Source organism: Mercenaria mercenaria, chromosome 9 (assembly GCF_021730395.1).
Source record: "Mercenaria mercenaria strain notata chromosome 9, MADL_Memer_1, whole genome shotgun sequence".
NCBI lineage: Eukaryota > Metazoa > Mollusca > Bivalvia > Venerida > Veneridae > Mercenaria > Mercenaria mercenaria.
In genome coordinates, this window is record NC_069369.1 from 67,795,390 (window position 1) to 68,019,925 (window position 224,536).

A 224,536-nucleotide genomic window follows, 5' to 3' on the forward strand; every position below is an offset into this window, starting at 1 on the left:
GGTGACCTTCATACCAACTTTCTCTTCGTCGGTGATATTTTAAGAGTGGGGTGTATATCTATTCACCGCCGTCAAGAATGAATAAAATTTTTTTAATTAACCCTTACCCTGCTAGATTTATATAATGAACTTGTCCATCTTTCAGTATGGACAGTACCATTAACTGTTAAAAGGGGTGCTTATCAAAAAGTTACTGACTGAATGGTGAACAGTGCAGACCAAGATCAGACTGCACGGATGTGCAGACTCATCTGCACTGGTCACAAAGGCAGAATCACTTTATGTAATTGCCACCAGTAGGCTAAAGGTTAACTAGTTTGTAAACTGAATAAAATTGAGAAGTGTGCAAATGTGAAACTAGTGCACCATGTCTCGTCTGCTTTTGAAATAGTTTCTCGTCTCTTGATACCATAAAGACAATCATTCAGGTTTATATTTATCGCAAAACCAATAATTATTTAGATAAAATTGCAAAAAAAAAACTGACGTGTACGTTTAAAAAAGGTTTATGACTTAACAATGATCGATCACCGTTATAAATAACTTTATGAACAGCTCTTATTTTCTTTTTCAGGTTTATTACTGTCTGATATAATAATACTAAGAATTTCTCATTCTAATTTCTATTTCTGTATCATCATCAGAAAGTGATTCCCAATATATTGTGCCAATATATCAACAGACCGACCAAGTTTTTTTTCCGACATGTTTAGTGATTTAAAAGCAGACGAAAATATTACAGAATGTATTGATACCTGTAATAATGTTTTTTTTTTCTCGATAACATACATTGTCAAAATGTCAACTCAGTTCAAAAAGAGCGAAGACCTGAATAAACTCGTCATTGTGTTATTTCTGTTTAAAAATATTTTACAAACAAAAATAAGCTATACGTAACCGTCAGTTGCTTAAATAATATGGAAGGAAACAAATAAACGGCTATATACTGGACCATGCCGGTTCCATTGTCTTAAAAAGAATGTGCCAAAAATTAGATTTTCCTATCTTTATCATTAGTGAAAATGCACAGTTCTTCAACAATGTGCGTTGCTAACAGAACACATCTTTGTTTACAACAAACGATTTCTTTGTAACTCTATTAGTGCTTTAATAAATGCATGTTTGGTGCTATGGTGTACCATTTGGGTCAAAATAAACAGATACAACATGTAACGGTAAAATGTGTACCTTTTCATACTTGCAGAAACATTTCTGAATAACTTTGGGATATAGTTTGTTCCGGTATGACTTTTGAAAGGTATTATCTTAATTTTCTTATGCAGGCACTATGCAGATATATTTTTGTACATTAATTTTTGTATGTATATAAATGCAATTACTACAAGATATATATTGTTACCTTTGACCCGAATGGTACACCATAGTGCGCCAAACTTCTTTATATCAGTTCCCTCGGGAAGGATAGGAACTACATACAAATCGTGCTCTGGGTCACGTACTTAACTCGTGTCGTCTGCTCCAGACTGCCGCCATTACTACCGAGACTCTCCATGATTTCTGAAAATCTCTTCCGTTAGTTTTATGAACAGTACATATCAGGATCGAAATCAAAACAGAATTAAAAAAGTTATGATTATAAATCGCAGTTAATTAGACCTGGTGTTTCAAAATTCATTAATTGGAAATGAATAAATCCTTCGCATGTAATATTCTGATAGCCTCATATTCCAAATATATCAATTTTAAAGATCGGGTCGACAAAAATAGCATGGCTGATGGAGAGTCGCATGTCACGCGCGAACCCCATACTCCTATCTCAAAAGTCAAGCTCCAGCCTAAGGGACAATGGTGGTGTCTGATCCTGTCTGGACTGACAGGGCCCTCACTCTACTTTGGGGGAAGGGGTCCGCAGTCCTCAGGCGGGGGAATTTTCGCGTCGTTTTAGCCAAAAGGGGGAATTTTCATTGCCTTCAAAGAATAACATACTATGTAAGAACTATAACATAACTCTCATTACACTAAAGCTGTTTCTTTTTCTCAACATACTACCGGTAACTGCAATTATATCATGTCAAGATCAGCTGTTCAGGGGTCAAGCTATACTGTTATTAATGCAACTTCCACAAACTTTTCTCTAAAACAAGTACATTTATCATTACAGATTTTTTCAATCAATTTATATTTATATTATAAGTGGGTATATATTTATAAGTGGTTGGGGTTTGGTGCCTTTGCATTTTATTATCGAAAAATGCTTCAAAATAAGAGCTGCTTTTGCAACAGTGATCATATTTTTCTTAAATGCAGACTTTTAATTTTTTTATTTAGATTGTACTAGAAAATCTTGTAAGAAATGATGAAAATGTCCGAAAATCACGGTCGCGAAAATGGGTGACAAATATGGAAAACGAAAGTAAACATTTGAAATTCTTGACGAAAAATCTGTTTTAAATTTCTTTTTTTCACCATACCTATTCAACACTTATAATTTATGCTTATTAAAGCATTTAATTTATTTTCGACCAAACAAAGCCTCGGCAATGGTAATAAATTTTCTATAGACCGTAACGGTTGACCAGCTCACATAATCGTATCAAGCAAACAAAATAATGATTTCAATTATCCAATTTGTTGTTCTATTTAGTAATAAGATAAGATCATTTTTATTGTTAAGAAGGCAAAACACAACTTGCATACCGCTAATTAACAAGTGGTGCAAAAACGATAATCTAAAGCTGCATTGTTTATCAATAAACTTTGACACATTGATCAGTAAGCACCTTTGATAATGACAGGGATTACTGTACTGATTATAAACCGCGAGATGACCACGTGTCAATCGGCGCGTGGCGTGATTGACATCTGTTAGGAGCTAATTAACATATGACGCTCCGCCTACAGCCATACTTCCGCGTATGACAGTGAAGAATATTGAAATTGACCGGGAGTTTGACTGACAAGGGGCAAAACTTTTGAACTCGAGACGCATCAAAGAAAATTACTGCGAGTCAACCCGACGCACGGAGCATATTTTTTTTGGATCAAGTATGAGTTTTTCTCGATTTTCGCGGGTAAAAAACACGGGACCTCGGGTCAACCGAATGCCCAGTAATGGGGAACTTTTTTCTCTGGATGGGGAAAAAAGGATACTATTTTGGCGGGGGAAGCAGCCGATATTCGGTGGTAAAAACGGCCGATCGAGGGCCCTGACTGAAGACATGATTGACAAGCATCAAGCAATCTATTCATAATTTGTCTCAATGTATCACAAGCCAGACGCAGGTCACTGTTTTCGAAGGTCAAGGTCTGTAAACTTTAATATCTTTATCAAAAGTGGTTGCCTCAATCACGCAAGACCTTAGCACCTCTCTCAAAGATAAAGGTCGCATTTGGGGGTGAAAGATTATGTAAGATCTTTTTCGAATCATCAACTTTGACATTAATGGAGTAATTAAGCCAGTCGACATTGTTCCTGTTTTGGCATAAAAATCTATTTGGTAGCAGGGTACACTTTCGAATTTTGGCCCCCGTCAGTCTTCACATAATTATTCCCCTTTGTTATTTTCTTTGATCGGGGTATACCTTGAAATGTTTTGAAGTGAATATATTGAAAATGCATCTGATAGAAGGGAGCCATTGATAGCACTGACATAGGACTGATCAGCGCTTTTAATATGTGTATGCCTCTGTGTATGCGGCCATCTTTTACACAAACAATTGCTCCGGCTGAGAGACCGGGGAAAATGCAATATGACCGCCCAACATGTCCCTCATTGACACTCTCACTCACAGAACAACATTAGATGTGTTTTAATAATATTTTGTATTAAACATTATACCGTACATACAAATTTTGAAATAAATGAATTATGACACACTACAAATAGTCTATTTTTAGTAACAACATTCCATTCGTCCAAAAGTATAGTGTTAAGCTTGATTTCAATACACTAAATTTCCATGCAGCTCAGTTATTCAAACTGTTTTATTCTATTTTAAGTAACAGTGACCTTGATACTGACCCTAGCACTCATAAATGTAATCCCAGCTTTTCTCTCCGCGTAAGTTCCTTATCTGTTAAGATCGCAACATCAGATTCCTTACTGAGCTGTACACTTTTCTATTTGTAGTAATAGCGACATTGTCCTTGACCTAAGCAGGCAAGCTTACTAAAGCTTTTTTACTTGACCTCGTTTAGACCTTGCTTTTCTATTTATAGTAATTGTGACCTTGTCCTTAGCCCAAGAGATCCCAAACTGAATATCATGCTTGACCTCCGTGAAAGTTTGCTACATGCCAAGTTTTTAGACAATATGCTAATCACCTCTAATTCTATTGACTGGAAACCTGTTTGACGCCACACAGCCGCCCGTTCCCTATCCAACAAATCCTAATCTAATAACAAGGATTTTCAAAAGGATTCCAGGGTATCTATGAACCTTAAGTTGTAAGTTGTTCACTAAACTTGTCGGCAACATAAATCTTGCAGAATGTTTCAGTTCTATATGTACATGAACAATATGTCGCATCAGTCAAGTTTATGAACGTTTTTCATGTGTCTAGTATGGGAGTATTTCCTCTCGAATATGTTCCCACACAGTGCACACTCGTGAACAACACTGGAATGTTTAGCCCGCATGTGGTTTTGCAGTGAACCTTTGGAGCTGAACATTTTCTCACATATGGTACAAGGATGCTGTTCCCGCGCCGCTATTCCGCATATTGCAACATGTCTGTAGAAGTTTTTCTTGTAGCCAAATTCAAACCCGCAAATATCACACCGATACTTCTGTCCATCGTGGTGCTGCCGGAAGTGTCCATCAAGATCCATGTTGGATGAAAATTGCCGATCACACAGGGTGCAAGAGTATCTTCGTTCTCCCATGTGTATTGTTAACTGATGCATGTTCAAACTGTAAGCAGTGCTAAATCTTTTGTCACAGACTTTACAAACGGTGTTTTGAACAGATTGATCATGTTCATTTTTTGTGTGAAACCTACATCTTGCTGCGGTATTGTATGATTTCCTACATACCCCGCACTCAAACCGTTTCTTCTTCTTTTTCTCCATTTCATCTACGCCCTGAAGATATAAAAAAGAATCTTTAAAAACAAGTTTGCCGTAGTTTATTATTTTCTTATCTAACTATAATATCAGAAATGCTGTTGAAATACATTGCAAAACTAATTCATTCGAAAGCACATACCATGGTAGTCACGTTAAAACTTCGAAGATTGTAACTATCAAATGGAGCGGCTTTAAAGAACATTTATGGTAACTACTGACCCTAATTACAAGTTTTTTGGACAAATTACTAGTACATATCACATGACTTTCCTATACGGCTATATAGACATGGAGGAGAAAATACTGAGGTCCCACAGGAACTCGTAGTCCCGACCTCGTGAACCCTTGGCGGACATTCTACGTCGTTAAAATTAAGGTGACCTTAAACCTACTATCAATACGCTGGGTAACACTCCCGGATTGATACAAAGTAACTCTCCTGGAGTTTAATAAAACATACCTGGCTCTATCCCCACCGTGAAGTAACCCTCCTGAGGAACTCTCGGTGTTATAACTCAAGAGTGTTACTCAGAGATTATAAGTGAAAGAGTTGCTCAAAGAGAAAAAAGTCAAGAGAGCTATTCAGTGAATATTAGTTTAGAAGAGATACTCAGTTAGTACAGATCCAGAAAAGTTACCAGTGCATTTTCAAGTGGGTATAAATCTAACCGAGGAACTTCCCTTGGTTTGAGTAAAAAATGAGATGTGCGTAAACAATGAGATAATCGGCCTCAACACGTCTGACCCCGGGAAACTCCCATTGGTATGAAATGTGTTGTGCATAAACAGTGAGATATCGGCCGCTATACATTTGTCTCTGGGAAACTCTTATTTGATATAAGTAAAGAAATGAGTTGTGTATAAACAGTGGGATAATAGGCCTCTATACGTTTGTCTCTGGGAAACTGTCATTGGATAGAAGGTGAGAAATGAAATTTGTATAAAAAGTGAGATAATCGGCCTCTATATATTTGTCACTGAGAAACTTCCATTGGTTTAGGTAAGAAATGAAATTTGCATAAACAGTGAGGTAATCGGACTCTATATATTTGTCTCTGGGAAACTCTAATTGGATATATTTGTGATGTGGCCGATCCGTTGTTTAAGCATACTTATAGCAATAAACGCAAGTTAAATACAGATAATAAGTGGTTCAATGCTGCGTGTATAAATGCGAAAAATGCGTATAAACAAGCATTACATAGTTTTAATTGTGATAAATCATTCGAAAATAGAATTATTTTATGTGACCTTAAAAATGTGTATAAAAATATTGTGCGCAAAACAAAGCGCTCTTACATACGGAAACAGTCTCAGGAGCTGATAAATCTACGTAAATCAAAACCTAGGGATTTCTGGAAACATTTCAAAAGGAACAGGTCAACAACTGGGTGTGATATCCCATTAGATGATTTCAAAAAGTACTTCTCAGATATGTTTAATGACATACGAACCACAGTTATTTATGATGTAGAATCTTTTAATGAGGAGAGTAATTTAAATATTGATAACCCAACATTTGAAGAATTAAATGTACCAATAACACCAATAGAAGTAAGGAAAGCAATTAAAAGTTTAAACAGAAACAAAGCTTCGTGTCCTAGTGATAACCTATTAAATGAATATTTTATTGAATCTTTGGATATCCTTGTTGGTCATATTACCAATATGTTTAATAAAGTATTTGATGCTGGTTATTTTCCAGACTTATGGTCTCAAGGTTTTATAGTGCCTTTACATAAGAAAGGTGATCGTAACGATCCAAATAATTATAGGGGAATAACTTTACTGAGCAATTTAGGTAAAATTTATACAAGTATTTTGACATCTAGAGTAGATAAATGGATTGAAGAAAACAATTTTTTGTCAGACGCACAGTTTGGTTTTCGTAAAGGCTGTAGTACGATAGATGCCATTTTCGTCTTACATAATCTAGTTAATAATATATTGTCTAGAAACTTAAGATTATATTGTGCCTTTGTGGACCTGAAAAAGGCCTTTGATTCAGTCTATAGAAATGCATTATGGTTTAAGTTATTCAATATGGGTCTAGATGGTAAAATACTTAGATCTTTTAAAGCTATGTATTCTGTGGTTAAATCATGTGTCAAACATTGTAATGCACTTTCTGATTTTTTTGATATATCGATAGGTTTAAGACAAGGGCAAAATAATTCCCCGGCATTTTTTGCTTTATTTGTAGAAGATCTTGAATTATTTTTACAAGGTAAGCAAGACAGCGGACTTTCATTGTATGATTTGAGTATAATTCTTCTATTATTTGCTGATGACATGGTCATAGTTGGTAAAACTCAACAAGACTTACAAAACAGTCTAAATAATTTACATGAATATTGCTGTTACTGGGGACTTGAAGTTAATACTTCTAAAACAAAAGTTGTTGTATTTCGAAAGAGGGGACCCATCAAACTATATGAGAAGTGGTATTATGATAATGAACCATTAGAAGTTGTAAATGATTTTAATTATTTAGGGGTTGTTTTTAACTATACTGGTTCATTTGTTCTTAATAATCAGTGTATCGTTGGCAAATCCTTAAAGGCAATGAATGTTTTAATGAATAATATTAACAAATATGATATAAGTCCATTTATATCGCTTCAACTGTTTGACTCGTTTGTGGGTTCTATTTTAAATTATGCATGTCCGGTATGGGGTTTCTCAAAGTCTAAAGATCTTGAAAGAGTTCACCTTAAATTTTGTAAAAACATACTTGGCGTGAAACAAAGTGCATGTAACGCTGCAACCTATGGTGAACTTGGGCGTTATCCCTGTATATAAATAGATATGTTCATATTATTAAGTATTGGTTTAAGTTATTAAATACAGATAATATTATTTTAAAAGGTATTTACCAAAATGCTTTAGACCAGTGTAATCATAATGGTGTAAAAAATTGGGCATACCATGTGAAATGCCTTCTTAACGAGCATGGTTTCTCTGATGTTTGGAATCTACCAAGTCAGTTTGAAGCCAAAACATTTGTACCCATTTTTAAACAAAGAATTATAGATTGTTTTAAGCAAAAATGGTGTGCCGACATTGCTGCAAATAATGTTTTAAATACTTTATATTCACATGTTAAAACAAATTTTGGTATTGAAAATTATTTGAATATATTATTATGTAAAACATCACGAAGTTGTTTAACGAAACTCCGTATATCTGCACATAAGTTACGTATAGAGTCTGCCAGGTACGGCAGAGACAGGCTAGAAAGACACGAACGAATTTGTCAGTTATGTGATCTTAATGAGATTGAAGATGAATTTCATTTTGTTCTTAAATGCAGAGTTTATAAAGAATTACGTGCAAAGTTCATTAAACGTTATTTCTATACTCATACAAGTATGTATAAATTCTTAGAATTGCTACAATCAAGTAATAAATCTATTCTAGTTAATTTGTGTAAATATATAACATTAGCTAATAACAAGAGAAAGGAATTATTGCAAGGAATTTAAACTCGTGTCTTGGAAATGCTTGTAAGTTTGTTTGTGTTGACATTAATTATAATATAACATATACATATACTGCCATTCAGTTTATATTACACTACCTATACTTCTTGAATTCGTAAATGCAGATTATTTATTAGCATTAATTTTTGTATACTAGTATAACAAGATTGATATTGTTTCTATTGTGATATCGTCGTAATATTCTTGTAATATACTGATGGTTAAAATCAGATCTGTTCATTCTCTACATATACCGAAAAGTCATTTTGCCTATCACGTATATTGTATTATATGTATAATTTCATGTTGTATTAACAAGATACATGTATTGTATACGTTAATAAAATATCTGTTCTGTTCTGTTCTGTTCTGATATAAGGCAAGATCTGAGTTGTGTAAAAACAGTGAGATAATTGGCCTTTATACATGTGTCTCTGGGAAACTCTCAGTGAGATAATCGGCCTTAATATATTTGTCTCTGAGAAACTTTCATTGGTGAAGGTTAGAAATGAGATTTGCAATAACAGTGAGATAACCGGCCTCTATACATTTGTCTCTGAGAAACTCCCATTGGATATGAGGTAAAAAATGAGTTGTTTATAAACAGTGAGATAACCGGCCTCTTTATATTATTTGTCTCTGAGAAACTCCCATTGGTTAAGGTAAGAAGTGAGTTGTGTATAAACAGTCCGATAATCGGCCTTTATACATGTGTCTCTGGGAAACTCTCATTGGATATAAGGTAAGAAATGAGTTGTGTATAAATAGTGATATAACCAGCCTCTATACATTTGTCTCTGAGAAACTCCCACTGGTTAAGGTAATAAATGAGTTGTGTATAAACAGTGAGATAAACGGCCTCTATATTTTTGTCTCTGAGAAACTCCCACAGATTAAGGTAAGAAATCATTGTGTATAAACAGTGAGATAAACGGCCTCTATTTATTTGTCTCTGGGAAACACTAAATGGAGAAAAGGTGAGAAATGAGATATGCATAAACTGTGAGATAATCGGCCTCTATACATTTGTCTCTGAGAAACTTTCATTGTATTGGTTAAGGTAAGAATTGAGTTGTGTATAAACAGTGAGATAAACGGTCTCTATATATTTTTCTCTGGGAAACACTCAGTTGATAAAACGTGAGAAATGACATGTGCATAAACTGTGAGATAATCGGCCTCTATACATTTGTCTCTGAGAAACTTTCATTGATAAAGTTAGGAAATGAGGTGTGTATAAACAGTGAGATAATCGGCCTCTATATATTTGTCTCTGAGAACTTTCATTGGTTAAGGTAAGAAATGAGATTTGCAAAAACAGTGAGATAATCGACCTCTTTACATTTGTCTCTGAGAACTTTCATTGGTTAAGGTAATAATTGAGTTGTGTATAAACAGTGAGTTAATAGGCTTCTATAGAACTGTCTCTGAGAAACTCCAAGAAATGAGATGTGCATAAATGGTGAGATAATCAGCCTCTAAACATTTGTCTCTGGGAAACTTTCATTGCATATAAGGGAGGAAATGAGTTGTGTATAAACAGTGTGATAATCGGCCTCTATATATTTGTCTCTGAGAAACTGTCATTGGTTTTAAAAGGTGTAAGGACATGAGATGTGCATAAAAAGTGAGATAATCAGCCTCTATACAATTCGCTCTGGGAAACTCTCATTACATATTGGCAGTATAAGGTAAGAAATGAGTTGTGTATAAACAGTGAGATGAAAGGCCTCTATACATTTGTCTCTGAGAAACTTTCATTGTATTGGTTAAGGTAAGAATTGAGTTGTGTATAAACAGTGAGATAAACGGTCTCTATTTATTTTTCTCTGGGAAACACTCAGTTGATAAAACGTGAGAAATGACATGTGCATAAACTGTGAGATAATGGGCCTCTATACATTTGTCTCTGAGAAACTTTCATTGATTAAGTTAGGAAATGAGGTGTGTATAAACAGTGAGATAATCGGCCTCTATATATTTGTCTCTGAGAACTTTCATTGGTTAAGGTAAGAAATGAGATTTGCAAAAACAGTGAGATAATGACCTCTTTACATTTGTTTCTGAGAACTTTCATTGGTTAAGGTAATAATTGAGTTGTGTATAAACAGTGAGTTAATAGGCTTCTATAGAACTGTCTCTGAGAGACTCCAAGAAATGAGATGTGCATAAATGGTGAGATAATCAGCCTCTAAACATTTGTCTCTGGGAAACTTTCATTGCATATAAGGGAGGAAATGAGTTGTGTATAAACAGTGTGATAATCGGCCTCTATATATTTGTCTCTGAGAAACTGTCATTGGTTTTAAAAGGTGTAAGGACATGAGATGTACATAAAAAGTGAGATAATCAGCCTCTATACAATTCGCTCTGGGAAACTCTCATTACATATTGGCAGTATAAGGTAAGAAATGAGTTGTGTATAAACAGTGAGATGAAAGGCCTCTATACATTTGTCTCTGGGAAACTCGCTTATTAGAAGGGAATGTTTTCATAATAAAGTTTAGATGGCCTAAACAAGATCTAAGGTCTTATCAAGACAATCAGTTCTACCTTTTACCCTAAGTTAAGGTTGACCATGTAGAGTGCATACCAGAGTATCTCCATGATATTTCTGTTTGACTCAGTGACAAACTTTTTTACCCTGGATGACCTATTTTCTAAATTACTCTTAATTTTATACAACCAATTGTTCTGAACTAGTTTCATGTACCTTGTTTAGAAACGTAGCCTCTAGAGTGCTAGATGTCTAGCAAGCAACTTTGTTTTTGACCAAAGATATCCCAGTGATCACGATTTTATGAAGACAATCATCCTGACTAGGTTTCCTGAAGAGCAGAAAGAAGTAATCTATCGAAAGTAAACCAATTAGAGCTGCTATTTTGATAAAAGCGCAGGTCTCCCACAACTGCCATATCATCTGAATAGTAGTATACAAGTCAACCATGCACCATGACCTCAACTGCCTTACCTGACTTTTAGTGCTCTGGTTATCAAACACAAGTTTCAAGGGCCATAATCCTACAGTGCCTTGGCCGATTTGGCTTGTTATCCAACTTTGCTGAGGAGTTACTGACAGACACATTTTGTTCAAGTTTGGTGAAAATCTGATAAGAAATGTTCGACTTAAGAGTGTGGACAAAGTTTGTGACAGACAGACAGACACACACACAGATATGAGTAAATCAATATGTCTTCCACACCACTGTGTTGTGGGAGACATAATTTTCTTTCATTTGAACCCAGTTAGATTAACATCTCAAGTTCACTCAAATGTTCTAAATTTAATACTTAACAAAATCAACTTGTAATCATAGAAGAATAACAAAACCAAGTTCTTTTATCTATGAAATCCTTTAACTAATTTCTTCCCACCTGTCTAGTTGGAATTTAGGTGTTTTTAAGACCACAGAAGAAAGATTAAAACAAATTCAAAGGAAAGTCTGTTTTTGAAAGGATGAACATCAAATCATCTAACGATTACAATGATGTCATAGAGACTGCTGTTGATATTCTTTTCTCAGGAAATTGGAAAGCATATATGGTCACTTCTTAGATGACAGGATATCAGAGTAAAATATTCAAGTTTGTGTTTCATCAATCATATTTAAAATGTACTTAAAGCTATTTCAAATCCAGAAAAGTAGTATCTCCCATAACAGTAATAGGGACTACAAAGATATCTTTGTTGGTATCAAAATTAATGACAGAAACATAAACTTATTTTTTATCTGTAAAATTGTGCTAATGTAAACTCTTTTTTACCTTATTTCAATTACATTGATCACAATACACACAAACAAGTGGGCCATGATGGCCCTATATCGCTCCCCTGTTATCATTGCACTTGAGGACAAGAAGGTCCTCAGAAAAAACATCTAAGTCCACAAGGACAGGAACAACAAAGAGAAAAAATTTAACCAAAAAGAAAAGAAATTCTTACAAGGTACAGATATGTCAAAATACACCTAAAAATTGGAGGTACCATCCATGTTGTACCACAGAAAAGTGGTCTCGGTTTTTCCCTACGGCCAATAATTAAAAAGTTACTAAAATAACGTAAAAGGGAAGTAATTAAAAAATAAAATTATTGAAAGTGAACAAAAGAAGGATCTGCCAAATAAATCTGTTGACATAAATGAAATTTCAGATCAGTATCTTCATTAGTTATGGAGATATACCCATTTTAATTTGAAATAAAGGGAGGTAATTTGACATAAAATCAGTCCATAGTTATCTACCCTGATTGGCTCAGTCCAACTAATGACAATAATGAAATTTCAAATAAGTCCTATAAGTACTTACTGATATTAATCCATTTTGATTACAATCAGGGGAGGTAATTAGATATAAAATAACTCTGGAACATACGATTGGATCTGATTTGTCATGGAATCCAAGATTTATTGTTGTTGAAGATATTTTGGAAGTTTGTATCAAATAAAACCATAAATGAAGTATCTATATGGCTGCAAAAGCCAAAATAGCCAATTTTGGACCTTTAAGGGGCCATAACTCTGGAACCCATGATGGAATCTGGCCAGTTCAAGAAAGGAACCAAGATCTTGTGGAAATACAAGTCGTGTGCAAGTTTGGTTAAAATCAAATCATAAATGAAGCTGCTATTGTGCAGACAAGGTCAAAATAGCTAATTTTGGCCCTTTCAGGGACCATAACTCTGGAACCCATTAAGGGATCTGGCCGGTTTAAAAAAGGAATCGAGATCTTATGGTGACACAAGTTTTGTGCAAGTTTGATTAAATTCAAATCATAAATGAAGCTGCTATTGTGCAGACAAGGTCAAAATAGCTAATTCTGGCCCTTTCAGGGGCCATAACTCTGGAACCCATAATGGAATTTCGCCAGTTCAAGAAAGGAACCAATATCTTATAGTGATACAAGTTGTGTGCAAGTTTGGTTAAAATAAAATCATAAATGAAGCTGCTATTGTGCAGACAAGGTTAAAATAGCTAATTCTGGCCCTTTCAGGGGCCATAACTCTGGAACCCATATCGGAATCTGGCCAGTTCAAGAAAGGAACCAAGATCTTATGGTGATACAAGTTGTGTGCCAGTTTGGTAAAAATCAAATTATAAATAAAGCTGCTATTGTGCAGACAAGGTCAAAATAGCTAATTTTGGCCCTTTCAGGGGCCATAACTCTGGAACCCATAATGGGATCTGGCCAGTTCAAGAAAGGAACCGAGATCTTATGGTGATACAAGTTGTGTGCAAGTTTGGTTAAAATAAAATCATAAATGAAACCACTATCTTCAGACAAGAAATTGTTGACGCACACACGCACGGACGCACGGACTGACGACAGACGAAGGGTGATCACAAAAGCTCACCTTGTCACTATATAATATTCCCGAAATTGTAAAAAATGGTATCCTGCTTGAATTACACAAAGCTGAATATCTACACAAAGATTAATTTAGGACCTCATGAATATAGTTAAATATAAACCCTCGCGAAAATTTCTGCTTTTGCAGTATAGATCTTGAGGATCACAATATTTGCGAACAGATAAAATTCTTTACCCCAGCATATGCAAGGTGCAGTACTAATGAACAAGAGCTGTCCGTACGACAGTGCGCTCAACTTTTCTCAGAGTTTGACTCTGAATTAAAGCTTTACCAGTAATATCTTTATAAAATTTTAACCAAAAAAAAGGTTTAAAAGGTGCATAACTCTGTCAAATTTCAAATCAGAGTTATGGGTATTGTTTAACCTGGTGTAGACTTTGAAAGTACATAACTGTTTTATGTTTCAAATCAAAAGCTTTGATAGTGATAGAGATATTTGATATTATCAAAAACTTTAACCCAAAATTTCTAAGTTAATGGATTTTGGTCTAGATCCATGCTGGTTGCAAATGCACTATGTTATTTTTCTCATGGTGCGGCTCATTATAGTGTAACAACTCTACAGTAAACACCACTTAGAGGAAAGAAGGCTTATGCTGAGGTTGTTGTCCTGGAGAGGTTAATTAACAATGAATCACTTCTAATGGAAAAGACAATACATTTGAACTTCGTTCACTTGAATCCAACAGGACCAACAAAACTTGTGAGCTATAAGTAGTTCGAGCCATCAAAAAAAAAAAGCACTATATAGGGATTTTGCTGAGAACTAATAATGAGTTTGAGGGAAGGATGCTGTTTGAATTATCCGAGATCAAGTGAACAAAGTTTGATCATAACTGTCTTTATAGGGTGGTAATCTCTCCTTGGAAGGACTATAAACAGAGTTTCTACCATGCAAGTATTTACAATTAGCACATAATTAACTTTTTATGCAAATCAATTGGATTTTCTGCCTTTTGTTTCATTGAAACTGACTGAGTAAAATAGTTTATCTGTTTCTGGAAATATTACACTAAAATAGGAAACTAAAACAGCTGAAAAAAAAATGTGTACAAACACACATTTTGAAAACATCTATTTATAGTAATAATAAGCATGACTCCAATGATAATGAATTACTGTACGTAGATGCAAACAAAAATAAATCGGTAAGAAAATTTAGTATTTCGAGCTCTTTAACCTCAGACTCAGTTAAACAAAGAGATCTTAGAACTTTAATAATTATGCAATAGGTAAATAACCATAATGAAAGTTAACTACACATTTACTATATGAGCCACAATGGCATGAGAAAACCAACATAGTGCATTTGCGACCAGCATGGATCCAAACCAGCCTGCACATCTGTGCAGTCTAGTCAGGATCCATGCTGTTCTCTAACAGTTTCTCTAATTGTATTAGGCTTTGAAAGCGGACAGCATGGATCAGCACAGACTAGTCTGAATCCATGCTTGTCGCAAATGCACTATGTTGGTTTTCTCATGGCGTGGCTGATATAATTTTGTGACATTTTACCAGTATCATATCATAGAGCCATAGAACTTCACAATTATTTGAACCTACTGTTGTACATAAGAAACAAAATAAAATAACTTCTAGTATGGAATATAATTCAAGTGCTAACAAATCTATGAAATGTTCAAAATTGGACTGACCACCTTCATTGTAAAAACTAGCATTAAATATGAGTGACGCATCACTACATTTTCCAGGCTGGGACTGAAAAAAAAATATTTAGACACACACCCATGCACAAACACGCATCATACCATTACTGTATTTCACTTCCTTCTTCTTTATTTGACATATTTGAGCATTTAAGGAAATGTCTGTTCATTGACGACCAATATTTATATTTTTGGCCACATTTATCGCACTCAAACTTCAAAACTTGGGTGTGAACGCGATCAACATGATCCTTAAAGCTCCGTTTCTGTACAAGTTTTCCACAAATTCCACACGATTTAAATTGTTTCGGTTTTCCACATCTTCTCATATGTATCTGCATATGAACAACTGGTCGATTACATTTAACACATATCTCTTTTTCCTTGTGTATTTCCATATGCCGTTTCAACTCCTGACTGAAATGGTATGCCTTTGAACAAACGATGCAGCGGTATCTTTTATCCTCTTCGTCCATGTGGTACCGTTCATGATGATTCAAATTTCTCTGTGTGTTAAAACACATTCCACAGTGCTTGCAAACATGCATCTTCAGGTGCGAAAAATGTTTATATGACCTATGTTGCGTGAGTTCATGTTTATAATAAAAGGCGTCTCCGCACAAGTCGCATATGAATTTCTTATCTTCGTGTGAATGTTTAACAACCGTGTGTTTACGGAGACCACCAGCAGATATGTACACTTTATCACAAAACTGGCATTTCTTGGAGACTGTGTGTTTACCCTGAAATTAGCAGTAACAATTTCAATATACCATACATCATTTTTCTATTTCGAAACAAAATAACAAAGGGCTAAAACTCTTGTAAAATTGGCAAGTAAAATATGAGAACTTGAATTTATGGGTTTCAAATTTTAAAGATACGAAAACTGAGATTTTTGTTTGTTCATTAAAGTTTATGTTTTGTTGTTTTACGTGACCATGAAATCAAGAAAAATTAGTCCTCACTAATTTCAAAGATTTCATAGTATAATTTTTCATGATGTACAACAAAAATCCTAGTATGCTGAATCTCTCACAACAGAACATTTTGTCACTTAAGACTGAAGTTACAAGCAAACACAGTCTCTTTTTTTCAAAATTTCATCTTGGTCCAAAATTGTTAACTGAGTCATAAGCCTAACTATTTTGACAAAGTTTGAACGAGGCATTTTTTGCTCAAGCTTGTGATGCTGAACAAGCAAAAGTTTTATCTATGATTCCATCCAAAACTTTAACTCTGACAAAGTTCAAAGTACTGGGCACCATGTACCAAGTGTTTGAGAACCTTTGCTCATTTGAGCACTTCAGGCATTCCCCAGTAGATTTTCTTAATATTTTCTCTATTTTGATCACTCAGAACCCTGAATAACTTGAAAACTTGGATAACTTGAAATCCTGGAAAACTTAAAACCCTGGATAACAAGAAACCTTGGATAACTCAAAATCCTAGATACTTGGAAATCTTGGATGGATAACTTAAAACCCTGGAAAACTCAAAACCCTGGATAACTTGAAACCCTGGGTAACTCAAAATCCTGGAAAACTCAAAACCTGTGATAACTCAAAACCCTTGAAAACTCCAAAACCTGGAAAACTTAAAACCCGTGAAAAACCCAAAACCTGGAAACTCACAACCCATGAAAATTCAAAAACCTTTGATAACTCAAAACCCTTGATAACTTCAGCATTTTGCATATCCCCATGTGACCTTGAGCTAACAGTGTTTCACCGTAAATACATATTTTACACAGACCAAACAACAGTAAAAAAACAGTACAAAATGTGTATTATCTAAATTATGCCTGTATCTAATAAATAATATTTTATTTTCACAAAACACATACTCAATACTTAAAACAGCGATCCTGAACTACAGACTGAAAGGGTCATGGCTCCTGATTTACACCATTTCTTTTAAAATCTATAAATTAGTTTCACTTTTCAGCAAATGTAAGTACAAATTAAAGCAAAGTGATCCAGAGTGCTCTATGCGGTGTCACGAATATGTATGAATAACAGCACTTGTGCGATAAAAAGAAAGACTATTACCAGATCTGCATGTCATACAGTAAAATGGAAAGAACTTCCATACTAATATCAGGGAAAATAATACCGATATAATGTATTTCATACTAGTACTAGGCTTTACTATCTGTCCATATTTTGAATTGTTCTGCATTATTCAAGAAGTGAATGATATTCATAAAACTTGAATGCATACCAGTATTCACATTTTTTGGACATAAGTATATTTTTTAGCGTTATATTTTTGCCACTTCGTATGGGTGGCAAAATAGGCGAAAAATTAACCATGAGGAAAATATCCCAAAGTATGGTACTCCATTATTTGGAAATATTGACAAAGAAGATCTACCAATGTCACTGTTACATAATGGAACAAGGCAGTCTGAAAGACAGCTAAATCCCCCGCCACTGCTATGGATAGTGAAAGGGTAAACCTTTGATTTTAGCTGTGACCTTGACCTTGAACTGACATGGCTGACTCATGAATTCTGCACAACGTCTTGATGAGGTGATCATTTGACCAAAGTTTCATGAAAATCCTTCAAGGGGTTTAGGAGATACAGAGCTGAAACCTTTGACTTTCAGTTGTGATCTTGACCTTGAGTTGACATGGCTGACTCATGAGTTCTTGATGAGGTGATCATTTGACCCAAGTTTGATGAAAATCCTTCAAGGGGTTTAGGAGATACAGAGTGGACACCAAATGGAAGGCTCAAACCTTCGACCCTTAGTTGTGACCTTGACCTTGAGCTGGCATGGTTGACTCATAATTTCTGTACATCGTTCTGATGAGGTAATCATTTGACCCAAGTTTTATAAATTCCTTCAAGGGGTTTAGGAGATATAGAGCGGACACGAAATGGAAGGCTCAAACCTTTGACCTTCAGTTGTGACCTTGACCTTGAGCAGACATGGCTGACTCATAAGTTCTGCACATCGCCTTGATGAGGTGATCATTTGACCCAAGTTTCATGAAAATCCTTCAAGGGGTTTAGGAGATAAAGAGCGGACACAAAATGAAAGGCTCAAACCTTTGAGCCTAAGTTGTGACCTTGACATTGAGCCGGCATGACTGACTCATGGGTTCTGCACATCGTCTTGATGAGGTGATCATTTGACCCAAGTTTTATAAAATTCCTTCAAGGGGTTTAAGAGATATAGAGCGGACACAAAATGGAAGGCTCAAACCTTTGACCTTGAGTTGTGACCTTGACCTTGAGCCGGCATGGCTGACTCATGGGTTCTGCACATCATCTAGATGAGGTGATCATTTGACCCAAGTTTTATAAAATTCCTTCAAGGGGTTTAGGAGATATAGAGCGGACACAAAATGGCAGGCTCAAACCTTTGACCTTGAGTTGTGACCTTGACCTTGAACCGACAAGGCTCATAAGTTCTGCACATCGCCTTGATGAGGTGATCGTTTGACCCAAGTTTCATGAAAATCCTTCAAGGGGTTTAGGAGATATAGAGCAGACACAAAATGGAAGGCTCAAACCTTTGACCCTAAGTTGTGACCTTGACCTCGAGCCGGCATGACTGACTCATGGGTTCTGCACATCGTCTTGATGAGGTGATCATTTGACCCAAGTTCTATAAAATTCCTTCAAGGGGTTTAAGAGATATAGAGCGGACACAAAATGGAAGGCTCAAACCTTTGACCTTGAGTTGTGACCTTGATTTTGAGCCGGCATGGCTGACTCATGGGTTCTGCACATCGTCTTGATGAGGTGATCATTTGTCCCAAGTTTTATAAAATTCCTTCAAGGGGTTTAGGAGATATAGAGCGGACACAAAATGGCAGGCTCAAACCTTTGACCTTGAGTTGTGACCTTGACCTTGAACCGACAAGGCTGACTCATGGGTTCTGCACATCGTCTTGATGAGGTGATCATTTGACCCAAGTTTCATGAAAATCTTTCAAGGGGTTTAGGAGATATGGACCGGACACGATTTTGTTATGGACGGAAGGACGGACGCAGACCATTTCTATAATCCCTCCGCCACGGCGGGGGATTATTAAGAGTACCGTGTATGGGTGCCGTCGCTCATCTGCAAGTGCTAGTTAGTATGTAAGAAAAGAGTTATAGTTCAGAACTTCTAAGTACGTAATTCTGACAAAATGTGTCATGGCTCTTGGCCTACATAGTCACCTTATAATGATAAATAAGTCTGCAAAGTTTCAAAGTTGTGACTCATATAGTTTTTGAGAAAAGGTGGACCTAAACAAAAATTTTAACCAAGAAATTAAAATTTTCTAAATATAAAAAGGTCCATAATTTTTACAAAATGCATATGAGAGTTATGGTTCTTCTTCTTGGTCTACTAAGTCACCTAATGATGACAAACAAGTGTGCAAAATTTGAAAGCTGTAGCTCTTATGGTTTTTGAGAAAAGTGGACCTAAACAAAAATTTTAACCAACGCCAAATGCCGACAATCAAGTGACAACAATACCTTGTTGATTTTTTTTCAAAAATCAGACGAGCTAAAAGGTCATATCACTGAAAGTGATCTTGCCTTCATATTTAAATAAAATTCTTACAAATAAAATGGTATTCTATCATAAACATTTTGCTTTAAAAGTTCTTTATATTTTTCATGATCTTATATTTTTGCTGAAAATTCAACTAGTGAAACAGTATTCGGATACGGGTATTTATGTAATGAGCAAATATTCATTGCCATCCCTTAATATGAAATAACAGGATAACATAAATTACTGCATTCCATCTATATTTAAACTTAAAGTTTTTTGCAGTGTAACTGCAGCAAATTGCCTATTCTGCAACTTTCAAGTCAGAATGTTGATGAATACTGCATTGGTTCAATTTAAAAAAAAGTTTGGAAACAAGTCCAAAACTTCTTGCATCTGACTGGCTGTTTCTGGGTTCATTATTTAAACTGACCAGTGGCAATGTTATCCTTATTAACCCTTATCATGCTGGATATGACTGATTCTGCTTTTGCGACCAGGGTAGATCATGATCTGCACTGTTCGCCATTCAGTCAGTCACCCCTTTTAATAGTCAATAGTTTTGTCAAAATTGAAAGATGGACAAGTTCATTATAGAAATGTAGTGTGATATGGGTTAATGTGACATTCCTACAAAAACCTCCAAAGGCAATGTTATGAAGCAATATCACAACAATTGATCCAATGAGTACAAAGTACTGAGTGAAAATCCCCTTAATGCATTAGAAATCAGTGCCATATAAGTGAGTGTAAGTTGTCTGATTGCTCTTAACTTGCAAAGAATGTATATCATCAATTTGTCTGTTTTGTTTTTTTCTTAGATTTAGGATACCTGTAACACCAAGACATTCTAGTGTCAAATGGTGACTTTTTTCAAGCCTTTGGTGGTGCGAAGATTAAAGCTCAGGTGGCCCTTTAGGAACTATTTCAGACATGTGTAGACCCCTGGGTAGAACCCTAGACAGGCGCATAGTTGCCTTTACGCAGATACGCAGCTGCGTAATGAAAATCTGGCAAACATACCCAATTCAAATTGCTAATCTATGTCGTTTCAATTCGAAGTCTATATAATCCAACAGATATTGCTGCATATACAATCATTGCTTACTTCATATTCTGTTTTTAAAAAGTAGAATAGCGAACTCAATGGGACATGCAAAATGTGATCGTTAAACATATATTACATGTTCCTTACCAGTAAGAATTATTTGTATAGCAAACTGATTTATAATAAGTTGATTTAACATGCATTTAGATTCACCAATTGTCTTTGCAGTTTTGCAACAATTTTTGTATAGGTTTGAAAGTTATTTCATTATCCTTCTATTTGATTACTTATTTTGTAATAATCCTGAACATGTGAAATATTACAATCATATGCCGTCTATGTTAATGGTTTAATTAAAGAGGCGAACTTCTATAATAAAATTTTAACACAATGTCAAAAAAAAAAAAAAAAAAAAATTAAACAAATTTTGGCCTTCAAGTCTAAAAGGAATTTCGAATATGATATTTTTTTTTGTAACAGTACAGAAATAATTTTCACACATAATAATTATTAAGTTATTTTCAGATGTCACAGAATATCTGCTATGTCTAATAATTGTACTTAAATGTATACAATTATCAATTAGTCCATGGTCACATTGTTGTAGGAAATAAAATCCTATAGAAATCAAATAATTACGCCCGATTAAATCTTACGCTACTGCCCCACAAGTCGTAGGATACTACTGTGACATCCAGTTCACAGTGACATAAATATCTTCTTTCTTTTATAATTGGTGATTATATATTTTTAATGGCCTATTACTAACTGAATTATATATATTATATTTCAGAAGACCTTAAACTCATTCAGATCAAGATTTCAGTGTAATACGGTACTTGGTTTTAGATGTTGTTCAGATATATCAACCGTATCACGCTATGATTTCAATTTTTGTTTTACGGATCAATATGTTATTACAATGTCTACCCAATTCTAATGTTAAAGCCTCATATAAAACTTCTGAAAAAGACTTTATCTTAATATGTGTTATTTCAATGTATATATATTTCAACATTGGGGCATGGAAATATATTCCTTACAAACCATGTTTGTTTACATAGATCAAATAAGAGCTAAAATAGGAACATTTTCAATTACATTTTACAGAAAATTCATTATAACAGTGTTCTTTATATTTAAAATTAACTTTTACACTATTATTTCGCCAGCGTGAAATCACAATGGCGAAGCACGAAATCACAATGTCGAAGCACGAATTTTTCGGAATTTCGCGCTTCACAATTGCAATTCTGCGCTTCGCAATCGTAATATTGCGTTTTATGCTTCTCCATCCATGACGGCAAAGCGCGAGAGCATAAGCGCAAAATAGCAAAATTTTCTCAAATTCGCACTTCGCCATTGTGATCTAACATATGACGGCGAATCACGGAATTTAGCGATCTTGCAATTCGCCGTCGTGACCTCGAACGAGATCACGATAGCTAAGCGTGAAATCAAGAGTTTTTTGCAGTTTGCCACCGTATCGCACTTTGCAATCATGATCTAGCTCTTCACCATCGTCATTTCACTGGCACTGGGCAGGCGATACATGAAGCGCGGGATCACGAAGGCAAAGCTAGAGTTACGGTAAAATTCATTTTACTATCGTATATTTACTTACAGACATAACCCTTGAATGATATATCCAATAATAATGATATTTCGAAAGTTTGTTACCACGAAACATCTGTTTTGAATAAAAAAATTTGCTTCAAAAAATATCAGGAGGATACCCCGACCCTCACATTACCTCTGCGTACTTTGAAAAATGACCCAGCTACGCGTCTGCTAGACTTCCTGTAAGCCAGCTGGATGACTTTTTCACATGAAAGGGTTTTTTACCTAAAAAGTAAGGTGTTAAACCAATAGCAGTGCGGGGCAATGGATTCAAGGTCAGTGCCTTTAACCACAAGTCCACTGAGCCCTACACAGTATGTAAAATATATCGCTAATCACCCTTACCACAAAAATATTCTATTACACCTCATGCAAGAACAATAATCTATCAATTATCCAAATCAACTGCTTTTGCTGTTAAACAGGACAGGAGCTTGTATGTCCCATTGCGGCTTTCCTATCTGAGAAGGTCACTCCACAAGCTGTACACTGGTATAGAAGTCCATGTTTTCTCTTCATATGTTTAGCCAAATACTGACTTTCTAAAAATACACTTCCACATTCAGCACACGTGTGTTTCTCTGTTTCTTGCATGCCTGAACATACTTTCTTATGGTCAGCAATATTCTTGAAGAATCGGTTACAAAAATCGCATTGCACTAATTTAAACCCTTCAATATGCCTATTTTCATGCTCCAATTTCTTCCTTTTACTTGAGAGTATTTTCCCACACATGTTACATTTCATGTCATTGTTGGGCTTAGAAAAGTGTTTGTACGCACGATGGCTATTAAGTGCCGATCTTGTTTTGAACATTTTCCCACAAACATCACAAATATGTGCAAGCGGAGCCTCGTCCTCATGAACGTAAAGCACGTGTTGCCTCATTTCATCCGTACGGTAAAAGGTTTTACTGCAAATGTGGCAAGTGATTTGTTTTTCTCCGTGCCGCTTCATGTGCTTGCTCAGGTTACCTTTACTTACGAACACTTTAAAGCATGTCTTGCATTTAAAAAGAACCTTCTTCTTTTGATTAGGATTCTGTAAAGAAAAGGAGAAATATTTTAACTATTTTATTTCATGTGAATTATTTACATTAACAGCTGCAGCTATTAGGTTTGAAACTGTTGAGAAAAATTTTCTTAAGGTAGTTTGCTAATAAATCTTATTATATTATACAAGAGGGACATAGTGGCCCTAAGTCGCTCACCTGACCAAAACTATTTGGCCTTAAATATTATGTATGACACATGGAATAATGTATGGTAATAACTGTGTTTAGCATATAAAAAACCCTCATGAAAACAGGTCAAGTGACCCTATCTACCTGTAAAAAGGGCCAACTTTGCTGTAAGAAAAGGCCCCTATAATGATTACACAGACTAAGTTTTGATTCAAAGATACATCAAGTGGTTTATGATAACAAGAGGGCCATGAAGGCCCTGTATCGCTCACCTGACCTATTGACCTAAAGATCATAAAGATTAAAATTCTGACCAAGTTTCATTAAGATATGGTCATAAATGTGGCCTCTAAAGTTGTTGTTGTAGGTACGTTTATTTATACTCGCCGCCGGGAGTCCCATATGGGCGAGAATATTGGCGCCTTTATCTCCGATTGTTGAGCCGAGACGGGCATCTTGTCATGCCACTGTCTTAGTCCAGTTGGAGTACCAAATTCTGCGTTCGATGAAAATGACAATAGTAAGCTGAGGTGGTAAACGTCCCTCTTTACGGCAACAGCTCCCACCCTTCGTTGCAACTCCACCCGCTGACATCAATATAGTTATGGTGACTTCTGGTGGAGCCACATGCCTTCTCCGCGATGTGCTCACGGCGGGAGCTCAGGAGAAGGTCACCTCTAAAGTGTTAACTAGCTTTTCCTTTGATTTGACCCGGTGACCTAGTTTTTGACCCCACATGACCCACATTCGAACTGGACCTTAAGATCATCAAGATTAACATTCTGACTAAGTTTCATGAAGATACAGTCATAAATGTGGCCTCTAGAGTGTTAACAAGCTTTTCCTTTGTTTGACCTAGTGACCTAGTTTTTCACCCCACCTGTCCCAGATTTGAATTTGACCTAAAGATCATCAAGATTAACATTCTGACCAAGTTCCATTAAGATATGGTCATAAATGTGGCCTCTGGAGTGTTAACTAGCTTTTCCTTTGATTTGACCTGGTGACCTAGTTTTTGACCCCACATGACCCAGACTTAAATTTGACCTAAAAATCATCAGGATTAACATTCTGACTAAGTTTCATAAAGATACAGTCATAAATGTGGCCTATAGAGTGTTAACAAGCTTTTCCTTTGATTTGACCTAATGACCTAGTTTTTCACCCCATCTGACCCAGATTTGATTCTGACCTATAGATCATCACGATTAACATTCTGACCAAGTTTCATTAAGATGTGGTCATAAATGTGGCCTCTGGAGTGTTAACTAGCTTTTCCTTTGATTTGACCTGGTGACCTAGTTTTTGATCCTACATGACCCAGATTCCAACTGGACCTTTAGATCATCAAGATTAACATTCTGATGAAGTTTCATGAAGATATGGTCATAAATGTGGCCTCTGGAGTGTTAATTAGCTTTTCCTTTGATTTGACCTGGTGACCTAGTTTTTGACCCTACTTGACCCAGATTCAAAAATGGACCTTAAGATCATCACGATTAACATTCTGACCAAGTTTCATGAAGATACAGTCATAAATGTGGCCTCTACAATGTTATCAAGCTTTTCCTTTCATTTGACCCGGTGACCTAGTTTTTGACCCCAGATGACCCAATATCAAACTCGTCCAAGATTTTATTAGGGTAACATTCTGGCAAAGTTTCATGAAGATTGGGTCCAAACTGTGACCTCTGGAGTGTTAACAAGCTTTTCTTTTGATTTGAACTGGTGACCTATTTTTTGATCCCAGATGACCCAATATCAAACTCGACCAAGATTTTGTTTAGAGTAACATTCTGACCAAGTTTCATTAAGATTGGGCCAAAATTGTGACCTCTAGAGTGTTAACAGTCAAATTGTTGACGACTACACTTCGTGTCCAGGTGAGCTAAAAAGTTGTTAAAAGGCTTTTTTCTATTTTTAGCTCTAGTGCCTCCTAAAATGGGTAAAATGTACCAATATGAACAAAATGAAAAGAGGACTTTATTAGGATGCTATAGACCAACTTTGATGAAGATCCATCGCGTGGTTCTGAGAAGAAGTTGTTTAAAGTATTTCTATTTTTAGCTGTAGTTGCCCTTGAACTACCAAATTCCCCATTTTGAACAATTATGGGACAGTTCCATATAACGATGCTACAGACCAAGTTCAATGAGTATATCTATCAACTTATTCATAAGAAGTTTTTTTAAGGTATTTCAGCTCTAGCAGCCTCCAAAAAGTGTCCAAGTGCCCCTGTTTGAATGCAGTTGAGAAAGGATCTCCTAATACAGCAGACTAAGTTTAGACTAAGTTTGATGAAAATCCATCTAGCACTCCAAAAGAAAATGTTGTTTAAAGGTATTTCTATTTTTTAGCTCAAAATCATATTGCTGTGCAACCAACTGTCTCCATTTCAACAAATTCAAAGGAAGATCCAAAAATGTTGCTAATATACAGACCAAGTTTGATCCATGAAGTGGTACATGATAAGCAGATGTAAAAAATTTTTTGTCTATTTTAGAGCGGCATGCCTCAAGATCGTTCGACAACAAAAAATCAAATTTTTTTAGATATCTTGAAATAAATGCTATATTTCTTAAGAAGGCTTTAAAACTTAATTACTGACAAACTTTATGTTATGGAAACACATGAAATTTTGCTGTTTTTACTACTTTTTACATTGAAAATCAAAAAGCGTTTGTCACGCTTTAACTCCAAGTAAACTGTCTCGATTATAAATATCTATATTTTGAAGTAATTAATCACTACTTCAGCTATAGCGCTATTGGTTATGACGCTGGGAAAATGTCTTTATTGCCGCAGTGGTCCGGGGTTTGATTCCAAATGCGGTCAACATTTTTTCTTGATTTGGAACTTTTAAAATATTTTAGAAACAAAAATTCATATTCTAATATTCATAATATGACCAAACTTCAATTTGAAAGAAAGATTATCTTTTAGCCAAATCTGGAGGCATGCTGCTTTAAGCTCTAATGGGCCTTTAAACATTTGAGCAAAGCTGGGACTGAGGACTTTATAATGATGATACAGATAAAGCTGATAAAGATCCATTAAACATTTCATGAGAGAAGTAGTTTAAAGATATTTCTATTTTTAACTTTTGTGGCCCCTAACAAGGGGCCAAGTCCCCACATTTTAACAAATTTGGGAGAGTTTGATAAGACCCATCAAGTGATTTGTAAGTTGTTTAAAGGTATTTATCTGTTTGGCCCTATCAGGACTTAAAAGGGGCCATTAGCACCCCCATTTGAATAATTATTTGAGAAGACATACCTTATACAATAATGCTCCAGACTGAATTTGATGAAAATCAAAGAAGAGTTTCATGTAAAGAAAATGTTGAAATTATTCAAATGTGGTTACTTTGCCCCATTTAGAGGTGCTTACAGTCAATAAAATCAGAGGCGTTTTAAAAGCTCTATCAATAAATGTATGCCCCATTATCATATCCCACCCATTTAATTAATATACCATGAAGAGAGAGAGATCCAACCAGCTTATACATTTTTATTGACTGAGCTTCAAACACCTGTGCTACAATTAGCTATAAGAGCCCCTAAATGGGGCAATGTAACCACATTCGAATAAAATTGGGAGACATTGTTACCTTGCCGAGATCAAGTCTGGTGTAATTTTGACCAGTAGATTGACAGCAGAAGATGACGAAGTTAAAATGTTGACCACCACCCATGGACGATAGACACTAGACCATCTGTCTATACTAACAGCTCACCCTAACCTGTGGTATTGGTGAACTAAAAAGTTGTACATCCAATTTTTTTTTCAGACAGAAATGGAGAATTTGTTTTTTAATGTTTGTTTTTGCTTTTGAAGTAAACAGGAGTGATTGAAGAGAAATGCATTTTGATTTTTTTCCCTTATTTTGGTTCTCCTATCACGACTTCAGAGTTTAACCCTTAGCCAGCTTAATTTCTAAAATACCGTATAGCGGGTTAATTCTGCTAATAGTTTAAATGTGCGAAATTTATTTCTACGTGATAGCCTTGACCCGCAGAATAAGACAGTAGAAATGAAAACACGTAGTATTAACTGATACAGACTGGGCCCTTATTCAATTTGGGCAATACCATTTATTATTTGAAGGGGTGTTCACTGAAAATTTACTGACTGAATAGCAAACAGTGCAGACAAGGCTGATCTTGGTCTGCACTGGTCGCATAGGCAGAATCACTTGCCGCCAGCAGGCTAAAGGTTAATCTGATTTTTGTCAAGTAATGTTTGTTTGAAACTTTAACGTCTGATAATGTTCATCAAGCCCTTACTTAAATTTATTTCAACTCTTAGAAGTGATAAAAGCTCCAAGCTAATATTAGAACCATTTTGAACCATTCTTCTAGAAGAAATCTATTCCCTTGTCATATGAGGTGCGGCTGTAATGCAAGTAACAGCTTTAACGCATGACCGTTGGGCGTTGGGTTGAGTGGCCAACATCTAAAACTCTAGACCTCTGCTCCCTGAGCACTTGATATATGTTAAGTTTTCACTGGAGGTATTCTTTAAACAATAGATATTCTTCTATAAATAATTCTGGTTGCTCAACCAAGAGGTTTTTAAGTGTAAATATAAATTATTTAACTTGTTAGCACCCTTTTAAATAGATTTCATTAAAATGATTTTTATCTTGCTGACAATGTTTCACTCATTCATGCATGTTTTGTAACGTAATTTCATCTAATCTTTTCAGACTGACCTGGGGAGGAGTGGGAAAAAATATTTTACCATTTAATTTTAAATTTTCTTTTCTCTTTTCAGACATGTATTGCAATCCTTTGAAATAAAAAAAAATATTATTAAACAATACATATCAAACATTAAACATCAGTCTTAAAACAAGAGCTAGCCGTTAGACAGTATTGACTTTTCTCAGTGCTTGACTCTGAATTAGAGCTTTGCCAGTAAAAAAAATCCAAGTTAAAAAGGGGCATAACTCTGTCAAAATTCAAATCAGAGTTATAGGAATTGTGTCTCCTGGTGTAGACTTTGATGGTAAATAACTATTTTGAGTTTCAAGTCAAAAGCTTTAACAGTAACAGAGATATTTGACTTTATCAAAAATTTTAACAAAAAATTCGAAGTTAAAAAGGGTCATAATGCTGTCAAAATTCAAACCAGAGTTATGGAGATTGTTTCTCCTGGTGTAGACTTTGATGGCAAATAAGTATTTCAAGTTTCAAGTCAAAAGCTTTGATAGTAACAGAGATATTTGACTTTATCAAAAACTTTAACCAAAAATTCTAAGTTAAAAAGGGGCATAATTCTGTCAAAATTCAAATCAGAGTTATGGGAATTTGTCTCCTGGTGTAGATTTTGATAGTAAATAACTATTTTGAGTTTCAAACCAAAAGCTTTCATAGTAACAGAGATATTTGACTTTATCAAATTAAAAAAAAATAAAAAAATTCTAAGTTAAAAATGAACATAATTCTGTCAAAATTCAAATCAGAGTTATGGGGATTATTTCTCCTGGTGTAGACTTTGATGGTAAATAAGTGTCTAAGTTTCAAGTCAATAGCAAGAGATATTTGACTTTAAATTTATCAAAAACTTTAATCAAAAATTCTAAGTTAAAAAGGGGCATAATTCTGTCAAAATCCAAACCAGAATTATGGGGATTGTTTCTCCTGGTGTAGACTTTGATAGTAAACAACTATTTTAAGTTTCAAGTCAATAGCTTTGATAGTAACAGAGATATTTGACTTTTATCAAAAACTTGAACCAACGGCGATGCCTATGCTGATACCGGGGCGAGTGCAATAGCTCTACTTTTTCTTTGAAAAGTCAAGCTAAAAATGCTTGTAATCCAGTAAGAATTAATCCGAATAAAAATACTTCGAGCATTATATATATCCAAAAGTTGCCCAGACTTGAGCAAGAGTGTCATGACCATATATCTCTCATCTGTTAAACTTGGCCACAGAAACATTAAGATAACAAGAGCTCATCGAACACGAAAGGCCCACCTTGATGCATTCAGCAATTGCACAAGGAACAGAAATTATTTGCTCACAGTAAACAAAATTTCAACTGTTCTGGTTCCATGTGACACTGACCTTTGACCTATTGACCTCAAAATCAACAGGGGTCATCTGCTGGTCATGATCAACCTCCCTATTAAGTTTAGTGATCCTAGGCCCAAGCATTCTCAAGGTATCGGCCGGAAAGGGTTTAACTGTTCCGGGTCAATGTGACCTTGACCTTAAGCTTACTGACCTCAAAATCTATAGGGGTCATCTACAGGTCATGACCAACCTCCCTATCAAGTTTCATGATCCTAAGCCCAAGTGTTCTCAAGTTTAATTGTCTGGAAACGGTTTAAATGTTCAGTCACTGTAACCTTGACCTTTGACTTACTGACCTCAAAATCAATAGGGGTCATCTGCTGGTCATGATGAACCTCTCTATCATCTTTCATGACCCTTGGCCCAAGCATTCTTAAATTATCGTCCAGAAACTGTCTAACTGTTCCTTGTGACCTCACAACTGTTCCTGATGACCTCAAAATCAATAGGGGTCATCTGCTTGTCATGATCAATCTCCCTATCAATTTTCCTGATCCTAGGCCCAAGCATTCTTGAGTTATCGCCAGAAACCGCTTTACTGTTCCTGGTCATTGTGACCTTGACCTTTGACCTACTGACCTCAAAATCAATAGGGGTCATCTGCTGGTCATGACCAACCCCCCTATCAACTTTCACGATCATAGGCCCAAACAATCTGGAGTTATCATCCGGAAACCGTTTAACTGTTCAGGGTCACTGTGACCTTGATCTTTGACATACTGACCTCAAAATCAAGTTTAATTGTCTGGAAACGGTTTAAATGTTCAGTCACTGTAACCTTGACCTTTGACTTACTGACCTCAAAATCAATAGGGGTCATCTGCTAGTCATGACCAACCTCCCTATCAACTTTCATGATCCTAGGCTCAAGCATTTTTGAGTTATCATCCAGAAACCGTTTAACTGTTCACGGTCACTGTGTCCTTGACCTTTGACATACAGATCTCAAAATCAATAGGGGTCACCTGCAGGTGATGACCAACCTTCCTATCAACTTTCATGATCCTATCTGTTTATTTGGGTTTTACTGCGCACCAACACAGTATAGGTTATATTGCGCCAAACAGGACTACAAATTTTGGTTTCACATCTCATTTACATCGAAATAAAAACATGAGGTATGGAATCAAAATTTGCATACATGCTGGAATCACAGAGTTACAGCAAAACCAAGTGTTAAGACCCTATTAGTCGCCTCTTACGATCATGCAAGGGTAAGGCAGTGGTTCAAATAGTTTTCATACACAGATCGTCCCACAACCACATGGGGCTTCATGATCCTAGGCCCGTTTTTGAGTTATCATCCGGAAAAGGATTGGTCTACATACAGACCGACCGACATCTTCAAAACAATATACCCCTCCTTCTTCGAAGAGGGGCATAAACATTCTGACCAAGTTTCATGAAGACAGGGTCATAAATGTAGCCTCTAGGGTGTTAACAAGCTGTTCCTTTGATTTAGCCAGGTGACCTAGTTTTTTATTATCCCATATGACCCAGTTCGAAATTTGGCATACGAATGATCAATATAAACATTTTGACCAAGTTTCATGAAAATAGAGTCATAATTGTGGCCTCAAGGGTGCTTACAAGTTTTTCCTTTGATTTGACCTGGTGCCAGTTTTTGATCCTGCATGACCCAGTTTCAACCTTGGCAGACAAACATTCTGTGCAAGTTTGTATCAAATTAAAATATAAATGAACACTCTATATGGCTGAAAGGGCCCAAATAGAAAGTGTTGCCCCTTAATGGACAGTAACTCATGAGAGTGTATTTCAACTTGATTTGTGTGTTAATAATGGCATATATGGAAATGTTGGAACTTGATTAACTGACTTCGTTTGTCTTTGTAAACCTAACTGATAAATAAGAAATTAAAATACAGTTTTAAAGATAAAATGAAAAAAGCAAAAAAAAAAAAAAACCCTACAAAACATATGGTCTGGGAATTGAACTCCCGACAAAAATGTACGAAACGGAGTGTGTAACCATTCAGCCAATGAGGAATTACTAAATTGCATTGGAAATGTTGTTTACGGACATATTCTTAGTTTATTTTTTGTTTGTTTCTAATTCAAAATGCCATAATAATGTGCAATACCAAAGAGCTATAAAAATTGTATTTATACTCCTATAGTGTATCTATGTAATTTTCGCAAGTCTTTTATTTTGTTAGTTGATTTACAACACACATTCTTATCCTTGTTAGTTTAAAATGTGCATTTGTTTCTACTGTTGCAGATGATGCTTCTAAATATACATAACTGTCAATTTTGGTCTTAATCTTAACTAAACAAAGGGACCTAACTGTTGACTCTTAACCAACCCAAGGCCGGCAACTGTTGACAATTTGGTCTGAAACTTAAAAAGGGTCACAGCTGTTGAAATTTTTGTCTAAATTTTGATTAAACCAAGGGCTTTAACTGTTGACATTTTACTTCATATTTTCAACCAATGGTCTATATATATTTAAAGCAAAATTGCACTTATACCTAGTGTCTTAAATTTTGACGTTTTTCATCCAAATTTTCATTTACCTCAGGGCCTAATTAAATCATGGTAGGGCCTTAATTGGTGGCATCATGGTACAAATTTTAACAAAACCCAAGAGCCATAACTGTTGACATTTTGATCCAAATTAACAAAACAGAGGGGCATATCCTGAAATATTTGGTCCTAACTCACAAATCATTGTTGTTGACCTTGATTTGATGTTCTTACACAAACCATATAAAGATCCAAGTAAAAGTATTCTGGTTATTTAGCCAAAATTATTTTTCAATAACTCTTCTCATGAGAAAAATAAAAATATACACTTAGTTTTATCATTTTAAAATATCAGATGCTGAGGAAGTAAAATTGTAATCAATGATTCTAAAACTTCTTTAACCTTGTCAGGTGTTCAAAGGAACCAAGAACAACAAAAAGCTAAAAAGAAATTTTGTTTATTTACAATAAAAATATGTACAGTGCATATTAAACAATGAAAAATAAAAGTCTAATTAATAATGTCTAAATAATGCCAGTCCTTGAATAAGAGCATTGTTATTTTATAAGATGCTATCATTATATCTAATATTTCACACGACAAGTACTCCACAAACTAAGGCTTAAGGAGTTTTGCTTCCAGATCATACTTTTTTCTAAGTAATAGGAAATAAAATTAACAAGAGTCCCAAAGTCACTCACCTGAGGAGGACCTTGACCTTGCTTCTTGGCATGTCCAGTCATCCAACTAAGTTTCAACATTCTTGGCCTAGTGGTTCTCAAGTTACTGTTCAGGCTCCTGTGACCTTGACCTTTGATCAAGTGACCTCAAAATAAATAGGGTTCATCTTCTCTGCATGTCCAATCATCCTATTAAGTTTCAACATCCTAAGTCAAGTGGTTCTCAAGTAACTTTCCGGAAATGATTTTACATGACCAGGCACCTGTGACCTTGGCCTTTAATAGAATGACCAAAAAATCCAAAGGGGCATCTACTCTGCATGTTCAATCATCCTATGAAGTTTCAACATTCTGGGTCAAGTGGTTCTCAAGTTATTGATCAGAAATGGTTACCATGGTATTACCCTATGAAGTTTTAACATTCTGGGTCAAGTGATTCTAAAGTTATTGATCTGAAACGGTTTTCAATGTTCAGGCCCTTGTGGCCTTGACCTTTACCAGAGTAAACACAAAATGAAGAGGGATCTTCTACCCTATATGACCAATCATCCTATGAAGTTTCAACATTCTGGGTCAAGTGGTTCTCAAGTTACTGACTGGAAACGGTTTTCAATGTTCAGGCCCCTGTGACCTTGACCTTTAACAGAGTGATCCCAAAATCAATAGGGATCATCTACTTTGCATCTTCTATCATCCTATGAAGATTCAACATTCTGGGTCAGTGGTACTCCAGTTATTGATTGGAAATAGTTTTCAATGTTCTGGCCCCTGTGACCTTGACCTTTAACAGAGTGACCCCAAAAACAATAGTGATCATCTATTCTACATGACCAATCATCCTATGATGATATAACATTCTGGGTCAACTGGTTCTCAAGTTATTGATCGGAAATGGTTTTCAATGTTCAGGCCCCTGTGACCTTGACCTTTGATGGAGTGACCCCAAAAACAATAGGGGTCATCTACTCCAGCAGCCCTACCAACCTCTGAAGTTTGAAGGTTCTAGGTCAAATGGTTCTCCAGTTATTGTTCGGAAATGAAGTGTGACATACGGACAGGGCAAAAACAGTATGTCTCCCCCAGAAGGGGAGACATAAAAATCCTGTCAAAATACATTTAAAAATTGAAGCTATTTATAGTAATATAAAAGGGAAGTAATTAAAAAAAATTATTGTAAGTCAACAAAAGAAGGATCTGCCAATAAAAACAAGAGCACTGCAATGCAACGCAAATGCAGAGCAATATACACACAAAACAAAGTCATATGACCTTTGACCCCTAAGTGTGACCTTGACCTTGAAGTGAGCCATCTGAAACATGAGTTGTATTCAGCATTTAAAGGGTTAATATTCTTTTTCAGTTTTAGCTCTGATGGTCCCTGAAGGGATTACATCAAACATTGGACAAATCTGAGAGGCTCATACCAGGATGGTACATATTAGCAAGTTTGGTGTAATTATGACCAGTACTTTCTGAAGAAATGTTGAAGTTAAAATGTCGACACAGGCAGTCAAATGTCAAGACTCTCCAACTCCATTAACAGTTCAGCATAAACCTTTGTTTCCGGACAGCAAAAATGTAAATCAAATCAAAGTGATCCAGGGCATTTTAGACAGAATCATAAATGACTATAAAAACCCATGTAAAAGATTAAAATCATTCTTATATATGCTCTATATTGTTTACATAACTCAGTCAACGTCTCAAAATAGTTCAAATATCATTACATCATGAATGCAAAAATTCGAACATTCTAACATTAATCTTTAACCTGCTGGCGGCGATTGGTTTTGCCTTTGCGACCAGTGCAGACCAAGATCAGCCTGCACATCTGTGCAGGCTGATCATGGTCTGCACTGTTCGCTATTCAGTTAGTAAATTTTCAGTGAACACCTCTTCGAATAATAAATGGTATTGCCCAAACTGAATGACGGAACAGTCCATTTTAGAAATTTAGTAGGCTAAGGGTTAATCCAAATAATCTGCTTCTGCTGCTTCACAAGAGCTTGCATGTCCTAATGCGGTTTTCCTATCTGAGAAGGCCTCCCCACATCCTGTACATTGGTACAGAAGTCCATGGTGTTTCTTCATATGATTAGCCAAATATTTGCTTTCTAAAAATACACTTCCACATTCAGCACACTCGTGTTTCTCGGTTTCTTGCATGCCTGAACATACTTTCTTATGGTCTGCACTATTCTTAAAGAATCGGTTACACAAAGTACATTTTGAGATTTTAAATCCTTCAGTATGCCTTTTTTCATGCTCCAACCTCTTCTTTTTACACGACAGTATTTTCGCACATATTTTACATTTTGTGTCATCTCTCGGCTTCGAACAGTGTTTGTACGTATGACTTTGAAGTGATGATCTGCTTTTGTACATTTTCCCACAAACCTCACATATATGTTCATATTGTGCTCTGTTTTCATGAATATGAATAAGGTGTTGTCTCATTTCATCTACACGGTAAAAGCCTTTACTACATACAGGGCAAGTGATACGTTTTTCTCCATGCCGTTTCATGTGTTTTCTCAAGTTTCCTTTACATGCAAACACTTTGGAGCAAATCTGGCACCTTATTGTTAAATTCTTCTTTTGATCAGGTTTCTGAAAAAAATAAAAACATTTTAGCTTTTTGTTTTCAAGCAAGCTGCATTTTTCAAGTAATAATACAACTAATAATTTGGTGCTCAAAACAGCTTTGATGCAAATTTGACTGAAAGCTGTAGATAAATACATTACATGTACCCTGAAAGCGCCAGTGTGAGCTCTAGCAACCTTCTCTGGACAAAGTAGAAAATGTTTAACTATATATTGAATCATCTACAAACATCTTGTGTAACACTCTGAACCATTATGCAGAATTACACATTGGGCTGTATTAAACGTGGCAGCCAAAATGGCGCCCGAAACAATAAGCTTGATGATGAAGTTCATTTGTATCCATGTAGTTAATAATTAAGATATAATTTACAGCAACCCGTGTTTAAATGCTATTTATACACGATGGACAGTTATACGTTATTTTGAATGACGAATATAACCCGGCTGAGGGTATAAATAGTGTTTAGTCACAGTTTTGCTATAAATTAGTTCGATTCAAATATGTCAACTTTTTAAATCAATAAAACTATTTCTAGATTATTTAAGATATCTTCAAAGTCAACAAGTCCCATGTCCTAACCCTGAAGGACAACAGAATAAAATAGTATCTTCACCTGGAGATACAAGATCTGATATCACAGATACTCATGTATATTGTGCGCTGTGAATAACACACAACCCTGACTTAAGCCAAAAATCCTAAGAAAAAGATTTCTGGTCAATTCTGAGGTAGATTGAAAACAAAAGTAGAGTTTCATTTACACCAGTAAAATAATTTTCTTATTTTTTTATAAAATACAATATTTAAATAATCCAAAACAAAACTAACACTAATATTTCTATTTATATCTATTTGATACACAGGAAACAAAATACAATTAAGAAATAATAAGTTCCCAAACGTGGTTTATCGTAGAATAACCCAAGTTTTGAGTTCTTATGTGTAAGAATATATCATGAAGGCCGTAGGCCTGAGTGATATATTATTTCGCATAAGAACGAAAATCTCGGGTTAATCCACGATAAATCACACTTGGGAACTTGTTATTTCGATTCTAACACGACATACAAGTACAACAGTGTTAGAAAAAATAGTAACTACTTTTTACGACCCTGCTACGCACCTGTATCGTATGATATCATTGCACACGAGTGGTTTATTGCAGAATAACCAGAGATAGATTTTGCTCTACATGTATGTAGAGTAGATTATTTGCTGGTTGTGTTACAATAGAAATTCTTGGAAAGCTAAAACAAACAAAAAAAACAAATGAACCACACCATGAGAAAACCAACATAGTGCGTTTGCAACCCGCATGGATCCATACAGCATCCATATCAGTCTGGTCAGGATCCATGCTGATCGCTTTCAAAGCCTATGCTGATCGCTTTCAAAGCCTATTGCAATTAGAGAAACAGTTAGCGAACAGTTGCGCAGGCTGGTCTGGATCCATGCTGGGTGCAAAGTCACGATGTTGATTTTCTCATGTCGCAGCTCAAATTTCTTTTTAATTCATGACGCTATATTTCAAATGAAGCATGGTGCAATGTGAAAGTTACCTTTGTCTTTTTTCCACTTTCAAGAAAAATGATTGAGGAAAATGCCTTGGTGTGCTGAGCTGAAGGCTGTTTAAAATGATTTCTACTTTACGCCCTGCCAGCTCTTATTAGACCTTTCTAACGTAAACGTAATTACGAAACGGAATACTGAATCCGTAAAATTTTAGGCTAATTTATGGTCTAGGGGAGACAATTTCATCCAATAGTAACGTAATAGTATCTCCCTTAGACCATTATTTGCAAATAACATTTACGGATTCAGTAATCCGTTTCCGATTTACATTTACGTTAGAAAGGTCTAGTTATAACATGAAGGGAAATCATTTGAACAAACTTGAGAAAGGTCTATATGAGTCGCGCCATAAGAAAACCAACATAGTGGCTTTGCGACCAGCATGGATCCAGACCAGTCTGCACGGTCAGGATCCATGCTGTTTGCTTTCAAAGCCTATTGCAATTATAGAAACTGTTTGCAGACAGATGGATTCTGACCAGACTGTGCAGATGCACAGGCTGGTCTGGATCCATGCTGGTCGCAAAGCCACTATGTTGGTTTTCTCATGGCGTGGCTCATATGAGGATGTGCCTTATTAACTTGGTAAACAGCCATAAAGCAGTTGTTTTAATAAAGGGCTGATAATGGTTTCCAGCACAATCCTAATAGCTCATGTGTGAACCTTCAACACAGAACAGTTAAGAACCTTAAGATTGTATATCCTCAAATAAATCAGATCATCCCTTGTGAAATTTTGTTATTTCTGTAAGTTCTTAGTATATATAATAACAAACTTCAATCAAAGAGAAGGCCTAACTCCATTCGAAAGACTCAGCAATAATAACTCTCCAGTGCCTTTATTCTTATGTTTTGCAAGACCTGACATGGATATGTCTGTATATTTTCCCACATTTCTGACAAGCATAATTTAATTATTATTATATATAACTTTGCTAACTACGATTTCTGAATGACTTGATACATTTGGATCACTCGTACAGCTCGTCTATAGTATGATTATCATAATGATCTCCAAAGTAGCCGAGTATTAAAAAATTGCTTCCTGCAGCCCAGTAGACTTGTCTTTGCTAGGGCTTTCTTTGTGCACTTTGCAATGTTTCTGCAGTTTGAAAGGCTATACCACAAACAGAACACATATCTTTATATATATATGGTAGCATGTAAGCTGAAGATCAAGTTTAATGAACTTCTATAACGTGATTATTTAAAAAAAATTGTTTAAACAGTCTTACATCCTTTAATTTGTAGCCACTTTTGCAATGGGGAGAAATCTGACACACTAGGACTAAGCAAGAATGCTGCAGATAAAGTTTAGTGAAAATCCATTCGATAGTTCCCGATAGGAATTTCTTTAAAGACTTATCCTCTGTTTTTTAGAAAGACATATTGTATAAGTGTTTATAAAATCATTGTTACAGTCACTCTACATTCACTTAAAAAGACTTCAACACATGTTTTTATTACATGAAATCAGAAATCAATTTTCATAGTTTTATTTTTCAAATTTTGACTTATTAGTCAAGTTAACATGATACTCTTTAATATAGGACAAAACATGGTCCGTTAATTTATACAAAGTGTCATATAGTGATAATACAGTAACAGGTTATTACACATTAAAACAATTTTTTCTTAAACACAAATGGGTATCAAATTATTTCTTAACCATCTAATAGTATCTGATCTGTACAAAATGAATATTAAACAAGAGCTGTAACAGGAGACAGTGTGCTCTATTATTTCAATGCTGGATGGTGAAAATGGGCACATCTGAGCCAGTGTTAAATGTATTTAGTATTAACAGAGATAGAGATAGTGTATAAAAACATTAAATTAGAATAAAACGGACATAATTTGTGGAAGAACATCTACAAAAGTAATGCAGCATGTGTCATAAGTGAGATAGAGCAAAAGTGCCTTACAACTTGAACCTTAAATTCTAGTAAAAAGGGGGTATAACTCATAGCATTTTGGTGCCAGCATTATGAACCTTGTGTTGTATGATGCGGGTGATGATGCGTAACAACCCCTTGAAGTCTGAACCAAATCCTTTGAGAAACAACAGAGATATGGTGAAAATAGCATCAAAATTAAACTGAATATCTATGTAAAAAGAGGACTTAATTCACAACATTTGTGCCAGAGTTATGGACCTTGAGTCAATGTTGTGGACGAATATTTCAAGTTTGAACCAAATTCATTAAGTAATAACAAAGATATAGTGAAAAAGCAGTAACATTAACCTGAAATTCTAAGTCAAAAGGTGGTATAATTCATGAATTATTGGTGCAAGAGTTATCGCCCTAATGCCATATAATGTGAATGTTGATATCGTACAATTATTTTAAGTTTCATTCAAATTTGTTTGGTAATATCAGTTACAGAGAGAAAGTGCCTCATAACTAGACCTATCACTGAAGGTGATGTATGTACCACACGCACTGACACAGTAAATTGCAATTTGACACACACAAGATTGCATAAGTATGTGGATTCCATTTATATAGACTCTATGTATACAGTATTATAGTAACAAAAATCAAAGTCCCATAACTATGCAGAATACTTTTTCTGAAAGAACTTAACAAGCACCACGCACAAGTTAGGTTGGTACAGTACCACTGATCACTTGCGTTAAGTTTCATTGAATTGTGTGCAATGGTTCGGGAGATTAGGCACGCATACTATATATATAAAATAGTATAGTAACAAAACAAAGTCCCATAACTCTGCAGAATATTTATCTACAAAAATGTAACATGCACCATGCACAACTGGGGTTGGCACTGATCACTTGAGTAAATTTTTTTCTGAAAGCTGCTCTAACATGCGCCATGCACAACTAGGGTTACTTGTGTGTTCACTTGTGTGCAATTTCATTAAATTGTGTGCATGGGTTCAGGAGATTAAGTGTGCACATATGCAGACTCTATGTATATAGTATAAATAACAAAAACAAAGTCCCGTTACTCTGCATTTTTTCTGGAAGAACCTAACATATCCCATACAAAACTACTGTAGTTACTGATCTTTGTGTGAAATTTCATTAAATTGTGTCAAAGGGATGAGGAGAGCGGGCGCGCACAAGATTGTGTCTACAGCCGGAGAGACGGACAACCAGTATAACCCCCCTTACAACTTTGTTGTTCGGAGTGTACACTGGGATAGAATGATAGTGCACAAAAACTTAAACCTGAAATTCTAAGTAACAAGAGGGCCAAGATGGCCCTAGGTTGCTCACCTGAGAAAAACACCATAACAGTGTAAACATGTTTGACCTAGTATTTTAATGGAAACAAATATTCTGACCAATTTTCATTAAGATTGGTCCAAAAATGTGGTCTCTTAAGTGCAAACAAGTATTTTCTTCAATTTGACCTAGTGACCTAGTTTTTGAGCCAAGATGACCTACATTCAAACTTGACCTAGATTTGATCAAACAATCATTCTGACCAAATTTCATCAACCTCAATTGAAAAATACAGCCTCTATCGTATAAAAAACGTTTTTCTTTGATTTGACCTAGCGACCTAGTTTTTGACCTCAGATGATCCATATTCAAACTTGACCTTAATTTCATCAAGGCTATCATTCTGACCAAATTTCAAGAAGATCAATTGAAAAATACAGTCTCTATTGCATACACAAGATTTTTCTTTGATTTGACCTCGTGACCTACTTTTTGATCACAGATGACCTACATTCTTCCTTGACCTAGATTTCATCAAGGCAATCAATCTGACTAAATTTTATGAATATCCAGTGTAAAATGCAGCCCCTATTGCGTACACAAGGTTTTTCTTTAATTTGACCAGGTGACCTAGTTTTTGATCCTAGATGACCCATATTCAAACTCCATCTAGATTTCATCAAATTTCATGAAGATCCAGTGTAAAATGCAGCCCCTATTGCATACACAAGGTTTTTATTTGATTTGACCTAGTGACCTAGTTTCTGATCCAAGATGACCTATATTCAAACTTATCCTAGATTTCATCAAGGCAATCATTCTGACCGAAATTCATGAAGATCAATTGAAAAATACAGCCTCTATCGCAAACACAAGGTTTTTCTTGGATTTGACCTAGTGACCTAGTTTTTACCCCAGATGACCCATTTTCAATCTTGGCCTAGATTTCATCAAGGTAATCATTCTTACAAAATTTCATGAAGATCAGTTGAACAAGAGCTCGTAGAACACGAAATGCCCCCTTGATGCATTCAGTAATTGCACAAGAAACAGAAATTATTTGCTCACTGTTAACAAAAGTTCTACTGTTCTGGTTCAATGTGACCTTGACCTTTGACCTATTGACCTCAAAATCTATAGGGGTCATCTGCTGGTCATGATCAACCTCCCTATAAGTTTCGTGATCCTAGGCCTAAGCGTTCTCAAGTTATCGTCCGGAAAGGGTTTAACTGTTCCAGGTCAAAGTGGCCTTGACCTTTGGCCTACTGATGTCAAAATCTATAGGGGTCATCTACTGGTCATGACCAATCTCCCTATCAAATTTTGTCATCCTAAGCCAAGCGTTCTCAAGTAATGTCTGGAAACAGTTTAACTGTTCCAGGTCACTATAACCTTTGACCTACTGACCTCACAATCAATACGGATCATCTGCTAGTCATGATTAACCTCTCTATAAACTTTCATGATCCTTGGCCCAAGCGTTCTTGAGTTTTTGTCCGGAAACTGTTCAACTGTTCCTGGCCAATGTGACCTTGAACTTTGACCTTATGACCTCAAAATCAATAGGGCTCATTTGCTGGTCATGACCAACCTCCCTATCAATTCTCCTGATCCTAGGCTCAAGCGTTCTTGAAATATCATCCAGAAACCATTTTACTGTTCTTGGTCACTCTGACCTAAATCTCAAAATCAATAGGGGTCATCTGCTGGTGATGACCAACCTCCCTATCAAATTTCACAATCCTAGGCCCAAGCGTTCTTGAGTTATCATCCGGAAACTGTTTTACTGTTCTGGGTCACTGTGACCTTCATCTTTGGCCTACTGACCTCAAAATTAATAGGGGTCATCTGCTGGTGATGACCAACCTCCCTATCAACTTTCATGATCCTAGGCCCAAGCGTTTTGAGTTATCATCCGGAAACCATTTTACTGATCCGGGTCACTGTGACCTTGACCTTTGACATACTGATCTCAAAATCAATAGGGGTCATCTGTTGGTGATGACCAACCTCCCTATCAACTTTCATGATCCTAGGCCCAGGTGTTCTTGAGTCTACATACCGACCGACCAACTGACCAATCAACTGACTGACTGACATCTGCAAAACAATATACCCCTCCTTCTTCGAAGAGGGGCAAAAAAATACAGCCTCTATCACATACAAAGGTTTTTTTTTTATTTGACCTAGTGACCTAGCTTTTGAACCCAGATGACCCACTTTCGAACTTGGCCTAGATTTTATCAAGGTAATCATTCTGACCAAAACTCATGAAGATCAATGGAAAATTACAGCCTCTATCGCATACACAAGGTTTTTCTTTGACTTGACCTAGTGACCTAGTTTTTGATCCAAGATGACCCATATTCAAACTCCATCTAGATTTCATCCAGACAAACATTCTGATCAATAATAACTCACCTGAGGTGAGCCAAAAAAGGGAAAAATTTATGAAATATTAGTGCAAGACTAGTGTAATGGTCCTTGTGAAAAATAATGCCGGTAATGATGAGGAATAACAAGCAAGTCAATCCAGTAATTGCAGAGATAAAGAGAAACAAAAGAAAGTGCATAAAAACTTTAACCAAGGTGTAGAAGCGGAAGGACGCCAACGCTAGGATTAGAAGGATAGCTCTCTATGTACTACATATAGTTGAGCTAGTAAACTAAAAACTAACGGGTAAAACAACTTCATTAACTAACAATTGAACAACAAGTTCTTTAAAATCAGTCATTTCAGCCAAAATTATTTCTGTACCACATATTTTAGTCCCATATGAAATAAAGTTGTTCCAAGCATGACACTACAACCTGTGGTTATTTACATAGGGTTCGCGTGCATATACAGTTTGTTACACACAGAATTCACGCCTATTTATGTTTGACATTAAGAAACAACCATATGACAAGTCTGTTGCCAAAATTACCATGTCTTTTTTATTATGGTATGAGAGAACAAAAACTAATTGCTTTCTCTTTGATTTATCTCTAAAGAACATCATGAATGATATTCCCATCTTGCACCGGATAGATTCCATTGCTTTTGAAATAAGACTGCAAAAGAGCTGCGCTTACTTCGCTGTCATAAACCTTTTTGGCTAATTTCGTTACTGCATCAGCACTATTTCTAACTTCTTGATTACATTCAGCAAGTTTGGAACATTCTTCATCATATTTTGACTTCACTTGCTCAAGAACTCCCTTGTTTTTTGTTTCAACTATGCACGATTCATGTGGTGGAATGACATGCAGCAGAATATGATTGTCCTTTGCCCAGTCGATGAGCTCTACAGACAAATGACTTCTATGACCATCATACAACAGAAGAATATAACCGTTTTCATCTTTGCGTTTAGCGTATTTCATGAAATGGACGCAGAGATAATTCTTGAAACCTTGCGTATTCAATAGGGATTTTCTTATAAAGATATCTCCATCAGGGTGGCCAGTGACCATGAAAAAGTATGGTGGAATTACCTGTCCGGAGGCACTTCCCACCCCAATAACAGTCACTGTTTTGCAGTCATTAACAGTTTCATTAAATTCAGTATCTCTTTCATCCATTAGATAAATGTTTTCAGGTTGGCTTTCTAGACTATAGTCAGGAACAATACTATTCAGTTTCTCATAATACTTAACAATGCATCCTTTGCTTGTACAGATGGCTTTCTGTTGTGAAACTGACACAGGTTTCAAACGATCACAATCTGGATAACGACCTTTGTAACCCCTGTACCATTTATGAGAAAGTGGGCCACTTTTTGCAGCCCTTTTACCTAACACTGTTGCGTAATCAGAAGCCTGACAAATAAATTCAGCTAGCGTGTAACCATATCCCATATAAGCTAATGTAATAAGATGAGCAGTTAATTTGGCTTCAAACTCCGCACTTAAAACTGCACTTTTGCCGCATCCAACAACATCAATTGAAACCTTGTTTAGAACCCTATCTCTAAGAGTAATTTTTGGTACACCAAATATCTTGGCAGCCCTCAGTACTGGCATGCCATATTAGAAATAAATGTGCACTTTCAGAAACAACCCTGAGAAAATTCAAGGACATTACAATGGAATATTCAAAGGCACTTCCCTCCTGTTCCAAATTATCAATCAACATTGTAAACTCTTCTAAATCATCTTCATCTTGCTTTTTGTTGAAATCAACAAGTTTGACATGCACTTAAACATAGTTCTAGTTAAGAAGTCTGATGTTCCGGTACAGAGGGCTGCTAATAACTATTCTTAAGAGATAGGCTTTGCATTAGATTTCGTTCAATTGATCGTCTTGCATGTGGGAAAACTCCAATTTTAAAATAACAAATAGTATGTCAACTATGTCTGAAAACAATGCAAAGTCCTTCCCCAATTGCAAGACAATATAAGAGCACCACCAAGCGGGGCAGTATATGCCCAAAGGGTTATATCAGAGGAGGATGGGAGTACTTGACTGTTGACAGGAACAATAAAGGGAAGAAATTAAAAAAATATCTAAGCCACAGAAAAAATCTAAGTCCACAAAAAATCCTAGAGGTAGAGATATGTCAAAACTAGAGCTGCTTTTGAGATAAGTGCAAGTCTCCCCTCAACTGCCTTATCAGACTTTCAGTGCTTTGATTATCAAAAAACAAGTTTCAAGGGCCAGTTTGGCTAGTTTATCGGACTTGGTAAAGGACTTATTGGCAAACACATTTTGTTCAAGTTTGGTGAAAACTGGGTGAGACCTGTTCGACTTAGGAGTGCGGACAATATTTGTGACAGACAGACACACAAACAGGAGTAAATCAATATGTCTCCCACACCACTGTGTAGTGGGAGACATAATAAACCTAAAAATTGGAGGTACCATCCATGTTGTACCACAGAAAAGTGGTCAATAATAAAAAGGTTACAAAATAAGCTATTTATAATAACATAAAAGGGAAGTAATTCAATAAAACAAGAGGGCCATGATGGCCCTATATCGCTCACCTGAGTTTAATTGCTTTCTTGAAAAAAATTCTTTGCTAAAGCTAAACAAATAACCCCATGGGGTGGGGTCAATTTGACCCGGAGGTAATGATTTGAACAAATTTTGTAGAAGTCTACTAGGCAATGCTACATGTCAAATATCTAAGATCTAAGCCTTCTGGTTTATTTTTAGAAATTTTTTGAAGATTTTCCTATGTAAAATCAAGTGACCCCTGGGGTGGGGTCAATTTTAACCCCGGGGGTCATGATTTGAACAAATTTTGTAGAGGTCCACTAGGCAATGCTACATATGAAATATCTAAGCTCTAGGCCTTCTGGTTTATTTTGAAGATTTTTCTATGTACAATCAAGTAATCCCATGGGGCGGGGTCAATTTGACCCCCGGGATCATGATTTGAATAAATTTTGTAGAAGTCTACTAGGCAATGCTACATGTCAAATATCTAAGACCTAGGCCTTCTGGTTTATTTTTAGAAAATTTTTGAAGATTTTCCTATGTAAAATCAAGTGACCCCTGGGGTGGGGTCAATTTTGACCCGGGGGTCATGATTTGAACAAATTTTGTAGAGGTCCACTAGGCAATGCTACATGTCAAATATCTAAGCTCTAAGCCTTCTGGTTTATTTTTAGAAATTTTTTGAAGATTTTCCTATGTAAAATCAAGTGACCCCTGGGGCGAGGTCAATTTTGACCCCGGGGTCATGATTTGAACAATTTTAGCAGAGGTCCACTAGGCAATGCTACAAGTCAAATATCTAAGCTCTAGGGCTTCTGGTTTTTGAGAAGAAGATTTTTTAAGATTTTCCTATGTAAAATCAAATGACCCCCGGGGCGGGGTCAATTTTGACCCTGGGGTCATGATTTGAACAAACTTGGTAGAGGTCCACTAGGCAATGCTTCACACCAAATATCTATGCTCTAGGGCTTCTGGTTTTTGAGAAGAAGATTTTTAAAGTTTTTACTTTTGGTTGCCATGGCAACCAGAATTCTGTATGGAATTCAATTCTTTGAACAATTTTTAAAGAAGACCATCCAAGGAACAACCCTGTGAAGTTTCATCAAAATTGGCCTGTTGGTTTAGGAGAAGATGTTGTTTAAAGGAAAGTGTGGACGGACGGACGGACGACGGACGGACGGACGCCGGACGGTGAGTGATCACAATACCTCACCCTGAGCACTTTGTGCTCAGGTGAGCTAAAAATATTCTAAGTGAACAAAAAAAGGATCTACCAAATAACAAGAGGGCCAAGATGGCCCTAGTTCGCTCACCTGAGTAACATACAATAACAGTGTAAACATATTTTACCTAGTGATTTCATGGAGACGAATATTCTGCCCAATTTTCATTAAGATTTGACCGAAAACGTGGCCTCTTGAGTGTAAACAAGCTTTTCCTTTGATTTAACTGGGTAACCTAATTTTTAACCCCACATGACACAGATTAGAATTTGAACTAGTGACCATCAAGACAAGGTCATCAAGACAAACATTCTGACCAATTCTCATGAGTTTCAAACTTAAATTGTGGTCTTTAGAGTGTTAACAAGATTTTTCTTCAATCTGGCCTAGTGACCTAGTTTTTAAACCAGTTTTTAACTTGACCTAGAGATCAAAAAGGCAAACATTCTGACCAAGTTTCATAAAGATTTAGTCACAACTATGGCCTCCAGAGTGTTCACAAGCTTTTCATTTGATTTGACCAGATGACCTAGTTTTGACCCCACATGACCCAGATTTGAACTTGACCTAGAGATCATCAAGACAAACATTCTGATTAAGCTTCATAAAGATTGAGTCACAACTGTGGCCTCTAGAGTGTTCAAAAGCTTTTCCTATTATCTGGCCTACTGACCTAGTTTTTGACCCCACATGACCCAGTTTTGAATCTGACCTAGAGAACATCAAGACAAACATTGTGACCAAATTTCATAAAGATTGGGGCACAACTGTGGCCTCTAGTGTTCAAAATGCAAATAATGACGGACGACGCACGACGCTACCGGACAATGACTGGTCCGAACACCTCACCTTGTGCACTTCCTGCTCAGGACAGCTTAAAACAAGAGCACCGCAATGCGGAGCAATATACACAAAAAACAAAGTCATATGACCTTTGACCCCTAAGTATGACCTTGGTCTTGAAGCAAGTCATCCAAAACTAGCGCTCTGCACATCGTCACGATGTGGTGAACATTTGTGCCAAGTTTCTTTTAATTCCTTCAAGCAGTTCAAGAGCGTACACGAAACAAACTCATATGACCTTTGACCTCCAAGTGTGACCTTGACCTTGAAGCGAGCAATCCAGAACATGTGCCCTGCAAGTCGTCACGATGTGGTGAATAATTGTGTCAAGTCTCATCGAAATCCTTCAAGGCTTTGAAGACTTACAAAGCGGACACGAAATTGCTAATGGACGGACAGACGGACACCAGGGGTATAACATAATACGTCCCTTCAGGCGTATAAATTCCGTATTGTTTAGATTTTATAAATTTCGTTTAATCCTCCATAACATGAATAGATGAACAAGATACATAATATGTACAAATAACAGACAACACAATGAAACATCTTAATATTTAACTTACAAAGGGTATGAACACTGAAATGTTTGCGTCATAAAACAACGAAGCTTTTAAGTTTCATCACAAATAAAATAAGATTTTAACGAACAACTTCGTGGCTCGGTATTCAAGCACTGCACGGGCTAAGGTTAGTATAGCTATGCATACCTACACTTCGGTCAGTATCTATTACATAACATAGAGCCATTTCCTGCCTAGTTGAGGCCATTTACATGCCTGATGACATGCTTTATTGATGCTTGATTGTAATGAGGAATGTCTGCAGATGATTTTTAATTTACGTCATATGCTTCCAAAGTTAAGTCCAAGTTCTGGGTAAAATGACAGTAGGTATTTCCTAGTGCCTTACCTATGCAATATTAGCATTTTCATCACATGTCTTGGTGGCCATGGTTTCATTGCATTATGGTCAACACCATATGTTTTGAGTATTTTGACTGCCTAAAGACAGACTTTCAAAACAATGATAAAGTTGCAAGAAGTGAAAGGATGGAAATCATGATAAAACACAATACATTCTTATTTTTACATAGAAAATAGTGTTTGGAAAATATTTCAACAGATCTGAAGGAGGTTAATGGAAGTATGAAAGGTAAAGATCTAGTTTAGTAGGTCTTATTAAAAACTGTTCAGAAGGATCCATAAATCTAGAAAACGTATCCAATAGTACACACTTACTAAAAGGCAAAACCCGCCCGCTTAGCTCAGTAGGTAGAGCGTCGGTCTACGGATCGCGGAGTCGCGAGTTCCATCCTCGGGCGGGGCGTGTGTTCTCCATGACTATTTGATAAACAACATTGTGTCTGAAATCATTAGTCCTCCACCTCTGATTCATGTGGGGAAGTTGGCAGTTACTTGCGGAGAACAGGTTTGTACTGGTACAGAATCCAGGAACACTGGTTAGGTTTAATGCCCGCCGTTACATAACTGAAATACTGTTGAAAAAAAAAAACGGCATTAACCTCCCCCCCCCCCCCCGCACAAAAAAATAATAAAAAATAAAATAAAAGGCAAACCATTCAATACATGACATCAAAAATTGATTTTCAGTTTTATTTTTACATTTTTAACATATAAGCCCAGTAAAAATGACATTCTGTTGAATATAGACTAGTCATACTGTACAAACAAATGGATTAGCAATTTATATAAGGTGTCAGGTACCAATTTGTAATGATATACAGTAACAGGTACTGACAGACAAAACAGATGCCCCAAAACACATATTTTCTTAATCAAAAAGGGGTAACAAATCATTTCTTAAACAAACACCAATAAATTAACTGTAAATAAACTAAAAACTAACAGGTAAAACAATTTCATGAACTAACAATTCAAAGCCGAAGTTGTTTGAACTCGGTCATTTCAGACACTACTGATTCTGCACCATTTTTGTTTCATATGACATAATATTATTCCAAGCATGACACTACAACCTGTGGTTAGTTTATGTCTGGTTCAAGCACACATAAAATTTATGTTACACACAGAATTCAAGCCTATTCATGTCCGACATATAGAAACAACCACTACAACTACAGAAGCAAGTCTGCTGCCAAAATGACCCCGTCTCTTTTTATCATTGTATGCGAGAACAAAAACTAATTGCTTTCTCTTTGATTTATTTCAAGGACATCACAAATGGCATTCCCATCTTGCACTGGATAGATTCCGCTACTTCTGAAATATGACTGCAGAACAGCTGCACTTACTTCGCTGTCATAAACATTTTTGGCTAATTTGGTTACTGCATCAGCACTGTTTCGAGCTTCTTGATCACATTTAGCGAGTTTGGAACATTCTTCTTCATATTTTGACTTCACATGCTCAAGAACTCCTTTGATTTTTGTTTCAACTATGCACGATTCATGTGGCGGAATGACATGCAGCAGAATATGATTGTCCTTTGCCCAGTCGATGAACTCAACAGACAAATGACTTCTATGACCATCATACAACAGAAGAATATAACCCTTTTCATCTTTGCGTTTAGCGTATTTCATGAAATGGACGCTGAGATAGTTCTTGAAACCTTGCGTATTCAATAGGGATTTTCTTATAAAGATATCTCCATCAGGGAGGCCAGTGACCATGAAAAAGTATGGCGGAATTACCTGTCCAGAGGCACTTCCCGCCCCAATAACAGTCACTTTTTTGCAGTCATTAACAGTTTCATTAAATTCAATCTCTATTTCATTCATTAGATAAATGTTTTCAGGTTGGCTTTCTAGATTATAGTCACGAACAATACTATTCAGTTTCTCATAATACTTAACAATGCATCCTTTGCTTGTACAAATGGCTTTCTGTTGTGAAACTGACACAGGTTTCAAACGATCACAATCTGGATAACGACCTTTGTAACCCCAGTACCATTTTCTAGATAACGGGCCACTTTTTGCAGCCCTTTTACCTAACATTATTGCATAATCTGAAGCCTGACAAATAAATTCAGCTAGTGTGTAAGCATATCCCATATCAGCTAATGTTACAAGATGAGCAGTTAATTTGGCTTCACACTCCTTACTTAAAATTGGAGTCTTGTAGGTTCCAACAACATCAATTGAAATCCTGTTTTTAACCCTATCTCTAAGAGTACTTTCTGGTACACCAAACATCTTGGCAGCCCTCAGTAGTGGCATGCCAGATTCCTTCACCATCTTGTAGGCATCAAGTAAGTTAGATACAAGATATGGACCAGTTCGGCTCCTTTTATTCCCTGCTTTTCTTTGCTGAAATTAAAAATAATGTGATGTTTTAATCAAGGCCTTGCATTTGGAAAAATTAATACTGCACATATCATAAATAAATGCATAATTTCAAAAACAACCCAGAGAAAAACACTACTAAAATCATCTTCAGGAAAATGCTCCTTTTGAAATCAAGAAGTTTGACACATACTTAAACATAGTTCTGGTGAAGGAGTCCATTGTTCTGGTACAGATGGCTGCCAAGATGTTTGGTGTACCAATTACTATTATTAGTACCAATTACTATTATTAGAGATAGATTTTGGGTTAGATTTCATTCAGTTGATCTCCTTGGATATGGGAAAAGTCAAATTTTAAAATATCAAAATAGTATGTCTGAAAACAATGCAAAGTCATTCCCACATTGAACAACACAGCAAGACAATAAAATCCCTATGATTTAAATAAAGTCCAGGATTCAATCCTTGTATTGGTTGTATATGTATTCAACTTAGTCATAAGAAACTTTAAGTCTTGGGATGAGAAAGTTCAGACTTAGTCATAAGAAACTTCTTCATGTAAAGCAGTCAACAATCTGATAGTATTTATGAATTTAACTCAGATTAACTGAATTATCAGACAAGCTAGTAAAAAAATTCCAAAGAGTTAACACTTCTCGATTATGAAACCTGCAAGCAGTATTTAACCTCTCCACAACAAAACTTCCAAGAGCAAACATCTCTCTATGACACTTCCAAGGAATAATCATCTCTCTCAATGATACCTTCAAAGTGACAACACCTCTATCATGATACTTAGAAGGAGCAAACACCTGTTTATGAATACACCTCCAGAAGCAAAAATCTCTCTTCTCTTCTTAATCATACCTTTCCACAAGGATAATTTATGACACAATCCTAAAAATGGTTGTGCTGTAGATTGGTTATTACATACATTTGCAGGGCTTTTGTCCGTGACAAAATTGTTGCCATTTTGTAAAGTTTGCATCTATTTCACTTTCATTTTGTCAAGTTTGCATCTATTTCACTTTCATTTTGTCAAGTTTGCATCTTAATTAGATCTATTTTGCTTTCATTTTGTCAAGATTGCATCTATTCCACTTTTATGTCTATTTTCCTTTCTTGAAGTTAGTTTGCCTTTGCTATACATCCTGCCCCTTGTTTACAAAGCCTTACAAATAGCTTTTTAAAAAATCTCTTGCCTACAATTGCAGTTTTTTAACACCAGCTCAGCTTTAATTACACAACATGGACAAAATCAGTATGTTACAGTTTTGACTAGACTTTGATTGCCAAATGGATATAATACATGAAAATAAACAAGAGGGTCATGATGACCCTGGATCGCTCACCTGATTAATATAAGCTACATGTTTCAAATGCCAAACTGATGCTAAACTATTAAGTCAGTATAGGTCATATTCATGGTCAATGAAAGTCAGTTTTATGATCCCTGTGCAAAACTGTGTATGTCATCCAAATTTCAAGGCTATATCTTAAGAAACAAGAAAGTAGGTCAGCAGGTCAAGGTCACAGTCAAGTGACATCATATTACTTGGGGTCATCAGGTAATTATAATTAAACAGTCTTAGAAATAGGATCAAATAATTTTTTTGTTTTTTTTTTCATAATAACTAAGTGACCCCAGGGCAGGGCCTCTTTTAACCCCAGGGGCATACTTTGAACAATTTTGGTGGAGGACTACTATGCAATGCATCATACCAAATATCAAAAGCCTAGGTCTTGTGGTTTCAGACAAGAAGATTTTTAAAGTTTTTTTTTTCCCTATATAAGTCTATGTAAAACCTGGGACCCCCAGGGCAGGGCCTCTTTTCACCCAAGGGGTACAATTTGAACAATTTGGCAGAGGACCATAAGACAATGCTACAAACAAAATATCAAAGGCCTATGTCTTGTGGTTTCAGACAAGAAGATTTTTAAACTTTTTTTCCTATATAAGTCTATGTAAAATTTGGAACCCCCGGGACAGGGCCATATTTGACCGTAGGGGAATAAATTGAACAATCTTGGTAGAGAACCACTAGATGATGCTACATACCAAATATCAAAGCCCTAGGCCATATGGTTTTGTACAAGAAGATTTTTAAAGTTTTCCCTATATAAGTCTATCTAAACCATGTGACCCCCGGTGTGGGGTCACATTTGACCCTAGGGGGATAATTTGAACAATTTTGGTAGAAGACCACTAGATGATGCTACAAACCAGATATCAAAGCCCTAGGCCCTGTGGTTTTGAATAAAAAGATTTTTAAAGTTTTTTTCCTTTCGGTTGCCATGGCAATCAGAGTTCTGCATGGAATTCAATTCTTTGAATAATTTTGAAAGGGGACCACCCAAGGATCATTCCTGTGAAGTTTGGTATTATTCTGCCCAGTGGTTTTCAAGAAGAAGATTTTTTTAGAAAATGTTGACAGACACATGACACACGAGCGGCCACAAAAGCTCACCATGAGCCTTTGGCTCAGGTGAGCTAAAAAAAAAAATGAAAGGACAACTAACATAAAAATTGTACAAAAATTTATTCAAAATGCCAAACTTACACCCAGTTTTCAAAAACAAGATAAAATAACAAGAACTCTGATAAATTCGTAAGAGTTAGATATCAAAGAAAAGAACTTTATTGACATGAGATTTGTTTGCTATAAATTTATAGCAGGTTCTATATTAACAGCTTCTTCTTTACACCATAAAATGTTCTAGTATACTAATCGTCTAGGATAACGTGTTACTTAAGCAAAATCGATATAAACACATTTAGTATTTGAAAATCATCGAGTGATCTAGTTTAACAAGAGCTGTCGGAGGACAGCAACGCTCGACTATTCAACAGCCTTGTCAATTGAATGAATACAAGTTGAAAAAGGGGCATAATTTTGTAAAATGCAAAGTAGAGGTATTGAACCTCTGTACTGCATGTCATATCATGACAGTGAACAAGTGTGTGAAGTTTCAATCCTTTCCAATTTGTGGATACTGAGATACCAGCTTACATACAAAAACTTAACAAAAAAGTGCTAAGTCAAAGGGGCATAATTTTGTAAAAATGCCAAGTAGAGTTATGGGACCTTCACAGTGCATGTTAGATCATGACAGTGAACAAGTGTGTGAAGTTTCAATCCATTCCAATTAGTGGATACTGAGATATCAGATTACATACAAAAATTTAACCAAAAACTGCTAAGTCGAAAAAGGGGCATAATTTTGAAAAAAAAGAGAGTAGAGTTATGGGACTTGCTTAGTGCATGTCAAATCATGATAGTGAACAAGTATGTGAAGTTTCAATCCATTCCCATTAGTAACTACTGAGATACCAGCTTACATACAAAACCTTAACCAAAAATTTCTAAGTCGAAAAAGGGGCATAATTTTGTAAAAAAGCAAAATAGAGTTATGGAACCTGTGCAATGTAGATCAGTTCATCACAGTGAATAAGTGTGTGAAGTTTCAATCCATTCCCACAAGTGGTTACTGAGTTACCAGCTTACATACAAAACCTTAACCAAAAATTTCTAAGTCGAAAAAGGGGCATAATTTTGTAAAAAAGCAAAATAGAGTTATGGAACCTGTGCAATGTAAGTCAGTTTGTCACAGTCAATAAGTGTGTGAAGTTTCAATCCATTCCCACAAGTGGTTACTGAGATACCAGCTTACATACAAAACCTTAACCAAAATCGGGACGCGGACGCGGACGCAGACGCCGACGCCGACGCATGGGCGAGTGCAATAGCTCACTATTCTATGAATAGTCGAGCTAAAAACTAATCAAGGAAACATTTATATTTTATTTACTGCAAGTTCATACTATTACCAAATAATAAAATTTTAAATTATAAACTTGTCTATATATTGAACAGCTCAGCTTGCACTTTGTCCTAAATGATCAGTACCTGATACACTCAGTTTAGTTTGTTTTGAGCTTTTAGTAAATCACACATGCTTTTCCCATCCTGTAATGGATATATCCCAGAAACTCTAAATGACGATTTCATTGTTTCTGGATTTACTACAGTTTCATACACCTTTTTCGCTACAGAAACCACGTCAGAACTTGTTCGAATTTGCTGATTATCTTTAGCAAGTTTATTACACTCCTTGTTGTATTTTGACTTCAGCAGTTCCAAAACACCCCCATTTCTTGTTTTGACAATACAACTTTCATGAGGCGGCATTACAAACAACACAATATGATTGTCATTTGCCCATTCAATAAGATCTATCGACAAATGGCTTCTATGACCATCGTACAGTAGAAGAATATATTCAGTTTCTTTCTCTGTTTTAGCATATTTCAAAAAATGTTTGCTTAGATAATTTTTAAAACCTTTCGTGATTAACTGAGATTTTCTCATAAAGATATTATCGTCATCTTGAAGACCTGTTACCATAATGAAATACGGAGGAATTATCTGTCCCGCTGCACTTCCTGCACCAATAACAGTCAAAATGCTGCACTGTTCCGTAGTGCTTGCATCTAAATCAATATCTACTTCATCCATCTGGTAAATGTTTTCAGCTTTCCCCTCAAGTTCATATTCATGAACAATACTGTTCAGTTTCTCATAATAATTTTCGATGCATTTTTTGCTTGTGCAAACAATTTTCTGATTTGGCTGTAGTACTGGTTTAACACGCTTACTTTCAGGGCAACGGGCGGAATAGCTTGTGTACCACTGGCTGCTAAACCGACTATCTGCTGACCTTTTACCCAACATAATTGCATAATCTGAAGCTTGGCGTGTGATTTCAGCTTGGGAATACCCATATCCTACATTGGCCAATTCATTCCAATGTGTTGTTAATTTGTCTTCCTCTTCAGCACTCAAAATTGGGCCTGGTCCACTTCTGGTGACATCCAGAGCGACCCTTTTGTGAACTCTATCTTTCAGTGTAGTGATTGGCACGTTAAAGATTTTTGCAGCCCTTTGTACTGGTACACCAAGTTCTTTCACCATGTTGTAGGCATCTGTGAGGTTAGATGTTGTATAAGCCTTGTATTGTCTCTTTCCTCTTCCTTTGTGCTGAAATCATGATATGCCACCAAATTATAATGTCTTCACAATTAGAAATTCAATAGCTTAATTCTAAGAAACTATTTTGTGACAAAACAATGGCTTTCACTAGCATTCAATTTAACTGAAACAAGACTAGCTATAGCCTCTTCTCTGTCTAAACAGCTGATCACATGTATTGACATGCTGCCATTTGACAGAATAATCAACAAACAACATGTTTTCAAATGAATTTTCTTCAAGGTCAATGTTTCTAGGGGGCCAGGACTCACCATAAAGATGTAAAATAAGTTTCTCAACCATCCTACAAGGTTTCAATGCAATATAAGTAACGGTTTTTGAGAAATTGTAATTTTTGTGTATTTTCAAAAGCATCAAAAAACCTGTAAAATGCTAATTTCTTCAGTCAAGGTCACTAGGGGCCCAAGGACTCGCAATGGGGGTATGAATTTGTTTTGAACCATCCTACAAGCTTTAAAAGAAATATATGTAACGGTTTTTCAGTTATTCCCAATTGTTGACGCCCGCCGGAATTTGGATAGCTTAATCTCACTTCCACTTAAAGTTGGCGAGACGAAAATCCAAGATAGGGGATGGACCTGTATATTACAAGTCAGACCAGGACACTCACTCATGTAAACAAGTGTGTGAATTTTCAATCTGTTTCCACTAGTGGATACTGAGACACTAGACATGCCACTAGACTGATAATAAATATATTTCTACATTTTCCCCCTTTTTTGTCGAATTCAATTTTATAGAGACAAAAGCCAGTCTATTTTAGAGATTTTCACAGAGGAATGATGTTAAAATTGTGATACTGGACATAGGATATAGACTGGCTCAGTTCACAATATTCAATCATAAAAATGTAAAAAAGATACATCATAGTCTAGGAGCTAGTCTACTGAAACCTCAGCTTACATATAACAGATGCCTATGCATGGATGAGTGTAATAACAATACCTATAAACTAAGAAAAGTGCTTTTTTTGTTAATGCCAGTTCTATTTATTTTTTTTACTGACAAATGGACAGACTGATAGGTGGACAAATGGACAAACAAAGGGATAAATAAGTTGATGTACATATTCCTAGATAACGCAACCTATATATGTCCCAGGTTTCATGAAAAACAAAAAATCTCTTGTACATTTAAAGTATTTAATACCTGTACAATTTTAGATTTCAACCTACATATTGGTAACAACAAAAAAACAAGCAACCTGCCCTAACTACTCAGTTCTGGGGTGTTACTCTAACCAATTTGTTTAGATCTACATTTTGGGGACTTAAAGCACATAAGGCAGAAAACTCTTAACAAATGTTTATTTGTACATAATATTAAAAGTGAATATAGTTAAGAATTTAAAAAAAAATATTTTGAATATATATGACCAGCTGATAACTGATTCCACTCCCTTTTTTTTTTTTCATTTCGAAATGTTAAAAAGCTGTATTCTAATTTTATATTCAAAAATAAAAAAATTATTAACATTTCTTTATAACTCTCTGCAACATCATATGAATTGTGCATAATTCTGATTGATTCTTATTGATTTTATTACCGCCCCTAACCCCTTTGGCATAGTATTAAAGAAGCTGCAAGAGAAGTTCTGTTTATTTCAACAGAACTAAATTTTGCATTACACAGATATCTTGATATTTCAACAATCTGAACTTAAACCCTTATCATGCTGGACACTACTGATTCTCCCTTTGCGACCAGTATAGATCATGATCCATGCAGTCTGATCAAGATCTGCACTGTTTGCCATTCAGTCAGTATCTTTTTGGTGTATATATATATATACTCCCGTTTTAATGGCATTATAGTAATTTAGCAGGGTAAGAGTTGAAACCATTTCATTTATCTATTTTAGTTGCAAGAGGTAAAAATAATTTATCAAACTTCTAATGATTTTCAGCTAGAAATAAAAACCGTTAACATACAACATGTTCTATCTTTAAATCATTCTGTAAAAAAAGTATCAAATTTATTCCTAATGTGTTAAAATAACTTATCCTGGTTACTGGCAACCAGGATTAAAAAATCAAAGTTTTAAAAGTACCTCCAGTGAAATTCTTGCTTGTATTAAGAGCTCAATGTAAACAAATAAATGTATATGATCAAAATGTTGAAATTTCAAACAAATCATATTCTTGACCAAAATCTTATCAACTACATTCAAAGATTGGAGAACAAGTTTCCTATGTGATATTTCAGCAGCTGTCAGTCTGAAAATCCTAAGAAGCACCACACACAACACTTTTTATCAACATTTAAATACAGTGAAACACTTAAGGCCTCATATATGGGGCTATTTGTTTGCTTGTTTTAACAGCATCTTTCAACAGTATTTCAGTTATGTAAAGGGGGACAGTTAACCTAACCAGTGTTCCTTGATTCTGTACCAGTACAAACCTGTTCTCCACAAGTTACTACCAACTTCCCGACATGAATCAGAGGTGGAGGATGAATGTTTCAGACACAATGTCTTTTATCAAGATGTCATAGAGAACATAAACCTCACCCCTTAAGGTGATGAGCAAAATGCAGTGTTCATTCCAGGATTTTTTTAAGTGGGGTCAAAGGGCCCCATGATGGCAAAAAATTAGGGACATTTGAAGAAAATAGGGGCCATGAAAGAAAAACTGATTTATCATAGTTTGATACGTTTTCGATACAGGCTGTATTTTTAACACTTTTCTTACATGGAGTTCAAGGTATTATTTTCGCGGTTCCTAAAACATAATTACAAAGAGAAAAGTGGACACTTCACAGGTCGCTCAACACGACAAAAACGAAACAAGTCATAATATTTTGACCGTTACCGAAACTTAACCACGGAAAGTCCGACAGCCATGAATGCGGATTTACTACGGAATTAATGTTTGTCGCCTGATTTTGGCTAAGCGGTTAGGCTATTGAGTGGTCTAGCGGTCTCGAACATGTCATCTTTCTTTGGAAATTTGTTCTCCATCGTCTGCTTTTTTTTAACGGTTAGAGAAAAACGTAAAATTGGATTTCTTTTTTCTCCGAATCGCGACTGTTTTTTTTTTTGTCCGCCATTGTATAGCAACATTGAAAGCTGTATGTTGTTAGGCGACCGGAGACTGGCTACTATTTTAACATCGACCAATGAAAATGCGCGTTATGTCATCGGAAGAGTCGCGGAAGGTCTTTTCACCCCAAGACACCCCAAAACACCCAAATACACCTAGAATATTAATTTATTTGTATCATTTATTAAAAATATATATCTTAAAGACATGCTAATATAGACTGTAACAGTTAAGATAACCTTAGAGTAGATTTTTTCAAGGAAATACATCTAAGAACATCAGCTGAAATGAACTTGTTATTAATGTGAAAGGGAGGTAAAGCCAACATTACTATGTTAATTACATATTTATTTATTTCCCTTGGATATAGTCATTCTGCAGATCCCGGACACCCTTACAGTAAAACATTTTTATTTTTTACTCAAATTTACAAGCATATTTTAAAAACACAAATAACTTCTGGATGGAAGGGAAATAACTGGATCTCCTTTAGACTTTATCATAGTTAAGCTTTTTTGGATTATTCCCCTTGAATTATTTTTTTCTGAAGTTACCTTTTTTTATGATCCAGAAAAAAAGAAAACTATCACCTAAAACATTAAAATATGTTATTATTTTAACATTTTGATACCAAGCAATAGGATAATTAATATTTTTCAGGTGTCTTGGGGTGTCTTTGAGTGTTTTGGGGTGTCTTGGGGTGAAAAGACCCTCCCCGAAGAGTCGTATTCGATTCACAACTTCTGGAAGTCGGCTCATTGTAAACGGACTGTTTTCTGAAAAAGTGTGCGCCCGATGGGCGCTATAGGGCAAACTTTTATGCGCCAATACAGTAAAATACGCGCCTATGGCCCCATGGCGCGGCCTGGAATGAACACTGAAAATGTTTAAATTATCCAAGGTTTTGAGTGATCCCAACATAATAAGATGAAAAACAGCTGCGGAATATGTTGATAGCTCAAGTAAGACTGGTACTCAAGTCAGCAAGCTTTTACTGTATCGCATTTCCAGGAAATTTTACTGTACTTCATGTACTTGCATATTTTTTTTCAAGCCTGTCCTGTCTTTACATCTTTTCTGAACTGGATTCAAAACCTGACTGTTCATTAAATGACAACAGTTATGAAAATGATCACTTCATTAGCTTAGCTTGTTTTGACTTGTCAGTAAACTGCACATACTTTTCTCATCTTGTAAGGGATAAACTCCAGAAGTTTTAAACCATGACTGAAGTGCTGTTGAATTGACTACATCATCATACAAATGTTTGACTACAGATACAACATCGGCACTTGTTTCCATTCCTTCGGTAATACATTCCTTGTACTTTGACTTCAGAGGCTCGAAAACGCCTCCATTTCTTGTTTTGACAATACATGACTCGTGTGGTGGAATAACAAACAAGATAATATGAATGCTTTTCGCCCATTCCACAAGATCTACTGACAAATGACTTCTATGACCATCATATAACAAAATAATGGCTTCATCATCATTTCTTTTCTTGACATACTTGATAAAATGACTGCTAAGATAGTTCTTGAAACCTTTTGTGATTAACTGAGATTTTCTCATAAAGGTGTTGTCTTCATCCTTCAGACCTTTAACCATAACAAAGTATGGTGAAATTTTCTCTCCCGCTGCACTTCCAGCTCCTATAACAGTCAAAGTACTACACTGCTCTTCAGCATTTTTATCCAAATCAATATCAACTTCATCCATGAGATAAATATTTTCAGGTTTGTTATGTAGATTATACTCATGAGCAATACCATTCAGTTTCTCATAATACTTAATGACACATTCTTTGCTTGTACAAATGGCTTTCCGATTTTGCATTTGCACAGGTTTCACTCGAACATCTTCAGGATAACGTGTTAGGTAACCTTTGTACCACTTATGAGAAAATGGATTATCGGCATTCCTTTTACCTAATACTACTGCATAATCTGATGCCTGACGAATTATTTCAGCTTTTGTATATCCATATCCTACATTCGCTAACTGATTCAAATGAGAAGTTAATTTGCTTTCCTCTTCAACATTCATAACTGGGCTCGGTCCGCTTTTAGTAACATCAAGGGCAATCCTGTTGTGAACTCTATCGGTTAGTGTAGTAGTTGGTACATTAAAAATCTTGGCAGCCCTCTTTACTGGTATGCCAAGTTCTTTAACCATGTTGTAAGCATCCACTAAGTTAGATGTAGCATAAGTCTTGTACTGTTTTAAATGGTGCCTTCTAACTGTTGTTCTTCTGTGCTGAAAATGAAATGACATCATAATGGCATTGCATTTAGATCATAATGGCATCACATTAAAACACTAGTTACACCACCATTTAGGTCATAATGGCATCACATTTAAATACTAGTTACACCACCAATTCAATCATTATGGCATCACATTTAAATAATAGTCATATCACTATTTAAATCATAATAGCATTACATATTTATAGATTTTTTCCACCAAGAATAAGTGAGATATTATCAGGTACTACACTTCTACTTAAGAAATATACTAGTTTTCTGGGTAATATAACTAGCTATCATCTTAATCATGGCTAAGTCTCAAAACTTTGAAAAAGCACCAAATAATAAGAACATTCAACATTTGTTCAAAGTCAGAGTTTATTTATAAAAGTTGTTACAATTCACACCATTATAATATACTTTGTGTTACAAGTGTAATGATAAGCCTCAATGACTGGTATTTACAGAGAAATTTTAAAAGCTTACTGTATGACATGAAACACAACTAAATCTGTATGTCATCTATGATACATTCTATTACTGCAAAGCTTTTCCCCTATGTTCTTGCTGGGTTTAACACTGACACACTTGTTTGTCATTTTGGCAACTTTTCGGCCCCTGATGGTGAAAGAAGACCATAGGAAGCCTGACAATTTCTATTTCAGGCACGGGTGACCACCTGAGTAGAACAACCAACCTTACATAAGCCAGCTGAATAGCTTTCTGATATGAAAGAATTTTTCGCCTAAAATGAAATTTCAAATCCATAGTTGTAAGTAACATGTGATTCAGAGTCAACAACCTTAAAACTTACTAAACCTCTTTGTTTTTACTTTCCCAGGAACTTTAGGAAGGTGCTTATTATTCGTTATTATTTCATACAGGGAGCATTCCCTTTTGATATCACTGAAAAAAATTGGTAAAGATTTAAAATGAGTAGCATTAATAATCTAAGATTCCATTATTCTGAAATTTATGTCCAACAAATCAAAATTAATCACTAAATATAACATTCCACCAGTTTTAAACTCTAAGAACAACAATAATCAGGCACATTTTGGAATTACAATGAAAAGGCATATTAAATTTAGCATAATCACAAAATTAGAACATTCTACCATTATGAGTAAACAAGCACAATCATGAAATAGACTATTCCACCATTTTGCAATTCTAACAACAACAGAACCTTCTACCTCTCTGAAATTGTAATGCCAAGCGTAAGAATGTAGTACAAAACAAAGAGAAATGAAAATCCATTCACTGTGATTCACATCCTTGTTTTTTTTTATGATTAAGTTTTCAAGAGACATAAAACTCCCTTTACCTCATACTTAATACTACGCGAATGAGAAAAAGAAAATACCCAATACTATTCTGAAATTGAATTTGACTGATAAAATGCTAGGTAAATTATGTTTGTTTCTTTATTTGTTTGTTTTTCTGCTAGTTTAATATGAAGACATGACAAATTTAATTACATTTTGGGTCAAATGATCATTTTACCTCATCTGCAAAATGTTATATTTTCTGTCAGCTTCAAGTCCTGTAAAATAAAGATTCATCAAAATATAATAGTATCATATAATTATAATATATTTCATTTTTTACTCAGTCCTTCAGCCAGTCAGAATTTTCTTTAAATACAATTCATTTTGAATCACTTTTTATAGCTCCACTTACAATACATGAAAGCCAACAGATTCAAACGTTTGGGGGAGTATACATTATATTACAGGAACATTAATAGGATCATATAACTATTGTAGTTTGTTTTGTCTTGCCAATAAATCGCACATGCTTTGCCCATCTTGTAACGGATATATTCCTGCAGATTTGAACCATATCTGTAGTGCTGATGGCTTGACAACATCATCATACACACTTTTGGCAAGAGAAACACCATCAGCATTTGTTTCAATTTGTTGATTATCTTTGGTGAGTTTATTGCACTCTGTGTTATACTTCGACTTCATAGGCTCAAAAACACCTCCATTTCTTGTTTTCACAATACAACATTCATGAGGTGGAATAACAAATAACACAATATGATGCTCCTTTGACCATTCAATGAGTTCTACTGACAAATGACTTCTATGACCATCATATAACACAATAAGGTGTTCATTTTCATTGTCTGTCCTATTGGCATTCTTCATGAAATGACTGGTAAGATAGTTCTTGAAAGTGTTAGTGATTAACTGAGATTTTCTTGCAACTTTATTATTTTCACGTTTAAGTACTGTAACCATGACAAAATATGGCGGAATTATTTGTCCCGCTGCATTTCCGGCTCCTATAGCGGTCAAAATGCTCAACCGTTCAGCGGCATTTGTATCTAATTCAATATCTATTTCATCCATCACAAACATGTTTTCAGGTTTGATATCTGGATTGTATTCATGAACAATACTAGTCAGTTTCTCATAATACTTAGCAATGCATTCTCTGTTTGTACAAACAGTCTTTTGATTTGGCTGAAGAACAGGTTTAACCTGATCACTTTCTAGATGTCGAGTGCTGTAATTCTTATACCATCGAGAACTAAATGGATTATCTTCAGCCCTTTTACCCAACATTATCGCATAGTCAGATGCTTGACGAGAAATTTCAACTTGGGTATAACCATATCCTACATTAGCTAATTCAATCAAATGAGCAGAAAGTTTGGACTCTTCCTCAACACTTAGAACTGGATCTGGTCCATATCTGCAAACATCTAGAGAAACTTTGTGGCTAACTCTATCCATTAGTGTACTCTTTGGTACGTTAAACATCTTGGCAGCCTTGTGTATTGATAAACCACAATTTTTCACCATGTTGTATGCATCAACTAGGTCAGATGTTTTATAAACCCTCTTGAGTGCTTTTGATCCATGTTGTCTGTGCTGAAGACAAAAGTAATGCAATGAAATCATAATATCTACAACAGGACAATGAGGAGACTAGTTTGCTCACCTGAGTTTCAGACTTGGTCTGAACAATTTTGGTAGAGGATCACACAAGAAAAAAACATCTGTGAGATTAGTTTGAAACTGAGCCATCAGTTTTTCACAGGAATACTTTTAACCCTTACCATGCTAAATTTCTATAACAAACTTGTCCATCTTTCAGTTAGGACAGTACTATTAATGTTAAATGGGGTGCTTACTGCTTACCAAAAAGATACCGACTGAATAGCGAACAGTGCAGATCATGATCTACACTGGTCACAAAGGCACAATCAATCAGGTCTATCATGATAAGGGTTAAGGCTTCTGCTATATACAAATATAGGAAGCACAATATACATAATTATAGGAACAGTTTTGACAAACTGGAATATTTGAACAAATTTAGTATATTAGGGTCAATGAAGGAAAACTCTGAAATTATTTCAACATCAGACTTTAAGTTTAAGAAACAATAACGTTTGAAGATTTCTCTACTTTTAGGTCAGGTGTTTTCTGAAAAATGAAACAAAGTTAAATAATCCTGGAGGTGGGTCCCTCTGCAAATATTTTTTCCTGCTGACAATGCCACCTAAAGATCTTTCAATAATTATTTAACACTCATGGCCTTGTTTTCTTACAATTACCTTGGTAGGTGATCCTCTAACAACATTTCTACGAAATTATTTCAGCATCAGACTAGGTGTTAAAGGACAATGTTGTTTGACGAATTTTCAATTTTCAGCTTTACTAGTAATGATTTTCATGTGCACTTATATTATATACAAGAGCTGTCACTAATGGTGACAAATACCCCCGCAGCGCCTTGAACTTTGACCTGGTGACCCCAAAGTCAATAGGGGTCCTGTACTCAAAAAGTACTATAAGCATGTGAAGTTTTAAGGTCCTGGGTGCAGTGGTTCGTGAGTAAAGTGCCTTCATGCAAAAAGTTAATGTTGCAAAGTCAACGTTGTGACGAAATAACGGACGGACAGTTGAAAACTAATATGCCTCCCTTTGGAAGCACAATAATTTTTAAAGACTTATTTCACTTTACTGTTACTATAAATAAGTTATATGGTAACTATTTAATAATTAGCAAAAAATTTCCATATGAAAACAAGTGTAGGTTTTTATATATGCAAATTTTAATCCAAGTGTTTTGTTATAACACATTGTATATTTAGTACAATATTGTTTATTATATTATTGACAGGTATCAGCTCTTTATGTTATACTGCAGTAGAGAAAATTGTGTGTATTGCAGTAGGTGACTTTGTATTGCATGGCAATACTTCATTCACTTGTTTGTTATCGGTTACGAGGCAAGGTGAACTTAGGGTGACTTGCCTAAGAGCAACACCACTGTTACCTTGACAGGACTCGAACTCGGGACCCTCCGATCATACAGAGAGCACACTACCACTGCACCACCGCGGTTGATACTGTGAAATCATTAATATTCGTGGGCGACTAATTTTCGTGGATTTTGTGGTTGAGTCAATCCACGAAATTTAATCCAAATGAACAGGCAAAATTCCCATTCACTTTATGTTTAGAAGTTGTTTGTTTGTTTTTGGGTTTAACGCCGTTTTTCAACAGTATTTCAGTCATTTAACGGCGGGCAGTTAACCTAACCAGTATTCCTGGATTCTATACCAGTACAAACCTGTTCTCCGCAAGTAGCTGCCAACTTCCCCATATGAATCAGAGGTGGAGGACTAATGATTTCAGACACAATGTCGTTTATCAAATAGTCACGGAGAACAGACGCCCCGCCCGAGGATCGAACTCGCGACCCTGAGATCCGTAGACCAACGCTCTTACCTACTGAGCTAAGCGGGCGGGCTACGTTTAGAAGTTGTAATCCACAAATTTATATCCCCATGAAACTGCTGTTTTGACCAAAACCACGAAATTTCATGCCGATGAAATTAATTGATTTCACAGTATAGGATGTTTAGCTAGTTTTTTTTAGCCGGTGCAGAAGCATTAGTATATACACTGAAGACTTCATAAAATGACTGTGTAAAAATGTTTCCAACAATATTTGCCTCCTTTTGTTGTATTGTTTGATACTTGCATAGAAAGGTAACTATGAATTTTTGTACTTTTCCAGGAATCATCATTTCGACCCTTCGCTCCAAGCCAGACGCAAACATGGAAACAGGAAAAGCAGGGAGATTACTAAGCTGGCCATGGCAAATAGAGGTGTGTGACCAGTATGCCAATTTCACACGTGTAACAAATTTAAAATCTTGCAACAAGTAAGACTAGGGGTTTCATTACCAGAATGAGCATTTCATGAATAGTACTGCATTTTGTTAGACGTATATTGAATGACTTTTCCAAGAACATTTTTGTCATCACTATTAAAGAGGTGGCATCTTTTTTTGTTCAAATGATTGGAATTCATGCAGAATTTGAATGCCAGGACAACCAATAGGAATTGTAAAAATATTAATATTACAAATCTTGTATCATATTAGTCAGGGTTGATTTTTGGATGAAGAATCATGTATCCTCTCTCTACCAAGTTTGTTCAAGTATATGTTTTACAGACCATCACTTAAAGTGGCTATGTCCACATGTTCCTGCTTCAATATCATGCCAGGTTAAAGATTAGAGCAAGCCTGAACAGTTAATTATTTAAAGACCTTTAGTGTCAGAAGCATTTATATCGAAATGTACATTATTAAAGTTTTACACAAACATACAGGTTCATTTAAATACAAAGCATTTACAGCTAGGTAGCTGAAACGTATCTCGCACCTGTAGGTGCATGTGCAAAAACTTAACATGGTACTTTTCCAATACAAGTTTTTCAAGACATCTTAACTGTTCTGGCTTGTTTTAATCTTTTATCCATATATATAAGAGAAAGATATTGACATGGTAACTTTGTTACAAAGAAACATATATTCAATACAGACAAAAACATTAATCAAACAATAATTATATTTTAATTGTTGTTTATTGATCAATGATTACTAGATGAAAAACAAACAAATTTCAGATAATCAACATAAATCATAGATGTCAGAAAATGCTGCATATTCTTTATACTTAAAAATGTACTAACAAGAAATGATAAATAGAGGCATAAAAAGGCATATCATTTATGCTTTAAAACAGAGAAAATAAATAAAATCTCAGACACAGAATGACAAGAAAAGACGAGACTGCCCGCAAAGGAATATCATGAAATTATACTGTTCTAATAATGCAAGTGAAAGATTAACAAGTTTTGATTTATTTAACACTATTTCATTTCAAATACAGACAACAAAATTTTTAATGCAGTATGGGACTTTAATGGAATAATAACAATTTCAACAATTCACAAGAACTGTTACAGGCGTAAGCGCTAAACTATTTCGATAGTGGATAGTGAAACTGGGTAATAAAAATAAAGTAAAAATCCACAGGGACATCACAGACTAATGATTGGGAAGGGGTGACCGCCGATAGGGGTGACCGTTAGGAGACATTAGACTGTAGTTATAACTAAGATGGAGAGAAAGTGCACATATTTTAAACCTTAAATTCTAAGCGAGTTCCATGTCATAAATGTGCTATATGTAAGTGAGGGAAGCGAGTTCCATGTCATAAATGTGCCAGATGTAAGTGAGGGAAGCGAGTTCCATGTCATAAATGAGCTATATGTGAGTGAGGGAAGCGAGTTCCATGTCATAAATGTGCTATATGTGAGTGAGGGAAGCGAGTTCCATGTCATAAATGTGCCATATGTGAGTGAGGGAAGCGAGTTCCATGTCATAAATGTGCCATATGTGAGTGAGGGAAGCGAGTTCCATGTCATAAATGTGCCATATGTGAGTGAGGGAAGCGAGTTCCATGTCATAAATGTGCCATATGTGAGTGAGGGAAGCGAGTTCCATGTCATAAATGTGCCGTATGTGAGTGAGGGAAGCGAGTTCCATGTCATAAATGTGCCGTATGTGAGTGACGGAAGCGAGTTCCATGTCATAAATGTGCCGTATGTAAGTGACGGAAGCGAGTTCCATGTCATAAATGTGCTATATGTAAGTGACAGAAGCGAGTTCCATGTCATAAATGTGCTACATGTAAGTGAGGGAAGCGAGTTCCATGTCATAAATGTGCTACATGTAAGTGAGGGAAGCGAGTTCCATGTCATAAAAGTGCCATATGTGAGTGAGGGAAGCGAGTTCCATGTCATAAATGTGCCATATGTGAGTGAGGGAAGCGAGTGAGTTATGTGAGTGAGGGAAGTGAGTTCCATGTCATAAATATGCAATATGAAAGTGGAAGTTGTGATCACTTGTGTAAATGTTCATCGTGGTATTTTAGACTTGATCTCCACTTAAACCTTTTACCACATTTCAGGCAGGGCAAATATGAACTCGAATGGACTGCCCTATTATGATCATTCAAACTCTGTCTACAAGAAAACACACTGGTACAATTTGGATCCTTGCATTTCAGTTTTGTCTTAAGGCCGTGCACAGACTTAACATGTTCTTTCAAACTGTTTTTGTATTGGAATGTTAAAGTACAATGAGGGCACTTTTCTTTTAGAATATCCATATGAGAAGCCATATGTCCCTTGTACGCTGCCATTTGATTGTACCCTTTTGTACATACTTCACATTTATATTTGAATGTCTTAAGGTGAATAGATTTACAATGCATCTTAAGGCCAAACCTGGAAGTGAAAATATGGCCACATGTATCACACACAAATGTATTTTTGGCAGGTTTCTCTGGATCGTGTAGTTTTAAATGCCTTTGGAAGTTGGAGTTGTTTGAAATCTCACAATCACAAATGTCACAGGTGTATTTTGTGGAATCTTTTACAGTAGAATTTTCTCCATCTGTTGCTGAGCTATGTATCTTTAAATGTCTTGTAAGGTTACTTTTCCAACTTGTTTTGTAATCACAAATTGCACATGTCAATAATGCTTTGTCCTCTAAAGTAGTGGCTTTCTTCTCCACGGAACTTTCATCTAGTACGTGCAAAATAAATGGATCATCCATTGCCTGCAAAACAGAAAAGGAATTTAAGTTTTAATTTAGCTAGACATAAGGTTGGAGTAAGCAATTTCTACACTCCTTCCAACCTTAAGAAATGCTTCTCTGAATGAAAGGATCTTTATATGGATCCCTAATAACTTTTTCTGAATGGCTGACCAGCAAAAGAAAAACAAGGAGCTGCGTTCAATAAACGCTTGATGCCCCTGGTGGCATCCTTGTCGATACAAAGCAACCTAAGTCCAAAACTAGGTCAAGTTCAAGTTCAAGGTCAAACTGAGATCAGGTGATGTCTGAAGATGAGGAATGGTAAGGGGTATTGATGCTAGACGAAACGGTCCCATTTGGTTAACCTCGTACAGACAGACGAACAGGACGAACGAACAGGACAATCACTATATGCCTCCCACATCAGTAGATGCCGGAGGCATAAAAAGTGAATGAAGTATTGCCATGCAATACAAAGTCCCCTACTGGCACCTATTTTCTATACTGCAGTATAACATGATGAACTCATAACGGTCAATGATGTATAAACAATATTGTACTAATTATACAATATGTTATAACAAAACACCTAAATTTAAATTTGCATATGAGCCTCACTATGAGAAAACCAACAGAGTGGCTTTGCAACCAGCATGGATCCAGACCAGCCTGCACATTTGCAGTCTGGTGAGGATCCATGCTTTCTGCTTTCAAATCCTATTGCAATTAGAGAAACCGTTAATGAACAGCATGGATCCTGCGCATCTGCGCAGTCTGATGAGGATCCATGCTGTCTGCTTTCAAATCCTATTGGAACTAGAGAAGCCTAAGCGAACAGCATGGATACTGACTAGACTGCGCGGATGCTCAGGCTGGTCAGGATCCATGCTGGTCGCAAAGCTACTATGTTGGTTTTCTCATGGTGCGGCTCAAACAGTCTAGCTAAAAGAACAAAGATTTTAGCTGAACAATTTAATAATTCAGTCAATCAACACAACGGAAATAAACACAACATTTAATGTTTTGAATCATATTATATACATTTAAAAATATATTATCTATTTCCTTTTCACATTAACGGCCAACACTGAAATGATAGCATTTGGTCATTTGTTCACTTTATTAGTTAGTCAATGAATCCCAAATGAATTTCCCATCCTGTAATGGATATTTCTCAGACAATTTAAACCATGATTGCAGTGCTATTGAATTAACTACATCATCATATACATTCTTGGCCAGCACTTGTTTTATCTGGTTCATTTTGCTTCAAGAGTTGCTTACAAAGAGCAGCCAAGACGAAAATAATACACCAGTCATTTTTGCTACTAACTCAGTTCATTTTCAATTTGTTTTGACTTGCCAATAAATCACACATGCTTCTGCCATCTTGTAATGGATATACTCCTGTTGTTTCAAACCAAGACTGAAGTGTTTTTGCACTGACTGCATCATCGTATGCATGTTTAGCTACAGAAATAACATCAGCACTTGTTTCAACTTGTTCATTCTGCTTTAACAGTTTATTACATTCTTTGTTATACTTTGACTTCACAGGTGCGAAAACATTTTTTCTTGTTTTCACAATAGAACATTCATGAGGTGGAATAACAAATAACACAATATGATGCTCCTTTGCCCATTCAATGAGTTCTACTGACAAATGACTTCTATGACCATCATATAACACAATAAGGGGTTCATTATCATCTGACCTTTTGGCATACTTCATAAAATGACTGCTAAAACAGTTCTTGAAACCTTTTGTGATTAACTGAGATTTTCTCATAAAAATATTATCTTCATCTGGGAGACCTGTAACCATAATGAAATATGGTGGAATTATTTGTCCAGCAGCACTTCCGGCTCCAATAACAGTCACAGTTTTACACTCTTCAACAGCTTCATCTAATTCAATATCTATTTCATCCATTATATAAATGTTATCAGGGTGGTCATCTAGATTATATTCATGATGAATCTTGTTAAGTTTCTCATAATACTTAACAATGCATTCTTTGCTTACACAAATGACCTTCTGATTTGATGGTGAGACAGGTTTAACACGATCACATTCTTGGTGACGAGAGATATATCCAACAAACCACCTTCTGCTAAATGGATTATCCGAAGCTCGTTTACCTAATGCTATTGCATAATCTGAAGCTTGGCGAATAATTTCAATTATGGTATAACCATATCCTACATGATCTAATTCAATTAAATGAGAAGTTAGTTTCCTTTCCTCTTCAACAGTTAGAATTGGACCTGGTCCGCTTCTTGTAACATCCAGGGCAACCCTGTTTTTCACTCTAGCAGTTAGTGTACCTTCTGGTACATTAAAAACCTTGGCAGCCCTCCTTACTGGAACACCGAGTTCTTTCACCATGTTGTAGGCATCCACTAAGTTAGATGTTTCATAAGCCCTCAATTTTTTCAGCTTGGTTTTACTTTTTCCTTGTCTTGCATGCTGAAATCAAAATTATAATACCTTTGTAGATAAACAATCTATTCATTTTCTTTTCATATTCATTCAGTCATGTCCTTGTGTTTAAAACTTTGCTGACTGATATAACATTAGGACTACATGTCACAGGAAAATGATTAAAATTTTGTAGTTGTATCACACATGGAGAGAGTATCATATCAATCTCCAAATTTTCTTTAATCTTCAACAAAAGCAAAACAAAATAAATGTAAAATATGTTCGGGTTTCGCTATTTCTCTCATCTTCAAGCCCAATAAGCATGATATAAAACATCTCATCCACTCATTATACAGTAACACGGTACCATTTCCCAATATCATAGTTAGATAATACTAAGACAGTCTATTTGACTCCTTGTACTGATATTTCAGTGTGTTGTTTGTTCAGGTTTAGGATCTTTTTCAACTTATCTTTAGTAATATTAATAATGGTGCCCACTTATAGCAGTAAGCAAAATGCCTCACTTTAAAGTGCTGCCTCACTGGAATATCAAACCACAATAAGTGACATGATACCCCACCCTGTCAAATTATACCAACACTGGACTGTCTAGTCCTACAACTATTAATCCTCTTAATGCTGAGTGCAAAGCAAGGGAGTTAATTGTACCACTATTTTTGTCTTTCATCTGACACGTCCAGGGAGCCAACACATGATCTTCTGCACTCAAAGCAGGTGGTCTACCATAACATTACAGAGGTGGTATCTGTTATTCAACAATATTCCTTTCAAACATACTAGGAACAAATGACATGCTAATGGATGTAGAGAACAATAACCAGGCAAGATAATTATGAACAACAAAGTTAAACTGATTTTATATTTTCAACTTTCATGTGTAAGAAATTAAAACAAATTCAAAACAAGTTGATCCAAAACAAACACAAGACCTGTATTGGTTTTGTGAGCATTTTCAGTTTCCCAAACAACCTTATTTCTACAAACATCCAGACATCGCGAAAGTTGCCAACATGGCCAGACATTCGGTCCGGCAGTGCCTGAAAGTATGCTGGACCAAACAAAATTTTGCCGGACCGAACACTAAATATGAAACGAAAAGGAATCTTGCTTCCTTTTGTCAGTATGCAGCTCTTGATATATTTTTCTTGTATCCTATCTGTTCTACAAAGCTTTGGATTCAAAAATCCCGAAAATAATTATTTTGAAAACTGTCCCAAAAATATGGACACAATAATCATCATCACCCCACCCGTGTTTAAAGTGAGAAAAAAAAAAACAAAAACAAGGAGCTGCGTTCAATAAACGCTTGATGCCCCCGGTGGCATCCTTGTCGATACAAAGCAACCTAAGTCCAATATGAGGTTAAGGTCAAACTGAGATCAGGTGATGTTTGAAGATGAGGAATGGTCACAGGTTTCATCTGTACTAGTATCAATTGATTCTTGAAAGCGGTATTAATGCTAGATGAAACGGTCCCATTTGGTTAACCAAGAGGTGGCCCATATAATGCAACCTAAGTCCAAAACGAGGTCAAGGTCAAGGTCAAACTGAAGTCAGGTGATGTCTGAAGATGAGGAATGTTCACAGGTTACATCTGCATTAGTATCAAGTCATTCTAGTAAGGGGTATTGATGCTAGACGAAACGGTCCCATTTGGTTAACCTCGTACGGACGGACGGACAGGACGGTCACTATATGCCTCCCGCATCAGTAGATGCCGGGGGCATAAAAACATTAACAATTATCGGTAATTATTCAGTTGATAAACTAAGTAATTGGCCATGTTTTCATCATCAATTAACACCCCCTCAAGGAGCTAAAAGAAGTGTGTCAGTATATCATGGCATCTGAAGTGGAGATCTGAAAAGCGGTATAGTTGCCCGAGATTGTCATGGCATTACATCATGTTTTCGCGCCATGTGACACATCACTGTCTGATCGTACCGCCTCAGTTCTTTAAAAAAAAGTTTCTTCTTCAATTTCTTACAAGCGAATGTGCAATATCCCGTATAAACTGACTGGTAAATGTGTCAAGTGATAGTGGATTCGTACCTCTGTGACCTATTTGCCCTCCAGGAATTTACATTATTGTTTGAGAAGAATATATGAATATATTACATAGTGTAGTGTCAAAAAAAACATGTACAAAGATTCATTTAAAACTTATTAAAAACCACAACAACATCATATTGCTTTATTTTAAAACCACATTTCTACTTACGTTCATGAGGTCACTTAACCTATTCTGCCGCACTAACAGAAATCTGTTTGCCAAAAATCGTTTTACTCCATGTATTTAAATTTCTGTCGCTCTTTTATTATTTAAGATTTTTCAATTCTGTTATTTGCACTTTCTGGTCAAAAGTCTGAAATTTATGACCATAGGGGATGTATCCTTTATTTACTTTTAGAAATAAATAAATAATTAAGATCGCGCTGTTTGAAATTTTACAAATAATTATATGAAAATTCAATCGTTTTTATAGAATTTTGCCTAAATTTCTGTCGATATCTTATTAAAATCGTTACAGAATTCAAACTGTACTACTTCTCAAGCGGTGTGATGTTAATTTATTAAAAATGAATGCACTACACGCATTTTTTGTGTACGTGTCGATAAACAAAAGTAACGGTGATGTAATTTAGACATTATGATAGGTCGAATGTGCTCATGGAATGGAAAATTACCAGCATGACGTTTTGATATCTTTACGATTCTCGGGTAAATTTCAGTCAATCCAGGTAATTTTTTGGGATGTAATTTCTGAATTTGGTAAAGTTACGACGTAAAAACCACTCGCTCGATCAGTTGAGTATACAGCGAGGTCCACTCTTCTTATCCAGACTTTAACTCGCCAATGCAAGAGGGCAAATGGAATTTTACACCCCTGTGGTAGTCCAAGTATTTGTACTCCAGAGCTGAAGATCATTATATTTTTTTGACTTGTCGATATCTGCCTCTAGGTAGACAAGATAAAATATCAAAATGTAAATCGGTCTACCCAAGGTCTCATTATTTAGACTAACCCATGTGGCTAAATGCCGAACTGTCGGACTGGCCTTGACTCGGAAAACAGCGCTCCGCGTCAAAATCTTCCGGTCTTGTCCGTCGGACAGACGAATTTCACGATGTCTGAACATCTTATGTGTAACATACACTAAAGGTTTCCTTTGCAACAAATACCAAACACCTTCTGGATGGGAACAAATTATAAAACAACTTGTTCCTCCAAAGATTTTTATCTTTTCTTCAAGACTTCTAACAGCCATGATGTAAAGATCACAAGGAAATTAAGGCCTATGCTATTTTGACGAAACAAAATTCCTATGTAAAACTGAGATTGTTGTAACAACGCGAGAAATGCACTGGGATCAAAAAGAAACTAATAATAATACAAAAATGTAGCTCCGAATAAATTACAAAGTATCAATGACACTCAAAAACATGTCCCAACAGTGCACTAGAAGAAAATGCATAGAAATTTTCGGGGTAAATATTTAGTACCATAAGTCTCTCGTCTATATACAATATATATATTCTTCAATCAAGGATATCTCAGTGTAAATGAGCTGAGCGTTAGTTTTCTAAGAAAATGTTGTTAAACTGTGTTACACGAATCACACGTGCACCGCTTTTTTACAAAAATATGTTTTCTTCAGTGAACGAAATAAAAGGAGTATTTTACCTTAGATTTCTATACTGTAGAGTACGATTGACTTTCTAATCTAAATAAAGCATCACTTTTTCATAACATCCCACTGTCCGATCTTTCTGACCACTTTCAACAATCACCCACAATTACAAAATAAAACCAACGTGTCATCAAAATTATCACTTTACACGGCTTCATGGACATCACGGCCCACTAACATTGAATTTGTAATCATGCGCCAACCAAACAAATGATGAAAGATCGCGATTTTTTCAAAGATATGTTTTATTTCCTGTAATTTTCTGATATCCTAACCTTTAAACAACCGGATTGTTTGCACAGAAATAACGAAAGATTTATACAATATAGCTTTTAGTTTAAATTTTGGACCTATCTTTTTCAAGCCCAACAACAGACATGTATATGTCACAAACATGGCCTGTCCTCGAAATCAGTGTCAAAGGTTACTAGAACATAAATACAATAATTAAACAACCGCTTACTATGTTCCTGTAAGTCCTGTAAGATGAAACGGCTCGTGTTTATACATTCATATGTATTCTGTATCGGGAACATTGACAATCACAAGTCGATCCTTACCACGAACATGAAAACATTTACTTTTATGCCTTTGTTTACATTTCAAACATGACGATTAACATATACTTTCAAGAACGTAAATTTCAAGCTTTCCGACCCACATGGTGTGTAAACTTTTGTAATCAAAAGTATGGTGTATTCGGCAAACAATTTGTCATTTCCGACATGGTAAATGTCATTGAGAGTATCAGTTATGTTCACGAAATTTAATTGAATATTTATGTTTTATACTTGCAAAAGAAAAACTTGATGGTCATGGTTGCTGGCTTCGAATTCCTCGCCCATCACCGAAGTGGGATCAAAAACTCACTTCAGGTGTAAAACAAACATATTCCTAATGTATAAAAGGTAAAGGTAAATATATATGTATATGTGTGTGTACTCGTGGAATTAAATGTTAAGTGTAAAAAGTATATATTCACAGTGCAAATCATCCATGCTAAATAATACATACGATGCGTTTGCTTTCTCACTGTCTAACATGTCCAAAATGATCTATTCGATTTTTATCATAGTGTTCTAGTTTATTTTTTCACCTTAAATTAAACCAATCGTGTTCAATATAATTTAAATTTTAAACTTAAACTTTGAAGTTTAGTAGGTTGTAGCATTCTCTAGGTCAAGGGTATTTTTATTACCTTCTATAGTCAGTCATTATCTATTGTAAAAAAAAAATCTTTTTTTTAACCAAAGTGGAAAATTTCAGGTACTTGAAAATGCAGCTTTCTAAAAAGTCAGTTAGAATTCTCGGTCATTTGTCAGACATACCTTGTAAATAAATAATATTATTACAAAATTAATACTGCTATTTCTTTTGTTGCACTTTGCGGACTTATGATAAAGTTATATATATATTTATCTGAGCAGTAGACTCCCTGTAAATGAGCACTACGTAAGCGCTCAGGTCCTTCTCACACACCATACCTATAGTTCGGACTTCTTTCATGTTTAAAAGTATGTGCACAAAAATGACAAATTTTGCCAACACCTGGTAAATTGTAATGTGTTTTTTAGAAAAGTAATAAACAGAAACAGAAAAATAGCTCTCAGCTCATTTACACGGGTAGTTTAGCTTTATTATGTATGTTATAGTTTTTCGCAGTTATGCAGAATGACAGGGCTCCGGAAATTTTGATAACTCAATCAGTCCGAAACGAAAATCCTGACATCGGCGCTACCCCACCCACCGCATTCCCAATATTACATATTTTGTAAAACGTGATAGAGTAAAGAAATAAGCATGTCATGCATTAAAACTGAGTTACCGGTCACCGCGTGTTTCCATATAATGAAGACAGTTATTCAGTGTTATGTGTGATCGTTACTTATTTAAATTTCGTTTTTTTTCCGAGAAAATACTTGTAAGGATAAAATTACCGAGGCATTGACACCGTGTGCGTAACTAGTCTTAAAGCCAACGCACTTGACCGGTAACGTATACACGGCAGATACTTTGTGATGTTTCCTCATTCTTTGACGGAATTCTATAAAATACAATGCATCAAAGTGAATTACACGACACATATTCTCTGCTAAAACAGCCTCAGTATTTTAAGAATACTCTGCCGCGGACCGAATGTGTACGTTAAATGAACGCTGAGATCGAATGTCCTGCATATATAGTACCAAAAGGTCACGCGTGTTGGCCACGGATATTTCATTTCACTTATGTTGTACTTCAATAAGCAACTACATTTTATAAAGTTATATGTTCTCTTCTGATGTAAACAAAATTTCATTTTGAAACGTTTTTTAAAAGACCGATTTGATAAACAGCGCCACTCCGGTTTGCTTTATCATTCGTGTTTGCCAGTCCATTTTTTTTTCTTTTTCTTTTTGCACAGTCAGGTTGCAAAGACGATTTTCTGCACTTGGGTCAACTTGAGCCCCAACAAATGAATCTTGAAATTTTTTCAAATCAAGTAACTACAAAAAATATATTTTGATCGGTTTTCCGTGTGATGTATCATTAAATCAAAGACCTATAATGTACAATTAACCTTTTGAAATAAACCATCCGTTGGATTCTAAATAAAAGAAGTGGATCCCCGTCGAAATGATTTGGATCCAGTCAGACATATTTGGAAACCAGTCAAAAATGTTTAATACATTGCAGTCGGCTGTCTGCAAACATTAAAGGATGTGCTGCGCGAGCACTGATTGTGTCACGTGCTAATTACGGACCGATTATCAAAGTGACAATCAGACCGTTTGACACGTTTATTGATTATCTGAGGGTGCAACCAACAATTTCCTGCTTGGCAGTAGATGGTGTATTGAGATATCAGACGAAAATTTATACTTTTCTCCATTTTTACGGGACTGATTTTTTTTCGTTTTTTTCACTTCATGAATCGGTTTGAAAAGTTGAAAAGTAAAAAATCGGTCCAAAACCGACAAATTTCCGAAGCCCTGACCATGACATAGAATACGTACCCCGAAAATTGTGACACGAGCATACTGATAACTTTTCCCACTTTACTTTTTTAATTAAAGTAAGAGTTCAGCACTTCATGGTTTTGATGTATTGTCACATTGGAATAACGTTTGTTTTACAGTAACTTCGAAATTCCTCAGAAATTATATCATGTACCCCACCCACCTAATTCATAATTTCAAAATAGCATAGGCCTAAACTTCAGAAACTCACCTCAAGATATGTCAACGTATTTGCAACTAAGAAACACATTTTGTATGACGAGTAATCAAAAATGAGAAGTAAAACCTATAATAGGAGTGATTAAAGGCAGTATTCAGAGAAAATGTAAAACGTATATAACAGCTAAATCCTATTATTCACCAGATGAAATAGAGATGAAAGACAAGGTTTCAGCTGCACTTGAATTATTTAATTCAGGAATTCAGGACTTTTATACTCTACAAACTGTTCAATGTTTTCAAAATGTTGAAAAATAAACTTCTGTCATTAATCTGGCAGGGGCTCTTTAATGGATACTCCTTTTAGCCATAAAACTGGAAGTCAGTCTCTTTAATGGTCACTCTTTTCAAGTTGTGTTTTGCACACATCATTTTCAGTATTAAACTGCTCCTTTCTCATTAACAGCCAACTGAAGGTCATTTTAACTACTACTTTAAGCTTAATTTGTCTTGACTTGTCAATAAACCACACATGCTTTCTCCATCTTGTAATGGATATATCCCAGTTGTTTCAAACCATGACTGCAGAGCTGTTGCATTGACTACATCATCATATACATGTTTAGCTACAGAAATAACATCAACACTTGCTTCAACTTGTTTGTTTCGCTTTAACAGTTTATTATACTCCTTGTTGTACTGCGACTTTAGTGGTTCAAAAACACCTTCATTTCTTGTTTTCACAATACAACATTCATGAGGTGGGACAACCAATAACACAATATGATTGTCTTTTGCCCATTCTATGAGGTCTAATGACAAATGGCTTTTATGGCCATCATATAACAAAACGATTGGTTCAGTTTCATCCCCCCTTTTAACATTCTTCATGAAATGGCTGCTAAGGTAGTTCTTAAAACCTTTTGTGATCAGCTGAGATTTTCTCATAAAGATACTATCTTCATCTTGTAGACCTGTAACGATGATGAAATATGGTGGAATTACCTGTCCAGTAGCACTTCCCGCCCCAATAACAGTCACTGTTTTGCACTCCTCAACAGTTTCATCCATTTCAATATCAATTTCATCCAGCAGATAAATATTATCAGGTTTGTTTTCTAGATTATACTCATGAATAACCTTGTCGAGTCTCTCATAATATTTGACAATGCATTCTTCTTCCACACAAGTGAGCTTCTGATTTGACCGGCTAGTTATAAAGCGATCACATTCATGTTGTCGCTTACGGTATAGCTTATACCATTTTGTACTAAATGGATTATCTGCCTCACGTTTACCTAACACAACAGCATAATCAGAAGCCTGTCTACTGATCTCAACCTGTGTATATACATAACCGATCTCAGCTAATTGCATCAAGTGAACAGTGAACTTCGCTTCTTCATCTGCGCTGAGGAGTGGACTTGTTCCATTTTTAGTGACATCGATAGAAACTCTGTTCTCAACCCTGTCTCTAAGTGTAGAACGTGGTACATCAAAAATCTTGGCAGCCTTGTTTACAGAAACTCCAAGCTCTTTCACCATATTATAGGCTTCTCGTAGGTTTGTCATCTTATACTGTCTCCGTTTTTTGCCCTGAAATCAAACGTATGCAACATTAACATTGTGACCAGACCATTCTAAAAACAAGAGGACCATGATGGTCCTGAATCGCTCACCTATCTCCACATGACCCAGTGTTCAACTGAGTATGACATCGTTATTTCTATTATTTGACATAGTGACCTAGTTTTTGAGCACATGTGACTTTGATATCATCAAGATAAAAAATTCTGACCAATTTTCATGAAGATCCATTGAAAAATATGGCCTCTAGAGAGGTCACGAGGTTTTTCTATTATTTGACCTAATGACCTAGTTTTTGAAGGCACGTGACCCACTTTTAAACTTGACCTAGATATCATCAAAGTGAACATTCTCACCAATTTTCATGAAGATCTCGTGAAAAATATGGCCTCTAGAGAGGTCACAAGGTTTTCTACTTTTCGACCTACTGACCTAGTTTTTGACCGCACATGACCCAGTTACGAACCTGACCTAGATATTCATCAGCGAACATTCTCACCAATTTTCTGAAGATCCATTGAGAAATATGGCCTCTAGAGAGGGCACAAGTTTTTTTCTATTTTAGACCTACTGACCCAGTTTTTGACCCCACGTGACCCAGTTTGAATCTGACTTAGATATCATCAAGATGAACATCTGACCAATATTCATGAAGATCTCATGAAAAATATGGCCTCTAGAGAGGTCACAAGGTTTTTCTTATTTTTAGATCTACTGACCTAGTTTTAACCCCACGTGACCTAGTTTTCGAACTTGACCTAGATATCTTCAAGGTAAACATTCTGACCAATTTTCATGAAGATCCATTGAAAAATATCGCCTCTAGAGAGGTCACAAGGTTTTCCTATTTTTAGACCTACTGACCTAGTTTTTGACCGCACATGACCCAGTTTCGAACTCGACCTAGATATCATCAAGGTGAACATTCTGACCAATTTTCATGAAGATCCATTGAGAAATATGGCCACTAGAGAGGTCACAAGGTTTTTCTATTTTTAGAGCTACTGACCTAGTTTTTGACCCCACATGACCCAGTTTCGAACTTGACCTAGATATCATCAAGGTGAACATTCTGACCAATATTCATGAAGATCTCATGAAAAATATGGCCTCTAGAGAAGTCAAAAGGTTTTTCTATTTTTAGATCTACTGACCTATTTTTTAACCCCACGTGACCCACTTTCGAACTTGACCTAGATATCATCAAGATGAACATTCTGACCAATTTTCATGAAGATGCATTGAGAAATATGGCCTTTAGAGAGGTCACAAGGTTTTTCTATTTTTAGACCTAATGACCTAGTTTTTGATGGTACGTGACCCAGTTTCGAACTTGACCTAGATATCATCAAGATAAACATTCTGACCAATATTCATGAAGATCTCATGAAAAATACGGCCTCTAGAGAGGTCACAAGGTTTTTCTATTTTTAGACCTACTGACCTAGTTTTTGACCCCACGTGACCCAGTTTCGAACTTGACCTAGATATCATCAAGGTGAACATTCTGACCAATTTTCATGAAGATCTTGTGAAATATATGGCCTCTAGAGAGGTCACAAGGTTTTTCTATTTTTAGATCTACTGACCTAGTTTTTGATGGCACGTGACCCAGTTTCGAACTTGACCTAGATATCATCAAGATGAACATTCTGACCAATTTTCATAAAGATCCCATGAAAAATGTGACCTCTAGAGTGGTCACAAGCAAAAGTTTACGGACGCACGGACGCACGGACGCACTGACGGACGACGGACGACGGACACCGCGCGATCACAAAAGCTCACCTTGTCACTTTGTGACAGGTGAGCTAAAAACTCTAGCAACAGTGTTTTCTTTCTAGCATACAACTTGTGTTCTAGTAATGGAGCTATGTCCCAGGACTCTTGACATGCCAACATTTTGTACTACTTCTGCTTGGTTGGTTAAGTTTCAGTCCATGCAGACACTGAAGGTAATACTTTTTATATAACTTCACTAAATCCTTTTGTATCATTGTTTGATATCTATAGAGTAACACATTTCATAAATCTGTGACTTATCTGTCCCCTTTATGTATGCAGAGTATTTCATGCAGGTCTCGTGACCAGTAGCAATTACAATACAAACAAATACAAAATTGAACACTTGAACAAACAGATTTACAAGTAAAGCATCATATTTTACCATCATTCATTCATAACAACTGATCAATACAAAATCAAGTACATGTTCAAGGGCTTTTCAAGAGTAGTTTATCTTTAAAAGGACTTTTTTTTAAAATCACATCATTCAAAAGGGTACCAGGTACACAACAAGAGCTGTCACTAATGGTGACAAATGCCCCCGCAGCACCTTGACCTTTGACCTGGTGACCCCAAAGTCAATAGGGGTCCTGTACTCAATAAGTACTATCAGCATGTGAAGTTTGAAGTCCTGGGTGCAGTGGTTCGCGAGTAAAGTGCCTTCATGCAAAAAGTTAATGTTGAGACGAACGAACGAACAAACGAACAACGGATGGACAGTTGAAAACTAATATGCCTCCCTTTGGGGGCATAATAAAGACATGAACAGATCAGTTTTCTTTTATTTTTTTATTGCTAGGTTAAATGTCACAAAGAACATAGTTATTAGTTATATGGCAACTTCGTTACTTTTTAGGACAAAGGAAGGCCTCAGGTGCCTTTTCCTGCATTATTTCAGGCTCAGGTGTGCACTTGTGTAAAACCACCAGCTCTTCCTCACATAAAAGCATTCTATACCTACATCAGGGTTTCGAACCCACAGCAGTGATACAAATAAATGACTGTACATAATATACTCTTATTTTGACAGATACTGGAAATTTTTTCCATGTGGAACCATTCATCAAAAAAAAAAAGCAGACAAGCTAATAAAATGAACTTTCATTTTTCTTCTCTTACATGTATATTACAGTATAAATTTTTAAATCCTAATTTGATATACACTGGAAGCTTGATTCACATGTGACAATTTGTGTCAAATACTTTTCCCCTTACAAGAAAATAACTATACCACTCTTATTATTATTATACCAGATTTATATAGCGCCCTTTTCATGATAAACACGTTCAAAGGCACTTTACATATAGCAAACGCAGCCAAACAGGGCGCGAAATTCATCTTCTACTAGTACAGACACAGAGCAATCTGACCAGAGGGACAGAGTGAGATAAAGCCCCCAGAAGTTGAGAACAGACAGAGAGAACAGAGAGAGATACAGGCCTTTCCAGCTAACTTAGCCTAGCTCTTTGCTAATAGACAGTCTGGTTCTTTAACGTGTATAGCATCGATACACGCAAAGCCGTCTTTCCTGGGAAGAACCAGTACAGGCCTCTTAAGTCAGGAAACACTCAAGAGCATCTCAGAAATTTCCAGTTCCTGGACCGGGATTCGAACCCCGGACCTCTGGATTGGCAGTGAAGCGTGTTACCACTAGACCACCGGCCCACTCTTATCTATCTTGCGTTTTCCATGTGGAACTTTTTGTGTCAGAAATTTTTTTCTCTTACAGGGGAATGACTTTAGAAATATTCCAACTGATATCTTGATGCATATTGGAAGCTTTTTCCATGTGGAATAATATAAATTAAATAGTAAATGTTTGTAACACTCTTAACAGGGGAAGTTTTTCCCATGTAGAACCTTTATCTAGTAAAACCACAACCACTTGTGTCAAACACTCCTATTTTGATACATATGAGAAGCTTTTTTCTTCCATGTGGACCTATTTGTGTCAAACATTTTTCCTCTTACAGGTAAATGACTGTATTCCAACTGGTAACTTGATACCCACTGGAAGCTTTTTCTGTGTGGAATCATTAGAAAATGTCTGTACAAGCACACCTAATTTGATAAACAGTGGAAGCTTTTACCAGGTGGAACAATTGTCAAAAACTGTTTATCTTACAAGTAAATAATTGTACATAATCATTATGATACATACTGAAAATGTTTTTGTTCTGGAACCATTTTACTCCACAACAATTAATAAATGACTGTAGAAACACTCCTAGATGCTGTTAAAAACATGGAAGCTCTTTCCATATGGAATCAATCTTGTGTCCAACATTTTGTTCTCTTACAAGTAAATGACTGAACAAAAACTCTTTCAGTACATTCTGGAAGCTTTTTAACATGTAGAATCATTAGTAAATGACTGCACAAATACTCCTACACAGTACTCCTAGTTTTATACATATTGGAAACTTGTTCCATGTGGAACCATTAATAAAAGACTGTACAAATATTCCTAAATTGATACACACTGGAAGCTTGTTCCATGTGGAACCATTTGTAAATGACTGTACAAATACTCCTCGTTTGATACACACTGGAAGCATTGTTCCATGTGGAACCATTTGTAAATGACTGTACAAATACTCCTGGTTTGATACACACTGGAAGCATATTCCATGTGGAACCATTTGTAAATGACTGTACAAATACTCCTCGTTTGATACACACTGGAAGCTTGTTCCATGTGGAACCATGAGTAAATGACTGTACAAATACTCCTCGTTTGATACACACTGGAAGCTTGTTCCATGTGGAACCATTTGTATATGACTGTACAAATACTCCTCGTTTGATACACACTGGAAGCATGTTCCATGTGGAACCGTTTGTAAATGACTGTACAAATACTCCTCGTTTGATACACACTGGAAGCTTGTTCCATGTGGAACCAATTGTATATGACTGTACAAATACTCCTCGTTTGATACACACTGGAAGCTTGTTCCATGTGGAACCATGAGTAAATGACTGTACGAATACTTCTCGTTTGATACACACTGGAAGCATGTTCCATGTGGAACCATTTGTATATGACTGTACAAATACTCCTCGTTAGATGCACACTGGAAGCTTGTTCCATGTGGAACCATGAGTAAATGACTGTATGAATACTCCTTATTTGATACAAACTGGAAGCTTGTTCCATGTGGAACCATTAGTAAACGACTGTACAAATACTCCTTGTTTGATACACACTGGAAGCATGTTCCATGTGGAACAAAATACCTCAATACTTTTTTCTAAAAGAAGTAAATGACTGTATAAGTACTACCGGTAATTCTGATACAGGCTAGACTCTGTTCTATGCTATGAAACTTTTTTGTCTTTATTTTTTTCTGCAAACTAGGACATTTTTGTAAAAAAACTATTTTGATACACATTTGGAGTGAAAACATACAAGGTTATTTCCAGCAACATTTTAAGTGGAATTCCAAGCAGTGTTTCCATTTGAAACATTTCCCACATAAATTGCATGCAAATCTAGGCTCAGAATGTATTATTTTATGTTGCCGAAGCAGCCTGGCTAATCTAAATTCTTTGCCGCAAGTAGAACATTTAAATGTCTTCACAACTGATGTATGAGTCTGGCTACACCTCTTCCTGTGCCGTTCCAGGCTGGACTTGTAGAAGAATGCCCTGTTACACATATAACACTTGAAAGGTTTCTCTTGTTTCGACAGTTTATGATGATTGGCCAAATGAGCCTGCAGAACAACCTTGCTAGAGCATGGCTTCTCACAAACATTGCATTTAAACTGGGGGATTACAGTATGCTTTGCCTCTTCGTGTCTTTTTAAAATCTGAGAACTTGCATAGGTCTTCCCACAATACTGACACACGTTTTCAGAGCTATGGTTTTTGACATGTCGCTGTAGATAGTACTTATCCCCAAATGACTTTCCGCATATTTCGCAAGTGTAGACATCGGGACTGTGTTTCAATAGGTGTCTCTTCAGGGAACGGTCACTTTTGAACCTCGATCCACAGATTCCACATTCAAACAACTTATCTTGGCTGGAGGAATCTAATCCTTCCATTTTCAACTGAAAAAAGGGAAAGAAATATATCATTTCAGTTGCTGGTTAGTTTATACTAACTTCTTGTAGGCCGATTGTGAAACGAGCTTTATAGCTTTTATCAATCTCTCTCGTCATCTATTGCCTTTATAGTCATTAGATGTATGAGAAAGAAGCCAGATTCTGTTTTAGTGCTAAGCTCCAAGCAAGGAAGCTACCGGTATTATTTTTCATGTCTTTTGCAAGACATAGACATTGAATCCATCTCTCACGATCGCAAGACATTTGTTCCACTAACATCCTAGTGGGGATTGTTACTGTTAATCATCTCAATTCCTATATATGAGCCGTGCCATGGGAAAACCAACATAGTGGGTTTGCGACCAGCATGGATCCAGACCAGCCTGCGCATCCGCGCAGTCTGGTCAGGCTCCATGCTGTTCGCTTTTAAAGCCTATTGGAATTGGAGAAACTGTTAGCGAACAGCATGGATCCTGACCAGACTGCGCGGATGCGCAGGCTGGTCTGGATCCATGCTGGTCGCACACCCACTATGTTGGTTTTCCCATGGCACGGCTCATATATGTTTTAATTGATAATAGATTTATTACAGTTAGAGCAAAAACTTTTTTACACATGCCCCTTTTTAATGACCATTCATGTTGGTTGTGGAACCAGTACAACAAATGCAAAAGAATTGGGTACATTTTCATCAAGCATTTGCTTCTGCTAAAACCTACATAGGACCTCCTGCTAAATATCAGTCTCTGATCAAACCAAGAAATAAAGAAAACAATTTTAACTCTCTCAGTGTAGGTGTCTCAAGCCTTAGGATAAATTGCATTCTTATTCCAAGCAAGCGCATCTTGTCTATTTACAGCAGGGTACCAAACTCTCCTGTCCCATTATTAGCAATGTGTTGAAACAAACCAGAGCAAAAAAACATACTGTCCACATAAACTATATGTGCATTTCTAAAACCACTTTTTCTCTTTCCTGCAGAACAACCCAGTTGTATGGTCATATACCCATTGCAAGCATCAACCAAACTTCTAAGCTTTCAGATGCCATTTAGTGTGCCTTAAGCAGGTGTATACTGCATTATTAAGGTTCTTTCCTTCAGAAAATCCTGATTCCATGCACTGAAACTTCCTGAACAGGATTACAATACCACAATAATACCAAAGCATCTATCAGCAATCAACCAATAAAACCTTTATCATACTGAGGATGATCCCTAAAAAGTAACAGCATATTTGAAACAATTGTCCCTTAGGACATCATATCTCTTTGCCCCTTTTGTAGTCCTGTTTGGTGCCATATAACCTATACTGTGTTTGTGCGCCGTAAAACCCAAATAAAGAAATAAATAAATAAATTCATAAATAAATTCATATAAAGGCGGTGGTCCAAAGACAAGATTCATAAACGACTATCTCACATATTTTAGGTGAAAAATAATTTCTCTCAGTCAAAAATCTATAAATTTATGTCAGTACTCCAACAGTGACTAGTGGTACAAACTTACTGACATAAGATTTTGCGCATCATATTCTTATACATATTACCAAAAACATTGTACAGGAGGTAATAAACCCTTGCAATCCAGAAAATTTACATTCTTCTTGCATTTTTACCAATATTTAACTTTTATTTTCACCCTTCATTCAGCTGTTTTCGTTCACACATCGGATCAATTATCGTACATATATTCAAGACAAAACACATATATTTTATTGCGTTTGCATTTTGTCTGCGCTATGTTTACATACTGTTAGCAGGGTGCAAAACTGAAGTACAAAAAAGCTATTTCCTTTACATATAGTCACGAATGCATTTGTTACAACACAGACTAATACCTTTTCAATACGAAGCAATTTGGTACTAAACTAGTAGAATAATGGCATAGTGCAGACTACATATCAGTGTTAACTGAAATCATTTATTTGTTAAAACAAGAAATATTTCCAACAACTTAAATATACAATTCAGGAACATCTTGTGAATTTCGGTCACTTCTTTGCTTTGCCTGACTGAGCGCAAAATGTTTGCAACATTTCAAAGAGATCTTCCCTTAAACACGAGTTCAAACTTAAAACATAATGTTAATCCTTATCATGCTGGACATGATAGGTTCTGCCTTTGCAACCAGTGTAGATCATGATTTGCCTGCACATCCATGCAGTCTGATCATGATCTGCACTGTTCCCTATTCAGCCAGTATCGTTTTGGTAAGCACCCCTTTTTACAGTTAATGGTACTGTTCAATTTGGAAGATGGACAAGGTCATTACAGAAATTTAGCAGGGTAAGGGTTAATCAATGAAAAAGCTTACTTACATCTTTTCAATTCTAGCCTCCATTAGATTATCTTTTCACAGTTTTCACAAGGAATTCGTACCTGCTGCAATGTCATCTGCTACTTCTGCAGCAGTGCCCAAGAAAGCCACAATTTTACATAACTTATATCCAGAGATATAATCATGCAAACTGTAGAAGTGTTCAGGGTTCGAAATTAACCGGATCCCGGGGGATCCTTGTTTCTCTCCGACAGCTAGTGATTCCATAGAGACCCCTCATCTCAGAGAAACTCTTCCACTGAAAATGCTTCTTCCTTGTTCATTCATGTAAAAGAAGCAGTCATTCCTCTCTAATGTGCATAACTTTGTAAAACTTTCAACTTGTCCTTAACCGATTTGACCCATTGGTTGCATACCTACGCTATAAGCGGCCAGTGACGTAGATGTGTAATCAGTTTTCCCGGCCGAGAATGTGGAAATTTCTCATGTGTCTCTGCCAAGGTAGCCAAGAAAAGGAAGAAACAAATGCAACAAATCATGATTAGGAGGGATCTCTCAGAGCAAGGTGCACAAGAAGACATACAAAATCTCTATGCTGTGACTGTGACATTGCCAGACACTTATGCCGATAATGAAAAAAATTATTTTTCAAACAAGAGACCTTTTGCAATGCAAAACTAAGCTTACAAGCATATATTGAGCTTATCGTAACCACTTTTTACTTACGTAATAAAATTACACGAAATGGTCAGGAACTTGTCCTTTATTTGGCCCTGATTGTAACTTCTTTTGTTTTTTAATCAGTAAAAATATACCTTTTAACAAAGGCAGGACAACAAATTATGCTCTTTCCAGAAAGTTCAGATCCTTTGTAATTTATCTCCCAAGCAACAACATTCTATACAACAAATTCTGTCCAAGTCTTCAAGGTGTTCTTTTTTCTACAGTAGCTGAATTAACGGATTTAGATCTAGGATTTTATACACAATAAACTCTGAGTGTGACTAGTGTAAGTAAGTGTATATGAGAAAACAAAACACTAACAAAACCAAATTTAATATAATTTTTTATTTATTGTTTTATACAATAACTGGTCACAAAAAGATTTTCCCTCAACCTTATGGTACCTCAGGCTTTGAAGCTTACTCTACCCCAGCAAAAAAACATGAACAAACAGTTTTTAACAAATAATGTTCACAGGCTAAACTGTTTAAACTCTTTCTACACAAAACGTCTTGCAAAATTTATTTCATGCTTATTTGCTGTGATAAGTAAAGTATGGTGGAACTGGATTTGGGTATTAATTGACTCATCTGACCAGTAAAATCCAAGTCCCAACAGCCAGACACAGCGAATGTTTCAAGACTTGTATGACATTCAGTCAGACAACCCAGGATAACCTGTCTGAATGAATGGAAACTTGTCTGATTGAAAACATGTCGCAAAAATTAAACAAAAACAATTGGATATTAAAAACAAGGTAGTCTGAAAGACAGTTAAATCCCCTGCCACTGTTCTGGATAGTGAAAGGGTAAACCTTTGACATTGAGCTATGAACCTGACCTTGAACTGACATGACTGACTCATGAATTCTGCACATCATCTTGATAAGGTAGGTGATCATTTGACCCAAGTTTCATGAAAATCCTCAAGGGGTTTAAGAGATACAAAGCTCAAACCTCTGACCTTGAGTTATGACCTTGACCTTGAGCTGACATAGCTGAATCATGAGTTCTTGATGAGGTGATCATTTGACCCAAGTTTAATGGAAATCCTTCAAGGGGTTTAGGAGATACAGAGTGCACACAAAATGGAAGGCTCAAACCTTTGTGACCTTGACCTTGAGCCAACATGGCTGACTCATGAGTTCTGAACATTGTCCTGATGAGGTGATCATTTGACCCAAGTTTCATGATTATCCTCCAAGGGGATAGGAGATACAGAGTGGACATAAAATGAAAGGCTCAAACCTTTGACCCTGAGTTGTGACCTTGACCTTGAGCCAACATGGCATTGGCTGACTCGTAAGTTCTGTACATCATCTTGATGAAGTGATCATTTGACCCATGTTTCATGAAAACCCTTCAAGGGGTTTAGGAGATACAGAGCGGAAACAAAATGGAAGGCTCAAACCTTTAACCCTAAGTTGTGACCTTGACCTTGAGCCGGCATGGGTGACTCATGAGTTCTGCATAACGTCTTGATGAGGTGATCATTTGACCAAAGTTTTATAAAATTCTTTCAAGGGGTTTAGAAGATACAGAGCGGACACGAAACCGTTGATCTCGAGTGTCACCTTGAGCCAACATGGCTGATTCATGAGTTCTGCACATTGTTTTGATGAGGTGATCATTTGTTCCATGAAAATCCTTTAAGGGGTTTAGGAGATACAGAGCGGACATGAAAGTGTTAGGGACGGACGAAGGATGGACGGAAGGAGACCATTCCTATAACCCACCACCACTCGTGGCGAAATATGAACAGGTGCAGAAGAAAACTGCAGGGTAAAAAACATTTTGCAGTACTTAGTAAAAACCGACTCGCTCCGTACCTTATCGGACATACAGTCAAACACCCCGTCCCTCCACATCGAACCTAGCCTTTTTTTTTTGCCGGACAGGTACAACTGTCGAACGGGATTTCGCCATAACTGAACTGCACCCAATATCTGCTAACAATGTTTATCTGTCTAATTTTCTTCCTCTTGAAACTAATATTTTAATTCACATAACATAAACATTACAACATAGTTATTCATATGATACCATTCAAGTCACTGCTAACCAACAAGTTGATTAAACAACTTTTACATAATGTATTTTTAACATGTATAACAATTCTGATAAAACGAAAAAGACAAGCATGCCAATTTAAACCTAGATCACCCATCTGAGTTTAAATCTAAAGCTAGTTACAATTTTGATTAAATGATTCTGTGAAACATTTTTGCAACCGGACCTTCAAAGAGGATTTTAGAGTAAAAAATAACTTTTCCACATTAGAAAAATGTATGCAAGTACAAGAAATTTCAGCTATCAAAATGTCAACTTTACTCATAATTTTGTTCAAATGGATTGAAATTTCATATCCAAGTATAAAAGCATGTTGCTGTGTTTTTTTCACCAGAAGTTTGCAAAATCATGAAAAATTGGAATTTGTATCAAAAATATTAAAATCTGCATGTAATTCAGTATATGCGCACTGTGTTAAATTGTCATCGATCAATGCGTACTGTGTAAAACACAATCAATGAAAGTGTACTTGCATCAGATTAAAATTGGAAGTTGAGAAATGAAAACCATCATCATTTCCATTTGAATTTCAGTCTTTACATTCACAAATGTTTGGAGCTTGGGTAACGTCCTTGCTTTTTTTTTCAAAATGTATGCAACCTTTAATTCAAACCCTGTTTTCCATGTACAGCTTTATAAAGAAAACTATTCCAACTTTGCCCCCTTTGAAGCCATGTCTTATTTAAGATCAAGATCCCTTGAAGTTAGGAAAAGGGGCACCCAAATAATTTCGAAAATTTTCCATGTAATTAAATACTTATATGGAAATGTGACAATGCTCACTAACGGCAATGTTTATAGACAAATCTAAATCGGACATTTGATAAAATCATAGAAGACACATTTCTTGGATCTTTTTTTTTTTCAAATCAGACCAAACGTTTAGGAGTAGTTCGGGGTATTAACCTTTCATAACCGACATACAGAGTGACTCTAACAAGTGAATGAAGTACCATCAATCTATAGTCCCACGGGCACGTAATATTCGATACACGTCGCTAAAAATAGATGGGCAATGATTAGAGACAAATCCCAGCAAAATTACAAAACTTGATTAAAATTTATTATCGAAAAACTACAGTTGTTATAAGAACTTATATTTGGATAGTCGTACAAAAAGTTAACGGCCGTACTAGGAATCCAGACTTTAACCGGCCAAGTAAAGTCAGAAAATACCTAATTAGATTTAATTATTTGTCATGAATATGTATCAAGTATTTTTCTGACGTATAATGTCTTTCATTTATAAGCAAATTTAAACAACACCACATTGTTTGTAGTAATCAAAGCGCCTATGAATCTAAAATGATAATTTCCCTTGCGAGACCAACGTCTCGAAATGTCAGACTTAGTGACATGACCTTATTACAGGAACAGTCGCGCGCACTTTGCATATGCACATGATACCTGGTCAAATCACATTACAATCTTAGTTTTGATAAGACTGGCAGGAAGTTTTGGTTTATTCCAGTTGAAGCCTGCCATGAAAGGTTATGTCAAAAAATTCATCAGATCCTTTGCAAACTTATATCCTGCATGCATATTTGACCGACAACGAAAACAGATGATTCAGTGTGCCGTGCAGGAGTGGGCATTGGACATACACGTGTTCATATTGAACATTTGAATTTAAAGACCAAGTAATATAAATATCGTTCTATATCATTCTGGACGGGAAAATAAAAAAAACTTCGCTGTTTACCACTAAAGGGTAGGTTATTACAAAGATTCATAAGGGATGGCCGCTATATTAGATAACATCCTTTTGATTGCACTATTATCGAAAAAAAAAGCCCGTTTTTTGTACAAAAGTCGAACCTGGGCCTTTAGAGCATGGGCGATATACAAGAATTATCTAATGGTAATTGCCATGAATTACAAATCCCTAACTGAAGGCACCAAAATCCTCTATGCAGTATAACATAATGAATGTATCCTCTGACTGTTGACTAGGATACAATGTTGTAACAACACACTTGGATTATAAATTTAATATATTAAAACCCTCAGTTGTTTTCAATAGTGTAACTTTGTTTGCCCTGACTTATCAAAAAAGGGTTCGGTATTTGCATAAATCCAAAGGGAACAATTCCAAGAAACTTTAACCTGTATGAGCATAGTAAAATGCTCCCTAAATTAGATGTAACATGATGTTGTAAACACGAAAATGTCTCCATTTTTCCCTACGACTAATAAATAAGTTACAATATAATCTATTTATAGTAAAAACAAAGGATGTAATTCTAAAAACAAGGGTGCCTCACGGTGGTGAATATTTGTGCCAAGTTACATCAAAATCCCTCCATGCATGAAGAAGAAATGCTCCGAACAAAGTCATTCTTGTATGTGACTTTGGCCTCTACATGTGACCTTGACCTTAAACCTAGGGACCAGGTTCTTGCGCATGACACTTTGTCTTATGCTGATGAACATTTGTGCAAAGTAATATTAAAATCCCTTTAAGGATTGTTGAGTTACAGACTGGACAGGAAAAAAGCCCTTTTGGCCTTTGACTTCCAAGTGTGACCTTGACCATGCAGCTAAGGGCTCGGGTTGGCGCACAACACATGGTCTCATCCAGGGGAATATTTGTGCAAACTGATATTTAATTCCTGTTTTGCATGACAAAGTTATTGACCGGACAAGAAAAAGTCCCATTGACCTTTGATCTCAAAAGTGTGACCTTGACCTTTAAGCTAGGGTTCTGGGTGTTGCGCATGACACGTCGTTTCATCATGTGGAACATTTAAATTTAAGCCAAGTAATATTAAAATCCCTTAATGGATGGCAGAGTTCTGGACCGGACAGGAAAAAAACCCTATAACCTTTGACCTCCATTTGTGACCTTGACCTTTGAGCAAGGGGTCCGGGTTTTGCACAAGACACGTTATCTCATCATAGGGAACATTTATGCCAAGTAATATTAAAATCCCTTTACAGATGGCACAATTATGGACCGGACAGGAAAAAAAGCCCTGTTGACCTTTGACCTCCAAATGTGACCTTGACCTTTAAGCCAGGGGTCCGGGATTTACGCAAGACATGTCATCTCAGCATGGGGAACATTTGTGCCAAGTGATATTAAAATCCCTTGATGAATGACGGAGTTATGGAACGGACACGAAACAGACCCTGTTCATGCTATGTAAACATTTGACTGCCAAGTGTGACCTTGACCTTTGAGCTAGGGGACTGAAAGTTGTGCATGACACACTGTCTTATTATGCGGTACATTTGTGCCAAGTAATATTAAAATCCCTTCATGGATGGCATAGTTATGGACCAGACAGGAAAAAAGCCCTGTTGACATTTGACCTCCAACTGTGACCTTGACCTTTAAGCTAGGGGTTCGGGATTTGCACATGACATGTTCTCTCATTATGGGGAACATTTGTGCCAAGAAATATTAAAATCCCTTCATGGATGACAGAGTTATGGACCAGACACGAAATTGTGGACGGATGGATAGTCGGAAAAGCGCATTCCTATAGTCCCCGAAACCGGTTTTCAACCAGTAGGGGACTAATAAACACAGTCAATCCCAACCTAAAAAGGTATGCTTTTTTCCAAACTGATGACCAAAATTGTAATACTACATATAGAAACAGAGTAAACATTTTGTTTTTACAAACAGTTCATTTGATATCTAAAGTTTTTCGCCAAATCCTTAGTATACGACGTATATGTTGCATTTTTACGCACTTTAACAGAACTAGTACCATTGCCAAAATCTGACCATTTTTCAGTTTTTAGCTTTGGCAGCTCTTTATGTGCAGCTGAGTAAGTCTGTTCCAACAATTATTTGAAGAGAAAAATCCAAGATACTTTCACACTAAGTTTCAATAAAATAACTTCTACATACATAATGGTATCAGAGAATATGAAGAAAATCTGAATGGGCAAAGAGTGGATGTGGGACATCAAGTGTTCACAACAGCCCACCTTGGAACAGGTTGTACTCTGGCCAGGAAAAAAGCAATTACTAAACATACAAAGTTATTAATTTACAAAATCAGTAGTAAAGAAAATCGCATTAGTACCATCTTTTTTCTAGGATTTCTTTTGAGGAATTTGCAAAACAGTCATGAATATTTGCTAAAATACTGTGAAGGATGATGAAATTGCCCAATCTGCCATCAAAGAGAATAAAAACTTGGACAGTTTTTTGCAGTTTTGAGAGCAGGTTCATGAGAAGAAGAAAATCGCATTATGATGATAATTCCAGGAAAATAACATAATTAATGTGGCACTTTTTGAAACATTGCACAGCTATGCTGTGCTGTTCTGTGCACCCAAACAAATTTTTACACTTCTATTTAATAGTCTGACCTGACAATAAAAGGCAGAATGAACAGCAAAGCCGATTAGACTATTTCATCAGCCTTTTTGATAAGTACATCAAACAAATTTCTATACAATGATAATGTTTTAAAGCAGAAAGCCTCCATGAAAATACAATATGTATTAATAAATACCCTATGAAATTTCCCCTGCATTTAGGTAGTTCCACTGGCACCAGAACAGAAACAAAATGCAACTGTACATGTTATACCCTACCCCTAGGTATGCTATAAGAACCATGGTCATGAATGGGAAAATATACTAACCCGTTTCAATCGCGCATTTCTCACCTTAAATGTGCAGTTCAGTAAATATGTACTATGGATATGAACAAGTGGTAATTAATCTTCCATTGTGTATCGGTCACATTTCTTCAGTATTTCTTATCTAAGACAGAGCTTTTTCTAGGGTTTTTGGAAAAATACCCTTAAGAAAAAGGAAGGCATTAAAACTGCAGTTTTTCAGCATTATTTTTTAGGGCATTCAAAAGGCAGTTTTTAGCAGTTATTTGTATTCAAATGCCTGTATTTACATATTTAATGGAAAAGCAGTGAAAATGCAGTTAAATTGGCCAAAATATATAAATGAGCTAACAGTATAATGATGTCACAAAAAAAATGCAAAAAAAACCCCTTTAGAATCAGTTTTTATAAAATCATAAAATACTGGGAAAAAAGCCTGCATAAAACTACACTACTCCTTAAAACCATTTAAATGACATCATTAAATACTGCAGAAGAACTGCTATCTATAGTTTTACGGAGTACAAAATACTGCAAAAACAAGAAGGCCATAATGGCCCTATATATCGCTCACCAGAGTTGATCTGGCCTACTGACCTAGTTTTTTTACCCCACATGAGCCAGTTTCAAATTCAAATTAGAGATCATCATTCAAGACAAATATTCTGACTAAGTTCCATAAAGATTGAGTCACAACTGTAGCCTTTAGAGTGTTCACAATTTTTTCCTTTGATTTGACCCTTGTTTCTGACCCTAAATGACCCAGGTTAGAACTTGACCTAGAGATCATGGAGACAAACATTCTAGCTTTTTCTTTGATCTGACCTACTGACCTAATTTCTGAAGCCAATTGACCCAGTTTTGAACTTGACCTCAAAATCATTAAGGCAAACATTCTGGCCAAGTTTCATAAAGATTGGATCACAAATGGGTGGTTTTCAAAATAATGAAGCAAAAGTGTGACATAGGGGTTGAAAATTCAAACTTATTTTTCAGGGTGGTCACCTATTTTTTATGATAGCAAATACTTCAAATTTGAAGGAAATAACTCTCGGAAAGTGTTGAGAAATGCCAATAAGAAAATATTTCAGCCTCTAATTTGAAAGTTCAGTGAATTTTTCCATAAAGCAAGAGGTAGTCAACTGTTGCCAATGTAATATACTATAGAACAGGTAAACATTTGTTTTTAAAATCATGTATCTAAGTTTTTCAAACTTAGTATACAGTAATGTGTGCATTTTACGCACTTTAAAACTGTCACTGCAAAATCTGACTCATATCAGTTTTTAGCTTTGGCTCTTTATGTGCATGATAATTGTTCACACAATTTGAAGAAAAATCAATACTTTCACACAAAGTTGTTCAATAAAATAATCTATACATATAATTATCAAAACTATTGTTCTGATCAACTTTGATGGTTTAAACACAGTGTCACAAAACTTGGAAAGGTATGTCCAGTAATTCAATTCTAAATTCAACTCAAAAGTTATTAAATCACAAAATCTAAGTAGGTAATAATTAATCCATTATACTTTTTTTCTAAGGACTATTGGGATCAACTTAGAAAATTATTAAAATACTGTAATTTATTGCCCAACATAAAAATAAAAATTGAATATTTTGCAGTTAAAAAAAAAGAAAATTCAATGATGTAATCCATGTAAATAACAAATAAGGGGCCCTTTTTAAACAATTCACACTAATCATGTGCTGTTTTGACATCAAAATGTTTAATTCTAGTTAATAAATGACAAAAAAGCAGCATGATACAAAAGGATATAAAATTCATACAACTTTTATGTTCTAAAGTACATCAACAAATTTACAAGATAATTTTTAAAGAATGTCATGAATACAATATTTTACTACACATATCCCTATGAAATTCCCTATTAGGTAAACTTCATGGCAAGAAGCAAAAAAATTGATGTTCCACTTTTAACTAACTTTGGCAAATATCAGCATGAATGGAAAATAAATATTAACACGTTTCACGGGTTTCTATTAATGTCAAATTTCAGTAATGCTAAATTTGGTTATGACGTGTAAGTAATTCAGTATCGGCCCCCCATTTCTTACAGTATTGCTTATGAAACAGAGTTTTTTAGTTTTATTAAAAAAGGGGCACAGGAAACTCAGTTTTGCAGCAATGTTTATAGGCATCAATATGTGAGTTTATTGCGTTTTGTATCTGTTGTAACTCCTTTAAGGAAAAAAGTAAAATGCAGTTTAATTTAAAGAATATAAAAATTTGATACAACTGAAAAGTGCACAGACAAGGTATGCATCATAAAGCTTTTGAGAAAGTGTTTTTATAAAAATCATAATACTGGATCAAAGCTGATAAGATACAATCTTAAAAACCATTAAAACTTTAGAATATGAGGTTATGATAGTTTTTAGAGTCAAATAAAATTAGAGGCATATATGGTCCTATTTTTCGTGCAAGGTGATCTCCACTACAATAGTATTTGTTAACAATAGCCAGTGGTAATATAAATAGAGATTATTCAAGACAAATTTACAGTTACCAAAAGCCAAAGGGGTCAACAAGCATGTATTTAAAAGTAGCACAGTTGTTTCCTTCATGTTTGTACCACTTGTTTCTGACAAAAACTAATAATGTTAATATAGACTTGAACCTGTGATCATTAAGCAAATTCAAGCATTTTTTGATGACTATGACTAATTTTGGCCAAATGCCAGTTTAAACTAACTAATATTAAGGTGAAAAAAGAAAGTTCATAATTTGGATCACAAATGTGGCCTCTGGAGTGTTCACAAACTTTTCCTTTGATCTGGCCTACTGACCTAGTTTTTGACCCCACATCAACCAGTTTCAAACTTGACCTAGAGATCATCAAGACAAACATTCTGACCAAATTTCATAAAGATTGAGTCAAAACATTGGCCTCTAGAGTGTTCACAAGGTTTTCCTTTGATCTGGCCTACTGACCTAGTTTTTGACCCAACATGACCCAATTTCGAACTTGACCTAGAGATCATCAAGACAAACATTCTGACCAAGTTTCATAAAGACTGGGTCAAAAATGTGCCCTCTAGATCTAGGTGTTCACAAGCTTTTCCTTTGATCTGGCCTACTGACCTAGTTTTTGATCCCACATGCCCCAGTTTTGAACTTGGCACAGAGATCATCAAGACAAACATTCTGACCAAGTTTCATAAAGATTAGGTCACAAATATGGCCTCTAAAGGGTTCACAAGCTTTTCCTTTGAGCTGGCCTACTGACCTAGTTATTGATCCCACATGACTCGGTTTTGAACTTAACCTAGAAATCATCAAGACAAAAATATTGATCAAGTTTCATAAAGGTTGGGTCACAAATGTGGCCTCTAGAGTGTTCACAAGCTTTTCCTTTGATCTGGCCTACTGACCTAGTTTTTGACCCAACATGACCCAGTTTCAAACTTGACCTAGAGATCATCAAGACAAACATTCTGACCAACAGGGCTTCGGAAATTTGCCGGTTTGTCAGTTTTGGACCGATTTTTGACTTTTCAGACCGATTCGTGAAGTGAAAGAACGAAAAAAATCGGTCCCGTAAAAATGGAGAAAAGTATAAATTTCGGTCTGATATCTCAGTACACGATCACCTGCCAAGCAGGAAACTGTTGGTCGCACCTTCAGATAATCAATAAACGTGTCAATCGGTCTGATTGTCACTTTGATCATCGGTCCGTAATTAGCGCGTGACGCAATCAGTGCTCGCGCGGCACATCCTTTAATGTTTGCAGACAGCCGACTGCAGTGTATTAAACATTTTTGACTGGTTTCCAAACCTTTCTGACTGGATCCAAATCATTTCGACGGGGATCCACTTCTTTTATTTAGAATCCAACGGATGGTTTATTTCAAAAGGCTATGTTTGATCACGGTAACAAACAAATGGTCACTGCATTTAATCAAAGAGCTGTAATTGTACATTATAGGTCTTTGATTTAATGAGACATCACACGGAAAACCGATAAGAATAATTTTTATAATTACTTGATTTGAAAAAATTACATGATTCATTTGTTGGGGCTCCAGTTGAAACAAATGCAGAAAATCGTCTTTGCAACCCGACTATACAAAAAAGAAAAAAATGGACGGGCAACCACGAATGATAAAGAAAACCGGAGTGGCACTGTTTATCTAATCGGTCTTTTAAAAAACGTTTCAAAATGAAATTTTGTTTACATCAGAAGAGAACATATAACTTTATAAAATGAAGTTGCTTATTGAAGTACAACTAAGTGAAATGAAATATCCGTGGCCAACCCGCGTGACGTTTTGGTAGTATGCATGGGGGAAATTCGATCTCAGCGTTAAAATAACGTACACATTCGGTCTGCGGCAGAGTATTCTTTAAATACTGAGGTGGTTTAGCAGAGAATATGTATCGTGTAACTCACTTTGACGCATTGTATTTTATAGAATTCCTTCAAAGAATGAGGAAACATAAAAAAGTATCTGCCATGTATACGGTACCGAAGTCACGTGCGTTGGCTTTTAGACTAATTACGCACACGGTGTCAATGCCTCGGCAATTTTATCCTTGCAAGTATTATCTCGGAAAAACATCGAAATTTAAACAAAGTAACGATCACACGTAACACTGTCTTCATTGTATGGTAACGCGCGATGACTAGTAACTCAGTTTTAATGCACAACATGCTTATTTCTTTACCCTATCACGTTCTACAAAATATGTAATATTGGGAATGTGGTGGGTGGGGTAGCGCCGATGTCAGGATTTTCTTTTCGGACAGATTGAGTTATCAAAATTTCCGGAGCCCTGCTGACCAAGTTTCATTTAGATTGGGTCACAAATGTGGCCTCTAGGTGTTCACAAGCTTTTCCTTTGATCTGTCCTACTGATCTAGTTGTTGATCCAACATGACCCAGTTTCAAACTTGACCTAGAGATCATCAGGAATAACATTCTGACCAAGTTTCATAAAGATTGGGCTATAAATGTGGCCTCTAGAGTGTTCAAAAGGCAAATGTTGACGGACGACGGTATCAAGGTATCATCCGGAAAGGGTTTAACTCTTCCGGGTCAATGTGACCTTGACCTTTGGCCTACTGACCTTAAAAAACTATAGGGGTTATCTACTGGTCGTGACCAACCTATCAAGTTCCATGATCCTAGGCTCAAGCGTTCTCAAGTAATTCTGGAAATGGTTTAAATGTTTCGGGTCAATGTAACCTTGACCTTTGACCTACTGACCTCAAAATCAATACGGGTCATCTGCTGGTCATGATGAACCTCTCTAGCATCTTTCATGACCCTTGGCTGAAGAGTTTTCAAGTTATCGTCCAGAAACGGTTTAACTGTTCCTGGCCAATGTGACCTTGAATTTTGACCTAATGACCTCAAAATCAATAGGGGTCATCTTCTGGGCATGACCAATCTTCCTATCAATTTTCCTGATCCTAGGCCCAAGCGATCTTGAGTTATCGCCCGGAAACTGTTTTACTGTTCCTGGTCACTGTGACCTTGACCTTTGACATACAGATCTCAAAATCAATAGGGGTCATCTGCTGGCTAAGACCAACCTCCCTATCAACTTTCATGATCTTAGGCCCAAGCGTTCTCGAGTTATCATCCGGAAACGGATTGGCCTACATACCAACTGACAGACAGACCGACATGAAAAGATTGAAATGGCAGACTTAATACTGACTAGCCTTTAATACATAAACAATTTCATTATTTGACAAGAGATCATAAAAATGTATAAAACATAACATAACTAGATATAATTATAACAAGAACAATGTCGGTCAGGGCCAATTATTTATCCATCAATGAAGTCTCTTTTTATTATTAACAAGTAAAGTTAATAGTACTTATTATCATATGTTACGTATCAATAAAATTGCAGGACTGAAATCCCTTCATTTTGAGAAAATCATAATCAAACAGAGATCATCAAGACAAATATTGGATTTTTTTTTGTGCCACAGCTCATCCTTGGGTTAATATTTTAACTCCTGGCACAAACTCCACCAAAATTTTGCACATTTTCCAATTTCGTAAATGTCTTTTTCTTGTATTTCCTTGCATTTGTTATTTTGTTTTGCAGAGTTCTCCGATAATCAGTGTGGTTTACTGGTGGTATACACAAGCTTTTCTCTTTTGCATGAAGGTATTCTGAAAAAAGGTAGAGCAAATGTAGAATAGGTCAAACAAAGGAGCAATGCTTTTATTCCCTAAAATGTCAGCAGAAAAAAGAATTCCCCAATTAAAACAAGAGGGCCATGATAGCCCTAAACTGCTCACCCGAGTACCTTTGCCATACATTCCAAAGATGATGAATTCAAAATGCAAAATGTGGCCTCTAGTGTTCACAAGCTTTTCCTTCAATCTGATTGGGTGGCCTAGTTTTTGAAACACACAACCCAGTTATAAACATGACATCAGGTAGGTCACACGGTCAAATATATGTAAGTATAAAAATCTGTTCCCAGTTGTAACATGTTTCATATGTCGAAGCCGATGCTTAAATATTAAGAAAGTAGGTCAGAAAGTGACATTCAAGGTCACTGAAAGTCAGTTTTAAGATCTGTGTGCAAAACTGTTTAAATTATGTGGTCCAAGTTTAATGAAGGTACCTTAAAAAACAACAGAAAGTAAGGAAGTAGGTCAGTGGGTCAAGGTCACAGACAAGTGAAGTAACCCCTAATTATTGATATTTTTTAAAGTATTTACCTGATGAAAATCACCCACATAATTTTTATTACATCAAGGCAATATAACTGCCATTAATACTCCCTCTAGAGCCTTGAATGACCAGATTATAATTACTGAGATTCCGGAAAATCAATGCTAAGCTGATGGTTCAGAAATATGGCGACTAAATTTATAGCCTGGCTGTTCTTTTCAGAAGGGTGATATTGTGAACAAAAGTCAAATATCTATTGCTGATTCTGGAAATTCATCAAATAAAAGTTTTATATTTTAACTTTGAAATTCATTTTTTTTGGCATCTGATAGAGGAAATTATATGGTGAATTTATATGAAATAAAGAAATGTCCAAAAAATGTCAATTGACCCCTAAGTGTTGTCCTTAATATATAATATATGTAACATTGTTAACCCACATAAATTCATTCTGACCTTAATACACATGGATGTACATGTATGCTAGTTCTATTTATTTTTATAACTGAATCAAATATATATCAATTCAACAAATCAAGAGGGCCAAGATGGCCCTAGGTCGCTCACTAAGAAACACTCATAACAGTGTAAAACATGTTATGACCTAGGTGCTTTCAAAGGAAACAAATGTTCTGACCAAGTTTGCATTATGATTGGACCAAAAAATATGGTCTCTTGCGATAAAACAAGCATTTTCTTAGATAGACCTAGTTTTTGACCCTAGATGACCATGTTCAAAAACTCAACCTAGATTTTATCAAGGCAATCATTCTGACCAAATTTTCATGAGATCAACTGAAAATCAGCTCTATCACTACAGAAGTGTTTTTCTTTGATTTGACCAAGTGACCTTGTATTTTGACCTCAGATGACCAAATTCAAATTCGACCTAGATTTCATTAAGGCAATCAACCTGACCAAATTTCATAAAAACTATTGAAAAAAAACAGTCTCTATCGCATACACAAGATTTTTCTTTAATTGACCTAGTGACCTAGTTTTTTGACTCAGATAACCCATATTCAAAATCGACCTAGATTTCATCAAGACAATTCATTCGACCAATATTTCATACAGATCAATTGAAAAATACATCCTTATTGCTTTACACAATGTTTTTCTTCGATTTACTAGTGACTAGTTTTTGACCGAGATGACCCTTATTTTCAAACACGGCCTAGATTTATTATAAGGTAATCATCTTGGCTAAATTTCATTGAAGATCAGTTGAAAAATACAGCCTTACTGCATACCAGGTTTTTCTTTGATTTGACCTAGATGACCTAGTTTTTGACCCAGATGCCTATTTTCGAAATTTGGGTTAAATTTCATCAAGGTATCATTTTGACCAAAATTCATGAAGATCAATTGAAAAATACAGCTCTATGCATACACAAGGTTTTAGTGATATGACCTAGTGACTAGTTTATTGACCCCAGATTGACCCATTTCCGAACTCGGCCTAGATTTCATCAAGGTAATCATTCAGACAAAATTCATGAGATCAACTGAAAATACCGCCTCTATGCATACACAAGGTTTTTCTTTTATTGACTAGTGACCTAGTTTTTGACCCGAGATGACCCATTTTCGAACTCGGCCTAGATTTCATCAGGCAATCATTCTGAGCAAAATTCATGAAGATCAATTGAAAAATACAGCCCTATCGCATACACAAGTTTTTCTTTGATTTGACCTAGTGACCTAGTTTTGATTCGAGATGACCATTTCGAACTCGGCCTAGATTTCATCAAGGTTATCATTCTGACCAATATTCATGAAGAAGAATTGTAAAATACAGCCTCTATCGCATACACAAGGTTTTTCTTTGATTTGGACCTAGTGACCTAGTTTTTGACCGAGATGACCCATTTCGAACTCGCTAGATTTCATCAAGTTATCATTCTGACCAATATTCATGAAGATAATTGAAAAATACGCCTCTATCGCATACACAAGTTTTTCTTTGATTTGACCTAGTGACCAGTTTTTGACCGAGATGACCATTTTTGAACTCGGCTAGATTTCATCAAAGTTATCATTCTGACCAATATCATGAATATTAAATGAAAAATACAGCCTCTATCGCATACACCAAGGTTTTCTTTGATTTGACATAGTGACCTATTTTTGACCGAGATGACCCATTTTCGAACTCGGCCTAGATTTCATCAAGGTTAATCATTCTGACCAATATTCATGAAGATTAATTGAAAAATACAGCATCTCATGATACACAAGCTAAATGTTGACAGACAAACGACAGACACAGACCGGACGACGGACGACGACGCCGGACACATATGCGATCAGAAAAACTCACCTGAGCATTGCTCAGGTGAGCTAACAAGAGGGCCAAGATGGCCCTAGGTCGCTCACCTAAGAAACACACCATAACAGTGCAAAACATGTTTGACCTAGTGATTTCATGGAAACAAATATTCTGACCAATTTTCATTAAGATTGGACCAAAAAATTGGTCTCTTGCGATAAAACAAGCATTTTCTTAGATATGACCTAGTTTTTGACCCTAGATGACCCATGTTCAAATTCGACCTAGATTTTATCAAGGCAATCATTCAGACCAAAATTCATGAAGATCAATTGAAAAATACAGCCTCTATCACATACACAAGTTTTTTCTTTGATTTGACCAAGTGACCTAGTTTTTGACCTCAGATGACCCATATTCAAATAAGACCTAGATTTCATTAAGGCCATCATCCTGACCAAATTTCATAAAAATCAATTGAAAAAAACAGTCTCTATCGCATACACAAGATTTTTCTTTAATTTGACCTAGTGACCTAGTTTTTGACCTCAGATAACCCTTATTTAAGCTCGACCTAGATTTCATCAAGGCAATCACTCTGACAAAATTTCATGAAGATCAATTGAAAAATACAGCCTCTATTGCATACACAATGTTTTTCTTCGATTTGACCTAGTGACCTAGTTTTTGATCCCAGATGACCCATTTTCGAACTCGGCCTAGATTTTATCAAGGTAATCATTCTGGCTAAATTTCATGAAGATCAGTTGAAAAATACAGCCTCTATTGCATACACAAGGTTTTTCTTTGATTTGACCTAGTGACCTAGTTTTTGACCCCAGATGACCCATTTTCGAACTTGGTCTAAATTTCATCAAGGTAATCATTCTGACCATAATTCATGAAGATCAATTGAAAAATACAGCCTCTATCGCATACACAAGGTTTTTCCTTGATTTGACCTAGTGACCTAGTTTTTGACCCCAGATGACCCATTTTCAAACTCGGCCTAGATTTCATCAAGGTAATCATTCTGACCAACATTCATGAAGATCAATTGAAAAATACCGCCTCTATCGCATACACAAGGTTTTTCTTTGATTTGACCTAGTGACCTAGTTTTTGACCCGAGATGTCCCATTTTCGAACTCGGCCTAGATTTCATCAAGGTTATCATTCTGACCAATATTCATGAAGAATAATTGAAAAATACAGCTTCTATCGCATACACAAGGTTTTTCTTTGATTTGACCTAGTGACCTAGTTTTTGACCTGAGATGACCCATTTTCGAACTTGGCCTAGATTTCATCAAGGTTATCATTCTGCCCAACATTCATGAAGATTAATTGAAAAATACAGCCTCTATGGCATACACAAGCTAAATGTTGACAGACGACGGACGCCGGACATTGAGTGATCAGAAAAACTCACCTGAGCATTGCTCAGGTGAGCTAAAAATGAAGTAATGTTAAAAGCATCTCAAATCTTTTTGATTTGTCAAAAGACATGGCCGTCAGAGAGTGTGGTCACCTTTCCCTATATATAGTGGAAATAAAGAAAAAATCTTCTTTCATAAAACTGTAAACCCAATTTTAAAATAATTTCACACAAATGGTCCTTGTGTGACTTTCTGTAAATACTGTTCAAATTTCTTTTTTGATTCGTTAGAAAACATGGCCGCCAGAGGGCGTGGTCACTTTTTATCAACAATTTCTTTAAACAACATCTCCAAAACCACTTAATGGATTTTGATGAAACTTTACACAAATGATCTGTGAATAGCCATCTTTCAAAGTTGTTCAAATGGTTCCAGTTCATTGAACATACAGAATTTTTTTTTTTTTTGGTAAGAAATAGGTCCCAGCCATCAGACTTTTAAACATCTTTTTCTCTAGAGCTTTGATATTTGGGTGTGACTCTCTACCGTAAGTATCCAAATTATAATTATAAATTTGAAAATCTTCTCTGAATCAATTAAAGCTAGAGCCTTGATATTTGGCATGTGATATCAGAGTTGTATTGTCTGCCATAATTGTTCAAATTATAGCCCTAAGTTCAAAAATGTGTGTGACATGTATATAATATCTAGGCTAACATAGAAGAAACCTAACTTTGTACTATTGTAGCATTACTTTACACAAACACACTTGAAGCCCTGACACAGGTGAACGCTTTAGGGTCAATGACTCTCTTACTCTTTGATTTGACCGGGTGACCTAGTTTTTGAGCCCAGATGGCCTATATTCTAACTTGTCCTGGATTTCATCAAAGTAATCATTCTGATTGAATTTCAAGAAAATCATGCGAAAAAATTCAGACCTTATTGCACACACAATCTAACTGTGGACAGACGACAGACATCGAGCGAACACAATAACTTGCCTGAGCTAAAAATTAAAAATATTATCAAGTAAGGAGGCACGAAAAATAGTCACAATGAACAGGTTAGAGTACTTACCAAGCAATGCTTCTTGTTTCAGTGAGTTTAGACCTGACACACCTTTTGCATTCTGAAATTCTTCGGTAGTAAACAGCAGTGATGCTACCTTGTTAACAAGATATAGCCCAGGAGTTTTGCTTATTAGAGCGCTTTGCTCTGCCTTCCTTAAAGAAACAGGATTCACTAGTATATCTTGAAATCGCTTGTCATCCTCTCTGTCGACAATGAGGGGCACTTTTTTCTGGAAACAAAAAAGTACAAGTCTTGGAGATATGCTCAGAACAAAGTGGCCACTACATAAACCCTGCTTTGAACAGTGTTATAAATATCACATTTATATAAAACACTCAAATAAACATGAACCTGTATGCATTCAAATTAAGTTTGAACCTTGAGGTATATATTTAACAAACATTGAATCAATCTCTCAAGTACCAAGAAGCTCCTAAATTCTTTTAATTGCTCGACTCTGCATGCATTTAGTTATCTTAGTACAAGATTATCCTGGAAAAATAAAAGAAAACTTTCTTGTATTTTCTTACCTCATATTCGGGCAAAACATTTAGGTTTGTCTTACAGGTGGAAGCCATAGGAGAAGCAAATGAGGACTGTTGTGACGAGGTGGAAGCCGAAGGAGAAGCAAATGTTGACCGCTGTATTGAACAAGCTTGTAATGCATTACCAAGTACACACAAGAAGCCCGTCACAGTCCTTTTTTGATCTTCACTAAGCTCTTGAAAATATTCTGTTAAATATAAACAAATTATACATCAAAAGAGTACTTTAGTTCATGAGTGAATACATTTTTTTTTATACATTCACCTCCTAACCTTAGTCTCAGACCCATTGGCTGCCTCTGATTGCTAATAATACACAGGTTAACATATATTATGGTTGAGCAGGCTGACATGTCATCTTTTTTGCCCACCTGAGTTGCACTATAGTCATATACACATAAAACACTTACTAGCTGTCATTTTCATGAAACAAGAAGCATATATTGCTTGTTAAAGACAGTCACACTATACAATATGAATACAATTGTTATCAATAGCGGAAGCCTGTAATATATGAATACATACCAATCAAACATGTAAACTCTGTTGAAGTATCTGCTGGGGAAGTGAAATTGAGCTGTTCATGCCCATGGTAGTTATAACCATACTCCCATCCATTTTCTTTGTTTTCTGTTTCTTCACTGGCATGCTGTAATATAAAATGAAATTGCTTTTCTTGGACAATATCCTCCAGATAAAAATTAATATATTTAACAAAAAGTAAGTTAAATGCAAGATATATATATTTCTATATCAATTGTCCATAGTTACAGTGCATCAAAGCTGTAACTTCTACTTTAATAAAATAAAGGGGAGACACAATCATCTTGACAAGAGCTGTCCGTAAGACAGCGCGCTCCACTATTCAGCAATTTGAAAATGAATTTATATGTCAATAAGAGATCTTTACTTTAAAAGGAAGATACACCAAAATATAAAATGACCCTACTACTCAGAGGGGTTAACTGTCAAGTATGGAAGGGGTAATGATGATGATGGTAAAGATATATTTTGAGTTTCAAGTCATTATATTATATAGTACCAAAGTTATGTCCAGAAAACTAAGTTTTTCAAAAAAATTAAGTATGAAAGAGGCATATTTTGGTCAAAAATACACATTAGAGTTATTGGAAAATTTTGTTACCACACATGCAAATGATGATGATAAAAATACATTTTAAGTTTCAAGTCATTATCTTATATTGTACTCAAGTTATATCCAGAAAGCAAAGATTGCCAAAAAACTAAGTATGAAGGGGCATAATTCTGTCAAAAATACCATTAGAGTTATGGGAATTATAACCACACATGCAGATGATGATAATAAAGATATATTTTTAATTTCAAGTCATTGTCTTTTAAAGTACCAAAGATATGTCTATAAACAAAGCTTATGAAAAATTAACATGAAAATAATTCCAAGTATAACACCTTAGTGACCTTAACCTTTGGTATAATAGGCCTTGTCCCTGCACATACTTTCTTTGTATGCTGGACAATGTTTATGTGAAGTTACAGTAAGATATAAGCAATAGTAACAAAGAAATGAAAGAAAAACAAAGGTTGCCAAAAAACTTTAACCTTAAAAGTAACCTAAGGATAACACCTTGGTGACCCTGACCTTGGGTATAATGGGACCAGCCACTAAACTTACTTTGTATGCTGGAAAATGTTGATATAAAATTACTTGAAGATATAAGTAATAGTAACATAGATATGACAGAAAAACAAAGGTTGCCGAAAAACTTTAACCTAAAAAATAACATAAGTATTGCACCTTGGTGACCTTGACCTTGGGTATAATGGGCCCAGCCCCTGCACATACTTTATTTGTATACTAGACAATGTTTACGTAAAGTAACAGTAAGATATAAGCAGTAGTAATAAAGAAAACAAAGGTTGCCGAATAACTTTAACCAAGAGATCTCACGCCGACGCCAGGGCGAGTAGAATAGCCCCCTATTCTCCGAATAGTGGAGCTGAAAATTGGTTTTCTGTAGATCTGGCCTAGTGACCAAGTTTTTGACCCCACAAGACCCAGTTTTAAACCTGACCACCCTCATGACTATTGGATTGAAAATGTGGTTTTGATAAAAAAAGATATTTTATATAGTTTCAAGTTTTTCCTGTCAGTAAAACAAGGGACCTACTAGAAATGGTCAAGTTTGACCCCAAAGCAATGATTAGAGGACCACTAGACAATGCCATGTACAAAATATCTTAAAGCTCTTGGCCTTAAAGTACTGGAGAAGATTTTTTTTATAGTCCTGTTGGTTGTCATGGCAACCAGTTCTGAATGAAATTTCATTTTTTGAATAACCTTGAAAGGGATCATTTTAATTAAGTGTGAACTGTAATGCAGCTGAACAATGGTATAGGAGATGTAAGTTGAAGAAACTTTTGACTTAGAGGCATGATACACATGGGACTCCAACATTCACCAATATTAAACAACAGCTCACCATGACCACTTCTTGCTCAGGTGTCAGAGGTAAAAATACATTAACTTATTGTGAAAACTTATACAAATGTACTATCAAATTACCTTTAAATCCGATATTTCATCATAACGGATAAGTCACTTTGAAGCAGTGACAGCATACCCGACAACAACTTTTGGCACCTCTAGTGTAATTGTTTCATTCACTATCTCTTCCAGGACCTTTTTTTTTTTCATTCTTGGCACGTGACATTCCCTCTGGGTGTTTCATCCACAAATCCAGCAAAAGCATTAATTTCTTTCAACTTCAGCTCATTCAAAACATTTTCCTTTCTTGCTGTTTTTCTCTTTTCTTGACCACCATCATATGTACTTGCATCTTCTTCCCTAACACTTTCACCAGCTTCTTGTTTCTCATTTTATTACTGCTGTTGATATTCCCACCATGTGTGTGCTCTTCAGCAAGTATTTCCTTAAGCTTCCTACTTGCTCCCCTTTTGCCCCCCTGCCTTTCTTCAGTTTTCAGCAAGTGATCGAAGATTTTTTTTATTAATTCTTGCAATCTGAATTGTCATCTCTTTGTCATTTGCGATTAGTTTGTGGTATTCCCTGCAAGATGCTGAGCCTATGTTGCAAAAAAACCCATAAAAATTAGTACTGCTTTCACTTAGTTTCAGCATATTAATTATTTATAAACAATGTAGTGAAGGACAGTGCCAGTATACATGCATCATGTTTTTTGTTTTTCAATAAAAGTAGATTTAAGTTAACAGGATGCAGCAGTTTGATCCTGTTCAGGACCCTGGAACTTTCAGAAACGCTTTTTAGCTTGTGTTTAATCCCACCCAACTAGAGGAGAACTTCATGTATAGCTGGTAAGGCATAAAAGAAAATGGTTTGTTTCCAGTATCCCAAACTACCCTAAATTTTTGGCCCGACCCTAAATGTTTTTATGGCCATGGAGAATATTTTTTTCAACAAAAAGTTGCAAAACTGCACTTTTTATGCTTTAAACATGGTCAAAGATGTTAGAAATCAACTTACTGATGCTCTAAAGGCATAACCTCTTACAGGGTTTACCTCTGTGAAATTCAAGGACTTTTCCAGGACTTGTTGCAATTTTCAAGGACCTTTGTACGAGATATAGGGTTGTACGTTCCCTTCAATATTTCTAGATTCAGTGTAAAAATATAACAACAAGAGGGCCATGATGGCCCGATTAACACTTAAAAGTTTCTACCAAATAAATACAGGCAGGTAATGTGTGTGATTGTCTTTTTTGCAGACTTAAACAGACTAGAGTGTTCAACTCTGGAAAAGGACCATAATATCTTCCTGGTGTGGAAATTTCCAGAGACAGAAGAAGCTGATTACATAAGTAAGTTGGACAAATGAAACAGTTCAAACACTATGGGTGTTGATACAAAACGTCATATGTTCATAATAACTAGATGCCCATGGGCAACATGTCGAGCCCGCCAGCTGTCAAAAGGACTAGGAGTTGCGCATGACACCCTGTCTCATTGAGGCAAACATTTATGCGAAATAAAAAATGATCGCAAAAAGTTACAATATAAGTTATTTATAGTAACAACAAAGGGAAGTAAATCTTTTAAAAAATCTAAGTCCACACAAAAATCCTTACCAGTAGAGATAGGTCAAAATACAGCTCAAAATTGGATGAAACATGCATATTGTACTACAGAAAAGTGGTCTTGATTTTTCCCTACGACCAGTAATAAACAAGAGGACCATGATGTTCCTGAATCGCTCACCTGTCCCCACATGACCCAGTTTTGAACTGAGTATGGCGTCGTTTTTTCTATTATTTGACACAGTGACCTAGTTTTTGAGCTCATGTGACCCAATTTTGAACTTGACCTAGATATCATCAAGATAAAAATTCTGACCAATTTTCATGAAGAGCCATTGAAAAATATGGCCTCTAGAGAGGTCACAAGGTTTTTCTATTATTTGACCTAATGACCTAGTTTTTGAAGGCACGTGACCCAGTTCTGAACCTGACATAGATATCATCAAGGTGAACATTCTCACCAATTTTCACGAGGATCTCATGAAAAATATGGCCTCTAGAGAGGTCACAAGGTTTTTCTATTTTTATACCTACTGGCCTAGTTTTTGACCGCAAGTGACTCAGTTTCAAACTTTACATAGATATCATCAAGGTGAACATTCAGACCAATTTTCATGAAGATCCATTGAAAAATATGGCCTCAAGAGAGGTCAAAAGGTTTTTCTGTTTTTAGACCTACTGACCTAGTTTTCGACAGCAGTTGACCCAGTTCAAACTTGACCTAGATATCATCAAGATGAACATTCAGACCAACTTTCATACAGATCCTGTGAAAAATATGGCCTCCAGAGAGGTCACAATTTTTTTTTTTTTATTATTTGACCTACTGACCTAGTAATTGACGGCACGTGACCCAGTTTCTAACTTGACCTAGATATCATCAAGGTGAACATTCTGACCAATTTTCATGAAGATCCATTCAAAAGTATGGCCTCTAGAGAGGTCACAAAATTTTTCTATTTTTAGACCTACTGACATACTTTTTGATTGCAGTTGACCCAGTTTTGAACTTGACCTAGATATCATCAAGATGAACATTCTGACTAACTTTCTGTAGTTTCATGAAGATCCATTGAAAAGTATGGCCTCAAGGTTTTTCTATTTTTAGACCTACTGACCTAGTTTTGGACTGCACGTAACCCAGTTTCCAACTTGACCTAGATATCACCAAGATGAACATTCTGACCAACTTTCATAAAGATCCCATAAAAAATGTGACCTCTAGAGTGGTCACAAGCAAAAGTTTACGGACGCACGGACGGATGGATGACGGACGCCGCACGATCACAAAAGCTCATCTTGTCACTTTGTGACATGTGAGCTAAAAATTTACAATATAAGCTATTTATAGTAACAACAAAGGGAAGTAATTCTAGGTTCTTGCACATGACATTCCGTCTCATGATGGTGAACAATTGTGCCAAGTTACATCAAAATCCCTCCATGCATGAAAAAGAAATGCTCCGGACAGTCATTCTTGTATCTGACCTTTGACCTCTAAGCGTGACCTTGACCTTAGACCAAGGGTCCTGGTTCTTGGGCATGACACTCCGTCACATGGTTGTGAACATTTGTGCCAAGTTAATCAAAATCCCTCCATGCATGAAGAAGAAATGCTCCGGACAATGTCATTATTGAATTTAACCTTTGACCTCCAAGTGTGACCTTGACCTTTGAGATAGGAACCTGCGGTTTGCGCATGACACTCCGTCTCACTGAGGTTAACATTCATGCCAAATATAAACGGGATTGCTCCATGCATGTCAAAGTTATGGTCCGGACAAACAAATCCAGACGGACGGACGCACATACACCGAACAGCCATTTGGACAACTATGTCTTCGCTTCCGCAAGCGGGCTTGACAAAAACTAATATAACTAATGAAAGATAACTAACATAACTAATGAAAGATCTTGTTTCTTCTCTGCATTTCCCATATCTTTATCTGCCATCCGCCCGCTTGCTCAGTAGGTAGAGTGTTGGTGTACGGATCGCGAGTTTGATCCTCGGGCGGGGCGTATGTTCTCCGTGACTATTTGATAAACGACATTGTGTCTGAAATCATTAGTCCTCCACCTCTGATTCATGTGGGGAAGTTTGCAGTTACTTGCGGAGAACAGGTTTGTACTGGTACAGAATCCAGGAACACTGGTTAGGTTAACTGCCCGCCGTTATATGACTGAAATACTGTTGAAAAACGGCGTTAAACCCAAATAAAACAAAATATCTTTATCTGCTGCTACATTCAGAGATTTAATGTCCTTTTCTAGCTGAACTTCTTTTTTCAATACCTCAACTTCATCTCTGCAAATTTTCTCTTTTTTTCAGATTTTGTTTTCTTACTGTCCTGACGCTTTTGTTTCTCAATGGAACTATGATATATCTGTGTAGCATGTTGTGAAGACTGAATCAACTCTTTCATAATAACAACACCTCTGATGCCACCTACATGATTTATATAATCATTGGTAACTCTTCTAGCAATTAATTTATTTTCAGTCAAGTGAACATTTGATCACTGAATTTAAGCATGTCACTAATCACAATTTTCACAATTATTCTCAAAAAACAACCAGAATTTCTCAGGGCTTCTTAAAAATCGACATAAAAATGACCGAAAGCCTAAAATTACTGAATAAATATTTAAGCATACCTACCTATAAAGGTTGATCAACCACAAAAATATCGGCATTTTCGAACAAGGAAATTGAAATGACATCCATGTCCGCCATTTTGAATCATGAATTACTTCCCCTAGCAAAATGGGGTAATTCCTGGTATTTTCCTGTACCTTTACCGTACTCTCGCAAATTCCCGGCATTTCCATGGCCTGGTGTCAAATTTTTGAAATTCACGGACTTTTCCTGTTTTCCCAGATAGCGTGGGAACCCTGATGACATACCGGTATTATTTTCTTCAATTCAAAGAATAAGTAGAGCTATTTTACACATCCAGATGTTTGCAATGCTGGTTAAAGTTTTATGACAAGCTTCTTTTTCTTGTTACATCTTTGCAACTACACAACTACAGTCACAGACTTTATTCACTGAGAAACAAATGGGCACAAATTCTTTCTACAGAATTTGTATTGGTATACTGTTATAAATACATATTTTGTATCAGTAGGCAGTATTTAGCAGTTTTTCAAATACTGCTGAGAAAACTGTTCATAAAAGATGGTTGAAAATACTGCTCTTAGAAAATAACTGCATTTAACTTCCTGTAAAACTGCTTTTTGTAAAAACATTTCTAAAAACTTCGAAATAACTGCAGAAGACTAGCCACCACCAGTTTTTCCATCCTCCAGTTTTTTGCAGTTTCTAAAAAAAACCCTGCTTTTTACTGGTCATTTCATGCTGGTTATAGTTTTAAAAACTGGCTAAGAAGGCAGTTTTTCAGAAAAACTGCTACTTCACTGTAAAAAAAAACAAACTGCAAAACTGAGCAGTTTTTTTCCCCTAAAGGAAGGCCGCTGGTGAAATTGGAAATTTTTAACGCAATAAATTGTCGAAATTGGGAAAATGTATCAACAAATCACAAGTTTTTAACATTTAATTACAGTAGTTTAAAAATTCTGTTTTAAGTTTTACTTGTAGACATTCAGATGAATTACAAATTTAAAGTATCCCCTTGTGAAATTTTGAGAATCTATTTTTTCAGGATTGTTTTCCAAGTTGCTGATAATATACAATGTATTGCAAAATTAAAATACAGAAACACTTCATTTTGTCATGTTTAAACTTTTTGTTTACAGTTTGTTTTCACCATAATTATAACTGAATTTTCCAAAAATTAGAGCGGCAAAGTGCGTGTATGTTCCAGTGAAAAAAATGGGTCTCGAAAATATGCGACAATTGATTTTAAATATTTAATGAACTATTTGTCAACATGTTTTGGGTACTTACAGGTAATTCAATAAATATCGATGAGTTTATGCATTTTGAGAGGTTTTTGCATACAAATCATACAATTTTTTAGCAAAATCTTGCATTTAATTTTTGTCAAGGTTGCAGACGATCATGTTACTAAAAGTAGAAACGAGTTGGTTTTTTCTAACATTTTGTTTGATTTCCTTGGCAAACAAAACTTACTATGTAAGAATTATCTTTGAATAACAAAAAATAACTGATTTCAGTTGGGATTTTTTTCTTTGGATTGGGAATATTTTGCTCCATATTGGGAAAAATGGAGCATATTTGGCATTGGGAATGGGGCCGAATATCGGCCCCGTAAGACAGATGGAAAAAGCCCTGTTAGAGAAACAATGCGTAGTTTATAGTTTCACCAACGTTACAGAAAAAACTTTGATGAACATCCCTAGTGAAGTTCCGGTCTAGATTACAAAACTATTCTGATTGGTTGATGTGAAAATGTAGGTCAGTCATCATTTAATTACACATGTTCACTTAAATTTGTATACAGGGCTTTTTCCCCCTATAAAGCTACCACCCATAAAAGGAGGCAATCCCAATGCAAAAAAGTATGATTTTTCCCAAATCTGGACTTAGAATTCCCAAACCAGTGTTACTGCCTAAGTTTTTTTTTTTGCTTTTCAACAACAGTTTTTTTTATTTTGTAAACTGTTACTCATTAAATTTAGTAAACAGTTACCAGTATACCATCACACATTTTAAAATGTTATTCAAAAAGAAATCAAGTATATTTTGTTAAGTTTCCATTATTCCCAATTAATACAAATTACAGAGGTATTTTCCCAATTGTACCGGTGTTGGTGGCATTCCCAAAATGATGAGAAAAAGGCCTGGTATATGTTACTATGTAGCATAAACGGACAATGTGAATAAAATAAACAAAACAGAATCTGTATACCAATGTATGACTTCAAATTCAAAATCATTCATCATTTTGAGTTTTATTGTATGACTGTGAATATTTTGTATTCTGTTTTTGTTTGTTTACATTTCGCCAAATATGTGCACACTGCTGTGAACTCTAGACCAGATGTTCATTAGGAAAGTTCACGCAAGTTTTTTCTGTAACACTGACAAAAGCATAAAATATGTGGATCTCTGCAATATGAAATATTGAGAAAATGTGACTGGTGCACGATGGAAGATAATTACCGCTTGTTCAATACGTTTGGTACCGATTCATCGATTTGCACGTTTTAGGTGAGAAATGTACGCTTGAAATGGGTTAGTGCATTTCCCCATTCATGACCATGGTTCTTATATGAGCCGCGCCATGGGAAAACCAACATAGTGGCTTTGCGACCAGCATGGATCCAGACCAGCCTGCGCATCCGCGCAGTCTGGTCAGGATCCATGCTGTTCCCTTTTAAAGCCTATTTGAATTGGAGAAACTGTTAGCGAACAGCATGAAGCCTGACCAGACTGCACGGATGCGCAGGCTGGTCTGGATCCATGCTGGTCGCAAACCCACTATGTTGGTTTTCTCATGGCATGGCTCATATTATATATCTACAGGTAGGGTACAACATGAACAGATGCATTTTCTTTCTAGTTTGGTGCCGGTGTAAACCTTTCTGAGCCTGATTGTGTAAGAGCAATAGATAAGTAACTGTTTTGTACTTGAGCAAATATGCAACCCATTTTGTAAAATATGCAATCCAAAATGCATAATTATGCAAGTAATTTGAAATCAAACAGACCACAGTCTTATATCATGTACATTTTTGTATATATAATATATATGTATTACAATATATCAAGAGATGATATTTGTTTGAAGTGATTGAATTATTACACTGTATGGAATATATCTCACCAAAGAGTGAGATAACTTTATTTATACATTTTTTCATGGGTTTGTAGCGCAAGTAACAAGACAGCCAAAGTGGTCCTAAGTCGCTCACCTGACCTTGACGACTATTTGATCTTGAATATATCTATATGAAACCCTGAATCATGAATGGTAATATCTGTATTTAGCATACAACAGCATAAATTAGGCAAAGAGCCAAAACTAAAAAAAAAAACATGCGAGAGGACATTGCAATGTGAATGATGCTACAGACCAAGTTTGCTCATGATCCATCAAGTGGTTCATAAGAAAAAGTCATTTAAAGGTATTTCTATTTTTAGCTCTAGTGGCCCTTAAAAATGCTAAAAGGGGCTAAGCATCCCCATTTAAACAAGGCAGTCTGAAAGACAGCTAAATCCCCCGCCACTGCTATGGATAGTGAAAGGGTAAACCTTTGATTTTAGCTGTGACCTTGACCTTGAACTGACATGGCTGACTCATAAATTCTGCACAACGTCTTGATGAGGTGATCATTTGACCAAAGTTTCATGAAAACCCTTGAAGGGGTTTAGGAGATACAGAGCTGAAACCTTTAACATTCAGTTGTGACCTTGACCTTGAGTTGACATGGCTGGCTCATGAGTTCTTGATGAGGTGATAATTTGACCCAAGTTTGATGAAAATCCTTCAAGGGGTTAAGGAGATACAGAGTGGACACGAAATGGAAGGCTCAAACCTTCAACCCTTAATTGTGACCTTGACCTTGAGCTGGCATGGTTGACTCATAATTTCTGCACATCGCTTTGATGCGGTAATCATTTGACCCAAGTTTTATAAAATTCCTTCAAGGGGTTTATGAGATATAGAGCGGACACGAAATTGAAGGATCAAACCTTTGACCTTCAGTTGTCACCTTGACCTTGAGCCGACATGGCTGACTCATAAGTTCTGCACATTGCCTTGATGAGGTGATCGTTTGACCCAAGTTTGATCAAAATCCTTCAAGGGGTTTAGGACATATAGAGTGGACACAAAATGGAAGGCTCAAACCTTTGACCCTAAGTTTTGACCTTGACCTTGAGCCGGCATAACTGACTCATGGGTTCTGCACATCGTCTTGATGAGGTGATCATTTGACCCAAGTTTTATAAAATTCCTTCAAGGGGTTTAGGAGATATAGAGCGGACACAAAATGGCAGGCTCAAACCTTTGACCTTGAGTTGTGACCTTGACCTTGAACCGACAAGGCTGACTCATGGGTTCTGCACATCATCTTGATGAGGTGATTATTTGACCCAAGTTTCATGAAAATCCTTCAAGGGGTTTAGGAGATATGGACCGGACACGATTTTGTTACGGATGGAAGGATGGACGGACGCAGACCATTCCTATAATCCCTCCGCCACGGCGGGGGATTAATAAATTTGAGAGAGGACCTTAAAACAATACTGCAAAGCAAGTCTGATAAGATGGATCCTTTAAGCGGTTCATAAGAAGTTGTTTGAGGTTTTTCTGTTTTTAGCTCTAATGGGGCCTAATGCTCCCATTTGAACAAATTTGAGACAAGACCTTACAATGATGCTACAGTCCAAGTTTGGTGAAGATCCATCAAGTCATTCAAAAGACGATGTTGTTTAAAGGTGTTTCCATTTTAGCTCTAGTGGACCCTAATATAGTTCAAGTTCCCATATCTGAACAAACTTAAATTAGGACCTTTCAATGGCACACTACAGACTAATTTTTATGAAAATCCATCAGGCTGTCTGTGAAAAGTTGTTTAAAAGTTATGTGAAAATTATCACTTTGAGCAGAGATATATTCTAATAGAGAATTTCTATATTCATTGATAAAAATAAAAGTTTGTTTTATTTTATGCGTAAATTTACTTTGAAACATGGTGGAAACTCCATATTTCGAATTCTAAGTGATTGAGCAGTTTACTTCAAGATAACCGAAATTTAGTAGGTTCAACTGTATACGGGCTTTGCAACAGATCTTAATACAGTGCAGGAATCAGATGCACATAAACAACAGGAGCTTTCTGTTGACAGCATGTCCACTATTCGAAGAATTGATGTACAAATGCAAGTATGGGGTCAAAATATTAACGGAGAGTTTCAGACAAAAGAAGAAAAATAGACAATCAAATTACAAATGCACCTATGTTTATGGAACTGGATAAGTCTTGCACTATATGGCAGCGTGTGAGAATAATGGTAAGAAAGTGTTCAAATTTCAAAGCCACATACATGTATCAAAAAAGTTTACCCAAAATATGGAATGATATATGCAAATTTTAACTAATTTCTATGTCGAAAAAGGGCCATAATTCAGCCAAAGTCCTTGTCCTAGTTATGTAGTCTTGCCTACATATGTAGACTTTGATGGTAAACAAGTGGTCAAAGCTTTAAAGCTGTATGACTAACAAGTAAGACAAAATATGGACTGGTACGAAAAATTTAACTGATTTCCAAGTGCAAATAGGGCCATAATTCAGCCAAAATATTTGACACAGTTATGTACGCATGCCTACAGATGAAGATCATGATTATAAACAAATGTTCAAAGTTTCAAATCCACAGTCATGTTAAATACTTTTGACAAAACATGAACTTGCACGAAAACTGAACCAATTTCCAAGTCCAAAAAGGGCCATAATTCAACCAAAATAGTTCACAGAGTTAAGTACTCTTCCCTACAGATAGAGACTGTTATAATAAACAAGTGATAAAAGTTCCAAAGTCATAATTATGTCAAACAATTTTCACAAAATGTGAACTGATATGAAAATTTTTAAGTTAAAACGGACCATAATTCAGACAAAATCCTTGATACACTACAGTTATAAATGTACTCTTGCCTAAAACTGGACATTGTGATGGTGAAAGTGTTGAAAGTTTCAAAGCTTTTTCTTGAAAGTTTATCTCAAAAGTTTTTCTCAAAATGTGGACTGGTACGAAAAACTGTTGAGTAGCATAGTTCTACTTATTCTTCGAATAGTCGAGCTAAATGACACCTGACATCTCTCAATGTTTCGCAGAAGCACACAGCATCAAGTTCTGCAGCATAACCTTAGGACATTTTTGTAAACTAGCCTTATTTGAATCTAGAAATGTACTTCACTCCTGGCAAACAGTAACAGAGAACATTCTGCCTTGTTCCAGGGAAGGTGTGATCCCTCAACTCGAAAGTCTTGTGCTTAAGGTTTGTTACTCAAATTGTAGACTTGGAGGCATGCTGCTTTAACAGATGCAGCCAGGACAGAAACGCTTAATAACAATGTCATGCTGACTATTGAGTTTTCCCTTTAAAGAATATTATTCAAATTAATTTGAGCAAATTGTGTACATTCTCCAACATGATTCAGATGAGCCTCGTCCTAGCTGCATCTTTAGAAAATATTGCCTACTTATAGCTAGCACTTACTTTGCCTGAAGAACCACCTTTGGCAGCAGTGTTTACATTTGTGGAATTATTTCCAAGCGACTGACTTTCCATCTTTACACTAGTATCTCCTTCACTTGTAGAAGCCCCTTCAAAACTATAATCCACATTAGTTTCTTCATCATTATCATCATCACCATCATCAAAATCATCATTACCAACCACATCACTGTTATCAACCTCTCCTTTGTCATTACCCACATCCTCACTTTCTTGTTCAATTTTAATTGTAAACTGATTTCCATCCTCTACCTGTACTGTGATTGGCACTTTAATTTTACTTGTATCCAGAGTTTCACTTTTATTACTTTCTACTGCTTCTGTTACTAAGTTTTCATTTGATTCACTTGGCTCTGGCACTGAAGCACTAGCCACTTTGGCCTGTTTAATGCGTATTGCAGTTTGTTTTGGTGACTTTGTCTTTCTTTTTCCTCTCCGCACTGTACTTGTCCCTGTGGCTGGTTTAGATGGTGGAATGTTTATTTTGATTTCCGGAATTGTCTGTTTCATCTGAGGAGGAATATCTGTCTCAGGAAGACTTATTTCTTCACTGACAACTGGTGGATTTTGAACAGCTGGTCCCAGTTTGTCTGTTGTTACTGACAAATCTGTTAGATAAAAAATAATCCCAATTAAGGTTTTACAATATAGATTATTTTTAAGGTTCTGCATCATATTTTCAACAATCCTCCCTCTTAGCCAAATAGATCTATGGATCACAGGGCCTTGATATCGAGTTTAATCCATGGACAGCCGTATGTTCTCCATAACCTAACCAGCACTCTATGATTCTCTTTAAGCAACTGCCAACTTCCCTACATGAATCAGAGGTCAAGAATGACCTCACAAATATTGTCTTCAGTCACAGAGAACACACATCTCATCCAAGCATCAATTCTACAAACCCTGATTCAAAAGTCCTATACACTACTAAATGAGCTTATCCAAGCTGACAATACTATATTGTGCATGCAGTCCAGTCTAACACAACTGAAATACCAAAATGCTTATTATGCTTCACAATAACCAGGTCATTTTGAGAACTTAAGAGAATTTTAGATATTTCAACTGCAATATTATTATGTAATAATTAGGGATGGCAACGAATAGCAATTTTGGTATTCGAATATTCGGTCAACCTTCCGAACGAATATTCGGTCATCCAATGATCAACAAATCAACTCAAAATCTTATGAATTTATCGTACCCTTAGCAGCAATCTGCATTAATTCTACTTTCGTTTACACCGGAAGTAATTCAGACATTGGCGAATTAAGATTGACTTATCGTTCTCATCGCTTGTTCATCTTTTTGAATATAAAATATTTGTCATAAATTTGCCTTCGTTTGCGTATAATTAATACATGTAGGTTTTACTTAGTTTTACATGGATGTAGCCCACCCGTAAGTAAGGTTCTTTCTACATGTATATTACATGTAGCCAGCTTCCTATCGGATGATCGCGTGCAATACTTTAAAAAGACAGGCGGCATTGCTTGCATTTTGACAGTAGATTCACGTAATAGCATGAACAATATTTTCAATTAAACGAGGTGTAAAATTAAGAATGTGGAGTAGGGGGAGTCTAATAAAAGATATATTTTGCTTAACTTTACCCTTTGTCTGAATATTGAGTAGATTCTACTATTTTTTTCCACACGAAACGCATTTATTATCAACAGGATGATCCGTTTTACATGAAAATAATATTCATCTCATTTGACTTGTTTTCAACACTTTTCGACATTTTTCTTTACTCAACTACATCTAAAATCGACTTTGATTTAAATCCGAGTCATTAGTTCAAGTGCTTTCTGATGATTTTTAATTACATGCGGTTTGTACCTATCGAAAAAAAAAAGCGATTTCTAACGGATTTACATCAACTGGGGACAAATAAAATTTCTAAAGGTAAGCAATTAGCGGTACTTACTACAGGGCACGATGTCATCACCATAGCGGTGTACAATATCTGTGACCTTGACCTTTGAGATAGGAACCATGGGTTTGCACATGACTGTCTCACTGAGTTAAACATTCATGCCAAATATAAACAAGATTCCTCAATGCCAATCTATCACACTTAAAAGGAATTTGGAGAAGATCTTATGATGCTATAGAATAATTTTAATGGAGATACATCAAGCGGTTCATGAGAAGTTGTTTAATTGTGTAAATTTCTAATTTCAGCTCTTGTGGCTCTTAAATGGGGCCAAATGCCCCCAACAGAACAAAATTCAGAGAGGATCTAATCATGAGAGGACCTTATAACGCTGGATGAGATGAAGTTTGATGAAGATTCAACGAGTGGTTCATGAGTTGTTAAAGGTTTTTCTATTTATAGCTCTCACAGCCCCATTTGAAAACAAGAGCTGTCACTAATGGTGACAAATGCCCCCGCAGCGCCTTGACCTTTGACCTGGTGACCCCAAAGTCAGTAGGGGTCGTGTACTCAATAAGTACTATCAGCATGTGAAGTTTGAAGGTCCTGGGTGCAGTGGTTCGCAAATTAAGTGCCTTCATGCAAAAAGTTAACGTTGTGACGAACAAACGGATGGACAGTTGAAAACTATGCCTTCTTTCGGGGGCATAAAAAAGTTGGTGAGGACCTTGTATGATGAAGATCCATAAAGCGGTTCATGAAAAGAAACCATTTGAAGGTTTTCTACTTTTAGCTCTGGTGGCCCTTAAAAGGAGCTAAGGTTAAACATCTGAACAATCTTGAGAAAGGACCATGCCAGGATGCTTCTTACCAAGTCTGGTGCAATTCTGACCAGTTGTTTCAGCGATGTCATCTAAAGACAAGTGTGGCCAAACAGACATAGTGAGTGATCACAATAGCTTAGTTACCCTGAGCACTTCATGTGCAGGTAAGCTAATAAAATCAAAAGCTAGATGTAAGTAAATCCTAACTCAAATTCTGGTATTACAGAGAGAAAAACTTATGCATTTGTGGAGCAAAAAGAGCAGAAACATGTAACACATGTATCAAAGAAGTCAAAACTGCAGTGAACAGTTATAAACCAAACTAAAAGGAAGTTCATTTATTCTAAGAAAAAGAAAATAACCAGGTCCTTAAACTTCAACCATTACCTGGTTTACAAAACATCCATCCTTGGTCCACAAAGAAGTTTTTCAGGGCAGACTCCTGCTCTAGTGTCACGTATAACATCATCAAGTAAGACTCCATGGTGGCTGAAGTAGATGATTTCTCCTTACACTAGTATTCTAAATTCAAGCAGCACCTGAAATACATAGTTTAGTACAATTTAGCTTAAAAGTAAGAGAGGGATGGGTTATTTCTTGCATACCAGACTGGGCTTTTTTGGCGATTTCAGCGGTGCTGGAAACCCCCATCATACATCCCAGGGTGTAAAGAGGACTCTTGTGCACTATATGACGCATAATGAACTACATCTCTATAGTAGTACATATAATTATTATGATTCTACTTAAAAACAGATAAACAGTGTGCGACATTAACTTTTTAACACCGTAGCCAATGTGGCTACAGACTATTAATTTTTTGTAGCCCGACAGAAGTTTTCATAGCCCCACCGATTTTCGCACAAGAAAGAACAAGACTTTCATTCCAATATGTTTTAATTAATTTCTTTTAATAGACTGCTGTAGGTTGGTGAATGGTGATATATTTCAGATTATGTGGAATATTGTACAAGTTTTTCAGAATTGATTTCGTAATTTTATGTTATGGCAGAAGTGAAAACGTACAGCAACATCTCATACTTCAGAGACTGACTACTGGTTTTGCCAAAGTGAACAGTATGAGTTATGAATATAATTATATATTTATATGATCAATATAAGTCAATATTATAGCACACTGTTCGTGATCAGTACTTGGTACATCTCTACAGATTCAACAAGTTGTCGTTGTTTTCACATTTTATTTTGAAACAGTGTTCACAAAACTGTGCAGAAAGGAAAGACACAGAGTCATGAAACGAGATCAAAAGCAGCTTTGTATACTAGAAATAGCTTGGCAAAAATATATACTGGATTTGATTTTTCTATACACAGACCAGGAAATAAAATGGATTCAAACTGTACGAATTTGCAGAAACAAATTTATCCGAATTTGAATAATTTCCATTCGAGTACTATTGTTTTCGATAAATAGGGTGATGGTGACAGAAAGAACTATTCCCAAAAAACGGACCTCTTTCTCATTTTTTTCTCTTTTTTCTGCTGTTGGTGTCGATGCTGTTGGCCTTTTGAATGCCTTTCCTGGCTGTGCCCCAGCGAAATATTTCGTTTCGTTTCGTTTCGTAAATTTCAACTGATACATTCTCAGCGCGCAAAAGTCGTTGTCATCTCTGGGGTACCCCAGTTAACTCCCTTGCAACTGAAGTAGATTTTACAAAAGTGTAAAATACACGGAACCAGTGTAAATGTAAACACAATCTGCCGACGAGGAAACTTAGCAAAATGCAACAGCCTTGTTTGCAATGATCGTTTTCAGTAAATTAATTCCTCAGAATTTTTTGGTCTGCCGATTTTCTGTCGCCTTAGACAATTTTTCGTAGCCACGGGCTATCGGGCTACTGTTAATGTCACACACTGGATAAAAATCAAGTACCACGATGGTTCTTCTTTGTTCCTAATATATTTCCTGATCCAAAAACATTACAGAAAAACATTTCACTGCAGATAATAGAACAAAAACCACAACTATAATACATTGCTTTTGTCTTTGTAACATCAAAACATACTTCCTGTTTAGGGACATGCAGTTCTAAAATGTTGTTAGTATGCTACGGTAAGAAAAAAGTGCCAAGAGAAAGGCTTTTGTTTGAAATTATTTTTACTATTATTTGTTGAATGTGGCATGCAAGAAAAGGGAAGTTTTCCCATATTCTATCAATGCTCAGAAGAACTAAAGACAACTTACTCGGAACGTTTTCAACACAAATAGCTTGCCTGAGGAATACGAGAATAGATCCAAGCCTGATGTTAGGCAGTCAAATTTACTACACAGAGCCGGGATATAGACGATATAGTTAGTGGTTATAAATAAAAAAAATACTTGCTATAATAGTCAACTGCAGTGTTTTTTCCAACTAATTTGGGAATGGGGCCGGGGCCTTTACAATTGGGAAAAATGTGTCGTAAAATGCCTAAATTGGGAATTGTTAAAAGTTATATTTTTTATTAAAATGTCACATTTAAGAAACAAATTGCCATAATTTATCATTAAGCATTAAGTTAGCAAACTTGTGTTTCAAATGTTTAAGGGTTCAGTCTTGTTTGGAAAGGTTGAAAAAAAAAAAAAAGACAAAAATTTAACTTTGGGAATTTTAGTTTTGAAATTGGGAAAAAAAAACAACATATTTGCCATTGGGATTGGGACCCAATTTTGGCACCAAATTAGGACATATTAATGAATTTAATTTAATCCTAAACATAACCATTTTCAATAAAGTCTATAAAAAACATAATTTGGAAGGTTTAAGTTCTCAGAAAAGGTCAATAAATAATGATTCTATACCGCCTATTGGTTTTCAAAATGAAGAGTACCCTGATAAGGAGACAGGGCTTTTTCCCCCTATAAATCTACCTCCGGTAAAAGGAGGTAATCCCAATGCCAAAAAGTATGTTTTTTTCCCAAAGTTGAATTTAAAATTCCCAAATGATTATACCTTTTAAGGGTTTTGCTGTTTTAAGATAGTTTTGCTAATTTGTATTTATATTTAGGTAAATTATAATACTGTTGAACAATTACTGAAATGCAATTCATTAACACTTCACACAAAAACACTTTTATGTAGATTTTGGCAATTTGCAAATTGTCCCAATTAACAGGGTTTTCCTCGACGCACATTTTTGTGCGTTTTAGCACACTGATTTTCAAAATGACCCTCAAAATAATTCTGAACGCGTCATTGTTCTCAATTTGTTCTCAAAATGTTCAAATTCTCAACTACCGGCCGAAATTACGGCGACATGAATTTTCGTACCCAATATTGTAAGTAAGTACCGATTCGCGCGTAGGTACGAAGTAGTAAAGGTAGACAGCGTTCTAGGTTTAATTATCTGCTCGATATCGACGTCTCTTAATACGGTAAACCATTCAACAAAATGGTGCATCAACAAAATATTATGTTTTTCTTGTCATCTGCATAGAGTGCATACATGCCATATTTTCAGACAGTCAATAAGGGAGTTTTGCCTCAGCAGGGCTTTTTTTAAGGGAGATTTAGGTAAAAATAAGGGAGACTTTTATTCGCTCACTTTTTACGTGCGAAATAACCGTTTTCATGAAAAAATCATCAAGTTTTTACATTGAATTGATGAGTGGAGCCAACAGTTGTGTACAGAATGCATGATTTTTACTTATAGCACTTAACTTAATCCAAGGAAATTCAGAATTCCTTGAAAGATTGAACCAGGAACTTTGTTTTTGCTTTATGTGTTGATGCTTCTGGGGAGAGTGATCTTTTTGACATGTTTAAGCATACAATACCTCAAAAGATTGCGGAGATATGTCAAAACAGTCTTTTAAGGGCAGTCATTCTTTACATGTATTTAACCAAGGAATTCTTCTCCTGTTAATTATTGCAACATGACAATATCACAAAGGAATGACAGTCAATTATTCGGGCAATATGAATTGCAATTTATTTCATAAAATTCACTTATCCGAATTCATGTTTGTCCGAAATTCTGTGTAGTGTGACATTAACTCGCCAATTGTGTTAAGTTGTTGTCGAATTTTTGCAAGTATTTAAATTGAGAAACATAAACTCGGTGTTAGCACTAACCTGTCTCATCCTCTGATGGCTCGATAAATATGGGAAAAGAGTGTCTCCCGATAAATATTAAGGTCAGCGAAAACGAAAGTACACTTTGGCAGGTGGCGGTAAAATGACGTAATTTTAAGACTGGTTTACATATTGTTTTGAAAAATTGCGGATCAGTGGCTTTGATGCTATTGAATCAGTCTAAAATCTCGCATGCACATGTTTACAATTTGCCTACGGGTAAGATTAAATGGTTAATTGTTTGCAGATGGTGACAGTAGGTGGTAAGATAATTAATGCCTCAGCAAGGTTCGATCTTAACGCAGTCCCGCGATCCCGAGGACACCTATTTTAGCGGAGGGCCTCCTGAACTTGGAAGCTGGCTGTCCCGTTGGGACATTAAGTTTTCAGTTCAATATAGCTAAAAAACTTATCAAAAATACCAAAATGACAGAAAAACCTTGCTTTGAAACGATTTTCGAAGTAGACATCTGTTCTTACCACAGTCCGGATGTTTACTCTCGAATACATACATGTACGTAGACTGGTTCCGCGTCATATAAAATATATAGTGTGAAATCACAGAAGAGACAGCGGGTACCAGTCTAACATGTACGGTACGGTCCGGGTACGGGGTTTTACCATGTAGCCTCGCTTTCGGTTGTCCTGTATTTTCGCGATTATTTGTTTACCTGTCAAAAAGTCATGTGGAAATTTATCGATGGCGTTACGGAACCAGCCATTAAAAAGCCAGTGATTTTATCGATTGTTCACTGAAAATGGGAGGGATTCCTGAAATCAGGGAGGGACAGCTGAATTTGTAAGGAGGAATCCCGCCAGGATTGTTAGAAAAAAAGTAAGCATCTAACCCTGCTCAGACGTGTATCTGTCGATAAACAAGCTAGGGATTATAGACAACTATGAAAATTATGTTTGAAGGGTATTTCCGGGCTACTCGATTTTTCTAAAGGTCTACATTGGGTCCGAGATACAATATTTCGACAGATGACTTTTTTCTGAATTTATTTTTTTACGGGAGGTTTTCATGTCCTGGCGGGAGACCGGGAGATCTACTGAAAATACGGGAGAAAAAGCCTCCCGGCGGGAGATATGGCATGTATGTGAGTGTTGAAAGGTCCTCGACCAAAAATGTAAACATTCATATATTTCATATGTCATCACTTCGAAATGAAATGCTGGCCATGTATCAAAGATTCAAAACAGTCCTTTCGTATCGGGCTGCGAAAATGTTTGCAACACTACACTTAGGCAAACATTTCGTCACGAAACTGGTTGAAAGATCCCTCCGTCACGCAGATGCACTCAAAAAGTTGCAGTTACTGTCTGATTTCAAAAAAGTGTAAAAAATTTATTTGTTGATGCACTAGTATTCTTTTTGTTTTTTTACAGTACATTGCAAGTTAATTTATCATAAACTTTAAAACACACTCTTTCTTTTGGATTTTTTATATAGATTTCAATACCATTTTATTCATTTTTTTAAACGTAAAAAAATGACCCCTTGAAATTGAAAATGACCCCCAGTCAAACATGAATGGGTCATAATGACCCCCTATCAAAATTTCTGAGGGAAAACCCTGCAATTAAGATAATTTCCGAGAACATTTTCCCAATTCCACCGGTGTCGGTGGCATTCCCAAATTGATGAAAAAAAGGCCTGGGTGACAACTGCTGTGGCGGACAAAATATTGCAGACGGGTACCTATTTGAAACTTGTGTGAATAACTTGTGTTCAAATAATGTTGCATGGATTATTTTATGCCAAATCAAAAGAAAAATGAATTCGAAATATTTTAAAGTAAAAGCAGTGCTCCAGCTAGGATTAAAAAAGGGAAGAGTGCTGGCAATGAAAAGGGCACTTCTAGGGGGGGGGGTCCGGGGGCATGCTCCCCTGGGAAAAAGTTTTAACTGGTGCACGCATATGATGCATTTTAACATATACTTTAGGTGTGGAATTTTGCATACTATGGGCATTATATTAGGCACACTTCAGGCATGGTATAAGGCATACTTTGTGCTTTGATAGACTATGTTTGTCATCTCTAATATACTAAAAATGCTGCTGCTCGTATTTTACTTGGCAGTTCCAGTCATTGATTATCAACTTGTAAAATTTCTTTGTAACTGTATATTGAATAACAATATCTACGTGTTAAAGAAATAAAGCTTGAAATCATTTCTGTTGCAATAACATTTTAATAACTTTTGTTTAGGTCTATTTTACTTGTTAAAATTTCAGAACACATCTCCATGTACTTGATTTTTATAAATTTATATGTGCAACCATACAGAAGATAAAGTTTAAACTTCCACTTAAATGAAACAAGAGCTCGTCGAACACGAAATGCCCCTTGATGCATTCAGTAAATGTGAAAGCAGGTCACTAGATCAATTTCAAGGTAAAGTTCATTTCGGTAGACAGAACTATGCATGTGCTTCAAATTTGGAGGCTGTAGCTTGAGAAATGTGAAAGTAGGTAATAGATAAAAATCAATGTAAAATTTCAATTCAGAGCACAAAAATATGCATGCAGTCCAAATTTGAAGCATGTACCTTCAAAAATTGTGAAAATAGGTCACTAGGTCAATCTCATGATCAAAGTTTATTTCGGTACACAAAAGTATGCATGTGGTTCAAATTTGAAGGCTGTAGCTTGAGGAATGTGAAAGTAGGTCACTAGGTCAAAATCAAGGTCAAATTTTATTTCAGAACATAAAACTATGCAAGTGGTCCAAATTTGAAGCCTGTACCTTCAGAAATGTGAAAGTAGGTCACTAGGTCAATCTCAAGATCAAAGTTCATTTCAGTACACAAAACTATGCTTGTAGTCCCAATTTGAAGGCTGTAGCTTGAGAAATGTGAAAGTAGGTCACTAGGTCAAAATCAAGGTCAAATTTTATTTTGGAACAAAAAAACTATGCATGTGGTCCAAATTTGAAGCCTGTACCTTCAAAAATGTGACAGTAGGTCACTAGGTCAATAACAAGGTCAAAGATTTTTTCAGTACACAAACCTATGCATGTGGTCCAAATTTGAGGCTGTAGGTACAGAAATGTGAAAGTAGGTCACTAGGTCAAGATTAAGGTCAACTCATGTCAAGGTTCATCTTGCCAATCAAAACTATACATGTGGTCCAAATTTGAAAGTTATGGACATGAAGATTCTAAGTTTTTCCCTATATAAGTCTATATGAACCATTTTACCTCTGAGGCAGGGCCATATTTGACCCAAGAGGGATAACTTGAACAAACTTGGTAGAGAACCACTAAATGATGCTACATTACAACATACCAAATGCACAGACTTTGTGGTTTGGACAAGAAGATTTTCAAATTTTTTTCCTATATAAGTCTATATAAACCATGTGACCCTAGGGGTGGGGCCATATTTGACCCCAGGGAAATAATCTGAACAATCTTGGTAGAGGACCACTAGATTTTGCTACATACCAAATATCAAAGCCCTAGGCCCTATGGTTTTGGACAAGAAGATCAGAAACCATTTAACTGTTCCTAGCCAATATGACCTTGACCTCTGAACTAATGATCTCAAAATCAATAGGGGTCATCTGCTGGTCATGGCCAAACTAACAATCAATTTTCTTGACACTAGGCCCAAGCGTTCTTGAGTTATTGCCTGGAAACCATTTTACTGTTCCTGGTCAATGTGACCTTGACCTTTGATATACTGACCTCAAAATCAATAGGGGTTACCTGCTGGTCATGACCAACCTCCCTATCAACTTTCGTGACCCTAGGCCTAAGGGTTCTTGAGTTATCATCCGGAAACCGTTTTACTGTTCAGGGTCACTGTGACCTTGACCTTTAACATACTGACCTCAAAATCAATAGGGGTCATCCGCTGGTCATTACCAACCTCCCTATCAACTTTCATGATCCTAGGCCCAAGTGTTCTTGAGTTATCATCCGGAAACCGTTTTACTATTAAGGGTCACTGTGACCTTGACCTTTGACATACAGACCTCAAAATCAATAGGGGTCATCTGCTGGTGATGACCAACCTCCCTATCAACTTTCGTGACCCTAGGCCCAAGCGTTCTTGAGTTATCATCCGGAAACCGTTTTACTGTTCAGGGTCACTGTGACCTTGACCTTTAACATACTGACCTCAAAATCAATAGGGGTCATCCGAAGGTCATTACCAACCTCCCTATCATCTTTCATGATCCTAGGCCCAAGTGTTCTTGAGTTATCATCCGGAAACCGTTTTACTATTCAGGGTCATTGTGACCTTGACCTTTGACATACAGACCTCAAAATCAATAGGGGTCATCTGCTGGTGATGACCAACCTCCTTATCAACTTTCATGATCCTAGGCGTAAGCATTCTTGGGTTATCATCCGGAAACTGTTTTACTATTCAGGGTCACTGTGACCTTGACCTTTGACATACAGACCTCAAAATCAATAGGGGTCATCTGCTAGTGATGACCAACCTCCCTATCAACTTTCATGATCCTAGGCCTAAGCGTTCTTGAGTTATCATCCGGAAACGGATAGGTCTACATTCCGACCGACCGACAGACCTACTGACCGACCGACATCTGCAAAACAATATACCCCTCCTTTTTCAAAGGGGGGCATAATAAGGCAAAGTTTTTACTTACAATAGACTAAATGCAAGTTTAGCACTGCTAATAGAATGTATTCTGGGTATCCAAAATTTTATATCCAGGTATGATTACACTTTTCTAAAAGTCACCTAATGTCCAGTTTAAACAACATTTTTGAAAAATTATTATGATGCAAAGACTGTTTAACAGCATTTTACAGTATCAGACATTAAAGTTTAGTGTCATTACATGTTATTAAACTAATTTCAAAGAAATGTTCATGAAAAATCAGCAATTTTACACAGCAGACGACAATCTACTTTCGATTTCAAAAACTTTTAAAATGATAAAGTCAAAATATTTTCCTATCTAAATTTGATTGTGATTGGTTTTTATCAATTAGATTTAAATGTCTGTTGTCTGGACTTCAGTTTCAATTGTGTATAAACGGACATTTACGTCTGTGACCGAAAACGAAAGTACACTTTTGACAGGTTGCGCGAAAATGAAGATAATTTTCGAACTGGTTTGCATATTGTTTTACACTAAGCTTCCGTGAATTTAATGCTAGTAGTGGAGCAGTCTAAAATATCGTGGGTCTGCCTCTGGCTGATTACAGCAGGTAATTGTTTGCCAATTATACCAATGCCTCCCTGCCTTCGGTGTGTACCACTTGATAAAAAGGTGCAACAAAGCAGTTTATTATAGGCAGTGGCTAGAGAACTGGAATCGGTTCCCTAGACAGCGAACTTATTCGTCCGGAACCGGTTCTCTAGCCAAAGTACCGTGCATAGGCTAGGGAACCGGAATTTTATTTCTATGTACAAAGCTGCCGAAATTCACTTTGTTTCTTTTGGTAAGTATCATGCATGTTATTATCTTAATTAATTTTACCATATCAGCAAGCCATGCTCTCGCATTTGTCTGCGTTTACTGTGTCTCCAAAAAGTGTACTCTCCGCATACTATCCGCCATATTGGAATGATATAAACTAGTACGAATTATTGCGGAAATCGGGCAAGCCGAAATCAACTTGCAATTTAAATACAATTAAAGAAAAAATTAAAACAAATTAAGTAATTTCTGTTAATTAGTATTGATCACATGTTTCTTTTTTTCAATTTGCTAATCACTTGCAAACTTTAATCCAATAAAAAAAAAAAATGATTACGTGAAATCCCGAGGTGTTACAAACCAGTATTTAAAGTGATGAAAGAATCCGCTGGAAGATTTAATGGCAATTAAAATATTTTATACATCTGTAAACATCTAATGACACATATACAAAACAATACAACTTTACATTTAAATAATTTAAACATAGTACATGTTTAAAGCAAACAACATTTAAAAACGGCAAAGTAGTTTTCACGCCTTCCTTCGTACCAATTTATATCATTCCAATATGGCGGACACGGTATGCGGTGAGTACACGTTTAGAGACACAGTAATAGTGTTATTTCTAGAGCGACGCAGCAGGGCGCCCTGCCCTATTTTATTGCCGCAACGCTGCCCTTAAAATGTGCCCTCTTGCCTTTGATCTTCTGCTAAATCCCGCCAATTTCCCTGTTGACATGCCTCGACGATTTTTTGATCAACTAATTACGTCACGGCGAGTGCACATAGGTAATAAGAATCGATGAAGTGTTAAAAGAGTATGGATCCTGTGTAATGTCGAACAAGAGGACCATGATGGTCCTGAATCGCTCACCTCTTCCCACATGACCCAGTTTTGAGTATGACGTTGTTTTTTCTATTATTTGACACAGTGACCTAGTTTTTGAGCTCATGTGTCCCAGTTTTGAACTTGACCTAGATATTATCAAGATAAAAATTCTGACCAACTTTCATGAAGATCCATTGAAAAATATGGTCTCTAGAGAGGTCACAAGGTTTTTCTGTTATTTGACCTATTGACCTAGTTTTCGAAGGTACGTGACCCTGTTTTGAACATTACCTAGATATCATCAAGGTGAACATTCTCACTAATTTTCATGAAGATCTCATGAAAAATATGGCCTCTAGAGAGGTCATAAGTTTTTTTTATTATTTGACCTACTGACCTAGTTTTTTAAGGCACGTGACCCAGTTTCAAACTTGATCTAGATATCATCAAGGTGAACATTCTGACCAATTTTCATGAAGATCCATTCAAGGGTACGGCCTCTAGAGAGGTCACAAGGTTTTTCTATTTCAAGACGTACTGACCTAGTTTTTGATCGCAGTTGACCCAGTTTCAAACTTGACCTAGATATCATCAAGATAAACATTCAGACCAACTTTCATACAGATCCCATGAAAAATATGGCCTCTAGAGAGGTCACAACCTTTTTTCATTATTTGACCTACTGACCTACTTTTTTGAGGACACGTGACCCACTTTCGAACTAGACCTAGATATCATCAAGATGAACATTCTGACCAATTTTTATGGAGATCCATTCACAAGTATGGCCTCTAGAGAGGTCACAAGGTTTTTCTATTTTTACACCTACTGACCTAGTTTTTGACTGCACATGACCCTGTTTCGAACTTGACCTAGATATCATCAAGATGAACATTCAGACCAACTTTCATACAGATCCCATGAAAAATATGGCCTTAAAGAGGTCACAAGGTTTTTCTATTATTTGACCTACTGACCTGGTTTTTGATGGCATGTGACCCACTTTCAAACCTGATCTAGATATCATCAAGATGAACATTCAGACCAACTTTCATACAGATCCCATGAAAAATATGGCCTCTAGAGAGGTCACAAGGTTTTTCTATTATTTGACCCTACTGACCTAGTTTTTGATGGCACATGACCCACTTGATGGCACATGACCCAGTTTCAAACTTGACCTAGATATCATCAAGATAAACATTCAGACCAACTTTCATACAGATCCCATGAAAAATATGGCCTCTAGAGAGGTCACAACCTTTTTTCATTATTTGACCTACTGACCTACTTTTTTGAGGACACGTGACCCACTTTCGAACTAGACCTAGATATCATCAAGGTGAACATTCTGACCAATTTTCATGAAGATCTCATGAAATATATGGCCTCTAGAGAGGTCACAAGGTTTTTCTATATTTAGACCTACTGACCTAGTTTTTGACCGCACATGACCCTGTTTCAACCTTGACCTAGATATCATCAAGATGAACATTCAGACCAACTTTCATACAGATCACATGAAAAATATGGCCTTTAGAGAGGTCACAAGGTTTTTCTATTATTTGACCTACTGACCTAGCTTTTGATGGCACGTGACCCAGTTTCGAACTTGACCTAGATATCATCAAGGTGAACGTTCTGACCAATTTTCATGAAGATCTTGTGAAAAATATGGCCTTTAGAGAGGTCACAAGGTTTTTCTATTTTTAGACCTACTAACCTAGTTTTTGATGGCATGTGACCCAGTTTCAAACTTGACCTAGATATCATCAAGGTGAACATTCTGACCAATTTTCACGACGATCTTGTGAAATATATGGCCTCTAGAGAGGTCACAAGGTTTTTCTATTTTTAGACCTACTGACCTAGTTTTTGAAGGCATGTGACCCAGTTTCGAACTTGACCTAGATATCATCATGATGAACATTCTGACCAACTTTCATAAAGATCCCACAAAAAATGTGACCTCTAGAGTGGTCACAAGCAAAAGTTTACGGACGCACTGACGACGGACACCGCGCGATCACAAAAGCTCACCTTGTCACTTTGTGACAGGTGAGCTAAAAAGCGTTCGTAAGCGGCCAGCTGATTACCGAGCACATGAAAAGTGCCCTAGATTTCTTTGTGCAAAATTTAAATTAGACCGCTGTTTAGTATAATAACAAGTATATATCAATGCAGTTTGATTCCACTGTAATTTCCACTAGAAATTGCACAAATTTTAATGAATATCGAAAGTAAAAGTAAGTTTAGAATATCCGTTCACGAGTCTTATTACTCCCGATGTCGTATGCAATTTTTCCATATTTCCTTCACAAAAAGTGACTTTTGGTGTATTTTTTAAGATGAAAAACATCAAAATTTGAGGAACTATCTCTGGTTACCCCTAGTGGGTCATGTAAACTGAGAAAAAACTACTTTCAGACAACATTCCAAAAGTGTATCAGTATTCGAATAGTATAATTTTGGATATACGTTTTAGTAAACTTTAACCTGACTGTAATAGCACTTCAGGGTTTTTTTTTATTCTATAGCAGAGGCCGAATATCGGCCTCGTCCCCCAGCCGAGGATTTCCCCCACAGCCAAGGATTTCCCCTACCGCAGTCGAAATTCCCCTACGTCCGAAATTCTCCCCTCCAAAATCGTAAACAAAGCAATGGAGATTACTCCCAGCGATTTTCCCGACCGAATATCGGACTCGTTCACAATTGCAGACGGTCTTTCACAATTTTCAATGGGTGTGAAAACCTTTAGAAATAGTAGAAAAATGTTAGAAGAGCGTTCAGTGGACCCGAGGTTCTGGTTTTGACCAGCGAAAATCGATAAAAACTCGTATCTGACCCGCACATAATATGCCGTGGGCGTCTGCTTGTCTCGCAGTAATACTCTTTGATGTGTAATGAGTTGGAAAGCTCTGCCCCTTGTCAATCAAAATCCCAGTGAACTTCATACTGTTTGTCGACACCAGCGTAAGTATGACAGTAGGCGGAGCGTCGTATGTTAATTAGCTATTGACAGATGTCAATCACGCCACGCGCCGACTGACACGTGGTTATCATCAGTATTTCATATAGATGATTGATAAACAATGCAGCGTCAGATTATCGTGTTTGTACCTCTTGTTAAGTAGCGGTAACAGCTTATGCTGTATTGTGTAATATGTGTTGTTAATTTAAAGTAATTATTTTATGTGCTTGATTCGATTAAATAAGCCGGTCGGCCGTTACGCAAATTTATTATCTTTGCCGAGGTATTTTGCTAGAGCAAAATAAAATATTAATGTTTTAAGTAATCAGATATTATAAGTATGGAATAGTTCTGGTGAAAATATGAAATTTAAAACGGGTATTTTATCAAGAATTTTTAATGTTTGCTTTCGTTTTTTCATATTTTGTCACACGTTCTCGCGATCGTGATTATCGGACTTTTTTATCCTTTCTTACAAGATTTTCTAGTACAACTGAAATAAAAAGCCAACAAAAGTATGCATTTAATAATAATATGATGACTCTTGCAAAAGCAACTCTTATTTTAAAGCATTTTTTGTGAATAAAAGCATGTGACCTTTAAATATTCAATGATTTGAGCATTTCAACTCTCCCCACCCACCTTGTTACAATGATAAGTGAACATTAGTGCAAGTCCATCTATTGCTAAGTGACAGTGTGTATAGTTGCTAAAAGTTGCAAGAATATGTAATAAAAACATAGTTTAAAGTGTTTATTATGTATAATTGTAAATTCCCCGAATGAAAAAATCCCCCAAAACTGCTCGTCGCTCGCTATTTTCTTCCCCCAATGACAGGCTGGGGCCTCTTCCCCCAGTCGTAAAAAAAAAACCTGCACTTTTCTGTTAATGAAATACTGATGAAAGACCAGATCAATACAACATGACTTTTGATAATTGTTAGTTTACAATGTGACCTGAAACAGGCCTTTTACTTTGTTGTTTGCAACGTGATCTTGGTTTCAAGATAAAGCTTATATTAGGGCCCTCCACTATTTCATATTCATATGAATAAGTTGACATTCTTGGTGACATTTTTTAAGAGAAAGGCTTGAATAGTTTTAAAACCTAAACTATAAAGTAAGTAAAAAGCCTTTGTAAACTATGTTACTGGTTTTGGGAAGATTTACCACTTCATTCTGTGACATTTCTTTTAAGTGTGCAATAAAGATAAATGGAATACATATTAACTATAGACATCATGAAATGCAACTACTGCTATGGTAACTTTCACGTCTAAAAGAGCACCCTCTCTCTTTCGGACAGCACCCTGCCCTTTTTGAGCTCTAGAAATAACACTACAGTAAACGCAGATAATTGCCACGGCATGGTAATATTAATTCAGATAATAATATGCACGATACTTACCAAAAGAAACAAAGTGAATTCCGGCAGCTTTATGCATAGAAATAAAATTCCGGTTCCCTAGCCTATGCACGGTACTCTGGCTAGAGAACCGGTTCTGGACGATTAAGTTCGCTGTCTAGGGAACCGATTCCGGTTCTCTAGCCACTGTTTTTAATTTTATTATAACCACTGAGGCAAAAAAGGGAAGATTGGCTAAAAAGGAAATGAATGGTTGTAAAACGGGCAGAGTGCCTGGTGGGGAACAGGGCGGAACGGATTTCGGAATGGGTGATGCTATAAATAGCTAGCTGGAGCACTGAAAAGTTAGTCCATTGCATTTCATTTTATATCCCCACACAACCTATTTTCGACCACAACCCATTTTCGACCGCCTAGGACTTTGTATGATAAAAATCTTTACAAGCCAAATTTATCAGTTGTGATTGTTTCACTATTTACAGCAGAGACAGAACATGTTAGGAACCTATTCTCCTTCAGTTTTGGTACTTGGAAAATTATATAAATTCCATTTATGTAGCAGTACTATGTTTTCATGAGGTTTTTCTTATTACTAAAAAACCTGCATCTTTCTTTGTCTACTACCTATTCTTGCCTAAGCCAATATCAGTATTTATATGTCTTTTGCACTAAATGTTTATTCCTTACATGCTTACTGCCAGAATTGTGAAGCACACTATTATTAAATTATTTTGACAATGCAATCATATGTGTGTCCTTGCAACAGTTTTCTTCATTTTCTAAGCAATCTGAAATATTCGGAGTGTCAAAAGCTTAGCAATTATATAATACATTGTCATCTGTGACAGCTATCAATGTAGCAGATGTGACACCCTGGTTCTCTGGAGTAAATGAGCACATGATATAGTTCTTTAGATAATGCACTAAATTTTGGCTGCCATATACATGTACTTTACCCTACCCCCTGTAATTTAGGCAAGTGTACCTACAGCAGGGCACACACTGGCCTCCAAAAAATAATAGCCACTTTTTAACCTATGGAAAAATAATAGCCAAAACTGATGCGGATCTTTGTGTGCGATTTTTATGATAATAAAAATAATAAATTTTAACATATATATTTTCTTAATTGCTTCAAAAAGTAGTAGGCCCTAACAGAGGGTGTGGGAATCGTGGATTCAGAGAAATTACCTCCTAATATTGGTGGTGGGGTCCCACTATAAATGTTAAAATTGCTATATTCTGATGGATTTTGAAGGCATTTACAGGACACATATTTAGTTTGTGTAAGGCATCTGAAATAGTTGATACTGACTGACAGTATGGACTGGACAATGGCTCAGTTAGCCCCATTCATGCACCCACAATATGGGCACAGTTAAAGTTTACCAAGTTTTTGAGTATCATTCATGTTTATACTTTTTCTTTATACATATCAAAAATGTTTTCATGATTCTTTTGACCATAACTGCACTTTAATTGCTCGAAAAGTACAAAACAATCAGGTCGCGAAAATACATGATATTTGTCTTCTATGTATACTATTGAATTACAGCTTTTTGTCAACAAGTTTGTAATGCTTTATTCAATAAATATACTAATTTTAAGTGTTTTAGAATGTTTTTACATACGCTAATGACAGTATGCAAGCAAATTTATTTGTTGATTTTTTTAAGTTGCAGTATCGGCCATGTTTCTAAAAATAGAAACAAGACTGGGTTTCCCGATAATTTCTGGATTTAATGTACAAAACAAATATTTATTATGCCAGAATTGTCTTGGTAAAAAAATTAACTATTAAAAATATCTAGCCTGTAAATATTTCAACAAAGTCATGTTCTTTTAAAATTCTGGAAATTCGAAAAAAAAAAAAGAAAAAAAGATTTTGTTCACTTTAAACAATTTCATTTCAGATTAAAAACACATATAGATCTAACCTAGATTCTGATTAAAGATATTTTGAAATCGTCGACAGTTAGGGCAGTTTAAAATATGTTTGTAAAGATAATTAAATCAGCGGTAACTGTAGATTGCAATTTAGGTTTTGATCAGGAAACTGCCGGTACAAATTTGTTTAATTGTCGTCTGCCGAATATAGAGTTGAAAAAAATTTGCGTTGGCGATTTAAAATGTTCCCAAAAAGTAGCCTGCCAGTTCAATCTGATTGATAGCTAGATAAGTAAGATTAACTTCCGGTTCATAATCGGTTTAATTGTCGTCTGCATCCTACCGCCTTAGGCAATGTGATCGGCATAGTTGAAACGAGTTTGGAATACACGAGGTAATAAACAGTCTGCTCTATTGATTTTCTATACTAGCTGATCGCGGGTTACTGTCTCACTTGGCATAATTATTTATGTAGCTTTTGAATAAAATAATCGCCAGTTCCTTTCGCCAAGATGAAAAAATGTTCGCCATTTAAATAAAATAATCGCAAATGGCGATAATGGCGACTGACAGCGTGAGCCCTGCTACAGTCAAAGAGCTATAAAAATAAATAGATTGGCAACTTGAAAGGAATACAGAACAAATCTCGCCAACCTCCCATGACAAAAAAACGAGATCTCGTTTACCGCAGGGTTTTCCCTCGGGTTTTTTATTTGGGAGTCCATGGACTCCCATGGCTGATAATTTAAGGGTCCCTTATAATTTTTAGGGGTCCACAAATTATTGATCTTGAAAATGGACATTATTACTATAAAAATTTACCCTAAAACCGAATGAACTTAATTGTATCTTTTTAATTTAGATAGCAGTTGATTCAATATTTTGGAATGGTATCTTTCAAAATGGCATGAGCTTCTCAATTCAGACTGATTACAAAAGGTGTGATAGTCTTTTTGTTATGATTAAATAGCCAGTAATTACCGGCAATTAACGTGTCACCTCGTGTCAATTATGTTGTTCACAGTTTTATCTCGGTTAAAGATAATACTCGATCCTTAATTAGTATCATAATTTCTGTGATTTATTAATATTTTTTCATCAAAATACTTTAAATTTATATGAAATTAATGTTGTTAAATAAAAAAAATAAACCATTCGATCTTTTACGGAACGTAACGGCAATCTTAGATTTCAGCGGTGACAGTTAGCGCGGAGAGTAGTTTCCCTTTACCAAAATGGCGAACATCGATAACAAAACTTGTTTTGAAGTTTGAAAATCGTCTATACCTGTGTATAATGAGCACCCACGATTCCGTGATGGTCCAGGTGGTAAAAAACTGCGCATTTTACATGGGTATCTGCGCAAAGGAGGCTTCAGTGCAAAGGAGTTTCGTGACCGATTTTGCGGGTCCAGTGGGACGCAGAGGCACTAAAAAATGCGAGTTCAAAGCAGTAAAAGCGCGTCAGGGACGCAGAAAACCTGCGTCCGGGAAAACCCTGCCGGAAGTGGCGCTTTCTCCACGTGCCATTTTGTATGCGAAAGCAATTATTCATCGGTAAAATAATAATCACCATATGACCACGCTTCTTTCCATGGCAAAAAAAAACAATGTGTACTTCGTGTCTTAAGACAATTTCAAATTGAACTAATTTTGTTTTAGAAGCTAACATGTATTTTAAATGTAGTTTAACAGGTACAAATTGTAACTCCATGCTCGCCGATGTTTGTTTTTAACATAACGCCGAATCACACGAGATTACAGCCAGTTGCCATTCTGTGTATTTTATACTTCTTTGCTACAGTATATTGATCTGCCATGTTGGTTTTGGTGTTTGTTGCCAGACTTGAATTTTGGGTGTTCTATGTTTGCCATGACTTCCTACTGACGGCTTTCAAAATCATCATGCCAGGGATTCGATCGGTAAGAAACTTGAAACTTAAATGGTATGCTTTTAGAGCACTTATGCTGATAGAAAGTGTTTGACAATAAACCATAGATTTGGACTTGCATTTGTACAAAACTGCACAGAAAACTTGTTAAGCGGTCGAAAACTGGTTGTACCGGGATCAAGATCAATGGATATGTTTCATTTGATGAAATTATAGCGCGACAGACTTCTGGCACGGTTCCTGGTTAGCTTACAGAACGGGATTTGTTTCAGCTCAGAAATCCATGACTACATATAAACATCTCTGAGCTGAAATTTTTTAGCTACTGACCCCTAAGTGCAAGTGATTCGGACGGTACGAAATTTATACAGACTTCCAGTGAAACGAGGCGGAGCCTACCTCTTTCTTTCACACAGGGCTTTTTCACCCTATCTCACGGGGCCGATATTCGGCCCCATTCCCAATGCCAAAAATGCTCTATTTTTCCCAATCTGGAGCAAAAAATTCCCAATTGAAATCAGTTACTTTCTGTTTTTCAATAATAATTCTTGCACAATTAGTTTTGTTTGCCAAGTAAATTAAACAAAATGTTGGAAAAACCAACTCGTTTCTATTTTTAGTAACATGACCGTCTGCAACCTCGGCAAAAAATAATTACAAGATTTTGCTGAAGAAATGTGTGATTTGTATGCAAAAACCTCTCAAAATGCATAAAAACACAAATATTAATTGAATAAAGTACCCAAAACATGTTGACAGGTAGTTCTTATACCATTAAAATCAATTGTCACATATTTTCGCGACCCAGTTTTTACACTCGATAATACAGGCACTTTGCCATTCTACTTTTTGGATAATTTCAGTTATAACTTTGTTGAAAACAAACTAAACAAAAATAATTGCATGACAAATCAATAGTTACTGTATTTTTAGGCAATTCTCGGCTTCAGCATGACGTCACAAACAAAATGGCTGCCTAGCTACGGGTCATACAACCGCTTAGTTACGTATACTATATAATGAAATGAACTGCCGATCGCCTGCATTTCTGGTGATTATTACCATTCAAACAGATGTTAAAGTTGTTTTTCGCAAATTAAACATGTCTTTTAAGTATTTTGATGATCTTGATTCAGTGTCAAAAGCTAGATATAACGATAAATTGAATTTAATAGGCTTAGCAGAATGCCCTTACAAACTACCCGCCGGTACTTGGGAAAACAATCCGTGTAAGTGGCCTTCGGTGGAATATGGAGATATACACAATTATTTGATCGAAACACCTGGTAAGAGATTTTTTAAAACAAAATATTAATTATAAATGAGCAAAAAAACTTACTGTTACAATAAACTTTTAGACAGGCTATGTTCATTATACATCTAGTCTTGACGAAATCGCACTACTGCAGAGCTACAAGAATCTACTTCAGTATTTCTAAAATATTTTTTAGTCTTTAGATGTTATCAACATTAATATGTTTAAGTAATTGTTCTTTTATTTAATATTTAATTGCCACTTGATACGCGCGCAGAAAGCGGCGAACATAATATACCTTAGGCATCACGGTGATTGGTGATAAATTAAAAACTTAACTATTTCACAAGAGTGTAATGTTATGAAGTTAAAGGAATCTTTCTTCTACTTAAAAACATACCAGTACAATTAAACTTGATCTTTATCATCTCATTTTGCATAAATTGCCATTTAATGACAGCTGTTGTTAATTGTTGTGTTGTTTTAACACATGTCATATAGCACGTGGAGTAGCTCAAATTAACAATGGAAATGACAAACAGGAACACCCCCCAATGTGCTGCCTGATTAACGAGCAATCACAAAATATCACATGCAAGATTAAATCAATAATTGGTGAGATTTGACTTTGAGTAAAAGATAAGATGAACTTTTATGACATTCATTCTAAAATGTTTGCAAACACATACTTTTATTCTTAAGAGATTTAACAAGCTGAAATTTTGCAGGTGTCTACACAAGAGACAGCATGAAAAACTACAAGAGTCTGGAAGCCCATAATTACTTCAAGTCTGGTTGGGTTGAGACAGTATTATCATACAAGCCATCTAATAGTCAACATACATTACTGAAGGCCTTTGTCAAACCATCACAAAAGCTAAATGATGAGCACTACAACCCTTGGGTAGCTGTCAGCAATAATGGGCAAATTTCTGCTGCTCATTGTAATTGTATGGCTGGGTATGAGATCAAATTATTCAATCTATTATAACATAGAACATGTAAAGTACAACTTCAAATACAAATATAAGTCTAAAAATAAGATTTTATAATATTTTATTCCTGTTTTTTTTTTCAGAATAACAAATAAAGAATAAATAATGAAAATAATAATAAAAACAGAACAAATACTGGCACATATACATTTCTTAAACTAGTGCTTTGCTGCAATTTTCCTTTTCTCTGAAATTAAATTCATTACTACATTAATAGAATATTTTACATAGTTAAATGATAAGAATTATTTCTGCTGTACACTGAAAGAATGAAATTATTTTCAGACTGGCTGAATCCTGCTCACATATTGCAGCGGTGCTGTTTAAGGTAGAGGCAGCAGTTAGACTTGGGTACACTAAAACAGCATGTACAGATGAACTTTGTAAATGGAACCAAGACTTTGTTAAAAAAGTAACACCTGAACCAATATCAAAAATCAATTTCTTCACTGAGAAAGCAATAAATAAGGCAAAACACCGCAACAAAAAAAGGAAAATTATTCATCAGCAGGCAACTGAAGAAGAAAAACAGAACTTCTTGTCGTCCCTTAAAAACTTAAAAAATAAACCGGTTGTGCTTAGTTGTTTCAGTGGTTATTCTGATGATTTTCACTGGTCAAAAAAACCTAAACGTGACCCTAAACTTCCCTTACCGCTAACATCTCTATACAAAGAAGAAAATTTACTATTACAACCTGCTGAGCTTGGACAAAAATGTGAGAATTTTCTAAATGACATGAAATTGACAGATGAAGAAATAAACTTTGTAAACATCACTACAGCAGGCCAGAGCTCAAACATGGTATGGCATGAGCAGCGGACAGGAAGGATCACTTCATCAACAGTGCATGCTATAATCCGGACAGACCCAAACAACCCTTCGAAATGTGCTGTTGATCAAATTTGTAATCCAAGAAAAACTCCGCTTCAGACAGAAGCGATTAAGTGGGGAAACGAACATGAGGAATCTGGTCTGAAGTCTTACAGACAAGTCCTAAATTTTTCAAATCAGGGACATGTCAATATCAACATGAAAAACGAAGGGTTCCAGATCTCCAAGGAGAGACCTTACTTAGGCGCGAGTGCAGACAGTATAATGTCGTGTGACTGTCACGGCAAAAGAATAGTTGAAGTAAAATGCCCCTTTTCTGCTAAAGACAAGGACTTACAGGCCTTTTTGACCAACGCAGACTGCTACATTCAGAACAATAAGTTAAAAAGAACACATAAATATTTCAGTCAAGTACAGTTACAGATGTATGTTTATAATGTTGAAGTATGTGATTTTGTAGTCTGGGCTCCTAAGTTTGTGTTTGTGACACATGTACAGCGCGATGATGAATTTATAACAGAGATGCTTGAAAAATGTGATTTAATGTACCTTTCATGCATTTTACCGGAATTATTAACGCGCAAACAATCACATGGAAATTCTAAAACTTATGAGTGTGAAAAAGATGCTGAACAGCCATCAAAGCTTTACTGTTTGTGCCAAAAACCAGAAGACGACCAAAAATATGTTGGATGTGACAATCCTGACTGTTCAGTGCAATGGTTCCATTTGCATTGCTTGAAACTGAAGAGGGAACCAAAAGGATTCTGGCTGTGTCCTAGATGCAAGAAAAAATCCCAGAAAAAGCAATTGACTTTAATGCAAAAGTGAAATTATTTTGGTAAAAAATGACACACTACCCTCACTGAGGATAAATTGTAGCAATAAATTAATAGCAAACTTTGTTTAAAGATTTAAGTGATTAAAAGATACAATTTTCACATCATACTGGAAAATGAGCCACGTCATGATAGAAGGTACAAACTGTGTAAGCATGACATTAACATGAGTGTGTAATTTCTGTTATGTTAAAACATTGAATAATCACAGAAACCCTGAAAATGTTTTTGCTGTGAAAATGTTCACTTTTGCATCACAATGAATTATAAAATTCTGACATATTTCAGATGTAGTTTTTTATTCCTTTTCATTGTAAATGATCCCATCACCCATATTTACCAGGATTGCACAGGAACGCAACAGTTTATCAATTCTAGCTAATTCCTCACCATCAGCCTCATCATTTGGAGATTTTATCAAAGTAATTGGAAGTGTTCCTTGTAAAATTTTAAATCTGTGTTTCATCAGACCTATAACCCTCTCAATATGTATTCTGACACTGCTAATTTTCCGTGATGTCTCAACTTCTTGCGCTGACAATTGTTTCTTACCCTTTGTAAATGATGGTATAATAAGTTCTGCGCAGCAAGCTGCGGCAAAATCATCCTGAAGCGTAAATCCTCTGTCGGCTAAAATCTGATCGTTGGGTAAGTGGTACTTTGTGTCAATGAAACCGGAACTTCGGACAATTTCAACATCAGAGACCCTGCCCCCCATGCACATGAAAGAAATGAAATAACGCCGTTTGGAGTACATGAAATAAACACTTTAACTGTGCTGTGTTTCTTGTAATTCGAGTAACATTTTGCACGTGCCTTCAGATTTTTAGGCCTTTCGATGAATATTTCAAAACAGTCAATAATTGAGGTAAGTCTCGGAAATTTCAGTTTGAAAGGAACGGGTAGTGTGGCAACTAGAGTTTCCCGTTCTGGCCATTTTATCAGAAAATTTAATTTAGCGTGTATTAAGTTTATCCACTTCCAAAATATATTGCTAACAGTAGCCACTGAAACATCCTTCAAATAAGCAAAAATCTCAAAAGCCATGTCATGTCTTAGTTTAAATAATGTCATAAAAAGCTGATCTTCTAAAACCACCTTTCTGTTAATTGGGGCTGGCTTCACAAAAGAGGCTAAAAACTGAAATGTAACCTAGAATGTTTCCCATGACAACCCAGTGTAAAATTTACATTTGTCATCATCATCAACTACACTTTTATAACTCAAGTTAGCACATTTAACTTGCTCCTTCAGGTGATTATTTTCAGATTTTAGATTGTCTTTGTCTGTTCTAAGACTGTTTATTTCAAAGTCATACTTGTAGCGTTCAGTATTGCTGATGTCTCTATCGTATCCAGTTTTAGAATTCAGAGGTGTTGCGAAGTATACTTCTTCTACATTCTCTACCAAAGGGGATAATACTTTCCGCTGACGTTTAGCAGGAATGGGAGTGCTGAAAGCTATTTTGCGTTTAACAGCACTAGCGAATCTTTTCAGTTTTGCGTCGGTCTCCTTTGGTGTCGTCTTTACATGCCCGAATAATGAAGGTACAAAATCCGGATGTGCCGGGTCTCTGTTGGGTTTCCCTAGAGAGAAATGGAAAAAAAAGTATGAATACTGTAACAGCAGATTATAAAAACATGTACTGTACTGTCTGTACATCATCTATGAATATAGTATGATAATATATTTATTTCATCCGCCATAATGTTGGAAATACAGTTTTTCGAACATCAGTATAGATCTAAAGCAAAAAGATTGCATTGTCATATATTTTTTTAAAATCTGAAATGACATTTCTTTAACAAAAGAAACAGGAGAAACATTACACAGTTCATACAATACAGATTGCAGTGATTCTAATAATAGCTATGAAATAACTACACCCATTTAATTACATATAAACTTAAACTGAAAAATAAATAATCAAATAAAATAAAAAATACCTTGAATGAAATGGTCGCTGCATAGTACTGTGTATTTGCTGGGTAGCCATTTTGTACCATCTGAATTAACTCGTTTCACAGCACTGATCCACTTTTCCCTCCGTTCTTCATCATTTGGAAATGTGAAAAACGATAATTTCTTTAGCATTCTGCCGTGGTTACTACAACCAACGGCACAGCAAGTATTTGGCATATTTATTATTTCAGAATCGTCCAATATATTGAGAAAATCAATAGATATCTTCCAGTCTTAACAGTGCTATATAGCGAAAATGGCGTTTGTTTAACCCAGTCGTCAAGGGGCGCGTAACTCTTATCGACCAAAATACCCGGATGTGTGAAGCCGAGAATATTGGAACACAATCCTGAAAAAAATTCTCAAAATTTCACAAGGGGATACTGTCTACCAGTAAAATTTGAAACTGAAGATTTAAACTAATCATATATTAATTAAAAACTCACTTAATTTGTCAGTATATTTTCCCAAATTTGACAATTTACCGCGTTAAAAATTCCCAATATGACCATTGTTGTTGTTGTTGACCAGGGGCCTTTTTCCCAAAACCCCCTGAAAAAGCCCTGTCACATTTGCATAACTTGAACAAAACATAGAAAACAAAGACAGGAAAACAATCATTTCAACAAGTAACATACATACTTTTGCAAGCATGTAATATTGTAGAGTAAGATTGTTTAATTATTCGTAAAAGTTGCAAATAAATTTCCGCCATTTTTGGCGTGGCAAAGAATAACCAAAATCATTTTAATAAGCAAAAAGTGGATAAAGTTGCGCAAATAGACCAACGCTTGCATATAGTCTGTTACACTGATCTGTCTTAGCGAATACAGTTAATATGTAGTATAAACGCGTGGAAGAGTCTACGCTTGCATTTATACACTGAAAGTCTTACAGCAAATAATAGACAATTAAAACCAACAATGAAATTTTAAAGCCTTAGTGTAAACAATAGCTGTTTCTAATTGAATATATACCCATTGATTTTTATAGATATTTTGACAATAAGTGAAAGGTGGTACAGGAATGTGGTCATAAATTGTTGAAATAGTTTTATTTTCCAGTTCATCATGGTGAGTAACGGAAATCGCTGTAAATACGTTTTCAACCCGATTGACAGCGATTTGTACAAAAATAATTATAAAACGTAATTACGGCGTACCTATTTTGCTATAGAAAACTTTGAATTTAATTGTTAAATTGCATTTTCCCCATATTTATAGGTGTATATAAGTAGCAGACTCATAACATGAACCTACGCCTGATTCATCGTTGCGAGTAATTACAGTAATCTGAGTGCGGGAGGTCATGTGATCGATTCGGACAAAGACAGCAAGGCACTTCAAGAGGACCTTGACCAACTTCAGGAGTGGGAACGGGAATGGTTGATGGTGTCCAACCCCGACAAGTGCGAGATTATTCGCATCACTAACAAGCGAAACATCATAGATGGCTCATATTTCATCCATGGCCAAACACTAAAACAGACAAACAAGGCGAAGTATTTGGGCGTTACACTCGACAATACACTATCCTGGAACAACCACATAGACAACACAGCCAAGAAGGCCAACACAACAACCGCCTTCCTACCACGCGACATCAAGGCAACTTGCTACAAATCATTGGTCCGACCTCAGCTCATGTATGCGTCGTCAGTATGGGACCCCCACACCCAATCCAACATCAACAAGCTCAAGATAGTGCAAAGGAGGGCAGCCCAGTTCTGTACTGGTGACTACAGACACACCAGCAGCGTTACCGCCATGATGCAAGAGTTGAACTGGGAGACACTAGAATCCCGTCGTCAACAAACCAAGGTAGTAATGATGTACCGGGTCATCAATCACTTGGTGGACATCCGAGTCCATTTACTGGTTCCAACTGGCATACACACCAGAGGCAATGCAAACAGATTCCTACAGCCTTTCACCCATGTAAACGCATTCAAGTACTCGTTCTTCCTTTCCGGAATCCAAATTTCGAACAGACTACCAGAAGAGGTATTGTCAGCACTGTCCCTAAATGTCTTTAAGACCAGGATGGGCAGGCTACACATGTAACTCTGAAGCAGGATGTTTTTATCCTGTTTTTAGATGCACTGATTTTCCCTTCACACATGTACATACTCACAATTGTGCGACAATGCTCCAGAGGAGTCCAGCACATTATCCGGAAGAAGAAGAAGGATTCTCGGCCGCAACATACCAAAGACATGAAAAATGTTATCAGTGACTCCTTAGATTGCAGCAATAAAAGTGAAGGAGTAGTCTATGAAAATGCCATTTCATTATTGTGCCTTAGTATAAATCAAATGAAGATAAACTATACATATAATTCACTGGTTTTTTATTTTTATTATTACAAAATAAACACGAATCAAGAAGAAATAATGAAAAATATACACACAATTTGATCTGTTCTAACTGTATGGCCTAAAATACCTCACTAAAATGTCAGCTAACAATTTCAGTCCAAAACCATATCTCGGTTTAATCAATATAATCTGAAAAGTAGATCCCTCGGAAGCACCGAGAACAATGCAAACAGTGAAAATTGCAGACTCGGTTTGATTGAGTCTGTTCATAAGCAGTAATGGAAAATGCAACACTGCTCACGCCCCCTAGCACCGGTTTAAGCAGTATTCAATCTTCAAATCTATATGAGTTGAAATCAATGATCCCGAAGGACGAGAAAATGTAACAACACTGAGATGAAGTCGGGGCGACTTTTTACGGCCGCCACACAGCACTTAACACCCGCTGTTGTGAAGTAAATATAATCTGAAAAGTAGATCCCTCGGAAGCATTTTCAAGTCATTTTCATAATGTTTTAGATACTTCACACTTTTCTGTACGTCAACATACAATCCTTCGAAGTGTTCTTTCAGCACAAGTGACCTTGGATTAAAAAGCTTCATTCTCTGAAAAGCTGGTTCAAATTTTCTGCTGGTTGACATTCCAGAAACGCCGTAATAAGCTTACTGCCTTGCCGGGTGCCTTTCTTTTCTTACGTAATCTTCGAGCCTAGATATAAAACTGTCTCCTATTAATGCAAATGGAATTCGTAATAGTAATATTGGTAAATGTGATCGTCTCTATATATACACTCATCAAATTAGGCATGATTTACTTAAAATTCACAGCTTACGCCAGCTATCATGACATGATGTTCAATAATTAGGAAAACAGATACAAACAACGAACATTGATTGACAAAGTAATCAATTAACTAGTAAGCCGCTAAGTTTTATTAATTTAACAAGCCGTTAAAAATGATCAATCACATCTGAGCAATATTTTCTGACATTTTTCTGCTTTCATATATTCTATTAGATAAACCCAGTAACATTAAGCCCAGAGAAAGCTTTCAGGAAATGCATTTGGATGACTCGATTACTGCACCGCGCTTTATAAAAAAACGCCAAGAAGAAAGCGAAGAAGGAAGAGGGCCGCACAAGTAAAAATTACATTGCTGACGAAATACTAGAAGTACTGGATATGATAAACACGCATCCATTTGTGCAGACAGTGATACATAGTAAGGACAAGCTAGGTGCCGTCAGTAAAATGCTATACACAAGAGCAAGTGTTGGACTTACGTCAGTTTCTAATTTGCGACAAATCTGAACCCATAGGTATCGATAGAACGTTCAAACTTGGGAGCTTCTACGTCACTTCACTGGTGTACAAAAACAAAAGAATATTGAAGGATACAAACACAAATCCTGTCTTCATCGAGCCTATGTTGTTGCACAAAGATGCAACTTATTCAACTTACAAATTATTCCTAGAACATGTGGCAACTGCAGTCGGCTGTGAAATTGATCATGTTGAAATGCGAATGTCGGATCAAATGGAATTCGGAAGTGATGATGAAAAAGCTTTGACGAGAGCCATTGACCACGTGTTTCCAAAAGCAACGCGACTTCTTTGTACAAGACATCTAAAGGACAATGTAAACTTTTACGTTCAGAATAAAGTAGGAATGGAAAAGAATGAATGGGTGGAATTGCTTAATGAAATATTTGGACCAGGTTGGACTATTGACAGCAATTGCACTGTCACAGTGGATTTTGAGATGAAAAGTAATGAATTACAGTCCAAATTGAGAGACAATCACCCAAATCTGGAGCCATATTTCGCGGATAAATTAAAGCCCAGAATATGTGTTTCAGCCAACAAGAACAGACGAATCCAAAAAGAGCTTGACAAACAACAGTGCTGAGTCGATAAACAACATTATGAAATTGTCCGTCAATTGGAAGCCTCAAAATACCAAAGACTTGATTTTGAAATTGTACGAGTTGTATCATATTGACTACAGGGAGGCAATACACGCGCAGGGAAATTATGTACTTGTACCGGACGAAAAACAGTATCATATTCATGATTCGGTATGGCGATGTAAGGCAAGGGATGAGAAGCGTACTGCCATTGTTATTTTCTTGAAGGACACGAAAAAGAGACACAGAAATACTCCTATCACGTCAAAAGACGGCAAATTCACCGTGATTAACAAAGTAAAGGGTATCGCAAAAACCCAGGACAGAGAAAACAGGGATAAATGAAAGAGCAAAGAAGCTCTAGTTCCGTCGGTATAAGACCCCAAGTCCTGCCCACGCGGGCCGACGTGAACTGCTTCTTTCATATATATATTGCTGTTGGTATAGGACAGCTAGTCCTGCCCACGTGGGCCGACATGCTAAGTGTTTTTGATGATTGTTTATTTGTACCTTTTCCTACAGCCCGGCTCAGTTTCTCTATTTATTATTTATATTTTGTTTGACACCAGTCAATCTGTTTATTATGTATATCTTGTTTGACACCAGTCATTCTGTTTATAATGTATATTTTGTTTGACACCCGTTCATAGTATAGGATGAATTTCTGACGGAAATTTAATTTAATTCACAAACAAGATTTTTCCATTATTTTCTTTCATATTAATTTGATACAAACCACGCGTACAAATCAATTATGACTTAAATCCCACCAGGACTGAGCTATTTTGATTTCCGTCTTCTGGCCTGTTTCGTCGGGCCCTTAAGGGTGTTTCCCTTGTTGCTCTGTCTTCTGCAAAGGCATTGAGTATATGCGTTTTAGGTTCTTAAGGATTGCATTTTTATATTGCATTGTATATCTACAAGGGCATCTTTGGGTTTTACATTACATACCTTCTTGCCTTTACGTATGTTAGGGTTTCACCTGGCGGGGATTACTTTTATTTACACTGTCTTGTGACTTTGGAACATGGTGGGGGTAAGAGTGAGGTTAGGTGCACCATAAACCGGTTTAAACTCCCCAGTTGTGGTTTTGCCACTGACCGTTCCAAGGCGGTGCCCCACTGTGTTCCTGTATTTGTTTGTTTTGTCCTTTTGTGTTCATTTTTGTGTGTGGTGTGCGAGTTGTTCGTGTGTGTCTTTGGGGAGGCTGCGTTTTTTTGAACGTGGCTTTCCCTGTTGGATATTCTTCCTTGTTTTTTTTTAAACATAAAGTTAACAACCACCGTAATCTACTAATGTAACTCTCGCACGCTATTTTCAAATTTCTATATTCAAAATTCCAATAAAATAACATTTATATACATTTTAAAATGAACATGATACATTGTTTGTGTTTACTTTATTGAGTTTAATTCAGTTTTTTGAGAATTATTAGAAATTTATATTTGCACTATCTAACTAATTTTTAAGTTTAACCTGCTTTATCATAAGTGTCAAAATTGCGATAATGCGAGAGAAAGAGAGATAAAAATACAAAAAAAAACATAAATAGAAAAAAAACATGACAAGAGCGCCTCCTCGTGGTGTGGCCTGGATATAGTTGTACTCTGATACAAATCGATCATGTAAACTCTGTTTTTTTCATTCTTTATTTTTAATAATATTGGACATTTCTACTAAATAAAAATATGAATTATTTGAAATTTGTAAAGGGTAAAGCTATAACTGAACGCTTTTATCCGTGAAGAATAATCAAGCATCCAGGGGTTCGTGTTATGAGTCTGCTTTTGGTACACCTATATTCATGCTCAATTTATTGTTTAAAAGGATAAAACTACAATTTAACAATTGCATTCAAAGTTTTCTATAGAAATAAATGTATCCCGGGGTGCCCAGGGTGTCCCGGGGTGTTTACACCGACCGACCACTGATAGCAATTACCATACCTGGATAATGCAGTACATGATAGTACAGATATAATTGATTATCCAACCTCTAGTCTCCAGGTCTAGAGGTCCGGTCGCCAGACCGCTAGCCATTTCCTTGAAAGAAATCAAAAACTAGATTCAATTTTAATATTTGAAAATGTAAAATATTCTGTTATTTAAAGTGGATGTCTATTTTCATTTTCTTCAAAAATTACTGAAAGGCGCTTTTCCAAAAAGTTTCTACTTTTCTCTATTTCAAAGGTCTTTCTAGCAAATTCAGATAGATGTGATCTGACGAAATAACTTAACTCTTCCATTCGAAAGAATTAATTCTTTTTCTTTGCGAAGATCAGAAAATTATCGAGACCGCACATATAATACAGTACGCATATAAACCATTTCGGCTTCCTAGGTCCATTACTATATGATTGTTCATTTTTAACATATAGTTTTACTTCCGGTTAAAATATCTAAATAAAATCCATATGAAGATCTTTTGGGAGGATAGAATGTAACCAAGCGAATTAATAGCAGGCTTGGTTTGCTTGTCTGTTCATGAGAGTAATGGAACGTGCAACATCCTAACGCCCCCTATCACCTCTATTACAAAGATATGGAGTGGACCCCATGATACAAAAGAACCAGAAAATATAACACCACTGTATCCATTAACCACCATTATGTACAATACTGTCATACGATGTGTTCACTGATCACTTACACTGGTATAGCATTTTACTGTCTATATTATAATGCCTCAAATTTATGTTCTAGATCCGCATTTACAAATGACGCTATACTGACTGCTTTGGGAGGATATTCCACATGTCAACACAAAACAATATTCCCTGGGAGAACATCTCTTTTCTTAATTCTGTATGTACCTCATTTTACAGATGTTCATCACGAGAGTGCAATTACATGAAAAGCGGCGTATGATCCCCCTGTTAAATTAATTTCTTTACCCTGAACGAGAAAACAGTGGGCGTGACTAAACAAACTGGGATTTGGAGTGGGGATCTGAGGTTATGCAGCCTACATATCACAGAAACTGCCAAAAGACAAAATTAAAAGGAAATGCAGTGTTGTTTAGCAGATTTTATTACCTATCACAACAGCAGTCTTTAAGTGCCATGTGGCGGCTGTAAAAAGTCTCCCCGTACTTGGATTCAGTATATTTTCTGATCCTTTGGGATGTGTGATAGAGTTCCGCTTAAGCTGGTGCTAGGGGACGTGAAAGTTGTTGCACATTTCATTATATCTCATGAATAGACTCAATCAAACCGAGTCTGCTATTATTATTCTTGGTTGCAATTTTTGCTTACAGAGGATCTTTTTAAAGATTTTATTGATGTTAATTCCACCTGCTGGGATTTCTTTAATCATTTAAAGAAGTGAAATAATTTTCAAAATCGAATGAGAAAGTTATGAGCATTTAGATATTTGATCAACATTGCTGGCATTTTGTTTCCATGGCAACAAAAAGAAATGGCAGATTTATTAAATTTCTACGCCGGTGCCAGGGGGCGTGAGAGGTGTAGCACATTTCATTATCTCTCATGAACAGACCCAATCAAAACAAGGATGAATATCCAACAGGTAAAGCCACTTTTTAAAAACACAGCCTCTCCAAATGTAAACCCAGCACGTGAACGCGCACACGCCCAATACGCACACTCACACAAAACGAACAAACAAGGACAAAACAAACAAGCAAATTCGATGAATTGGTATCCCCCGCCGAAAGGGTCTGTGGTGAGGAATGGCAAAAAAAAATGGGCTAAAAGTTAAGGATGTTACTAAGAAGCAAATAATTTCATTAGTCAAAATCAATTTAACAGAAAACAAATGTTTAAAGTGTACATAATAAAAGTATGATACGTTGATCCTGACTAAAGAAATTATTGGTGGGGTGAGGGGGGAGGGGGAGGGAGTGCATGATCGATGGTGGGCATGACTGGGTGGAGGAGCGAGGTGGTGGAATGGTACAACTTCCATGTTGATAAATATTTATGGAAGTTTTGAAAAAATCTAAAATAAGAAATGATTTTATTATATTTTATGATAAATATATAAAAAGCAAACCTTTAATACCAAAAACGTATGTACTCAATACCTTTTCAGAAGCATAGGAACAACAAGAGAAACACACTTAAGGGCCCGACGAAACAGGCCAGAAGACAGATATCAAAACAGTTCAGTCCTAGTAGGATTTAAAAACTGCTTATCATAGAGTCCCCCCACCCCTCTTCCGTCAGACACAATCAAAGAGGGAAGCGTAGTGTCCAACTGTAAACGGATTGAACACTAAACATGCGGTATGTCTCAAAACAGTTGGGTCGTAACCTCTTTTAATAAAACGTTTTATAATTTTACCAAATACATTTGGAAAATTACCATGACCCAAGATTTTACGAAGTTTGTGAACCACATCCCCATAAAAAACGGGTTTTGAAATACCTTCTCGCCGAAGTGTCTTTAAATTACTATTAAATTTTAAAACTAAATCAGAATTACGATAGTAAAACTTAGCAAAATATTTACGCAATTTGTAATATCTAATAACGGTAACCTTGCTGAAGAAGTTTACTTGTAATATATTGATTACGTTCATTGAAATGCTTGACATGACTACACGCTCTGGCAAACCGAATTAATTGAGAAATATAAGATAAGATAAGATCTAGCCTGAGGTACATCCCCATCCAGATGGGGAAAATTTACAATACTAAAATTAAAATCATCCCTCTTGTCATAAATTTTGATATGTATAATATTGTCATAAATAGAGAGATGTAAATCTAAAAATGAAGCATCAGTATCCGAATTGTTAGTTTTAATTAACTGAAGCTCCCTAGGATAAATAGTACCGACTAATTGACCAAAAAACGGATTATCCATATTAAGAATATCATCCAGATAGCGTGATGTATTATTAAATGAAGTTGTAATATCTGCCTGCGTATCTGGAGAAAGGCTCAACATAAAGTCTCTTTCATAACAATATAACAAGAGGGCCAAGATGGCCCTGGGTCGCACACCTGAGAAACACACCATAATACACCATAACAGTGTAAACATAGACCTAGTGATTGCATGGAAAAAAATATTCTGACCAAAAAAACAAAGAAAAATATCAAACAGGGAGTGCCACGCACCAAAAACGAACCCCCCAGCATGCAAACGCGTGCACCACACACACACTCAAAGCTTACACATCAGGACAAAACGAACAACACACACACACACACACACACACACACACACACACACACACACACACACACTCAAAGCCAACACATAAGGACAAGACGAACAATAAGCATACACACACGCGGGCACACAAAGTCAACACACAAGGACAAAACGAACAAACAAAGGAACACAGTGGGGCACCGCCTTGGAACGGTTAGTGGCAAAAACACCACTGGGGAGCTTAAACCGGTTTATGGTGCGCACCCAACCTCACTCTTACCCCCACCATGTTCCAAAGACATGGGACAGTGTAAAGTATCATTAAAATTGGAGCAAACGCAAGTATTTCTTTTATTTGACCTAGTGACCTGGTTTTTGACCCCAGATGACCCATATTCAAACTTGACCTAAATTTCATCAAGGAAATCATTCTGACTAAATTTCATAAAGATCAATTGAAAAATACAGCCTCTATTGCATACACAAGGGTTTTCTTTGATTTGACCTAGTGACCTAGTTTTTAACCACAGATGACCAATAACCAAACTCTACCTAGATTTTATCAAGGCAATAATTCTGACTGAATTTCATAAAGATCAATTGAAAAATACAGCCTCTATGCATACACAAGGTTTTTCTTTGATTTGACCTAGTGACCTTATTTTTGACCCAAGATGACCCATATACAAACCTGACCAAGATTTTATCAAGGCAATCATTGTGACTGAATTTCATGAAGATCAATTGAAAAATATAGCCTCTTATCGCATACACAAGGTTTTTCTTTGATTTGACCTAATGACCTACTTTTTGACCCTAGATAACCCATATTCGAAGCTGACCTAGATTTCATCAAGGCAATCATTCTGACCAAAATTCATGAAAATTAATTAAAAATACAGCCTCTATCGCATACACAAGGGTTTTCTTTAATTTGACCTAGTGACCTAGTTTTTGACCCCAGATGATCCATTTTAGAACTCGGCCTAGATTATATCAGGGTAATCATTCTGACCAAAATTCATGAAGATTAATTCAAAAATACAGTCTCTATCGCATACACAAGGTTTTTCTTTGATTTGACCTAGTGACCTAGTTTTTGACCCCAGATGACCCATTTTCAAACTTGGCTTAGACTTCATCAAGGTTATCATTCTGACCAAATTTCATGAAGATCAGTTGAAAAATACAGCCTCTATCGCATACACAAGCTAAATGTTGACGGAAACGACAGACAGACAGACGCCGGACATCGAGTGATCAGAAAAACTCACCTATTGCTCAGGTGAGCTAAAAACAAATCTGCGACAAGGGGTGCATAATTTGTTCCCATGGGAATACCAACTACTTGTCTAAAACTGCATTCTCAAACCTGATGTAAATGTTGTTCAATAAAAAGGAAAGGGCTTTACAACCTTCGTCACAGGTCCACATTGTATAATGTTTTATAGTATTGCTAGTAAAAAAAGCTTTATCAAAATTGCAAGCGAGAAATGTGGCATTCTCTCTGGCAAATGTCTTTTGAATTAGGGCAGTTAGTTTGTCATTTATTAAGTTATGTGGTAAAGTGGTATACAAAGTAGAAAAATCGTATGTACTGACTGTAGATACCTTGTAATTATTAATTTTAAACTTATCCAGGATTTTGCCAGATTTTTTAATCGACAAAAATGAGTGTTTACCAGAGTTTTCGTATACTTTATCGCAGTATCTTTCCACGTGGGCTTTCACGGCAGTTAGACATGATGTTAATAGTTTTGAAATATTTGTAGTGCTTGAATTAGCGATGAAGCGAGCTTTATATGGTTGTTTATGCAATTTAGGAATCCAGTACATGGTTGGTAGTTTAATTTGTTGATGGTCTATACGAACATTTAAATTAGAAACTTCAGTGATGTGATCAGTGACCAAATTATTTTCAACAGAAGGACTCAATGTATAAGTTTTAATGCTATTTAGTTCGTTTTGTAAAACATTAATATAATGTAGGCGTCAAATGATGATAATATTGTTGGCCGCCTTGTCTGCTGGAACTAAGACATACTTAGAATGAAATTCTTGGATTTCCTTTCTCAAATGTCTTAAAGTAAACTTGGGTTTTGGTGGAAGTAGGTGTTCATTTGTTTGATACACGAGGACAAAACGAGGACAAAACACGAGGACAAAACGAACAAACAAAGGAACACAGTTGGGCACCGCCTTGGAACAGTCTGTGGCAAAAACACCACTGGGGAGCTTAAACCGGTTTATGGCGCGCACTCAACCTCACTCCTACCCCCACCAAAGACACGGGACAGTGTAAATAAAAGTAATCCCCTACATGTGAATCTCTAACACACGTAATGGAAACAAAAAGGTATGGCATGTAAAACACGAAAATGCTCGTGTATAAATAAATAAATACATAAAAAGCAAACCTTAAGAACCAAAAACGTATGTACTCAATGCCTTTTCAGAAGACAAAGCAACAAGAGAAACACCCTTAAGGGCCCGACGAAACTATCCTGAAACAGGTCAAATCGTGTCTGCTATTATTCTGCTTGGTTGCATTTTATGCTTCCAAAAGATCTTTTTACAGATTTTATTAGACCACACACCATTCTAGTGACCTTATGTTAGACATTTTCGATGAAATGATATATATAATATTTCGATCACTTAAAAACGTTTAGCACGACATTTTTGCTATGTTAGTGTATTGTTGGATTATTCAGCTTGAACATTTCGGCTTGGCTGGTTCCAATACTCCCGCTTTAATAACTCGGGGTTTCGTTTATTCACCCCTAGGATATGGAGTTGGCTTTTTTATTTTGATTTTTAGAAGTTTCTGTAATGTACATGCTCAATAATCTCAGATCCCCTCTCTAAATACCAGTTTGTTTTGATCTGCTTATTGTTTTCTCCTTTAGTGTAAAGCCATTATTTTAACTAGGGATCGCCACATGTGGTTCTGGGACGATCTGTGTATGGAAAGAATTGGAACCACTGCCTTACCCTTGCATGATCGTAAGAGGCGACTGATAGGGTCTTAACTCTTGGTTTTGCAGTAACTCTGTGATTCCAGCAGGTATACAAATTTTGATTCCATACCTCATGCTTTTATTTCGATGTAAATGAGATATGGAACCAAAATTTGTAGTCCTGTTTGGCGCCATATAACCTATACTGCGTTGGTGCGCCGTAAAACACAAATAAATAAATAAATTTAACTAGGGATCACTTGTCGCTTTTTCATGGAACTGCACTCTGCGTATCATGGAATGTTCCATATACATACACCACCGTAGATGTCTGTAAATTGTATTTTTTTGCACTTGCATTTAGTGTTGTTATATATTCTGGTCCTTTGGGATCATAAAGTCCATTCATTATCTATCTTATAGATTTTTGTTTAAGCGTAAGTTTTGGGGTGTGAATGATGTTGCACTTTACATTATCTCTAATGACCAGAGTCTGCTATTGTATTCTACACTTCCAAAGGTTCATACAGATTTAATTGCATTTCCACCTACTATTGTCTATGGACACTTTTATTCATATTGAATTGGGCGTGTTGTGGATTTCCACTTTTCTGTTATATTCTCTTATTTACTTACCTCTTAGTTAGGTAGTAGATGCCGAAATGTATCTCAGTTATTTCCAGTACTTATATTGAGCTTCCAACCGCGAAACTTAGTATTCATGTGAAGCATGTTATTACTAGGCCATCGAACCATATGCCACTGGAGTATGAATATCATGAATGGTATTGTTTTACATTTAGTTAGAAATCAGGAAGAAATCTTAGAACCAAACAGTGGTGCCCAAGCAACACTATTAACATTTAAAACAAGACACAAGATCCTACAAGACTGAAAACCTTCTTGCCTCATCCATTACAATGTTGTCATTTTTTAAAATTGAAATACGGAAACAATAATTAAGATCCAACAGGGAAAGTCCCGTTCAGAAAACACACCCCTTAATCCACGACCATATAGAAATCTTCGCAAAGACACAATAAAACATAAAAACAGCGAGGATGATTCGATCAAGATCAAGATCATAGTTGGGCACCGTATTAAAAGTCAAGTGGCAAAAATATCATTGTTTAAATCTGGTAAGGGAGAAACATCTCTTTTTATCGAGTCAAGAGATATAAAAGCACTGTCAAGCTACGTAAACGATAAAAATGCTTTATAACCATATATTTTACTCAGGAATTAAATGAAACAAAATAACAGGTCAGAAACAATAATCAACACAAATCTGTCCCAGTTTTCTGCTCAGTTGGAATCACGGCTCTGTATAGCTGTATAACAAGTTACTGCAGAAATGCCTTGTATTTCATATCAAATTTCAAAATCAAATCTGTATCACAAAAGTGAAATTTTAGTAAACTCATACCGCAATTTATGGTAATGGTATCTCTGCTGAGAGTTTTGATTCTGTTTGTTGAAGCTTCCCAACTACATACTTGGATTCAGAGTTGTTATATTTCTTGTCATTCGGGATTATTGAGAACATTCATTTTAATTCACTTTAAATATACTCGACAAAAAAAGTTCTGCAACAAAACATGTTTCATGCTGCAACTTATTCATTACTTAACGTACAAGTATAGTTCATATATCAAATAAAAGTACAAGTCAAGCTTAACAAAATACTGAAAACAGAATGGAAATTGAATTACCGGTTTCGGCAAATTTCATGTTCAAAGTCACATAGAGTACCTGATCAAAAGTTGCAAAATATCTGAGTGAATTTCGATAGTGCGTGTATCCACCATTTTGCGCATTGCATTCAAGCAGACGACACCTCATTGAAAAAAGTTATGGTAAAAAAAAAATACACCAAAAGTGTCCGTATTTAGGCACTAAACAGTATAAGAAAATAGAAAGAGTGGAAACTTCACAGGTCGCTCAACACGACAAAAACGAAAATGTTGCAGGCTCGGTTTGATTGAGCCTGTTCATGGACGGTAGTGTAAATGCATGTACCGTCCACGCGCTCTAGCCCCGGGTTGAGCAGAACTCAACATTTACAAATGCTAAAAGTAGAAAAAGCAATTTAGAGACATCCGCAGATGTTTTCAAACGGCAGTGCACATGGAACCTTCAATGATACATGTGTTGCACATGGCGTGTAATTCCATGAAAAGCGGCGTTTGGTCCCCAGATAAAGTAATGGGTTTGCCCCAAACGAGAAAACAATGGACAGAACTAAACAAACTGGAATTTAGAAAGGGGATCTGAGGTTATGGAGCCTGCATATCACAGGAACTGTCAAAAGACAAAATTAAAAAGCACCATATCCAAGGGATGATTAAACAATACTTAAGGCTATGAAAGCGGGAGTATTGGAACCACCCAGGCCGAAATGGTCGTGCTGAGAAACTAAACAGTACCAATAACACGACATAAAAGTAGTGCTGAACGATCTGAGAAGATCGAAATATAACAGCCCTTATTGAATGTACGGGGAGACTTTTTACTGCCGCCACACGCATGGCACAAACAACGCTGCTGTGATAATAAAATAGAAAGAGTGGAAACTTATCCTATGAGACGGAATTAACATATAAACAACATTGCTTTTCCCTTTAACAACAACAACAACAACTTTAACATCAATTGAAAAGCTCACTATTTTTTTCTTCATTGTAATATAAAAATCAACCTGCGACAAGTGGTGAACAGTTAATTCCCATAGTATCTCTCTATGTATCTATTTATACTGCAGCGCTCCTCTCTGCGAGTATTATGTGCAGCTGCGCGCCTGTACAAGAAGTTAAAAGTAGATTGGATAGGTTAAAAGTAATACACGGTGTGTATTGCAGTATAAATACAGTTGACAGTGTTAAAAACAAGAAGGATTTACAGATAAAAGCAGTTTAAAAACGGGTCTATCATGTTCACTGGTGGCTGACGATGTCAAACCGCGAGCCGTTTCGTTACGAAGACAGGTAATGGTTTCGTTGTGAGTATTTGTTTACATACACGCCTCACATACCCCTGTGTTACTGGAATTCATAACTGTGCATATAAAGGTAAGAGTATTTGTGTGAAACGTAAACTGTAAATCTTTACCAATTGTTAGCAAAGCAAACATATGACAAATTTGCAGTTGTTTGATCGTGTGTTGAATAAAATCAGACAGTTTCTTTTTGAATGTGTAGTTTTATACAGCAAATTCATGATAAACACAAGCATTCGTTATTAAATGTAATTATTGTGCTTAAACTTCCAGCTTTTGAAAACGAGTTCAACATATTTTTCGACTGTACATGTTTTTCATTTGATTTTATGCCTCTATTCCTACAAAAATTGCCTTTAATACTCGGTCGTGTTTATAAGAAATGAGTATGAGTTTTCTCTCGAAGTCACTGCATTAGATATGGGTTTTCAACTGAAGGTGTATGTGTTTTCTATTGAAGACATCAACAGAATATGTCTAGGTTTTCTTCTGAAGCCATCAGATAATTATACATGTGTGCTGACCTTTAATATAGTTTGTTTCATTTGTTGTGTTTAACATTAGAGAAAGATGATTCATTCTCGTCTGTTTAAGTTTCACTTAAAAGCATTCGTCTTGGTAACATTTTGCATTGATTTAAATACAAATATGTAGTTACTTCATCCATTTCATGTATTTAAATCTTGTTGATATGCCACTCTATTTTTTATCCGAAATCATGTTTGTCCAAATCGTTCTATTTTGCTAATTCATGATCTTATACAGGTCTTTGTGTGTATTTGAATGTATAATCCCTGGGGTGCTGCAGTCCAGCGCGTAATTCTTTCTCGCTTCCTTTAATACATCCTTGTTTGGACAAACAAAATTTATCATGTTAATATCAGACTTTGTCATTGATTTATTGTCACTGTCTCCATGCTCAATTGCTCCTGAAAACACATTGTATCCTCCCATGAATCGCAGAAACTTATATTTAAATAGCGCCTGTCCGACTGTCCAAAACTGTCTCACTTCAGGAGTGTATCTCATTAGCCGCACATCTTCTAGTCTTGAAAACTTTATGACATCTAGAAACAACTTGGCCGCAATGTGCTTTACACTAAAATCTCCAGAGTCAATCAAATGAAAGAAATTCATCCATTCATGTAAACGACCACAATCAGCTAAATGAGCGGTAACAGACGGCAATAACGTTTTAAGTTGCTGAACTACCATTTGTACAGTTTGTGTGTCCGCCATTACGTCATCAGGGATGTCATTTGCATTTTCCATTAGTTCATACTCCTCAATGTCGGGCTCTGAATCCGAATATAACACTGTGGTGTCCAACAGTTCCGATAAATCAGCATCTGAATCGGTTGCCTCAGTTGAAGATAAGTTTTCGACATGTTCTTGGTCGACTTCTAATTGTGAATATAATTGACGATGAACTGATTTTGATGGTGTGTTGATTTTGTGTAGTTTTCGAACTGGGCTGTCGCTGGCTGAAGATTTGGTAGGTACTATCATTTTCCCAGATTGGGGATCAAAACTGATTTCTTTGCCGGTAACATCCCAATACATTGTATGTCCTTTGGCGATTACTCCTCCCGTCAATCGACTTCCACATGTAGGACACCTTTTCTGCCGGGCGATCCTCAACACAGTGACACACTGTGTCTTTTATGTTCTCAAATGTAGAGTCACAATAGCTGCACATAAGATTCTGAAAAAAAAGAAAATCGACTTCGTAACGAAACATATACTATTTTGTTGTACTTCGTATGAAAACCTTGACACACACTGTGCGAAACACAGACACAAAAATGATGTATATTGCCGATTTTAATAATGTTTTCGTAATAACAGAGACATCTTATTGTAGCAGGAACAAATATTCACTGATATCTCGACAAGTGACTCTTTCTTTGATTATTTTATCTTACTTTTATACCGTTTTGCAAATAAACAACGATTTTTATGTAACACATAGTAATTGAACACTAATAAACACAAAAATATTTAAGAAAAAAGAAAAAACAAAATGTCGCATATACGCATACACAAACATAACATACACATTAACTCACCATTTCTCTGTAACTATCCAAAGATTCACACCGAAAAAAAGCAAAATATATTAAAATTTGTAAACCGCATATGCATGCCACGCTAGATGAAAACAAATACTCACAACAAAACCATTACCTGTCTTCGTAACGAAACGGCTCGCGGTTTGACATCGTCAGCCACCAGTGATGTTAAGCATTGTGTACAAGTTTGGTCACACCCTGTTTAAACTGATTCAGGGTGGGGGCTTGCACAAGATGTACTGGAAGTGCATTCCAAAGTACTATGGTGGCTGGGAAGAAAGAGTACTTATAGTAATTACAGGGAGTGAGGATCTGAGTATAGTAGTGGGGATGCATATGTCTTGTTAGACGGGATGGGGGGCTGGCATGGGGGAGTGGGTGTGTGTGGGGGGGGGGGGGGGGGGGGGGGGGGAGTGGCACAGCAACCAAACCATTCATTATCTTGTAGAACATAAGGAAGCGTGGATCAGATCTCCTATCTTCAAGGGTACGCCATCTCAGCTGACATAGCATGTTTGTGACACTGCTGCAAGGGGAGTAGTCATGATTTAACCATCGCGCTGCCATCCGCTGAATCATTTCGATCTGGTGGATGTTTTGTTGAGTGTAAGGGTTCCAAACGCAGCTAGCATATTCTAGCTGTGGCCCGACTAGTGGTTTATAATTAAGCTACTTCTCGAACTTTTGGGTTCTTGCATGGGATGTTTCGTTTAAGGAAGTTTAGTGTTGGGTAGCTTTGGACGTGACTAAATTGATGTGTTTATTCTAATTTAGATCTATCTGAGGATATAGTGACCCCAAGGTACTTTGCATCAGGAACTGTTTCCAAGACTTGGCCATGGAGTGTGTACTTTGATTTAAAAGGGTTTTTTTACCTTGTTATGTTCATAACAGTGCATTTTGAGGGGTTGAACTCCATGTCCCACTTACTTTCCCATATCTGTAACCTATTTAAGTCTTGCTGGAGGATGTTTTCTTGGGCAGAACTATTTACAGTTAAGTAGACAGCAGTGTCATCGGCGAATAACCGAACCTGTGAAATTAGATTTTCAGGCAGGCCATTAATGTAGAGTAAGAATAGAAGGGGGCCTAGGACGGAGCCCTGTTGGACTCCGGACGTTACTGGAACTTCTTCTGCTGTTTCACCATTCACCCTATCGCCGCGACAGGCAGACTGGTAATCAAGGGGGTGGCGTCTTTATTCTAGTTTCCAACACCTACGAGAGCGAAGAACCATCAGAAATTTCTCTGCAAGATGACTGTGAAGTTGTCTGGTGCAAGGTGAAGATTAGGGGGTCACAGCATCTTTATATTGGTTCCTTCTATAAGCCGCCTTCTCAAACAAATCCAGACTATCTAGATCATCTTGACCGTGCTCTTGGTAGAATAGCGAGAGGTGCCCACACATGGCTAGGAGGGGATTTTAATCTCCCAGACATCGATTGGCTGAATGAATGTCCAAAAACCAGCTCAACGAACACCAAACAATGCCAACAACTCATTGATGTAACTAGAGATCACTTCCTTGAACAAATCGTCACATCACCAACTAGAATATCTAACTATAGTAGCAACATTCTTGACTTGTTTTTTACGAACAATAGCACACTGGTCAATAAGTGTGATGTTCTCCCAGGCATAGGCGATCACGAGGCGGTATTCATTGAGTCCAGCTTACGCCCTATGAAACTCAAGAAACCTCCAAGAAAAGTACATATATATAAGAAGGCTGATTTCACTCAAATTAGACAGGAGCTAGCAGACTTCTTCGAGTCCTACACTTCAACCACACCGAGCCTTGATGTAAATGCGACTTGGCAACTTTTCGAAGAGAAGCTCAAAGACCTTATGGATAAGCATATCCCTTCCAAGCTGGTGTCCGGCAACAAAGTTAGCAAGCCATGGATTAATAAACTAGTAAAGTCCAACCTTCGAAGAGTAAAAAAGCTTTATAACAGACAGAAATCCACTAAGAAACAAGGTGATAGAGAGAAATATTTAAAAGCCAGAAGTTATACACAGAAAACTGAGAGACAACAGTATTGGAAATATATAGAAGGGCTTATTGAAGATCCGGCCGAAGACAACAACCAGAGACCAGGCAAGCAGAAACGTTTTTGGAAATACATTAAATCCCTTAAGAAAGACAACTGTGGCATATCTCCATTGAAAGATAAAGGCAAACTCTACAACGACCCAATAGACAAAGCAACCATTCTAAATCAACAATACAAATCCGTTTTTACAAGAGAAGATACATCATCTATACCCAAACCAGATGGCAACCCATTTCCTACCATGCCGGACATTGAAGTTGAGACCCAAGGGATTGTGAAGCTCCTCAGACAGCTGAACCCACACAAGGCAACTGGGCCAGACATGCTCCCAGCAAGGATATTGAAAGAACTAGCAAATGAGTGTGCCCCATTCCTGTGCATCATCTACAGGAAATGCCTCATGTCTGGTGGAATCCCGGAAGTCTGGACTACAGCCAATGTCACTGCTATCTTTAAAAAGGGTGAATGCTACAAAGCAAGCAACTACAGGCCAGTCTCGCTTACATGCACATGTTGCAAAATCTTAGAACATGTAATAGTTAGCAATATGATGGCACATTTTGACAACCATGACATCCTAGCAGACAGTCAACATGTCTTCAGAAGGAAGCGAAGTTGTGAGACACAACTATTGACTCTGGTAGAAGAACTAACAGCAGGCCTAGACAAAGGGAAACAACACGACCTGGCTGTGCTCGATTTTTCGAAGGCCTTCGACCGTGTCCCTCATGCTCGACTTCTGACCAAACTGGACCACTACGGGGTTCGAGGGAGTACCCTAGCCTGGATCAAGGCCTTCTTAACCAATAGGACTCAACGGGTCACAGTAGATGGGGCTACCTCAGAGCCAGAACCAGTCATCAGCGGCGTACCCCAAGGCAGTGTACTCGGCCCGATCCTGTTTCTGGCCTTCATTAATGACCTCCCCCAACAAGTCGCTTCCAAGACACGACTGTTTGCAGATGACTGCATAGTGTACCGGCAAATTGACTCTCCAGCAGACTCACTCATCCTTGAAGAAGACTTGAAGAACTTGGCTGCATGGGAAAAGAAGTGGGGAATGTCATTCCATCCAGAAAAGTGCAGCATTCTAAGAGTACATAGAAAAAGGAAACCATATATTCACAACTACACTCTCAAAGGTCACATCTTAACTACGGATTCTGTAACAAAATATCTTGGAGTACACCTTACATCAAACCTCTCTTGGAACACCCATATCGACAAGATCAGTAAAAAAGCAAACAACACCCTTGGCTTCCTCCGCAGAAATCTTCGTATCTCCAATGAATCAGTAAAAAGTAACGCCTACAACTCATTAGTTCGACCTCACTTAGAATACTGCAGTTCTGTTTGGAATCCATACACTTCCAACCTGACAAGCAAACTGGAAATGGTACAGAGAAGGGCGGCGCGGTACGTCACCAACCGCTACCATAATACTAGCAGCGTGACATCCATGATTGACCATTTGGGATGGGAAACACTGGAAACAAGACGATCAAAGGCACAGCTCACCATGTTCTTCCGAATTGTTAGTAACCTAGTAGACATCAGAGAAGAAGACTACATGACACCTGCGAAGTCATCCACTCGCTCAGCACACTCTCTGAAGTACAGGCCTATCTCAACATCTACCGCCTACTACAAAAATGCATTCTTCCCCAGAACCATCACTTCCTGGAACAGCCTACCTGCATCCATTGCAGAGGCCCCCGACTTAGTATCCTTTAAGCGGGGGCTGGCCAACCTCTCTATTTAATTTTGTTTAGGGTCCCAGCTGTAAGTAAACCATCGATGATCCTCGAGGCTGTGTCAGCAGTGGCCACCATAACTGAAGAGGCTTGGGGAGAGGCAGGCGAAAACGCAGCTGGGAAAAACTGTTATATTCTTCTATCTTTGAACTTACTTACTTCTAACTTTTCTACTTTTCAACCCATTTCTTACTTTTTCTGCCTAGTAACCACCCATCACATAATAGTCAAGAGTGACTGCGCTGATGTAACACGTAGATGTAGATGTAGACAAGGACAGACTGGCGCCTGCCAATCAAAAAAGACTTGACCCATTGCAAGATGGTGCCCTGAACGCCATGTTGATGAAGTTTATACTGAAGTTTCAGATGGTTAACCTTGTCAAATGCTTTAGAGAAGTCCAGAAGGATCAGGTCCGTCTGGTGGCCTTGAATTAAGTTTCGGGATAGATCTTCTACAAGTTCGAGTAACTGCGTTTCGCATGACCTTTTCTCTCTGAACCCATGCTGTAGGTCATAGAGGACATTAACCTGGAAGTGCTTGGTGATATTAGAAGTGTTCCCATAGTAACACTCGATTGCCTGACAGAAAACCTCATACATCTGATCTTGCCGTTACTTTCTTTTCCTTAGGTTATTATGACAAAATATGGCGTTGAAAAAATAATTCTGGTTTGTATTTTGCAATTTATCCACAAATAGGCTGCTTTTTACGTAGATATATCGTCGCACCACGTAATTTTACGCACACCTATTTCGACGCCATTTTTGTTTTGACCTCGTTCTCGATTAACTTGGGGTTTCCGATGACGTAGTTACTCGGTGTAATGACAGAAAACATCATGGTTAATTTTACCGATAAAAAGGTTGGAAAGTTCAGGAACTTGAAGATATTTATCAACTTACATTTACCCTCTACATGATTTTTAATGTCTCTACTAATGCAAATTTTCATCCATTTTAAAAACGTCCCTGTGTAAGCTTAGATTAAAAAAATTACTGGAAATTTTGTTGTACGTCTGCAGCCAACTTTGGTGCTATCAAGGTCACATCACTGCCACGTGACATATGTAATCGCACTATTTTATGCACTGTTTTGGAAGGTGTACGCATTATATATCAATGCGATCATTACTACACACTTCATTTTTTTTTCTCTTGTCAAGTAGGCTGCGAACACTGGGTTCATCTAAAGTTTTGTATAAAACAAAATGTGCCAAATTCCTCTGTAAACACTGCAGTCCAGAAAAATGAAAGAAAAAACATCAGACAGTGTGTATTAAAAAGCAAAGTGATTATTTATGTTCTTAGCCCCTTATGTTGATGAATGTTTAAATGTTTTCAGATTTATTTATATCATTTGGCCTTTAATATTGATTATCTACTTGCATCTGCTTTTATGTCCAGTTTTATTGCAGCATCCATGACAGTTATGGTGTAGCGCATTACTTACAGTGATTGCACAAATATTTAAGCCAATCAAAAGCTTCGTAACAAGTATCATGTAAGATGCGTAGAAAAAGGTGTTTTAGAAAAAGTATGGCCGATCACACTAGTTGTTGTTAACCATTTGATTTCTGGCAGTCAGTTGTATAGAATAAGATGTTATTGGTATGATTCAATGCATAAAAGGTTAGTGTACATGCAATATCTAATAGAGTCACGTATGTTACTGAATGAAAATGCGCGGCCATGTTGCTTGTTATGTGCGTCGAAACTGGTGAGTCTGGGATATCTTCATCATTACTTCAGATACTCAACTGAAACTTGCTGTACTTCATGTAGCGTTACCCATTTGGCTTATTTAGGATGAATCGTGGACGTTTCGACCACAAGACATTTCGACCCCAAATTGAATTTCCTTGGACAATTCGACCCCAAGACATTTCAACTCCAAAATTGAATTTCCTTGGACAATTGGACCCCAAAGACATTTCGACCCCAGGACATTTCAACCCTAAGCAGGGCTGAAAAAAAACCTGCTAAGACATTTGACCCTAGTCCAAATAATTGTACTCGGGAGTTGAATATCGTTATATCGTCGCACCACGTAATTTTACGCACACCTATTTCGACGCCATTTTTGTTTTGACCTCGTTCTCGATTAACTTGGGGTTTCCGATGACGTAGTTACTCGGTGTAATGACAGAAAACATCATGGTTAATTTTACCGATAAAAAAGTTGGAAAGTTCAGGATTTGAAGATATTTATCAACTTACATTTACCCTATACATGATTTTTAATGTTTCTACTAATGCAAATTTTCATCCATTTTAAAAACGTCCCTGTGGAAGCTTAAATTAAAAAAGTTACTGGAAATGTTGTTGTACGTCTGCAGCCGACTTTGGTGCTATCAAGGTCACATCACTGCCATGTGACATATGTAGTCGCACTATTTTATGCACTGTTTTGGAAGGTGTACGCATTATATATCAATGCGTTCATTACTACACACTTCATTTTTTTCTCTTGTCAAGTAGGCTGCGAACACTGGGTACATCTAAAGTTTTGTATAAAAAAAATGTGCCATATTCCTCTGTAAACACTGCAGTCCAGAAAAATGAAAGAAAAAACATCAGACAGTGTGTATTAAAAAAACAGAGTGATTATTTATGTTCTTAGCCCCTTATGTTCATGAATGTTAAAATGTTTTCAGATTTATTTATATCATTTGGCCTTAATATTGATTATCTACTTGCATCTGCTTTTGTGTCAAGTTTTATCGCAGCATTCATGACAGTTATTGTGTAGCTAATTACTTACAGTGATTGCACAAATATTTAAGCCAATCAAAAGCTTCGTAACAAGTATCATGTAAGATGCGTCGAGATAGGTGTGTCAGAAAAAAGTATGGCCGACCACACTAGTTGTTGTTTACCTTTTGATTTCTGGCAGTCAGTTGTTTAGAATCAGATGTTATTGATATGATTCAATGCATAAAAGGTTAGTGCACATGCAACATCTAATAGAGTCACGTATGTTACTGAATGAAAAAGCGCGGCCATGTTGCTTGTTATGTGCGTCGAAACTGGTGAGTCTGGGATATTATAGGAGAGATCGCCGTGACGTCACGCGTTAACATCTGTTTATCTGATGGTTGGCAAAACAAATGATTTTAACACCGTTTGCATATTGAATCAGAATTTTTAACTTTTGATAACTTTTTTGCTCATTTATGGATTTTCAAAATTCAAAAAGATTTGAAATACTAGCAATCTTCATATTTTTGTAGGAAGTGTCTACTGGTTTCGAAGCAGTTCCCGTCGGCTAGTAGTATCCGTCAACGCGTTATTTTACCTTTCATGACGTTCTTCACAATGAAGTCGAGATTGTTTCCGTAACGCTACCCTGCAATCCAGAGCTCTGTCAAATTTCAGCAACAAAGGGTAAAAACTTTCCAAGAAAACTCGAATTGTTCATTCCATAATTGTTTTGTTTACATTCCGCACATGGGGGATTTCACGTGCAACTAATGCGCATGCGCAAAGAATAACTCCGTAATCCCCAATGAAGTTCCTCCTATTGGCAGTCGAAACCAGATGATTTACCAAAAATACATAATAAAGATAAAAATGAGTCATTTTTGTGCATCGGCAATAATTTTTTTACAATTAAGAGCAAAAACCAATACGAAATATAGATGATTAGATTTTCTTATCCAAGGGGGGTAACTGGTCACATACTATGTGCTATACAAACTTTACAAAGTGACGGTTGTATCCCTTACGTAGTATATGTGTATATAAGATATATAAATTGTCGCTAAAACTTCTACTGGCCGATTAGCTCAAACGGTAGAGCATCGACTTCACAAGCATGAGATCGCGAGTTAGAGTCTCAGGTTTTGCTTCTTTTTTTTTTTTACCTCCTATTTTCAACAAGCCTAATTTAACACCTGAACCTTCAATCTTCTTAAAATTGTATTAATTAATTTCACCAGAAAGATTAAAAAACACGGATGGTGCTTTTCTAGTCGTTTTCACTGTAAAAATGTACATAAATATTCAAACAAAAATTGATGACGGAAACTGCTTCTGTACTCAACCGATTCAGCTCTATTTATTCACCCCTTTTGGAGCCCCTCTGTGTGTTATCACGTGGGCTAGACACTATTGATATTTATGTTTTCATAAAGCAGAAGAGCTAAGGTGTTCTCTTTGGGAGCATTTTACGGAACTGAAACGTTCAAGAAAAAAGATATTTTAAAAACCTTCATTTTATGACGGAAACTGCTTCGAAACCAGTAGGGGTACGGATCCGTACCTCTAGAATCTGATTCTAGAGGTACGGATCCGTACCTCTAGACAAGCCAGTTAGGGATTTTCTAGGGGTACGAACCTCCGTTTTTCTAGAGATTAAGGTTATTTACATTTCAAATTTTGTTGAAAATGAAATAACAAATAAGACTTTATCAGTATTCACCTTAAACTAGGATCTAAATTGTTTATAGATACCAACGTCACCTGACTGGTTACATTTTCTTTTCGAAACGTAAATAACCGAGGAACACCAAATAAATCACGAGGATTCGAACTGGCAGAAAAAAATATTAAAGATTAAACAAAATAATGTTAAATTATGTTGTGAAAAAAACTATTTTTTAATAATGATTAACCCTTAGGGTATTTATGTTTTCCACACATTTGGTGGCCGTTACGAGATACAAGGAACGTTTTCACAAACAGTTTCTTTCACTTATGTCGGTTTAATGATTATTAAACAATCAGTTCCGTGCCGATTATCATTATATCTTGTTAAATAACAAAATAAATAGGTGCTCATTATTATGCCTAATTATTTTTTTTCTGCTGAATTTCAAATATAATTCATTCAAGGTTTAGAATCAGTCATTAATCTGTTATCAACTGTTTATTTTACAATAAACTAATCAGAACGGACGAGTGTATTCATTTGGAGTTCCTCGGTTATTTAGGTTTTGAAAGAAAATGTCCCTTACAGAAGAAAAAGGCCTGCTGCGTACTCTTGCTGTGTACATACAGCGTATATGATGCGTACATGATGTGTACTGAAAATAAGGGCTTTAAATAGTACGCAGGATATACACCGCACATACACCGATAGTACGTTTGTAGTACACTTTTGACATGCAAATGAGCTCTGCCGCGTACTACTTGCTGCGAACATGCTGTGGACTACATAGTACACAGGATGTACGCTGGAGGAATTTAGTATGCAGGAAATAGTACACAGCATGTACGCGGCACATACACTTTTCACATGCAAATGAGCCTGCGGTGTACTACCCCTGCGGCGTACATGCTGTGTACTCTTGCGGCGTACATGCTGTGTACTCCTGTGGCGTACATGTGGTGTACTCCTGGCCCGAGTCCTGCGGCGTACATGCTGTGTACTCCTGCTGCATACATGCTGTGTACTCTTGTGGCGAAACTGCTGTGATAATGTAAATTCCTTACCCCACCAACTTTCGTATGCAAATGCTGATCATTTGGACAGAAAAAAAAAGAAAAAAGATAAGTGACATGCATCAATAAGTATTTACCCTTACCAAATAATGTAGACTGATGTTATCAAATAAATTAGTATGCTTTTCTTCATCCACTTTTCAATGAAATAAATCAATTTTTGTAGCATGTAATTTGGTAAACATTTGAAGAAAATGGCGTAACTGCATCAAGGGGAAACAACTTTAATGCAACTAAATATAAGTGTTATGATTTATTATAGACGATGTGTGCATAGTATGTATTTATTTTGATTAAAATCCATCTGAGAACAATCTAGGACTGGAATTATATAAGCATTTATACACTTTTACGTCCGTAAAAAGTAGCGCACCAAAAAATTTGGGATTGATGTTTTCCAATGAGGCGAGCGCAATTAGCCAAAAAAGTTCTGAAAATATATGAGCGGCAAATCCGATGAACATCTTTTCTAATTTGGTGAGGCCTTAATGAGTTAACATAATGAGCATTAAAGCCTTTATAAAACATGATAGAATTGTGTTTTGCTTAAGAGTATTCAAATAGCAGTGAGAGCTATTAATTCTTCTCATTCGGGTGCTGTTGAGGCATTATCTTGGTGATTATTTCATGTATTACAAAATGTAATGGAACAAAGTTCAAATAAGGCTTTTCAATTATCCAAGTTAGAAAGCTCCAGGATTAATTCAAAATGAAAAAGAATATATTTTTACACTGCATGCAAGGTGCAGCTCAGAAATCACCAAGATGTAAGCTTCACAAATGAACATTGCAAATAGTTTGGCAAATTTTCATTGTTCAGAATACCGGTAATCTGAACTATTCTATGCTATTAAGATAAAAGTTACTCGGAAATCAAGTTCTTGCTTCCAAAAAAAAAAAAAAAAGTACAAATCCTTCCTGCATGAAGTGTACTTCAGACTTTTACCTAAAAAAATTCGAAGTATAAACACCAAAAAAAAATTAACAAGTCCCTCCCGCGTATATGAAGTTTACTTCAGACTTTAACTTATAAAAAAAAAACTAAGTATAAATGCCAAAAGACATTGTACAAGTCTTTCCCGCGTATATGAAGTGTACTGCACAAATTTCAAAGTATCTGCGGTGTACATGCAGTGTACTATTTTCTTCTACAAGTCCCTCCTGCGTACATGCAGTGTACTCCTTAAATTTTCAGAGTCTGTGCTGCGTACTTGAAGTGTACTAGTGACCTCCTGCTACATGCTGTGTACTCGTCGAAATAGTACGCGGCATGTACGCGGCATGCGGTGTATGTAAAATGTACTCCTCTGGCGTACTACTGTGTTCGCGGCATAATTACACAGCAAATACGCAGCATGTACGCCACAGAGGCTTGCTTCTGTAAGGGGTAACAATCGGGTGAACGCTGGTATCTGTAAACCATTTAGATCCAAGGTTTAAGTGAACACTGATTAAGTCTTATTTGTTATTTCATTTTCAACAAAATTAAAGATGTAAATAACCCTAAATCCCCAGAAAAAGGAGGTCCGTACCCCTAGAAAACCCCTAACAGGCTTGTCTAGAGGTACGGATCCGTACCTCTAGAATCAGATTCTAGAGGTACGGATCCGTACCCCTAGACACTTCCATTTTTGTATCCAAATATCTTTTTTCAATGAATAACCGTTTTAAATGACATATAATTTTAAAAGCGGCGTAGTGATTTTCACAACCTTTAGAAAAACAGTGTAAGTTAAGCGTTCATAATTAATCCATTTTATTTCAAAATAACAATTAAAAGTAATCAATAAATTGCTTGTTTTATAACCTTTCCATTGATCAAAAAATTATTTATGTAATTTGTGTTTTAAGAAAGTTTAGACCGTTAGAAAAACATCACTGTTTACAAAAAACATGGACGGTCGGCTTCTGCCCACCCGATCACTGTCTTATCAGTTCTAAAAATAGAATTTGTATACAAACACGATCTCTCCTATTTGACTTGTCGATATCCGCCTCCGAGTACAAACCAGAAAAGGTAAAAAATGTGGTAGCACTGTCCTCTTCTTTGCGTAAGTAACACCCAATGGAATCCGTTGGACTGGAATTATGTTATAATAATGCAACGGATAAAAAAAAGAAATACATACATAGAAAGCCTGTAATTTTTCCTTTCAATGATGTATATATTTCCGAGATTTCTTGAGAAAAATTCAAACTATGGCAGTTAAAAAAATGCCAAGGTTTAACACGAGTGTACTACATATTGGAAAGTGGCGGATCACCGGTAAACACATTACTACACGAAGCGTTTTCATTGGTCACACCTCCGACCGCCATTACATGAAGATGATTGAAACGTTAGAGGTTTAAATTTTTACAACAGAAATTCTTGATAAATATGTCCTGTTCTTATGTTTTTAGCTCGACTATTCGAAGAATAGTCTAGCTATTCTACTCACCCTGGCGTCGGCGTCGGCGTCACACGTTGGTTAAGTTTTTGCATGCAAGTACATACAGCCATCAATTAAAGGCATATAGCTTTGAAACTTATTTTTTCTTTTTCTAGGTCAATTACCAACCTCTCTGGGTCAAGTCCCATAACTCTGACATGTATTTTGAGCAAATTATGCCCCCTTTTGGACTTAGCAAATTTTGGTTGAAGTTTTACATGCAAGTTACTATCTCCAAAACTAATGCAGATATTGATTTGAAACTTCACATGTGTCTTCGGGGTTATAAAACTAGTTGATAGCAGCATGTCCCATAACTCTGACTTTCATTTTGGCCAAATTATGCCCCCTTTTGGACTTAGAAAATTCTGGTTAAAGTTTTGTGTGCAAGTACATACAGCTATTTCTAAAAGGCATATAGATTTGAAACTTATTTTTTCTTTTTCTAGATCAATTACCAACCTCACTGGGTCAAGACCCATAACTCTGACACGTATTTTGAGCAAATTATGCCCCCTTTTAGACTTAGAAAATTTTGGTTAAAGTTTTACATGCAAGTTATTATCTCCAAAACTAATGCAGATATTGATTTGAAACTTCACATGTGTCTTCGGGGTTATAAAACTAGTTGATAGCAGCAAGTCCCATAACTCTGACTTTCATTTTGGCCAAATTATGCCCCCTTTTGGACTTAGAAAATTCTGGTTAAAGTTTTGCGTGCAAGTACATACAGCTATTTCTAAAAGGCATATAGATTTGAAACTTATTTTTTCTTTTTCTAGATCAATTACCAACCTCACTGGGTCAAGTTCCATAACTCTGACATGTTTTTTGAGCAAATTATGCCCCCTTTTAGACTTAGAAAATTCTGGTTAAAGTTTTGCATGCAAGTACATACAGCTATTTCTAAAAGGCATATAGATTTGAAACTTATATTTTCTTTTTCTAGATCAATTACCAACCTCACTGGGTCAAGTTCCATAACTCTGACATGTTTTTTGAGCAAATTATGCCCCCTTTTAGACTTAGAAAATTTTGGTTAAAGTTTTACATGCAAGTTATTATCTCCAAAACTAATGCAGATATTGAAACTTCACATGTGTCTTCGGGGTTATAAAACTAGTTGATAGCAGCAAGTCCCATAACTCTGACCTTCATTTTGACCAAATTATGCCCCCTTTTGGACTAAGCAAATTCTGGTTAAGTTTTGCGTGCAAGTACATACAGTTATTACTAAAAGGCATTTAGATTTGAAACTTATTTCCTTCTTTTTCTAGATCAATTACTAACCTCACAGGATCAAGTTCCATAACTCTGGCATGTATTTTGGGCAAATTATGCCCCCTTTTGGACTTTGAAAATTCTGGTTAAAGTTTTACATGCGAGTTTCTATCTCCAAAACTAATGCAGATATTGAATTGAAACTTCACATGTGCCTTAGGGGTTATAAAACTAGTTGATAGCAGCAAGTCCCATAACGTATATGCATTTTGGTCAAATTATTCCCCCTTTTGAACTTAAAACTCTTTTGATATTTAACCTTTTTAGGTAATATTTTCCTGCCTCTGGGACAATATTTCGAATAGTTGAGCTTGGCTGTCTTACGGACAGCTCTTGTTTATTTACTATTTATGATTTAAAACAACAGGTAAGCAGTTAGGGCTAACGAAAAATCGTGATTACTGATAAATCGTAATTTCAATTGACCACAGTTTCCACCACAGTTTTGATTGTTTCTGGTTGAGACCTCTAGGTAGACAACGTAAAATATCAAAATGTGAAATCGGATTGCCCGAGGTCTCATTATTTAGACTAATTTGACCCCACAGAAATAGTTGTATTAAATTTAACTAAAACTAAATTTAACAATTAAAATTCTTGATAAAATACCTATTTTAAATTTTTTAATTTTTTTTTCACTATACCTATTCAGTACCTATAATGTCTACTTATTTACAGCATACAATTTGTTTTGGAGCATACAATTTGTTTTGGACCAAACAAAGCCTCGGCAATGATAATAAATTTGCTATAGACCGTAACGGTTGACCGGCTTATGTAATCGTACCGAGGACACAAAATAATGATTTTAATTATCCAGTTTGTTGTTATTTTCAGTGGGCAAGACATATTACAATACAACATAAGCTGTATACCGCTAATTAACTCATTTGACTGGCCTATATTTTATACATATAAAAAGGCAATATTGGCCAGAATATTACCTCTATTGATCACAATAAACTTGACTGAGTCACAAATTAGCAGACAACTTTTGGGGACAGGTACCCATACCCTCAGGAATGGGAATTTTAATTCAACAAAATATAGTAACCAAACTTAAAAATCTGACAGAATTTCTCCTTTTCACATTAATTTTATAGTTTCTGACATTTTACCTACTCGTTCGTGAAAATCACAAGAGTCATTTTCACTTTTATGGGTCATTATTATTGCATTTTGCGGACCTGCACGTGCACCCCTTTCGACCAATCAAATAAGGGCATTTGAGAAGGTTATATAATATATTTGAAGAAACTTTAGCATAAATAATTTTTTTTTTTTTTCGATTTCAGAGGAATTTTGATGCGAACAACTGAAATAAGAGATGTAATAAATGCCACTATGGAGTCTTACTTGATGATGTTATATGTGACACTAGAGCAGGAGTCTGCCCTGAAAAATTTCTTTGTGGACCAAGGATGGACATTCTGCAAGCCAGGTAATAGCAATTTGGTAATTAATAGACTCCCTCCTAATCATCTTTTATAAATATATAATTGTAGTAGTTGTAATAATAACTTTAACCTATTTATGTCTCCCCCAGGAGACATATTGTTTTTGCCCTGTCCGTCCGTCCGTACGTCACACTTCATTTCCGAGCAATAACTGGAGAACCATTTGACCTAGAACCTTCAAACTTCATAGGGTTGTAGGGCTGCTGGAGTAGACGACCCCTATTGTTTTTGGGGTCACTCCATCAAAGGTCAAGGTCACAGGGGCCTGAACATTGAAAACCATTTCCGATCAATAATTAGAGAACCACTTGACCCAGAATGTTGAAACTTCATAGGATGATTGGTCATGAAGAGTAGATGACCCCTATTGGTTTTGGGGTCACTCCATCAAAGGTCAAGGTCACAGGGGCCTGAACATTAAAAACCATTTCCGATCAATAACTAGAGAACCACTTGACCCAGAATGTTGAAACTTCATAGGATGATTGTTCATGAAGAGTAGATGACCCCTATTGATTTTGGGGTCACTCCGTCAAAGGTCAAGGTCACGGGCCTGAACATTGAAAACCATTTCCGATCAATAACTTGAGAACCACTTGACCCAGAATGTTGAAATTTCATAGGATGATTGGTCATGCAGAGTAGATGACCCCTAACAATTTTGGGGTCACTCTGTGAAAGGTCAAGGTCACGGGCCAGAACATTGAAAACCATTTCCGGTCAGTAACTTGAGAACCACTTGACCCAGAATGTTGAAACTTCATAGGATGATTGGTCATGCAGAGTAGATGACCCCTATTGATTTCAGGGTCACTCTGTTAAAGGTCAAGGCCACAGGGGCCTGAACATGGAAAACCATTTCCAATCAATAACTTGAGAACCTCTCGACCCAGAATGTTGAAACTTCATAGGATGATTGTTCATGCAGAGTAAATGACCCCTATTGTTTTTGGGGTCACTCCGTTAAAGGTCAAGGTCACAGGGGCCTGAACATTGATAACCATTTCCAATCAATAACTTGAGAACCACTTGACCCAGAATGTTGAAACTTCATAGGATGATTGCACATGCAGAGTAGATGACCCCTATTGATTTTGGGGTCAGTCTATTAAAGGTCAAGGTCACAGTGGCCTGTTCATGTAAAATCATTTTTTGGAAATAACTTGAGAACCACTTGACCTACAATGTTGAAACTTAATAGGATGATTGGACATGCAGAGTAGATGACCCCTATTTATTTTGAGGTCACTTGATCAAAGGTCACGGTCACAGGAGCCTGAACAGTGACTTGAGAACCACTAGGCCAAGAGTGTTGAAATTTAGCGGGATGACTGGACATGCCAAGTAGATGATCCCTATTGCAGCCAACCATCAGTGTCTCTTTGACTTTCTCTCCTGACCCCTATTGACTTCTTGCCTATAGGACTTTGCATTGGGGGAGACATGCGCTTTTTTACAAAAGCATTTTCTAGTTCCTTTTTGTTTTTTTTTGCTGGTATAATATAACTTTCATACATTTGATATATAAATAGAAGCAACTGATGATATCAGACCATGTATTTGATATTTTAAGAGCCTTACTTGTAATTTAATTGTAATCTCAGAATAAATTGTCTGAACAAGTGAACATTCCTTCTTGTGGTCAGTCATTAGCTCAACTATACGAAGTATATGGAGAGCTCTCCTACTCGCCCCGGCGTCAGCGTCTTTCCGCGTCCACACCTTGGTTAAAGTTTTTTCTGGCGAACGCTGTCTAAATTCGTTTTCGTTACCTAATGCCACGTGACTTCAGTTTGCAAATCAAACTACTTGATAACGCATTATAGATAATTTATCAAAATGGAAGATATATGCAACACTCTGCCTGATTGGACGAGAGTGTCAATTTCTTTCACTCTGTTGATTGTGCTACGCTGAGTGAAATGTAGACAAAGCGTTTATCCTAAACGACGCTGTTCACAGTTTTAAAGCTAACTTTGGCTCAGTATATTTAGCAAGAATATTGATATATCTCAAAATGATAAGTAAGTTTAATAAATATGATAAAAACCTGTTCAAATACCAACATATATCAAATTAAAGAAAGGGATGAATACAGTCTGCGTATCACATGAATAAGGGTGTGATAAGAGTCTGTTATAAATGTAGAGAAGTGCTTTTTAAAAGATTTTCCTTGTTACAATTGTCGTCTGTATATGAAAAGGTTTCTTGCTTTTGTGACTTATTCAGATTGCATATTAAAATGAGTACTTGTTTGCTTTGATATATTTGTTATAAATTATTTAACTGATTTATTATATATGAATATTTTTCTTTAGTATGGTATGCAAATATTGAACTCAGTTGAAATCTGTTTCATTATATATATGCTATATAATGACTGAATCTCATTACACTGAAATGAAGGTACGCTGCATACAGTTTATCTATGTGATATAACTACGGTCAAACTTTGCTTATGAAACAGAAATATTGAAATAATTACAATTGTATGTTTTGCTTGACCTTCATTTTTAGCTCATCTGATTTTTTGAAAAAAAATTATGAGTTATTGTCATCACTTGAGCGGTTGTCGGCGTCGGCGTTGCCTGGTTAAGTTTTATGTTTAGGTCAGCTTTTCTCCTAAACTATCAAAGCTATTGCTTTGAAACTTGGAATACTTGTTCACCATCATAAGCTGACCCTGTATAGCAAGAAACATAACTCCATCTTGCTTTTTGCAAGATTTATGGCCCCTTTTGTACTTAGAAAATATCAGATTTCTTGGTTAAGTTTTATGTTTAGGTCAACTTTTCTCCTAAACTATCAAAGCTTTTGCTTTGAAACTTGGAATACTTGTTCACCATCATAAGCAGACCCTGTACATCAAGAAACATAACTCCATCTTGCTTTTTGCAAGAATTATTGCCCCTTTTGGACTTAGAAAATCAGTTTTCTTGGTTAAGTTTTATGTTTAGGTCAGCTTTTATCCTAAACTATCAAAGCTATTCCTTTAAAACATGCAACACTTGTTTACCATCATAAGCTGACCCTGTACAGCAAGAAACATAACTCCATCCTGCTTTTTGCAAGATTTATAGCCCCTTTTGGACTTAGAAAATATCAGATTTCTTGGTTAAGTTTTATGTTTAGGTCAACTTTTTCTCTTAAACTATCAAAGCTATTGCTTTAAAACTTGCAAGTCTTGTTCACCATCGTAAGCTGACCCTGTACAGCAAGCAACATAACTCCATCCTGCTTTTTGCAATAATTATTGCCCCTTTTGGACTTAGAAAAATCATTTTCTTGGTTGAATATTATGTTTAAGTCAACTTTTCTCATAAACTATCAAAGCTATTGCTTTAAAACTTGCAACAGTTTTTCACCATCATAAGTGGACACTGTACATCAAGAAACATAACTCTATCCTGCTTTTTGCAAGAGTGATGGCCCTTTTTAGACTTAGAAAATCATGGGTAGGACAATATTTCTATTATACAAAAAAAATCAGATGAGCGTCAGCACCCGCAAGGCGGTGCTCTTGTTATAGGTGTGACGTCATTGTCCAAAGATTCATGAATAGGGAATATGCATTTGTTAAAGCGGGATCAGCCTGCCCGCTTAGCTCAGTAGGTAAGAGCGTTGGTCTACTGATCTCGGGGTCGCGAGTTCGATCCTCGGGCGGGGCGTATGTTCTCCGTGACTATTTGATAAACGACATTGTGTCTGAAATCATAAGTCCTCCACCTCTGATTCATGTGGGGAAGTTGGCAGTTACTTGCGGAGAACAGGTTTGTACTGGTACAGAATCCAGGAATATTGGTTAGGTTAACTGCCCGCCGTTACATGACTGAAATACTGTTGAAAAAACGGCGTTAAACCCAAAACAAACAAACAAACAAAAGCGGGATCAGTTGGCCTATTTTAGAAATAAATAAAAATAATAAATAAAAAAAATCCTTTAATTGATTTTTTCTCATGTATTCTAATCAAACTTGATTTGTAGCATCTTTATTAGGCCCGCAGCCAACTTTGTTCAGCTGAACATTTGACCCCTTTAGGGGCTGCTAGAGCTAAAACTAGAAATGCCTTTATACAGCGTCTCATGAACAGCTTGGTGGATCTTTGTCATACTTGGTCTGGAGCATCATTATAAGGTCCTCTTCCAAATTTATTTATATAGGAACTTGGGCTCTATTAGGGACCACTATAGCTAAAAGTAGATATGCCTTTCTTCGGATTAACCACTAAAATGTAATGGATTTTTACCAAACTCGATGTGTAACAATATCGTAAGGTCTCCTGCTATTTTGTTACAAATGGGGATAGAGACCAATTTAGCTAGAAATATAAACACGTTTAATGACCTCTTCTCATGAACCGCTTCATGAATCTTTATCAAACTATTGCTGTAATTATTTGTCTAAGGATAAATGAAACAAAATTGCAACCCTACGAAACCTTTGTGAAAAATTAAAAGAGAACTATTTAAATTGTTAAAGTGCGGTGTTTAGTTTTGCAATTTGAAAAATATTAGATGAAAGATGAATGTTAGATGAAAAATTCATAAACTTCTTTCCTTATTAAATTTCGCCGACCATCATTTTTAAAGATATTTCTTGTTACACTTTCTTTTTTTTCTCCTGATCTCTGTAATTACTTGATGGATTTGCTTTATACTTAAAGTAGTTATTCCTCATCATTACCCACATCATATAGCACAAGGGCCATAACTCTCACACCAGTATTTCATGAATTATCCCTTTTTACTTAGAATTTCAGGTTAAAGTTTTTATGCGCTTTCACTCTGTCTCAGTTATTCCCAAATGGATTTGATTCAAACTGAAAGTAGTTGTTCCACAGCATCTCCCACATCATATGACACAAGGCTCATAACTCTGGTACCAATATTTAATTAATTATCCCCCTTTTACTTAGAATTTCAGGTTAAAGTTTTGATGCACTTTCACTATACCTCAGTTATTATACGCCCGTTTGAAAAACGGGACGTATTATGGGAACGCCCCTGGCGGCTGGGCGGGCGGCGTCCACAGACTTTGTCCGGAGCATATTTTCTACATGCATGGAGGGATTTTGATGGAACTTGGCACAGTTGTTCACCATCATGAGACGGAGTGTCATGTGCAAGAACCAGGTCCCTAGGTCTAAGGTCAAGGTCACACTTAGAGGTCAAATTCAAGAATGACTTTGTCCGGAGCATATCTTCTTCATGCATGGAGGGATTTTGATGAAAGTTGGCACAATTGTTCATCATCATGAGACGGAGTGTCATGCGCAAGAACCAGGTCCCTAGGTCTAAGGTCAAGGTCACACTTAGAGGTCAAAGGTTAGAGGTCTTCTTCATGCGTAGAGGGATTTTGATATAACTTGGCACAAAGGTTCACCACCACGAGGCGGAGTTTCATGCGCAAGAGCCAGGTCCCTTGGTCTAAGGTCAAGGTCACACTTAGAGGTCAACGGATACACGAATGAAAACCTTGTCCGGAGCATTTCTTCTTCATGCATAGAGGGATTTTGATATACGGTAACTTGGCACAAATGTTCACCACCATGAGACAAAGTGTCATGCGCAAGAAACAGGTCCCTAGGTCTAAGGTCAAGGTCACACTTAGAGGTCAAAGGTCAGATACAAGAAAGACTTTGTCCGAAGCATTTCTTCTTCATGCATGGAGGGATTTTGATGTAACTTGGTACAATTATACACCATCATGAGACGAAGTGTCATGTGCAGTTCCCTTCTTTAAAATTACTTCCCTTTGTTGTTACTAAAAATAGCTTATATTGTAACTTTTTCATTACTAGTCGTAGGGAAAATTGGAGACCACTTTTCTGTAGTACAACATGAATGCTGCATCCAATTTTGAGGTGTATTTTGACCAATCTCTACCTGTTAAAGGTTTTTGTGTGGACTTACAATTTTTTTTTGGACTTTTTTTTTTTTTTTTTAAGATTGATTTCCCTTAGTTGTTACTATAAATTACTTATATTGTAACTTTTTTATAACTGACCATAGGGAAAACCAAGACCACTTTTCTGTGGTACAACATAGATGTTACTTTCAAATTTTAGGTGCATTTTAAGGTAAGGAGTTTTTCTGTGGACTTAGAGAAACAAAAGACTTACAATGATTACTAAACAACCACAAAATTAAAATTCATTTGCAAATACAGGTGCTAGAGTAAAGAAATTTGCTGTGACGGGCGTATATTGTGACATTCTGGATTTCTTGTTACTAAATGGATTTGATTCAAACTTAAAATAGTTGTTCAACATCATCACTGACATCATATGACATAAGGGTAAGGGTCATAACCCTTGCACCAATTTGGTTAAAGTTTTGATGCACTTTCTCTTTATCTTTGCTATTTCTTGATGAATTTACTTTTAACTTAAAATAGTTGTTCCTCCTCATCACTCACATCATATGGCACAAGGGTCATAACTTTGGCACCAATATTTCATGAATTCTCCCCATTTTACTTAGAATTTCAGGTTAAAGTTTTGATACACTTTCACTCTATCTCAGTTATTACTAAATGGATTTGATTCAAACTTAAAATAGTTGTTTCACCTTATCATCCGCATCATATGACACAAGGTGCATAACTCTGGCACCCATTTTTCATGAATTATGCCCCCTTTTACTTAGAATTTAAGGTTAATTTTGATGCGTTTTCACTATATCTCAGTTATTACGAGATGGATTTGATTCTAACTTGAAGCAGTTGTTCCACATCATCACCTAGATCATACGACACAATATTTTATGAATTATCTCCCCTTTTTGCTTAGAGTTATACTTTTATAGTGTTTTGATATACTTCATCTTTACCTCTCCTATTACTTAATATTTTTGACACAGACTCAAGCTATTGTGCAATATCTTCATCCACTGCTGGAAGCCCGCCTGCTTAGCTCAGTAGGTAAGAGCGTTGGTCTACGGATCTCGGGGTCGCGAGTTCGATCCTCGGGCGGGGCGTATTTTCTCCATGGCTATTTGATAAACGACATTGTGTCTGAAATCATTAGTCTTCCACCTCTGATTCATGTGGGGAAGTTGGCAGTTACTTGCGGAGAACAGGTTTGTACTGGTACAGAATCCAGGAATACTGGTTAGGTTAACTGCCCGCCGTTACATGACTGAAATACTGTTGAAAAATGGCGTTAAACCCAAAACAAACAAACAAACAAATCCACTGTTGGAGTCATTAAACACTCCAGTGAGAGCTCCAGTTTCCTCAGATGTGCCCAGTTTCACTATCCAGCATCGAAATAGTCGAGCACGCTGTCTCCTGTGACAGCTCTTGTTTAAGGCATTGTTTTTTGACAGATTAAAGACACAATGGAAGTAGAAATTAGACAATGTATTGCATTTAAGTGCTATAAACTTACTAAATAGTCTTGCCTTTGGTTTATTTTACTTATAGTTACATGTATTGACTGTTAAAATATAATTTACTTGTACAGATTTATCAGTGACAACAGACAGACTGGGTCCATCTGTCACAGATGTTCAAACAGATAGTGCCTACTCTGAATGTAACGCTAGTCTGAGACAATTAGGGAAAAGAAAGACAAATCTAAAACAGCATCTTGCACCAGTTGTAAAACTAGCTAAAGTTATTCCTGCTTCAGCATCTACGAAAAACAATGAGCAAACTTTTTCTATTGTGCAAACAGACACTGAAGGTACTGAGCAACTTGATGAACGGAATGAAGCAGAGTTGCAAGACATTGGTGATATGAAAGGTTTATCGGATATTACATATAATCCAGATAAACCAAAAGTAAAGGTTGAAACATTTGATGTGACTTTGAATGATGATTTTAATGATGATGATGATGATGAAGATACAGATGTTGATTATAGTTACAATGAAGCTGAAATAAAAGGTGAAATGAAAGCAAATGTATCTAATATTACTGAAGATAATGCAGAAGATGAAGTCGGTGCTACAGAGGAAGCAGAAGCAACTCAACCCAGAGAACCAAAAGTAAGTAACAAAACACAAAACATTGTAGCTCCACTTGTGACAGGCTGTCAGCCATTGTTTGCTTGTCAGAATTTAATGTTATCATTTACTGATTCCTTACCAAATTACAAAAAAAATTATACCTGCTTTTGCTTTGGTAAAATCTTGATATCAAGTCACTCTGTAAAAGTTGTATTACAATGAGAACAAGGTCATGTTACAAACTGTAAATAACAAATTTATCATTTTTGCTCTCTGAACATGACATTAACAAAGGAAAATGTAGTACCGGTAAGCTAGCGTATTGTAGCTGTTCTTCGAAAATCTCGTAAGTCACTTCAGGCAACTTTAGGAGATACAGAAATCTAAATTTGCAAAAATCTGTATTTTTAATTACATAATACATTCACTTAAGTTAGTCATTTATTGATACTTCCTTTGCATTTAATTAAGATTTGATCATGTATTAAAAGTACATGTAGCATTTAGTATAATTTTTATGCCCCCGGCATCTACTGATGCGGGAGGCATATAGTGATCGTCCTGTCCGTCCGTACGAGCTTAACCAAATTGGACATGTTTCGTCTATCATCAATACCTCTTACAAGAATGAATTGATACTAATACAGATGAAACCTGTGACCATTCCTCATCTTCAAACATAACCTGTCCTCAGTTTGACCCTGATCTCATTTTGGACTTTGGTTGCTTTATATGGGCTGTCTCTTGGTTAACCAAATGGGACCGTTTCATCTAGCATTAATACCGCTTACAAGAATGAATTGATACTAGTACAGATGAAACCTGTGACCATTCCTCATCTTCAAACATCACCTGACCTCCGTTTGACCTTGACCTAGTTTTGGACTTAGGTTGCTTTGTATTGACAAGGATGCCACCGGGGGCATCAAGCGTTTATTGAACGCAGCTTCTTGTTTATTTATTTTATTTGTTGTAATACATTTGAAACAAGAAAATATTATGGTCATTTCAGCAATAATATATATTTTGTGTTGGTGCAGTTTGGTTGAAACAAGAAAATATAAAATAGTCATTTACACTACAACACAATTATTTCATTATACGAGGTTTTCGAAGAATAATATAACAACAAATAATAATACAGTATTTTTTCATTGTGAAAATTTAGCATTCATCTCATATTATTGGGTAGCAGCTGTGCTGTTTGTAAAGAAAATGGTATATGTACTGCTGTTTAAAAGCAGGAATAAAGTTTCGCGATAAAACTGACATAATTATGAGGTTTTCAAAGAACAGCGGAGATAATTTGGGAAGGATAAGTTTTTCAGGTAAGACAGAGTTTATAACCTAAATATTGACTAATTTGCAAGATACACATTGAACAGTACATAAATATATGTAACCTAAAAAGGTTGCTTTACTAAAATTGAAATTACGTTGAGTTTATGAGCAATGGCTTGTATTTATCACTGTAAAATATATTGATATAATTTTGTAAATACTTCTGCAAATACACTTGTTGTTAAATTTTAAGCTTTGAAAATGTAGTAGCTCTGAAATTAATTTTTTTCTCCAGATCTTTCAACATCGAAAAGTAAAATTATGTTACTGTTTCTCACTTACAGCGTTGCAAACTCTCATCGATGGAATCTGCTGTTGAAGACCAAACAAGTTCATACATTAAAAATGAGACTGATGAAGAACTTAGCAATTTACAGTCACGTACATCCTCGACAGTTAGTGCTCAAGACAGGAACTGCAAATTGTATCCTCCGGAGGCTTCATTAGAAAATTCCGCCCAACATCCAAGCCATGAGGAAGTAAAAAAGGCATTCCAGTGCAAAATATGCAAATATTCAACAGCATCTAGGGGAAATTTATACAGACATCAACGGGTTCATACTAAATCCTCTGTCAAATGTAGTAAGTGCGAGAAATCATTTGCAGCTGTTTACGACCTAAGGCAACACTTCCGCTCAATTCACGAAGGTTTGAAATTGTTGTGTGAAATTTGCAGCAAGTGGTTCAACAACAGATATAACCTGCGCAGACATTTTTTAATGGAACATTCAAAAAAGTTTAAATACAAATGTACATTCTGCGAGAAACAATTCTTTGAAAAACTTTGCTATCTTGGACATGTCAACAAACACCTAGATTCAAGACCATATAAGTGTCACATCTGTAGCAAAGGTTTCTGTTACAAGACAAGTCTTCGAAGGCACGTTGACACGTCACATCAACCAAAAGTCGAAGACTTTGTATGCGAGACTTGCGGGGCCATATTTAAGAGTAAAAGTATTTTAAACGATCACACTATGGGTAAACATGGTCAAAAGACATTTGTGTGCAATTGTGGGAAGGCATATTCATGGCGCCCATCATTGATCCGCCATAAGAAAACTTGTAAAATTTTACAGAATTAATAATACAATGGAAAGTGACAAATTATGGTGTTTCTTGTCTGACCCTAAACATGTTTCTCAGCATCGATGGAACAAAAGACTGTTTTTATACAATATTTAAATGCACCAGAGCTATGGGCAATTGTTCTCTCTCACCATCCTGTATCCATTCATTCATATTTTCTCCTCTGAAACCATTAGGTTGAAGTTGATGAAACTTGAAAAGGATATTCCTTGGATTGAATGGTTCTGTACCAAACTTGTTTGGCAGCACTATGGGACTGCCAGACCTGAATATGGACAGATCCTCAAGCAACTTCTCCTGTGCCGCCAGTCCTTACTATAGTTCTCACTATAAAAACAGTTGGTACTGACTGATGTTTTCTGTTAGGCATCTGAGGCATACTTTCAGCAACCAAGTTCTTGCAAATTTTCAGTGATTTACTGACTTATCAATTAATGTTATTTGAACTTAATGTATAGAGCTTTTTTCTAGCCTACAAAGTTATCTCTTATGAAAAGAGGCAGTGCTACAGCAAAAAGTATGTATTCTTAGCTCACCTGAGCATTGTATTTTTAGCTCACCTGAAGATGAGCTATTGTGACTGTTTCATGATCTGGTGTCTGTTGACGTCCATCGTGCGTCAACATTTGCCTTGTTAACAATCTAGAGGCCACAGTGAAACTTGGTCAGAATGTTTGTCTTGATGATCTCTAGGTCAAGTTTAAAACTGGGTTATTTGGGGTCAAAAACTAGGTTTGTAGGCCAGATCAAAGGAAAATCCACAGTTTAAGTTTGAAACTCATGATACTTCAGTATTTGGTCAGAATGTTTGTCTTGATGACCTTTAGGTCAAGTTTGAATCCGGATCATGTTGGGTCAAAAACTAGATCACTAGGCCAGATGAAAGAAAAATCTTGTTAACACTCAAAGAGACCGCATTTTAAGTTTGAAACAACACTCAAGAGACCACATTTTAAGTTTGAAACTCCTGAGAATTTGTCTTGGTGAAGTCTTGGCCAAGTTTGAACATGGATCATCTGGTATTAAAAGCGAGGTCATCTGGCCAAATCAAAGAAAAACCCTGTGTATATAATAGCGTCTGCATTTTTATACGCCTGAAGGGACGTATTACGTTATGACGCCGGTGTCCGTCCGTCTGTCTGTCCGTTGGCAATTTCGTGTCTGCTCTGTAGTGATGGGCAAATCGGTCAGATTTGCCAACCGATTAATCGGACAAGCCAACCGATTCGATTAATCGGATATAATCGGATAATCGGTTACTCTAGTTGCATATCTATAAGTTCACCTCACAGTGTATGTTTTATGTCATTACTTAAGAAATGAACCACACAGACATCAAATATCCTATATCTATTGTATCCCTTCCTAAACACGAAAAGGATTTAAAATTACACGAGTAAGTTAACAGCATAAAAGTAAAATATTTGTGAATATTTGTAAACTTCAAATCAGGTACTCGTCTTAAATTTTCACCAGGGACTTATCCAGTAATATTGTGTTATTAAAGTAAAGTTATTTGGAGCAAAAACAGTATTAACGATTTATTAATTCTTAGTTAACAACTGGAATGATTTCAATCCCACAAAATTAAAATTGAAAATACCTTTGCTAATATGCTTGTCTAAATCTTACGGCATGCTATGCATACTGCCATACTAATGTCAAGAGTTTAAGTTGATGGATTTCCCAGCTTAATTTTGTAAAAGCCATATATCTTCCAAAATCTGGGTGATCACAGAAGACCTCAATTTCTATCAAGACTTTGGAGGAAGGCATTTTTACGTAGAGTAGTTTCCCTTGGCGTAATTGCCCCAAAGAACCGTAAATACAAGAAAGAAAAAGGTCAGAAACAACTAAATTATCTGTTTAGGATGCCAAGTAATTAATCGGTCAGGGAAAGGTCAAGTCGGTGATCGCGCTTATGAATGCAACGCCGACGATTATTCGATTGTCGCCGATTGTCGGCCCATCACTACCGCTCTGTAACTCTTGAACCCCTTGAAGGATTTCAAAGAAACTTGACACAAATGTTCACCACATGGAGACGACGTGCAGAACGCTTGTTTCGGATGACTAGCTTCATCATCAAGGTCACACTTAGGGGTTTAGTCATATGAGTGTGCTTCATGTCCGCTTTGTAACTCTTGAACTGCTTGACGGATTTCAAAGAAACTTGGCACAAATGTTCACCACACTGAGACGACGTGCAGAGCACTTGTTTCGGGTGACTAGCTTCAAGGTCAAGGTCACACTTAGGAGTGAAAGGTCATATATGACTTTGCTGTGTCCGCTCTGTAACTCTTGAACTGCTTGGAGGATTTCAAAGAAACTTGGCACAAATGTTCACCACACTTGAGGCGACGTGCAGAGCGCATGTTTTAGATGACTCACTTCAAGGTCAAGGTCACACTTGGGGGTCAAAGGTCATATATGACTTTGCTTTGTGTATGTTGCTCTGCATTGCAGTGCTCTTGTTTTTATTTGGCAGATCCCTTTTTTGTTCTCTTACAATAATTTTTTTTGTTTTACTTCCCTTTTTTGTTACTATAAATAGCTTATCTTGAAACTGTTTTATTATTTGCCGTAGGGAAAAACCGAGACTACTTTTCTGTGGTACAACATGGATGGTACCTCACAATTTTTAGGTGTATTTTGACATACCTTTACCTGGTTAGAATTTTTTTGTGGACTTAGAATTTTTTTCTGGATTTTCTTCTTTTTGTTGTTCCTGTCTTTTGGGCTTCAACAGTCAAGTTCTTTAAATTTTGCTCCCATCCTCTGATGTAACCCTTCGGGCGTATATTGCCCCGCTTGGTGGCGCTCTTGTTTATATGATGTCTCCATGAAATCTCGGATGAATTTATATCTGGATTACATGGGGTCGAAAACTAGGTCACCAAGTCAACTCAAAGAAAAAGCTTGTTTACACTAGAGGGCAACATCGTTTTATTTAATTTTCATAAAACTTGGTCAGAATGTTATCACAAAGACTTGGATGATTTCAAATCTGGGTCACTAGAGATCTAAAATTAGGTCACTAGTTCAAAATCTTGTTTACACTCTAGAGGACGCATTTCTGGTTCAATCTTCATGAAACTTGGTCAGAATGCTTATAAATCTCCTTGAAAACTCGTATGATTTTGAAACTGGGTCATGTGGTTTCAAAAACTGCATCAGTAGGTCAAACATATGTACACTGTTATGGTTATTACTCAGGTTAGCCACCTAGGGCCATCTTGGCCCTCTTGCTTCTAATTTCTGAACGTTTGCTTTTTCGATTGTATTTATGTAAGTCAACAACAGTGAATAGCAGCTAAGATTTCCGAATAGTAATCGTTAAAATGTTGTTTTTTTATGTACATTGTACATGTATATATATCACATTAATTTTTTTCCAGTTTAGAGGTTTATTGTGCTGCATTTTCCAATTATCCAGTGGTGTTTATCATTGTCTAAAAGATGGAAACACCTGATGTTTTCTGTGTATTGTGTACATTTCTTTGAATTATAGTATACATGATTGTACTTACTTAAAAAAAATATCGAACAATATCCACTGGTGTTTTTTCTTAATATTAAAATCCTTAATCTGTTGTCATATTGAAGGTTAATTGAGCAATCTGTAACATGATGTTTAGATACTGTATCATTTATTGTTGATAATTTGTAACATGACTTTGTTTTGAAGGAACTTACATTGTAATAGATATCTAAAGAATATAAAATTTCTCTTTGGCAAATCCTTCTATTGTATGCCTGCTTGTATGTTTTGAGATACATGGATGTTGTTGTCTCTATCACAAAAGTTTCCCTGGACTATGCGTCTGAGACAGCTGTTTCTATTTTAACCAGAAGTTTGTAGGAATGTTCAGTAAGAAGACTATTTTTGCATTTTATTGTAATTTGCTACACAAATAATTGTGTTGTTGTTACGATATAGCCTCTTAAAGGTCATTTAGGAAATGATAAATATCAAAATTAAGTTTATCATAGAATAACCCAAGTTAGGAGTTCCTATGCATATGAATATATCACGAAGGCCTGAGTGATAATATTACTATGCATAAGAACACAAACCAGGGTTATTCTATGGTAAACCTTATTAAGATGAGATACATTATTATTTCGAATCTAACACGACTTACTTCAAATAACGTTAGACGAGAATCAGAGGAGTATTTTCATCAAAAGTAATAACAGCTGTGTACTACACCATAGCATTTAGCCAAAATATGGTGCGCGCGCAGCATAGTTGAAGGTCGCTTTATTGCAGAATAACCCGAGATAGATTTTGCTCTACACATATATAGGTTATTAGCTTTTCATGTTAGAATAAATGATAAAATTTGTTAGGGGTACTTCTCCAATATGACTGTTTAAGATTTGAATGAAACTTAATGAAACATTCAGCTTATAATTCCATTGTTCTGCTAATTTTACAGAATCTTCTGTGAATGATTTTTGGTAGAAGTATAATTTTGCATATTTTAACAATATTTTATTGGGTTGTCTATATTGATGATTCTGTATCATTGTATGTCACAAATTTTTGTCTTAAAGGGAAAGACATTGTTGTTCTGATGTGAATTCCATCTGATTATTTAAAGAAGTGAATGAACTTTCAAAGCAGGCTCAAAAATGAGAAAGTTATGAGCTTTTAGATATTTAATAAAAAATTGCGGATTTATTAAATTTCTATATACATATTTGAACTGTATTTACTTATTTCTGTGAAATAATTTCCCTATTTTTTCCAGCTATAATGAAAAAAATACCATGATTTTACATCTTACACTCGAAAAACATATGAAACTAATCTCTTTAAAAGTTATTTGCTAAATAAAAATTTCAGCAGTGTGTAAATGACGTCATAAACACACTAAAACACACTGTCTCCATGATCAGCCATTTTCTTTTTCAAACTATCATATCTTTTTCAATAGTGGTCTGATTTTTAGCTGGACTATACGAAGTATGGAGAGCTATCCTACTTGACCTGGCGTCGGCGTCGGCGTCCTTCCGCCTCCGCACTTTGGTTAAAGTTTTGATGCACTTTCTCTTTATCTTTGCTATTACTTGATGAATTTACTTCAAATGTAAAATAGTTGTTCCTCGTCATCACCCACATCATATGGCACAAGGGTCATAACTTTGGCACCAATATTTCATGAATTATCCACCCTTTCTACTTAGAATTTCAGGTTAAAGTTTTGGTGCACTTTCACTTTATCTCGGTTATTACTAAATGGATTTGATTCAAACTGAATGTAGTTGTTCCACATCATCTCCCACATCATATGACACAAGGTCCATAACTCTGGTACCAATATTTAATGAATTATTCCCACTTTTACCTAGAATTTCGGGTTAAAGTTTTGATGCACTTTCTATCTCAGTTATTACTAAATGGACTTGATTCAAACTTAAAACAGTGTTCAACATCATCACCTACATCATATGACACAAGGGCCATAACTCTTGCAACAGTATTTCATGAATTATCCCCCCTTTTACTTATAATTTCAGATTAAAGTTTTGATGCAATTTCACTCTATAACAGTTGTTACTGAATGGATTTGATTCTAACTTTAAATAGTTGTTCCGCCTTATCACCCACATCATATGAAACAAGGTCCATAACCCTTGCAATAATCCAGGAATTATTTCCCCTTTTAGTTAGAATTAAAGGTTAATTTTGATGGATTTTCACTATATCTGAGTTATTACAAAATGGATTTGATTCAAACTTGAAGCAGTTGTTCCACATCATCAACCTTATCACATGACACAAGGTGCATTACTCTTGCACCAATATTTCATGAATTATGCCCCCTTTTGGCTTAGAATTATACTTATTTAATGTTTTGATACACTTGATCTTTATCTCTCTTATTACTTAATACACTCAAGATTATCCAATATCTTCATCCACATTGGAGTCATTAAACACTCCAGTGACAGCTCCAGCTTCATCAGTGTGCCCAGTTTCACTATCCAGCATCGAAATAGTCGAGCGCACTGTCTCCTGCGACAGCTCTTGTTAAAATTCTTTCAGCATTATGAAAGACTTGAGGATGGCTTTTATATGAAATTAACTGACTTTCAGACATTCCTTGTCCTTTAGCTATCGGTAAAGGACAAAATAATGAGTTTAGTGCTTAGCCCATGGTTTATCAAAATAATAAAAATGGCTCACTTACTGAGGAATGGTTATCATCTGCAACGATTTAATTGATTCAGATATTTGCAAACTGAGCAGGTTATGGACTTAAAACACTGGTGAATATCAAACAAAATTATCGCTAAGTACAATCAGGTATGAAGCTTGATGATGGCCTCCATGGCCGAGTTGTTAATGCAGGTAAATTCGAATCACTCCTCACAAATTCAGGTATGAAACCTCACTTGGGTTTGGCATTCCTGTGAGGTAGCCATCTAGATTGGAAGTTGATGGTTCTACGCATGTGCTTGCACATGTCTTGAACAGTGCTTGGGGTGGGGGATGGGGGGCACCTTTGTTCTTCTCCACCATCAAAAACCAAAAAAAGTCACCATTTAACCTATATTTTGTCAGTGTGACTCCAAACTCATCAAAACAAATGAAGAATGAATTCTAAATTGTGATGCAGGTTTAATTGTGAAATAGAAGTGAACCAAAAACTTTCAAATCTTCAAATTCAAATGCGGGTTTTTAGCTATGTATTCCTTTCTTACTATACTTTATGCTTCCTACAGAATTTGGAGAACTCGCTGAGCTAGCTCAGTATGTAGAACACGAAACTATGAATTGCCATCTAGCATGTTTACTCCACGGGTGCAATGTTTTGACAGACAACATTATGTCTGAATTCATTAGTTCTCGGATTTTTGAATCATGTGTGGGGAAGTTGTTAATCACTCAGTTACAGAGAATATGTCGGTGGACCTACAGAATCCAGTAATGGTTGTTAATGAACTCACTTGAAGAGTGCTGTTTCATGATTGAAATATTGTTGAAAAACTAGTATCAGACTCAAACAAATACAGAATTTGGAGAGGTCCAGATCAGATCCTGCCCTCATCCATTTTGTAACTACATTTATCATGAATTATGAAAGAGTTGCCCAAGAGTATCAAATGATGGCAGTTTATAAACAAATGTCACAGTAACATTGGAAGATTCCCTGTTGGACTTGTCATTGAAATATAAAAAAACTAGGACAAAATGTGGTTTTGAAAGAAATAAACTGTTGCTAGTTGTGGTTTTGAAGAAATAAACTGTATGAACAGAAATTGCTCTATGTTATCTTCAGGAAAAGCATTTAAAAAGAATTTAGAAATGATGCAACAAACCGTAACAGATTTAAACAAAGTTTAACATAACATATGATATTTGCATTATTGTGTATTTTATTATTATCCCAGTCAATTTTGAAATCGGACAAAGTCCAGAAATGCTTATCAGCTTCATATTTGTTGATAATACACATTTGCAAAACTACATGAAGGTAGTTCTGCATGTTCGAGTCAAAATTATTTCTACAATGTAGATATTTGATTAAAACCTGTTTTTCAAAACTTCAGAATATACTAAGAAAATTCAGCAAATAAAGAAAATATAGGGTTGTGTGTTTTAATTTTTGCAAGAATGATTTGAACAATTTGGGGACTTTCATAACATTTTCACAAATAGAAAGTTTTCTACAATGTAGATTTTAGTGAAACTTCTCACAATCGTTAATAAACATATGGTCTACAATGTGGTGAAATAAAAGGTGTAGGTCTGAGTGCTTACTTTTGAGATATTTGAGCATATTTAAAGTGAACTGCACATTTCAAGATAATTTTAAGACAATTCCCCGTCATTATTTTGAATTATTTAACTTGTCAGATGTTAAAATATCATATATTAACTTTATAAAAGACAGTAATAGTGCTATTGTAATAAATTAACTCACAGGTTTTCATTAATTATGTCTCCCACCACACAGTGGTGTGGGAGACATATTGATTTACTCCTCCGCATGTGTGTGTGTGTGTCTGTCTGTCACAAATCTTGTCTGCACTCTAAGTAGAACATTTCTCATCAGATCTCCACCAAACTTGAACAACATGTGTTTGCCAGTAAGTCCTTGGCCAAGTTTGATAACTAGGCAAATCGGCCCCAGCAGTTTGGAATTATGGCCTTTGAATTACCGAAAATACTGATGCCAATGGTACAGGTCTTGGTGCATAGTTTACTTAGATACTTAATGGAGAAGAAATGCCAATCTAGATGATTAGGCAGTTGTGGTAGACATGCTTTTCTCAAAAGCAGCTCTAGTTCATAAAATGATTTTCATTTCCGAAAACTGAATTCAGGCTTTATTCTACGTTTTCCGGATATATGACCTTACGCTATCACGTCTGGTTTATCAGACTTGCAGAACTACCTTAAAGACATTTTTTTTGAAAGAAATAACTTGTCAGATGTTAAAATATCATATATTAACTTTATAAAAGACAGTAATAGTGCTATTGTAATAAATTAACTCACGGGTTTTCATTTGATTCTGTACAGACAGATATGATGATAATAATAGACTGACTAATTTATTTGTTACTGAAAAGTACAAATTGATGTTATTTTCTGTGTCAGATTGTTTGATTCATGTATGCAAGCTTGATTATTTGGTGGTTGAATATATTGTATGTGGTGTTTCATGGAAATCTGCTTGAATCTTTCTTTATGAATTATGGTATAGAGGAAACTGTACAAAAATCTAGTGTTGAAATCGCAGTTTTGTTTTGAAAAAAAAAACCAGTTCAGGAGCTACATAGACAATGCAGCAGCCTGTCATTCTTTAAAATTCTCCTTTTAAGGTATTTGGAAACCAAGGAAGGAAGTATCAGTGTTCATTGTGTAATACAGACTACAGAAAGAGATACGAGTTAGCAGGTCACATACGCAGAGTTCATCAGGGAGATACCCACGCTTATCAGTGTTCGTATTGTGAATTACGCTTTACGCAGAAGTCGAACAAGACTCGTCATGAGAAACATAAACACTTTGGCATTGTTAATCGAGTATGTGAAAAATGTGGAAAACTGTTTCAGTCGAAAAATCTACTTGAAGGCCATATTCGGAAAGAACATCATCCAGAAACCAAGTTTAAGTGTAAAACCTGCAATAAAGCATTTTCATTTACATACAATTTGAAAGATCATGAAATCATATGTCGAAGGAAAAATCACACGATATGCGATTTATGCCACAAGGGATTTAAATCGGCTGAAGATTTAGATGAGCATTTAATTGCAGTGCATAACGTTTCAAGGAAATTATCTTGCAGTATATGTAGAAAAACATTTTCACAGCCTAGATATTTAAACCAACATTTGAAAATCACACACAAAATTAATTAATGGTGTTAAGCAAATATTTGTGATGTATGCGGGTTGGAGTGACTTCATCAGGTTTCACTGTCAAAACACAAGAAGCAGAGTGGTCGTTTTATTCAGTTGTGAAAAGCATAGCTAAGCAAAACAGGGTTTATTGTCTTGATAAGAAAGAACATTATTTAGGGTCACACTGTGAACCTTTTCTGTGTTCCTTATTATGAAAATATTTTATAGTTTGCTAGTAATTTATTTACCTGGTAGTGATTCTTTTTACTGATTTTTAGCTCATCTGAGCCAAAGGCTCAGGGTGAGCTTTTGTGACCGCTTAATATCCGTCGTCCATCGTCAGTCATCGGTCCTTCAACAATTTCTAAAAAAATCTTCGTTTTAAAAACCACTGAGCAGAATGACACCAAACTTTATAGGAATGATTTTTGCTTGGTCCCCTTTCAGAATTATTCAAAGAATTGAATTCCATACAGAACAGGAAAGATTTAAAAAATCTTCTTGTCCAAAACTGCAGGTCATAGGGCTTTGATATTTGGTATGTAGCATCATCTAGTGGTCCTCTATCAAGATTGTTCAAATTATCTCCCAAGGGTCAAATATGGCCCCGCCCTGGGGGTCACATGGTTTACATAGACTTATATAAGGAAAATTTTGAAAATCTTCATGTCCAAAACCACAAGGCATTGAGCTTTGATATTTGGTATGTAGCATTGCCTTGTGAGGGGGCCTCCGTGACCGAGTGGTTAAGGTCGCTGACTTCAAATCACTTGCCCCTCATCGATTTGGGTTCGAGCCTCACTCGGGGCGTTGAATTCTTCATGTGATGAAGCCATTCAGCTGGCTTACAGAAGGTCGGTGGTTCTACCCAGGTGCCCGCTCGTGATGGGATAATGCACGGAGGGGCACCTGGGGTCTTCCTTCACCATTAAAGCTGGAAAGTCGCCATATGACCTATCATATGTCGGTGCGACGTTAAATCTAACAGAAAAAAAAAGCATTGCCTTGTGGTCCTCTACCAAAATTGTTCAAATTATGCTCCTTTGGTGAAAAAAGGTCCTGCCCCGGGGGTCCCAAGTTTTACATAGACCTATATAAGAAAAATATTTAAAAATCTTCTTATCTGAAACCACAGGTCCTAGGCCTTTGATATTTGGTATGTAGCATTGCCTTGTGGTCCTCTACCAAATTATGCCCCTTGGGTGAAAAGAGGCCCTGCCCTGGGGGTACCAAATTTTACATAGACCTATACAGGAAAAAAAACTTTTAAAATCTTCTTGCCTGAAAGTATAAGGCCTAGGCCTTTGATATTTGGTATGTAGCATTGTCTAGTGGTCCTTTACCAAGATTGTTCAAATTATGCCCATAGGATGAAAAGAGGCCCCGCTTAGGGTTACTTGTTATATGAGTTATATGGGAAAAAATACTTCAAAAATTATCTGATCATATTTCCTAGACTGTTTAATTAAAATTACCTGATGACCCAAAGTAGGGGTCATTTGACTGTGAACTTGACCTACTGACCTACTTTCTTGTTTTTTAAGATACAGCCTTGAAATTTGGATGACATATTCAGTTTTGCACACCAATTTTAAAACTGACTTTCAGTGACCGTGAATGTGACCTACTGACCTACTTTTTTTAATGTTTTAGCATCAGTTTGACATTTGAAACATGTAGCTCATATTACTCAGGTGAGTGATCCAGGGTCATCATGACCCTCATGTTTGTATTTTTTAATGCTTTTTGGAAATAAAGTTATTTTTATTTCATTTACATTCAGTCTGAAGCATGTTTTCATGATTTTAGATCATTGAGTTTAACTTGTAATTCCCTTTTGTCGGAGGTTAGAAGAGTAAAAGGAAAAAGTAAACTTAAAAAAAACCACTTGAGTCCAAATGTGGGGAAACTTCTTACATCCGCTACAAGACACTTAAATACTGCTGAAAAGATCCTTTGGAAGCATAACCAAGTAACATAACAGTGTGTGATGGTAACATAGAGATTATAATGTATTTTGTCAAATCCTGAAATAAGCAAAATTTGGATAGAGATAAAAAAATGATGAAAATGACTACAATCCGACAACTGATATAAAAGAAGAAAACCGTACTGTGAGCTTTATTTTTAGCTCATTTGAGCACAAAGTGGGATGAGCTATTGAGATTGCTCACAGTCTGGCATTTGTCCGTCTATCCACACTTTCTTTAAACAATATCTCCTCTGAAACCATTTGGTGGAAGCTAATAAACTTTGGCCTGGATGGTCCTCTTCCGAAGTTGTTCAAATGGTTCACTTTAGATGCACGTAGTGGCCGCAAGGGCTAAAAATAGAATTTTAAAAACAACATCTCCCTCTATATGGCTGGTACGATTTTGAAATAATTTCATCCAAATGGTCCTGATGTAACCCTCTACCAAGAGTGTTAAAATTATCTTGATTTGTCAAAAAATATTACCGCTTACTGAGGCGACATGGTCAGTTTACCCTATATGTATATATTGGAAACTTAAAAAATCTTAGGGGCCTCCGTGGCCGAGTGGTTAAGGTCGCTGACTTCAAATCACTTGCCCCTCATCAATGTGGGTTCGAGCCTCACTCGGGGCGTTGAATTCTTCATGTGAGGAAGCCATCCAGCTGGCTTACGGAAGGTCGGTGGTTCTACCCAGGTGCCCGCTCGTGATGAAATAATGCACGGAGGGGCACCTGGGGTCTTCCTCCACCATTAAAGCTGGAAAGTCACCATATGACCTATCATGTGTCGGTGCGACGTTAAATCCAGCAAATAAAAACAACAACAAAAACCAACAAAAATTAAAAAATCTTCTTGACTATGAAAGAGCTGGTTTGATTGTGAAATAGTTTCACTCAAATGGTTCTTTTGTGACTCTACCAAGAGTGTTAAAATAATTTTGATTCCCTAAAATACACAGCCACCAGAGGGCGTGGTCACTTTTCCCATTATATGTATATACAGTCTAACCTGTCTTAAAGTGGCATTATGCGCATCTTACTGCACATACTGTGTTTTTGGAGAATGTTTTATAAAAGCTATTTTCGGTTACTGTATATTTAAATGTGTTAAATTAACGATAATGCTGCATAAGTAATTGAAGTTGATGCTTTAGAAATAAGGTTATCGGACAAATGAAATTATAGTTCTTTTCTTCAATCTTCTGCGCAGTGATTTCCCTTACCTAAAGGTAGAGATTTCTGTAGTTGAAGGGAAGCAACTCCTGCGTGCAGTTTGACTTTTCAAAAAAAGACTGCCCCAGTCAAAATAAGAAAAGTCATATTTGGAAAGTTATTATTTCGTACTGGTAACAGGACGAGTTTGGTTTATTGGGTTAAAAGCTATAATTTCTTCCACCCTTTTTACACACACATCTATTTCAGCTGATTTTTTACTTGAAAAATGCTCATATTTCCACTTTAAGCCGCCAGTCAGGGGAAGCAGACAATTTGGCAGCTAAAGCCAGGTGACCGCCGATAGGAGGTGCAGCCAGTATGTGTATTTTTAGCTCACCTGAGCACGAAGTGCTCAAAGGTGAGCTTTTGTGATTTACCTGTGTCCGTCGTCGTCTGTTCGTCCATCTGTCGTCAACAATTTGACTGTTAACACTCTAGAGGTCACATTTTTGGCCCAAAAAGATCCTTTGGAAGCATAACCAAGTAACATAACAGGGTGTGATGGTAACATAGAGATTATAATGTATGTTGTCAAATGCTGAAATAAGTAAAATTTGGATAGAGATAAAAAAATGATGAAAATGACTACAATCCGACAACTGATATAAAAGAAGAAAACCATACTGTGAGCTTTATTTTTAGCTCATTTGAGCACAAAGTGGGATGAGCTATTGAGATTGCTCACAGTCTGGCATTTGTCCGTCTATCCACACTTTCTTTAAACAATATCTCCTCTGAAACCATTTGGTGGAAGCTAATAAACTTTGGCCTGGATGGCCCTCTTCCGAAGTTGTTCAAATGGTTCACCTTAGATGCACGTAGTGGCCGCAAGGGCTAAAAATAGAATTTTAAAAACAACATCTCCCTCTAAATGGCTGGTACGATTTTGAAATAATTTCATCCAAATGGTCCTTATGTAACCCTCTACCAAGAGTGTTAAAATTATCTTGATTTGTCAAAAAACATTACTGTTACTGAGGCGACATGGTCAGTTTACCCTATATGTATATATTGGAAACTTAAAAAATCTTACGGGCCTCCGTGGCCGAGTAGTTAAGGTCGCTGACTTCAAATCACTTGCCCCTTATCAATGTGGGTTCGAGCCTCACTTGGGGCGCTGAATTCTTCATGTGAGGAAGCCATCCAGCTGGCTTACGGAAGGTCGGTGGTTCTACCCAGGTGCCCGCTCGTGATGAAATAATGCACGGAGGGGCACCTGGGGTCTTCCTCCACCATTAAAGCTTGAAAGTCACCATATGACCTATCATGTGTCGGTGCGACGTTAAATCCAACAACAACAAAAAAAACAACAACAAAAACCAACAAAAATTAAAAAATCTTCTTGACTATGAAAGAGCTGGCTTGATTGTGAAATAGTTTCACTCAAATGGTCCTTTTGTGACTCTACCAAGAGTGTTAAAATAATTTTGATTCCCTAAAATACACAGCCACCAGAGGGCGTGGTCACTTTTCCCATTATATGTATATACAGTCTAACCTGTCTTAAGCCGCCAGCCAGGGGAAGCAGACAATTTGGCAGCTAAAGCCAGGTGACCGCTGATAGGAGGTGCAGCCAGTATATGTATTTTTAGCTCACCTGAGCACGAAGTGCTCCAAGGTGAGCTTTTGTGATTTACCTGTGTCCGTCGTCGTCTGTTCGTCCATCTGTCGTCAACAATTTGACTGTTAACACTCTAGAGGTCACATTTTTGGCCCAATCTTAATGAAACTTGGTCAGAATGTTACCCTCAATAAAATCTTGGATGAATTTGATATCGGGTCATCTGGGGTCAAAAACTAAGTCACCAGGTCAGATCAAAGGAAAAGCTTGTTAACACTCTAGAGGTCACATTTTTTGCCCAGTCTTAATGAAACTTGGTCAGAATGTTACCCTAAATAAAATCTTGGACGAGTTTGATATTGGGTCATCTGGAGTCAAAAACTAGGTCACCAGGTCAGATCAAAGGAAAAGCTTGTTACACTGTAGACGTCACATTTTTGGCCCAATCTTAATGAAACTTGGTCAGAATGTTACCCTTAATAAAATCTTGGGTGAGTTCGATATTGGGTCATCTAGAGTTAAAAACTAGGTCACCAGGTCAAATCAAAGGAAAAGCTTGTTCACACTCTAGACGTCACAATTTTGACCCAGTCTTAATGAAACTTGGTCAGAGTGTTAACCTCAATAAAGTCTTGGACGAATCTGATATTGGGTCATCTGGGGTCAAAAACTAGGTCACCAGGTCAAATCAAAGGAAAAGCTTGTTAACACTTTAGAGGCCACATTTATGACCATATCTTCATGAAACTTGGTCCGAATGTTAATATTGATAATCTGAAGGTCCAGATTGAATCTGGGTCATGTAGGATCAAAAACTAGGTCACTAGGTGAAATCAAAAGAAAAGCTTATTAACACTCTAGAGGCCACATTTAAGACTGTATCTTCATGAAACTTTGTCAGAATGTTAATCTTGATGATCTTTAGGTCAAGTTCGAATCTGGGTCATGCAGGGTCAAAATCTAGGGCACCGGGTCAAATCAAAGGAAAAGCTTGTTAACAGTCAAGAGGCCATATTTATGATTTTATCTTCATGAAACTTAAGTCAGAATGATAATCTTGATGATCTTTATGTCAAATTCGAATCTGGATCATTTGGGGTAAAAAACTAGGTCACCGGGTCAAATCAAAGGAAACGCTAGTTAACACTTTACAGGCCACATTTAAGACCATATGTTAATGAAACTTGGTCAGAATAATAATCTTGATGAACTTTAGGTCAATAGGTCAGGTGAGCGATACAAGGCCTTCGTGGCCCTCTTGTTTTTTCTATTGGGGGCACTTGGCTCCTTCTAGGGGCTGTTAGAGCCAAAATTAGAAATACCTTTAAACTATACTCTGTTGCTAAAAGGAAATGTGCACTTAGGTTTCGTCAATTTATGTATATTGTTTCGTCCAGAAGTGTATTACTTTTGGTACCAAAATTTAGGGCAGTTTATGACCAATTTGATATGCATCAGTTGTTCTTAAAATTTTGTCATTTAAGGGGATTCTTAGCTATTCAAAGACAACAAGGGTTAAAAACAAAAGTTGCAAATCTCTCTCTCATCAGATTTTCTAAAAGTTACTGCCTGTGTTTCGATTTGTTTTCATTTCTCAAAGGCATTTTGTTTCAATATCGTGTGTGACCACCTCTACTATTGATGCAAGCATTGATGTGGTCGCGCATGGACCTAAAGTAACGGCGAATGACGTCTCGTGGAATGTTATTCCATTCTTGGGTAAGAGCGTTTTGAAGATCATTCAGGTTGTTTATGCCGCCTCTCGGCCTGACCCTGCGACCAATCTCGTCCCGAATATGCTCAATAGGGTTCGTACCTGGTGAGAGGGCAGGCCAGGGCAACATGTTGAGCTAAGTGACGGTGTCACCCCGAGGAAGTATTGTTAATGCGTCAGTTTGCTGACTTTCACTTAGTCATGACATTTTATTACAGCACAGAATTGAAATCCAATGTGTTTTTCCTTTCACCAAAGGCATAAGGAAAGTGACAAAACGCGTTTTTATAGACATGCACATTTTCCATGGGCAGCACTTGAAAATCGTACAAAAGGACTCTATGGCTTGTAACCTTAAATCCCCCATGTTGTTATCGTAAAATTTTGAAAAAAATCGATAGTACATGCTTCGAGCTTAGTACGGTATGTTGAAAATTTGAGATTGATACGTTTTTTAAAACTGGAGATATTCAAATTTAAAAAGTGCACACTTTCTTTTGCAACAGAGTATACTTTATTTCATGAACTGCTTGAAGGATGTTCATAAAACATGGTCTGTAGCATCATTATCAGGTCCTCGCCCAAGTTTGTTCAAATGGAGGCTCATACGGGGCTGCTGAAGACAGAATTATAAATACCTTTAAAATAACTTCTCCTTATGAACGGCTTGAAGGATGTCGATCAAACTTGGTCTGTAGCATCATTATAAGCTCCCCACCCAAATTTATTCAAATAGGGGCATTTGAACCCTTGTAGGGGCCATGAGAGCCGAAATTTGGATATACGTTTAAACGACTTCTTCTCATGAATGGCTAGAAGGATCTTCATCAAAGTTGGTCTGTAGCATCGTTATAAAGTCCTCTCCCAATTTTCTTCAAATGGAGGCAGTTGACCCTTTTAGGGGGCCGCTAGAACTAAAAAAAGAAATGCCTTTAAAAGGCCTTCTTACAAACCACTTACTGTATCTTCCTTAAATTTGATCTATTAGCATCATTATAAAGTCCTCTCCTAAATTTGTTTAAATGGAGCTACTTGGCCGCTTAGCCAGAATTTAGAAGTACCTTTAAACGACTTCTTCTCATGAACTGCTAGAAGGATCTTCATTAAAGTTTGTTTGTGGCATTATTTTAAGGTCCTCTCCCAATTTTGTTCAAATGCGGGCAGTGGCCCCTTTAGGGCCACAAGAACTAAAAAGGAAATTACTTTAAAAGACTTCTTTTCATGAACCGATTGATGGATCTTCATGAAAATTGGTCTTTTACATCATTATAAGGTCCTCTCTCAATTTTTCCATTCACCAAAATTTTTGGGGACACCAAGTAGCCCATTTTAGGGGCTGATAGAGCTAGAACTAGAAATACATTTAAACAACTTCTTCTAATGAATTGGTAGATGGATTTTCATCAGACTTGGTTTGTAGGATCATTATAAGGTTCTCTCTCAAATTTGTTCAAATTGGGACATTTGGCCTCTTTTATGGGTTGCTAGGGCTAAAAGTAAAATACACTTTGATGAGTACTTATCGTGAACCACTCGGCGGATCTTCATCAAACCTGGTCTGTGGCATCAGTAATAAATTTGTTCAGTTTGGGGTGTCTGGCCTCTTTAGGGTCAGATTATTAAGGTCTTCAAGTGAGTGACTTGGGGCCCATTGGGCTTCGTGTTTTAATGTACTAATAGGGACTACAGTTATGAAGTTTCAGTGATCAAAGAATAAGGAAGGTTATGATAAGTGGTACCGACTTGACAGTCATGTTCAAATAGTTTATCTGGAACAAAGGCACAGATTTCAGTATTCATATTGTGAAATGTGGTGTGTTGCATAATTATTTCATAACACTCAGTCAAATTGAGTCTGCTTTTATTTTGCGTGGTTGCATTCTGTGCTTCCAATGGATCATCTTAACATATTTTATTTACTAGTAAGTCCAGCAAGAGCAGGCATGAAAAAAGTAAACACCTTGCACCTTTTTATGTCAAGCCTACTTGCAGTGAGCGAAGACATAATTGTCCAAATGGCTGCTCAATGTAGAGCGTCAGTGCCTGTTGGTCCGAACAATAATTTGACACGCATGGAGCAGTCCTGTTTATATTTGGCATGCATGTTTACCTAAATGAGACAAAATGTCATGTGCAAACCCAGGCTCCTGTTTCAAAGGTCAAGGTCACAACTGAGGGGTTAAAGGTCATATAAAATATGAGGCCATAACTTTGACATGCATTGATTAATCTTTTTTTTTATTATTATTATTTTGCAGATCCCTTAATCTGTGGAGTTACAATGTTTTATAACATAGAATAACCTTCCTTTGTTGTTACTTTTAAAAAGCTTATTTCGTAGCTGTTATTGCCTATAGAGAAAACCCAAGACCACTATTTTGTGGTACAACATGGATAGTACTTCAAAGTTTTAAGTGTATTTTGACATATCTGTACCTTGAAAGGATTTAGAGTTTATTGTGGACTTACTTCCATCTGTTATTCATTTAAATAACTTATTTTGTAACTTTTTTTATTTTGCCTGTATGTTGTGGTACAACATGGATGATACAACATTTTTTTAGGTGTATTTTTACCTATCTCTACCTGGTATTTTTTTTTGTGAACGATTGTTTCCATTAAATAACTTGTTTTGTTCAAGATAATCAAATGAATCTTTATTTAATTAGCTAAAATGTTTGTGTCATGCAGGCAGTATGTCAACAAGTAACTGTCACGACATTGTTGCCCTTTGCGCTACAACATTCTAGTTTATTGTTTTGCAGTATTTGAGCGCATGATCACAGGAAGCAAATTCTTATTTCAACACAGTGGGGACATAAATTTGACCGACGGGATTTCAGAATTACTTATGCATGAATAAGTTCGCAGTCCGATGAAATACAATCGTAATATCCAGTTAGAAGGAAGTTTGTTAGAACTTGAAAATCCTTAGAGATTTGAAGACAAGCCAGTTCAAGATATTTAGTTTCAACTTGATATAAATAATTTCATAACCTCCCATAATAACATACAAATTTTACTGCAAATGATACAAACAATATGTTTCAGATTTCGCAAAAGAAACTGTATCAGTTTGACAATTGTGATGCAGAATACAGCCGGAAATATCAACTTAGTCAGCATATACGCAGAGTTCACATGGAAAATTCAGCTTCTCATCCCTGTATGTACTGTGGCGCCTCGTTCAGTATAAAATCTAGTAAAACTCGCCATGAAAACATTGTACATTTAGGGGTACTTAAACACATTTGTGAGGAATGTGGAAAAACCTTCGCAAGTAATCGACTTCTTGATGGACATCTTAGATCTGTGCATTATCCGGAATCAAAATTTAGATGTGATATATGTGAAAAACCATTTGCATTTGTATATAATTTGCAAGCTCATAGGAGAATTTGTGCTAGAAAACATTGTAAAACTTGCAATATTTGCAATGAAAGTTTTAAATCAGTGGAGGAGTTGGATTCTCATTTAATAAGAATGCATGATGTGAATAGAAAAATTGTTTGTGAAAAGTGCGATAAAACATTTTCATCGAAAAAGTGTTTGCAAAGTCATATGAAATTTAAGCATGGGAACCATTGCGATTATGTGTGTGATCAGTGTGGTGAAAAATACCAGTACCCGGCTTCTTTGCTGAATCATAAGAGGAGACATGGCCACAGTGGTTCCAAGGAACCAGGAGAATTATGAAACTGATGATATTACATACATTCCTTTTGATTGTTTCATAAAAAAAACTTGTAGTGGCTCAGATCTCTTACATGAAATGAGGTATTAATAGCCCCGTATGTTTGGCAATGTGTTTAACCACATAAAGACTGTTTCTGTGCAAGGTGACAAATCTGCTACTTTCTGGTGGACTTAAGTACTGACAGACAGATATGCTGTGGCTATTTTAACAATTTATTGACATAATCTACCCTGGTTATAGATTTTGTAAATCACTATAGAAATCCATTTTTATATTGTTTGCTATATAAGGGAAAGGAAATTGTAATCTGTATTTTATTTTCTGAGAGTTTTATAGATCTTAAATTAAGATGAATGAAAATTTTTGTTCACAATAAAAGTATAAACCTTTTCAAAACATTAACATAATACCAAAGCAAGAAGTACAAGTTTAACTGTAAACAATGATCAATGTATTCAATTCAGAACATTTCTTGTCTTACTCTATCGACTTGTAGAAGCAAAACATGAAGCATAAAATGACCTATCTCCTTATCTTTCAACTGTACATCTGATTATACTACCAAATTTCAGTTCGGAGAATCAGGAGGGCTTTGGTACTCCTGGCATCAGCATTGCCATTCCTTTCAGGCTAAAGTTTTATGGCAAGATTTTATTTTTTATAATTTCTTCTTCACTAATAATCAAACCTCACATTTAGTAATTTGTGAAAAAAATACTTAAAACTGAGCATTTCTTATGCTTCGTTTTAGTTTCTATTTGATAGATAATGGGATATTTGAATAATCTGAACTAAAAGGCAAGTTTTATAAATGTATTAAGCGTCAGAATTCATTTATTTCCAATAAAGGCAAAAGGGAGGTAATACTATTTTTACATGCTTGCATTTCTAGTCGATTTTTGTCAAATATATAACGGTTTTAAGTTCTCTTTTTTGTGTTGTCCTTGGTATGATGCATTGACTTGTTTTCATTTCTCATAGATGTTGATTGTTTTATATAATACGTTATACTTGTTTTACCATGTTTTATATTTAATAGTGAAATCTATCTTTAATTCTGACCCACCCTTTATTTTACAAAGTATCTTTTGAAGTCCGTTCCATAAAGAGTAAAGTCTCTGAAATGCTGTAAAAAGTTAAACAATAAAACTAACAGACTACATAGGTTTTTAGTAAAAACTGATGCTTGTTTTCAAAATGTTTGATATATCTGTGAATGAGTAGCTTAAATAAAATTGAAGAAGTTCATCAGTGATCTGTTTTAGATGCAAACTATGGACAGTATGGAGCAAATTGTTATTGGTTTGTTGAAGTGAAAAAGATTTTTAAAAAGAAATGACTTGCTTAAGTTTCAAGTTTATGTGCCTTCATGGCTGACTTTTATGTACATTTATCAAATATTTGACATCAAGGGCAGAACCTAGCATTTCATTATTGTATTCAACTTATTTAATAAATTCAATATGAAAAGACACTCGTCCAGTATCCTCTATTTATGATTGAAAAAATGGTTGTAAAAGTGCCTCTTTGCCAAAACTGAAATGAAGGGCCACCCGTCTTAAACGAATTGCCATTGGACTTAAAGTTTCTGATGTAGAGTGATTATTTTCAATAGAAATAACTTTTCCTAAGACATTTTTCAGCTTGGGTCTGTTTTCAGAGGTTATGGTAGTATTCAGTAAGCGTGCACTGTGCTGTAGAAATAAGTAAAATGAATAATTGAAGTATAAATTTGCAAAGTACTAATGTGTATTTCAGATTGTAAAGGGAGCCAAATACGGTGTGAGGCATCACCATACATATACAAAGAGTCAAATAGATGCAGCTTTAAAACACTACGCAGAGCAACAAAAATTAGGGAAGAAGATCAGCATGAGGCGCCTGGCCAGGATGTTTTCCGTTCCCATGACAACGCTATTTAACCATGTTAGGTCTGCATCTGGGAAGTTGCAGAAGAACATTATTTGTGAAGTGTGTGGACAGACATTCATATATCAGCATCAGCTGAAGCAACATGTTGAGCAGCAACACGAGGGTCGTAGGAGTGTGTACACATGTCATCTGTGTTCAAAATCATTTTTGTTCAGAGCTCGGTTACAACATCATATAAATATGCATAATGATGAGACACCATATATGTGTAAAAATATGTGCGGAAAGTCGTATTTTTCGCCGCAGAGTAGGTACTCTCATGAACTGCAATGCCAGAGTAAATATCCACGTCCATACCAGTGTACAAAATGCGGGTTAAGTTTTAAAGTCCAGAGTGCACTGAATCGACATAATGCAGCAAAGCATGGAGCGCCACAGTATTCATGTGAATGTGGACAAGCGTTTGGATGGTCACAGTCTTTTAGAAGACATAGAAAAACTTGTAAAAAGGTGCAGAAAGCTATTTCTGACGAACATGAATTGCAAAGAATAGTTGAATCTATACAACAAGAAAGTTCTGTGATTCAGGAGGATGTTAATGTGCACATGCCCTTAGAATATGTGTATATTCATCAATAAAAGTAATACAAAATGATTAAACCACAGGCATCTGAAGCTCAGTTAATAAAAATATAAGCAGGTTTAAGATCTTATGAGGATTTTAAGTGGGTGGGCTATGATGATACTTGTCACCATTTTGCCAAAAACTACCAAAATTCACATAGTGAAGTCCCAAACAAAACCTTAGTTGCACAATTCCACGTGCTGAATAATATTTCTATACAGTTTCATGGCTCTAGGACAAATACACAAATTCGAAGAGGCTGCTATGCAGACTAGGGTAAATTTTAATGCTCCCCAGCTCAGAAAAGGAAAAAATGCTACATGTATAGACCAAGTTTCAAGTGTCTGTGATTAAACCTACAGAAGAATATTTGGCTATGGTGGAAAGATATTATTTTGTGCTTGTGGGGGGTGGAGGGGAGAGGGGGGGACGGGTGGGGGGGGCGCGTAACAGTTGATAGCTTTCACACTTAAAAGTTGATACTCCATGTAGGGTTTGTAACGTAGTGAGGGAAAAGTGCTTAAGAATTTCCTTAACTCGAGTTAACTGCTCAGTAAGAATTAAAATCTGCAAATAGATAGTAACTGAAGTTAATATTTCTGGTGTAACTGCTGGAGCAAAGAGCTTCCAGCAAATACTTACAGATTGATATGAAATGTTTTGAAGATATTACAGGAGTGTCTTTTCATTTTGAATTTTCTAAACGAGTTGAATAAAATGAGATGCCGGCAAGTTTATTGCATCCAGTGTATGAAAAAACAAATTTAATTTTCTTTTTTATTACCTGTTAACATTTTTGCTGTTATATTGAAATATATTCATTCCTTAACTATTACAGTTTAAGTTTGAGCAATATCTCCTGTGCTTAAAGTTATATCAGCGTCTTATTATTCGGGCCTTTATAGCTGAGTGGTTAATGTCACTGACTTAATATCATTTGCCATCACCGATATGGGTTTGAGTCTTGCTTGGGGTGTGAAATCTCCAGCTGGCTTATGGAAAGTCGGTGGTTTTACCCAAGTGCCCGCCTGTGATGAAATAATGCACAGAAGGGTACTTGGGGTTTTCCTACACCAGCAAAAGGTGGAAAGTCGCAATATCACCTTTAATTGTGTCGGCAGATATTAATCCCCAAACAAAAAAAAATTATTGTTATTACACTTGTGCAATACCAAAATCGTATGTTGGCTTTATTTCACTGACACGATGTTTAATGAGTGATAAATCTTGCAATGTTATAAATTATTGTTTTCCCTTTTCTATAGATTATTAATGCTTTAATGCATCCCTGCCATTGAATTACCATATGAAGATGACTTACCATAAAAGCGAATATTTTTAAGAGCATGCAAGCGATGCTATATTTTTATATGATACAAAAAGATTTTCTTCCGTCTGACGGTCATAATGCTGCCACGACTATGACTATTTTTGTCAACAGTAAAAGAATATTTTGGTAACGACCAATTAAATGTTATGAAATTTGATAGACAGATTTTGACTGTGGAATTGTTGTGACTTTTGTTCTTTACTCTTTTGAAACTGCAAGCTTTTTACACAAAGGAATATATATGGTAAAGCCTGGCAGTAAAATGAAAATAGGGTCTTTATTGACCAGTAGTTTCATATCATAGGTAGATTTATGCTGTTACTGGATAAACAGGAAACAAAGTGTCATTTATAAGCAGGTTTTATAGTTGTGACCTTTTTTAATGTTTACCCTGCTAAATTTTTAAAGGGGGCCTCCGTGGCCGAGTGGTTAAGGTCGCTGACTTCAAATCACTTGCCCCTCATCGATGTGGGTTCGAGCCTCACTCGGGGCGTTGAATTCTTCATGTGAGGAAGCCATCCAGCTGGCTTACGGAAGGTCGGTGGTTCTACCCAGGTGCCCGCTCGTGATGAAATAGTGCACGGAGGGGCATCTGGGGTCTTTCTCAACCATTAAAGCTGGAAAGTCGCCATATGACCTATCATGTGGCGGTGCAACGTTAAATCCAAAAAAACATTTTTTTTTAAATGGACTGGTCTATCATTCAATTTCGGCAGTACCACTTATTATTTGAAGGGATATTCACTGAAAATTAATTTACTGACTGAATAGCGAACAGTGCAGACCATGATCAATCCGTGCAGGCTGATCTTGGTCTGTACTCTGTGCAATGGCAAAATCACTTGCGGCAAGCAGACTAAAGGTTAAAGGTGTTCTTTTGCACAGATTTTACTGTAGTTGATGTCATTTAAGTGTTAGTCCTAGTGGTCCTAGTGATGATATGGAAATTTATGCATTACTTTTATATTGTGATTTGATGGAGGTCAGACATATTCATGTTGTTAAGAATTCACACTTTGTTATCGGATATAATGCTTGTATTGTTTTGAATGCACTTTCCATTCTGTTTGCAAATATTAGTGAAAATAAAACTGTGATTATTACTCAATCTACTTGCATATTTATTTGACACTTGGATAATAACAGTCATACTTATTTCTATGAATATATTTACTTGCTTTTCTGTTGCCATTTATCATATAAAGCTTCAAATAACAACAACTTTGAACATTTTGAAAGTTCTTAATAACCATTTTATATTGATCATTTAACAAATCTTGCATTAAGGTTTATGAATGTATGCCTAAATACATAAGCTACTGTAATAATTAAAGTAGTGCCTAAAGAAAAGCATTCAATTTATTTTGCTCCTTGTATACAAAGAATACAGTATGCAAGAAAAAGAATCTGTCCCTAGTTTAAGGGTAACTGTTTTTGCGGAAACTTGGAGAACGTCATTACCACCCAAAATGTTGCACTCAGATATTTCAGTCTCCACCTTCAGCTAGTGAAAGATTCTTATTCAGTCAGTCATGCACTTGAAGTCCATATTTATAAAGATTTTCTTGAATTTCTGCTTAATTTTGCATTTGTCAAATAGAAAGTTAAGCATTTTGATTTTTTATTGGCAACAGACACAACTCTAATTTTCTTACGAATATCTATTTTGGTTCTGATAATTTCAGTTCTATGGCTGTGAAACAATAAAAATGTTGTCACTAGATAGTCACTGTATTGTTTTGCGGGATCAGGAGTTTTAATTTAAAAGATCAAGGTCAAAGAGAGTGAAAAGTTTTAGATTAATAACTGATGGATGCTTTTGCTTATGAATGTTGATCTATGTACTGTTAGGATGATTGCCTGTGGTCAGTAGATGAAACCTTTTGTTTAAGGGGTCACTAGGTCCAGTGTCATGGTCAAAGTGACTTTAGTACTGAAAACTGTTTCTCATCACGAGCTGATGTAAATGAGATGTGGAACCAAAATTTGTAGTCCTGTTTGGCGCCATATAACCTATACTGTGTTGCTGCGCCGTAAAACCCAAATAAATAAATAAATCATCATGAGCTGAAGAATGACTGGGCTTACAGCTATCAAACTTCATAGCATGATTGTCATTTGTCATACTGAGATGCATCATATCCGGGTTTTGGGGTCTGGAGGTCAAGACCAAGATAACCTTAAAACTAAAAATAGTTTAGATCATCTTGAACTGGAGAGTCATCAAACAATTATTATGATTGTTCTTTTTTCAGAACTGGATGTTCAGCATAAAGCCTAATTATATTTCTAGTTTCTTGAAGAATGAGGGTAAAACGTCATCAAACAATTATTATGATTGTTCTTTTTTCAGTAGTTGGCATTTGGCAAGGTCTCGGTATATCTAAGACAGAACAATTACCAATAAAATACCTCCAAGTTATGTTTTACAAATAGCTCCTGGTATGAAAGTCAAAGTACTGGATGTTCAGCATAAAGCCTAATTATATTTCAAGTTTCTTGAAGAATGAGGGTAAAAGGTGCCATTTCAGAGGTTATCTCAGATGCAAATTACCAGATATTTTTGAGCTGGTCTTCAAGGAAAGCCCGGCTGTATATAGGTTTTCATATGTATTATGTTCACTTTAGATTTTACACAATAATTGTATGCAGAATTATTAGACATTCATGAAACTTTACCCCCAAAAGCTGAAAAACTGATAGAAGTTTTACAAATGCAAAGTCTTACACTAATATTCTGATTTAGGATTAGATTTTCTAACAAAGGATAATTATTATATATTTCTAAGGCATCTTCATTTAAAAAAGGAGATATTGCAAAGTTAGTGGAATGGTTAATGCAGTTGTTTCCAGTTTGAACATCCCAGTATTTTGATGATGCCATTGCCTTATTGCCAGTCAGGTGACCTTTTCCTGAGGCGATCTTTACCACTGATAGGTGACCTATGCCAGAAATGTTATTATACCCAATTAAAACATATGAAGACAAAATGTTTATGTAGCGTTTGGTATATTATATTCATGTGATACTTTACTCTATGTTGTGGTTGTTGACATAGACATAATTTCTTATTGTTACAGGAAATAAGGAAGAAAGCTTCAACAGAGAAAGAAAGGGAAGAAACCAAGCTAAAGTGTGTAACTTGTAAACATTTTGAGAAACAGGCTTTGATACTTGATAAAGGACCTGGAATTCCAGACAAGGAAGCAGATGAACCAAACGTTTACATTTGTGATGTTTGTGGAAAACAATTTATTAATCAGAATACATACAAAAAACATGTACGTTCTCATGAATTGGCAACAAAGGCAAAAACTGAACGAGAAAGAAAATGGAAATGTAACGATTGCGAGAAAGTTTTTGGAAGCGAGGGTAATCTAAGAGAACATGTTCGTCAAGTGCACTTAAAAAAGCCAGGAGAATTTATGTGCCATTTATGTCCGAAATCATATACTCGTGCAACACGACTAGAAGGTCATCTAAATAGTCATTACGGTATAAAACCATACTCGTGTAAGTCGTGTCGTACACCTTTCCATGGAAAATCGACTCTAATCGAACATCAGAAAAAATGTGAAGGTGGTGTGACTGTGAGGTTCAAATGTCAATTTTGTCTCGAATATTTCGGGTCTCAGACTGAACTGAAACAGCACAGAATGCAGGAACATGCTAATGTGTTTTGTTTCGCCCCATGTGGTAAAAAGATAAGATGGAAAAGTTCGCTTAAAAAACATACAGCAACTTGTGGTAACTGTAAAGACATTGGAACTGCAAATTGTTTGATTTCCGGAACTTAATGATCTGTGTTTTAAATGAAATTGGTATCTTGATTTGGCAAAACAAGAACAAAAATCGTCTTTCTGTAGTTTGGCCATATTAAGGTTATACATCTTTCAACTGTTTGACCAAATTAAAGCTATACAGTATACACATATACAGTCAAGGTTAAAGATATATTATCTATTTCAATACAGTTTGATATATGTTGAAATTAATTTATCTGACACTAATAAATATCAAGGCAGTTAAATGCATGGATTATTTTTTCATCACTTCTAAAGACCCAAAATATTCACGCCAAGTGGCATGCAAGTATAATACACAACTATATTTTCATTGCTTATAAACCTGTATTACCTGTTGACAATTTCCGACTAAGTCACATAGCTTTGAGGCCACATGATGGCCGAACAGTTCATAATGGCGGAACAGTTCATAAAGGCAGAATATTTCAGACCTCACAATGCATGATTGGATGTGTTTGTGTACATCTTAACATCATCATAAGAGATATATGCATTTTACTGGAATTCGTGATATTAGAATGTTTGTTACAGAAACAGCTACGTCAGTTGACAGTTTTGTTTTTTCTTAGTTCTATAATTTCAAAAGTATGAAGCATTAGGTGACTTTTAAGCTATACATGTTCATTTCCACCAAAAATGATAAAGTGGGTGAAAATAAATGTTAGATATTGGTAGAAATGCCAGAAGAATTATATTTTCTGTCTGCAACGGTTTACTACCTTATGTACAACTTTTTTGGTTATTTATAAGAATATTGTGCAAATATCTTATGTCTGTAAATTTGTACCACTAGTCCCAGAGCGGTCACTTTTTATGTATTTTTAAGAGAAATTATTTTTCGCCTTAAAATATATTGGTTAGTCCCTTTAAATGATATTAAAGAAGAATAAAACAAAACTGAAAATATACGAAATAAATCACAATTTAGTAATTTCCATTTTGGTAGGAAATACATGTGATTAGTTGTACTTGAACTATGCATGGAAATTGTCGATCTACACACTAAACATGTTCATGTATATTATACCCAAATGTAAACTACTAAAGTATGATTTATTTGTGAAATGAAACTGTATGCAAACGTATTCAAATGAAATGGCAAGTAAATGTATACATCTTACATCTGTCGCAAGATGATATACATATATGAAATTACATGCAAACATACTGGTTCTTAGAAATTACTGAATGAAGTCCCTGTATGACTTGTACTTGGCGGTGTGATTTTAAATTACTAAGGATCAAAATAACACTGAACTTTTTTATGTATCACCTTTAAAAGATCTCTATGTTTTTGTACAAATTGTTTGTTGCTGATTTCGGTAGGACTGCTAGACATGGAAGAAAAAGAAACAAAACATGCATGTGTCCTAAGATGGCCTACTGAAATCACTTTGATCAACTGACTACAAAAACAACGGGTTATCTGCTTACCACAGGAAATCTTCCTATGACGTTTAATGACTGTCGGTCAAAGCATTCTTACATAATCTGGCAGAAATAGTTTTCAATGTCAAGGTCACTTCGACCTTGACCTTTGACCTACTGTCCTAAAACATTTTCTACTGACAACATGCAGTTGGACAGCTGTAGGCCAAAGCCTTCTTCAGTTACCGATTGGAAATGGTTTTCAGCCTCGCGTTCACTGTGATTTTGATCTTGAGCTACTGTGCCCAAACGCATGAGGGGTCAACTACTGACAACAGGCGGTCATCCTATGAAGCTTGACGCCTTTAAGCCAAAATGTTTTTCAGCTACTGATCAGAAACCGTTTTCAATCTCAAGAAAACTGTTACTTTGACTTTTGACGTACTGACGGCAAAAACAATTGGAGTCATCTACACACCACGGGCAATCAAACTATGACGTTTGACGCCTGTAGACCAAAGCATTCTTTGAATTATTTTATTAATTGGAAATGGTTTCAGTGTCAGAGTCACTGTGAGCTTAACCATTAATCTACGGACCCCCAAAACAATAAGGGTCCTCAAATGACCACAGACAATTGCCATATGAAGTTTGATGCCTATCAGTATAAACCGGAAACTGTTTCAGTCCGAAGGTCACTATGACGTTAGACTTTGACCTACAGACTCAAAAAACAGAGGGTTTTCTGCTGAACACAAGCAGTTTTTGACGACTGTATGCTACAGCGTACTTCAGTTATCATTCAGAATTCGTTTTGGTCCCAGGGTCAGTGTGACATTGACTTTTAACGTACTGACCCCAAAAATTCATAGGGGAACTGTAATGACCACAGGCAATCATCCTATGAAGTTTGATCCCTTAGAATATGTTTAAGCGGGTTTCAGTTATCATTTGGACAGACAGATGGTCCAACTACTATATGCCTCCTCGTTGGGGTGCATAAAAAGTACTTTCGCAATGCTGTCTTCAAATAGATGACTATATAGTGTAGTTGCATCGTGCTTGACTACCAACCCAGAGGTTTGTTGTTACAATCCCAGTCAAGACGCAGGCACTTTTTGTATATATTTGAGTATCTCCTACCTAAGAGGCCAGCGCTGGATCTTTAAAGAAAAGACGGCTTGGCATTTATTAGTCCTACGCATTGTGCACATTACGGTTTAGGAATAACCTATACTGTGTTGGTGCGCTGTAAAACCCAAGTAAATAAATAAATAGGAATATATCAAAACACAAAAATATATGATTAACAACATCTTTACTAACAATCTACCTGACCATTACATGTTCTGTCATTGTCAAATACGGTGGAGACATAAAATGTTCTCAAAAAGTTGTCCCCCCACTCCTAAAATGAATGTCACTTGTAAAGAAATAAAACAAAACAATTGCTTCAAAGTATGTTCCATCTAGTTATGTGAAATTTCAGCACATGAACATTATTGCAAAAAAAACAAAAAATGCACCAAAACGAAGGTATTTAACAGATCTGTGAAAATGATGCATTTTGAAATGCGTTGAACTGTCCGAAAGTGAGGCTCCTTTATACAACCTTTTTCCTGAATTCAATGTGTATATCAGTAAACTGACAATTGTTTAGTAGAGTAATATACATGTTTTATAAGCTGTTCAATTTTCATGTGCACCAACCCTTATTTCTATGATTTGATTTCTTATTTCTAAATCCTACATACAACGGACGGATGGTGTTGATTTTTGTCTTACAGTTTTCTTAGTCGTGTCCTTAAAAATTAGGCTCTTGTTGCTCTGACTTCTGACAAGTTGTTGAGTACATTGTTGTTATTATACCTTAACTTTACCTTAATTTTATGTTCCGCTTTATTAACTGTTATTTTTGCACTAATGTTAGAACCTTTCTCAGCGCGGATTTTATTTACATTGTGTTGTTTAACTTGTGGAAAATATTGTAAGTGCGAGGTTGGCATGTCCTAAACGCGTTTAAACCCCCAGTTTCCTTTATATATGTTACTGACCGTTCCAAGGCGGTGTCCCTTTTTTTTAACTGGTTGTTTTGTCTGTCTTGTATTGTCTGTTGCATATGTTTTCTTGTTTGTTGTAAACGTTTTTATTCCGCCTCACTCCCCGTATTGCCCTCTCCTTTCCCTTGCATTTACGCTACTTTTTGCACCCCCTTTACTTTTAGTAAGTTTTCGTAGCTCCCCCATGTTTTGGCGGCTGAATCCTAAGACGGTACTTGATTGTTTTTTCCTACTTGTGTGGGTGCGTTTGTATGCTTGTGAGTCTATAACGGTGCCCTACTGTTTTCTTATGTGTTACTTGTTCGTTTGTCTATGTTATTCAGTTGATTGTAGTGGTGTATTTTTTTGGTACGTGAGTGTCTGCGCTGTTGTGATTTACGTTGTAGTGCGACTGTTTTTAAAAAAACATGGCATTCCCTTGTATATTCGTCCTTGTTCACCCCCCCCCCCCCATTTTGCCCCTAACCATTTCCTTCCCCTCCATATATATTTAGCATAAATTAATATGTACTTGTTGGTGTTTGAAGCTACCCGTCTGAAATATTTTTCCATAACAGCTTCGTTTTGTTGTGGGCCTACTATGCAAATGTGTGGCTCTGGGGCTGTGTTTTTGGTGCTCTCTGCTTCCGGGAAATCTACACTTACCTATTATCTTTTGGTGTTGTTTGGATTTTTTCTCAAGGTGCAAGTCTAAGCGTTAAAGATCCAGATTGTCAGGTTTGCAAACAGCTTTACTAATTTAGCTGCACGCCTGTGTAAAAATTAAAAGGTTTCTCTCTCGCATTTTGTTCTTGTTGTGTTTTCTGGCTCTATCTCTCTGGCCTTTCCTAGTAGAGGATGCATTTGGATCCCCGAGAAGCTGTCTTTTTATAGAAAGTTTCTTTAAACACGCTTGTCATGAAAATGGTGCGATATAAATCTTGTTTAATAATAACAATGATGATAATAATAACAGTATGTGAAATGCAAGGGGTAAATTGCATATTTGAACTCTTACATACAATTTGATATGAAATAACATTTCAATATAAAACCATTCAAAAATTAAGGGGAAGCAATTCTTATGTATAAATAATAATTTCTGTTTTGTAATATTTGATTTGAAAGATAACTTTCCAAAAAGATGAATATATGTATATTTATGCGAAACCAACTAAAGGGAAGTCGTTTAGAGGACAGTCTGCGAATGATACTTTGTTACTAATGCCACCAGTCCGATTCTGGAGAGTTTTATGACATGTCTCCATTTTTTTTACTTCATAAACTAGGATCCTAGTACATTTGTATTTGAATTCAAGAGCAGATACAGCGGTTCAATTGCAACAATGTCTGACTATGAAACCAGGGGTCGTGCGTTTTAGACCTCATCTATAACTAAAAGTTATTAATGTAGAGATAACGATCTCATGAATGGGTGCTTTGCACTAGACATGCTTAGAAGCAGGGAAACTTCTGGAATTGGACCAACTTGCGTATCTTGTACTACTAAATATCACAGTGTAAGGTCCCAGACTACTGCAAAAATGCCTTAATATACTACAGAACCCGATACTTGAAATACTAATAAATGAATAATAAAATCTACCAGCAACCCCTTTGTAAGCACAGAATGCAACCAAACGAAACAATAGCAGACTTTGTTTGACTGGGTCTGTTCATCATCATGCGAGGCAATAAAATTTATAACACCTCACATGCTCCTTCATTTAATACTGACTTGGCCAAAATATAATTATTATAGTGATATATATATATAATATACTCCATATTCTGAAAGAACCAGAAAATTTAGCTGTTTTTAACAACACTATGTTAGGGCTCATAAATAACAATTCAGCTCGAAGGGGAAACATATATTTTCTCTTACCTGATGACAAATAACACATTAAAATTGGTAGTGAACTGACTAACAGATATATAAAACTGACATACTCCACCTTTACACTTTCCGCATGTGTATTATCTTTTCGCTCCAAACATAGTGCGTAGTGGTCTCCCATGACAAACTAGCACATCTGACTCAAGAGAGAAATGGAACACCTTTAAAAAGCTAACTAGCTATCAGGCGGATGCTTCCAACATAATTCATCCTCTAGAAACCGAAAATGGAAACATCGTTTTTGAAGCAGCTGAAAAATCCAAAGTTCTAGAAAAGAATTTTTTCAGTGGTCAGCATGTAGAAAAGACACAGTTTGATGAAAGTTTCAGAATTGAAATAGAGTGTGAACTCCAAAACATTAGAAATAATGAAAAGATAGTTGTAAAAGAAGAAAGTGAAACATTCTTAAATAGAGACATAACGTATGAGGAAGTTGAGGCATCACTGCAGTTTCTTAAAGCAAATAAAGCCCCTGTTCCAGATGAAAAATACACTGCCCTCCTTATCAATGCTAACGAACATTACATATTTCATCCATTACCTTTTTCTGAAATCTTGGAAAGATGGAATGTTACCAGAACAATGGAAGACTGCAGTCATCAAGTTCCTAAAAAAGCAAGGAAGACAACTATACTTCCAACCCAGTTCATACAGGCCAATCAGCCTTACAAGTGTGCTTGGGAAATGCATGGAAAGAATTGTTCATTCCCGGTTATATGCCTTTTCAGAACACAACAATATCTTGGACACAGAACAAGAAGGTTTCCGAAAGTTTAGAAACACAACACATGCCTTGCTTAGACTGGTACAGTGCTGTATCGATGGCTTCAACAAGAAACAAATGACACTGGCAGTATTCTTAGACATGGAAAAAGCTTTTGACACTGTGTGGAGGGTCGGTCTAAGAGTCAAATGACACAGACTAGGCATAACAGGAAAGATGTGGTCATGGATAGACAATTTTCTGACCAACAGAAAAGGAAAATGTCTCATTGAGAACAGATTAGGAGAAGAATTATCAACTAAGATTGGTCTCCACACAAGATTCAGTGCTGTCTACCCTACTGTTTAACCTCTTCATGGTAGATGTCTTCCGGATTATATCAAGCAACAAGGTCAAATTTGCAGATGATGGCACATTATGGCAGACTGGAAGTGATTTACAGAACTTGACAAAAACAGTAAATGCTAATCTTGAGGTTATTGCAAGGTGGACTTAAAGATGGAGAATGAAACTTAATGTTGACAAGTCTGAGTACTGTATCTTTTCTAAATATAAAGACATTCTGCCAGACACAAAACTAGTAATAGATTCCAAAGTTATCAAAAGATTACAAACCCCAAAATTTTAGAAGTCACTCTAGAAACTGAACTATGTTTTAAACACATTGAAGATGTAGAGAAAAGAGGATCAAGAGCCTTATTTATTCTTCATACAGTCTCCAGAACAGAAAAGATCAGTGTAAAGAATATGCTGCAACTCTACAAATCCATAGTGCTGCCTCAACTTGAGTATGCGTCAACTGTTTGGCAAATATGTAACTGTCAACCACTGGAAACAGTCCAAAGGAAAGGGTTGTTGATGAATCTGGGCCTACCAAGTACTTCCAGCAGAGATGTTGCTGATGTTCTTTCAGGTACATTACCACTTGATTTGCGTAGAGAAGAGTTAAGTATCTATGAAGCCGGAAACTTGCTAGCAAAAAAATAGAGACCATCTTACAGCTAACAGACTAAAGGAAATCAAGGACAACTTCACCCATGAAAAGTATACATCCCCTCTTGGTAGAATGGTAGTCCAGATAGATGACATGGGGTCTCTTACAGAAATAAACCTCAAATCAGTTGAACCAGAATTCTCATACTTGGAGTACTTTCCAACAAGATCAAGACCAGAGTACTGGAACAACATGGGCTCCTCCAAGTCAAGAAGCAAACAACAGGAAGACGAGGCAAAGGCACTGATAACGCCGTGGTAGAAGATACTGACGACAAGTCAATGGTAGCATTTACAGATGGCTCATGTAGAGGCAGCCCTGGACCCTGTGGCTCTGTAGCCTTTGTTTTCCTGCCATATGGGGAGACCGTAGAGCTGAAACAGTCAGTTTCCAAACTCTCTTCAATTCTGGTTGGTGAACTGGTTGCAATTAAGATTACGCTGGTCCTTGTCACAGAGGAAATAAAAAAGCGGCAGATCAAAAAAGTGAAGATCCTGAGTGATAGTCAGTCGGCAGTGGGAATCCTATCGCTCGGCTGGGAGAACAATGCATATCCCCAA

The 224,536-nt window shown here is 36.2% G+C and overlaps 5 protein-coding genes across 20 annotated transcripts; 2 read left to right on the top strand and 3 right to left on the bottom strand.

The window, feature by feature from the left end:
• Positions 1-3,776: 3,776 nt before the first annotated feature.
• LOC123547372 (zinc finger protein 287-like) lies at positions 3,777-148,395 on the bottom strand. Of its 15 annotated transcripts, XM_053551645.1 has the most exons (7): positions 148,248-148,395; positions 123,681-123,832; positions 120,570-121,195; positions 107,910-108,033; positions 107,370-107,572; positions 106,846-107,068; positions 98,204-101,603 (listed from the first exon to the last, which is right to left on the bottom strand). In XM_053551645.1, the coding sequence occupies exons 2-7, from the start codon at positions 123,775-123,777 to the stop codon at positions 101,437-101,439; spliced, it is 1,440 nt and encodes a 479-aa protein (XP_053407620.1). In that variant the 5' UTR covers positions 123,778-123,832; positions 148,248-148,395; the 3' UTR covers positions 98,204-101,436. The 15 variants fall into 15 exon arrangements, 14 of the variants coding, with proteins under 14 accessions (XP_053407624.1, XP_053407623.1, XP_053407621.1 ...); XR_006685633.2 differs by lacking the exons at positions 98,204-101,603; positions 106,846-107,068; positions 107,370-107,572; positions 107,910-108,033 and adding exons at positions 16,155-16,289; positions 23,062-23,757; XM_053551642.1 differs by lacking the exons at positions 98,204-101,603; positions 106,846-107,068; positions 107,370-107,572; positions 107,910-108,033 and adding exons at positions 70,015-71,532; positions 124,768-124,953 and having other exon boundaries at positions 148,248-148,307.
• Positions 142,641-145,635, top strand: LOC123539668 (uncharacterized). The gene is made up of 3 exons (XM_045324386.2): positions 142,641-143,008; positions 143,706-143,937; positions 144,258-145,635. The coding sequence occupies exons 1-3, from the start codon at positions 142,747-142,749 to the stop codon at positions 145,633-145,635; spliced, it is 1,872 nt and encodes a 623-aa protein (XP_045180321.2). The 5' UTR covers positions 142,641-142,746.
• LOC123562829 (THAP domain-containing protein 6-like) lies at positions 145,918-147,956 on the bottom strand. The gene is made up of 2 exons (XM_045355429.2): positions 147,590-147,956; positions 145,918-147,229 (listed from the first exon to the last, which is right to left on the bottom strand). The coding sequence occupies exons 1-2, from the start codon at positions 147,780-147,782 to the stop codon at positions 146,796-146,798; spliced, it is 627 nt and encodes a 208-aa protein (XP_045211364.2). The 5' UTR covers positions 147,783-147,956; the 3' UTR covers positions 145,918-146,795.
• Positions 148,396-162,687: 14,292 nt separating the features above from the next.
• On the bottom strand, positions 162,688-165,118 carry LOC123533426 (uncharacterized). Its single transcript, XM_053552069.1, has 2 exons — positions 164,978-165,118; positions 162,688-164,613 (listed from the first exon to the last, which is right to left on the bottom strand). Exon 2 carries the CDS (start codon positions 164,469-164,471, stop codon positions 163,653-163,655), a length of 819 nt encoding a protein of 272 aa, XP_053408044.1. The 5' UTR covers positions 164,472-164,613; positions 164,978-165,118; the 3' UTR covers positions 162,688-163,652.
• Positions 165,119-169,345: 4,227 nt separating this feature from the next.
• On the top strand, positions 169,346-217,175 carry LOC123547376 (zinc finger protein 14-like). 2 transcript variants are annotated; one of them, XM_053551650.1, is made up of 5 exons: positions 169,346-169,462; positions 179,244-179,389; positions 186,873-187,399; positions 211,076-211,699; positions 216,226-217,175. In XM_053551650.1, the coding sequence occupies exons 2-5, from the start codon at positions 179,254-179,256 to the stop codon at positions 216,940-216,942; spliced, it is 2,004 nt and encodes a 667-aa protein (XP_053407625.1). In that variant the 5' UTR covers positions 169,346-169,462; positions 179,244-179,253; the 3' UTR covers positions 216,943-217,175. The 2 variants fall into 2 exon arrangements, with proteins under 2 accessions (XP_053407625.1, XP_053407626.1); XM_053551651.1 differs by lacking the exon at positions 169,346-169,462 and adding an exon at positions 176,435-176,581.
• Positions 217,176-224,536: the final 7,361 nt, after the last annotated feature.

Coding starts and splice junctions, on each gene's coding strand:
- LOC123547372 (XM_053551642.1), bottom strand. CDS start 123,777: ATGGAGTCTTACTTGATGATGTTATACGTGACACTAGAGCAGGAGTCT. Junction 121,196..123,680: donor ATGGATGTTTTGTAAACCAG/GTAATGGTTGAA, acceptor TTTATCTAACAG/ATTTGTCAGTAACAACAGAC. Junction 71,533..120,569: donor AAGGTGGTTCTTCAGGCAAA/GTAAGTGCTAGC, acceptor TTTTGATTTCAG/CATGCAAGACAAGGAAAAAG.
- LOC123539668 (XM_045324386.2), top strand. CDS start 142,747: ATGAACTGCCGATCGCCTGCATTTCTGGTGATTATTACCATTCAAACA. Junction 143,009..143,705: donor TTATTTGATCGAAACACCTG/GTAAGAGATTTT, acceptor GAAATTTTGCAG/GTGTCTACACAAGAGACAGC. Junction 143,938..144,257: donor CATTGTAATTGTATGGCTGG/GTATGAGATCAA, acceptor AATTATTTTCAG/ACTGGCTGAATCCTGCTCAC.
- LOC123562829 (XM_045355429.2), bottom strand. CDS start 147,782: ATGCCAAATACTTGCTGTGCCGTTGGTTGTAGTAACCACGGCAGAATG. Junction 147,230..147,589: donor CAGCGACCATTTCATTCAAG/GTATTTTTTATT, acceptor ATTTCTCTCTAG/GGAAACCCAACAGAGACCCG.
- LOC123533426 (XM_053552069.1), bottom strand. CDS start 164,471: ATGTATTGGGATGTTACCGGCAAAGAAATCAGTTTTGATCCCCAATCT.
- LOC123547376 (XM_053551650.1), top strand. CDS start 179,254: ATGCGAACAACTGAAATAAGAGATGTAATAAATGCCACTATGGAGTCT. Junction 179,390..186,872: donor ATGGACATTCTGCAAGCCAG/GTAATAGCAATT, acceptor TTACTTGTACAG/ATTTATCAGTGACAACAGAC. Junction 187,400..211,075: donor CTCAACCCAGAGAACCAAAA/GTAAGTAACAAA, acceptor TGTGTATTTCAG/ATTGTAAAGGGAGCCAAATA.